Source organism: Macaca thibetana, chromosome 20 (genome assembly GCF_024542745.1).
Source record: "Macaca thibetana thibetana isolate TM-01 chromosome 20, ASM2454274v1, whole genome shotgun sequence".
Classification (NCBI taxonomy): domain Eukaryota; kingdom Metazoa; phylum Chordata; class Mammalia; order Primates; family Cercopithecidae; genus Macaca; species Macaca thibetana.
In genome coordinates this window covers 31843874-32121301 of record NC_065597.1, presented here as the reverse complement: position 1 = coordinate 32121301, position 277428 = coordinate 31843874, and the positions used below count along the sequence as shown (strand labels likewise).

General features: G+C 59.2%; 6 protein-coding genes and 1 long non-coding RNA gene across 37 annotated transcripts; 4 read left to right on the top strand and 3 right to left on the bottom strand.

The window, feature by feature from the left end:
* Nucleotides 1-64276: 64276 nt before the first annotated feature.
* On the top strand, nucleotides 64277-251995 carry APRT (adenine phosphoribosyltransferase). 3 transcript variants are annotated; one of them, XM_050773795.1, is made up of 6 exons: nucleotides 64277-64280; nucleotides 249523-249612; nucleotides 249794-249900; nucleotides 250899-251032; nucleotides 251306-251384; nucleotides 251622-251995. In XM_050773795.1, exons 2-6 carry the CDS (start codon nucleotides 249533-249535, stop codon nucleotides 251762-251764), a joined length of 543 nt encoding a protein of 180 aa, XP_050629752.1. In that variant the 5' UTR covers nucleotides 64277-64280; nucleotides 249523-249532; the 3' UTR covers nucleotides 251765-251995. The 3 variants fall into 3 exon arrangements, with proteins under 3 accessions (XP_050629752.1, XP_050629751.1, XP_050629753.1); XM_050773794.1 differs by lacking the exon at nucleotides 64277-64280 and having other exon boundaries at nucleotides 249500-249612; XM_050773796.1 differs by lacking the exons at nucleotides 64277-64280; nucleotides 251306-251384 and having other exon boundaries at nucleotides 251555-251995.
* On the top strand, nucleotides 77589-179289 carry CBFA2T3 (CBFA2/RUNX1 partner transcriptional co-repressor 3). 6 transcript variants are annotated; one of them, XM_050773616.1, is made up of 12 exons: nucleotides 77589-78148; nucleotides 152538-152690; nucleotides 156243-156317; nucleotides 161430-161671; nucleotides 161943-162032; nucleotides 167757-167938; nucleotides 168673-168893; nucleotides 171374-171459; nucleotides 173003-173201; nucleotides 173668-173736; nucleotides 174941-175131; nucleotides 177179-179289. In XM_050773616.1, the coding sequence occupies exons 1-12, from the start codon at nucleotides 77647-77649 to the stop codon at nucleotides 177476-177478; spliced, it is 2310 nt and encodes a 769-aa protein (XP_050629573.1). In that variant the 5' UTR covers nucleotides 77589-77646; the 3' UTR covers nucleotides 177479-179289. The 6 variants fall into 6 exon arrangements, with proteins under 6 accessions (XP_050629573.1, XP_050629574.1, XP_050629575.1 ...); XM_050773618.1 differs by lacking the exon at nucleotides 77589-78148 and adding an exon at nucleotides 113500-113562; XM_050773619.1 differs by lacking the exon at nucleotides 77589-78148 and adding an exon at nucleotides 143436-143519.
* LOC126944364 (uncharacterized) lies at nucleotides 139769-143406 on the bottom strand. The gene is made up of 3 exons (XR_007722029.1): nucleotides 142466-143406; nucleotides 141771-141989; nucleotides 139769-141351 (listed from the first exon to the last, which is right to left on the bottom strand). It is a non-coding gene; the product is annotated as an uncharacterized LOC126944364 (long non-coding RNA).
* Nucleotides 188706-191561, top strand: PABPN1L (PABPN1 like, cytoplasmic). The gene is made up of 7 exons (XM_050773752.1): nucleotides 188706-188998; nucleotides 189387-189570; nucleotides 189746-189813; nucleotides 190246-190352; nucleotides 190429-190516; nucleotides 190930-191072; nucleotides 191522-191561. Exons 1-7 carry the CDS (start codon nucleotides 188753-188755, stop codon nucleotides 191559-191561), a joined length of 876 nt encoding a protein of 291 aa, XP_050629709.1. The 5' UTR covers nucleotides 188706-188752.
* TRAPPC2L (trafficking protein particle complex subunit 2L) lies at nucleotides 199725-204165 on the bottom strand. Of its 21 annotated transcripts, none has more exons than XM_050773766.1 (7): nucleotides 204056-204114; nucleotides 202470-202642; nucleotides 201501-201588; nucleotides 201246-201360; nucleotides 201110-201144; nucleotides 200941-201007; nucleotides 199725-199921 (listed from the first exon to the last, which is right to left on the bottom strand). In XM_050773766.1, exons 1-7 carry the CDS (start codon nucleotides 204086-204088, stop codon nucleotides 199899-199901), a joined length of 534 nt encoding a protein of 177 aa, XP_050629723.1. In that variant the 5' UTR covers nucleotides 204089-204114; the 3' UTR covers nucleotides 199725-199898. The 21 variants fall into 21 exon arrangements, with proteins under 21 accessions (XP_050629723.1, XP_050629724.1, XP_050629733.1 ...); XM_050773767.1 differs by having other exon boundaries at nucleotides 199725-199918; XM_050773776.1 differs by having other exon boundaries at nucleotides 200974-201007.
* Nucleotides 203787-247407, top strand: GALNS (galactosamine (N-acetyl)-6-sulfatase). Of its 4 annotated transcripts, none has more exons than XM_050773660.1 (14): nucleotides 203787-203805; nucleotides 218621-218744; nucleotides 219475-219549; nucleotides 220360-220462; nucleotides 224212-224355; nucleotides 225867-225933; nucleotides 226570-226694; nucleotides 227037-227176; nucleotides 232222-232325; nucleotides 232955-233091; nucleotides 234092-234194; nucleotides 240780-240901; nucleotides 243061-243178; nucleotides 246610-247407. In XM_050773660.1, the coding sequence occupies exons 2-14, from the start codon at nucleotides 218621-218623 to the stop codon at nucleotides 246694-246696; spliced, it is 1449 nt and encodes a 482-aa protein (XP_050629617.1). In that variant the 5' UTR covers nucleotides 203787-203805; the 3' UTR covers nucleotides 246697-247407. The 4 variants fall into 4 exon arrangements, with proteins under 4 accessions (XP_050629617.1, XP_050629615.1, XP_050629616.1 ...); XM_050773658.1 differs by lacking the exon at nucleotides 203787-203805 and adding an exon at nucleotides 204274-204483; XM_050773659.1 differs by lacking the exons at nucleotides 203787-203805; nucleotides 246610-247407 and adding exons at nucleotides 204277-204483; nucleotides 243732-246603.
* Nucleotides 251996-252658: 663 nt separating the features above from the next.
* On the bottom strand, nucleotides 252659-257420 carry CDT1 (chromatin licensing and DNA replication factor 1). The gene is made up of 10 exons (XM_050773649.1): nucleotides 257172-257420; nucleotides 256413-256553; nucleotides 256186-256322; nucleotides 255450-255647; nucleotides 255215-255360; nucleotides 255000-255100; nucleotides 254437-254625; nucleotides 253908-254060; nucleotides 253629-253830; nucleotides 252659-253023 (listed from the first exon to the last, which is right to left on the bottom strand). Exons 1-10 carry the CDS (start codon nucleotides 257394-257396, stop codon nucleotides 252860-252862), a joined length of 1656 nt encoding a protein of 551 aa, XP_050629606.1. The 5' UTR covers nucleotides 257397-257420; the 3' UTR covers nucleotides 252659-252859.
* Between the last annotated feature and the right edge of the window lie 20008 nt (nucleotides 257421-277428).

Here is a 277428-nt window from a genome sequence, read left to right as displayed (position 1 = left end):
CCCAGCCATGCAATCTGTGGCTCTGGGGTATCCAGGGTGTTGAGAGCATCTCAGGGCTGAGTCTCGGGGTCAGCCCTGGAGGGTGTTAGCTCCACCCCTGTCCTCCGCCTGAGGCTGAACTTTCACGTCCAATTGGGATGTCGTCTGCCCCTCAGACGTAGGTCAGGACTCTGGAGCTGTGCCCGCGGCAGGCAACAACCCCCAGGGTCGTCCCGCCAGACTCTCGGCCAGCTTTGCTGTCTCGCCGGCCGCCGTGTCCGCACAGGAGCCAGGGTTGGCACTCGATGAAGAAATGCCTTTCAAGAGAAGGAATGCAGGGAGCTGAGTGTGGTGGTCAGGCCGGTGGGGGAGGCCGGGGCCTGACGCTGAGTGTGGTCAGGGTGGGGGAGGCTGGGGGCTGGACGCAGGGAGCTGAGTGTGGTCACCGTGGCAGGCTGGTGGGGGAGGCGGGGGGCTGGACGCAGGGAGCTGAGTGTGGTCACCGTGGCAGGCCGGTGGGGGAGGCGTGGGGGGGGCTGGACGGGGGCTGAGTGTGGTCACCGTGGCAGGTCGGTGGGGGAGGCGGGGGGCTGGACGCAGGGAGCTGAGTGTGGTCACCGTGGCAGGTCGGTGGGGGAGGCCGGGGCCTGGACGCAGGGAGCTGAGTGTGGTCACCGTGGCAGGTCGGTGGGGGAGGCGGGGGGCTGGACAGGGGACAGGGTGGCCCGGGGCTGGCGCGTGCCCCAGGGGACCCGGCCGGGGAAGGTACGCCCAATCAGGAGGCTCCGTGATGTGACGTGGATCCGTGTTTCCTCTTCTTCTTCCTGGGGGTTTACGTAAGAGGGAGAGCAATGGGGACAGGCAGGGACGGAGCTGCGGGCTGAGGTTCCTCCACTCGTTGAAGCTCGTTCTCTCTGCCCCCGCCTGCTCCGGGCTTTCTTGGCTGTGTCTCCTCCTGACAGAAGGGATGCGTGTTGCCAGGGGTGGGGGCTTGGCGTGTGTGCGTGTGAGAGTATGTCTGTGCGTTTAAAATACAAAAAAAAAGAAGCGTGCCTATACTCAGCCGCGAGACGCTGGCCAGGCTCCATCCGTGCCAACTCCCCTCCGAGCTGGCGCTGGGGACTCCGGAGGCGCGGGGAGGAGGAAGGTGCGGGCAGCGTGCGGTGAGGATGGACACGTGCCACCGACGCATGCCAGCGGCTGCATGGGGCCAAACGCCCACCCACAAAACCCACCGCGATCTCTGGCAGCCGTGGCGGGAGGCGGCAGCAGTTGGCAGAGGTGCTGGGGAGGGCCGGCTGGGGCAGGTGGATCCTGGCAGCGGCAGTGCAGGTAAAGCGTGCGGGCTCGTGGGGCGTGGGCACCTGGCATCTGCGTCGGGTGCCAGAGGCCGGGGCTGGATCTCGGCCTGGCTCTGGGTTACAGGGCGTGGCAGGGTCAGGGAGGGCTGAATCCCCCAGGGGTCTGGGCCAGCCTGGTAGAGGACGGCTCCTCCCGGCTCCCCCAGTGTCATCCTGGGGCCTGTTTCCAGGTAGACTTGACCCTTGGTCCTCCAGGCAGCTTGGCTGGGTGGGCTGGGTGGGGCCAGCATGGGGTGCCTACAGGGGCTGCAGCACTCTGGCCTCCCTCTGGGGTCTCACGGCCGTATCACCTCCGCCTGATGCCCTGTGGGCCCCCAGGGCCAGGTCCCCTCTGCCTGGTTCCGTGTAGTCCCCCAGACGGTCCCCCGATGTTGCTCGCTCTCCCCAGGCGTAGGCTGCAGGGCTGCACCTTGGGGTCCAGGGCTCCGAGGGAAGTGCGTCTGCCCTCCCTCCTGTCTTCCCAGAGTCCCTGCCCCACCTCTTGCTCCCAGCCTGGCTTGGTGCCCCGGAGCCTGTGCAAAACAGTGGGACAGACGCCAAATGTGTGGTAGCAGGAGTGCGGGTGACGGTGCCAGCGAGCCCAGCTGCTGAGGGTGGGAAGGAGCCCGAGATGAGGGACTCCCCAGCAGCTCCAAGGCAAAGTCCTGCTGCCCTTCCCAGCAATTACAGGCTGGGCAGAAAGAGATGGGGGCGTGGGAGAGGGGATTTTCACCTGCAGAAAGGTGGATGACACCCAGGTGGGCCAGCGTGGAGCCGGCAGGGCTGGGGGTGTTAGTCCCGGTGTCTGGCTGTGGCCCCTCGATGTGATCCATGGCGAGCAGGATGGCAGAGGTGGCCAGACACAGCATCAGCTGGCAGAGGCTGGCACCAGACCCACGCCCTGGCAGGGGTGCGGCACAGAGAGGCCCTGGCTATGCCAGGGGCTCCGGGCTGGCCGCTGTCCCAGTCAATGCTCTGAGCAGCCAGTCCAGTCCCAGAAAGAAGGTTCCACTGGAGGGGCGATTAGAGCACATGGGCAGGGGCTGGGGTAAAGATGGCTGGGCCCCCAGCTCCTCGAAGCCCAGAAGGAAGTTGGGCCTATGGACCTTAAAATTCTGAGCCTAGAGCCAGGCTGGCCCACGGGAGCCTCCACCTTGAAGGGGCCAAGAGGAGCCTCTGAGGCCAAGGTCAGGAGCCCGGACTGGGCTGAGGGGCAGGGAGGGCTGGGGGGCGGGGGAGGGCAGTGGCCTTCTGGTCCAGACCACCTTGACCTTCAGGGCAAGGCTCAGAGCCCTGCAGAGGCCCAGACTGAGATGTCCCAGAGGCGGGGATGGGGCGGGGCTCCCAGGGACTGGCCGTCCTCAGCCTCCTCTTCCCCTTAAGCCTGCAGCCCCAGGAGGCGCTGCTTCAGCCCAACTCTGGCCAACACTTCATTTTGGGGGCTTCCCTTTCTTCCCCTTTGAAGTGCTGGTGGTGGGGGTGATCCCAGGTGGGCCTTGGTGCAGGTGGCCTTCCCCAGCAGGCGCCTGGACCTGACCCTGAGGTCACTGCCCTCAGACGGCACGGGCGTGGGGGGCGGGCGTGGGGGACGGGCGTGGGGGGCGGGCGGGGCGGGCCGCAGCGTGGGTGTCAGTGGGATAAACACCCAGGCAGGGAGGCTCCGGGGACTCGGGGCACAGCAGAGGCCCTGGTCCCTCAGGCCCGGGGTGGGGGGCGGGGTGCAACACATTCTAGGATTCCCAGAGGGGACTTGGGTGGGCGAGGTGCTGGGTGGAACCCCGTGGCCTGGGTCTGTGCTGCGTGGGATATCAGGACCTGTAGGTCCCAGACCTCCGTTGTGAGGAGAGTGGTGTGAGTGGGTGCCCCTCCCTCGAGGGCTCCAGGGGACCTGGAAAATGGTCCCCATGGTGGGACAAGCTGGAAGCTGCGGCCCCCACGACAGAGAGTGCCTGGATTGGGGACCAGGCTTCTCCCACTCTGCTGGGCAAGGTCCAGCCCTTCACCTCCCACCCCCCACCCCCTCACCCGCAGGCCCGAAAACCCAGCAGGCAGCTCACCCACTGACGGTCTTTGGGGGTCCTGGCTGCCCATTGGGCTTCCAGCAACAGGTGCCCTGGCCCCAGCCACAGCCCCATCCCACGTCCCGGGTGTGTGCCGCCCCTGCGGCACCCCGTTCCAGCCCTGCCTGACCCCAGATCGAGACCCTCTCTCAGGCCCCTTCCCACCCTCCGCTGCTCTGACCTGGCCATGGGCCTGAGTAGGAAGGGTGGGCAGGGCACTGTCTGGGAATTGAGGAAGATGGCCCTGCCGTCACCCCCACTGTTTCACCCACAGCTGCCCCCACACAGGGCTGGCCTTTGCCAGGGGAGCAGGCTTGCCAGGCCACAGCAGCAACAGGGACCCTCCTGCCTGCTGCAACCCTCCTCCCTCCACCTCCGAATTTCACAGTCCCTGCTTCCCGCGCCGGCTCGGAGCTCCCTAGAGACTCCTGCCAGATGTTCCCGGCGGCCCCACATCGCTTCCCTAATGAAATATTCATGGGCCTTTCTGCCTCTTGACATAAAGCCTTCCGCAGCTCCGCACACCATGGAAAGGGAGCCAGCCTCCCACCGAGCCCCAGGAAGGAGTGGGCGCCCGGCCAGCCCCTCCCCCGTGCCAACCCTGGCTGCCCACTGTGCCTCCTGCGACAGTGACGGGGCCTCCGCCTCCCCTTCGCTCTGCTAAGGGTCAGGAGTCCAGCTGCCTGCACCCTCGCCCACCCCAGAGGCCTCCCTGCCGCCTCTGCCTCCCGAGAGCCCAGTGTCAGCTGTGCAGGCACATCGGCCCCGTGACTGGGCTCTGGAGGGACAGCAGCCACCACCCCGCCCAGGAGGGAGCTAGCGCCTGTGTGTCCAGGACCACCCTCACAGGCCCAGGGAAGAGGGGTCCCTACCTCTTCCTTCGGTACCTTGGTGCCCGAGAGCTCCTTACCCCATGCCAATAAGACCGGGCTCCTGGAGCCCACCTTGCCCCTAGCTGCGTGGTGGCCAGCCTGGCCTTTCGGTCACCTGCTGTCATCCGTCCACGCCTCTGACCGTGTGCTCACACACATGGTGTCGGCACCATGCCAGGTTCTGTGCGGAGATCAGACTTCACGATGTTGAGTAAAATCAGCCCAGCCTTGCGCTCCAGGTGTTCACACCAGCCCCCACCAGGACATGTGGGCGGAGGACTTTGGGGCAGGGCTGGTGAGGCCAAGAAGGACGAGGTGGACAGAAAGTTTCAGGGCCTGGGAGCTGTGGGAGGAATAGAAAGCGGCCAGTTGGTGAGTCCCACACAGGCGGGACCTTTGTGCCCCAGGTCAAAGGAAAAGGGAGCAGGCCCTGGCCGAGTCCACACCAGCCTCTGCTTGGTCCACAGGCCCTGTCTGGCTCTGCTGGGTCTCCTCAGTCAGGGGGTCCATGAGACCCTGGCCCTGGGCTCTGGTCCGTAGGTGGTGGCCACAGCGAGGCCCCTCTGGGCCGCATTCTGCCCCACATGTAGTGCCCTCTCCACACACCTGCGCGGCTCGCCCTGGGCTCTGCTCCGGCTGTGCAGGGGCTGCCCCGGGCTGCCCCGGACTCTGTGAATCCCGCGTCCCCTTGCTCCTGGCCTCTGGGTCAAGCCTTTGTCTTTAGTGTTCATCTCGACCTTAACCGTGACCTACAGCGACAGGGAAATGGTTACACTACCATCCACAGAGACAGTCTCAGCATCCACATTTCGGGAGACAGAAGCGCAGAGAGGCCATGTTGCTTCCCTGAGGCCACAGAGCCAAAAAAGAAGCTGCCTGGGCGCGCCCGTCCTGGAGCCCCGGCGTCGTCACCAGGGCCAGCACAAGCAGCCAGGACCCTCCTGGGAACCAGCTCCCTGACCGGGTCGCCCCAGCCCTCCTGAGCTCACTGACCAGGGATCCGGCCAGGGCCCCTCCCCCACGCAGACAGTGGGCTGGGATGCACAGGGGGAGGGGGCTTGGGCCACATCCTCCCTCCGCCTCCCCGGGTCCCAGCCGACTTGCTCCTTGAGCTGCTGGCAGGGTAATAAGCTCTGCGTGTGGTGTAGAAATAAAGCACGTTCCACAGAACAAATGGTGTTAATTTGCAGCAGCACTGCAGCCCTGAGTTACCCAGCGCCTGGAGGGCGGCGTAGCAGCTGTGCCAGAACAAGCCGCTGCGCGCGGAGAATCAGCGAGGCCGTACATCCCCACGGAGGGACAAAGCATGCCAGCCCCGGCCCCCAGCAGCGCCAGCCCTCAGGCAGGACGTGGTTCCAGGAAGCGAAGCGAGCAGGTGCTGGGGCTCCTCTCCCCTCCTGGAGGTGCCTGCCCAGAGTCGTCAGTGACCACCCCTAGGTCCCAGCTGACGGCCCTGCCCGGCCAGGTGTGGTGGCCACCAGGACGGCCTCCTCCAGAACCGAGGCCACCGCCTGTGGAGTCCAGCGGCCTTGTCCCGTCTCAGCTGCCATCACCCCACCAGGCCCCCAAAATGTGCTCTGGGGTCTAACCCTCCACGAAGCCTGGGATCTCACTGCTCCTCTCCCAGAACGGCCACTTTTCTTCTATACACAAGGGTCACGCTCCAGGCCTTTCTCCAAGCCCTCCCCGTGCTGGGACGCATTTACCTGCCTGCCTGCTGACTTCTGCTCCTACCCACTCCTGGGCTGCTCAGAGCTGCTGCGCCCTGTTGATGAGCCCTGTGGGTGGCTCCGAGATGCACGCCCCGGACGATTTGTCTTCCTCCCCCACCTGCCGTTCCCGCACTGACGAACGTCTGCCCTGGGTGTTAGGAGCGAGCTGCACGTTGCACCTTACATCTTCCTGGGCGGGTCCAGGAGCCTCACTGCAGCTGATGAGTATTTAACATCATCATCCATCTGTGTGGCCGCTGGGACTGGCACAGACGCTCTGGACGCCTCTACCTGGAAACCAGGGCTGTTCTCCCTGGATGGCAGGAAGGGAGCAGGTGGGAGGAGGGAGGGAGACGCTTGTTCCATGGGCCCTCCTGGGTTCTGAGGACCAGGCACTTCCCTGCGTCTGTCTTGCTTTGGCCGTAGGTTCAGGGCATCTGCTTCTCCTCTGTGAGTACGAGGGCTGCTCTGGCGTTACGTCTTCTCTTGGGAACCTAGAGCAGCCCTGCGGCTCCTTCAGAGGTCAGGGCCTTGCACTCAGATGCCTCCAGTGAATGCCTTTGGGGTTTGGATGGATGGACAGATGGACAAATTAACAGCATCCTGCTCTTGGAATCACAAAACTTTAGGCAAGAAAAGGGTCATTGGAGAGTATCTAGTCCAACACTCTAATGGGACAGGGAAACTGAGGCCCAGTCACAGCCCTTGGATAAAGAGGGAAACGGAGGCCAGCAGAAAGGGTGTCACCGGACCCAGTCAGCCCTTGGATAGAGAGGGAGACTGAGGCCAGCAGAAAGGGTGTCACCAGACCCAGTCAGCCCTTGGATAGAGAGGGAAACTGAGGCCAGCAGAAAGGATGTCACCAGACCCAGTCAGCCCTTGGATAGAGAGGGAAACTGAGGCCAGCAGAAAGGATGTCACCAGACCCAGTCAGTCCTTGGCCTAGGACCTGCAGACAGTCCACCTGCTGCTCCTGCGTCCCCCACAGCCCAGGTTCACACATCTTCCTCCACGTCAGGGAGTGAAGGGGTCTGCAGTCCTCTCCAACTGAGGGTGGGGACAGCCTATAGGTCCTGAGACCCCAACCCCCTGACCTACCTGCTGGCCTGACTGGCAAGAGCACCCCTATCGGGTTGTACTGTAAGGCCACCAGGTTGGGTCTGACTCACCCACAATCCATCAGCCTGCTGGTCTTTACTTATTCTGGGAGAGGCAAGAATCTCTGTGGTTGCTAAAACCCTTCCTCTTGGTTATTCTGAGAACTAAAAACACACATTATTTGGAAGTCTTGGGTTTAGTCTAATCTAAACCCCTCAGGTCGTGACTTAAGCTCTGGCCTCAGCAGTCTCCATTTATGCTTGGATGAGCCACTCCTTTGGTCTTTGTCCCCTCACTGGAAGGCATGTCCGTGAGGAAATGGGGAGAAGAATATAGGGCTATGAACTTGGAATTTTGGTGTCAGAAGGACCTAGGTTCAAGTTCAGGCTCTATCACTAGCTGGGACCTTACTTTCTTCATCTGTAGACCAAGGATAATAATAGTACATACTTCAAAAGGGTTGTGCAGATTCAAGGTGATCCTGTGTCTAAACCCTTCTGCATGACTTCTGGTACCCAGTCAATGCCCAGAAAATGGGTAAGGATTGTTGCAATGATGATGAGGGTGAGGATGGGGATAATGATGATGGTGATGATGACAGGGTTGGTGATGACTGTGGGGATGATGGTGATGGTGACAGTGATGATGATGGTGATGATGGGGATGGTGATGGTGTTGGTGACAGTGATGACGATGGTGATGATGGGGATGGTGATGGTGATGGTGACGATGGGGATAATGATGATGGTGATGATGACAGGGATGGTGATGACTGTGGGGATGGTGATAGGGATGGTGGTGATGACTGGGGAGGATAGTGACAGTGATAGTGATGTTGATGGTGATGATGGTGATGGTGGGGATGGTGATGGTGGCGATGATGGTGATGGTGATGGTAATGATGGGGATGGGGATGAAAACTGTGGGGATAATCATGGTGATGACAGTGATAATGATGGTGGGGATGATGATGGTGTTGATGATGGTGTTGATGGTGGTGATGATGGTGGTGATGGTGATGATGGTGATGATGATGGTGATGATGATGGTGATGATGATGGTGGTGATGATGATGGTGATGGTGATGGTGATGATGGTGATGATGGTGATGATGGTGATGATGGTGATGGTGATGGTGATGATGGTGATGATGGTGATGATGATGATGATGGTGATGATGATGGTGATGATGATGATGATGGTGATGATGGTGATGATGGTGATGGTGATGGTGGTGATGATGATGGTGATGGTGATGATGGTGATGATGATGGTGATGGTGATGATGGTGATGATGATGGTAATGATGGTGATGATGATGGTGGTGATGATGATGGTGATGGTGATGATGGTGATGATGTTGATGATGGTGGTGATGATGATGATGGTGATGATAATGGTGATGATGGTGATGATGATGATGGTGATGATGGTGGTGATGATGTTAGGGATGATAGGGATGATGATGATGGTGATGATAATGCTGCTGCTTGCAGCGTGAGTGGACTTGGATCAATGTGTGGATACTCCCAGGACTTCCTCTGAAGTGCTGGGCACACATTTGCTAAAGGAGCCTCCTTCTCATGTGCAGCTACAAATAGCATGTCCAGCACATTGGGGGCTGCCTAACCAATCCTTTCATCAATGTCCCTATGGACAGTCTTTAAGCAAGCTAAGGTCAGGACCAGGTGCCATGTGTGCTCCAGAGATCCGGCACAAAGCTGTGTCCTGCAGGGGTTTAGAGACAAGTGGGAAAGACACACTTGAACTTTGGGAATGTTAAGCGTCCACGCTCCACAAGAATGAAAGAGGCCTCGTGGGGCTTCACAAGGCAGTGGCCCAGGGAGCAAGGGGAGAGACAGAAGGCTGGGCAGAGGCAGTCAGTCTGGACAGGGCCCTGAGATTGGTTATGTGAGATGGAGAAGAGGAAGAGGACATGCTAGGAGAGGGTCCCATGATGTGCAACCTGAGGGCTGCTGTGTCTGGGGCCTCTGACAGGCACGTGGTAGGAGGTGGCTGGAAGGATAGGGTGAGACAGGCCCCGACAGGCAGGGAGGTTGGGTTTCTCCAGTAAATGCAGAGTGAGGCCCTGTGAGAAAGGGTTCCTGCCTGGCCCATCTTAGCTTTCAGAGTCAAGGCTCCTGAGCCTGCCTGCTCCTTGCTGGCCCCGCCCATCTCTGATGCCAGGCAGCCTCTGGCCTCTGTTTCCCCCTTAGTCAAACTCTGACTTGGCAGGGAAACTCCATTCTGAAGCAAAATTTTACTTACAACGGCAATTTATAACACATCTGCTTGGGAGGGGCTGTGGCTGTTGGGGCTGGTGGTGAAGGTGGCTGCAGCGAGGGTGCCAAGCGCTCTGCCGCCCCCACCCGCCCTGCATGGAGGCCCCTTGGCAGAGCTCCAGGCTCTGCTTCACACGGCTGGCCTGAGGCCCCCTGTCTGGACCCAGTCCAGCCTCTGTGGCTCCAGCCGCCTGCCATGGCCTTCACCCCAGCACCCCCATCTGAGGTTCTGACCTCAGGATATGAGCACCAAAGGCTCCTGAGGAGGCTGGCGATGTGGGGTTCCGTGGTGGGGAAAAGTGAGGCTAGATGGTTGCTCTTGGGCCCCGCCTCCCTTGCCGGGGGCCAGGGTGCAGAGCCGACTGCTAGTGGCTGCAGCCCTTTCCCGGGCCAGGGGGTGGCCGGCGGTCACTGCCGGGTTCCATCTGCTGGGCGCAGGAGAGCGGCTCCAGATGCACCAGGAGGGCCGCGTTCGAATGTCAATTCCATCTTCTCACAATCATTTTCCGCATCCTCTTAGCGCCGGGTGAATGCAGCCTGCTCGTTTGAATGTGTAATTAGCCCAAGCATTCTACCTCGCTAATTTCCAGGCAGGGGAAGGGAATGAGGGGGTTTAGGAATTTGCATATTAATTTAGCCGAGGGAGAGAAAAATTGTTTACCACTTCCTTCACACAGTCACTCGCAGAGGACTTAACTCTTTCCTGCTCCGCGTCTGGGGCTTCGGGGAGAGGGTGCATGGGAGGTGCAGCCAGCCCTCCTGCTGCGTCCACTCCAGGGCGGTCCCTGCACACAACGTGCTGGGCTAAGCCGCAGCTCCCTTTCTTTGCAGGGACCACATGGGGGCTGCCTGGGTGCCAAACACGTGGAGACGGGGGCTGCTGGGGACGCCCTCCTCGGCTGGTCCTCACCTGCAGTTTTCAGGAGCCAGAGACACTTGGGTCCACGGTGTTCATCTATTTTCTCCACAACGCTTCCCCAGCCCCAGATCGGGCATCAGTACAGTGCTGGGTGGAGGGGGGCCACACATGCTGCCCCCCGCACCAGGGTAAGAGGGGCAGCTGGCAGAGGGTGAGGTCCTGCAGAGCCTTTGGGTCAGGGAGAGTAAGCGTCCACTGGGGGAGTCAAGGCAGGCTTCCTGGAGGAGGTGGTACCTTCTCTGGGCCTTGTAGGGTAAGCATGCTTCTCCAAGCGAGGGAGCAGGTGAGTGGAAGGTCCTGGGGCCTGGGGCCATACCACAGACACCTGGGGAGCCTGGGCCATTTGTCCTGACCCGATTTGAGTGAGGGTTTGTAAGGTCTCAGAAGTCGGGAAGGCTTGTGCAGGGCTTGGATGATGGACTGGGGCCTGTGCCAGCAAACAGCCCCACGGCTCCGTGCCCCCGTCTCGTCTGTGGAGTGGAGGATAATTCTAAGGGTCACTGAGAGGGCTGCAGCGCATCCCCGTGGAAAGGGTCTGGTGCCTCACAGCAACTTGGCAATGCCAGTTCTCCCGGGAGACAGTTTCCACAGCCATGTTTCTATATAGAAATTATCATCCACCTGCATTTGACCCCCAACCAGGCACTTGTGAGGACAAAATGAGGTGAGTGCATGGCATTTTGCACGGCCCTGCCCCAGCACCGGAGGCACTGGACAGGAGCCACCCACTGTCATGTCTCCTGACGGCAGCCATGAGGCACACACAGGGTCCCCATGTTCCCGTTGTGCACAGACGCCGCGTGGATGCCAGAGCTCTGCTCCGTCTTCTTCAGGATGGGGAAGGCTCTGCTGCTGGGAAGGGCTGGCACGTCAGGAAGGGCCAGGTCAAGGGACGGGAGGGCAGCTGCCGGGGACTGTAAGCACCCATGGTGGGAGGGTGGTGGCAGACAGAGAGGGCCATGAGTGGGAATGGAAGGATGTCAGAGACGGGGACGAGGCTGAGCGAGCAGAGATGAGATGTTCTCTGCGGGGTGGAGGCCAGGCCGGCCCAGACCAGGCCACTCTCCCGGTGACTTTAGGTCACTCCCCTCTCAGTTTCTTGATCTGTAGCTTAAGATGCTGGTCCCATCCTGAGCCACAGCAGGCATGAGGGATCAATCACAGCGCCTTCTCCTGCCATCTTATGGGAATTCCAGGACGCCGCTGCTTGTCAATCCTCCGTGACAGGCGGGCGGCCTCTGTTTACCACCTGGATTAGATGAGTTCTAAGATGCCCTCATGCCTGGGCCCACTCAGGGCTAATCTACGCCCCCCACGCAGGTCACCCAGGAGCCCATGGGCCTCAGCGTTGAAGACTCCGCAATGGCTGTCTTGAGCGCATAGGAGCAAGCTCGAGCTCTCTCCACGACAGTCACAGTCTGGAGACCTGGCACAGACCCTTCCTGCTCCCGCGAGCAGCGTCCCAGCAGCCAGACGCACGGAGTCTGCATCCTGGCAGGCCGGCCCCGCACCCGTCACTGCCTACTGCCCTGGGAATCCCCAGCCACACGCCTCCACCCGCTCCCATCTCAGCAGCACACTGTGACCCAGACACAGGCTGTGGGTTCAGAGACCTGGGTTCCGGAAGTCTAGGCTCAGCCGCTGACCACCCTGTGACCAATGGGACAGGCCCCCACCCTGTACTTCTGCCCACACATTGTGGTGACCTGCTGGTCACTGGCCACGCCTGGCACACAGGATGTGCTCAGCACAGCCTGGGCTCATGAGCGCCATGCACAGGTTCAACAAAGGAAGCTGCAGAGCCATGGCCACGCAGGCCAGGACGGGAGGCCCGGGGAGGCCAAGGGCGCCTGTAGGTCTGGGCGGGAGGGTGGCAGGGATACCAGGAGCTGAGCTGCTCCGAAAGTGCTCACAGGCACCCACGGGCGCCAGCCAGGCACAGAAGTTCACTGACGAAGTTCCCAGGCCAGGAAGACACCGACGTGGCCCAGAACCAGGAAAGCTGCTGTTGCCGTGAGATCCAGGGCTGGTGGAGCCAGACGGCGGCAGGGGCCGAGGACACTCCTGGTCCCAGTGCCAGGAAGTCAGAGCCAGGCACTCTCTTAGTCCCCCAACCCAGCCAGGCTCCTGGGCCGACACCTCACCACGGATGCCTCTGCTAGAGCTGAGTACCAGAGGCGCTGCTGCCGTGGGGCCCTTTCCTGGGTTCAGCCCAGCGTGGCTGAGACGTGTGCCTGTGATGTCGGAGAAGAGGAGGGACGTGGGGTTCCGTAACTGGCCCAGAGGCGCGCAGCCAGGGACAAATGCTCATGGACACCACCTGCCTCCTCGTGTCCCTCAGGGGATTGCAAGTGTAGGGAGAGGCGTTACCCGGGGCAGGGGAACTCGGATGGAGGGCCGGGACTCTGGGGAACCTGAACCCCACAGACTCGGTCGCCCTCCCACCTGGGCTGGGAGTACAGTTGCGCCAAAGAGCAGGTGTGACATCAGCTCAAATGGGAGGGGAGGGAAGGAGCCCCAGCACCACACCCCCCTTGCCCAGGCCTCCCTGGGCTCCTCCTGCACAGGATGGGGTGAGGCCAGGACTGAGAGCAGCCCAGGGCACGGACCGGAGTCCAGGGAGCCCAGCACTCCCTCCATGGTCCTCGCCATCTGACTGCTGGCACCCTCCAAGGGTCAGTGCCCAGCGGGTCTGAGAGCCCCCAGGGCAGAGGACAGACCCCCCCGCATCATGCCCACTGTGCCAAGCCCAGCTGGGGGATCCTGGACTCACAGCCATGCCTCCAAGCTGTGGGTTCCTGAGGAACAAAGGTCAGAGGTGACCTCTGCCCCTCACCTGTTCCTTTGGGGACTGTGAGATAAAACTGAATGGATTCAGAAGCTGAACCGAGGGCAGAGGCCAAGAGGCTATGGGATGGGTAGGGGCCCTGGTGTGTGGACATGGAGCCCAGCTGTACAGGACGGGGGGGCCCCGGTGTGTGGACATGGAGCCCAGCTGTACAGGACGGGGGGGCCCCGGTGTGTGGACATGGAGCCCAGCTGTACAGGACGGGGGGGCCCCGGTGTGTGGACACGGAGCCGGGCTGTACAGGACGGGGGGGCCCCGGTGTGTGGACACGGAGCCGGGCTGTACAGGACGGGGGGGCCCTGGTGTGTGGACATGGAGCCGGGCTGTACAGGAGGGGGGGCCCTGGTGTGTGGACATGGAGCCCGGCTGTACAGGACGGGGGGGCCCTGGTGTGTGGACATGGAGCCCGGCTGTACAGGACGGGGGGGCCCTGGTGTGTGGACATGGAGCCGGGCTGTACAGGACGGGGGGCCCTGGTGTGTGGACATGGAGCCGGGCTGTACAGGACGGGGGGGCCCTGGTGTGTGGACATGGAGCCGGGCTGTACAGGACGGGGGTCCCTGGTGTGTGGACATGGAGCCGGGCTGTACAGGACGGGTAGAGGCCCCAGTGTGTGGACACGGAGCTGGGACGTGGTCAGGTTCCCCAGCTGCCCACAAGGGACAGTGACACTGGGCGGGTGCTGTCCTTGGGGGATGGCTCTGGGGTGTCAGGAGGAGCTGGCTCCAACCCTCACTCCCCCAGGTCAGTCAGTCCGTCTCCTTCTGTGGGGCCATGGACATCATGGACTGGCCCTGGAGTCGTTGCCACCTCCCATCCACAAACCAGCTTCATCTTACTGTCATTAGAACCCAGGTATGGGCCGGGCGCGGTGGCTCACGCCTCTAATCCCAGCACTTTGGGAGACCGAGGCGGGTGGATCACAAGGTCAGGAGATAAAGACCATCCTGGCCAACATGGTGAAACCCCGTCTCTACTAAAAATACAAAAAAAAAAAAAAAAAATTAGCCGGGCTTGGTGGTGGGCGCCTGTAGTCCCAGCTACTCAGGAGGCTGAGGCAGGAGAATGGCGTGAATCCGGGAGGTGGAGCTTGCAGTGAACCGAGATTGCGCCACTGCACTCCAGCCTGTCAACCAGGTCTGACAGGCAGGGGAAATTACATGAAAACCAGCACTCAGGGACGGCCGCAGCTCAGCGGGAACCCCGTTTCCAACCCAGGGCCAGGCCCCTCGGGGAGACAGGGTGGGCAGTCTGCCCCAGCCCCTGCTGCTCTGGGGTGAGCTGGGCTGAGCTGGGTAAGTGTGGACCTGTCATCCAATGTGGGTGCCAGACGAAGAAGCCGGATGGTAGGCAGGTGAGGGTAGAGGCTGCTGGCCACTTACCAGGGGCTGCAGGCACAGCTCCCAATGCCAGAGGGGTGGTGGGGTGGCCACAGATGGGCCACATCCGTGTCACATGGCCAGAACCTAATGCCTTGGTCTGGCCGGCCCTGAACCTCTGATCTGGCCGGGAGATCCAGGGCTTGCTGCCTTGGAGGCTTGAGGCAAATTCTTTTGGCTTCTGGCCACCCCTCTCTCCTGGGCTGGGAGGAAGAGCCCCTGCGGGAAAATCCACCAGGGCCTGGGAAGGACCCCACAGTATCTCTCTTCGGTGCTGAAGGAAATGGCCAGGCACCCCCACCATGTCCCATGGCCCTGTGGGCCCCTGAACGCCCAAGGAGGCCATGGGGCAGGGCCTGGCATCAGGAGCCAGCCAGACACCAGCTCTGCTTCTTGAAATTTCTCCATAACTTGGTCCAGCCGCTTACCCCTCTGAACCTCCGAGGAGGCGTCTGTCCATGGTAGTGCGTGGGTGGGAGGTGCCAGCACAGGGAGGGCACAGGATGCTGGCCTCATGGAGGGGCCTGGCCTGCAGGAGACACTGTCACCCTGGGGCTCTGCCCTCACTGCAGAAGCAGGCCCTTGAGCTGCTGTGAAGGGCGGCTTTTGGGGAGCGGTGGGTGCCACCGTCCCATCCTGTGGCAGGTGGGCACTGGACATGAGCCAGAGCATGTGTGGATGGCAGCTCCCGACACAGACTTGCACCCTGCAGATCTCCACCTTGGGAAGTAGGCAGGGGGAGCACCACCCTTCCCAGGAAGGAGTGTTGAGATGCCCGGCATGGCGGGGGCAGGATTGACTGCAAGGGGCTCGTCTTCACCACCCACCACCTCAAGCTTCCCTCTGTGGTGTGCACGGCCTGTCAGGCCTTGGGGATTCTCTGCTGTGGCCTCAGGCCAGTTGGGAGTCTTGAGGAGGCTGCCCCACAGAGAGCCCAGGGCCTGGCCGAAGCGTCACCACCCATGGCCTCAAACTGGGGCTGAGGGGGTTTCAGACCCTGTGTCTCTCCCCAGGGTGCCATCACATGCCGGGTGGACATCTGGAGAGAGCTCAGAGAGGGCTCCAGGCGTAGCTCGTCCCCTCTGCGCGGGAACAGGGAGGCCTCTCCAAGGCCTGGACCCCGTGCAGAGGGGGAACTGGCGTGCAGAGGGTTAAGTGCTGATGCTGGTTCCGTCTCTGCATCAGTGAGCTTAATACGCTTCTCATTTGCATACTGCAGTGTGCGCGATTAACATGAACTTTTAATTTCTTCTAAGTAAATTACTTCTTGCCGGTACGTGAGGCGCACAAATGTCAGAAAAATGAGAGTGCCTTACTGAGTCGGGGAGGGGATGGGGGCTGTTGGGAGTCACCCCAGGATCACACACACACACACACACACACACACACATACTGCATGATTCGTGTGGGCCAGCAACATGCACTCTCGCCACCTCTGGCCAGCCTTGCACAGACCCAGGACTGGCCGGCTGCCTCCGCCTGGCACACTTGCCCTGCACACCCATGCTGGCCACGAGCTGTCCGTTCCCATGTCCAGCCTCACCCCCTGCAGACCTGACACTTGCACACACACACGTACGGGATCCCACCCGGGAGAGCCAACAGACTCACCCAGCCTCAACTTCCTTTTCTGCTTCCACTTTTTAGGTTGTAAATAAGGATGTAAATTTATAGGGATTAAAACAAAGAATCCAGGGCAATGAAGACGCAGAGGCTGTTCCCCTGGCCCTGCCCCCAGGACTGGAGGGAAGCCTGGTGGGGTCGCTTTGGGGAAAGATGGGTGGAAGAGCCCCTTCCTGGAAATTCCCCGGCTGCCAGCCCAAGTGAGACCCCGACCCTCCGCCCAGGCCCGCCGGGAGCCTGGCCTCTGCCATTTCTCGTTCTCACAGCGCCTAGGTGCTCGCTCCTCCCCGCACGCTCCTCTCCTCACCCTTTGGAAAGCAAATATTGGAAATGTGGAGCCTCCCAGCCCTCAGTGGCCTCGGTGGCCTCTGCTACACCTAAGGCAGACGCTGGACGTCATTTCAGCACCTCGGAGAGGGCCAGCAGCCAGCGCTGCTGGATCCAGGGCAGAGCTTAGGCGGTGGTGGCCGCCTGAGCCCCAATATATGTCATGGGCACAAGAGACCAGCAGCGTCTCAGGAGGGGTATGGTCAAGGAACCTCCAGCTGGACCGCCTCACAAAGGCCTGTCCCCGTCCACAGCAGGCAGCACAGACGCTGTGTCCACACAGGGCTGGTGTCCAGCCTTGGCTCCACAGCCCACAGGCCCAGGTCCTGGACAGATCACTGAGACCCTCTGGGGCCCTGTCCTCTCTGTGCACCTGTGTCCACCTAGGGCCGGGGGCCTCCCTAGAGCATGTTCACCCCCCTGACCTACGTCATATCGAAGCCACAGCTGGGTGACCGGGACCATGGGGCACCACCCAAAACACGAAACTGACCCGACCGGGGCTGGAGCCATTGTCCAGGACCCTGTAGAAAGGTCCCTCGGCCACCCCAGGACAGTGGAGATCAAGGCTCAGGACACTACGGGGCCAGGCAGGACCCCTCCCTGCCCAGCACTCACTGCAGGCGTGTGGCTTCTCAACACCAGTCTCCTGGGGTCTCGACCTTTAATACTTGTTCCTGGAGGGCCCACCTCCCAACATCCCTGGGTCCAGAAGGGTCAGCAGAGAACCCCCCATGTTGACGACTCTCAGGCAGCCAAGAGAATGGAGCAAACCCCCAGCCTGCCAGCACCTCTCCGCCTGCACCTCACACCCCGGTGTGCCTTGCTGGGGGCTGGCAGCCCCGTGCATACTAGCTCGGGGCTGCACAGGGCACAGGCCTCATTGATAATGCAGCCGGCTGTGACTGATCCAGACTGTGAGCATCCTGCCCACAGAGGGTGGTCAGGGAAGGCTTCCTGGAGGAGAAGGCCTAGTATCGCACTATGAAGGACGCATCGGGATGAGGAAGGAAGAGACCCGGGGCAGGTGGGGATGGAGTCTATGGAGTCCGGGGCTCTGGCTGGGGTCCCCCAAGGGGGACAGTGGTGACTCCTCGGCCGGGGTGGGTGCGCTGAGGCTGGCGGGGGGACAGTGGGGTGATTCCTCAGCCAGGGTGGGTGTCCTGAGGCTGGCAGGGGGACAGTGGTGACTCCTCGGCCGGGGTGGGTGTCCTGAGGCCAGCGGGGGGACAGTGATGATTCCTCGGCCGGGGTGGGTGCCCTGAGGCCGGCGGGGCAGATGCCTCATTCACAGACCTCATCTCCTGTCCTTGGCACAGCACCCCGGGCAGCAGGTGGAAAGCCCCCGTCTGACTTCCACCTGGCCCTCATGGAGCAGACGGGGAAACCTAGGTGTGGAGGGTCCCTCAGCCAGCTGAATGGTGGAGGGCAGGACGAGGGGGATGGGAAGAGCCAGGGTCTCCTGGTGGGGCTGCCTGTGTGTGGCCTCAGTGAAGCTGGGGGCCTGGTGGGGCGGGAGCAGCAGGAAGGAATTTGGAGCCGCAGAGGGAGAACAGCTGGAAGAAGGTGGCCCATGAGCAAGGGGCTCGAGAGTCCCGGGCAGCACTGTTCCCGCCACCCCGTTCCAGAACTTTCCGTGACTCACCATTGCCACCTCCTTGCCTCTGCCAGCCTGACATCCCCCAGAATAGCCGATGCCACTGTCTCCTCCAAAGCCTGCACGGCCTTCACCCCCCAGCTCCTCTGCTCTCATCTGTGTGGTGGCATCCACACCCCCACCTGCCTTCAGCTGCTGGAGGCTGGAGAACGGCCCTGCACACTGGGTGCGTGGGGGACATTCAGAGAGCCTTGTGGGCCTCAGTCCTAAGCCAGGGGCCACCCTCCCCGCACCTGAGGATGTGAGCCTGGGACCATGGGGAGCGGCGCTGTCCCTGAGGATGTGAGCCTGGGACCCTGGGGAGGGGCACTGTCCCCTGCCCTTGAGCTTTTAAGAGCCAGAATTCCACCCTGTACTCCCAGCACCTGCTGCTCACGCCAGATCCTCTCTCCCTGCACGAGACTGACAGTTACCCTTTCCCTGGCAGCTGGGGTGTCTGTGTGTGTGTCCGTGTGTGTGCATGTGTGTGTCCGTGTGTGCGTGTGTGTCCCAGTGTGTCCGTGTGTGTGCACATGTGTTTGTGTGTGTCCATATGTGCGTGCATGTGTGCGTGTCCGTGTGTGTGCGTGTGTGCATGTGTGTGCACGTGTTCGTGTGTGTGTGCGTGTGTGTCCATGTGTGTGGATGTGTGTCCATGTGTGTGCATGTGTGTGTGTCCATGTGTGTCCTTGTGTGTGCACGTGTTCGTGTGTGTGTACATGCATTTGTGTCTGTGTGTGCGTGTCTGTGTGTGTCCGTGTGTGTGCCTGTGTGTCTGTGTGCGCACGCATGTGTTTGTGTGTGTCTGTGTGTGCATGCGTGCGTGTGTCCGTGTGTGCGTGTGTGTTCGTGTGTGTGCATGTGTTTGTGTGTGTCCGTGTTTGTGTGTCCGTGTGTGTGCATGTGTGTGCGTGTGTGTGTTCGTGTGTGCACATGTGTTTGTGTGTGTCCATGTGTGCATGCGTGTGTGTTCGTGTCCGTGTGTGTTCGTGTGTGCATGTGTGTGCGCGTGTGTTCGTGTGTGTGTGCGTGTGCATGTCTATCTGTGCTCATGGGGTGACTAGAGCCCAGCTTTCCCCATCACTGAAATTTACATTGAACTGCAAATTAATTTCATAATTTTTTCCTCGCTAATTATGCCAACATCTGCTGCAAAGCCAAGCTGTGCACATGCATTTTAATATCCCCCTCCCCCCCACAGCATCGCTGTCTGCTTCTGTGCTGAACTTTTCAATAATTATCACCAGGAGAAGATCTTGACTTCCATTTATCTTGCTTTTCAAGAGGGAGAGAGAGAGAATGAGGGAGGGAGAGGGGAGGGGGACGAGGAGGGAGAGAGAAAAAGATAAAGAACAAGGCGGGGAGAGAGACGGTGAGGAGAGAGTGGCAAATTGATAAACAGGTCTCGCATGGTGTCTTGGGGAGAGCGGTGGGGGCAGGGGCGGCAGTGGTTTCTTTGTTGCTGCAGGAGGCGAGGAGGAATCCGAAGGGAGAGAGAGGAGCGGATGGCAGGGGCAGGAGCAGAGGAGGGAGAGCAGGAGCTCCCGGGTGGAGCAGCGGGGCCGGGGAGGGGCATGCAGGCAGGAGCTGAGCTCCCAGGCACACCCGGCCCCCAGCCTCAGCACAGGCCCTGCCCCTCTCGCACCTGCCTCTACAAGTCATGTGGCCACTTGCTCCAGGACAGAGGAGGCCAGGGCCAAAAACAAAGTTTCTTCCCGCCTCCTGCCAGCGTGCTGGTTCCTGGCCGGAGGCCCTGCTCTCACCACGAGGCCGTGGGCACGGCCAGTTTGGGATGTACTGGTGCCTCAGCTATGCAGCGTCCTGCTGGGTCCCTGACGGGAGGCCTGGCCTGGCCTTTGTGCCCGACCTTGCCAGGGAAGGTGCCCCAAGTGTGCTAGGAGAGAACGCCAGGCACCAGCTCCATAGCCAGCCTCTCCTCCCACCAGCACTGTGGCCTGCCCGGCCTCCACCACCACTGAAGAGGGCAGGCCTGGGACACCCAGGGGCAGGGAAGCTCCCAGAACGATGCTCTCCATCTGACCTCAGAGAGCAGGGGCCTGCCTGTGTGCACGCATGTGCCAGAGTGTGCTCTGTGTGTGCGTGCGGGTGAACTCACACGTGAGTGTGTTGTGTGTGTGTGGGCGGGTGAACCCATGCGTGAGTGTGCGTGCGAGTGTGTGCGAGTGAACCCCCGTGTGGGAGTGTGTTGTGTGAGTGCCTGCGAGTGAACCCACGTGTGGGAGTGTGTTGTGTGTGAGTGCGTGCGGGTGAACCACGTGTGGGAGTGTGTTGTGTGTGAGTGTGGGCGGGTGAACCATGTGTGGGAGTGTGTTGTGTGTGAGTGCGTGCGGGTGAACCACGTGTGGGAGTGTGTTGTGTGTGAGTGCGTGGGCGGGTGAACCACGTGTGGGAGTGTGTTGTGTGTGAGTGCGTGCGGGTGAACCACGTGTGGGAGTGTGTTGTGTGTGAGTGCGTGCGGGTGAACCACGTGTGGGAGTGTGTTGTGTGTGAGTGCGTGCGGGTTAACCACGTGTGGGAGTGTGTTGTGTGAGTGTGGGCGGGTGAACCACGTGTGGGAGTGTGTTGTGTGAGTGTGGGCGGGTGAACCATGTGTGGGAGTGTGTTGTGTGAGTGTGGGCGGGTGAACCCCTGTGTGGGAGTGTGTTGTGTGTGAGTGTGGGCGGGTGAACCCATGCCTTGAGTGTGTAGATGCACGTGCAGCTCTGGCCACACACTAACATCTGCTCAGCTCAGTCCTGCAGTGCGGGTGGACGCCCAGGGAGGTCGTGCACTTGCCTGCAGTCCGAGGGCTGGGCTCTGGCCCCGGCCATGCTCGTGTGAGCCGGGTCATGGCACCTCCTGCCCCTCCGTGAACCCGAGTCTCTTCCCACGCCGACGAGAGCAAAACCCAGCACCATGACCAGAGCACCATAGACGCGGGGCGAACAGCCGCACACAGGCTCCCTAGGTGCCCTCGGCCTCGGTCTCAGCTTCGGAACAGCAAATTGGCCGTGGGGAGGGGCTCTGTTTCCCCTTCTACCTTCTGAGTCCCCCTAGAGCCCACCTCTTCTGCTCCATCCCACGACCCCTTCTCTGGTAGAGCTCCCGGCTGCCCACTGCCTCCCACGCCCCCTCTCCTCTGGCCTGTCCAGACACGGTGGCTGGAGAGAAGCAACACTCTGGACCACCCTGCCCTGGCCTGGAGCCTCCTGCTGCTCCTCACGGCCATCCCGTCAAGCTCACCCTCCTGTGCCAGCACACTGGGCCCTTGCCCCAAATCCTCAGGGCACCACGTGCGCCCTCAAAGCTATCTTCACAGGGCCCCCAGTGCCCTTCCATACACTCTCCCGGTGGCATGGACATGCCCCTTCCCGGCCCTCCTGATGACCTCACGGCTCAGCCTGCCTGCCTTCCTCCAGATCTTCCCTGCCTGTACCAGGCTTTCCCCCTCAAGCTCACACCACACAGGGTCCTGAGTGGATGCCACTCGTTTATTCCTCTATTTCCCCTACTACACAATCTCAGAGCTTTTTGAGGGCAAAACAATTTTTCTCTGGCCCCAGAGCCCAACTCACGGCTGATGTTTGATACTTTTAAAAATAATAATAAATAGACCGGGTGCAGTGGCTCACACTTGTAATCCCAACACTTTGGGAGGCCGAGGTGGGTGGGTGGATCACCTGAGGTTGGGAGTTCGAGACCAGCCTGACCAACATGGAGAAACCCTGTCTCTACTAAAAATACAAAATTAGCCAGGCGTGATGGCACATGCCTGTAATCCCAGCTACTCAGGAGGCTGAGGCAGGAGAATCACTTGAAACCGAGATGTGGAGGTTGCGGTGAGCTGAGATCATACCATAGCACTCCAGCCTGGGCAAAAAGAGTGAAATTCCATCTCAAAATTTTAAAAAATCATAAATAAATGACATAATTGAAATACATTATGAAACTTTTCTGGATCCATTTCCTCATCTAGAAAATAAAGAAGTTGAATCTCTGACAGTCCAGACTCCCCTCCACGCCTTTAAATGCCCACTCTGGCCCAACTGAAAGACCAGGAGTGGTTAGTGAGAGCAGTTCCCACTGGCCCCTTTCAGCCACAATTCAGATAAATCCACCCTTGTTGAAGCCACATTGTGCCAGATACCACAGAGAACTTTCCGAGGGCACCAGGCAGTGTCCCTGGCCTTCGGAGCACGCACTGTCCAGAAGAGGACACGCAAGCAGTGGAGATGCCTGTGAGGACGGGCGAGGCTCAGAGTGGAGATCAGGGATGCATTACTGAAGCGTAGCATTTGGATGGGGCCTGGGGGAACGAGGGGCTGTGAAGGGACTGAAGGGGTGGCGGGAAGGGCACTGCCAGTAGAAAGGCAGGGTACTGCCAAGGCAGAGCATGGCGTCCACTCCCAGCCAGGACAAAACTCACGGGTGTCCGTCAGGCTCACCCTCCTTCTATAAACAATTATTTAACTGGATGAAACGTAAACGAACTGTTTTCAGGCACTGCACACCAGATATTTCCACGCACACCCAAGCTTTCTGCTGGGAGGTACTTTCCACAGGACAAAGAAGTGGAGACCCAACCCAGCACAGTCATTGTAACAGGCAGAGGAGCAGAGCGGGGAGTGTGGGGCTGCTGAGGTGTCTGCAACTTGTGGAGAACAGAGAGGAGGAAGCTGTGTAAAAAAAAAAAGGAGGCCGGGCGCAGTGGCTCACGCCTGTAATCCCAGCACTTCGGGAGGCCAAGGTGGGTGGATCACAAGGTCAGGAGATCAAGACCATCCTGGCTAACACGGTGAAACCCCATCTGTACTAAAAATGCAAAAAAAAAAAATTAGCCAGGCGTGGTGGCAGGCGCCTGTAGTCCCAGCTACTCGGGAGGCTGAGGCAGGAGAATGGCGTGAACCCGGGAGGCGGAGCTTGCAGTGAGCCGAGATTGCGCCACTGCACTCCAGCCTGGGCGACGGAGCGAGACCCCATCTCAAAAAAAAAAAAAAAAAAAGAAAAGAAAAGAAAAAAAAAAACAAAAGGAGCCCAGGAAACTGTAAAGGACTTCCCTGGAGCTGTACAGGAAGGACTTGACAAGGCCTGGCCGAGATGAAGGGTTTTGCGTGGAGGAAAGAGTTTCGAGGTAAAACGGTGTTGGAAGACAGTGTGTGATCCAGACAGCTTAAGTGGAAAGACCTCGCTGATAACCAGCCTCAGGAAGGCAGGTCTCAGGAGGACTATCTAGCCACAGGCTGAGAATTGCTTGAGAACCTGCCCTCACAAAGCCTAAAACCCAAGCTGACAGTCATGCATCTCCTAGAACAAAACTTAGCATCTTTAAAGATGACAACATCATCCAAACTCTCAAGATAACCTTCATGATGTTCAGCATACAATAAAAATTATTACCAGACAAATTTAACCAGAAGAAAAGTTGATAGAACAGAGCCAGAGATGACACAGATGTTGGAATTCAAAGAGAAAGATTTGAAAGAAGAGAAAGACATGAGTGAGGAGATAGAGAATCTCAAAAGAATGGAAATTATGGAAGGGGAAATCTAATTAAAAAAATCTAGAACTAAAAATTATAATATCTAAAATTTAAAATTCACTAGATGAGTCCACCAGAGGACTGGACTACAGAAGAAATGGTTAGCAAACTTGAAGGTGGATCCATAAAAACAATCCAAGGAGACTGAGCATGGCAGGTCATGCCTGTGATCCCAGCCCTGTGGGAGGCTAACATGGGTGGATCACCTGAGGTCAGGAGTTTGAGACCAGCCTGGCCAATATGGTGAAATCCCATCTCTACTAAAAATACAAGAATTAGCCAGGCATCGTGGCACATACCTGTAATCCCAGCTTCTCGGGAGGCTGAGGCACGAGAATCGCTTCAACTGGGGAGGCAGAGGTTGCAGTGAACTGAAATCATGCCACTGCCCTCCAGCCTGGGTGACAGAGCGAGACTCCCTATCAAAACAAACAAACAAATAAAATCTTTGACTTCTAATCAGAAACAATGCAAGCCAGAGGACAATGGAACGGCATCTTTAGCGTGTTACAACTGTGAGCTCAAAATCCTACACTCTGCAGGAAAAACAGAGTCCTTCAACAATTAAGGTGAAATGAAGCATTTAGATAAACACAATCTAGGAAAATGAATCACTAGAAGAACTGTACCTAAAAAAATGTGAAGGAAGCCCATCAGGCTGAAGCGAAATGATGCCACATGGAATTTCAGATCCCCACAAAGAAGGGAAGAGCACTGGAAGTGGCAAACGTGGAAGTAAATAGAAAGTCAGTCTGCTTTACCCATGAATTAATAAAAAGTCTGCTTTACTCATGTATTAATATAAAGTCCACTTTACTCGCGAATTAATATAAAGTCCGCTTTATCCATGAATTAATATAAAGTCCCCTTTACTCATGAATTAATATAAAGTTCGCTTTATTCATGTATTAATATAAAGTTCTGCTTTACTCACGTATAAATATAAAGCCCGCTTTACTCATGTAGTAACATAAAGTCTGCTTTACTCATGTATTAGTATAAAGTCTGCTTTACTCCTGTATTAATTTTTTGTAAAAGACAACTGACCACTTTAAGTAAAAATAATAAAAATATATTATAAGAACCATAATATTTGTAGAAGTAGAATGTATGACTAAAACACAAACATGGGTATCATACTATAATTTTCTTACATTCTACATGAAGGGAAATAATATAAATGCAAGGTAGACACTGTAATCCTTGGCGAAGCTGTTAAAAAGCAAAATAGAAGTGTAGCCTCCAAATAAATAAATAAATACACACACACACACACACAAACATATGTATATGAAATAAATAAAATGGCCAAGCACAGTGGCTCACACCTGTAATCCCAACACTTTGGGACGCTGATGTGGAAGGATCACTTGAGCCCAGAAGTTCGAGACCAGCCTAGGCAACATAGTGAGACCCTGTCTCTCCAAAAAAAATTTTTTTTAATTAGCTGGGAACAGTGCCTCTCATCCAGTCTCAGCTACTCAGGAGGCTGAGGTGGGAAGATTGCTTGAGCCCAGGAGTTTGAGGTTACAGTCAGCGAGGATTGTGCCACTGTACTGCAGCCTGGGTGACAGAGTAAGACCCCATCTCTAAATAAATGCTTTTTATTAAAGAATATGGAATACTAAGAAATAATTACATAATTTAAAAGAAGGCAAGAAAGGAGGAAAATTCAAAACAAAAACCAAGTGGGACAAATATAAAACAAATAGCAAGATGGTTTATGCCCGAACATGTTCAAGAATTACATTAAATGTAAATAGACTAACACTTCAGTTAAAAAGCAAAGATAATAAAAATTAAATTTACAAAAGCAAAGATTGCCAGTCTAGATTTAAAAAAAGCTAGACTCAACCATCTGTTGTCTACGAAAGAATAATTTAAATATAAAGCACAGATAGTTTGAAAGTAAGAGGATGGAAAAAGATGCATCACACTAATAGTACTATAAGCCAGCTGGAGTGGTTGCATTAATATCAGACAAAATAGACTGCAAGACAGTGTTATCAGAATTAAGGAGGAATATATAGTCATAAACTTGTCAGTTCATCAGAAACATAAAACAATCCTAAATATACACACATTTAATAACAGTTTCAAAATATGGGAAGCAACATAGTCAGATCCACAGAGAGACATAGACAAACCCACAATTCTAGGGCATTCAGTGTTCCTCTCTCAGCAACTGAACATGTAGACAGAAAATCAGCAAGGATGCAAAAGACAAAAACAACAACCAGCATGACCTAATTGACATTAATAGGACACTCCTACCCACCCAGAACAGAACACAAACGTTTTTTTCCAAATGCACATAGATCATTTGCCATAAAACATGTCAATAAATTAAAAAGATTTAAATCATGTAAGATATGTTCTCTAACTACAAAGTTAGAAATTAATTACATTAACATATCTGTAAAATGTCCTTAAATATTTGGAAATTGAACAATAAACTTCTAGATAACCCATGGGTAAAACAAGAAATCACAAAAGAAATTAGAAAATATTTTGAACTAATAAAAACGAAAACATGACATATCAAAATTTGGGGCTCTAATCAAAGCAGTGCTTAAAGTTGAATTTGTAGCTTTAAATGTTTGTGTTAGCAGACTAAAGGTTTAAAATAAATGATCTAAACTTCCACTTTGAAAATCTAGAAAAAGAACAAATTAAGCTCAAAAAGAACGTAATAAGCTGCGAAAATCAACCAAATAGAAAGTGAACAAACCATAGAGAAAAGTCAAGAAACTCACAAGTTGGCTCATTGAAAATATTGATAAGGCCGGGCGCGGTGGCTCAAGCCTGTAATCCCAGCACTTTGGGAGGCCGAGGCGGGTGGATCACGAGGTCAGGAGATCGAGACTATCCTGGCTAACATGGTGAAACCCCGTCTCTACTAAAAATACAAAAAACTAGCCAGGCGTGGTGGCGGGCGCCTGTAGTCTCAGCTACTTGGGAGGCTGAGGCGGGAGAATGGCGTGAACCCGGGAGGCGGAGCTTGCAGTGAGCCGAGATCACGCCACTGCACTCCAGCCTGGGAGACACAGCGAGACTCCGTCTCAAAAAAAAAAAAAAAAAAAAAAGAAAATATTGATAAATTCCTAGATTACTAGACAGAGAGAGACACAGAATATAAATGACAAGTATCAGGAATGAAAGACAGCACATTACCACAGACCCTGTAGGTATTAAAAGGAGAATTAGGGAATATTCTGAACAACTTTATGCCAATGCATTTGATACTGGAGGGAATGGAAAATTTTCTAGGGTGTTTAATACTTCTCTCTCAGCAACGGAATGTGTAGACAGAAAATCAGTAAGGATGCAAAAGACAAAAACAACTTATCAACCAACATGACCTAGTTAACATTAATAGGACACTCCCACCCACCCAGAACAGAATCCATACTTTTTTTTCAAATGTACATAGATCATTCACCATAAAACATGTCAACAAATTAAAAATATTTAAATCTTTTAAGATTTAAAAACACAAATTACCAGAACTGACACAAGAAGAAATAGAAACTCTGAAAGGACATCTGATTTGTTTTTTAAATGGAATTCATAATTGAAAACCTCCCCCACAAAAAGAAGAAGAGGTTGTTTGGTTCTGGGAAGGATGAGTCATCAGCTTTTACTAAAGAATAGAGTCTGGAAAGGTTGAGTGCAATTGAGGCAATGATGAGAATAGTCATTGTTATGAACCATTTCTACAGCATCTACCACAGCCACGACACCTGGTGATTTACTGGCCATTTCTTACAACTTTGAGTCATAGACAAGGTAAGAAGCTCAGAGTGTTTCAGTGCCTTGCCAAAGTCATACAGGAAGTGGCAGAACTGTCTTCACATGTCAGGGAAGGTACTTGGAACCTGGCTCCCTCATCTCCTTTTCTCTCATCCATGAGCCTTTGGTGCAAAAGACAAAGGCTGCCATGAGAAGAGAGGAAACTGTGGAACCCACCGAAATCTTTAAACACTGCCCTTTGTGGGGTTCCCTCCTGTTGTCTAGACTCTTTCACAACATGAGCTCCTCGAGATGAGGAACTGCATTTTAAATAATACTAAAATAAATACAAAACCTAAAATAGGCATATACACGGATATGATAACCATAGACTTTGTCCTCCAAACCAAAAACACTTTGGTGGATGAGAGAGGGTGGTGTTGGTGGCAACCTCAGGCATGGACCTGAGAACCGAGGGTAAGCGGCCCACCTAGGGCAGCAGTGGATGGCACCCCCACCCTCCAGGAGCTTAACACAATACCCCTCTTATTCACAGCCCCCCAGAGCCACCTGACTGCACTTCACAAGCATCCACTCCCTTGGGCCTCTCATCCTCCCAGGGAAGCAGGTGGGAGCTATTATAATTATTTTTATTTATTTATTTATTTTGAGACAGAGTCTCCCTCTGTCGCCCAGGCTGGAGTGCAGTGGCATGATCTTGGCTCACTGCAACCTCCACCTCCCAGGTTCACATCATTCTCCTGCCTCAGCCTCCCAAGCAGCTGGGACTTCAGGCACCCGCCACCACACCCGGCTAATTTTTTTGTATTTTTAGTAGAGACGGGGTTTCACCATGTTAGCCAGGATGGTCTTGATCTCCTGACCTTGTGATCCGCCCGTCTTGACCTCCCAACGTGCTGGGATTTACAGGCTTGAGCCACCGTGCCCGGCCTATTATTTTTAGTATTTGTTTATTTATTGGTCAGAGTGCAGTGGTCTGATCTTGGCTTACTGCAACGTCTGCCTCCCGGGTTCAAGCAATTCTCCAGCCTCAGCCTCCCAAGTAGCTGGAACTACAGGCATGCGCCACCACATCCAGCTAATTTTTATATTTTTAGTAGAGACAGAGTTTCACCGTGTTGGCCAGGCTGGTCTTGAACTCCTGACCTCGTGATCCGCCCTCCTCGGCCTCCCAAAGTTCTGGGATGACAGGTGTGAGCCACCGCGCCTGGCCTGGACATTATTATTATTCCCGTTTCAGCAGAAACAAAAACAAGACCAAACAGGTTGGTGATTTTCTAGAGAGCAGGGACCCATTCCAGGTTTCTCATGGCTCATGCACTCTTTCCGTGAAAGCTTTTACCTCTCCTATAATTTCTGGAAAAAATGGAAAAGCCAAACATGGAATGAAAGCTCACAACACCTTTTTGTTTCCCTTCCTTGCTTCAGGTGCCGGGAAGTCCAGAACAAAAGCTCAGGCTGGTTTGGAGCACGATGATCCCTGCAACCTCCGTGATAACCTGCTAGTTCTGTTTCCACTGTTCTGTTTTGTTTTTTTTTTTTCTTGCATTTCCCAAACCCCTTTTGGAAGCAGATGGGTACAAGCTATAAATAACTTATTTAAAGGAATCAATCTGTGTGCACAGGTGGGCCTTGGCATCCGTTAACCTGTCCGACACTCAGTCTGCTAGAAAGTGCTGCCTGGGGGTCCACAGCCGCCGCCCCATCTCTTGTCATCTCTAGGCGTCTGCTTCTGAGGGAACCGCACCCTCCCTTGCAGCTCCATCCTTGCTGAGCCCACCCCAGGCAGCAGATGACTGGGTGTGTATCTCGTACAGAAATGAGGCCCTAGCTTAGGAGCCAGGCATCCTGAACTTAAATTCCTGTTCTGCCTTTTAATGTGTGTTGCTAGAGGTGCCTCCTTTGAGCTCCAGCCCTGCAAGGCCAAAACTCAGGGCCCTCCTGGAGCCGCCCTTGCAGAGCACAGGCTCAGGAGCACCAGGGTCTGTGGAACTCCACTCACCGTGCTGCACCGCCCAGCCTCTTCCCAGGCTCCTGGTGCCGACACCACCTTTGCCCACATCCCCCAGAGGAAGCTCAGACATCAGTGAGAAGCCCCTGCCACTCCTCCAAGGCAAGCCCAGTGCCCCCTCTCTACGCCCAAGGCACCTGTATGTCGTGCGTCAGTCTCAATCCAGCCGTTCTGCCTGGACCCTGGCGAGCTTGGAACCTGTCACACCGTGCCCTACACACCATGGTGCTTGGCAGTTGTGTGTGTGGAACAGGTGAGCCAGAGAACCTACGTATCCTGAGCCTCCTCCCCTGTGGGTGGGGCAACCAGCTGCCGCCTCTCGCACAGCAAAGGACACAGAGACCCTTCGTTGGTTGAGACCCCGTCCCGCTGGAAAGAGTGGCAAGAGCTGGCCATGTCATCCCTGGACCACGAGCTGACAGCTAGCCCCCAAAGGCAGCCTTGGGACTGGAGGCAGAGGCCAGGGTTCCCTGGTCTCGTTTCCACCCTCTGGGAGAAGCAGGAGGATCCCATCCCGCCTCTTCAGCCTCCTCCTCTGGTGTTTGCTATTTTGTTATTGTTGTTAATTCCTCGCCAGGTGGAACCCGGCACTGTGGGGCTTAATTAAGCTCGGCCAGCTGTTGCCATACACACAGGGAATGTGACGCGTGGCAGAGTCAGCCCTGAGCAGTGGAGGTGGGGAAGGGGTGAGAGGCCAGGAGGGCAGGGAGCCCCAGGTCCAGAATCGGGTCTGTGTTAGGAGACGGGAAGCTGGGGCTGCTAGAGGGGTCTCTCTGGGCAGGTCCAAGGATGTGGGTGTGGGTGGGACTAGGCCACAGTTGCCACCTCCCCTCCCCCCACTGATGACAAGATCTCAGCTCCTGAGAACCCAGACCCCAAAGGACAGAGAGAGACTCTGCACAGGGAGCTCCCACTGCAGGGGGACCAGAGCCCTGGGCAACCCTGAGGGTTGAACAGCCCAGACCCTGGGGGCAGCCCCAGGTGGGGATGCGTTTGCGTGTGGGTGCAGGTGCAACTATGCATGTGAGTGTGTATGTGCGCGTGTGTGTATGTGTTAGTGTGGGTGCACGTGTGACTGTGCATGTGTGTGTATGTGTGTGAATGTGGGTGCATGTGCAACTGCGCACCTGTGTGTGTGTATGTGTGAGTGTGTGGGTACATGTGTGACGTACCTGTGAGTGTGTGTGTATGTGTGAGTGTGGGTGCACGTGTGACTGTGCATGTGTGTGTATGTGTGTGAATGTGGGTGCATGTGCAACTGTGCACCTGTTTGTGTGTATGTGTGAGTGTGTGGGTACATGTGTGACGTACCTGTGAGTGTGTGTGTGTGTATGTGTGTGTGGGTGCACGTGTGACTGTGCATGTGTGTGTATGTGTGTGAATGTGGGTGCATGTGCAACTGTGCACCTGTGTGTGTGTATGTGTGAGTGTGTGGGTACATGTGTGACATACCTGTGAGTGTGTGTGTGTGTATGTGTGAGTGTGGGTGCACGTGTGACTGTGCATGTGAGCGTGTGCATGTGTTTATGCATGTGAGCATGTGCATGTGTGTGTTTATGCATGTGAGTGTGTGTGTATACGTGTGAGTGTGGGTGCATGTGTTACAGGCCTGTGTGTGTGTGTGACTGAGGGTGCATGTGCGACTGTGCATGTGAGCATGTGCATGTGTGTTTATGTATGAGAGTGTGTGTGTGTATGTGTGTGACTGAGGGTGCATGTGTGACTGTGCATGTGAGCGTGTGCGTGTGTGTATGTGTGTGGGGTGCAGGATGCAGGGTGCACACATACAAGATCCTATGTCCTCATGTGAGCGTGTGAGCGTGTGCTTGTGTTTATGTGTGTGAGTGTGTATGTATATGTGTGTGACTGAGGGTGCATGCGCGACTGTGCATGTGAGCATATGCGTGTGTGTGGGGGGGGGTGCAGGATGTAGGATGTGCACATACAAGATCCTGTGTCCACATGTGAGCATGTGAGCGTGTGCGTGTGTTTATGTGTGTGAGTGTGTGTGTGTGACTGAGGGTGCATGCGTGACTGTGCATGTGAGCGTGTGCGTGTGTGTATGTGTGTGGGGTGCAGGACGCAGGGTGCACACATACAAGATCCTGTGTCCACATGTGAATGTGTGAGCATGTGCATGTGTGTTTATGTATGAGAGTGTGTGTGTATGCGGTGCAGGATGCAGGATGTGCACATACAAGATCCTGTGTCCACGTGAGCGTGTGAGTGTGTGCATGTGTGTGTGTGAGTGTGTGTGTGTGACTGGGTGCATGCATGACCGTGCATGTGAGCGTGTGCGTGTGTGTGTGTGGTGCAGGATGCAGGGTGCGCACATACAAGATCCTGTGTCCACATGTGGGCGTGTGAGCACGTGTATGTGTTTATGTGTGTGAGTGTGTGTGTGTATGTGTGTGACTGAGGGTGCATGTGTGACTGTGCATGTGAGCGTGTGCGTGTGTGTATGTGTGTGGGGTGCAGGATGCAGGATATGCACATACAAGATCCTGTGTCCACATGTGAGCGTGTGTATGTATTTATGTATGTGTGTGTGTGTATGTGTGTGACTGAGGGTGCATGCGTGACTGTGCATGTGAGTGTGTGCGTGTGTGTATGTGTGTGGGGTGCAGGATGCAGGGTGTGCACATACATGATCCTGTGTCCACATGTGAATCTCTGGGCAGGGGTTAGGCTGGGGCAGCACTTTCCACTCTTCTCTCCCAGAGCATGTCTTGACTTCCGTGAGACATCACAGACATTCCATGACACCATGGTTAGATAAGCGTGCAAAGCTCTTGGCCAAACAGGGCTGAGCTGGCGTGCTGGCTGCAGGACCTCCCCGAGCCGCTCCTGTGTGCTGTGGATGCCGTGGGTCCCCTATGGAGCCCTTTATCTGAGAGGCGTCTGTGAGTTGAGTGTGTGCTGGGAAACGCTGCTGTTGCTCTGAGGCTGTGCGTGTGAAGAAGTGTCCTCTGGTGCTGGGGACAGGTCTGGGCAGGGCAGACGGGCGGAGGGACTGTACTCATACCTCCAGCCTCAACTTCCTCGAATCAAACTGTCATTTCCTCAAATATATAAAGAACTTCTATAAATCCATAAGATTTATAGGAGGATGGATACCCAAGTGGCCAAGAAACACGTGAAAAGCTGCTCAGCCTCAGGGAGATGCCGCCACACACCCACCCAACAGCTACAGTGAAGAAGGCACAAAACCAAGGTAGGCGGGGACGTGGAGCAGCTGGGGCTCCCGCAGGCGGGGCAGGGAACAGCCAACTGCCTGTCACTCTGGTGGCTGTCTGGCTGCTACTGGGCGTCATTGCACCTGCGATGGCCTCCAGCCTCTCTTGCCTGCCTAGAACATGGGTTCTGCCTTCTCTGCCCTCGCCTGGGTCACAGGCCTCTCTCTGACAAAAGTTCACCAAGGGGTGGGGGTGGGGGTGCAGTGAATGAGAAGCTCCTTTCTCCTGAACTCGTACTTCACTCATTTTAACAAAGCACCAGGAAATGAAGCCAGGGGCCAATCTGCGACCGGGGGAAAGAGTGGAAAAATAAAAACTGATCACACATCACACCCTTCTTTTATTTTTCTTTCTCTTCTCTTCTTTCCTTTTCTTTTCTTTGTTTCCTTTTTTTTTTGAGGCAGAGGCTTGTTCTGTCACCCAGGCCGGAGTGCGGTGGTGTAATCTTGGCTCAGTTAATCTCCGCCTCCCAGATTCAAGTGATTCTAGTGCCTCAGCCTCCTGAGTACCTGGGATTACAGATGTGTGACATCACGCCCAGCTAATTTTTGTATTTTTAGTAGAGACAGGGTTTCACCATATTGGTCAGGCTGGTCTGGAACTTCTGACCTCAGGTGATCCACCCGCCTCGGACTCCCAAAATGTTGGGATTACAGGCATGAGCCACCACGCCTGGCTGATATACTCTGGCATTTTCTAAGCACATTCACCATAAAATCTCCGTTGGCCCTCACCACACCTGAGTGAGATAAGAGGATTTTCATGATCTGTCCCAAATCACACTGTCAGTGGCAGGTAAAGTCTAAATGAAACCTGGCAGAGGGATCGCGGCGTGAAGCAAGCTGCCTCGGATGCTGTGGCTCCAGGTGACAACCTGAGACAATAAGGAAAGGAGTTCCCGGATGGATGGGAGTCCCCCGTGACAACCTGAGACAATAAGGAAAGGAGTTCCTGGATGGATGGGAGTCCCCCGTCACAACCTGAGACAGGAAGGAAAGGAGTTCCCGGACGGGAGTCAGAGAGGGGCAGGTCCTGCATAGGATGATACAAGGGTTCCATAATGTCTTTGTAGACCCTTATTCTTTTCACGTCTTCAGGCTGCTGGGAGACAATTTCCCATGGGCCTGTCGCATTTCTGCACATCTTGCAAGTAGAGACACTGATCATTTTTGTTCCAGACGATCTTTGCAAAGATTTTAGCTCAGCAAACAGCCTAGGTAGAGAGAACATCTCCTCCAACGCAGAGGGTAACGTTGTCTGCCGTTCAGTGTGACACAGATGCCTCTTCCTCTGGGGGAAAGGACAGGCGCGCTTGCTTGTGGCCCTTCATTCAAGTTCCCTGAGCTCGTGGTTCCTCTGCTGTGATGAAAGGCCCTATGTGAATACCATGCCCACAGGGCTTGGGAAACCAAGGCAGCCATGAAACTCAAGCTTGGCTGAGCGCGGTGGCTCACGCTTGTAATCCCAACACTTTGGGAGGCCGAGGCAGATGGATCACCTGAGGTCAGAAGTTTGAGACCAGCCTGGCCAACACGGTGAAACCTCGTCTCTACTAAAAATACAAAAATACAAAAAAAAAAAAAAAAAAAAATTAGGGTGTGGTGGGAAGTGCCTGTAATCCCGCTACTTTGAGAGGCTGAGGCAGGAGAATCGCTTGAACCCACGAGGTAGAGGTTGCGGTGAGCCGAGATCGTGCCACTGAACTCCAGCCCGGGTGACAAAAGCAAGACTCTGTCTCAAAACAAAATGAAACAAAACAAAAACAAAAACCTGAAGCTGCTTGCTACACCGTGAGTAACAAAGGTCTTCGCCTCTGACCCAGGAGTCTCACGAATTCCACTAGCATCTTTAACACAATGGCAAGCCGACGTGTTAACCTCAGACCCCTCACGGTTCCCCTCATGGTTCTCGACAGTTTGGTAGCAAGATGACTCAGCAATCTGGGATATCACACCCAGAGACGGGAGTAACACACAGAAAAATGGAGCTGTGTCTTCCTGTGGATCTCCCTCAAGAGCCAGAAACACATTTCCCAGAAGTCCTGGTAACCACTTCCCCCAGAACGTGCCCCTGTGCTTGACAGGGAGCAACTGGACCCACCTGCCTCGGGGGCCGGCTGCTCCGGGGGACCCACCCGACTCGGGGGCCGGCTGCTCCGGGGGACCCACCCGACTCGGGGGCCGGCTGCTCCGGGGGACCCACCCGACTCGGGGGCCGGCTGCTCCGGGGGACCCACCCGACTCGGGGGCCGGCTGCTGTGGGGGACCCACCTGACTCGGGGGCCGGCTGCTGTGGGGGACCCACCTGACTCGGGGGCCGGCTGCTCCGGGGGACCCACCTGACTTGGGGGCCGGCTGCTCCGGGGGACCCACCTGACTCGGGGGCCGGCTGCTGTGGGGACTGTTGCCTGCAAGGCTGCCTCTCAGTGTCTACAAGGGGAGTGTCTGTGTCCAGAATGGTGCTGGCACGTGGGGCACTCCATGAATATTTGGTGAACCAGAGGTGTGATTGTGGTTGTGCAGCTTGCTCTGGGAGTCTGCAGGGCTGCCAGTGGGAGGAAGAGGGGCTCCAGGGGAGACCACCAGCCTCCGGGCCCCGTCTTTGACTGAGATGTTCTGTGTCTGCACAGTAACTGGATGCTGCTCTGTCTGGAGACGGGGTCCCGCCCCTACTTCATCAGTCCCCCGGGATTTGAGCTGCCTGTGGAATGCTGGGCAGGGTCTGGGCAGCCCCTCCGACACCTGCAGGGGGTCCTGCGGGGCCCTGTGGTGGCATTCCTGGGCCAGCGTCCCCTCTGCATCCTGCCCTGTACCTGGCACCAAGGGGCGGCAGCGGGAATCTGCCGATGCGGCTTCCGTGGCGCTTTCTCAGTGGCCACCATCCCGTGCCCTTGGCGCCGGGACCTCACTTCTTCCTTCTGGGGCCTTTGGCTCCAGCCTCCTCCCCTTGATCCTCAGAGGCCAGGACCCAGGAACCCTCCAGGTGAGCAGTGCCCGTCCCTGCCCCAGGTGCCCGCTCTTCTACCTGTGGCATCTCCTTCTCAGTGTACGGTCCTGCTGCTCCTGCTCCTAAAACACTCCCAGGGCATCCCCACTGCTCTGAGAAAAAAATCCAGGCCGGGCACGGTGGCTCACGCCTGTAATCCCAACACTTTGGGAGGCTGAGGTGGGCGGATCACCAAAGGTCACAAGTTCAAGACCAGCCTGGCCAACATGGTGAAACCCTGTCTCTACTAAAAATGCAAAAAAAGAAAAAGAAAAATAGGTGGGCATGGTGGCAGACATCTGTAATCCCAGCTACTAGGGAGGCTGAAGCAGGAGAATCAATTAAATCCAGGAGGCAGAGGTTGCAGTGAGCCGAGATCACGCCACTGCACTCCAGCCTGGGCAATGAGAGGGAAACTCCATCTCAAAAAAACAAAAGAAAGATTCCAAACTCCACATCAGGACCATGTGCTTTGGGGCCGACTGCGGCCTCTTCTGTGGAGTAGGAGCTGCCTGAGTTCCCTGCGGTGGGGTGGGGTGAGGCTGAGCCCAGAAGCCCTGAGTGGACGTGACCGTGTCCCTTCTTGCCGCGGCGGTGGGAAACCCTCCTTCCCTGGTGCACAGCTAACCCCTCGGATCCTCGTCCCTGGGGCCCAGCCCCTCCTATGGCGCTTCTGGGAAAGGAGACATTGCACCAGCCCACATTCAGCCCCGAAAACAGAACCACTCAGGCACTGGAAGGAAAGACAGACCCGGTCCTCGTCCTCCTGCGGAGTAGGAAGATGGCCACACCACCTCCTGCTTCCAGAGGCTGGGTGGGGCGCGGGAGGACGGGCTGGAAGCGGGAGGGTGCCAGCCACTCTCTACCTCCCTAAAACTCTGCTCAGAGGGAGCCGTGTCTCCTGACTGCGCTGTCACCAGAAGTGGCCGTGGGATCTTGCCTGCCGGTCCAGCTTGTGAGTACGTCTGGCTGGCGGGGGCGCGTCTGAGCCAGAAGCCCAGTGCAAGGGCGAGCTGTGGAGTTAGCGTTTCATCCTCTCCAGACAGGAAGAGCTGGAATGGAGGCTGGAAGAACCACGCTGAGATCCCTGCACAGCCCACCGGTGACTGCCCCACCCACACACCCCCTTTCACTCAGCCCAGACCTCCAGATACATCAGCTGCCGACAAGCACAGAGGAGGGTGCCCTCCCCACATCGGACCAGACTGTGTCTCATTTTCCCCAACATATGACACTGGAAACACGTCGTCCGATTCCATGTGAATCATAAACGCTTTGCGGCATCAACTCCACCTTAGGGTCGTCCTGCGGCTCTGCCCGTCCGGGGGCCCATCCCCGCGCCCTCGGAGACGGTGGACGGAGGACGGCCCCAGAGTCATCCCCAGGCACAGCTGGCTGTGGGTTAAGCGTGATCAGGGCTCTGGTGTTTGGGAGAATGTAGTGAAGCAGAACCAGCTATCTTACAGGAGAAACAGCAAGAAACAGCAGCTGCAGGGCTGCGCGGCTCTGAATGCTAACATCTAACATCGCCTACGAAGTTAAAAACAACACCACAAAACCCGCTCTGCCCAAACCCATCAGCGGGGATGGATGCAGCACGTGGGGGTGGGGCCAGTCTTCCGGATTGTTACAAACTTGCCTCGGTGATTGTCTTTGCTGGGTATGCTGTAACAAAGACCGCACACTGCCTGGCTGGAAGCTGGAAGCACCAGAATCTAGTTCTCACTGTTCTGGAGGCTGGAATCTGCCTGGGGTCCCAGGACGGGGCGGGGAGGGCCCCCCTCAGGTTGTGGGTGGCGCCTTCGCTCTGTGCGCTCCCGGGGGTTCCCTTGGCCTCTCTGGCGAGGGCACTGATCCCATCGGGAGGACCCCGGCCTCCTGCGCCAACTGCCCCCTGAAGGCCGTTCACCCTCCCCCAAAGGCCACCTCCTCACTCACCCTCTCGGGGTAGGATTTCGCTGTAGGAGCTTTAGGAGGATATGAACGACTCTGCAGTGATTTTGATGCGAAGTGTGGATGGAGACCCCCATTCTGGGCTTTGCTGCCACGTGTGTGGGTGAATGTAAGATACACAGTGTCAGACACATGCTTTCCTGAGCAGGGCCCATCTCTGGGAGGATTCGGAAGACACTGTGGCCTTTGGGGGTTGCAGATGGAGGGGAACTGACTATTTTTCCTGCTGTGCTGGCTGTTGACTGCGCTGGCTGTTGGGCTTGGTGTTATAGGCATGTCTTCCCTGTTTAACATTTACATTTTTTTTTAATTAAAAATGATGTATTCTCTAGGCCTCTCTAGGCTCTGCCTCTGAGAATGGGGTTTCCGGCCAGCAATGACCCTGGAGTGCTATTTGGGGCACACAGGCCCTCCTCAGCCTCTTGCTCCTGCGTGGAGTTCACCCCCCGCCACCCCCGCCCTCCAGGACTGGGAGTTTGTTGTGCAGCGTGTGGGATGCCGGCCCCGGGCGGGGTGCGGGCAGCCTCGGCAGAGCGGTTCCACCGTGGCAGCCGGCCTCGCTGAGGTCCCCGCACTCCTTGGTATCAGCAGCGGCCGTGTCTGCTGGGCTGGGCCCACCACCTGTTGGGTCTGCCTCCTCCAGCTCCCAGCCCAGGGCGAAGCCACCTGCAAACAGCCATGGCAGATCTGACAGGGGTACTGCAGGGGAGGGAAGCAGCTGGGAACCCAGGGAGGAGGCAGCAAGTTCCTAGAAGCCCATCGGGGAAGGATTCTGCCGAGGTCAGACACCAGCCGCCAAAGCCCCAGTCCCCCTCCTTGTCCGGCCCCTGCTACTGGCCGAGGAGAAGACCCCTCAGCAGTACCTCTGGCCTTAGCTCAGGAACCAGCTCTCCAGGACGCAGCAGAGGCCACCTCCTGGCGGGGGGATGCAGCCTGGGCCGTCCCCCAGCCCAGCAAGGAGGGCCCCAGGCAAAGCTCTGTAGAGGGGCTGCGCTAGTCAGGGTCTCCAGGTGTGGCCTGAGCCACCTGACCCACCTGGGCGTCACGTAAATTCAGATGCCCAGGATCCATCCAGCCATCCTGGTTGGGGGCCAGGAAATGCACATGTAGCAAGCACCCCGGCTGGCCCATGTGCACAGCAGCTGACGGTTTCCACACTAGGGGGTCTCGAGGAAGCCCCTGGCCAATCCCCTTCAGGTGCTCTCATGGAATGTGGCTTGACTGGAGGAGAGCAAGACTGGGAGTTCCAAAGGGGGCCTGGGGCCCTGGGGAGCCCCAGCAGGTGGGAGAGAGTGGCTGGGAAAGAAAGGGTGACAGAAGTCCCCTGTCCTGCAGGGCAGGCCCCAGGAGAGCCCGGCCTGGTGGCCCCGGCTTTGCAGGCACTGGGCGCTCCCACAGTGCTGGGGGCCAGGTCTGGCCTCATTTTTCTACCTCGAAAGTGCAACCGGGAAGACTGCAGACAGGACAGGGCGGCCTGAGCCTTCCCTGCAGTCCCAGCATACCGCCCCCCACCCCCACTGCTCATTTTTAATTGGATTTAATTGTTTTCCATTTAATTGCATATTTTAAAGCTCTCCCCAGTGGGTCTCTTGATCTGAGCATCCCTCGCCTCCCTTCCCCTCCCTTCCCCTCCCCTCCCCTCCCCTCTCCTCCTCTCCCCTCCCTCCTCTCCCCTCTTCTCCTCCCCCCTCTCCTCCTCCTCCCCTCCCCTCCCCTCCCCTCCCCTCCCCTCCCCTCCCCTCCCCTCCCCTCCTCTCCCTCCCCCTCCTCTCCCCTCCCCTCCTCTCCTCTCCCCTCTTCCTCTCCTCTTTTGAAAGGAGCCTTGGTCTAGGTGGAGAAGTGAGACAGGGCTCCCTCGGGACCCTGGGGTGGGGACCTAGAGCCTGGGGGTGTCCTCATTCACTGGCTAGAGTCCCCTTGGGCCTCCACAGCATCTGTCTCCCCACCTTCCATCCTTGCTGCTCCCACCCAGTCCCCTCTCCCCATTGACTCCTGACTGTCCTTCCCCACTCCTGCCAGATCCAGACTTGATGGTGCTGCTCTGTGGAGAGGCCTTCCTGAGCCCAACCCCAGCCTGGCAGAGAACTCCTATCTGGCCCCTTTTCCTCCCCAAACGCAGCCCTGTCCACAGCTGCAGCTGAAGGTGGGCCTTCCTCTCTTTCTATGCCGGCGCACCCAGCCAGGTGCTCACCTCTCCCCTGTACTCCACAGCCTGCGTTCAGCACACACGAGGGAAACTCTGGGCCCCTGGCGCTGCAACCACAGGGATTTGCTGAAATTCCCACGAAGAGGAGGAGCTCCCCCTCCCAAGCCTGGGTGGGCGTCTGATTTGCTTTGACCCACAGAACGTGCTGGAAGTGGGGTCCTGCCCTGAGAGGCTGCGTGGCCCCCGCCTCTGCCCTCTCACAGCTGCCCATGGCCCCCGCCTCTGCCCTCTCACAGCTGCCCATGGCCCCCGCCTCTGCCCTCTCACAGCTGCCCAGAGAACCCCATGGAGGAGCTGCTGGCTGCGTGCAGGAGACCCAAGGGGCTCCAGCTGCCATCCGCAACAGTGGCCCACGAGAACGGCACATTGCTGTTGTTTGAAGCCACTGAGATCTGGGTGTTTGGTTCCACAGCAAATCAATGGTATGCTACCACTGCAAACAGCATCTTACGTTTCAGACTCAGCCAGATCTTCCCCAGCCCCTGCCCAACAGCTTCAGCCCCCACTTCTTCCTGGTCTCCACAGAGCTTCACTCAGTCTCAGGGCTGAGACCAGATGCCCTCGTACAGCAGTTTCTGATATCGACCAGGTGGAATTCAGGCTGCCTGTGAATCAGCATCAAAGCCATACCCATGGACAGCGCCTCTGTCCCCGCCTCCTGCAGCCCCAGCTCCAAAACTCCATGCCCTGAGTGTCTCCTCATTCTCCACCCCTGCTGGCCGCACCTGTCCTGCCCACAGAATGTTCTTCACCAACTTCCCATCCAACAAATTCATCCACCAAGACCCAGATGAATGCTCCCTTCTCCGGCAGCCTGTGACCCAGCCACAAGCTCTTTTGGTTTAGGTTGTCACTCCTGTTCTTGTTTACCTGGCTCAGCCACCCACTGGCTCACTTACTTGCAGCCCCGAAACTGAGAGATGTGCCTGAACACCCCCCTGCACTGTATACAGAAGGAGCCACATAAAGAATGAGATGGGATGAAAATACACACAAACCCAAGGGCTAATGTTTTTACTTCCTCCACTCCGTGGGGTTGTGTCCTGCAGCCCCCAAGATGCGCTCGTTTCTGCCTGCAGCTTCACAATAGAATGGAAAATTGAGGTAAACATGACACGTGTTTTACTGCTGTGCTTCCCAAAGGCTAGCAAAGCGCCTGGGCACATGGCACCAGCTCAGCAAATACCTGTGCATGGATGGACAGGTGGATGAATGGATGGGTGGGTGCGTGGAAGGGTGGGTGAGTGGAGGAATGAATGAGTGAATGGATGGATAGATGGATGGGTAGAAGGATGGTGGGTGGGTGTGTGGGTGGATGGCTGTGTGGGCAGATGGATAGATGGGTGGATGGGTAGATGAATGGATGGGTGTGTGAATGGGTGGATGGATAGTGGGTGGGGCGGATGGAGGATGGGTGGACCGATGGATTGATGTATAGGTGGATGGGTGGGTGAGAGGATGGATTGATGGGTGGGTGAATGGGTGAATGGATGGTGGGTGGGGTGGATGGATGGATGAATGGATGAGTGGATGAGTGGATGGGTGGATAGGTGGATGAATAGGCAGATGGATGGATGGGTGGATAGGTGCATGTGTGGGCGGATAGATAGATGGGTGGATAAGTGCATGGGTGTGTGGATGGATAGATGGGTGGATGAGTGCATGGGTGGGTGGATGGATAGATGGGTGGATGAGTGGGTGCATGGGTGGATGGATGTACAAGTGGATGGATGGACGGATTGATGGGTGGGTGAATGGGTGAATGGATGGAGGGTGGGGTGGATGGATGGATGAATGGATGAGTGGATGAGTGGATGGGTGGATGGGTGGGTGAATAGGCAGATGGATGGATGAGTGGATAGGTGCATGTGTGTGTGGATGGATAGATGGGTGGATGAGTGCATGGGTGGGTGGATGGATAGATGGGTGGATGAGTGGGTGGGTAAATGGATGGATGGGTGGGTAAATAAATGGATAAATAAGTGGGTACATGGATGGATGGGTGGGTAGATGAATGGATGAATGGGTGGATGGATAATGTGTGGGTGGGTGAGCGTGTGGATGGGTGGGTGGGTCAACAGCACACATTAATGAGGACAAAGTAGAGGTTTAACTTCCCAGATTAGTAAACTTTCTGTGCTTTTCTGGAGTCAGGAGAAACAGTGAGAAGCTTCTTACGCAGCAAGAAGGGGCTGAGAGAGGAGGTTTGGCAGTTTCTTCCAAGGACCCTTAAGTAAGGTGCCAAGGACGAGGACAGGGGGGCTCACAGGCAGGACGTAGTCCTGACCCAAGAGGGATGAGCTGCAAACCACAGCTGGCTGCCCCTTTGCTGCAGTGGCTCTGTCCTGGGTCACCCAGGCTGGACTCAGCTCCGTTTCTGCATGGGAGCCTCAGAAGAGTCCGCTGGGGAGGTGGCCTCCCCTCATAGCTCCTGTGTTGTCCCTGATCTGCGGAGTTGCTGGTTGGTGTGTGGCCATGGCAGGGTCTGCCCCTGCGACCCAGTGGCCTGACCCTCCTTTGGCTTCTCTGATTGCAGGGTCTGGGTTGTGTCCAGCTCTGCAATGAGGTCCCAGTTTCTGCAGGACACCCCCATTGCCAAGGCCACAGGCACAGCTGCCAGGTTACCTGGAGCCTGTCCTTGAGGGGGTCCAGCCCACACACCGTGGTCCTCACCCCCACTCTACAGACAGCTCCCTCCCCACCGCCCACCTTGGCTTCATCTCCAGCACTGGACAACAGCAGAGGTCACGTAACTGGATGCCCAACTGTGCGTGGTCAACTCCCTGTAGCACATCCAAGTTGTGTGTGTGCTTGTGTGTGTGTGCATGGGTGCATGTGTGCAGGCATGTGCATAGGTGCCTGTGTGATGTCCACATGCACACACACTTCTCTATCCACACATCTCATGCACATAAATGACAGCTCTGTTCATACACAGACCTGCCCGGGACCCACAGGTGGAACACTTGGGAAGGATGGTGGTAAATAACCACAGGGAAACATGCTCCTTAGAGAGGGTAATGTCAGAACAATGATCTCAAAACAAAAGCTGCTCTCTGTCCTGTCCCGAGGAGGTGCCCTCCTTGGCTTCTCAGACCACCTGCCTCCTCTCTCCTTCGCTCTGTCTCTTTGGCCTTCCTTTCTCTCTACCTCTTTCTCTTTATCTCTCCCCTCTCTTCCTGATTCTTTTCCCTTTCTCTGCCTTTTCTTTTCTCCCAGCACCTTCTTCCTGCCATCTGGCTCACTTGTGGGGCTCAGGGATGGGGGAAAGTGATGTTTCCCAGCAAGATGAGGGTTCAGCACCATGGACAGAGGAGCCGCCCTCCAAGAACTTCCCCAGACGTGTCACAGCCATGTGGAGACCCCACCCCACAGCCTGCAGGTTTACCTGTCCATTCCCTGGGCAGATCCGCCCAGTGCGACAGGGCTATGGGCCAACAACTGTGCTGGACACAACCACACGCTGTCTCTAACCTGTGTCACGGCATGTGAGGTCAGCATGGTGGTCCCCACTTTACAGATGTGGACCTCGGAGTAAGATATGACTCACTCAGGGTCCCGAGGAAAGAGGAGCAAGGAGTTCAACGCAACCACCAAGGCCCGGTGTCATGGGTCCTCCTGGCAAAGATGAGGTAGGTGGTGGATACTGACCCACTCTGGAGACCTGGACACCCTGCAGCCCTTTCCACACCAGAACCCGGGGTTGCCTCTCCATCGGAGCCTCATCCTGTGGATGGGGTGGGTCTGGCTCAGAACCAGCCTCCGCCCAGCCCAGGTGGGTGTGAGAGGCTCTGATCCCATGTGAGGGTGAGGTAGACGGCTCAGCCAAGTCCCCTATGTCCCACTGGGAACCCACTCCCAAGAAACCTTCCTACTGTCACCCTCAATCATTTGTTTATCATTCTAATTAATGATTGTTAAAGATCGCTAATATTTACAGGGAACAATCCTGCTCACCACAAGCTCTTGCCCCCGGGGGCTGTGGCATTTGCTCATGAGTAGGGCCAGGTGCCCACATAGACCTGCCTCTGGGGAGAGAAAGTACAGCACTGGGGGTGACGTGGACCGGGGCAGCCGGAGACGGCCCGCAGGGAGAGGTTGGCCACTGTCCCCCGACAGCAGCGGGCTGTCCGGGGAGGCTCCTCAGCCACAGGAGAAGGAAGTCAGGTTTTCTTCTGTCCCGCGGGTTTTCTGAAGTTTTTCCCGTTAGCGCCTGTTTTCTTTTAAACCTGCTTGTGTCTACCCAGGCAGGAGGAAATGAGGCTTCTCCTGCCGGCCTTCTGGGACCAGGAGGAGGCGAAGGAATAGGAAAGTGATGGAAGGGAAGGGGGGAGTGGGAAGGAGATGGAGGGGGGAGGGGGGAGGGGAGGGAGGGGGAGGGAGGGGAGTAGGGAGGAGATGGAGGGAATGGAGGAGGAGGGAGGGGAGTGAGGAGAAGGTGGAGGGGGAGGGGAGTGGGAAGGAGATGGAGGGAGAAGAGGGGAATGGGGAGGACAGGGCGAAGGAGGGAGGGGAGGGAGGAGGAGATGGAAGGGAGTGGGGAGGAGATAGAGGGGGAGGGAAGAGGGGATGGAGGGGAAGGGAGGGGCGAGGGAGGAGACGGAAGGGGAGGGGGAAGTGGGGAGGAGAGGGAGGAGAGGGAGGGGAGGGAGGGGAGGGGGGAGGAGATGGAGGGGGAAGGAAGGGAGGGGGGAGGAGATGGAGGGGAGGGAGGGGAGTGGGGAAGAGATGGAGGGGTAGGGAGGGGAGTGAGGGAGGAGATGGAGGGGGAGGGAGAAGAGGGGAAGAGATGGAGGGGAAGGGAGGAGAGAGGGAGGAAATGGAGGGGTAGGGCCGGGAGAGGGAGGGAGGGGAGGGGGAGGAGACAGAGGGGAGGGAGGGGAAGGGGAAGGAGATGGATGGAGAGTGGAGAGGGGAAGTGGGGAGGAGATGCAGGCAGAGGGAGGGGAGTGGGGAAGAGGTGGAGGGGGAGGGAGGGGAATGAGGAGATGGAGGGGGAGTGAGGGGAGGGGGAGGAGATGGAGGGAGAGGGAGGAGAGGGGGAGGAGATTGAAGGGGAGGGAGGGGAGGGGGAGGAGATGGAGGAGTCGGGGGGAGGAGACGGAGGGGAAGGAAAGGAGGGGGAGGAGATGGAGGCAGGGGAGGAGATAGAGGCAGGGGACGAGATGGAGGAGGTTGGGAGGGGAGGGTGAGGAGATGGAGGGGAGGGAGGAGAGTGGGAGGAGATTGAAGGGGAGGGAGGGGGGGTGTCCACCGGCCAGGCCCCACCTCTGTTTGGCTGCTGCAGCCCCAAGTCAGGGAGCATCTGTCTGATGGCTGGAGGGAGCTGGCATGCACATAGCTCACTCCCAGCCCTGGGGCAGCTCTGAGCTGTGCTCCACGGTTCCCCAGAGACCCCCACCTGGAGGAGGTGCCACTCCCCTCGGCAGTGACTGGCAGGTGGCACCTGCTTCCTCGGGAATCTTGCCCTCCCATCTCACTCCCCTGCCCTGGGGGGCTTCCTGGGGTTGCCCCCAAAATGGTCCACTTGCAGTCACTTCCTCATCTCCAGGTCGGCTTCTGCAGGAGCCCGGGCCAATGTGGCTGAGCCTGGGGTGATTCTGGGGAGTGGAGTTTGGGGTGCCATCAGCACCTCAAGGCGTGGCCCATCCGGGAGGAGGTGGACACGCTCTGGGGTTGCTCCTGGAGCGGAGCTTCGAGGCCCCTGGTTGGCACTGGTGCTGCACTCCTGCTCTTCTTCCTCGCCCTCTCCTCAGCCACCCACGTTGGCCTTCTGCTCCTCACCCACCTAAAACCTCCACCTCAGAGCCTTTGCTCAAGCCAGTTTCTCTGCCTGGAGGTCCCTCCCCTGCACTCACCTCTGACTGGCCCAGCCCCCCATTGCCTCAGCATCCCACCTCCCAGCCCACCCCGGTGTCTAATTCCATTGCTCCTGACAGCTCTGGAGGGATGCCTGCCACGTTCCACTTGCTGTTCTCAGCCTGAGGAAGGAGTGGGGGAGGAAGTGGACGCAAATGCCTGTGTCCGTGGCTCCTGTGGCACCCGCTCCCAAGGCATTTGCTCTCCTGGCACCTGCTCCTGTGGCACCTGCTCCCATGTGTGGGCAAGGAGGCATGCAGTAAAGGGAGGGGCTGGTCACAAAGGCCTCTCTGGGGAGGTGGCAGTTGAGCAAGGCCTTGAAGGAGGTGGGCAGGCTGCAAGGACATCTGGAGGACACAGGCTGCTGGGGGCCTACAGCTCATGTGAGGCCCTGCGCAGAGCAAGCCCAGACCAGAAAGGAGGCCAGACCCGGTGGCCTGGGCTTCTCACGGAGTGCATTGCAGCCATGGAGGATGCAAGCAGAGCAGGATGCAAGCCTCAGCAGGAACGGCCTCCTCCTCACAGGGCCCTGAGGTGACTCCGGTACCATCTCACCTCCTTCCCCACAGGAACAAGGTTGTTTATGTGGTTGTGTGTTCAGCACTTGTCTCTGCCAGCTGGGTCGACACCTCAATGAGAGAAAACATGGAACTCGGCCGAGGCAGGAGGATCACTTGAGGTCAGGAGTTCAAAAGTAGCCTGACCAACAATGACAAAACCCCATCTCTACTAAAATACAAAAATTAGCTGGGTGTGGTGGCGTGCACCTGTAATCCTAGCTTGAACCTGGGAGGTGGAGGTTGCAGTGAGCCGAGATTGCAACACTGCACTCCAGCCTGGGTGACAGAGCAAAACTCTGTCTCAATAAAAATAAAAATAGGCCGGGCGCGGTGGCTCATGCCTGTAATTCCAGCACTTTGGGAGGCCGAGGCGGGTGGATCACGAGGTCAGGAGATCGAGACCATCCTGGCTAACACGGTGAAACCCCGTCTCTACTAAAAATACAAAAAATTAGCCGGGCGTAGTGGCGGGCGCCTGTAGTCCCACCTACTCGCGAGGCTGGGGTAGGAGAATGGCGTGAACCCGGGAGGCGGAGCTTGCAGTGAGCCCAGATCACACCACTGCACTCCAGCCTGGGCAACAGAGCGAAACTCCATCTCAAAAAAAATAAATAAATAAAAATAAAAATCAATCAATCAATAAACGCTCTGTCTGCTCCCAGCTGGGGTCTGAGACGGGGTCAGTTGCCAGAAGGTGGAGACCAGTGGGCTCTAGTCCTATCTGTGCTGTGATGAGGCGGGATCTCCCCAGGGTCTGACCCTCCTCTGCTCTGCCTGCCTCTATGCTCAGGACTGGGAGACCCCCCCACGGCAAAAGTGCAGGAGGCCAAAAGAAAAAATAAAAATCAAACTCAAACCGGAAACTCAGTGCATCCAGGACTTGAAAAGGGTGAGATCTCGCCAGGCTGCGCACATGTGGTGGACTCTGCCACTGCTCGGCCTGCCTGCCTGGACCTCCGGGACTGCTCCCTGGGGCGGGTGTGACCCCATGGGTTTCCCTGCCCACCAGGTGCTTGGAGGCCCCGCCTCCTGACCCCTCCACCTGCACCCGGAAACTTCCCTTCCAACTGAAACTTGGGGCCCGGAGATGATGGCCAAGGAGAGAGGCTGAGAGGGAAGAATGTGATGAAGTGTCAAGTCCCTGTCAGCTGTGCTGGTAAACTCCGTATTTCCCACGGCATTTAAATGCCTGCAGGCGGATTAATAAGGTCTGGGTAAGAGCGCGGCTGTGTGTGCTTGTTCTATCTGGAATGCCAGTTGCTCAGGCTGTCTGCATGTTGATGGCGGCCGGGATTGAGGACAGGCGCGTGCTGGCTTTATCTCGCCTGAGCAGGCTGAGGAGCCTTATCAGGCCCGCCCGGCTGTGCAGCTGCGTCCTCAAGGGCTCCCGCTGCCTCCCGCTGCCTGCTTTGTAATCAGAAGAGAAGTTGCTGCCTTGATATTTCCATTTTTATCTCTTTTATTTACTTCATTTTAATGTGTCTTTCAGGGAATATTTTCTTTGCAACAAGGCAAGGCTGTCGCGGTAGCTTACATCTTTCTGCGGCCCCTGCCCCTCGGCCAGGCTGAGGAAAAGGGGGTGAGGGGTGGCGGTCTGGGCTTCCCTTCTCCCCAGCACCTCCCTTGCCCACCTCAGCCTCTCCCCCTTGGTCCCGGCCTCGTCTGCTCTCTTCTCCTCTCTTCCATCTCCTGCTTTCGTTCCCATCTGCTTCCAGCCCTTCCTGGCTGCCTTTGAGGGGGTGCTCCCCAGTGATTCTCCCCTCCGGATCCAGATCCAAGCCCCACAGCCTCTCTGGGAAGCTCCTGCTGCTCCCCATGCAGGTTCTCCTCGCTGGTCCCCCAGGATCCCAGCCCCAGCACAGCCCCCTCTGAGGCCTCCACTCCAAATGCCAGCTGGGTGCCCCGATAGTGGGGCCCAGGCACTTGGGACCTGGGTGTGGGGCTGAGCCGGGCTCAGTCAACACAGCCCGCCCCAGTCGAGGAACGGGATGGTTTTGAGTGCGTCCACCATCTATTCTGCTGCCGCCTGATCCTGAGAAAGACGCGGTTATATTCCTCTCAGAGGAGGAAACTGAGGTTCCAAGGGGGTTCTCTGTCACAGCCACCTTGCTCCTGCCACAACTTGTGACGGAAAGCAGAAGGCAGGATGGACGTGGCGCGTGACCTGCTCAGCCTCGCTGACCTAGTGCCTGGTCCATCTGCCGCCTTGCCGTGCCGCCCCTCCTGTGAGGCAAGGGTCAGAACACGCTCATGCAACAATTCCGCGAGACTGCGGCCGGCAAAGCAGGTGGGATGGGCAGGGGGCAGGAGCCCACACCCTGACCCCTGCTGAGCCCGGCTCTCTCTGTCTCCCGGCTCCTCTGTCCCCCGGTTCCTCTGTCCCCCCGGCTCCTCTGTCCCCCGGTTCCTCTGTCCCCCCGGCTCCTCTGTCCCCCGGCTCCTCTGTCCCCCCGGTTCCTCTGTCCCCCGGTTCCTCTGTCCCCCCGGCTCCTCTGTCCCCCGGTTCCTCTGTCCCCCCGGCTCCCTGTGTCCCCCGGTTCCTCTGTCCCCCCGGCTCCTCTGTCCCCCGGTTCCTCTGTCCCCCCGGCTCCCTGTGTCCCCCGGTTCCTCTGTCCCCCCGGCTCCTCTGTCCCCCGGTTCCTCTGTCCCCCGGCTCCTCTGTCCCCCGGCTCCTCTGTCCTCCCGGCTCCCTGTGTCCCCCGGTTCCTCTGTCCCCCCGGTTCCTCTGTCCCCCCGGTTCCTCTGTCCCCCCGGTTCCTCTGTCCCCCCGGCTCCTCTGTCCCCCCGGCTCCTCTGTCCCCCCGGCTCCCCTGTCCCCCCGGCTCCCCTGTCCCCCCGGCTCCCCTGTCCCCCCCGGCTCCTCTGTCCCCCCGGCTCCCCTGTCCCCCCGGCTCCTCTGTCCCCCCGGCTCCCCTGTCCCCCCGGCTCCTCTGTCCCCCCGGCTCCCCTGTCCCCCCGGCTCCCCTGTCCCCCCGGCTCCTCTGTCCCCCCGGCTCCTCTGTCCCCCGGCTCCTCTGTCCCCCCAGCTCCCTGTGTCCCCCCGGCTCCCCTGTCCCCCCGGTTCCTCTGTCCCCCCGGCTCCTCTGTCCCCCCAGCTCCCTGTGTCCCCCCGGCTCCCCTGTCCCCCCGGTTCCTCTGTCCCCCCGGCTCCTCTGTCCCCCGGCTCCTCTATCCCCCCGGCTCCCCTGTCCCCCCGGCTCCTCTGTCCCCCGGCTCCCCTGTCCCCCCTGCTCCTCTGTCCCCCGGCTCCCCTGTCCCCCCAGCTCCTCTGTCCCCCGGCTCCTCTGTGCCCCCAGTTCCTCTGTCCCCCGGCTCCCCTGTCCCCCCAGCTCCTCTGTCCCCCCAGCTCCCCAGTTTCATTTTGTTACTGGACACATCCTAAAACCCAGAGCTTGGAAATGTGACCTTATTCAGAAAAAGGGTCTTTATGGGAAACTTAAGTGAGGGATCTTGAGAGGAGGTCGTCCTGGGTAGGGTGGGCCCTAAATCCAACGGCCAGTACCCTTAGAAGAGACGAGGATGGAGCCAGACGCACAGGGAAGGCATCTGTGTGCGGACAGAGACAGAGATGGGGGTTAGGGCCACGAGCCAGGGAGCCCCAGGAGCTGGACGAGGCAGGAAGGGCCCTGTCCCAGCACCTTCAGAGGAAGCCAGCGCTGCCCGCACCTTGATTTCAGGCTCCCATCTGCAGGCTGTGAGAGCCCCAACGTCCACTGTCACAGCCCCCAGAGTGTTGGTGCTTTGATCCTCAGCCAGAGAACACACACAGACCCCTGCCTGGCTGCGGCCCCTCTTGGGCAGATGGCAGGACCCAATCCACTCCGAGTCTGCAGCCGTGAGCCTGGAATTTCCCCCAGCGCAGGAATGAGGTGGAGCGCCAGCAGCTCAGGGGTGCCGGGAGCCGAGCACAGGAGCCTCCCGGGGTGCTGAGCCCAGGAAACCTGCAGCAGCTGGGCAGCATGGTGCTCCGCAAGCCCACTCGGCCCCCACATCTCCAGGCCGTGCTGTCAGCACTCCTCCTCCTCCCGGAGGTGAGAGGCTGTGGCTTCAGATCTCAGCAGCCTGGATCCCCGAGTCACCCCGGGGAGGACTTGCCCGACTCACACGGAAGCCGTGGCTGTGTCGAGTGGGGGGTCTTGCCCCCCAACAGCAATCCCAGCCCGCCTGACCCACACATCCTCTCCCCAGTGATCCAGGCAAATGGCGTATGGAGCCCACCCCTGGGGGATGGGGAGGCCCAGTTCTCCATCTTCACAAACAGTGAGTGCTGACCAGAGGCCACACCAGGGCGGAAGCTGGACGGAGGCAGCTGAGGTGACTTTAAAAACTGGACTCTGAGTATCTGTGGGGGCTGCATTTGGTCAGGATTTGTTATTTTCCAGAATTCTCTCTGAAGAACAGGAGGTGCTGGAAGCTGGCAGGGCACCCATGTGGCTCCTGTCGTTAGAAGGAGAAAGGTCCAGGCTGGAAAGGGCCCCTCCCCACTCCCTGTAGGTGCTGAGGGTCTTGGTTGGTCCTCTGTTCCCCACAAGGAAGCAGTGGGCGTGGGGTCACCTCCGACATTGCACTGGGGCTGCGGCACCACTGGGCCACGCAGGAGGCACAGCGTGGGGCACTCAAGGCCGCTAGAGTGAGTCGGGTCTGGAGGAGGAGGGGGCACAGACAGAGGTGGGGGCAGCGGAGGAAGCCGCGGGCGTGGGAGAGGCCCCAGCCCAGGGACCGAGGTGCGTGTGGGTGCAGGGGACATTTGCAGACTGGGCCATCTGGAGGGACGGCGGACACGTGGCAGCGAGAGAGAAGACAGCGCGGTCTGCCTGGCATCTGCTTTCTAGGTTGGTGCTGGGTGAGGTGTGCTGCTCAGATCGTTCCTAGAAGCACAGAACACCCAGATGTTCCTTCAGGGTCTGTCTCACCCTCAGAGTCACCTTTCCCACAGCCCTGTCCTTCCCGGAAAGATGGAGTCTAGTGACCGAGGAAGGCCGGACCGTGCAGGCCTCCCCACAGTGCCAGCCGAATGGGCCCCTTGCGTGCCAGATCTTCCCGCGGGTCACACAGCCCCGTGGGGCCTGCACCACACGTCAGCCCTACCCGCTTCCCTTCACACGCGCTGGTCCGAAACCCCTTCACACCCGTATGCATCCGGTCCCAACTCTGCTTCCAGAGACATCTGAAGATGTGGCACCGTTTGACGAGAAACCCAAACCTCTCGCAACAGTGGGATTCCTTCCCCATCCCCACGCCTCATGCTCCTGTCCTCACGTGTTCTATGACTGAGACCCCACGAAGCTCATGGTGCTGGACACACACGCGTGCAGATTTGCCGTTTAAAAGAGATGACGGGCCGGGCGCGGTGGCTCAAGCCTGTAATCCCAGCACTTTGGGAGGCTGAGACGGGCGGATCACGAGGTCAGGAGATTTGAGACCATCCTGGCTAACACGGTGAAACCCCGTCTCTACTAAAAAAAAAATACAAAAAACTAGCCGGGCGAGGTGGCGGCGCCTGTAGTCCCAGCTACTCGGGAGGCTGAGGCAGGAGAATGGCGTGAACCCGGGAGGCGGAGCTTGCAGTGAGCTGAGATCCGGCCACTGCACTCCAGCCTGGACGACTGAGCGAGACTCCGTCTCAAAAAAAAAATAAAAATAAAAAAAAAATAAAAGAGATGACGAGGAGAGGACGGGCGCCTCGCTCACCTGCACGGTCACACGTGGGCTGTTGCCACCCTGCCCTTCCACGAGTTCCTTACCTTGTGCAGATCACGCAGCTTTAGCACGTTTGGTCATGCGGCTCTTAGGACGGCAGATTTTCTCAGTTTCATTTACTTCAAAGCACTTTTATTTCACCTTCACCTTCACTCCGAGGATTTCTTGCTGGATTTGGAGTGGTGGGGCGGCTCCTTGCTTTCATTCCTCTGCCCTCCGCCCTCCGCCCTCCGCCCTCTGCCCTCTGCCCTCTGCCCTCCGCCCTCTGCCCGCTGGTGTTTGATGAGGAGGCACCAGCATTCGGCACCTCTGGCCGCCCTTTTCTCCGGCTTCTTCCAAATTTTCTTCAGTTTTCAGCAGTTTGACTGTGCTGTGCCTACACGTGAGTTTCTGTTTATCCCGTTTGAAGTTAGCCGAACTTCTTGTGTCTATAAATTGATGCTTTTCACTACGTCCAGGGACGTTTAGGCCATTATTTCTCTAAATAATGTGTTTGTTCTCCAATCTCTCTCCTCCCATTCGGAGACTCCAGTTACACATGGAGTTGGCAATTTTACATTGTTCTGTAAATGGCTTGGCTCTGTCTCTCTCTTTTAGTGTTTTTAACACTTCTGTTATTTAGATGATTACCACTGCTCTGTCTTCAAGTTCATTAATCTTTTATTCTATAATTGCAATATGTTGTTAAGCCTATCCAGTGTAATTAGTTTTATTTTGTTTTGAGACAGGGTCTCACTCTGTTGCCCAGGCCGGAGTGCGGTGGCATGGTCACGGTTTGCTAAAGCCTCATCCTCCCGGGCTCAGGTGATCCTCCCACCTCAGCCTCCAGAGTAGCTGGGACTACAGGCACCTGCTACCACACCCAGCTAATTTTAAAATTTTTGGTAGATATAAGATCTCGTTATATTGCCCAGGCTGGTCTCAAACTCCTAGGTTCAAATGATCCTCCTGCCTGGGCCTCCCAAAGTGCTGGGATTACAGGTGTGAGCCACCATGCCTGGCCCAGTGAATTTTTTATTTCGGGTATTATACTTTTTAGTTCTAGGATTTCTATTTGTTTCTTTTATTCTGTGAAGCCCTGTCTGTTCACCCATTGTGATCACATTTTTTGCTAAGCAGTTGATCACATTTCTTTTGGGGTGAGGACTGGGATTTATTTATTTATTTATTTTGATATAGGATCTTGTTCTGCTACTCAGGTTGGAGTATAATCCCATGATCACAGCTCACTGTGGCCTCGACCTTTCAGGCTCAGTTGATATTCCCACCTTCACCTTGGCCTCTCAAGTAGCTGGGACCATAGGCACATGTGCCACCACCACTACCATTGCCACCAGGCCACCACCACCACCGCCGCCACCACCATCACCATCGCCAACATCGTCACCGTCACCACCACTACCACCATCGCCAACATCGTCACCATCACCACCACCACCACCATCGCCACCACCACCACCGTCGCCACCATCGCCACCATTGCCACCATCACCACCATGTCACCATCACCACCATGCCTGGCAGTTGAGCACATTTCTTTTTTTTTTTTTTTTTTTTTTTTTTGGAGACAGAGTCTCGCTCTGTCACCCAGGCTGGAGTGCAGTGGTGCGATCTCAGCTCACTGCAAGCTCCGCCTCCCGGGTTCAAGCCATTCTCCTGCCTCAGCCTCCAGAGTAGCTGGGATTCCAGGTGCCCACCACCACCATGCCTGGCTAATTTTTGTGTTTTTAGTAGAGACGGGATTTCACCATGTTGGCCAGGCTGGTCTTGAACTCCTGACCTCGAGTGATCCACCCACCTCGGCCTCCCGAAGTGCTGGGATCACAGGCATGAGCCACCCGCCCGGCCAGCTGAGCCCATTTCTAATAGCTGCTTTAAAGTTCTTGTTTGCTAACGTTGGCATCTGAGTGTCTACTACTAGTAACTGTTTTTTCTGTTGACTGTGGGCTCTGCGTTCCTGTTTTCCTGTGTGCCCAGCAGTGTGTATGTTGATTATGGGGATGATGCACTGTGGACATTTCGGATTCTTCTTCTCCCTTTGAAGAGTCTTGCTTTTTCCATCTTTTCCTGCCTTCTCTGGTGTTAACTATATAAAATGCTCAGTCCTCCTCCCCACATCAACTTCTTTTCATAATTTTCTCTTTGTCTTTGGTTCTCTGGAGTTTGAACATGATGTGCCTGGGTGTGGGTTTTCGTGGTTGCCCATACTGTTGCTGTGTTATCCTGTGTGGCATTCCCAAGCTTCCCAGATCTGTGGCTTGGTAGCTGCCCCAGGCCCAGCCTCCCACCAGCCCCTGCAGCCCTGGCCAGGCTGGGATCCAATGCCCTGGAGGGTGGTGTGTGTGGCAGCCCAGATCAGTCACCTGCAGGCACCAGCGTGGGTGGCTGAGAAGTGCTGCCTTGACTCAATCCCAAAATCCATATTATTGGCCCAATCTGGTGTGACCGGCTTCTCATCCAAGCCACCTGAGTGAGACTAATATGAATGGCTCCAGGCCAGGAGCCCAGAAGACAGGCGAAGGGGGGAAGGAGGCTTACCCACCATGGCTGGACTCACGTAGGAGGGCAGCACCTGCCAAGATCTAGAGCCCCGTCTCGAGGGTCAAATTCCTACTCCACCCTCAGTCCCCACAGGCACTGGCTCCGGGAAGCCCAGGGGATATGTCCCCACCCAAGGCTGTGGGGCCCAAGAGGTTTCCCTTACGAGTTGGATGGAGCCACCCACCAATTTACAAGTTGAAGTTCTAGCCCTCTAACAACACAGACGATGGCCTTCCTGGGAAACAGGGTCTTTGCCGATGATCAAGGTGAGATCACCAGGGTGGGCCCTCACCCCACAGGACTAGTTTCCTTCTAGAAAGGGCGGGTGTGGACACTGAGATGTGCACGCAGGGAGAACGCTGTGTGAAGATGGAGGCAGAGATCGTGGTGATGCGCCCACAAGCCTGGGCACACCAGAGACTGCCCCCATTCCCCAGAACCTGGAGAGGGGCCTGGAGCAGATGCTCCCCACCCCCACCAACAGCACCCCAGAAGGAACCGGCCCTGCAGACAGCTGGTCTCAGAGCCGTGGGAGAACAAATCCTTGCTGTTGAAGCTCCTGGTCTGTGGTGATTTCTCATGGCAGCCCCAGGAGACTCCCACACCAGCCATCAGAGCAGACTCCAGCCGTCACCAGGGGGTGGCACAGGGTCCCAGAGCCCTCCCCACCAGACCAGGGGCTGCTCCTTTTGTTGGTGGCTAAAAGAGGTGAGGGGCTGGGTGAGCAGGATGGGGCTGGGGTCCCCAGGGACCTCCAAGGCTGCAGTGTCACCCTGTGCCCGAGGGCCACCCCTCAGCCCTCCCAGTACCCGTAGGCCAGCCTTTGTCAGGCTGCGGGAGGTGGCTGGTCCCTGAGGGGGACACAAATCCATTTAGCAGATCGTGACCAGCATTTTTTTAGTGAGAGAATAAAATGGAAAGTGTAGGTGCTGAGAGGCACAGGCCCCAGGACGAGATGCCCCCTGTACCCCAGAGAGACTGTGTGTGCCTGGATGCCGGGCACTGGGTCTGGGAAGAGGGAAACAAAGTCCCTTCTCAGACAGCTGCTCACTCCGGAGCCCTGGACGTGGGGCTTTCTACACCGAGCCAGTCTCCAGCTGTCTGTGGATGACCACGGGGAGCCCTACGATTTAGCCCTGACTAAATTGAGTCGCTGCAGACCCCGGGAGCCCAGGACGGTCCCGCAGCTGCCCCCACTTCAGCGCCAGTCTCGGGGTCAGGCTGCCCGTGCTTCTTACTGACCGCTATAAACCCGGGCTCCTGTGAGCCCTGCCCCCCAGTCTGGTGTGTGCTAGGCCAGCTCACAGGACTCAGAAGCACTTACACATACGGGTTTATTATAGAGGATGTTACGAAGGACTCACAGGAAGGGGTCCGTAGGGCGGGGTCCGGAAACTTCCGGAGCACAGGAGCCCTGTCCCCACGGAGCGGGGGTGGCCGCCCTCACGGCACTGATGCGTTTCCACCCTGGATGCTCCCAGATCCCGTCTTCTGTCTTTTAGGGATTTATTCCAAGACTTCATCACATAAGCATGACCCTGATGACCTCAACCTCCCACCCCTCTTCTTCCCAGGGGCTGGGGCTACAGTTCCAGGCTTCTAATCCTAAGGGGGGCTCATCTGGTGTGCAGCCCCCACCCAGGAGCCCTCACAGGTGCCTCAGTAGAACTGAAGATGCTCCTGGCATCCCGGAAAGGCTGAGGGTTAGGAGCTCCATGCCAGGAACTGAGGCAGAGGCCAAATGTATGTTTCCTATGACACCGAGTTTGTGACTGTGAACATCGGACAGCGAACCGGCAGAACAGACAAACGAAGCGAGGAGACGTCTCCTCAAGCAGCGCCGTGCAGCGCGAACACAGGAGCACGAGCCTCACCCCCAGCACGAAACAGAACTCAGAGGCAAGGAGGTGAAAGAGGCATCTGGTCCCGGCCACAGGCAGGCAACGCTGTGCTGAGGAAGGGACACGCGCTGAGGCCTAAAACGACGGAGAAAGCAGAGATGTGATCGCAGCGCGCGCCGGGACTGAAGCTGCCTCCTGGGGCAGCCGTGGAGGACACAGGGGCTCAGGGCATCCCACCTGCTCTGTTTCCTGCTGCCCCAAGGGTGTGTGCACTTCACAGTTAAAAGGTAAAAGAAATGCTACAAGAAATAAAATAGAAGCCACGGCGCTTCTCCAAGGGGAAGGGGAAGGGTTGCTCTCCGCCACGTGTGAGTGAGAACGGATGCCACATTCATGCATGCAGAAATCACATAGACTCGGCCAGGCGCGGTGACTCATACCTGTAATCCCAGCACTTCGGGGGGCCGAGGCGGGCAGATCACAAGGTCAGGAGATGGAGACTATCCTGGCTAACACGGTGAAACCCCGTCTCTACTAAAAATACAAAAAAAATTAGCCGGGCGAGGTGGCGGGTGCCTGTAGTCGCAGCTACTCGGGAGGCTGAGGCAGGAGAATGGCGTGAACCCGGGAGGCGGAGCTTGCAGTGAGCTGAGATCCGGCCACCGCACTCCAGCCTGGGCGACAGAGCGAGACTCTGTCTCAAAAAAAAAAAAAAAAAAAAAAGAAAAGAAATCGCAGAGAGTCTCGTGCGTCTAAGTGGCACAGGTGTGTCATTTGCAGAACAAACAGGAGCACATGAATGTTGTGAGGGAGAGAAAATGCCTTCCTCACTGTAGACAGTGCTCAGAGAGGCCACAGACCTGGGCAGAGTTCAATGCAAACACTAGGAGAACTGGTTTCTTCTGATCCCCATTTGAGGGATGGGCACACTGAGGCTTGCCAGGGGTGGGGGACAGCCAGGGGTCCCCAGCCAGGCCTCAAACCTGGGTTTCTGTTGGGGGAGCCCTGGCCCCAAGCCCCTCGAAAAACCCGACTGTGGCCTTAGGGCCGCCCAGCTCGAGGCCCCGATTGCCTCAGGGAGGCCTCGTCTGGGTCCCACAGCTCAGCCCCTTGGGGGCCGGGGTCATGGGTGCCTGGCACACAGAGGGCCCTGGGTTCCAATTCTGCTGCTGCCTTTTCCTGCCTGGGAGACCCTGGCCCTCAGTGACTTCATCCGTCCCATGGGAGAGGGGAGTGGCGCCTATGCCACCGCCCAGCCCTGGTGCCAAAGGCAAAACCCCCAGGACAGGAGTTGAGGGAGGTGGGCGGTAGACAGGCCCCCTGGGCTTTGCCGGCCTGGAAGCAGGTTTCCCACCTGTCCAGCAAGGGCTGAACCTGCCTCAGTGTCAGTGCTCTCCACCCCCAGGACTCTGGACAGGCCCGGTTCCTCCTCAGCCATCAAGACTCCTGGTCCCGGGACCCTCTGGGCCGTCCCTGGAGCTGAACAGGTGCTGACCGCAGAGAAGCCTCGTGCACAGGTGCCTGGGGGGCACCCTAAGGGTCAGGGGCAGGGCCGACTGACTCCAGGGAACGTCAGTTTTCTCATCCACCAGACGGTCCTGTTGCTTCTTCCCTGGCTACAGCCAGATTCCGGCTCCTCCCAGCCACCAGCCACACCCTGTCCCCTGTCCAGCCCCAACCTCAGACTCCAAAACCAGCCTCCTCACTGGGCCCCTGGTTCTGGCTCTCACAGAAGGGAAGGAGGAGAAAGAAAGGGAGGGAGGAGGGAGGAGAAAGAGAGGGGAAGAAGGGAGAAGGGAGGAGGGGAGAGGGAGGGTGAGAAGAAGGGGGAGGGAGGAGGGAGGGAGGAAGGAGGGAAGAGGGAAGGAGGAGGGAGGAGAAAGAGGAGAGAGGGGAGGAGGGAGGAAGGAGGGGAGGAGGTGGGGAGGAGGAAAGAAGGAGAGAGGAGGAGGGAGGGAGGACGGAGGAAGAAGGAGGAGGGAAAAGGGAGGAAGAAAGAGGAGAGAGGGAGGAGAGAGGAAGAGAGAGGGAGGAGGGAGGGGCGTCTGCTTTGTTTCCTCTCCACCCCCTCTGGAAATAAGAGCAGTGAGGACGTCTGTTACATGAAGCAGACGGAACAGGCCCTCATGTGAACCCCAAAGCAAGCTGCAAACATATTGTTTAGTCCCAGCCATGTGTTGGGAAGGAGTCCTGGGGCCCCTGGGGAGGGTGCTCCCAGCAGGGGGAAGCAGGTGCTGCGGCTGTGAGGCAGCCACCGTGATGCCAGTGTCTCCACCCAGAGTGGACCGGCTCCTGCCCAACTGCAGCCCCAGGCTGGCCTCTGAGCAGAGGCTCACGGCAAAGGGTTCCAGCTGGTGGGCCTGGCTCTTGTGGGGGCCCCAGGACACTCCTGCCGCTGGGTGGGGCAGGAGCCAGCCAGTTCCAGAGGATCTTGGGACTGGGAGGGGCTGAGGAATGAGAGGGGGACAGCGAGGCAGGCAGCAGGTGCCGCTCCTAACAGCCCTGACCGGCTGCCGGCCTCCTCTGAAACCCGGGGCGCATCTGTGCTCATCAGTTGGCCGACAGATGGGCCCCGGCTTAATATTTTTGGATTCGGTTAGATTCGGGGGCTGATGTGAACCCAGAGGGCAGGTGTGAGAGCAAAACAGCCCCGGGCGGTGGGGGTGGGGAAGCCGCAGGCAGCAGAGGGAACAAGACTCGCGCTTGAGGCCGGGAGCCCACCCAGGCAGCTGATGGGACACACTCCGGGTGCCCCTGGGGAAGGAGCACCTCGGGGTGGCTGGGGATTTGGGTAGAATCCTCTGGAAGGGGCGCCTGACACTGTGACCCCTGCCTCCAGTTCACCACGGCTGTGATAAGGAGGTAGCCTGGCTGGGCCGTGGGAGATAAACTCAGAGGAAGGCCAAGCAGGCCGGGCAACTGCCTCTGTGACAGCAGGAACGCTCCCAGCCCCCTGCCCAGTATCTCTCGGGCCACCTTGGGCAGCCTGGGGAAGTTCCCAGGCACGGAGATGGGCTGCCGGATGTGGATTTGTATGCAGGACTCAGAGCCCCAACCCCACCCTGCAGAGAGGTAATGACCCCGCGGGTGGGATGCGGAGGTGGCCCAGGAAGACGGCCCCAAGGCCGCCCAGCCGTCAGCAGCAGTCCCAGCCCATCCCCTGCCCTCCCGGCCCGGGGTGCTTTCTACAGAGAACAACTGACTTTCTCTCACGATACCCCTATTATCCCTGTAGGATGGTGGGGAGACTGAGGCACAGGCGGCCAGGGAGCCCCACATCACAGACACAGTGGGCCCAGGGAGAAGCCACGCCCCCCGGGATCCATGAGGCCACCATGTGCCTCGGGACCCAGTTGTTTGGGCAGCCTGGGGGATGCCAGTCGCCAGGCTCCTGGCCGCATCGCCAGCTGTGTGTTTAGCTTTGGTCACGGCCTGGAGTCTGGAGTCTTGGAAAAGCAAATTCCTGCCCTTGGGCTCCAGTCTGTCTGGAAAGAAAAGACTCACATTTACAAACAAGCAAACACATAACACGCCCCCCAACGCCCACGTGTGATCAGGCAAGTGCTGTGTGGGTCACGTCGGGCTTCCTGGGCCCATCACAGGGGGCACTGTTCACTCAGACCTTCTACAAACACGTACAAAGCACCTACCGTGTGCCTGGTACAGTTCTAGGCACTGGGGACACAAAAGAAACACAGCCCCGGCCGGGCGCTGTGGCTCACGCCTGCAATCCCAGCACTTTGGGAGGCCGAGACGGGCGGATCACGAAGTCAGGAGATCGAGACCATCCTGGCTAACACGGTGAAACCCCGTCTCTACTAAAAAATACAAAAATTAGCCGGGCGTGGTGGCAGGCACCTGTAGTCCCAGCTACTCGGGAGGCTGAGGCGGGAGAATGGCGTGAACCCGGAAGGTGGAGCTTGCAGTGAGCTGAGATCCGGCCACTGCACTTCAGCCTGGGCGACAGAGCGAGTCTCCGTCTCAAAAAAAAAAAGAAACAGAGACCCCAGCCCTGTGTTCAGATAAACGAGTATTTGTGGAGGAAGGAGCTGCTACAGGGACCAGGAATGCTACGTTGTATTCATTCATTTTTTGAGACAGAGTCTTACTCTGTTGCCCAGGCTAGAGTGCAGTGGCAGGATCTCAGCTCACTGCAACCTCTGCCTCCCAGGTTCAAGTGATTCTCGCACCTCAGCCTCCTGAGTAGTTGGGATTACAGGTGCGAGCCACCACGCCCAGCTAATTTTTGTATCTTTAGTAGAAACAGGGTTTTGCCACGTTGGCCAGGCTGGTCTCGAACGCCTGAACTCAGATGATCTGTCCACCTCGGCCTCCCAAAGTGCTGGGATTACAAGCGTGAGCCACCTCGCCCGGCCGCTGCTGCGTTTTAGAGCAAAAATGGAGATTTTCAGGGCAAATGTAGAAGAGAGCCTCTTCTGGACTCCTCAGAACAGCCAGGCAAGGAGCACCATGAGTTGGCCGCAGCCCCTAGGCGGGTACAGCTGAGGGTCCCCATCATAGTGAGGGGACACAGGGCTCCCAGCCAGCTGCCGTCCCCATCCCTTGAAGCTAGGCAGGGGAGAGGGGCAGCCCCAGGTGGAGGGAAAGTGGGAAGGATCCATGCAGCTCCCCAAGGAGGCTCCTCAGAGAAGAGGTGCACCTGCAGCTCCACCCAGGAAGAGCAGGCTCCTCCGCTCTGCAGCTGTGAACTTGCCCCAGGCCTCGGTTGCAAGAAGCTCTCCTACTTTACTGGGTCTAGCGGAGCTGCCTGAGGCCCTCCCCAGGACAAGCCCCCTCATCACCATTCTAAGCCTGCTGTCCACGCCTGGGGGGCTTGCTGTCCTGTCACCCCATCCTGAGCACCCAGAGCACAGGTACTGTCACCAAGGCACACACTCAGGGGCCCCGTCTGCCCCGCAGCCTCCCGCCGACTAGAGCTGGGCCCAGCAGCGTTCCGGCCCCACTCAGCCTAGGGGAAGCTCTGCCCTTCCTTCCATGGCCACAGCTACCTTTGTTCCCTCTGGGCCCTCGTCTTTATCCCCCCGAAAGGGAGGGACCCCACAGAACCTTCCCAGCTCCCTGGCAGCCAGGCACGGCCGTGAGACCCGACCTAGCCAGTCAGCTGAAAGGGGAGAACTGCATGGGGTTTCTGGAAAAGATTTTCCTCCCTGGCTCTTTCTCTTCCTTCCCTGAACACTGTGGTCGGAAGCTGTGACTCTTGGAGCTGCAGCGCCCATCTGGGAACCAGGAGGCAACAGGTCAGGCGACAGCAGGCCCGGCAGAGGCCACAACAGGGCATGAGAGGGAGCGGGCCGGGGTCGCTGATGACGTCGCTGACTCACGCACCCCGTCCAGAACCTTAGGATGGGCCCCAGGCAGTCCTGTGTTTTTCCATTTGAAGCTGGAGAGGGTTCCCCACAGTGCCCCTGTCTGCCGCTGCTGCACTGGGCCACCTCCCAGGGCTTCACAGCCCAAATCACCCACTACCATGATTGAGGAGGGGTGACTGCAGCTGGGAGTGGTGGGGTTGTGAGGGAGGGGCTTCCGTACGGAACCATCAGGAAGGCCCAGCTGTGGAGAGGGCATAGGAGGGCAGTTCGCTCAGGGCTGTGGAGAGGGCATAGGAGGGCAGCTCACTCAGGGCGGTGGAGAGGGCACAGGAGGGCAGTTCGCTCAGGGCTGTGAGGGCTGAACCTGACTTAGCCTTCAGTTGATGGGACATGGGGAGCCAGTGCTTGTTCTAGCGGGAGGAATCCCATGAGTCCAGGGCAGATCCCCAGGGCCCGAGGGGTCTCTCAGGGTCTCCGGAAGGAGCTGCCATGGGCTGGGAGAGAAGAGCCAGGAATTCTGAGGCTTCTGTGTGGCCAGGAGAGTCCCCTGCCAAGATGACCCGGTGAGCCGCTGTCTGGTTTACCATGCAGGGCCACAGGTGAGCGCCTGGCTCTGCCCCAACCAGGGATAGGGCTAACCGGGAAGAGGGTAGTTACCCGACGCTGCCAAGGCTGCAGATGCACACACCCATCGGGCTGGCACCAGGCCCAAGCCCCTCAGGTGCCCCCATGGCCTCCTTAAGGCCAGGGCAGCTGGCACGGTCTCGCCCCACCTGACAGATGGCAGGATGGGCAGCAGCCAGTGAGGGGCTGGCAGGACTCAAGTCTGACCCCCGCAGACACCCCTGGGGGCCCCAACAGGCAGCGCCCCCACTTGAAGGCAGCTCAGCCAGGAGAGGGGCCATATGGCCCCGGCTCCCAGCTCCCACGGAGGCCGCATCTCCCAGCTGCTCTGTGCTGAAAACATTTACATCCAAATACGTCCCAGCGCGCCATGTTTTTGCCTCAAGCCAGCCTGGGAGTCTGTCGTTGCCACCTGGGAGGTCCTGGTGCCCAGATAGGGAGGGCCTTGACGTCCAGGACCCTGCAACTGAATCCACAGTGGCTCCGAGACGCTGGCCGTGGCTTCGAGACGCTGGCCGGGACTCTGAGACGCTGGCCGTAGCTTCAAGTGCTGACTGGGGCCCCGGGGCAGGAGGAACTTTGCGCCTGCGGATGAGCCTTCGGGGAGTGCCCCTCCCAGAACTTGACGCAAGCCTGGGCAGTGAGGGCTGCCCCGTGTTGCCTCTCCCCTTGAGGCCCTCCCAACCCTGCAGTCGCGCCTCACCCCTCCTACCTGCACGGCTTCGCCCCCCCCATCTCATGGTCTGTTTTGCTGTCTGTCCCTGGTGGTGGGGTCAGACCCCCAGCCTTGTACAGGGACCAGCAGCCAGCTCCCAGCAGGCCCACAGGACACGCATGTGCCATGCATGAGACACTGAGTGGGTGGGAAGGGGATTGTGGGGAGCCAGGAGCTCCCGTTGCCCTGTGTGGAGCCGAGTGGGTGGGAAGGGACCTCTGGGAGCTCCCGTCGTGGAGTGGGACCGTCACCCAGTGCTGACCCCTGGTTTCCCCTCCACAGTATGGGACCAGAGGATAAGAGCAGGCTTGTGCCCCTGTTGCCCTGCAAAGGCCTGTAGCCCAGGGCTGGCAACCACAGAAACGTGTTCTCGCAGCTCCGGAGTCCATGGTCTGAATCGAGATGTCGGCAGGGCCACCCCCACTGAAGGCTCCAGGCAGGAACCTTGTGATGGGATCAATTCTGCCTCACAGATTCCTGTGGGGAGGTCCCGATGGGACCTCAGAATGTGACTGTATTTGGAATCAGGGTCTTTCAATAGAGAATTAAGTTAAACAGAGGCCGGCAGAGGGGCCTAACCCAGTCCAACAGGCGTCCCTATAAGAGGAGGAAGCTTGGACTTACAGCGGGGCACGGTGACTCACACCTGCGATCCCAGCACTGTGGGAGGCAGAGGCAGGCGGATCACCTGAGGTCAGGAGTTTGAGACCAGCCTGGCCAACATAGTGAAGCCTCGTCTCTATTGAAAGTACAAAAATTAGCTGGGCGTGGTGGCAGGCACCTATGATCCCAGCTACTCGGGAGGCTGAGGCAGGAGAATTGCTTGAACCCGGGAGGCAGAGCTTGCAGTGAGCCGAGATCATGCCACTGCACTCCAGCCTGAGTGACAGAGCGAGACTCCATCAAACACACAAAAAAAAAAAAAAGAAAGAAAGAAAAAGAAAAGAGAAAATAAAATAAAAGTTGGACTTAAAGAGCCACCAAGGGCGCGTGCACATGGGCAAGGCCACCCACGGAGGCGGCTGTCGGCAAAGACAAGGACACGGACCTGGAAGAAACCAAGCTCACTAACACCTTGGTCTCGACCTCCAGCCTCCAGAACGGCGTAGAAGCCGGTTTCTGCCGCCGACGCCCCTGTGCGTGGTGTGCTGTTCCGGCCGCCCTGCCTCTTACGCCCCTGGTGGCTGCTGGCAATCTTGGCATTCCTCGGCTTGGGGCAGCATCGCTCCAGCCTCTGCCTCTGTCCTCAGAAAACTTTGGCATCCATGTACCCAGGGTGTCTTGGTGGCCCCAGCCCCAGCCCAAACCCCAGACCAGCTGCCCGCCGTCCGCAGGCACCTGGGTGGGCGGGGCGGTGCCACGGGCCACCATGCTCCAGGAAAGCTTGTTACTCGCTCTCATGGCACCTGCCGACCGATACAGCTGAACCCAGGGGAAGACGAGCTGGATGCTGAGCCCCGGGCCACAGCCACGCTCCCGCCGCCCTCCCTGCTCTGTCCACACAGGCTGGGTGGCCTGGGGACGTTCCAGATACTTGCTGGGCCTCTGTTTCCTCATTTCTTAAATGAAATGTGGGATCATTTCCAAGCTCCCTTCTCTGGTACTTTAAGAAAAATGACCATGGCCAGCTGTGGTGGCTCACACCTGTAATCCCAGCACTTTGGGAGGCCAAAGCGGTGGATCACAAGGTCAGGACTTTGAAACCAGCCTGGCCAACATGGTGAAACCCCGCCTCTACTAAAAATACAAAACTTAGCCAGGCGTGGTGGTGGGTGCCTGTAATCCCAGCTACTCGGGAGGCTGAGGCAGGGAAACTGGTTGAACCCAGGAGGCGGAGGTTGCAGTGAGCTGAGATCGGCCACTGCACTCCAGCCTGGGCAACAGAGTGAGACTCTGTCTCAAAAAAAAAAAAGAAAGAAAGAAAGAAAAGATAAAAAAGAAAAGAAAAAAAAAAAGAAAAGAAAAATGAATGGCCGCAAGTTCCATGTCACTCTGTCCCTGCAGTGCTGGGGCCCTGGTCCTGTCCAGACCACCACTGGGCCCTGACTATGCCTGCCTCGTCTGCCTCACTGCTTAAACACCAGCACTTGCCACTCTGAGCCATGTGGCGCGCTGGCCACCCCGAGGCTACTGTGCTGTGAGGAAGGATGGCCACAGCAGGAGGCCACAGGAGGTACTGCCTGCTGGTCCTGCCCCAGCTGTGAGTCTCCAGACACTGGAGCAGAAACAAGACACCCCAGGTTCCCTGCCAGACTCGCAACCCCCAAGTGCATGACCCTCACACACGCTGGCTGCTTCACAGTTTGGGGTTTGTGATCCATTGACAGGAGACAGAACACCTGTGAACTCAGCCTTCTGTGGCTCCCTTGGGCGTGGAGAACGGGGCAGCCACCCTGGAGACCACAGAGGAAGCAAAACAGGAACTTTAAAGGAAGTTGGGCCAAGGAGAGTGATGTGGCACATTACTGGGGAGAGCTGCGTTCTCCAGGTCCACCTGCTTTCTTCGTGTATTAATTCAGGATTTGCTGAGTGTCTATTTGCTGTGTGCTGTTTGGGCTCTGGGGCTGCAGCAGGAAATACGACAGACAGAAATGCAGCTGAGCTGACAGCGTCTTACATGACAGCACCCCTTGGTATTTACCCAGACGAATTGGAAACTTGTGTTCACACAAAAACCTGCACCCCGGTGTTAAAGCAGCTTGTTCACAATTGCCGATGCCGAAACACGGAAGCAACCAAGATGCCCTTCAGTGAGTGAAAAGAAGTGAGCTGCCAGGCCCTGAAAAGACGCAAAGGGGCCGGGCACGGTGGCTCACGCCTGTAATCCCTGCACTTTGGGAGGCTGAGGCGGGTGGATCACTTGAGGTCGTGAGTTCGAGACCAGCCTGGCCAACATGGAGAAACCCCGTCTCTACTAAAGAATACAAAAATTAACCGGGCGTGGTGGCAGGCACCTGTAATCCCAGCTACTAGGGAAGCTGAGGCAGGAGAATTGCTTGAACCCAGGAGGCAGAGGTTGCAGTGAGCCGAGATTATGCCATTGCACTCCAGGCTGGGCGATAATGTGAGACACCATCTAAAAAAAAAAAAAAAAAGGAAGAAAGAAAGAAAGAAAGAAAGAGAAAAGCACGAAAAGAAAAGAAAGAAAAGACATGGGCCGGGCGCGGTGGCTCACGCCTGTAATCCCAGCACTTTGGGAGGCCGAGATGGGCGGATCACGAGGTCAGGAGATCGAGACCATCCTGGCTAACACAGTGAAACCCCATCTCTACTAAAAAAGTACAAAAAAACTAGCTGGGCGAGGTGGCAAGAGGCTGTAGTCCCAGGTACTCGGGAGGCTGAGGCAGGAGAATGGCGTAAACCCGGGAAGCGGAGCTTGCAGTGAGCTGAGATCCGGCCACTGTACTCCAGCCTGGGTGACAGAGCGAGACTCCATCTCAAAAAAAAAAAAAAAAAAAAAAAAAAGAAAAGACATGGAGGGACTGTAAATGCACACTGCTGAGTGAAAGCAGCCTGTCTCTAAGGACTACACGCTGTAGGGGTCCGACTCTGACATCCAGGAAAGGGCAGAACTGTGCAGACAGCACAGAGATCAGCAATGCCAGGGGCTGGGGAGAGGGAGGGACGGAGGGACGTGGAGCAGCAGCACGGGGGACCTGGGGCAGTGAAACTGCTCTGTATGATACCACAGCGGTGGGCCCACGTCAGGATACATTCCTCCAACCACAGACTGCACAGCACCAGGTGGACCCCGAGGCCGTGTGGCCTGTGGGTGATGACGCTGCGTCCGGGGGGTCGCGGCTGTAACAAATGGCCGCTCTCGTGGGGATGCTGAGCCCCGGGGTGCAGGGGAACCCTCTGTACTTTCTGCTCAATTTTGCTGTGAACCTAAAGCTGCTTTAAAAAGTAAAATCTGTTTACACTTTGGGAGGCCGAGGTGGGCGGATCACGAGGTCAGGAGACCAAGACCATCCTGGCTAACACGGTGAAACCCCGTCTCTACTAAAAAATAAAAAAAAAATTAGCCGGGCATGGTGACGGGCACCTGTAGTCCCAGCTACTCGGGAGGCTGAGGCAGGAGAATGGCGTGAACCCGGGAGGCGGAGCTTGCAGTGAGCCGAGATCGCGCCACTGCACTCCAGCCTGGGCGACAGAGCGAGACTCCGTCTCAAAAAAAAAAAAATAAAATAAAAATAAGAAATAAAATAAAATAAAATCTGTTTAAAAGAAAGAAGGGAAGGAAGGAAGGAAGGAAGGAGAGAGAGAGAGAGAGAGAGAGAGAGAAAGCTCATTGCCCTGGGGCTGACCTAGTGGGAGAGACAGGCAGTAAACAACATTTAGCACATCAGAGAGTGCCACCTGCCATTCAAGAAAATCAAAGCAGGGAGGGGGCTGAAAAGCAGGGAGGGGCTGTGGGGCTCGGGGGGGGGGCCAGGCAGATCTCCACAAGGGGGTCCCAGAGGCAAGGGTCTGAGAGGCCCAGGGTAAGCCGTGGGCAGAGGTGGGAGTGGAGTGGGCTGTTCCGGGCTGTGGCTGGGACAGAGTGGCAGGAGGACCAGGAGCAGACAAGGGCTGAGACCCTCACTCAGAGCAGACCCCACGTCATACCCCTCCTGCAGCACATGCCTGAGAGACCCCCGGGCTTGTGGGTTTTGCTGAGTCATCCACAGCCTTCCTGGGGTTTCTGGGTGCCCCGGGAGCCTCAGATGCCTTGCTATGGACCCCAAGACCCCTTCCCCAGGGCCCAGCATCCAAACCCCCTGGGGCTGGAGAGAAGGGGCTTCCGGGAGGAGCTGAGTGAGCAGAGGGAAGACAGGAAGCAGGGCTGGAGGGCTGGAGCAGGTCCCTGGACACGGCGGGGCGGCCGGAAGGTGGGTGGAGGCAGGAGCCCTGCCTGCAGGGCCAGCTTCCCTGGGTGCTGGATGATAAACCTCATACCCACCCGCTGTGACAGCAGGAGGCGGCGCAGGGGCCCGGCATGGAACCCTCTGCCTTGAGCTGCCTGATGAGGGGTTTCAGCCTGATGGTCTCCTGCCCCCACCTCTGACTGCCCGATGGGGGGTTGCAGCCTGATGGTCTTCCCTGTCCCCACTTCTCCTCCACGACCTTCGGCTTCCTCCCAAGAAGACCCTACCCTCCCGGGCCGGCCAGGTTGGACCCCCTTAGATGGGTCAAGCCTGCAGGTGACAGCCAGGAAGGGGCTGGACCCTGGACCCACCCCCACGCCAAGCACCACAGACATGTGCTCCGAGCTCAGGTGACTGGAACGGCCAGGGAGGTCCCAGAGCCTCAGGGAAGTTCCTCCACCCACCCACAGGGAGAGAACCGTTGCAATGACAGGCACAGTGCCGCCTCACCCTGGCTCCAACAGACCCGAGGATGACCTGGTCCCTCCAGATCCCCTCGGGGACAGTCGAATCAGACCCAGGACAGCCCCAGGTGCCGCACGCACAGGTCCTGGGTGGGCGAGGGTTTCTGACAAGCTCCCAGGGTTGGGGATCGCGCTCTGAGAACCCGGACTCCCCGCCCCGACCCCTCTCACTTTCCTCGGTGTCTGGAGTCAGAACTGAACACAAGCAGAGTGGGAGGGCGTTTTAGGCCAGGGCACCCAAAGGTGCCTTAAAAGAATCTGATGTTTAAAATGCTTCCAGTTCAGTGAAGCAGATTCTGCGTGATCCACACGCCTGTGTTATATCCTCTAAGCTTGTGTGTTTCTGAAAACAGTGTCAATAGAAACCTGACTATTAAAAAGCAATGAGGCTGGGTACAGTGGCTCATGCCTGTCATCCCAGCACTTTGGGAGGCAGAATCGCTTCAGCCATGAGTTTGAGACCAGCCTGGGCAACATAATGAGGCCCAGTCTCTACAAAACATAAAAAATTAGCCAGGCATGGTGGCGGGCGCCTCCGGTCCCAGCTATTCCAGAGGCTGAGGCAGGAGATTTGCTTGAGCTCAGCGGGTGGAGGCTGCAGTGAGCCGAGGTCACACCACCGCACTCCAGCCTGGGTGACCGAGCAAGACCCTGCCTCAGAATAAGTCAATAAATGATGGAAACAAACACACAGTTTCTTTGTTTTGGATACAGGCCAGTTCGTCTTCCAGTTCACCTCTGAGGTACAGCGGTAGCAGGACGAGCTGCAGACAAAACTCCTTAGACACGAGTTAAAGAAGGAAGGGGTTTATTCGGCCAGAGGCATCGGCAGGACGCCCGTTTCAAGAGCCGAGTTCCCCGGTGAGCAATTCCTGTCCCTTTTAAGTGCTCACAACTCTAAGGGGGTCTGCGTGAGAGGGTCATGATCAATTGAGCAAGCAGGGGGTACGTGCCTGGGGGCTGCATGATCGGAACAGAACAGGACGGGATTTTCACAGTGCTTTTCCATACAATGTCTGTAATCTACAGGCAACATAACCGATTAGGTCGGGGTCGACCTTTAACTACTAGGCCCAGCATGTGGCGCCGGGCTGTCTGCCTGTGGATTTCATTTCTGAAATGGATTCATTTCTGCCTTTTAGTTTTTACTTTTTCTTTCTTTGGAGGCAGAAATTGGGCATAGGATGATATGAGGGGTGGTCTCCTCCCTGACAGTAACAGCTCTGTGATCGTCCATCACACTCGCGTTTGCACAGGAGGCACCACGGTTAGGGTCGTGCAGCCTCTTCAGGAACGAAGTCCACGTTTGGAGCAGGTCAGGCTGCATGACTCTTAACCCAAGACTCCCAGATCCTTCCGGTTCCTTCCAGGTGCCTGGAATATCCTTGGGCCTCTTGGCCAGACCTAGCTGGGTCTTCCGTGGCCCCAGGCCCCACTGCAGCCTGGAGTAGCCACTGGTGGGAGGCAGGGGCTGGGCCCTGCTTGGGGGAGGTGTCTATGATGCAGGAGGCGGCACCCCGGCTCTGGAGGGCAGGCAGATGCCGCTCCCCACGCACCACGCGTCACACACGGAGAACCACACACCAGCCTCTTGGTATTTTCCTCATGTTGGATGCTGCTCGATGGCCCAGGTTTACCCAGTTCCCAGGCTCCGGGCTGAGAGCAGAATATTCCAGAATGTTCTAGAACATTGGTGGGTAGGCCAGGGCCATGCTCCTCCCTCTTAAGCTGCCGCCAACACCCAGGCAGGACTGAGGGGAGGAGAGGAAGAGCAAGAGCAAGAAAAAGCCACACCTGGGCCCAGGGAGGGGGTTCCCTCATTCATTCCTTCTGCTGCACACACCAACCCCCACCGGCAGAGCCGTGGCCTTGCGGACTCACCGGAGATGAGATGGGGGCCGGTCACCGGAGTGGGACCCGAGGACTAGACGCGGCCCCCACACAGGGGCAGCCACCTCCGCCTGAGTCAGAGGGAAACCGGGGCGGCACCGGCACACGGCAGCCCTCACCCCGCCTGGTCTCCTTACAGGGAAAGTGGCCTCTGGGCGGGGCTTCCCCCTTTGCAGCTGGGGTGCAGCAGCCCAGGACCCCGGGACCCCCAGGGAGGTTGGGACTTTCCCCTCTGGGAGCCTCGGTTTCCTGTTCTGCAGAATGGGCAGCCCTGACAGGTCTTGGTGCCTCCCGGCGCTGGGGAGGATCAGAGACCACGGTGGGCAGAGGGCTCTGTGCCCTGGAAGCTGGGTGGGTGGAGTCACAGCAGGCTCTCCGCCTCAGGGAGAGGACTGGCTTGGACCCAGCCTGAGTCCCAAATCCCACCCCAGGGCACCGCTGGTGACCTGGGAAATGCTCAACCTCTCCAGTCCTGTCAGATGCTGAGTAGAGGCCACCAGGTCACCAGTGGCCCCGGCAAGTCCAGGGTGCTCAGGAAGCAGGGGCTAGGCTGTCCGCTGCCCTGATGCTCAAATGCCGGTCTCCGTTCAGACTCCACCCTGCTGGGCCCAGCCCCATGCACTTCAGGACGGGAGGAGGATGCCAGTCAAGGGCACAGCGGGTCCTGCGGGACTGTGGCCTCCGACTGCCGTCAGTTCTGTCCCACACCCACTGCCCTCCTGGGGTGGCTGATGAGCTGGGGAAGGCCCTCCTGTCCAGGCAAAGGCCACCAAGCCTCCCAGGCCTTGGGGGCTGCCTCAGGGTCCCAAGCCTGCCCTGGGCGGCCGGGCCTGGAGACTCAGCCCGTCCTGCTCAGCCCGGGGAGACCGGCCGTGTCCTCTCTGTTCCCTGGGATGTGTGTGGGGCAGAGTCCCAGGGGAGTCCTGAGGGCGGGAGAGGCGGAATTCAGCCCAGAGAAGTTCCTGGTGTCATGTGGGGGACCCAGAGATGGGTGTGCCAAACTCCACCAGCCAGCCATCACCCACGATGCCCTGCACCTTGTGCTGGAAACACAGCCCTTGGAGACAGGCAAGGTCCCCGCCGGGGGCTGTTTTCCTGTGGGTCCGAGGAAACCAACCCACAGCAACTGCAACCCAAGGTGCTTATGCTGTGATGGAGGCGTGCGGGGGTGTGGAGCCCAGGACAGGACAGGGCACTTCCTGAGGGCTCTGAGGGCTGGGTAGGAGCCCACCAGGTGAGGCAAGTTTCGATGAGAGGGCTGGGGAGGCCCAGAGATGAGGAAGCACCCCGGGGAGAAGCGGCTCTGATGTGGGATTGGGGCAGAGTCTGGAGGGGCCCCCAGTCATCAGGGTCTGGCCTTGATCTTGAGGGAGGTGGGCAGCCACTGAAGGTTTAAGAGGGGGGCAGGGCGGCCACATTGCAACTGAAGCGGGTCTCTTGCCATGGGGGCGGGAGGAGGCTGTGGCTGACTCCAGGAGACGGCGGTGGGGCTGGGAGAGCCCTTCTCCCTTCCAAAGCACTTTTCCGGAGAGGGGCCGCATCTGCAGGGACGCCGACCTGAGCTCAATTTAGGAAGAACTTTCTAGCAGCAACATGCCTGCCCCGGAGGCGGGCACGGCCAGATGGCGGTGTGGGGATTCCACTCTCCCCTGGGCTGGCCCCTTCACGGCCCAGGGACCTCACTGGGGTCACAGCTGCTCTTCTGTGCTTGCCCACCTTTGCGGGCACCAAGGAGAGTCCAAACGTGGACTCTTTTATTAAATTCTCTCCACAGCCCCGTTCAGCCGACTCTGTTACCTTCTTACTTTACAGTTGAGGAAATGGGTCAAGACATTTGCCCAAGTGTACCCAGCACAGACAGGAAACGCTGAGTGTGAACCAGCCTGTGACTTCGGGACCCTCATGCGGCCCTGGCTGTCCCACCGGAGACTCCCGGAAGCTGAGGTGGTGAGCCGGGACGGGGGGACACCTTCGAGATAAGCTGGAACCGCAGTTCTTTCCTCAGAATTCAGGGGATCTGTGGACTTGGATCAGTTTCATCTGGCGTTGTGTCGAGTCTCTAACCAAAATTTAGCCTTTCCTTTAACCATGACCGTGGGCACCTCCCGGGGCGTCAGCCGTGCCTGTGCCGTTGACACCAACAGAACTGCCCCAGGGCCACTTCTGTGGGCCCCAAGCAGCCATGCCTTGGGAGGGTTCGGGCACCACGAAACACCCCCCTCCCCTTCCACTCACCGCCACGTCTCAGAATGCAGTTCCCACACCTCACCACTTTAAATCACGGCTGAATGAAAAGCACAGCGCTCACTACACCAGAATGTTCTAAGAGGGTGGTAACTGTATTTTGGTAAAATGGGTTTCCTTCATAATTCTGTGAACCTATTTATTTACTAGATGCCCAAGGAGTCCACACACCAGGAAGGTGAAGACCGATTCCAGTTCCGTGCTCTCACTGGGGTGTCTCCGGCCCGCGCCTCGGCTCGGACTCCCTGGGCAGACCTGCTCTCTCTGGGGGTGGCAGGTGCACCCAGTAACTGCAGTCTCAGAGCCCTGGAATCCTGCATCACTTCGTACCAGGTTTCCCCAAATCACCCCAGCCCTCCGGCCGTGGCACCTTCTCCGTGGTTCTGGGTTTGCTCAGCCGTGCCCTGAGCCGGGGAGTGGCTGGGCGTCCAGCTCCGGGCCTCTTCGCCCGCACTGTCTTGAACACCCGGGGCAGGATTTTTCCTGCCTCCGCCCCCAGCCCCCACTCCCTCTGTGGCTCACCCCAACTGTCCACACCTTATTCAGGACCAGAAAGCCGGGGCAAGGCGTGGCCAGTCAGGTTCACCCACACATGTCACTGCTCAGCCTCCTCTGGGGCCGCCTTGCGACTTCCATTCCTCTCTCCAGGCTTTGTGAGTAGGGACGGCACCCTTGTGGGCCTCCTCCTCCTCTGTAAAGTGGGCTGGCACGAGACTTCCATAAAACCATATACCACTTATTCATTGATCCACCCATCCACCCACCCACCCCTCCACCCATCCATCCACCTGTCCATCCACCCTCCCATCCCCATCCACCCAACCACCCCCTCCACCCATCCATCCACCCCTCCACCCTCCCATCCCCCCATCCACCCACCCACCCCTCCACCCATCCATCCACCCCTCCACCCTCCCATCCCCATCTACCCACCCACTCCTCCACCCATCCCCATCCACCCACCCTCCCATCCCCATCCACCCACCCATCCACCCACTCCTCCACCCATCCATCCACCTGTCTATCTACCCATCCACCCACTCTCATCCATCCACCCACCCACTCCTCCACCCATCCATCCACCCCTCCACCCTCCCATCCCATCCATCCACCCACCACTCCTCCACCCATCCACCCACCTGTCTATCCACCCATCCACCCACCCACTCCTCCACCCATCCACCCACCTCTCTATCCACCCATCCACCTACTCATCACCCACCCACCCCTCCCCCTCCACCCATCCATCCCCCCCTCCACCCCCCCATCCCCCATCCACCCACCCACCCCCTCCACCCATCCATCCACCCCTCCACCCTCCCATCCCCATCCACCCCACCCCACCCACCCCCATCCACCCATCCATCCACCCCTCCACCCTCCCATCCCCATCACCCACCCCCCACCCCTCCACCCATCCATCCACCCCTCCACCCTCCCATCCCCATCCACCCACCCACTCCTCCACCCATCCCCATCCACCCACCCTCCCATCCCCATCCACCCACCCATCCACCCACTCCTCCACCCATCCATCCACCTGTCTATCCACCCTCCCATCCCCATCCACCCACCCACCCCTCCACCCATCCATCCACCCCTCCACCCCCCCATCCCCATCCACCCACCCACCCTTCCACCCACCCACCCACCCCTCCACCCATCCATCCACCCCTCCACCCTCCCATCCCCATCCACCCACCCATCCCCATCCACCCACTCACCTATTCACCATGTATCCACCCATCCACCTACCCACCCATTCACCCATCCATTCACCTACCTACCCATTCACCAATCCACCCATCTATCCACCCATCCACCCACCCATCCATTCACCTACCTACCCATTCACCAATCCACCCATCCACCCATCCACCCACCCATCCACCCACTCATCCATCCACCCATCCATCCACCCATTCACCCATCCACCTGTCTATCCACCCATCCATCCACTCATCCATCCACCCATCCACCCACTCATCCATCCACCCATCCACCTACCCACTCATTCACCAATCCACCCATCTATCCACCCATCCACCCACCCATCCATCCACCCATTCACCCATCCACCTGTCTATCCACCCATCCATCCACTCATCCATCCACCCATCCATCCACTCATCCATCCACCCATCCACCTACCCACCCATTCACCAATCCACCCATCTATCCACCCATCCACCCACCCATCCATCCACCCATTCACCCATCCACCTGTCTATCCACCCATCCATCCACTCATCCATCCACCCATCCATCCACTCATCCATCCACCCATCTATTCATCCATCCACCCACCCACCCATTCACCCATCTATCCATCCATCCACCCACTCACCCATCTATCCACCCACCCACTCACCCATCTATCCACCCATCCACCCACACACCCATCCAACATTCATTCACCCAGTCATCCATCCACCTACCCACCCATTCACCCACCCCACCCGTTTACCCATTTATCCACTCATCCATCCACCCATTCACCCATCTATCCATCCACCCACCCATCCACACATCTGTCCATCCACCCACACATCCACCCACTCACCCATCTATCCATCCATCCATCCACTCATTCACTCATCCACCCACCCACCCATCCACCCATCCACCTACCCATCTACCCACCCATTCACTCATCCACCCATCCATTCATTCATTGATTAATCTATTCATTCATCAATCTATTCATTCATCTATTTATCCAGCAGTGAAGGGTGTGTGTGTTGGAGGGGGGTGGCGGGTTCCTACATGCTAGAAGAGAAGGCAAACATAAGACACCCTGACTGAAGAAAGACCTCCTCACCCACCCCCACATGGCATCATCTCCCCTACTGCCCCCACACCCTCCTCCAGTTCTCTGGCCATCCTGCATATTCACCAAAGCCTGCCTTAGGGCCCCTCTGCCTACCCAGGGGCAGTTTCCCCAACTGCCCTCCAGGCCACACATGCCAGGCCATGTTAATGGACCGTGTCTCCTATAGTCCCAGAGAGCAGGACCAGGGGCTGTCTTGGACACCGACAGAACCCCAGTGGGCCCTAATAGGTCTTTTAGGAAGGAAGGAAAGGCCCCTTCTGCCCCGCGAGGCTGGGTGCTGGCTGCAGACAGCAGGAGTCTCTGGGAGAAGCCGAGCCCGCTCCTGCTGCCTCCACCTCTGCAGCCACTTCCTCCCCAGCCCCTTATCTCCCAGCCGCCCAGCTCTGAAAGCCACAGCCAACGTCTGCTTCCCCACAAGCACCAACTGCCCGGCCTAGGGGAGAGGAGGCGGGTAGTGGGGAGGTGGGGAGTGGTGCCCACACCCCAGGTGGCCGCCAAAGTGGGAGGCAGCTCCTGCCCCCAACTTGTGGGCAACTTTCTTCTCTTCTCTTTCCAACCCCACCTCCATCAGACCCCCTGATTAGACACCAGGCAGGACAGGGCCAGGCGGGGAGCTCAGGGCCTCATTGCGAAAGTGGAAGTGTCCCATCTGCGGGGGGCGCAGGTGCAGGCCTCGAACATCTGCCTCAGGGCTGGGGGTGGGGCAGCCTGTCTCCTACCCCCGTGAGGGGAGTTACCACCCCCACCCAGGGTGTCATCCTGCTGCCTCATGGAGTGGGGGCTGCGCCGCCTGAGACCCTCAGTTCCCCGACTCTGAGACTCCCACTGCACATAGGTGGGGAACAGGCACTGACACAGACAAACACCAGCCATGTGACCACCGTGGCCCTGGCCCATGTGGCCGCCCAGCGCCTCTGCTGTCTCCACTCCCGGAAACGCTCTAGGAGCTGAGGCCGTTAGGATCATGCACCCTGCACAGATGAGGAAACCAAGGGGGTCAGGGCCCCCAGGACCCCGACTGCTAATCTCACCCTGAGCCAGAGTGCGGGGAACAGCAGGGGACGTGGGGACCCGATGATGGCACCAGGGGACTGGCCCCGGGCTTGCAGGGAGGTCCCTTCCAGCCTGAGTCCTGGGGGCAGAGCGGCCCACCACCCAGTGCAGGGGAGGCCCCAGGCGGGCCTTGCCTCTAGGAAGTTCCCCAGCAGTAACAAACACGCTCTGACCGTAAGCTGGACACACGCGCTGGCACGCAGCTTGTTGTCACCAACTCGAGAAGGACACCCGATTACCAGGACAGGGAGACCCGGGACACCTGGGGACCCTGCGGGAAAGGAGTCGGCTTTTACCCCTGCACGGCTTGAATTATTAACCGTGTGCAGGCGTGACCTAAAAATCAAATCAAATCAAATCAAAATAGCACAGATGCCCGTGAACCGGCCTTGGGTCTGCGGGTTCCACACCTCTGGCCTGTCTGAGGCCACGAAGCCTCCAGCCATGGTATCCAAAAAGTCGCCCACCAGGGCTGCAGGGCCGAAGGGCTACTGTCACCTCCCGGGAAGCTCCTCTTGCCTCTGACAGTTGTCAGGGCACTTTAGAAAGTGGCTTTTTCTCCAGCATCTGGGATGTGACTCACTCTCAGCCCAATGGCTGCTAGAAAGGGGTCCTGGGACTCTCCCTGGGGTCTGAGTGGTCCCAAGAGGGCTCTGAGGTGGCTTCTGGAATTTCTCAGACTGGAGAAGCCACCCACCCCGACCCCTGCAAACTCCGGAGGCGGCCGCTGGGGCGCGGGGTGAGGGTCCTTCCAAGGCAGCCCCGGAGAGGCCGGGAGCCCCGCTGTCTCCACAGAGGGTCAGGAGCCCTGCGCACGAGGCCAGGCAGAGAGAGGCAGGCAGAGAGAGGCAGTTTCCCCCCCAGCGAGCGGGAGGTACTTTAAGGACAGATCAGGGGCCCAAGAACCCCCAGCAGCTGGGGGAGCCAGGGCTGAGGGGAGGCCGGTCAGAGGCCCCATCTGGCTCGAGGGCACAGTCGACAGCCACAGGAACACGAGCAGGGTGGCCCCTGGAGTGGGGGCAAACTAAAAGGGGTGTTGGGGAAAGTCCCGCTGACTGAGGGCAAGCGGAGAGGGAGGAGACCCCCAAATACCCCAGACTGAAGAAAGCGCCAAGCCCTGGTGGGAAGGTGGGTGGGCGGAGTAGGCCGAGGGCTCTGGGCCAGGATGGAGCTGCCCTTAGGCCTGCAGACCTGCCCCGGAGCAAGGAACACACGCTGTAGGGCTCAGGGTGGGTGGGACATCACCAGAGCTGCCTGGGGAGGAGGAAGTTGTTGGAAGGTCAAACCGGAATGGCCCGAGGAAAGGCCGTGAAGGGCAGGGCCCCAGATGGTTCCTGTCGGGGAAGTGGGGGGCACAGCTGCAGGCCTCCGGCCCATTATCACAGGGACACAGCTGGCTGCCTCACCCGCAGGCTGCAGGGAGACCTTCCCCAGCCTGCAGCCCCAGGCCCGCCCCGCATCACATGAGCCTCACGGCTCCCACCCCCTCCCCAGGGCTGAGGACACCCGGTTGGCAGCCAGGAGGGCCTGGGCTTTCCAGCGGCAGAGGCCCAACTCCAGGACGCCCCAGCTGGCCCAGCCCCTCCTGTTTCCCTCAAGGCTGCAGGAGGTTGGGAAAGGCATTCCCGGAAGAGGCCTGTCCTGGGCCCCAGGTTGGCCCCTGAGGGTGGCCCTCCTCATGCCGGCTTCGAGACTGAGGGACAGGGCAGCCGGTTCAGCCTCGGGATCCACCCGTGGCTCCATGTCCCAGCCGCACCCTGTGCTGGAGAGCGGCTTCCCGGCATCTGCTGCCTGCTCAGCACCCCGGGGTCCCAGGAAGGGCGGCCCAGGTAAGAGGCTCGGGGGGAAGGTGGTGGGGTGGGGGCAGAGGGCGGCAGCAGGTGCCGAGGCTGTGACTCCTTCGAGCTTCGCGGGGCTTTGTTGACAGCGCCGGCATGGGCGGCCGTGTTGACTCACCTCAGATATCAACAGGGCCACCCCTCAGGCAGGTCCTGCACAGCTGGGGCAGGTGGGCTGGTGAGGGCTTGGCAGGTGCCAGCCGGGTGCCCTGGCCCCACCCAGAGGCAGATGCTGGAGGCCGGGCTGCTCAGCCCTGTCTAGGAGGGTGGGCTGTGTTCTCCTGGGGGTGGGAGAGCTGCAGTCAGGAAGTGATTGGGGGGTCCTACAAAGAGAGCCCTCCTCCTCCTGGGATGCCCTCCAGGTGCGACGCCTCACAGCAGGTTGGATGAGGAAACTGAGGCCAGAGGGGAGGGCACCGGCCCAAGACCCCAGTGAGGAGGAAATGGACCCAACCCCAGGCCCCTGTCCAAGGAACGATTCCAGGCAGGGCAGTGGGAGTTTGCGGGGAACCTGGGCCTGCCTTCCTGGGGGCTTCGGGCTCTGGGGAGCGGTCCAGCAGGACGCCAGCTATTGCTGACACCCCCCGCCCAAGCCTGCAAAGTCCCAGGACAAGGTCTCCCAGACACTGGGGGCTGCAGCTGCAGGCTGGTGTCCCCGTCTCCCGGTGGCCCTCGTGCCCACACTCCCAGCAGCTGTCAGAACCTTCCGGAACCAGCAGTCTCCTGTCTCGCAGGGCTCTCACTGCGGCCGTCAGGTCCAGGGTCTGCCTGCACCCCTGACACTAACACACAGAACCCGGGACCCGGGGTGTCCCCGTCTCTGGAGACCACATTCCCTGAGCAGGTCCTGGCGGCGGCTGCCTGAGGCTGTTCCCACCTGCAGGTGCCCGTGGGACCCCAGAGCCGCCCCCTACGAGGGCCCCAGCCGTGAGCAGGAACATCCCAGACCCAGGTGCCTGGCGTGCAAAAGCCGGACCTCACCACAGCTAGTGACACTGTGGGTTTCTCCCGAGGGGGTGACTCAGAGCTGCCTTCAAGGCAGCACCAGCTCACTGGCCCTGGCATCTGCCATCCCATCCTCTCCCGGGCGGCCCTGTCTGTCCCCTGGCACGGAGTGGCCTTGGGCCAGGTGCTCCCTCCTTCTGGGCCTCAGTTTCCTCATGGATCAGACCCGTCCCACCAGCTCCCTGCGTGAGTTTCTCACCTGTGGGGAGAGAGACGGGCTCTGAGGTGCATGGAGAACAGCTGCTTTGTTAGGATGGGCGTGTCTACTGTGGAAGGATGGGGGCATCTACCGTGGAAGGAGGTTAGGGCCAGGAGGTGGCCCTGTGCCTGATTCGTGCGAGGGGCTGGTGGCTAGAGGCATGAAACAGAGGGCCAGAGTGGGCCTCTGACATGGTTGGAGGTGAGGAGCAGATGGCCAGGGTGGCCTCTGACATGGCTGGAGGTGAGGAGCGGACGGCCAGGGTGGCCTCTAACACAGAGTACACAGCCACTGTGCCCATCCCCAGGGAGCCCCTGCTTAGGGGCTTCAATGTGAGGAGGGAGCAGGGTCTCACTTGGGTGCGGGGTCCTGCACCTGGCTTCTAGGGCCTTCTGTCCCTGCAACCACCCAACCCTATTCCAGGGTGCCCATGGGACAGCCTTGGCCACATCAGGCAGCAGAGATACACGTGAATACCAGGGCTTGGAGCTTCTCATCCTGCACCCCAGGGGCCCCCAGGGGACAGATGTGGGGCCCTGTGATGCCGGAAAGCCTCAGCATCAAGCATCGCCCAGCTGGAGGAGCAGGGGTCATGGGGGCTGTGGGAACTGGGGGGATCCTGGACAGACCTGAGGGGCCCTCAGCCCCACTGTGTGGATCTCAGGCACACAGGCTTCCCAAGAGTCCCTAAAACCTTTGAGGCCTGAAAACAGGCTGATTGGCTTTAAACTCTGGGGAGAACAGTAATATTTTTAAGAGCTGAAGTAGAAGAACCTTCCTGTCTTTAGAGCAAAGGCTGACTGAACAGGGCTGTGTTGCCGCGTGTTTGGTGGCAGGCGGGGAGGCATCCGTGTGCTGCGCAGCGGATGGGAGGAACTCAACCTCTCGTCTCCTCTGACAGTGTCCAGGGGGCTGAGGTGTAAGCAATCAGAAGACGGCCACAGAGCACACGCCGCCATCTGGGGGCCAGGACCCCCTTCCCTGGGCTCTTTCACCAGCCCCCGCAGGCGGAGGGTCCAGATTCTCACTGACCCCTTGGCCCAGTGGTGCAGAAGGAACCCCTTAAGACAAGCGCTTGTGGTCCTGGGTTTATGACGCGCCCGCTGTGTGTGCTCAGAGCTGTGCAGGCTCTCACCGCCTTGTCTCCACAAACCCACTTTGTGAAAAAAGAGGCTGAGGTCACAGTGGTGACCTGACTGCCCCAGGAGAGAGGGATGGGAACCAGGTCACCTAAGGAGGGTGCCAGAGACAGAGACTTTGAAATCCACCTGATGAGTATAGGCTGAGGCAGAGAAGGCTCAGTGCCATGTGCTGGGACCTCCATGGGGGAGAAACTGAGTCAGGCGGCCTGGTGTCACCGTAGAGGGATGACATGGGATCTCGGGGAGGTGGTGAGCACCATCAGTGGAGGGGTCCAGGCAAAGGCGGGCGGGTGTTATGGGGACCGGGCAAGGTGGGCAGATGCTGTGGAGGCACCATCCGTGCAGGAAGCTTAAGCCCTGGCCGGAGCCCACCTGGCACAGGGGTCATGTCCAGAGCCTATGGTCAGCCTGAGCTCCCTCCACCGACCTTGCCCTTGGGGCTGGGCTGCGCCGCCATTCACTCTCCATCCTCCATCTCCTCAAATGGCCATCTGGGCCCAGCTGCCCTCTGGATGTTGTGGGTCTGGAACGTCCTAGGTCCGGAATGTTCTGGGTCTGGAATGTTCTGGTCTGGAATGTTCTGCATCTGGAATGTTCTGGGTCCGGAATATTCTGGGTTTGGAATGTTCTGAGTTTGGAATGTTCTGGGTCCGGAATGTTCTGGGTTTAGAATGTTCTGGGTCCGGAATGTTCTGGGTTTGGAATGTTCTGGGTCTGGAATGCCTTCCCCCAGTGTTTCTATCTCCTGGGGCTGCAGTAAGGACAGGCTGCAAGCTGGGTGGGGACCCAGAATGACAGAGGCTTCTCTCACAGCGCCGTAGGCTGGAAGTTCGAAACTAAGGTGCCAGATGGCCGTGCTCCTCCGGGTCCTGCCTCCTCCAGGTCCTGCTGGCCCCAGGTGTTCCTGGTCTGTGCCCGCCACACCACAGCCTCTACCTCTGTCTTCCCAAGGCCTTCTTCCTCCCAAATCTTCCTCTGCCTCCTTCTTCTAAGGCCCAGCCCACCCCAGGCCACAGCTCCGGCCACTCCCTCTGCACTCCAGGCAGTGGGACACAAGGAGGCGCCGGAGAGGCTGCAGGCAGCCCCCATTATGGGAGGTGCCCATCGAGGGGGTGCGGTGGGAGGGGGAGTGGACATGAGCAGCCAGGTGGTCTCAGCCCAATTCTTCCTTCAGCCGCAGGCCCCGTGTTTGCCGGGCTATGGAGCTGGCGGATCATGCAGAGCTTGGCCAGGGTGTCCGTGGGCTCCAGCCAGAGGCAGGGAGGTCAGTGTGCGCGTGACAAGACGTCTGAGGCCACAGACAGACAGACAGACGGGCAGCCCCAAGGGTGCCTGCAAAGGGGCCAGATAGTGGCCGTCGGACCTGCGTCTGTGAGCAACGTGCTGTCACCGCCGTTCTCCCACCTCCTGTTCTCCCTTTTGTTGACCACATAGTGTCGGGGGGCTCCATGTTGGGGAGCCAGCCCAGGGGTGCTGCTGTTACTGCCGTCACAGAAGAAGATACTGAGGTTCTGAGAGGCACACAGCAGGCTTCACTGACCCTGTGGGGCAGAGGCAGATGGGCTGGAGAGGTGAGGATCTCGCTGCTGTGAAATCACACTGACCGTGGAGTCCAGCCCCAGGCTCGGAGGGAAGCTCGCCCTGGAACCACTGCTGGGTCAGTCATGGCAGGAAGCCAGCAGCACCGCGAGGGGACGGGGTGGCCAGTGCGTGGACAGCTCCATGAGGGAGGGTTTGCGAAGGCCGGACAGAGGCGGGAGACTGCAGAGCTCTGGGGACGGAGGGTGAAGAGGAATGGATGAGCCAGGAATAGAGAGAGAGGCGTCCACAGAGGTAGGAAGTCCTCAGGAGAGTGGATGGTGGGACAAAGCCCGACCTCCCCCAACTACCTCCCCACTGGACACTCCACTGGGGCAGAGCAGGGAGCAGGGGCTCTGGGTATGTCCTCATTGCCAGGTGCAGCCAGTTCTCCGGGCCCGGTCAGTGCACCTCCCTCTCTCCCCAGTAAGCATGGCACTGCTTCCCTAAGGCCTCAGTGGTTGCCGGAATGCTCCGCTCCTTCCCCATACCAGCCCATCCCCACACACAAGCACGGCAACCAGCCACGTCCTCCTGTCCAGCAGGAAGACCTCGAATCAGCACCTAGGAAGACAGGGACGGTGCCTAGGGTCAGGGTGCAATCCAGGCCAGCTTCCTGGAGGAAGTGGCCCCATGGGGGCGGCTCTGGGAGGCCATTCTTTAGGCAAAGATGACTTTCACTTCTCACCACATGTGGACTGAGAAGCAGTGCGTCCCGTTAACCTGCCTGGGCGCTGCGCAGGGGTTTTCCGGCACTTTCACTTCCGTGACTGCAGCTGACCAGGGAGGCGTGGGCAGGAAGAGCGGCCCCAGGGAGAGGCCGATTGGTCACAGCTGAGCCAGGACTCGCCGGCCAGTGCTCCTCCGAGGAGACGTCAGCCAGGGGCAGCTGGGGAGAAACAGGGAAAAGAGAGGCTTGTCTGAGCGCCGCCCACCCACCCTTTGAAGGAACTCCAGCCAGGAGCTGTGGACGGGATCACTCAGATTGACTGTGACAAAGCCAGAGGCCGACCTGTAGCAGGAGCCAATGAAGTTCTCAGCACTAAACCCCCAAGTCCACCCCCAGGACGGCTGCTCAGAGGCCTGTCGGGCAGTTGCCAGGACACAGGTCTGCAGCGGGGACCCCACCGAGGGGCTTCCTCTCCCAGCTCTGCCCACCCCAGGCCCCAGGCAGTGCTCTCAGGTGGGCGGAGAGTGGTTGTGTCACCATGTCATTTGAAAAATCAAGGCCAGGTGCAGTGACTCACGCCTGTCATCCCAGCATTTTGGGAGGCCGAGGCGGGGGGATCACTTGAGGTCAGGAGTTTGAGACCAGCCTGGCCAACACGGCAAAACCCTGTCTACTAAATATACAAAAATTAGCTGGGTGTGGTGGTGGGTGCCTGTAATCCCAGCTACTCAGGAGGCTGAGGTAGGAGAACCGCGTGAACCCGGGAGGCAGAGGTTGCAGTGAGCCAAGATTGCGACCCTGCACTCCAGCCTGGGCGACAGAGGGAAACTCCGTCTCAAAAAAAAAAGGGAAAATTGAGTTGATTTAAAACAAGTCAGCCACGTCACACCTGTGCACACCCACGGCCCAGCCCGCCCGCCCCGACCCCACTATGTCCGCCTCCGGCACTCACAGCCCCGGCTGCCTGGCGGCTCCACAAGCCTCCCAAGCCAGTGCCTGTGCTGTGCCCTCGCCGAGAAGCCCCCTCCCCACGGGGCTCCTGCCTGGGGTTGCTCTCAGTGTCTTCTTAGCGAGGCCTCGCTGCCCTCGGCCTCCTTCTCTCGGTGCTCCTCTCCTTCAGTCTCTCACCCCATGAGACAAACCAGCCGCCCCCTCAGGTACTACTCATCCCCCGGCCCCCAGCTGGCTGCACGAGGCAGGGGCTCTGGTGCCTGCTTGCAGCAGGGCCCTCAGCAGACGGTGCTGGCCCAGGAGGGTGCTCAGCCCAGGAAGGCGTGAGTCCATCCCATCTCCAGGTGAGGCTCGGCCTCCGCGCTCCTGGTCCTTGAGTTGTTACTTGGCTGTGTGCATCCTGCTGGTGCCGAGGCAGGGACTGGCATATCTGAGCTGCTCGCTGATTCCAGAGCCACCTTCACAGCCACTGTCCGAGCAGGAGCCAAGGCCCAGAGATGGAGTGACCGGCCCGGGGCTGCACAGTGAGCAGGGCCAGGCCCAGAGATGGGCCCTCCATTGGGTCTGGGGTCCTGACTGCCTGGTCAGCCTCAGGCCAGGCTCTAGCGCCCTGGGGTCAGGCCTGGGGATGGGCCTGGAGGGGCCGGAGCCTGCAGCAGGGAGCCCCGTGCGGCTGTTAGGGTGCCAGGCATCCAAGCCTCGAGACTGCAGGATCTGGCCTGGCCTGATCAGGGGAGCACCTCACTCAGCACTGGGTCTGGGTCAATCATCCCGTGACCCTGGGAGGCCCTATCCCCTTCTTGTCTCTGCCCCTAAGGTGGTAGCAAGTGATCCGGGCAAGAGGTCTGGGTCAGAGGACAGCCTGAGATCCAGGGAGCGTGGTGGAGAGAACAGAGTGGGACACTGATGGGAGGAGGGGTGAGAGCTCTGGCCTGGGGGATCGTCATCTTGGAAACTACAGGAGACACCAGGGCTCTGCCTCCTTCTCCCTGAGCAGAGAAATAGCCCCCTCCTCTCCTGCCCCTATCCTGGGGCCCCTGCCACTGTGCCCTACCACATGGTTGAGTGAGGCCTGGGGTCCTGCTTGCCTGCCTGGGTTGGCATCAGAGGGGACCGTGCCGAGCCCCTCCCCAGGTGCAGACACTGCTCAGGGCTACTCCAAGGCGGGAGGTATTGCTGGGGCTGAGCTGTCCCTGACGGCAGACAGGGTATGGCGTCCCCTCAGACAGCACAGGTCTCTGTCTCGGACACAGCATTGGGGGTGCATGGGGACAGACTGAGGCCCCCTTCCCGAGCCAGTGTCCCGGACACAGAGCGGGGCCCACTCTGCTTGGATCTTGGAGAGCCTGCGATTCTTCCAGACCTGGTTGGAGGATCCGGCAGCAAGGACAGAGTGCAGTCAGTCAACAAAGCAGGTGAGGACCTGCAGGCCAGGAGGCAGCTCCACAGCAGCCTGGACAGCAGCCAGGATGCAGGGCCGGGCTCCACAGTTTTCCCAGGAGCTCAGGCTCTGTGGCCCCGGAGGGGAGGGGCAGACGGATACGCAATCCCGTTCCCAGCTTTCACCCGGCAACACTTCAAGGGCATCGCTGACCTCAGATGAGGACACAAATCAGAAAGGTCAAGAAATCAGCCTAGCTCACACAGCAGGGCGAGGGTGGGCCACGTCCTCCCAGGCTGTGCATCCTGCCAAGGACCCTCGCAGAGGAGAGCAGCTGAGGTCACATGTCAGGAGAGGGACCCCACTGCATGCCCTGCTCTGAGACAAGAGCCACGCCCTCAGCTGAGCCCCTCAGAACCCCCCCTCCATCACCTTGCTTCACTTGAGGAAGCCCCATGCAGGTGCTGCCTGACACCGTGTTGCTGACCCCTGGATCAAGCACGTCCTGACACCCAACTGATCACACAGCAAGGCTGCCGGCTTGGGGCCGCCGCCGCCACCTCCTGGAGTGAAATCCTGTCTCGGCCCAGGGCAGCTGCAGAGCAGCTGTTTTACTGGCAGCTTTTGGAGAGTGGGCCAACCCCTCCCCCAGGCCTGTCCCCCACTGACGTGAATTTCCGTCAGCTTTTCCAGGCACCCCCTTTGTGGAGACAAGGGCTCCTGGGGTGAGGGCCCCAAGTGTGGCTTTCTCCCTCGGAGGAGTGGGGCCAGAAGGCATGCCCTCCTGAGAAGACCTGGCAGAAGCTGCCAACAGCCACAGCCACTGGGGCTCACTCAGGGAGGCCCCTGCAGAAGGGGATGGGGTGAACCCACAGCTTTGCAGAAGGTCGGGGGCTTTGCCAAATTGCAGCCCCGCAGGCCATGCTCGCCCTAACTGGACCAGGTTCATGGTGCCCTCTAGCAGGGCCCACCGGGAGCCCCAGCACCTGCCCCTCACACCCCGGCATTGAAGCCTGGCCTGCTGCCCTGAGCCTGCAAAATGGAGCCCCACGGGCGGTGCTGAGGTCTGTGCGACTTCGGGCCGGCCTCGTCCCCCTCTCCCTCAGCTCCCTGGTCTGTGAGGGGCAGTGGTTGGACCCGACCATGGCGGGAATGGAAACTGCTGTCCACCGGCCATGCCGACCCCAGCCTGTCTCCTATTTGTAAAACGGGGTGGCGGCGAGCCCCTCCTCGAGGCTGGGGTGGGATTTGGTAAGGAAAGACCCTATTCCTGCTGCTGCCTCCCAAGAGGCCCCGCTTTTGTGACCCCTGCAGCTGGCCCTGCAGACACCAGGCCTCCCACCCCTGCCAAGGCCAGGAGGCACCGGCCAGGAGGGAGCCCCGTAGAGAAGGAACTGGAGAATTTGCCCCACCCTGCGGGCTCCCGGAGCTTCCTCCTGCGCTCCCGAGTCCAGGTGCATTTTGAGTGTCTGGAAAGCCCCGACTTCACGGACCTGAAGGGGACAGAGTGGGGGAGGGGACCTTGCAGCTCTCCCTCCAGCCGTGCCCGCTGCAGCCCCTCACTCCAGATGGCAGTGACCCCGGCTGCATCCAGGCCAGGCTGTAGCTGAATCCCAGAGCCGGTGGAGCCAGCCTGACCCAGCTGACTGCTCATGAGAGATGGGGGGATTCCTGAAAACAGGGAACCCAGGCCGCACGCTGGGGCTGCGGCTGCTGAGGGCTTGCTCAGGCTGGGCTCCCAGATTTAGAGAACAGATCTCAGGCTCCGGCCCCCAATCTGTGTGAGGCCTGCAGCACTGCAGACCGTGGCGCTCAGAGGGGTTGTGGCCCACGGGGGTCACATGACACGTCCGGGGCCCTGCCACCCTGTCACTGCAAGTACCCGGTCAGCCCCCACCCGCTGACCGCACACCCCTCCATGTCAGGCGCAAGGTGCGGACATGAAAGAGGCATCCCCGCTGGAGGGGCTCGGTGCAAACTGGACCCCGAAGCTTCTTGCCACTCATTTCCAAGGGCACCTGCAGTGGCGGGTGTTGTCCTGACATCCCCAGCCCCAGACAGACGGAGCGACAGGTGGGGGATGTATAGCTGTCTCAGCTGCTTCTGCCCCTCCGACACGGCAGCATGTTCTAGACCAAGGGTTGGGACCACGTGTTCTAAAAGGTCACCAGCAGGTGACAGAAGATGCCAGTCAGATCTGCCCTCGGCTGCTCTCGGCCCCCAGGGGCTTCTCCCACCCCAGGTCCTCCTGAGACACAGCTGAGGCTGGGCCTGGCTCTGTCCCCGCTGCCAAGAGCCGTGAGGCTTGTCCTGTGGCCCCTCAGCTGGGGCTTCCTCGTCTGCAGTGCAAGGGACCGTCCCCACCTGGGGGGCTCTCCGGGTGGCGGGTGGGAAGGGAGACGGCAGGCGGCCGCTTCCTGGCGAAACCGAAACTGCCAGGTGCTTCCCGCCCCTCCCTGCTGAGCCCCTCCCCAGGGCCAGAGACAGCTGGGACGGGCAGGCCTGCGGCCAGAGCCCCTGTGGTCCACCCCGACTCGGCCTCTCACCAGGGTGTGCCTCTCCGGGCCTGTTTCCTCCAGGTGGGCCCCAGGCATGGCGGGCGGTGTGGGGTGGTCCTCCTCAGAGCCCTGTGGTCACATGGTCCCAACTCCGTCACAGGACCCGTTGAACATACAGCATTTCAGTCATTTCGGTCACAGTGCAAAAAGAAGGATGCAGCGTGCCTTAATAATTTGCAAACTGAATACGTGTGAAAATGGTAACATTCCAGAGGTCACCGAGCGGCCTCTCCTCTTTCCCTTCCACTTCTTACCTCTGGCTGCAAGGGAGGGTGGGTGTCTCCACACCGCTCTCACGCCGACCCCCACTGGACGCGCTGCTCCGGGGCCCTGGACGGGAAGGGACAGTGTGAGGGCTAAGCCGCAACAAGCCCCCAAGCAGTGTGTGCCTGACCCTCACCCCTGTGCTCTGTGGCTGATCTTTAAACCCCTGCAGAGGTCGCAGGAGCCGTGCAGGCAGCACACCGTCCCCGTCCCCAGCCTGCTCCTTCCTTCCCTCTTCTTTGTAGAAAGGAATTCCTGTAGGTTCAGTGTCCCCAGCCCCGAAGGCCACCCCACCTGGGCGCGGTGAGATGGGATCAAGGGGTTGGGGGGACCTAGCTCAGATACTCAGCCACCCGCACCCCGCCACGGCCTCCTCATCTGTAAATGGCGCAATAGCAGCCCCCGTCTCCGGCACATCCGTGAAAACTGAACAGGTGGACTCGTGGCAGCACTTAGGGCGTAGAAAGCCGTCCCAAGGCGTCCTGCCCTGTCCCCGTCACTTCCAGGTACAATGTGTCTCGCCCAGTTACAGAAAAGGCACCAAATTCTCCTTTTCCTTTGCAATTTTCTCTCTGGACACCTGCGAAGTTGACTGCATTGAGCGTGGCGCTGCCTCATGTTGGGGCCGAGTGGCACCTCAGGGTTTGGTGGGGGGAGGCACACACCAGCATGCTGTTCTCGGCTTCCCTATGGAGAGAGGTTGAGTACGTCAATTTCCCTCACTACAAACAACGCTTCAATCAAGGATCCTTTCCCTCGTCCCCTGGGGCCCACATGGTTTCTCCAAAGCAAGCACAAGACACTGGCCACAGGGACAGGAGTGTGATAGGAAGTTCTCATCCTGGGCTGCCGGAGTCCAGGGTGGGTGTGGGCCCTATCCCGGCTTCCTGGGGGGAATGAGGGCCTGGTCTCTGAGGGGCAGCAGTGCGCGTGCCGCGTCGGACTTTTGTCTGGATGGCTCTGCAAGCCAGACAGGGCCAGCGTATGGGAGTCACTGGAGACCACCCCCCCAACCCACCCAGCTTGTGTTCAGAAAGGCCTATGTCCCGCGCGGGTGTTGGTGGTGGCAGGCAGTGGTTCTGGAGGCCAAGAGTGTCCGTTGCCCCTGGAGGAGTTCCTTGTTCGTGGAAACCGGGGCCGGCTGGGAGGCTGGGAGGCTGGGCGCCGGGTAAGGCCTGGCACTGGGCGCTTTTACTGCTTCCACTACTGAGTTCCTGGGAGGCCAGAGGTTGATCAGGCCTGGGGGTGATCGGGCCTCGTCCTCTTCTGGACACGGGTTCGGCGGCCACCCCAGGTGGGATGAGGGTGTGACATGGGAGGAAACCCAGCCATGCTGCTCAAGTGGGAGAGGGGCCGGGAGGTCTGTGGACTCACGATCCCCCACTCTGCTCTCCTCTGTGGGCACTCACAGGGGCTGCCATCCCCGCCCCTGGCATAGGCCTCACTCCTGCCAAGGACCAGGGCAGACTGGTGGGCTTGTTAGCTGGCCGCTCTGGAGTCTGTCCCTGGAGACAGCCTAATGTGGCCGTGCTGTGACTCGGGTGGGGGAAAGTCCTGGGACTGTGCAGGCCAGTGAGCAGAGTGACCCTCAGAGCAGAGCGACCCAGACAGACCAGGAAACCCCGCTCCATCCTGCGGGGCCCCACTTTGCAGGTGGAAGAGGAGGTGCGGGCTGCTTTCCCTGGCCAAGGAGTGGCCCAGGGGAAGCTCTGTATCCTCCCATGCTCTGTGGGGTCTCTCTGTTCCTGCTGCTGAATGGGACCCCGTCCCCTCCCCTAACATCAGCCCACAGAGGAAGAACCGGGCACAGTGGAGAGGACCTGTCGGATGCCAAGCACCAGGCCCAATTCTCAAAGCCGGTGGTTCTGTGGGCTTTTAACGCTTTTGTTTGCAAGCTCCCTAAAACTTATTTTTTGACAAGCCAAGTTCCCCTTTAAGATGAAATCGCTTAGAAAGCAGCCTCCCCTAGCTTGATCACACACAGACCTTGTGCTGCTCCATTTTTGGCAGATAATGGTGGCCCAGTAGCCACTAGAGAGGTTTTCAAACACGACAGGTATCTGTGGACAAGACGTTGTTAAAATAAATAAGGTGACAGCTGCACCTCACAACCTCACCACTAGGTCACAGAAAAACAGGTGCATAAATTATGTGAGGTGTGTGTTGACCACGGCACACATCCGTTCTGCAAACTTTCCAGCCCCCTGGGTTGCAGAAGCAGGATTCAGGGCCTTTGACTGGCACTGCACACCAAGTATCCTTCTAAACCAATGGCTGGACACAGGATCCTTGGCAATGGTGCCCCATGGGTCAATTTGCAGCCTCTAAACGTTGTTTAAACAGTCACAAAAATTGTATTTTCTAGCATACTTTATATGTTACCAGTGTTTGGCATCTAGTCTTATGAAAATCTGCAGAGTTAGCTCACTTGATTTATAGAAATGCTGCCTTAAAAACAAATGGCAGAACTGGTCCTCACTGAAAAACAATCTGCCCAGACTGATGTTTGTCAGATATTAATTCAAATAAGCATGTTATTAAATGACCCAAATGCCTCACTTTGAATTCTAATTGTGATATGGATGGATGGATGGACAGATGGACAGATGGATAGATGGGTGGGGTAGTTGGATGAATGGATAGATGGGTGGGTAGGTGGGTGGGTGGATGGATGGATGATAAATAGATGGGTGGGTGGATGGAGAGATGGGTGGATGGGTGGGTGGATGGATGGATGGTTAGATGGATAGATAGATGAGTGGATAGATGGTGGGTGGATGGATGGATGGATGGATAGATAAATAGATGGTGGGTGGGTGGATGGATGGGTGGATGGATGGATGGATAGACAGATGGATAGATGGGTGGATGGATGGATGGGTGGATGGATGGATGGATAGACAGATAGATAGATGGGTGGATGGATAGATGGGTGGATGGATGGATGGGTGGATGGATGAGTGGACAGATGGTGGGTGGATGGATGGATGGATGGACAGATGGATAGATGGTGGGTGGGTGAGTGGATGGATGGGTGGGTGGATGGATAGATGGATGAATAGATGGGTGAATGGATAGATAGATGATGGATGGGGAGGTGGATGGATGGATGAGTAGGTGGATGGATAGATGGATGAATAGATGGGTGAATGGATGGATAGATGATGGATGGGGAGGTGGATGGATGGATAGGTGGATGGGTGGATGGATAGACGGGTGGGTGGATGGATGGGTGGATGGATGAGTGGATAGATGGTGAGTGGATGATGAGTGGATAGAAGGATGAGTGGATGGATGGATGGACAGATGGATAGATGGTGGGTGGGTGGATGGATGGGTGGATGGATGGATGGATAGACAGATGGATAGATGGGTGGATGGATGGATGGGTGGATGGATGAGTGGACAGATGGTGGGTGGATGGATGGATGGATGGACAGATGGAGAGATGGTGGGTGGGTGAGTGGATGGATGGGTGGGTGGACAGATAGATGGATGAATAGATGGGTGAATGGATAGATAGATGATGGATGGGTAGGTGGATGGATGGATGAGTGGGTGGATGGATAGACGGGTAGGTGGATGGATGGGTGGATGGATGAGTGGATAGATGGTGAGTGGATGGATGGATGAGTGGATGGATGGATGGACAGATGGATAGATGGGTAGGTGGATGGATAGATGGTGGATGGGTGGGTGGATGGATGGATGAGTGGGTGGATGGATAGATGGGTGGGTGGATGATGGGTGGTTGGATGAGTGGATAGATGGTGAGTGGATGATGAGTGGATAGATGGATGGATGGACAGATGGATAGACGGTGCGTGGGTGGATGGATAGATGGTGGATGGGTGGGTGGATGGATGGATGAGTAGGTGGATGGATGAGTAGGTGGATGGATGAGTGGGTGGATGGATAGAGGGGTGGGTGAGTGGATAGATGGATGGGAAGATAGAAAAGTAAACAAGCAGGAAGGAAAGATCAAGGTATATTTTTCAAAAGGTAAAAGCATAGTTCTTACACACACATACAGTAAGCATGTGTCAAAGGTGTGTTACTCCTCGACAAGAGAGACAGCCGGGCAGCCCAGGTGATTCAGAGGGGGACAAGGGACATTAAGGACCCCGTGAAGAAGGAAAGCCACACGAAACTCGATGAATGAGAATTAGTGAAGGGCAGTCTTTCTTCAGAACAAAAAGTAGCTTGTGACTTTTCAGTTTCCTGCACCCTAACCCTCACTGAAGCCTCATCAGCAGTAAATTAAAAGTCAAAAGAGGCCACTGGGCCCTTGGCAGCCTGGCTGACACCAGGAGGGCTGGAAGTCATTGTGCCTTTTTACACCTTTGGGTCTGTGGCTTCCAAACAGGAGGCAGGCAGGGCGTGGGGCCTGCCCTGGGATTTCACTGGTGGGTCGAAGCTCTGTAATCAGGCTCAGGCTGGAGAGAGGCAATCCATGAAGTGGGGGAAAAGCAGGTGGGAGCAGCATACAGCTGACCCCAGGCCGTGTTTGCAGAACAGTCTGGAAGCTGAAGACCCACACATGGATTCCTTTAAGCCAATTGGCCCCGGTATGCAGATGGTCTTGTGTGCATGCCCCTTTAAAGACCCCCGTAGACCGCAGAGCTGTGCCACCTGCTGCACAGGTGCAGGGCTGGGAGCCCAGAAAGCTCTCTGTCCTCTCCTCACTGCAGACAGAGCTCTACTGTTTCTCAGGATACGCTGCAAGCCAGCTGCAGGGTCCCCTGAGTCACCACGAGGAGACAGAGGCTCAGAGGGATGAGGGACCCACGGCCGCGTGGCCAGGCCAGGCCTCGCCTCCTGCCTTAGGCGTGCACGGACCCGAGCCTCTGCATTCCAGGATCTGCAGGACCCTGAGTCGCAGAACACGGCTCTCCCTGGGCCACTGCGTGCCTGGCTCACGAGGTGTCAGCTGAACAGGGAAATCCAGGCGTGATGCCGTTAAAATCTCTTCCTGAGGCACACGGCAGAGTGATGCCTCAGCTCCGAGAACATTACACTAAGTGAAAGAGCCAAGAGGCCGCATACCGTCTGGTCCCATTTTTAATTGTTTTAATTTATTTTTATTTTTTATTTTTTTGAGACGGAGTCTCACTCTGTCGCCCAGGCTGGAGTGCAGTGGCACAATCTCGGCTCACTGCAAGCTCCACCTCCCGGGTTCACGCCATTCTCTTGCCTCAGCCTCCTGAGTAGCTGGGACCACGGGCACCCACCACCACACTTGGCTAAGTTTTTGTATTTTTAGCAGAGATGGGGTTTCACGGTGTTAGCCAGGATAGTCTCAATCTCCTGACCTCGTGATCCGCCCGCCTCAGCCTCCCAAAGTGCTGGGATTACAGGCATGAGCCACCGCGCCTGGCTGGTCTGGTCCCATTTTATGAAATGTCCAGGATAACAAATCCATAGAGACAGAATGGATTTGGGGTCACTGTGGGGAGGGTGTGGAGAAGACAGTGACAGCTCCTGGGGCCAAGATTCACTGCGGGGGTGATGGCGTGTCTGGAGTTAGGCAGAGGCGCTGGTTGCAGAACATTGTCAGTGTACTAAATACCACTGAATTGTGCACTTTAAAGTGGCAAAAAATAGTAAATTTTATGCTCTGTTTATCACAAATTTTTTAAAGATCTTAACTTTCTTTTGGAAAAAAAAAAAAGAAGAATAAGCCTGCAGAAGATGAGCGCCCGCCCCTGGCCTTCCCCCATGGCCCCTGGACTTTGGTAGAAACTCCTTACAGCCTCTGTCCAAGCCCTAACTTCTCTCCCTCTGGCCCTGCATCTGTGTCTGCTTCTTCCGGTTCCCCCTCCGGATTTGAAGAAGCACCCCCAGCATCCTGCCAGGCCCAGCTACACATCTGCCCGGGGCCCCGGCACTGACTCTGTTCCCCCAGCTCAGGTGCTGGGGATGTGGCTCTGGACCCAACCTCCGTTATCTCCCCTCTGCAAACCACAGAGCGGGGTGGCGTGCCCTGTGCCCTCCTGGAGGCCCTGTGAAAATCAAGCCAATGAAAGTTCTCGGACACGCGGGGTGGGGGTGCCCAGCTCCCTTCTGAGTGGACCTGGGTATTCCCGTTGGTGCTCAGAAGCTGTGCAGAGTCAGCCCCCACCCTCATCTCCGGGGCTCGGAGACAGACTAGAAAGCAGCAGCAAGCTTTGCCTTCCGTGTTGTCACACAGGCAACATGTAACAACACCCATGTTTGTGGCTGTGCCGAGCACCACAAGGGCCACAGGAGGTGCTGGGTGGGAGGGCACTGGCTCCGGCTGCGTGGCTGTCTCCCCCCGAAACGTGGTCCAGGGAACTTGGCATCTGTGTTCAGTCCTCCCAAATGCACCCTTTGGAGATCCAGCCCCACCATGTGCCCTTGGGGTGCAGGGTGGCCTGGGCCCTGGGCTGCTTCTTCCGGACTCATGACAGGCATGGCTGATGAATCACAGTGCTTTTTCTTCTGCGCACAGAAGCAGCCTCAGCATCCCCCACAGGACAGTGACCCCAGCAGCCGCAGCAGACACAGTGGACGCAGCAGCCTGGGAAGTGAATTCACCTTCGAGGCTGGGTCAGGGCATCTCACATTATTTGTGGAAAATAAATATCCATTGGCAACTGATGCTTTTGTAAAAGTAAAAAAGTACAAGTATGCAGTGGAATTCTCTAGTGCTGAGTGTCAGTCACTACGGAGTGAGGATGTGCAGTGCTGAGTGTCGGTCACTATGGAGGGGGGGTGTCCAGGCTGAGTGTCGGTCACTATGGAGTGGGAGTGTCCAGGCTGAGTGTCGGTCACTACGGAGGGGGAGTGTCCAGTTCTGAGTGTCGGTCACTATAGAGGGGGAGTGTCCAGTTCTGAGTGTCGGTCACTATGGAGGGGGAGTGTCCAGTTCTGAGTCTCGGTCACTATGGAGGGGGAGTGTCCAGGCTGAGTGTCGGTCACTATGGAGGGGGAGTGTCCAGGCTGAGTGTCAGTCACTAAGGAAGGGAGTGTCCAGTTCTGAGTGTCGGTCACTATGGAGTGGGAGTGTCCAGGCTGAGTGTCGGGGTCACTATGGAGTGGGAGTGTCCAGGCTGAGTGTCGGTCACTATGGAGTGGGAGTGTCCAGGCTGAGTGTCGGTCACTACGGAGGGGGAGTGTCCAGTTCTGAGTGTCGGTCACTATGGAGGGGAGTGTCCAGTTCTGAGTGTCGGTCACTATGGAGGGGAGTGTCCAGTTCTGAGTGTCGGTCACTATGGAGTGGGAGTGTCCAGGCTGAGTGTCGGTCACTATGGAGGGGGAGTGTCCAGGCTGAGTGTCGGTCACTATGGAGGGGGAGTGTCCAGGCTGAGTGTCAGTCACTACGGAGGGGGAGTGTCCAGTTCTGAGTGTCGGTCACTATGGAGGGGGAGTGTCCAGTTCTGAGTGTCGGTCACTATGGAGGGGGAGTGTCCAGGCTGAGTGTCGGTCACTATGGAGTGGGAGTGTCCAGGCTGAGTGTCGGTCACTATGGAGGGGGAGTGTCCAGTTCTGAGTGTCGGTCACTATGGAGGGGGAGTGTCCAGTGCTGAGTGTCGGTCACTATGGAGTGGGAGTGTCCAGGCTGAGTGTCGGTCACTATGGAGGGGGAGTGTCCAGTTCTGAGTGTCGGTCACTATGGAGGGGGAGTGTCCAGGCTGAGTGTCGGTCACTACGGAGGGGGAGTGTCCAGTTCTGAGTGTCGGTCACTATGGAGGGGGAGTGTCCAGTTCTGAGTGTCGGTCACTATGGAGTGGGAGTGTCCAGGCTGAGTGTCGGTCACTATGGAGTGGGAGTGTCCAGGCTGAGTGTCGGTCACTATGGAGGGGGAGTGTCCAGTTGTGAGTGTCGATCACTATGGAGGGGGAGTGTCCAGGCTGAGTGTCGGTCAATACGGAGGGGGAGTGTCCAGGCTGAGTGTCAGTCACTATGGAGGGGGAGTGTCCAGTTCTGAGTGTCGGTCACTATGGAGTGGGAGTGTCCAGGCTGAGTGTCGGGGTCACTATGGAGTGGGAGTGTCCAGGCTGAGTGTCGGTCACTATGGAGGGGGAGTGTCCAGTTCTGAGTGTCGGTCACTATGGAGGGGGAGTGTCCAGGCTGAGTGTCAGTCACTATGGAGGGGGAGTGTCCAGGCTGAGTGTCGGTCACTATGGAGGGGGAGTGTCCAGGCTGAGTGTCGGTCACTATGGAGGGGGAGTGTCCAGGCTGAGTGTCGGTCACTATGGAGGGGGAGTGTCCAGTTCTGAGTGTCGGTCACTATGGAGTGGGAGTGTCCAGGCTGAGTGTCGGTCACTATGGAGTGGGAGTGTCCACGCTGAGTGTCGGTCACTATGGAGGGGGAGTGTCCAGGCTGAGTGTCGGTCACTATGGAGGGGGAGTGTCCAGGCTGAGTGTCGGTCACTATGGAGTGGGAGTGTCCAGGCTGAGTGTCGGTCACTATGGAGGGGGAGTGTCCAGTTCTGAGTGTCGGTCACTATGGAGGGGAGTGTCCAGTTCTGAGTGTCGGTCACTATGGAGTGGGAGTGTCCAGGCTGAGTGTCGGTCACTATGGAGTGGGAGTGTCCAGGCTGAGTGTCGGTCACTATGGAGTGGGAGTGTCCAGGCTGAGTGTCGGTCACTACGGAGGGGGAGTGTCCAGGCTGAGTGTCGGTCACTACGGAGGGGGAGTGTCCAGGCTGAGTGTCGGTCACTACGGAGGGGGAGTGTCCAGTTCTGAGTGTCGGTCACTATGGAGGGGGAGTGTCCAGTTCTGAGTGTCGGTCACTATGGAGGGGGAGTGTCCAGTTCTGAGTGTCGGTCATTACGGAGGGGGAGTGTCCAGTTCTGAGTGTCAGTCACTATGGAGGGGGAGTGTCCAGTTCTGAGCGTCGGTCACTATGGAGTGGGAGTGTCCAGGCTGTCAGTCACTATGGAGTGGGAGTGTCCAGGCTGTCAGTCACTATGGAGGGGGAGTGTCCAGGCTGAGTGTCGGTCACTATGGAGGGGGAGTGTCCAGGCTGAGTGTCGGTCACTATGGAGGGGGAGTGTCCAGGCTGAGTGTCGTTTACTATCCAGTGGAAATCTCTAGTGCCGTGTGTCAGTTCCTACAGAAGGTTCCGTCACTCCCCATGCATCTCCCGTCTGGGAACCATCTCTCACGGACTCTGGCGGCATTCACAGGCCCCCTTCTTTACACATCTGTTACAGCAGGTTTCAGAAAGCTCTAGAGACAACAGATCGGGACGAAAACAAGGGGAGGCCGGGGAATACAGAAGGCAGAGCCCCACCCACCACCTGCCCACAGCAAGGCCTCAGACAGGTCTCACAGTCTCTGGATTCTGTGACTTCAGCCGTGAATAGCGTTGCAGTCATAGTCAAATTTCAGATAAACAAATTCTTAAAGTACAAGCGTATCTCAAATATTGCCTGGGACATACACTGAAAATCAGTTACTGTTTATCTGACATTCACATTTAACCAGGCATCTAACCAGGCATTCTGGATTTGTCATCTCCAAAATCTGGCAGCTCTCCCCGTGCAGGATTTGATTCCTGTAGCCAGTAGCATTGTGTTCAGCTGCAAATCACAGGAAACCTAATGGGAGTGTAAACAAAGTTTGTTTCTACATCACCAAAGCCCAGAGGCAGGTGGCTCCGGCCACCGCAGTGACACTGTCTGGTACCCAGCATTTCTACTCTTTCAACTTCACTATCCTCTTGCTTATGGTTTCCTGGCTGCAAAGTGGCTGCCCCCGCTCCAGGCATCATGTCTGCATTCCAGGCAGGAAGAAGGAAGAAGGGGCAGAGGACAAAGACCAGGCCGGCCTCTTTTCATAAGGAAAATTGAGACTCTTGTGGAGGCCTCACTCGGCTGACTTCTCTTTATGCTCCGCGACAAATGGATTCGTTCCAGTAGGTTCCAGTCCACAAATCCACAGTGCTCAAACGCGACACTGCTGAGGCCCTTCTCACACCAGGATTTTCAAGCTTCTCTCTTCACCTCTTCTCTGCTATCTTCAAACAGCCTCTGCACCCATGACCCCGTCGACCTGGCACCTGGCCCCATGAGTTCAGCAGAGCAGGTGACACGGTCCCATTTCACGGATGCTGTCCACATTGAACTTAGAGCTTCAGGCAGACGAGTGCCCTGCCCTCCCAGCCCAGCAGGTGCAGGCCTGAATCATTCAGTATCACTCACGTCTCCTAGGCTGTCCTGGGAGGGCAGACAGACCTGGGAATCAAGGACCTTGTCTTATCTCTGCGTGTTTTCTACTGAAAATCATCGGAGGGAAATGGACTCGTCTTCCTTGGAACCTTATTTATTTATTTATTTTAATTTATTATTATTATTTTTTGGACAATTTGGCTCTGTCGCCCAGGCTGGAGTGCAGTGGTGCGGTCTTGGCTCACTGCAGCCTCCATCTCCCGTGTTCAAGTGATTCTCAGGCCTCAGCCTCCCACCAAATAGCTGGGATTACAGACGCCCGTCACCGCACCCGGCTAATTTTTGTATTTTTAGTAGAGATGGAGTTTCACTACGTTGGCCAGGCTGGTCTCGATCTCCTGACCTTGGGTGATCTGCCCACCTCGGCCTCCCAAAGTGCTGGGATGACAGGTTTAATGATCTTGTTAAACAATGAGCCACGTTTCCTCCAGTGATCCCAGACACCATCTCTGCCCTGCTCCCATTTTCCCTCCATCACCTTTCCCAGCAGCTGGGAGGAAGGAGGAGGAAAAGGAGGGTTCTCCTGGGACCCTCCCTCTCCTGCACCTGGATTCCTTCTCAGGCAATCACAGCATCACATTTATTTCTAGAACATTCTCTACTGCGCATGGGTTTTACAGGTGGTGTGACCCATGCCACCTCCTGCCTGTGCCAGCACCTCTGTCCAAGACCTGCAGGCTCTGTAAGCGCTGGGTGCTGCCCCAGTGCCCGGGCCTCCTCGCAGACCCTGAACACCTACATGCCTCCAGCCCCAGGTGTGCCCACAAGTTCTCTCCGTCCTTGGCTGTGCACAGGTGTTCTCTCTGCGTCTCCTGGGAGCCCATCGTCATCACCAGGACTACTTCAACTCTCTTCTGCAAGGAGGCCCCTCTGCTCCCCGACAGCGTCATGCCCCGTCCCCACCGCCCGTCCATGGCCGCAGCAGCTGCTCGTGTGACTGTCCGTGTAGCGTGTATCAGACCAGGACACGGCGGGCCCAGGCCAGGCCTGAACCTCTGGCACATGCGGCGTGCCTGCCAGTGAGGGCGTCGGCACATGACTCAGCCCGTCAATCAACAGGGGCGTTGTCCGTCCAGCTGCTGGGACCTTGGCATCGCGACGACGGGGCTTTCTCTCTGTTCCCCTCCGAATCCTGGCCCTGGGTTGGGGTGGCACAGCCCAGGCATGCAGCACTCATCTGTTGGGTGAATGAGCAGCTGACAGGGCTGCCAGGGGTCGGGGCACAGAGGAATCAGCCCTCTGGGAACTCAGGCCTGCTCCATGGAGGCAACGGGAAAAGGGAGGCCAAGGCAGTACAGGGTCCCACTCTGACCATCCCCTGAGGGAGCCAGGTCTGCAGCATGAGAGAGGCCTGCAGAGGACCCACAGCCTGCAGTGGGAAGAGCAGAGCCGGCACAGACCTGGGCCATGAGCAAGTTCATCTCCTTCCGAAGGCCACACCCAGGCCCCCAGCCCCCGGCCCTGGGGGAGCGAGTTTGTCTCCCTCCAAAGGTAGTGCTGGGCTGCTGGGTGGCGACTGTGCTTCTCCACCTGCCCCCACCCAGGCCTCAGTCTCCCCATCTGAGAATGGGGAGGACGCCTCTCCACCAGCCGGCTTCTGCTCCAGACGACACGTGGGTGATGTCCGGGGACGTGGGGCACTCACGAGCTCTGCACCAGGACCTGGCATTACTCTGACGCCCCCGCCCCACATAAAACTTCTCCTTTCCTTCTTGGAGGAGTTCCCCATTCGAAGTGACCACATCAACCTCAACTTCTCCCTGGGAGCTTTGGGCTATTTTAGGCCTCTTCGCCCACAGCGTGCATCCAGGGCCCTTTCCTCTCAGGATAGGCTTGTGCCATCTGAGGCTCTGACAGCCTGACCAGGCTTCCTATGGCTTCGTGGGCATGCACGGCCTTGACACCCATCCCGCTAGTGCCCGGTGCGCCGACAAAGTTCCGTGGCCTCTCTGTGAGCGAGGGAGTGCGAGCGGCTCACAGGAGCTTTGGTTCCAGGTCTACTATGACTTTCAAGCAGCCTTGTTGAGGTTTAACCCACACATCTTACCACTCACCCATCTCAAGTACACAAGTCAGTGGCATTTAACAGAGTCACAGGGGTGTGCAACCATCACTGCTAACAAGTTTTAGAGCATTTTCCCCCAAAAGAAATCCCATGCCTGTGGGCAGTCAGGCCCGTTCCCTCCCTCAGCCCTGCCCACCACTCATCTGCTTCCTGCGTCTGTGGATTTGTCTTTTCCGGCGTTGTGTGTAAGTGGGATCCTGTGTCCAGCTCTTCCACTCACCCGTGTTTTCTGGGTCCATCCCGCTAGAGGGTGTGTCGGACCTGCCTTTCTTCTTATGTCTGAATAGTATTCCACTGCGTGCATCTGCTTTTGAGTTTATCTGTGCTCGGCTGACAGTCTGTTGAGAACCTTGTCTCGTCACAGCTGTGTGTCTCAGGTGAGCCACCGACCCTCTCTGGGCCTCCTAGATGTACAGTGAGGACAGGTGTGGAGGTCAGCAGGGTGACGTGCCTGGGGGTGGAGGGACTGGCTGTCACCTCCGTTTCACCCTCCCCGGGCTGAGGGGTGCCGTGGTCTCTGAGCAAGCTCCGACCCCGTTTGTGCTGTGTGAGCAGCACTGTTGTCCCGGGTCAGGTGGGAGCCCCCCAGAGAGAGCTCTGCCATGTCTGCTGCTAGCCCTGAAAGGCAGTGGCATCCGTCCTGGGCGCCCTGGCGTGGGATGCGGGTGTCCTGAGGGCAGGGAAAGGCAGCACTTCTGACCGGGAACCTCTGGGGCCATCAGCTGGCTGTCCAGACTGTGAGGTTAGAGCCACCTGGAGCATTTGGTGAGAGGGAAGATTCTGGAGAGTGGGTCGATGGGGGAGGAGCCAGCAACCAGTCCCGCGCGACGGTGATTCTGCTGGGCAGCTGCCTCTGGAGCCTGAAGCCCAAGGGCGGCTTTGTTCCGGGGGAGAGCGGGAGGAAGACGTAGAGGGCCCCGACTTCAGGCTGCTGCAGTCTCCGGGTGAGCCACTCCGTCTGTGGTTCAGCCTCTGCATTTAAGAGGCCCTGGCAAAGTACGGTGTGGACAAGAGGGTGCCGGGCAGCCAAGAACCCCGGGGGCCGGGCTCGGTGCAGCTGCTGCAGGCCCTTGTGACGCTACCTGGAGCAGGCATGGAGGGAGGGCAGGGGGCACGCAGTCCAGTTCAAAACTCAGTCAGGGAGGCAGCCGAGGAGCAGACGCCAGTCCCCCCGCCGTCCCCCCGCCGGCCACGCCTGGAACGCCTTTCTCCCGGGGCACCACCAGCAGGTCCTCCAGGAACAGACACCAGGCCAGGTGGGGCAGCTGCAGGTTGGGGTGATGGAGACAGAGCCTGTGGGTCCCAGCCTCGCCTCCCTCTGCCATGGGATTGTGTGACTCCAGACAAATGCCTTCTGGGCCTCCATGTCCCCTCCTGGGAAGCCCCAACCCATGGAACTGAAATGGGCCATGCCTGTGAGGCCTGTAGAAGCTCTGCGTTCCTCCACCCTCCACCCTCCAGGAGCTGCTGGGCTCTGAGTCTGGGGGAGCAGGGTCGTCCCTGGGCTCAGTCAAAGAGCAGAGAACCCTGAGAGCCCCGGGGACAAGCAGGTGGACACGCTGTGTCCCAGGGACCCGGTGGCTGGGTGAAGGTCTCCCGCCCACCCTGGGACAGGCCGTGAGCTCCGTGTGCACGGGATTCTCCCGTGAAGCGGGTCTTCGCCCTCCGTCACACGTGTGGTAAACAGGGCTCCGACCCAGGTTTCCTGGCCATTCTGTCTGGAAGCTCTACACGGCCTCTGGGGCTGGGGCCAGGCAGCCGCCCTCCAGGGCTCTCCTACAGACAGCTAACTCCAGGCTCTCTTTCCCAAAGCCTCAGGGAGCAGGAACTCAGTAGGCCTGGGGGTTGGGAGCCCTGGGCGGGGTCAGGAGCCCTGGGTGGGGCCAGGATCCTTGGCTGAGGTCAGGAGCCTTGGGCGGGGTCAGGAGCCTTGGGCAGGGCTGTCGCGGCAGGGGGCTGTCAGAGTAGATGGGTGGCCGGCCTATCATGGTGGACAGGGTGCCTTTGTGGTCAGGGGACTTTCCATAGCAGCTGGGGTACCATCGTGGTGGCTGGGGGCGCCCACTGTGGCCAGGGGGCTGTCTTGGTCAGTGGTGGGATTTGAAGTCTTCAGAGGAGGAATGGGAGCTCCTGGGCAGCTCTCTGACTGGCAGCTGTAGAGGGGCCATGACCACACCCAGGCATGGCCACGGTACATTCACGCCTGAGTCCAGAAGCACCAGGACTCCAGAGGAAAGGGCCTCCGGCTCGGTGGCCATTGTCCTGACATGGTGTCAGCTGTTAGAGGCCGCCTGCCCTCAATCGCCCAGGGCAGGAGCAGAGCCCAGATGCTCTGTGGACATCTCTGTCGCTCACAACACAGGTGACAAGGCCCACGGCAGCCACAAAGTCATCTGAAGTGGAGCCATCCCCCTTAAGAGAAACCCAGAAAACACATATGATGAAGATTCTGGGGATGCAGTCGCAGCAAAATAAACCCAAATGTGTATTTTCCCGGGAGTAAACTGTGCCTTCAAAAGACAGGCATAAGGGTCTCAGGGTGCCAAATACAGCAAAAGGCGCTTTGGCATCCAAGCCACACACAGCCTGGGAGCAGACACCTCGCCTCGCCATCGTCCCGGCCACCCCTGCTGGCGCTATCCCGAGCCGGAAGCCCTCACGTCCCGTACATTCCGATCCTCCCAGATCCCTGATACCCGCTGCTCGACCCCAATCTCCTAGACTCAGGGTCCCGAGAGTGGGCGGGAGCTGCGGGGACCTTTTGGATGGCTTCGCCGGGAGCTGTGGGGACTATTTTGAGGACTCTGCCAGCCTCTGGCCACAGCGTTTCTCGGACAGGGCCCCGGGTGGACGTGGGGAGCCTGGCCGGCTCTCCCCACACTCACTCCTTCCTTCCCTCTTCCATCAACCCTCACCACTCACCACTGGCTGTCAGCCCCGCAGGGCCTGTGAGAAAGGGATGCAAAGGCAGAAATAAGAGTCCCTCGGCTTTTCCACCGGGAGCAGGTCTGGCTGAGTGTGACAAGCCCAGCCGAGGGACAGAGGCGATGGCTCCGCCCAGGCACGGCGCTCCTTGTTCCTCCTCCTCTGTCATTGCTGGGGACAGCGAGACTGGGGGCCGATCTATTGGGCAGATGGAGACCAGGTTGCGTTTTTTGTCGTGGGTGAGGATGGTCACTCATTAGATCATCTGCTCATTCAGCAGCAAACCCGATGACACCGCTCGACACAGGCCCTGTGTGGGGTCCTGGACATTCCGTCCCCAGGGTGCCGGGGGCGGGGGCAGGAAGCCTCGGGCTGTGGCTCCAGGGGGTCCGCCAAATACTTGTTCAAGGAGAACACAGAGACCTGTGAACAATTGTGAAGGGGCTATCCTGGGGGGACGGGAGGCGTCTGTCCCGGACTCAGGAAGGGCCGATCAGGGAATTCCTGCCTCCCAGCAGGAATGGCCACTCAGCGGGACCTGAGGCTGAGAGGAGTCTGTGGGCAGAAGGTTCCGGGCAGATGGGCGGCGTGTGCCTGTGAGGCCGGAGCTCAGAGAGGCGGTGGGGGTGAGCAGCAGCATCCCATGCGCGGGAGCTGAGACTCTCTCTCGGGCAGGGAGTGGCACAGCCGGATTTGTCTTGCTGAAAGCCGTCTCAGTGCCCCGCAGGAAAAGGATTGGAGGGAGGCAGCTCCCTCACCCCGTGGCCTGGCAGAGCCTCCCTGGGTGCCCTCGCTCCAGTGATGATAGACGGCTTTGTCAGTGCCGGGGATGCGTGCGGTTTGGAGACTGTCCACCCTGGGGCCTGGTCTCTGGCTGAGAAAAATGAGTCGCTTTGCCCTTGCACAGCAGCAGGCCTGTTCCCATCACTCAGGCTCTCAGCACTCAGGTGCCCAGAGCAGCTTCCGGCTTAGATCTCACAGCCTCCTGGGGCTGCTGGGGCTGGGGAGACCCAAACCCACCTCTGCCAAGGGTCTGTGCCAGAATGCTGCAGCCGCAAGTGACAGAAACCCAGCTCGAAGGCATCAGGGAGACCTGGGACTGTGCTGGCTCAAGCACCCAACTACAGGAAGGGCAGGGGCACCGGCTTCAGGACCCACAGACCCAACCATTAGCACGCCCTCGGCCGCTCTGCCCACCCTCTCTTCCCAGCAGCCGTCCAGGCCACTCTGGGCTTGCCTCCCACGCAGACCAAAGAAGTTCTTCCTCTCCCGTTCCAGTTCAGAAACTCCCAGGGGAAGGATTGTGACTGGCCACGTGTGGTCACCTGCCCTCCTCCTGGACCAATCGCTGGGGCCGCGGCTGCCTGCGTGACTGTCCTCTGAGCTCTGAGCCCTGTGCCCACCCTGGGGCCATGGCAGCAGGTCTGACCCGAGCTGGGGCTGAGAAGCCACAGACCCAAGGGGAGGGAATGGCAACAAACCCAGCAGCCACGCCGATTTTGTACTGCAGGTGCAGTTTTAAAACTGATTTTTTAATTGAAAAAAGCAAAGATAAAACAAAAATACTTATAGAAAAATTCAAACATATAGGTAACAGAAAAGAAGGTGAAAATAAAATAAAATGCGGATAATGATACCTCTTGAAGAACTGTGTGATGAGGAAATGAGAACAAACAGTAACTCAACAAACAAAGGGAGGGATGCAGACCCGGAAGACAGGTGCTAACACTCCTGACCCTCTGTGCCGGTGCCGGTCCAGGCGAGGAGTGAACAGACCAATGTAGTTCCTGCCCTGGAGAACAGGGGAATGCAGAACAAGCGCAAACAGATCCAGAAAAAGAGACGGGAAGAGAGACGGGAGAGGAGGAGAGGGGGCCAGGCATGAGGAAGAGAAGCAGGGAAGCCGTGTGACTTCAACAGTGGCGGGGGCTATCGTTCCTTTGTTTTCTTTTTATTTTTTTAGACAGAGTCTCGCTCTGTCACCCAGGCTGGAGTGCAGTAGTGCAATCTCGGCTCACTGCAACCTCTGCCTCCCGGGTTCAAGCGATTCTCCTGCCTCAGCCTCCAGAGTAGCTGGGATTACAGGCACGCGCCACCACGCCCGGCTAATTTTTGTATTTTAGTAGAGATGGGGTTTCGCCATGTTGGCCAGGCTGGCCTTGAACTCCTGACCTTAAGTGATCCGCCTGCCTCAGCCTCCCAAAGTGCTAGGATTACAGACGTGAGCCACCGTGCCTGGCACCTTTTGTTTTCTTCTTGTGGGATTTGCCTTCTCATGAACTTTGTTGAGCGTTATTTTGAGTGCTTGTACTGTTCTTCTCTCTAGCAATGTTTGTGTGCTGGGGCCACTGTCGTTTGTCCCCACACCCACTCCCAGCCCGTCTTTTTTTTTTTTTTTTTTTTTTTTGAGATGGAGTCTTGCTCTGTCACCCAGGCTGGAGTGCAGGTGGCTTGATCTCAGCTCACTGGAACCTCTGCCCCCTGGGTTCAAGCAATTCTCCTGCTTCAGCCTCCCGAATAGCTGGGACTACAGGCGCACACCATCACACCTGGCTAATTTTTGTATTTTGGTAGAGATAGGGTTTCGCCATGTTGGCCAGGCTGGTTTTGAACTGCTGACCTCCAGTGATCCGCCCGCCTCGGCCTCCCAAAGTGCTGGGATTACAGACGTGAGCCACCACGCCCGGCTCCCAGCCTGTCTCTCATCAGGGTGGCCTGTCTCTTTCAGGACATGGAAGTTGCTCGTGCCTACATGGCCAAACCTCTCCAGCTTCTTAAAATTTTGTCAGAGTTTCTCGGCTGCCTTAATTTTAAACTAGTATTATACAAATGCTCGTTTCTTTCTCTTAATCCTTTCACTGTTTTAGTTTTTCACATTTTATTCTTTAACCCAAGTGGAGTTTATTTTTCCAAGTAAAGTAAGGAGTATATAATGTATTTTTCCCACATGGGGCAGTTGTCCTGACCCCATTTACTGGGGAGTTCGTGCTTCTCCAGGGATTTTAAACACCACCTCAATCCCATCCAATTCCCTTTTACACACGTGCACCGGCTGGTTTTCCCACGGGACGCTTCCGATTTCCAGCTGTTTGTGCCTGGCCTGTTTCTCGTGTGAAGTTCAACAAAGACAAGAGAGAACTCTGAACTTGTCTTTGGGCCACATTGCAAATGCCTAGGACAGCCAGCACTTAGCCCCATTTTACAGGAAAAACTGAGGTTTGGCAAAGCGTCCATAACTTACCTTCCATTGGATATGGAGAGTGAAGGAAAAAAGAAACGAGTAAGTAAATGAAGCCACTTTACAATTAGGAAAGCTCATTCTGCAAAAGCAGCGATGCCGATGTTAGCCAGGGGCGAGAGCCAAGAGGCACTCTCTGAGGCAAGGAACCTTCCTGGCCGGAGCCCGGACTCCCTCAGCTTTAGGGTTCTTCCCTGCCTCCCGGGAGGGTCTCCTTGACCTCGTGGGCAACGTAAAGCCGGGTTATCCGGTGCCCACACCACATGGCCAAGGCTGATGGCCAAGGCAGAATCTGCTTGGGCCAGTGTGGGTCCTTTTCCAGCTACCCCTGCACAGTCACCCTCTCCCAGTTCCCCAAGAAAGGCCAGTATCTCCCTGCCTGGGGCCAGCCTGGTGCCCCCAGCTCCCCACTCGCCCTGAGCGTGTCTCTGCTGCAACCTGCTGGTTTCTGGTCTTTGCACGAAACAGAACTGAGGGGGGCAGAACCGATTTGTCAGCTGACAGCTATTCAGAACGACTTTGACCACTCCCCACGTGGCTTGTGGCATCTGACTCTCAGAAGGAGGTCACAGCGAGATGGTTAGGACACAGCTCCCGTTCCGATCGAGTTATTTATGGGACTGAAGCTTCTCTGGCTTTCACATTAAACACCCACCACGGGAATGGAATTAATGTCAAACCCTGCCTTTCTCTGGCAGTATTATTCATGCACGAACACACAAACTGCTACCAAAAAGTGCCCCTCCCTCCTTTTAAGAACTGCCTTCCAACAAAAATTTACTTTCTATCTTTATTTTTATTTTCGAGACAGGGTCTCGCTCCATCACCCAGGCTGGAGTGCAGTAGCGTGATCACAGCTCCCTGCAGCCTCAACCTCTGGGGCTCGAGCAATTCCCTGTCCCAGCCTCCTGAGTAGCTGGGACTACAGGTGCACGCACCGCCACACCTGGCTAACTTTTTAGTTATTTGTAGAGAGGAGGTCTTGCTATGTTGCCCAGGCTAGTCTTGAACTCCTGGGCTCAAGCAATCCTACTTCCTTGGCCTCCCAAAACACTGGGATTACAGGTGTGAGCCACCAAGCCCAGCCTACTTTGCATCCTTATTAGTTCTCAAAATGTATAATACATTCACATTCTTTGTATCGGTTATTTACTACCAATAATTATCATGATAATCCAGCCCAGGAAATACATGTTAACGCAGGAAAATGCTTAAATCTTGACATTCCAATTATGTACATAGTTTTGTATGACAGGGGAATCAGAAGACTTTCAAACATGAAAACATATTAGGATGAAAGTCGGCTGGGTGGAATGGAGGGAGGCATTAAGGGAGAGAGGGGTGGTGTAGAGATTCAGACGCTGAGGAGGAATCGATTTGTGTCTGTCTTTTAAACGGCTCATGAAATGTTATTGATACCCTCATTTTTGTCTGCTGAATTTTTTAAGTTAATAGATTTTATTTTTTAGCGTGGTTCTGGGTTTATAGGACAACTGGGCGGAAAGCACCCAGTTCTCATTACTCTTTCGGGCTCGCTCCCTGGGGGGCCCGGGGGAGGGTCTCTGCGTTGCACCTGGCACTGGTGTGATACCTTTGTTACAACCAATGAACCAACACTGACAAATCCACAGTTTACACTGGGCTTCTCTCTTGGTGTTACATTCTGTGTGTCTAGACAGCATATGACTTGTGTCTACCATTAGAGTGTCATACAGAATAGTGTCACTGCCCTAAAAATCCTCCGTGCAGTCTGGGCAACACAGCAAAACCCTGTCTCTACAAAAAAATAAATAAAATTAGCTTGGACTGAGACGGGAGGATCGCTTGAGCCTGGGAGGTCAAAGGATGCAGTGAGCTGTGATCACACTACTGCACTCCAGCCTGGGCGACAGAGTGAAACCCTGTCTAAAAACAAACAAATAAACAAACAAAAACTCAGCTGGACGCATTGGCTCATGTCTGTAATCCCAGCACTTCGGGAGGCTCAGGTGGGCAGATCATGAGGTCAGGAGTTCGAGACCAGCCTGGCCAACTCGGTGAAACCCCATCTCTACTAAAAATACAAAAATTAGCCAGGCGTGGTGGCGGGTGCCTGTAATCCCAGCTACTCAGGAGGCTGAGGCAGGAGAATCACTTGAACCCAGGAGGCAGAGGTTGCAGTGAGCCGAGATCGTGCCACTGCACTCCAGCCTGGGCGACAGAGCAACACTCCGTCTCAACAAACAAACAAACCCCTGTGCTTTCCCTACTCAACCTTCCCTATTCTATAGCCGCCTGAAAACCACAGATCTTTTTACTATTTCCATTATTTTACATTTTCCTGAATGCTGTTGAGTTGGAATCACACAGTACGTAGCCTTTTCGGACTGACTTCTTAGCAAAATTCATTTTTTTTTTCTTTTTGAGATGGAGTCTTGCTCTGTCGCCCAGGATGGAGTACAGTGGCGCAATCTCGGCTCACTGCCACTGCAACCTCTGCCTCCTGGGTTCAAGTGATTTTCTTGTCTCAGCCTCCCAAGTAGCTGGGATTACAGATGCTGCCACCATGCCCAGCTAAGTTTTGTATTTTTAGTAGAGATGGGGTTTTGCCATGTTGGCCAGGCTGGTCTCGAACTCCTGACCTTAGGTGATTCACCCCTGAACTCCTGACCTCAGGTCATTCACCTCCCTTGGCCTCCCAAAGTGCTGGGATTACAGGTGTGAGCCACCACACCCGGTCATCAGTGTTCACTTTCCATAGCTTGACAGCTCACTACTTTTTGTCATGGATAATATTCTATTGCCTGCGTATGCCACAGTATTTTATCTCTTCACCTATTGAAGGCTGTCTCAGTGGCTTCTAAGTTTTGGCAAATACGAATGAAACTTCTATAAACACTGATATGCAGGATTTTGTGGGGACATAAGTTTTTAACTCATTTGGGTAAATACCAAGAAACGCGAATGCTGGGTCGCATGGTAAGAGTGTGTAGTTTCATAAGAAACGGTCAAACTGTCTTCCAAAGGGCTGTACCATTGTGCATTCCCGTCGGCAATGAATGACAGCTCCCGTTGCTCCACATCCTCATCCTCACCCTCACCGGCATCTGGGGTTGTCGGTGTGTTGAGTTTTAGTTATTCTAACAGGCGAGTCGTGGCCTCTTGTGGCTTTGCTGACACACTCCCTAGTGGCAAGGCCGCTGGGCATCATTTCATATGCTTATTTGCCAGATCTTCTTCTCTGATGTCTATTCAGATCTTTTGCTCATTTTTAATTGGGCTGTTTGTTTTCTTATGGTTGGTTTTAAGAATTCTTTGTATATTTTAGATAATGGTCGTTTATCAGATATGTGTTGCCCAAATATTTTCTCCCAGTGTCTGGCTTGTCTTTCCATTCTCTTCATAGTGTCTTTTGCCGAAGTATTAAATTTTAATGAAATCCAACTTACCAAATTTTTATTTTATACATCATACTTTTGGTGTTATATTTAAAAGCTCACTGTTTTAGGTAGGGAGCTGAGAGAAAATGCAGGTGTTTAAGAAAGTTTAGGCCGGGCGCGGTGGCTCACACCTGTAATCCCAGCACTTTGGGAGGCCGAGATGGGTGGATCACGAGGTCAGGAGATCGAGACCATCCAGGCCAACATGGTGAAACCCCGTCTCTACTAAAAATACAAAAAAAAAATTAGCCGGGCGTAGTGGCGGGCGCCTGTAGTCCCAGCTACTTGGGAGGCTGAGGCAGAAGAATGGCGAGAACTCAGGAGGCGGAGCTTGCAGTGAGCCGAGATCTCGCCACTGCACTCCAGCCTGGGCGACTGAGCGAGACTCTGTCTCAAAAAAAAAAAAAAAAAGCAAGTTTATTCAGACATTTTTGATGAACAACAGTGGCTATCAAATTGCTATGGTATCTAGAATCCATTAGCCACCCACTGATTTTAAAATATCTATACCTATAGCACATCAGACTTTCTATTCTTGGCAGCTATCTAAACTTTTGTTGCAGATTTTTAGTTATAACAGAAAATGTTTGAGGGAGTCTACAGCGCTCAGAACTATTTTCTGAAGGTCAGCAATGGTGATGGCCTGGCCTCCCCCGGACCATGCTGGCCTGGCAGGACCCCAGCTCTGCCAAAGAACAGCCTGTGACCTGCGATTACCCAAGCTTTCTGGGTCCCGGTGTTCTCCTCCAGCAAACAAGGCTGGTGGCAGGACCTACCTCCCAGGGCCACGGAGGGTACATGAGAGGGCCTAGCGCCTGCCCCTTGGCCAGGGCCCCTCAGACAGCGAGTCTTACCTGGTGTCAGAAGGGGCCATGACTGCGGGGAAGTGACATACCGCAGGGATGCCTGTGGCAAGTATTTATAAACTGCGTCTTTATCCAAATCTTGAGCTGGGCACTGTTGAGCAGTTGAGAGGGACATCAGATGTGGGTGCTGCCCTTTGGGGAGGGGGATCAGGATGGCCAGAAGTGCAGTTGGCAGGACAGAAGGTTGGGTTTTTTTTCTGAGAGCAGCAGGGTGGGGCCTCAGAGGCGCACCCAGCACAGGTCAGCAAAGCTGGGGCTGCCCCGCTGTGCGCCGCGGGCCCTAGAGCCAGGCATGGTCTTCCCGGAGTTGCCATGGGTGTGTGATTGGGGTACTAGATGGTGGTGGGGAGTCAACTTTACTCGGAAAGGCTGTCATGCCATGAGGAGGGGAAGCGGTTTCTTTTTTTTTTTTTTGAGACGGAGTCTCACTCTGCCGCCCAGGCTGGAGTGCAGTGGCCGGATCTCAGCTCACTGCAAGCTCCGCCTTCTGGGTTTACGCCATTCTCCTGCTTCAGCCTCCTGAGTAGCTGGGACTACAGGTACCCGCCACGTCGCCCAGCTAGTTTTTTATTTCTTTTTTTAGTAGAGACGGGGTTTCACCGTGTTAGCCAGGATGGTCTCGATCTCCTGACCTCGTGATCCGCCCGTCTGGGCCTCCCAAAGTGCTGGGATTATAGGCTTGAGCCACTGCGCCCGGCCAAAGCGGTTTCTTTTAAGTGAAGTGAGCTCTTGCCTCTATAGACAGTGACAGACTGGGGCTCCGTGGGAGCACCCTCGAGTTCCCTCCTCCAGTGCTCTGCCTCCTCCCGAACCCTGAGTGTGGCCCTCTAAGGTCCTGTTCACCCGTGGTCTACCTCCCGCACAGGTGACGCTGGCCTTGTCGGACAGACTGCAGACATCTTTCACACAGGGCTGGGAGTCTCCTCCTTCAATGTCCCCTCGAAATGCCCAGGAGCTGTGACTCGGCCGCATCCAGGGCAAGAAACCAGTCCTGGGATAAGGCAGCAGGAGGTCCGTGTGGCTGAGAGGCTCAGCCTCTCCACCTGTAAAATGGGTGTTCCGGAAGCATCCGTGCAGCACAGGGGGAAATGCAGAGACGGTGCCCAGCTCTGTGCCGGCTACTGCCAAGAGCATCTGACCACCCTGTGACCGCTGGGCTAGGCATCGGGCAGGCCCACTCACAGCACAGAAGGAAGCCCTCCTGCCTGCCACATCCCTCTCTTCTCTACCACGCCACCGCGGCTCTCCTGAGTGGGGAGCAGGGGCTGTGGTGGGGCGGGAGCAGCGCCTGGGTTGTGGTGTCTGATGGCTGCAGTGGTATCTTCGGTGCCTTCAGATCTGTCACTCCTCAAATGGTTGTGAGCACCCTGTAAGTCAGAGACACCTCAACTGGTCACTTAACACCCAAAGCCTGCAGTCCAGAGAACTGAGACCACAGACGTGCTGCTGGTGCTGGGTGAGGGTTTCCGGCCCAGGTCCAGGCCGGCTTCTGCTCCCAGGCCCTGTGGGAAGCTAGAGCTGCCGCAGGCATTGTTGAGCTCCCAGCCCCACTGACTTCTGGGTGGTTCGCTGCTGAATTCTCCCACCTGCCCCCACTGCCACGTTTATGTTGCTTTGTAACATCTCTGAAACCTGGGGGCGTTTTAGGATTAGTATGGGCAGCATGTTTTCCTTTCTTAGTGGCACATAAAATAATGGTGCATCTTAAAATCCACTGTGCCTCAGAGTCCATGAAGCCAGGGAGCCAGGATGGATAAATTTCTAGCATAAAATCAGTAACCTCAGGCAACACACCCAATGCATGAGGACTTACACTGTTCTGTGGGGTGGGCTCAGGACCTCGCCGCCCTCCACAAGGGCTGGGCTGAGCCACATGGGCAAGCACCATGTTAGAGCACAGTCTGAAAAGCAGGAGAATGTAGGTGCCCGGTGTTTGTGTCACAATTTTCACGGAGTCTGGCGGGCTTTACACAGCACTCCCCACAGTGAGGAGCTGGAGGAACTGGCTGGGCCACGCTGTGGTTAGTGACCCAGCTGACCAGACCACTCCCAAGGGCTTCAGGAGGCGGGGGTGCTGTCCTCCCCTTCACAGAGGCCCCGTTCTGGGTTTCTGTCTCCTTCCTCTGCCAGCTCAGGTGGGTAGAGCCAAGTCCACGAGAGGGACGAGGGGTGGGGGAAAAAGGCCCGCGGCACAAAGCTGGAACGGGCCATGTTTCGCACGTTGCTGTACTTTTATACTAGGGGACTGGGGACTTCGGACCTTCACATGCAAAATTTATGCGAAATGAGAGGCAAACCAAGGCTCTGCTGCTCTGAAGTTCTGGCTTCTTCTGTCTCCTAATGGTGACCTCTGGGCCCCACCCCCCGCTTGTATCTAAGAAATAAGAGCACGTGTGAGTTAGGGCAGGAAACAGGGAAAAGGCGCCAATTTTAGGAAAATGTACTAAGCAGGCAAATGCACCAGATACACGCCACAAAGTACTTTAGGGAAAAGCAAAGTGGTCGGGCGAGGGGGCCCGCCGGCAAAGTGCGGAGAGGCCAGGGCAGCGGCTCGGGCCGTTTCTGCAGGTGGACATGAAACGCACAATATGCAAACGAATGCAAAGCGTATGCAAATGACCTGGCCCCGGGGCCAGCGGGGGGCGAGGGCTTCACAGCGGACCCGCCCGGGAGGCTGAGCGGGGGGAGCGCGACCCCTGCCGGCCGCGCGCGGAGGTGGCCCCGGCCGGGACGGGCGCCGCGCGGGGGGCGAGCGCGGGGCGGGGGGCGAGCGCGGGGCGGGAGGCGGCGTCCGGAGGAGAGACTTTCCCCTCCAGCTCCCCCCTCAACCCTCACCCCCACCCCCACCACCCCCCCCCCCACCCACCCCCGTTCAGCCTCCCGCGCGGCCGCCAGAAGCCGCGGCTCTAAAGCTGCGAGACCCGCGGCCACCGACTGCTGCGAGGTGGGTGTGTGCGGCCTGCGGAGGGGGAGAGGGTGGGCGCAGGCGGGGGCCGCCCCCCAGAGCCGCGCCCCCTCCACGGCGCCCGCGCCCCGCAACCTCTACGCGTGCCCCCGCCTGCGCCCCCCAGCGCCGCCCCCCGCAGGAGGCCGCGCGCCCCTCGCCCCCCTCCCCCCCCCTCCCCGCGCCCCCCCCCCCCCCCCCGCCCCCCCCCCGCCCCCCCCCCCCCCCCCCCCCCCCCCTCCCCCTCCCCCTCCCCGCGCCCCCACCCCCTCCCCGCGCCCGGTGCTCCGCACAGCCCTGGCCCCCACGGCCAGTTCTTAGGGCGCGCCCCGGTGGCGGAGGCGTTGGGGGCGGCTCTCGGCAGCGGGGAGCCCCTCTCCAGGCCGGCGCCCCGGGGCGGAGCTGAGCGCGATGGGCGCCGGGCGGGAGGCAGGTGGCGCAGCGGCGGCGGCGGGGGGCAGGAGGCGGAGGCGGAGCGCGCGGGGCGGGGGCCGCGGGGCCCCGTGAGACTCGGGCGAGCGCGCGGCGTTGGAGCCACAGGCGCGGCGGCTGGACCCGGCGCGGGCCGCGGAGGCCGGAGACCGCCCGGCGCGGGGTGCGCGCTTTGTTCCCGCGCGGGGTGGCCGGAGCCGAGTCCCCGGCATGGCCCAGGCGGCCGCCCCGCGCGCCCCAGCCCCGCCGCGCGCCTGAGCCCGGTGCGGCGCCAGAAGACGGCGCGCAGCCGCCCCCGAGTCGCGGAGGTGGGGACCGAGCTGGAAGGAGCAGCTACTCCCGGACCGGGTCACGAGTGTGCGCCGTCCGCCGCCCCCCGGAACCCCCGGACCCCCGACCGTAAGTGCCGCGTCCGCCCCGCGCGCCGCCGCCGCTCTCCCCCGACTCCGCCCGCGGCTGCCGTTCCCGGATCTGCGCCGCAGCCGAGTGGAGCGCACGGGCCGTTTTCAAAGTTGGTGCCCACGGCAGGGTGGAGCCAGCCCGCCCAGCGCCCACCCATCCGGGCTGAGCGCAGCCCCCTGTGAGCGGAGCCTGACCTGCGGGGGCTGCGGTGAAACTTCAGGGGGAAACGACGCGCCCGGGCGCTGGAAGTCCCGCGGGCTCCCCTGGGGCCGCCCGGTTTTCCTAACAAAGGCCCCGCGGCCCGCGTGACGGGGACTCGGGAGTGGGGAGGCCGAGGGCGGCCCTGGGAGAGGCCGAGGTGCCGGCGGCCGGGCTGGGAAGGAGGGTCCGGAGCTCCCTCCAGCCCCTCCCTCTCCCGCCCGGGTCCCCGGCGCTGCCCGGCGGGCTCAGGGTGGTCCGCGCTGGGGGGCCTGGACCCTGCCTGGCGCGCCGTCTCTGGGGTCCTGACGGCCGCAGGCCTCGGCACAGCCCGGTGGCAGCGATGGCGCGCACAGCCTTTGGGAAGCGTCCATCTGTGTTGGGCAGGCCCGGAGCCAGGCTGTGGGAACAGCGGGGAGGGAGGTGTGAGCCTCTGTGGAGGGACAGATGGCTGGAAACGCAGCCCTAGACGGCTGACTTCACTTACGTGGAGCAGAAGGCGGCCAGGCTGGTGGCGGCGACTCAGAGCCGCTGGGCTCCGAACACACTGCGGGGCTGGCGCACCCCGCCCCCGCTCCCGCCCTGTGTGTGCTGGGGCCGCGGCCGGGCTGTGCCCACCCCTTCACCCTGTGGGCTGAGGCCGGCTGACTTAGGCCCATTCCAGGGCCCAGGAAGAAAAACGTTTCCTTTGAAAAGAGCACGTCGCGTGCTCCCGTGGGTGGGGGCTGGTCGGTAGCTGTCAGGCTTGTGGCTCCGGCCAGGGTGCGGCTTCTGTGCGTCCGGCCCGGGTGTGCGTTTCCTCTCCTGGACCAGGAACAGGAGGTTCCCAGGGCAGCCACCTCGGAGGACGGGTCGGCCGGGGATAAGGGGCGGGGGCCAGTTATTCGGTGCGTGGCATTGCTCAAGTTGCTGCGAGGTTGGGGAAACTTCTTGAGACTGGGACTCCACTGTGTCCCCCAGACCTGAAGGGGTGAGGGCTGGGCCTGAGCGTGTCCGACCCTCACCTGCCCCTGGCATCGCATTCCCGGCAGGGGAGGAGGCAGGAAGGCCCAGCCCACAGTTCCTGGGCACGCTCATCCGTGGAGGGCTGGCTCTGTGTGCCTCTGGGGTTGGGCTGCGTCCTTTGCCCCGGCTCCAGTCTGGGCGTTGGGAGTCAGAAACTTCCACGGGGGCCAGACAGGCGGATGCTGTGCACGCTGGAGCTGCGGGGAGGGTCCTGTTCAGTGTGCCGACAGCACCGTGCCTGGAAAAGCCATGCTGTTTGGGACTGTCCTGCTGGGCAAGTGGTCACTTCCACACTGGAAGGGAAACAGAAAGGAAGAAGCGCCCAGAGCAGGAGGAACAGATGTGGCCTCCACCCGAGATTGGGGCTCAGGGAGGGCAGAGAGTATGGCATGAGGATCAGTCTTCCGGCAGGCTCCATCTCTCCTGGGATGTGCTGGGATCCTCTAGCGACAGGGGAGAAGGGAAGTTCACATGAGTGGTTCGTGGTGCTGGGGCCACGCTGTCGCCACCTGTGAAGCCAGGGCCCGTGAGCGGGAGGGCTTTCCCCAGACATCTCCTTCCAGAACCCTCCGGGGCTGCGCACACGCCAGCCGCCCGAGCCCCCCTGTGCTCTTCCCCTGCCGCCCTCTATCCGTGTAATTCAGTTACCACCTCCAGGAAATCTCTCTGGTTTGGCTCCACGTATTTTCATTTCTGCATGACTGGAAGAAATTAATTTTTCTCCCTACGTGAGGATCTGGAGACGCTGCGGGCAGGCCGGGTCACTAATCCCCAAGATCCCAGCCCTCAGGGCTGCACCAGGGAGGGCTGGGCCTCGCTGCTGCCACGTCTGGGGTGGTGGGGAGGGTGTGAGATGGGTGAGGCATTTTCCTGCTAGCTTCTGGAACCATCTTGGGGCTCTCTGCTGGCCTCCCCCTCCCCTGCTGCACCGTTCGCAGGTTGACTTTGGGGTTTTCTGATTCATCCTCAGCCTCCCACAGTGCCAGGGTGGAAGGATGGTGGTTGAATTAAGTGGATCTGATTTCCTTCCCAGGCAGGGAGGGAGCAGGAACAACTTCAGCGTGCCCCAGTGCTGTGTGTGCCCCGCGGGTGTTCGGACCCAGCATGGAGGGAGCAGCAGGACCTTGTTAGTGGTGCCACAGGTGAAGGCATCGGCGTCTCCGTGGGGCTGCTCTCCCGGCCGGCACTTGCTGCACTGCCTGCCTGTGGCCCGTCTCTCCTCTCAGAGGGTCACGGAATGGTTCTTACAGCCTATGACAGCGCTGGGGATTACACGCACTGTTGTGTCCCTATAACACCCACGAGGGCTGTGTAGCGTTCCCCATCTCCAGTGCCGGGAGAGGTACAGTCACTCCACAGGTCATGCAGGGAGCCAGTCTGATGGTGAACTGCATCGAGTGTCTCCAGGCCCCTGTCCAGCCCCGCCCAGCCCCTGTCTAGCCCTGCCTGGGCGTTCCTTTGCCTGTGCCGTCCGTCCCCGTCCCCAGCCTGCCAGGCCACATTCTTAGAGCACCTGAGCACCCCCAAGGGGCTGGGGGATCTGGTGGCTGAGAGCTCGGTCATGACTCAGGGTTAGCACTGTAGGTGCAAAAGCCCTCCTGGACACAGGCCCTGGGGTCCATCTGGGGTCAGGGCACAGGTGGGAGAACTTGACCTCTGCCCTGCCTGGGTCACAGAGCCCCAGAGCCAACCTCATCTCAGCTGCTCTCGTCCTGCACCTCTGGCCAGCCTCACCTCTGCCTCCCACGCTGTGTGCAGAGGAGGGGGGTCGTTGTTGCTAAAGACCCTCCGGAAGCCACTGGAACGTTGCCTGGCTGTTACCGCAGACAACATCCACTGTTCGTAGAAATCCACGTCCAGGCGACAGATGTCACCTCCCAGGCTGGCCCCAGGCCCCTGGGGACGGTAGGGACCCAAACTCTACAATTCGTCTATGCCAGACGGTGACTTTGCCACCACTTCACTTACAGGACAAAAAGTGCCCGTCCTCTGGTGCCCATTCCCTGGGCAGGTATTGATGGAACAGCTTACTCCATACCAGGCGGGGGCACAATCACATGCAGTGAGAGGCACCCAGGCCCTGCACTCGATCCTCACGGCAGCCCTGAAGGCACCGCTGTTGCCCCACTTTCCAGACCGGGAAGCCGAGGCCCACAGAGGTTCCCAGCTCGCAGCACAGGAGCCGGACACGGGTGGGCGCCACAGGGCTCTGCCTCTGACACATCCGGGGTGGTCAGGCGCCTGGAACTTCCCACTGAGTTCTGACGTGGGAAGGCCAGCGTGGGGACGGCAGGGAGGGGGCCGGGCCCCTGTAGAGTCCAGTGCACACAGTGGGCTGGGACCCGCTGCCTCGCAGGGACAGGAGGGGGTGGAAACACAGCTGCCGGGGTACTGGCTAGGGGGCTGCAGACCACTTGAGGGCAGCTCAGAGGGAGGCTCACGACAGCGTCACCATCCTCGGTGTCAGGGTCTGGGCCAGGTTGGGTGGACACCATGCTGTTCATCCACCTCGTGGCTCAGTCTCCCTGGGAATGCCTGTGTCAGTGAACCACACCCCAGATCACTTCCTGGGGGGTTTATTCTCCACCCCCTGACTTTCCTGGGCAGAGTGAGAAGGCCTGGTTCTGCTTCTGCAGTTCCCCCGGCCGGGACTGTCCTTTCAGCGGAGCCCGGGCTGTGCTGCAGGGAACAGCTCACCCCGCAGGCTTGGGAAGGGCCGCCTTAGCCAAGAGCAAATGCAGGCAAGGGCTTTGCTTGTCTGGAAAAAAATTCCTGGAGTGGAAACCGCCCTTGTAGCATCAGTGGAAAAGACTCAGGCGGAGACCTGGCACTTGGGCTGGAAACTGATGATGAGGACTGAGAGAAATTACCGCTTCCCAGTCCCCACTTCTGAGCTCGCAGCTGCCCCGAGGGTGGGAGCTGGGGTCTGAGCTCGCAGCTGGCCCCGAGGGTGGGAGCTGGGGACTCAGGACCCGCTGAGATCGGGCTTTCCGCCTGTGCTGTGGCATTGAGTTTCCTGTGGCAATAAAACAGAAGTTCAGACTTCTGCTTTTTGTAATTCGTGGGACCTCACTGAGAGCCAGATGTCGCTGGGAAGGAAAACAAAGATGAATTTGGCCGTAATAAGGAAGATGTCTCCCGGAGCTGAGGCGCCAGCAGCCCAGCCGGCAGCTCACCCTACACTGTTCTCGGCCGCCTGCCTCTGCGTTTCCCACCCGCTCAGCCTCCCAGGGCCGGTTCTGCCCCGTGTCGGGTCTGGGCAGCACAGAGCCTCCTCGGCTGCCCCTGAGGCTGGGGTCATGGTGGATGTGGCAGGAGGAGGTTTGGGGAGGAAGTCCGGGCACCGACGCGGTCTTTTGTTTACTTGGCAGAGAAAAGTCCACACCGGTGAGGCAGCAGGTGGGACCTGCTGGTGACCAGGATGGGAGATGCCTGGGAGACGCCCAGGAAACGCCCGGGGCAGTCAGGAGGGCTCCTGCGCACCCTGGTGGCCCCAGGCCACAGATGGAACTCACGAGGAAGTCCCCACCCAGTGTACCCAACCTCCTTGAGTACCCAGGAAAGCCAGGGTGCAGTCAAGCCAGCAAGGGAAGCAGCACCCGTTGCAGTGAGGCCCTCTTACAGGTGGGGAGGGGCTCCCCACCAGGGCCAGGGGTGACTGCATCCCCCTGCCCTGTTCTCAGAGGCAGCGGGGAGGGGGTGGGCAGCCGCTCAGCTTCTTGGAGCCCCCATCTGGATTCGAGTCCCCTCCCGGCAGCTGCGTGACCTACAGCAGATATTCCCGTCTGTCCCTCGGGTTTCAGACGCAACATGCGGTCACAAAGGCATCTACCCCTTTGGGCTGTGATGAGCTGGGAAAGGCCTGTGTGTGTCTGGGCTGGGACTGTCAGCCTCGTCCCCTTTCTGGGGGGACACCCAGTGGTGTCCTGCGACTCAGTGGTGGATGAGGCACGAAGGCAGCTCTGCACCCAGGCCCCCTTCTCTGCAGGCCCCCAAACAGAAGCTCACTTTCTGCACCTTTGCACAATGGGGTGGTCCAGGGAGACCACCTCAATGGTCAAACCCCTGCACAGACCACAGACCCCAGGCCCTGTGCCTGCTCCACCCACGCAGGGACAGCCTGCAAGGTTGGGGCCAAGCCCTGGGGCCCTGCCTGCACCATGCCACCTGCAGACCGTTTACAGAGGGGAAACTGAGGGTGGGATGAGTTGCACCCTCTAGTTACTCCCTGTCAGAGGCAGAATTCCCACTTGGGAGCTGAGGCCACCTGACTTGGGCCATCCTGAGCCTAGGTATTTCTGCCTAGGGCATTCTCAGGCCCTTCCCCTTGCCTTGGCCACCACCCTGGGGCTCCGCAGCCTAATCCAGCCCAGCCTGTACTCAGAGCACAGTGGACCTGGGGTCCTTCCCCGCGGCGTCTCCTGCGCCAGAGACATCAGAACCCAGGACTGCCCCTGACCGGGGGCAGCGTTGGGTCTCTGGGCCATGGCTGTGCCTGAGTGGACAGAACAGGGGCCTTGGGTGCTGGACTCCACGTATCCCTGTGCCTGATGGCGGCTTGCAGCTCCGCCACGTGGCCTTCAGTTCCGTTAAAGAATGTGTCCTTCTGAACTTCGGGGTGGAAGAGGGCAGGGCACAGCCCTTCATGCCTCTTTCGCGGCGTCTCTGCCTCCCCTGCCAGGCCCTGCCAACAGCAAGAACAGGCAGCAAGGCCAGACTTATCTCCACTCCTCTGGGCCTCCGTGTCCTCACCTGTCCCTTGGGAGGGTTGGTCAGCACTGCAGTACCGTGCACTGCGCACAGGCAATACGGAGCCTCGCCTGCCGCTCCCCGATGGTGCAGCCCAGGCGTGTGGCTGAGACCCTCTCTGTGTGGCCCTGCTGGCTGCCGTGTCCCCACCGTGCCTCTGCGGCCGAGCTGCTCCTTCAGGGTCCAGCACTGTTCATGCCCAGAAGCCCAGACCATCCAACAGGGGACCTGGGAGCAGAGTGTTCGGGAACATGCACGGAGCCTCCCCTTTGGGCCCGAGTCAGCTTCTCCTGTGACCTGAGCAGCCACCGTGTGGCAGCCCTTGTCACCCGTGCCTGTATGTGCCTGGGGCAGCCTCTCCCCAGGGAGCTTCAGCGTGCCAGGGAAGGGGCGTGGATCATTTCAGACTGTCTCGTGGCCACGTTGAAAAAGGGAAGAAGAGGCCGGGCGCGGTGGCTCAAGCCTGTAATCCCAGCACTTTGGGAGGCCGAGACGGGTGGATCACGAGGTCAGGAGATCGAGACCATCCCGGCTAACACGGTGAAACCCCGTCTCTACTAAAAAATATAAAAAACTAGCCGGGCGAGGTGGCGGGCGCCTGTAGTCCCAGCTACTCGGGAGGCTGAGGCAGGAGAATGGCGTAAGCCCGGGAGGCGGAGCTTGCAGTGAGCTGAGATCCGGCCACTGCACTCCAGCCTGGGCAACAGAGCGAGACTCCGTCTCAGAAAAAAAAAAAGAAAAAGGGAAGAAGAGACTGGGCAAAATTAATGCTTATAATATATAATCTTACTTAACTCAGTGTGTCCAAAACTCATTATTTTTTAAGTGACTGAGGTATGTTATTTAAGCTCTCGCAGGGGCGGTGTGCACCTTGAACTCACTGGGGTCTCGCCTCCGCCCTCCTCATGCCGGTTCTGTGCTTGCGGCCGTTGCACTGCACAGAGCATGGGACAAGGGATTTCACCAAGTGACACACGCATGGCATGAAGTGGCCACTATGGCTGTGGGGATGCAGGCGTGTGGCACTGTGAGGCGTGCGGAGGCGTGTGAGGTGTGTAGAGGTATGTGAAGTGCGCAGAAGCATGCAGACGTGGCACTGTGAGGCGTGCAGTCTGGGGCCCTGCCCTGGGGGAGCGCAAAGCAGCCCCCAGGAGTTGACCAGTGAGGCAAATGGGAGGTGCACCAGGCAGGGCCGGGGCCACAGGGCAAAGCCTGTCTGGAGAGAAGGCTGGTGGCTTGCACACTGAGGGCCTGACCTGTCTCTGGGCATGCAGGCTTCCAGCAGAAGTGACGTCTCCAGGTCCTGGCTCCATGCCATCACCTCCCTCAAGCTCCCAGGACCTGGCCCAAGAGGCCATTTTCTTTTCTTTCTTTCTTTCTTTCCCCCAGACAGAGTCTCACTCTGCCACCCAGGCTGGAGTGCAATGGTGCAATCTCGGCTCATAGCAACCTCCATCTCCCAGCTTCAAGTGATTCTCCTGCCTCAGCCTCCCGAGTAGCTGGGATGACAGCCACACGTGTGCACCCGGCTTGGTGTGTGTGTGTGTTTAGTAGAGACATGGGTTTGCCATGTTGGCCAGGCTGCTCTCGAACTCCTGACCTCAGGTGATCCACCCGCCTCGGCCTCCCAAAGTTCTGGGATGACAGGCGTGAGCACCGCACCGGCCTCTTTTTTCCCTTTCTTTAGAGTGGGGGTCCTCCTCTATCGCTCAGGCTGGAGTGCAGTGGTGTGATCATGGCTCACTGCTGCCTTAACCTCCTGGGCTCAAGCGATCCTCCTGCTTCAGCCTACAGAGTAGCTGTGACTACAGGTGTTCACCACCATGCCCAGCTAATGGTTTTTTTTTTTTTTTTTTTTTTTTGAGACGGAGTCTCGCTCTGTCGCCCAGACTGGAGTGCAGTGGCCGGATCTCAGCTCACTGCAAGCTCCGCCTCCCGGGTTTACGCTATTCTCCTGCCTCAGCCTCCCGAGTAGCTGGGACTACAGGCGCCAGCCACCTCGCCCGGCTAGTTTTTTGTATTTTTTAGTAGAGACGGGGTTTCACCGTGTTAGCCAGGATGGTCTCGATCTCCTGACCTCGTGATCCGCCCGTCTCGGCCTCCCAAAGTGCTGGGATTACAGGCTTGAGCCACCGCGCCCGGCCACTAATGGTTTTTTTAATTTTTAATTTTTTTGGTAGAGATGGAGGCTCACTACATGGCCCAGGCTGTCTCAAGCTCCTGGGCTCAAGTGATCCTCCTGCCTCAGCCTCCCGGAGTGCTGGGATTGTAGGTGTGAGCCACTGCCCAGCTTAAGAGGCTGTTCTACGGTCATTGAGTCCAATGCCAGGGCGTTTCTTTCCTGGAAGCGTGCTCTGCCCGTTTGCCGGGATGAGGAAGCGGGGGCTGTGTGAGGGGCCACCTGGCAGCCTGTCTGGGCGACGACGCCAGCCCTGAGGTCACTGTATCGGGTGCCGTTACCAGGGGCGCACATGCAGGTGCGTGCGTGTAAAGTCTGAGTGTGGATGGCGTGCACACGTGTGCATGTGTGTGGCATACCACGGTGTGAAAACCAGGCCGGGAGGAAGCATGACCTATGACCTGGCTGTCCAGACTCACAGGGGATCCCCACAGCCAGCCTCAGAGAATGTTCTGCGCATGAAAAGTGTGTCGGCGAAGTGCTTACCCTCCCCAAACCCTCCTTCCCGTCCCCTCTGCACTGTGACCCCATGAGAGCTTTTATAAAGCATAAGTCGTGACCCCAGGGCTCACCGGGGGCCACAGCACCTGCGTCCAACCAAACCTGCCCAGACCCAGGGACCGTGCTGCCCCGGGACTGGGGTGACCGGAGGGACAAGCAGAGGCCTGAGCTGCAGGCCAGTGCCCCCAGCACCTGCTCACTCTGCACCACGGGGCCAGCCCACGGCCCTTCTCCACCTCTGGCTCATCCTTGGCATGTGGAGGGGCTTCTGCCCAGGAGACCTTCGGGCTGGAAAGGTCACTTGCCACAGACTGGTCCTTGTGGGCCCCTCCCACCCCTAAGGGTGTGCTTGTGTCTCTGGAAGGGGGGTGTTTGCAGCAAGAAGGTCGCTCAGCTCCCACTCACTCCAGCCACCAGCCTTCTGGGCCCTGGCCTCCACCCTCCTGGTTACCAGCACAGCCAGGCCCACAGAACCAGGGCTGGGGTCACAGCAGTGTCTCCCGCTACCTGCCTGCAGGTGGGCCCCAGTAGACAGGAACAGAGCCCCTGGGAGGGAGGCTGAGCCCCTCTCACATTTGCCCCCGCATCTCCTCACTCCTCCACCCCTAGCTCCCAGTCTGCCCCCTCCCCATCTCCTCACTCCTCCACCCCCAGCCCCCGGTCAGCGTCCCCCACCCATCTCTGTGAACTTGCCTGTTCTGGACGCCTCAGATGAGGGGGACGGGGCCACAGGTGGCTGTTGCATCTGGCTCTGTCACTCAGCACGGGGCCTTCATGGCTCCCCGCACTGGAGCCTAGTGGAGAGCGTCCTTCCCTGTGGCTGAGTTGCACAGCACTGTGTGGAAAGACCGTGTTTTGTGTGTCTGTTGATGGACCCGTGGGTTGTTGCCCCCATTGTGGTTACGGTGGACCACGCAGCCGTGGGTATTGGTAGTTTTTGCGTGGACGACACAGCCGTGGGTATCGGTAGTTTCTGCGTGGATGACACAGCTGTGGGTATTGGTAGTTTTTGCGTGGATGATGCAGCCGTGGGTATTGGTAGTTTTGCGTGGACGACACAGCCGTGGGTATCGGCAGTTTTTGCGTGGACCACGCAGCCGTGGGTATCGGCAGTTTTTGCGTGGACCACGCAGCTGTGGGTATCGGCAGTTTTTGCGTGGACCACGCAGCCGTGGGTATTGGTAGTTTTGCGTGGACCACGCAGCCGTGGCTATTGGTAGCTTTTGGGTGGACCACGCAGCCGTGGCTATTGGTAGCTTTTGCAGGGATGAATGTCTTCATTTCTCTTGGTTGGATTCCTAGGAGTAGAATCCCTGGCTCACCTGGGGACTCTGGGTTTCATTGTCCACAGGGTTTCAGGGGATAAATTATCAAGAAAAGCTGCTGTCCTGGTGGGCAGGGGGCTTGGCCTTGCTGTCACCGCGTCCTCCCGCAGGCACGGGAGAGCAGCCGTCTCCACACCTCTCACGGGCGATGGTGCACTGGCCCCGGGGATGGATGCGGTTGCCTGAGGTCACCGGCTGGTTCAGGGACGCTCTGGGTTGTTTGCACAGCGGCGGCCAGGCTGCCTGCAAGCTGCTGTCCTATTTGATTCCACAAACAGTTATGGGATCTCTCCAGCACCTGCTTTCTGACCGCGTGACTCGTGCCAGATTCTGTACCTGGTTTCTTTGCTTCTACCCCAGCGCCCCATCCCAGGTCCATTTTGCACTTGGCAGACAGATGGGTCCCATTAAAGGCCAGTCACAGCTCTCCAGGGATGGAGCCGAGGTCCTTGTGGGGCCAAGACCACACAAACTCCTCTCCCTTCCATCACCCACCATCACCCACTCTGCTCCGCCTTGCTGCTGCCCACCACGCCTGGCTGGCTGCAGTTCAGGGCCTTTGCGCTACTGGCCCCCATGCCCGGAATGCTCTCCCCCGACGCCTGCATGGCTCCCAGCTTCCCTTCCTCAGGTCTTGCTCAGACGTCACCTTTTCAGTGGCCACCCACTCACCCACCCCGTGCCTCTCCCGACCACCACACCTCCGAGCCTCGGCCGAGGGTCTTGTACATTTATTTGCACAGTGTTCCTGGGCTCCCGTCCGAGGTCAGCTCCGTGGGGCAGGACTTTTGTCTGTCTGCCCCCCGCACCTGACATGGGAGGTGCTCAGGACACAGGCACCCTGTCTTGCCTGAGGGACGGTCCCCAACACCCCACCTGGCGGGTGACAGGGCCCGGGGTCGCCGGCTGCTTCAGGGCCGCCCTCACTGGGTGCTGGAAGAGGGTTGTTTGCACAACGGCTGGGCTGCCTGCAAGCTGCTGTCGTATTTGATTCCACAAACAAATACATCCCGTGTCTGCTTTCCAGCCCTGGGGCTTGATCCTGGGTCTCGCCTGTGTGGGGGCAGCTGGACGTTGTGACCACAGAGGCAGCTGGGAGTGGCCTAGCGTTGTGACTCCCTCACAGACGTGGCCTTGGGCCCGCTCTGCCTGGTCATCGGCCCCTGAGGCCGGGGAGTGAGGGAGCATCCCCTAAACCACAGGATCCCAGAAACGCCCCCTCCAAGCACAGCTGTGCCAGAACCGGGCAAGAAGCCGCTCGGGCCCCAGTGCTGCCGAACAAAACACCCCAAACTCAGAGGCGTGACGCAGCCCTGGCGGTGCTCAGAGACCCTTGGGCCGGGAGATGGAACAGAGCCCCGTGGCCCCGTGATGGCCCCATGGTGGCCAGGGTCTCGGCCGGGTGGTCTTCCCTGCTGGGGTTCAAAGGCTCAGCTTGGGGATGCCAGGGGCTCGGTCAGCAGCAGTGGGTGCCACCCTCCATGTGGCTCCCACTTCAGAGAACACCCCATGCTGGGCAGGCTTCACCAGGTCGGCATCTACGGCTTTTCTGAGCTGACTGCAGAGTGTCACGAGGCGCCTCTCCGTCGTGGCCCGTGTAGGCCAGCGGGAGGAGATCAGATCCCACCTCCTGAGGGAGCAGGTGGGTCAGTGTTGGCTCGCCACCTGTCAGTAGGGCTTGGCTCCTTGGGTAGGGGGATGGGCTAGCTGGGCCTCTGGGGCCTGGGGAGGAGGAGGCAGGAGGGGGATCATCCCAGGCAGTGCTGGCTTCCCAGGCTCCCTCTGTGACAGCTGAACCCCCTACAGCTGCCGCCCAGCCCCGGAGCAGCCTGGAGATTATCACCCACAGGCTCCATGCCAGGCTGGTACCTGGCTGGCATGGCCCCCGTGGCCAAGGCTGCTGTCTCCCTGGGTGCCCAGCTCTGACCTCATGAAGGGTTGCAGGGAGGTCCCTGGAGAACAGGTGGACCCGCCTCTTCCCTAGCCCCTCCTCCACCCCGGCAGGATTCGGACACCCAGATAACAGGCTGGCTTTGGGGTCAGGATCTGGCCCCAGGAGGAGCTGGGGCCCCCAGTTTCCAGCTGCCTCTCCCCGTGGATGGGGCCCAGCAGCCTCACCTCAGCGGGGGTGTCAGTGCTGCCTGGGGAAGTCCATGCACCTGAGGGCAGGGCGGGACCCGGCTTGTCACATTGACCTGGTCTTCATGCTGACATCTCTGGGCCACGCTTCCATCTGACCTAGCTCCTTAGGTGGTGCCCATTCATTCCTTCGACAAATAGTGATTGGTGCCTGCCGTACGCCTGAGGCTTCGGCTCCGTCTGGGAGAGACAGAAGTGAAGGAGGGGAGCCGCCATGTGTCGCCCCCCAGGGCCGTGGGGGTTGACGCTGGCTTCTCTGGTAAAGGGACATGGAGCTTACCTGCGGGAGGAGGGAAGGGCCACGCATGCCAGGCCCGAGGCAGGAGTGTGCCACCACCTCCAGGACCAGCGAGGAGCCTTGTCTCAGAGAAAGGAGATGAGGGCAGGGAGGCGGCGGGGGCTGGGCCGGGCCAGACTGGCTGCCCTGCCACTACAAGGACCTCGTTCTGAGGTGGGGCACAAGTGACAGGCAGGGAAGGCCGCATGAGCTCCTGGGAGCCTACGGTGCACCGAGGCATCAGCCGGATCCGGAGGAGGAATTCCCAGCAATCCCCGCTGTAAATGCCTTCATCCCGTCTTACAGCCAAGGAAACTGAGGCTCAGCAGGCCCCACCCTGCATCTAGCTTGTCCCTCGGGAAGATCTTGCCCTCGGGCTTCCGTGCAGCCATGCGGTGCAGCCACGCTCTCCTGAAACAAAGCCCGTTGGCTGACCCAGGGCCACCTGGTCTGGTGCGACATGTGACAGACTGTGTCATAGCTCTGAGACTCGGCCTGCTGACCGACCCCAAGCAGGAGAGATGGAAGGAGGTCGCTCCACCTCGATGCCTGAAAACCGCAGCACAGGGCAGTGGAGACGCCGACATTTTGGAGATGAAGCTGGGACAGACGCCTCCCAGCCCACAGCACGCCGGGTCCCTCGGAGCACTTGGGGGGCCTTCAGTGGTGGGTCGAGGAGGTTTGTCCGGTTGGACATTGGAGGATGAATTTGTCACACCTTTTACATGCTGGAACCCCCCTGCACGGAGCCCAGATTCACTCCTCGCCTCTGGGAAAAAGGCTGGGCTCTTGGAGGCAGCAGCCCGGCCCCAGAAGCCAGTTGTACCCCGGCTGCGGCTCTGCTCGGACCTCCTGGGAATTCGCTCACTGGCCCCACCGCAGTGGGACTGACCCCCTTTCACAGGTGAGGAAAGTGAGTCAGCCCAGCGCCCACCAAGTGCTCCCTGCAGAATTCACGGGGGCCTCCCCCGCCTCACGGAGCTGACTTCCAGGGGGCAGAAGAGATGGTGCCAGCTCGAGGCTGCTGCCCGTGGGAGGCAGGACAACCTTGTCTTTCTAGTCCTGGTCCTTCTGTCTCTCTTTAAAAAATCATCGTGAAAACGTTCACACGGCCTCTGGTGAAGAGAGGATGGCACCGACTCCAGAGTGCCGCCCACGTCCTTGGTGACCGGGGCTCCCCATGCTACAGCCTGGAAAAGCCCATCGCGGGGAAGCTGGGAGTCCAGGGTGCAGGGGCAGCTCTGAGCCCCCAGGAAGGCACATTCCCAGACTCCGCACACGCAGGGGCTCCTGGTGGGCAGTCGGGCAGACAGTGAAAGCTGAGGGACGGTCCCTGAAGAAACGAGAAGCCTCCGGTTCCCGTGTTGCCCTGGAGGGAGGAGCAGCATATTCAGAGCCATCCAGGTGGTCTCAGGCAAGTCTTGAGTCTCTCGGAGCCTGTGTCTCCCACTGCAGAGTGACCGCTCGCCCCACCTGCCACCCTCAGAGTTGTCCTCCTGCTGGGATGAGAGTAGCACGGGGCACTCGGAGCAGGTCTCTGGCTGCCTGGCACAGGAAGGGCCTCTCTTCTCTGCGGAATATTCCCTGGGGGCTGCTTTGACTCAGCAGCACCGTCCCCCCGCCCGGCCCCCTGCAGATCTCCTGGAGGCTGCATGAGAGCACTCGGTGGATGAGTCAGGGTACCCAGAAGGCTCCGCTCAGGAGGGAGCAGCAGAGCCAGCCCCTCGTGGGTCTCCCCCAAGCAGCTGCCACCACGGCTGCGGCTGCACCGTGCCCGAGCCCGGCCCATCTGCCTGCCTGGCACCTTCCCAAGGCCGGGGGCTGGGAGAGGACCAATCGGGGCAGGGCTGGAACCCGGTCCTCTGCCCACTGCGGACATGGCCCGCTGCCCCAGGGTCAGGGAGCACGGTGTCCAGGACGAGGCCCTTGCTGTGTGACTCCAGGCAGGCCCCTGTCTCCTCTGCTGCCTCCCCCTTGGGCTGGTGCAGAGCTGAGACCCCTCACAGACACAGCAAGCCCTGGGCTTGGCCACAGTGACCGGTGGCTTCTAGTTTCTTCGGGGGCCGTCCCTCAGTTTTCACTGTCTACCCGACTGCCCCGTTGTCACCCACACATGGTCAGGGGTGTGTGGCTCTGTGGCCTTGGCGGAGAAAGCACTCAGTGAGGTGGGAGGTGGTGGCAGTGGCCTCCATCAGCCCGAAGCTGTGGGCAGGACTCGTCGTCATGGCCCCTGGTTGGGTCTAAATTCAGCAGGTGGTTTCCTGCACCTGCTTGGCCCCCAGTGCCTGGCTGTTCCCACCGTGTCCGGCCAGCTGGGGCAATGGGTGAGACCAGCTGCATCTGGGCAGCAGAGGCTGTTTGACAAGAGTGACCTCATGCTCCCGGCCATGGGGCCTCTGCCTCTGGGGAGCCACAAAGCTTGTCCTGAGCCGCCTTGCAGGGACCACTCCCTGCATCCAGTTGCTTCGAGGCCCCACGGCACAGCACTGAGAGCTGCCCCGGTTGCCCCCGCAGCCACCACTGGGCCCTCCGCCTGCCCTCCTCCCCGTGGCCTGTGTCTGCGCTGGCCAGGTCTGCCCATTGCTGGACCCTTTTCCAAGGCCATCCCGGCCATCACCCCTGAGAGCTTCGTTCTCTGCCGCCTTCCTGGACCCCAGGCCGCTCTCCTTTGGTCTCAGCAGAGTCTAGTCTCCTCGTGGTCAGTGGCCCCAGGGAGGCAGGGCAAGGGCGGGGCTTGTGCAGGGCCACTGGGGCGGTCCTCAAGGTACACAGCACACTCCATATCAGCACAGCCCTTGCAGCTCCCAGCGAATAGCGTGGAAGGCGGGGCCCGGAGAGGGCAGATCTTCACCCAGGCTCACTAGGACTCAGCCCAGCAGGTGCGGCCCCTCCAGGGTAGACATGACCACCACCTGCCCTGCCCCCACCCCATGGGGCTCCTTGCTTTAGCCCTGGCTGGGTCGCTGTGACCTTGCCTGACCACGCCCCCACCTCCACCCGGGTCCTTGCTGTAACCCTGGCTGGATCGCCGTGCACCCTCAGCATCAGATCCCAGGGTCCTGAGGGCCTTCCTGGTCCTTAAACTGTGGTGATCTGTGCTTCCAAAGTCCTGGCCAGTGAGCCTGGGTTCCTCCCCTGGCCCCACCTTTGAGACAGGACCATCCTCGGGGCTGGATTCGGCATTCTGGTCTTTCCCCAGAGCCTCCCCAACCTAGAAGGTGCAGGCATCCAGCCCAGGAGCCCAGCGCCTGTGTTCCAAAGCCGACCTCCATGTCAGGGCCTTCCCACCCTGACAGCAGGAGCGACAGATGTGTGAGCCGGGTTGCAGAAGACGTGCGGCTTGGCCTCCCTCCGGAGCCGTGCTGCGCCCCGGGACTGGGTTGTGCGGAGCCTGAAGCCCCTTCACGACTCAGCTGCTCCTCGGCTCACACAGCAGGAAGTGCATTTGTTGCTCATGTTGACTCCCAAAGGCCTCAAACAAACAGCCCTTCTGGTGGCAGTGGATGTGGCAGGTAACGTGGGCAGCCAAAGGTCTGAGAGGCCCCCACTCGGGCTGAGGTCTCTGTGCAAGTCCCTGGCGGCTCAGGAAACCTCGAGGCAGCAAGCAGGAGCTCAGCCTGGTGGCCTGCCTGGAAGAGGAGGCAGGCAGGGGGCACTGGGCGGAAGCGCCGAATCCTCACCTCCCCTGTGCGATGAGGAGGGGGTGCAGGTCCCCCCGTTTCACAGGGAGAACGCTGAGGCCCGGCAAGGCCAGGGGACTCACCCACACCAGTGGACGCTGACTTCAAACCCGAAAGTGGTGCCCCCAGCTCGCCAACCTGCTGTGCGGTCTCAGCACATCACAAACTGCTCCACGTCTCTCCCTCCACCTTTGGCAAATCGGGGAGATGTGGGGTATTTGGAGGGACCCGGTGGGAGCCAGGCAGCTGTGCCGGTGAAGGCACTGGGGGCCTCTGTAGAGCCGGCTGTCAGGGTCGGGTCCCAGCGCTGTCCGTCCTTCTGTGCACCTTGAGCAGTTCCTTCCTCTCTGGGCCACTGCTGCCCCATCCGTACAGTGGAAAGAGTGAGAGGTTTATGTTTTCATCATGATTATATAACAGAACAGCCTCCTGGGGCAGGGGGACTGCCAAGGTTAAACGAGTTAGTATTTTGTTGGCCACGTGCAACCACACAGGGGCAAAGCCTGTGCTACAGGAACATTGGTGTCGCTGTCTCCCAGGTTGGCATGGGATTCCAGGAAGGGGCCGTCCGCCACCCTCCGGCGGCGGCTGCAAGCTGGGACCCAGCCTGTAGGAGGGATTTGCCAGGGAACAGGCGTGGGTTGGCAGCTCTCCAGGGCGTGGGTGCATTCTTGACCCCGCCCTCGGGAAGGCCTCAAGCACAGCCCTGGCGTGAGGTAGGAAAGGCACAGTGCTTGCAGAATGTCTGCCCCGGGCACTGGCATGGCCAGGCCCTGGCACTCAGGTCCTCTCTTCTCTGTGCAGCAAAGGGCGGACAGGATTTAATGCTCCAGTCCATAGAGCCCCTTCCCACTGTGCCCATGCTGGTGCCCGAGGCAGACATGGTGAGTGCACCGCAGCACTCGGCCCTCTCAATCCTGCTAAGGCAGCGGCAGCCTTACCACGGAGGGCCCTAGGCCCTGCTGCTGGACAGGACTTTTACTCTGGCTAGACGGGCTCTGAGAGCCCAGCCAGCTCCGGCCACCTCCACATCCTTAGACTGCAGAAACCTCGGGTAAGAACAGGGTCAGTTTCTGGGGGGGCTGATTTCCAGGGAGGTCTAGGGTACCCTCTTGGGTGAAGACCCTCAAGATGCCCTTAGACCGGGAGCACCCCCAACCACCGTGTGGCACAGCCCGGCTTCAGCCCCTGAACCCGGCTCCCGGGACGTCCTGGCCGTGACACGTTTGGTGGCATCGACACCAGCCCTGAAACCAGAGTCCTGGGCTCACGGCTCACCCTGGCCTGTCCCGGTGATTTAACCTCGGGCAGGCAGTTGCCTGTGTGGGCCTCAGCTTTGACGTGTGTGAACTGGAAGTCAAAATGTACCGCGCAGAGAGGTCTGGGTGAGACGGGGTGAGGCGTCCCTATTCCCCGGGTGAACATTTACTGAAGCAAGCAAATGAATAACTGTGTCATTACCACGAAGGCTGTGGTGCATGTGGGGGGCGTCCCAGGTGCCCCCAAGGAAGCAACTTAAATGAGGGCGCTGCAGCCACGAGGCCCCCAGAACCTCGATGTACGGCTCAGGAAATGGCAGCTGATAGGATCCTAATTCCCAGGGGTCCCATTTAGGGTGATTCTTATCCTCCTGCCGCCCCAGCCTTAAGGCAGAGCTTTCTGGACAAAATCCAGGCCTCCTGACTGCCCCTCCCTCGCTCCCTCAACAAAATGTGGCCCAAGAAGTAAGCAGGGGGCTGCAGACAGAGAGGGAGGGCAGGAGAGGGGCAGGGGCCGGACCCCCACCCAGGGAGATCCCGGGAATAGGGGCCCACGCGCCGCCCTGGATCAGGAAATCCCGGCTGGCAGGGTGCCACCACCTCCCTGCCACCCCATCCGTCACCAGCCAGACACATTTTCGGTCCTGCCAAGCTGGGGTGGGGCAGTGTGGCACGGAGGATCGGCTCAGCTTCCCTGCTCCCCCACCATCCTTTCTGCTGCCTGCGTGTAATTAACAGAGTAATTAAAAACAGGACGAGTTAATTGGTATTCATTTATGTGGCAGATGTTTTTAATTGAGGCAGGAAACAATTTACCTGTTTACATCAACAATGGCAAAAGCAGGCTTGTAAAACACATTTAAAAAAATATTTTCCTCTCCCTTCCTAAAAAGAATTGAAATCTCTTGGTCTCCCCTGCCCCAGGCCTCTGCCCTGTGAGAGATGGGCAGGCCCTGCCTGGGGGAAGGCCCAGGGTGGGGGCGGAGCAGGGAGGTCCCGCCAAGAGGAAACATCTGTTTAAAAGGTTTGCCTCCAGAGCAGCCTGTTTTCCTTAAATTCAGAGAAAGGATGTGTTGTTCCAGGTTGTGGAGACACCGGCCTCCACAGCCTGGAGGCTGCTCTCCAAGACACCTCCCCAGTGAGTCTGGCCCTGCTGTTTAATGTAGCCCCCTGGCAAGGGGCTTGGCCCTCCAGGAGGGCGGGAGGCAGCCTCAGGTGGGCCTGGCTGGAGGAAGACCACCCAGCTGGGGCTGGCAATCAGGCAGGGCGGGGAGGGGCTGGGGACCCAGTCCTCCTGGCAGAATCCGGGAGCAGGCAGGTGTGGCTGCCCCCCAAGGGAAGGCAGAGGCCGCCCTCATCCACCTGCGTTTTTGGTGCCTTTGGCATTGTGTGGTGGGGCCTCCTGCCACTCCGTCACCACACACCACCTGTGGCCATTGGAATTTAAATTAATTAAGATGAAATATTCCTGGCCAGGAGCAGTGGTTCACGCCTGTAATCCCAGCACTTTGAGAAGCCGAGGTGGGCGGATCACTTGAGGTCAGGAGTTTGAGACCAGCCTGGCCAAATTGGTGAAATCCAGTCTCTACTTAAAAAGAAAATTGGCTGGGCGTGGTGGCGGGCGCCTGTAACCCCAGCTGCTCGGGAGGCTGAGGCATGAGAATCGCTTGAATCTGAGAGGTGGAGGTTGCAGCGAGCCAAGATCATGCCTCTGCATTTCAGCCTGAGTGACGGAGCGAGATTCCATCTCAAAAAAAAAAAAAAAAGGTAAAATAAAATGTAAAATTCAGTTTTCCCCTCACAGGGCTTCCTTTCGAGTACTGGGCAGCCAGGTGGGGCTCCGGCGACTGTCAGTGCATGGGCCTAGAACATTCCACTGTTGCAGAAGCTTTATTGTTTAGCCGACTTACATGTCCCTGGTTTGGGAGGACGACAGGCCTCAGGTTCACACCGCCTGACCCTTTCACCATCTGGGGAAGGAGGGAGGCAGGAACGCCCACCCCAAGGAGAGTCATGAATACTTGAGCGGAGCGCTCAGGAAGCTGCTGGTTTACAGACTGGCACTAATTGAGCACTTGCTGTATACCTGCGCTTGTAAATCGATTTAATTCTCATTCTCATGCTGCTTCCCAAGGTAACTCTCCAGGGAGAAGTTATCATTGGCCTCTTTGTGCAGATGAGGGAACCGAGGCCCAGGAATTGCAGTGTGAGGCAGGGTCTGACGTGGCCTCCAGACCTGCATTGAAACGGCCTCCACGGATTAAGTGGAGCAACGCTGACTTTCCAGCAGTTCGACTTGTAGGCACCATCCTTGCCTTTGTTTTTAGAGTAAACATGCACCAGACTGCACCTGCTCAGAAGTAACTGGGTTCCTGCCCGGGGACTCCGCGGAGAGGCTGCTCTGGGTGGGAGGGAACACCTGCGCCTCGCCCTGCACCATGCATGCAGTTTGGAGAATTCGAGGAGCGGGCTTTGCCCTTGTGATCGTGGCTGTGGGCACTGGGCTTCTTACCTGTAAGGCTGAGTGAATACCGCCTGTGGGGACAGCGCCTGAGGCAATGCTGCTGTTAGAAATGTTTCTTTAGAAATAGAATGCTTGTTCCCTGGTGCTGCAAAGAAATAACACTTGAACATAAACTTAATTCTCTCGGCAAGGCCATTTTGACTTTCTGCAGAAAGGGTCCACTCATCAGCAGTTTTGCCACGAGAGTGCAATGAACAAAGGAGACCAGGGTCATTTATAACCTGACGCGTCCACCCTGTTCTACTGCTATGCTATGTCCAGTTTCCATTGGCTGGAACAGCACCTCACATTCTGTATTTGTCCCAATTGGCTATAGAAGTTTTTAAAAGAGGCAAAGGCAGAGGAGAATAAAGGAAGGAGGAAGTAACTTGCGGAATGCTGAGAAAGATAAAAACACCTTCAAATAAGGAAGAGGAACAGGTTATGACCTAATGTTTGCTTGGACCAGTATAAGCACGCCAGGGCAAATATTTAGGCTAAGTTGCGGGAGCTAAGAACATAAAGTATATTGATTTCTTTTTTTTTTTTTTTTTTTTTTGAGACGGAGTCTCGCTCTGTCGCCTGGGCTGGAGTGCAGTGGCCGGATCTCAGCTCACTGCAAGCTCCGCCTCCCGGGTTCACGCCATTCTCCTGCCTCAGCCTCCCGAGTAGCTGGGACTACAGGCGCCGCCACCTCGCCCGGCTAGTTTTTTGTGTTTTTTTAGTAGAGACGGGGTTTCACCGTGTTAGCCAGGATGGTCTCGATCTCCTGACCTCGTGATCCGCCCGTCTCGGCCTCCCAAAGTGCTGGGATTACAGGCTTGAGCCACCGCGCCGGGCCAGCACAGGTCTTTGAATAAATTATGCTTCTAAGAGAAGTTACTATTTATTCCTAATTAGACGAGGAGGAAAGTCTTTGAAGAGGAACCTCTGCTGCTTTACGCTGATGAGCCGGCGAGCCTGCAGCTCCGACCTCTCTCTGCACCAACCCTGAAGGCCATGTGGCCCCGAGGTTCTCGGCACCCCCTGCTGTGGGAGGCCGGGCTGGGCCATGTGGGTGACCTGCCATGGAACTTCTGGGACATTTTGAGAGTTCTTAGGGCAAGAAGACAGAATGTTCTAGACTGAGGGCTCTGGCCTGGGCATAGCTCTGCTCTGCCCTCCCTCCTGGAGGCCACCCAGCCTCCTGTGTGGGGCTCACAACATAAAACCAGCAACAGCCACAAATTTTCAGGCGGTCGGCGGGCCACGCGCTTGGAGTTCAAGGCTTATGCCAGTAGCTGTGTGGCCTCTGGAGGGGCGGGAGCCCCACCCTGTCCAGGAGGTGAGAGTGGTGAAGGCCTCCCCGTGGCTGTGGACGGGGACCTCGATGTCATGCAGCTGGTTCCAGGGGCAGTCCCAGCCCACACTGCGAAGGCAGGGGGACCAGGGCCCCTTCTGATGCCAGGGCAAGAGGACGGGGCCCAGGCCATGGTGGGGCCTTCTCCGGGACCTCCCTTCACCCCCGGCCTGCAGTGGTCATTGAGGCACCAGGTCGGTGCCTCAGTGTCAAAAAACTGAGAAGCAAAAGGGGCGTTTGTGTGCGCGTTTGCATTTGGGTGGGGGTGAGAGAGAAAAGCCACAGGCATCCCCAGCCCAGGGTCCTGGGGTCCCAGGGGCTCTCTGCAGTCAGCACCAGGGAGGCCACGCTGTCTCTCCACGTGGGTCACTTCCTGCACAGCCTGGCCACGCCAGCTCACAGGAAGTGGGGGGAAGCGCCAGGGCGAAGCCAGCCCAGGCCGTCCACTCCAGGGAGGCCACCTCTAAAGTCCTGTTTGGGCTGCTAGGGCTTGTGGGTTTCATGTGCGCCATCTCCTGGGGTCCCTCTACGCACACGGGAGGGACCAAGGGGATTGCGGCCCCACACTCCTGTCTGCACGCACACTTGTGTGCACCCACACTCTCGTGTGCACCTACAGTCTCATCTGCATGTGTGTCATACGTGCGGACATCACATGTCACACTCATGAGGCTGCGGGGAGAACGTTCTGGCAGTTCAGGGAAAACATTCTTGACTTGACGCAGGGGCACCATGAGCCACCAGACCCTGATTGTTCCTCAGCGTCCACACGGGCAGCGGCGTGACTTTAAACTTGGCAGCCGCCCTCTGCAGAGTTCAAGGTGATTTGCAGTCAATTTGTACATTTTTTTAAACAGCGACGATACTTTGGGAAGCGGTTTAGCCTCCCCTGGCGCCCCATTGGCGGAAAATCCTAACAGAGGGCCTCAGGTTTCCAGGGGTTTCCAGACCCTCCACAGACAGCTGAGCCTTCCCTGCAGGCCCTGCACGTGGGAGTGTCTTGTTCCCAGGGCTGTGCGACCTGCCTGTCCCCGGCATCCCAGCCTCTGTGCCCTCCCTGGGGCAGGCCCTCCCCTCTACCCTTCTCCCCTGTTGTCCCCGGCACCCCAGTCTCTGTGCCCTCCCTGGGGCAGGCCCTCCCCTCCGCCTTTCTTCCCCCGTGTCCCCGGCATCCCAGCCTCTGTGCCCTCCCCTCTGCCTTTCTCCCACGGTGCCAGTTCCTCAGCCTTCAGAACCAGGTGCAGCATCGCCTCTTCCTGGAAGGTTCTCTGGCACTTGCTTGTGTCTGGGGCTGTCTGTGGGACTTTCTGCTCCACACCTAAGTCCAGGCACGTGGCTGTGCAGAGGGCAGGGCCAGGTAACTCACACCTGCAGCCCAGGCCTGGGGTCAGCCGACAGCCGATGATCTCAGATTCCACCAGTTCTCCAGTTCTCTTCCTTTTTCTTTTTTCTTTCTTTTTTTTTGCCGGGGGAGATGGAGTCTCGCTCTGTCACCTGGGCTGGAGTGCTGTGGCGCGATCTTGGCTCACTGCAACCCCTGGTTCGAGCGAATCTCCTGCCTCAGCCTCCCAAGCAGTTCTCCTTTCCTAAAAGAGTCTGTGTTGCCGCGCCTATCTAGTAACCCATATGACGTTGGCGACCCTGCCCTCCCCTCTGCCGGCCCCTCCACCTAGCAGTCAGGTCTTCACCCCCAGGAGCTGCAGCAAGGAGGGGCCTGTACCAGGGGCCAAGAGGCATTTTTAAAAATAAAACGAGGATGTGGCGTAAAACAAAGGGCTGGGAGGCAAGGAGGGAAGGTAGAGAAGCCCCCCTTCATCCACCTTCCCTGCCAGCCCACCCACCTCTCCCCAAGGGCCACCCTTGTTCCCTCCAGAAAAGCTGTCTGCAGATCAGGCCACCTCTCAGGCAGGGACGTTCTGAAGCCATCCCTGAGGTCACACGGCCCTTACTAGACAACATGCACACACGAACACCCACCCCACGAATACGCATAGGAATACACATGTACACATACACCCACACGTACACGATGAGTGCACACACACGGACACACCCATGCACACGCATGAATACACACACGTGCACATACACCCACATGTACACATACACCCACATGTACACATGAGTGCACACACACGGACACACCCATGCACACGCATGAATACACACACGTGCACATACACCCACATATACACATGAGTGCACACACACGGACACACCCATGCACACGCATGAATACACACGCGCACATACACCCACATGTACACGAGTGCACACACATACACGGACACACACCCATGCACATGCATGAATACACACGCATACACACGGACACACCCATGCACACATGAATACACACATGCATGAATACACATGTATACACCCACACGTACACGTGAGTGCACACACAGAGTCATGGACACACCCATGCACATACATGAATGCACACAAGCATTAATACACATGCACACATATACCTACATGTACATGTGAGTGCACACATGCACACATGGATACACACCCATGCACACATGAATACACAGATACGAATACACATATACACCCACATGTACACGTGAGTGGACACACATACACGGATATGCACCCATGCACACACATGAATACACACCCATGCACCACGTACACACATGCATGAATACACACGCACACATATACCCACATATACACATGAATGCACACATACACACGGATACACACCCATGCACACGTGCGCCCATGCACGTGCATGAATACCCATGCACCACGTACACACATGCATGAATACACACCCATGCACCACGTACACACATGCATGCACACTCACATGCACCACGTACACACGTGCATGAATACACACCCACGCACCACGTACACACGTGCACGCACACACCCATGCACCACGTACACACGTGCATGAATACACACCCACGCACCACGTACACACGTGCACGCACACTCCCATGCACCACGTACACACGTGCACGCACACTCACATGCACCACGTACACACGTGCACGCACACACCCATTCACCACGTACACACGTGCACACACACTCACATGCACCACGTACACACGTGCACGCACACATGCACACACCTGATGGATAGAGAACACCGTGACACTCCTGAGAGGCGAAGGTGGCAGGGAGTGGCCCAGGGAGGGCGAGGTTCTGACCCAGCTGACCAGCCACACAGACCACCAGGGCCCCCACCCACCCTGTGTCCAGCCCACGTGTCTGTTCATTCTCTGCGCTTCCCCCTCAGTGCCCCCACCTCCACGCTGCCCCCTCCACGCTCCCCCCTCCACGCTGCCTGCGGGGCTCCTGAAGGAGCTGTCCGTCCTCTGAGTTGAGGTCAGACTGGTGAACTCCTCAGATAGGCAGACCCAGGGCAGGAGGCCACCACCCACCAGTTCCCCCAGCCCCATCTTCTCCCCCCCCCCCACACCCACGCCTCCTCCTGACAGCACCCCCAGCACACGGATCCTCATGCGGAAGTTTGCTTGTCTGCAGGTCGGCTGCCTCCCTTGGTGGCTTGCGGGCACGGGGACAAGAGAAGGGATTGGCCACCCCCAGGACTCCCAGGGTGCCAGGGGCAGTGCTGGATGAGGACACCGCCCCTTCCTCCCTCCGCCCCTTCCCCGGGCTGGCAGCCACACCCCCACCCCCACCCCATCCCGGCAGGCAGCGGGCGGCCCAGATGGCGGGGCCGCCTCCCCCAGGGCGCTCCGGGAGTTGCTGTTGGCAGCTTAGCTCCAGCAGCTGGGCGAGGAATGTGTTTCCTTTGTGTGCGGCCACGGGGTGAGCAGGCCCGGACATCTGGGTCCTATTTGCGGCCCTTTGGGGCGCAGGGAAGATTTTTCACTCCAGCCTCTGAGCTCACGGCTCTCCCCTAGCCTCTCCAGGCTTTGCTCGACACCCAGGGTGCTGTAGAAGCCCAGGCCCTGGGCGCTGTCCGCAGGGTGCAGGGCAGAGGGTTGGGGCACCTTTGATGGCAACTTTGATGGCCAAGGGCTGTGGGGTTAAGCCAGAGGTCAGGCCCAGAGTCACCCCGGTCGCTTTAAAAACACGTCAAGAGGCCGGGCGCGGTGGCTCACACCTGTAATCCCAGCACTTTGGGAGGCCCCGGTGGGTGGATGACGAGGTCTGGAGATCGAGACCATCCTGGCTAACACGGTGAAACCCTGTCTCTACTAAAAATACAAAAAATTAGCCGGACGTGGTGGTGGGCGTCTCTGAGGAGTCATCATATTTATTCCATTTGTCGTTCTCATAAACGATGCTGTGATGAACATCCCTGTAGATCACCGTTTGTGCATATTTCCTGAGAATGCATTCCTGAGGGTGGAATGGCTGGTCCCAGTTGAGACCCCACCATGGAGGAATGAGGTGCGGAGTAGCGGAGGGCAAGCGCAGCATTGGCGTCTGAGGCCTGGTTTGGCTAGAGATGAGATGGGTCACTTCTCTTCTCCAGCTTCCCAGCGTCCCCATCACCATCTGTGAAATTTCAGTGTTGGTCTCTCAGGTGCTTTGCAGCTCTGATATATTGAGATTCTAAGTACTTATGTGTATCAGTCAGCTATCGCCGTGTAACAAGCTACCCTCAAAGCAACCACCATTCTTTGGCTCACAGTTCTTTAGGTTGGCAGTTTTGGCAAGCCCAGTGGGGTGGTGCTTCTTGGCATGGCTGGGTTTGCTGTTGGCTGCTCTGTGATCAGCCATGGGTCAGTCCAGCTCCACCAAGTAGCTGGGCCAACCCTGTCCTGCGTGTGTCTCATCCTGAGCATGTTCACATGGGGGCTCCACAGAGGGCTAGTGGGGCTGCCCGCCGCTGACATCCAGGCTCAGGGTATCTGACATCCCTTGTGCCACATCCTGCCCCCAGCCAAAGCAAGTCCCCCAGCCAGCCCACATCCAGGGGGCAGGGAAGTGGACCCCGCCTCTCCACAGGAAGAGCTGCAATCACATCGAAAGGACAGGGGTTTGGCAGGGTGGGAAATCAAGGCTGTTAGCAGGAAACCCGCCTTGTGGAGAGGGCCCTGAATAGCCATGACCAGCATTCCCTGAGCTCCTGCTGCAGAACAGACTCAAGTAGCTCCTTAGTCCTCAGACACCCGCCCGGGAGGGGTGCTCCCCCCACTTAATGGATGAGGGGAGCTGCCTGCTGGGCTCACACGGCGGAGGGGGCAGGCCTCGATTCAAGCCCAGCCCAGGCTCTGTCCTGCAGCAGCGAGCCACCCTGTTGAACCTGCAGAGGACGGGGCCGCCAGGGGAGGCACATGGGGGCTTTGTCCTTATGGGCCAGTCAGCAAACCTTTACGGGGCCCTGCCATGTGCCAGGTGCTGTTCAGGGCCCTGCCCTGGGGGAGACGGGCGTAAACATGAGGACCAACACAGATGGAGGCTTCAGACACTGATGAGTGGCTGGAGAAGAAAAATGGGTGATGTGGCAGAGAGTGCGGGGGCGGGATGTGGGGGCGGTCAGGGAAGGCTTCTCTGAGGAGGGACATTTGCGCCAGGACCTGAATGATGAGGAGACGGCTATGCAGAGATCGGGGAAGAATTCCAGCCAAAGTCAAGGCCCTGAGGCCAGCGGGAGGGACGGAAGCGCAGATGGCATGGCTGGCCAAGACTGGCGGAGAGACCCCCAGCCCACCTGTCCCCATCTGGCCCCAGGACACTCAGCACACTTTGTCCCACCTTCCGCATTTCTTTGGCGAACCCTGGGTTCACTTGCAGCGTGCGGCTATCCAGAGAGGCTCCTTGGTCCTCAAAAACCCATGAGGGAGGCTTCTTCTCTCCTTTGGAAAGGAAGAAGCAAGGCCAGGTCCACCTGGAGCCACATAGAGGGTGCAGAAGGGGTGGGTGGGCCCAGCCTGCAGACAGAGGCCAGCCTGTGTCCTCCCTTTCAACGGAGAGCCCTGGGCTGGGGTCCGGAGGGGAGTTTCAGTGAGATTTTTGTCTGATACGGTTTAGCAGCATATCTGTGACAGAAGGGACCTCTGCACCCAGGCCGGCCGTTCATGGTGGTGATGGCAGCTGGCAGGCAGTCCGGGCGCTGCCGGCCAACTCTGGGCAACAAAGCTTCCCCCACACGGCTGTGAGGGGGGAGGGGGTCTTCACTGTGCCCCAGAGCCTCTCTGGTTGGTCCCCTTCCCCAGCACTGATGCTCACTGTCACCCAGGCCAGCTCTGGGCACAGTGCCAAAGGCGAGCCCTACCTGGGCCAGCTCCACGCGGCCATTGTGTCCTGGACAGACGGCCTGAAGCATGACAGCTGGGTGGCTGGGACGAGTGGCAGGCACTATATTCTAGACGCTTTTCATGAGCTCATGCACTTCGTCCCTCCGTGATTCTGCGGGGTGAATTCCATCCCTATTCCCATTTTACAGATGAGAAAACTGAGGCCAGATCAGGAGACGGAAAAGCCAGCTCCGTTCCTGCAGGGAAAAGGCACCTGAAGTTCCCTTTCCCTCCCTGCCCCAACTTTCAGATCGCGAGAAATGACGTCCGCGTGGCAGGGCCACGGAGGGCTTTTGAGTTTACGAAAGCCTTTTTTTTATTTTTTTTTTTTGAGACGGAGTCTCGCTCTGTTGCCCAGGCTGGAGTGCAGTGGCCGGATCTCGGCTCACTGCAAGCTCCACCTCCCGGGTTTACGCCATTCTCCTGCCTCAGCCTCCCAAATAGCTGGGACTACAGGCGCCCGCCACCGCGCTCGGCTAGTTTTTTGCATTTTTCAGTACAGACGGGGTTTCACTGTGTTAGCCGGGATGGTCTCAATCTCCTGACCTCGTGATCCGCCCCTCTCGGCCTCCCAAAGTGCTGGGATTACAGGCGTGAGCCACCGCGCCCGGCCACAAAAGCCTTTTTGTTCACTGTCTCAAATCACCCCACCCAAAGACGCAGCCCGTCTTACCCGAGGGGAGCCAGAGACACACGTTTGGGGATGGCGCCGACCCTGAGTTCACACAGTTGGTTCACACAGCGGCACGGGAGGCAAACTGAATTTCCTGCCGCCCCGCCCACTCTGTTGCCATGGCAACCCTGTGACCTCCATCATCATCACCCACAGGCCCTGGGGTCAGGGTCCCTTGTTCCTGTCCGCCGCGGGAAGGGCAGCAGGGGTGAGTTAGTGGGGCCAGAGGGAGGGTCCACCCTGGGTTAGGCCCACGAGGACCCGGAAAGGCCTGGGAGAGAAATGGGACTTGGCCCCTTGTCCCTGCGGGGGCGGGAGGGTCCACATAGACCGATGGCAGAGAAGGCACTGCTCTCCTGTGTTTATATGGCTGCTTATTTGCCAGGCAGGAAGGCCGGATACAAGCCAGATGTGGAGGCAGCCACAGGGCAGCGCCTGAGGCTCTCGGACCGCCTCTGCCCACCCCAGATCCCCACACTCGGCACAGCCCTAGAGGCCAGGGGCAGGGGACGGGGGGCGGGGGAGGGAGCCGCCTCCTGGTCACCTGGATACAGGGTGGGGGTGGATGGGGGCACCCGCTGTCCTGGGGCCTGCCCACAAGGAGCCCCACATCTCTTCACTTTGCCTCTGTCTTGGCCTGGGAGCCCCGGGTCTGATGCTGGTCAAAGACCTTCTCAGGGCCCTTCCCAGAGTCAGCACCAGGTTCTCCTCGTTTCATATGCCCCTCAGGGGGGACACAGAGACCCCGCTGCAAGGGCCGCCCTGCACTGCTCACGCCATCCACAGCTCACCCCACAGCTGTTCCTGAGGTGGGAGGGCATTGCCCGTCCCCAGGCCTTTGGATAACAGCGGCTCCGGAGGACACTGAGGCTGGGACTGTCCGGTCCTCAGTGGGCTGTGCCTTTCCGGGTTTTCTTGGTCACCACGCAGCAAGTGTTTGCGGAGTGCCTGCAGTGTGACACTGGTGTAGGCTGTGACCGATGCCGAGGAAGCTCTGCCCTCCTGGAGCTCACCGGGAGCATCCACAAGAGAAAAAAAGGAGCAGGACAGGCAGGTGGGCTCACCAGGAGAGATGGTGACAGGAGGGGATCCAGGGCAAGGACTGCGTGGGCTGCAGCATCACCGGGAAGCAGGCAGCCTGGGGCAAAGGCGGGAGGATAAGAGGCAGACTTGCGGGGACCTGGGGGAAGTGCATTCCCTGCAGAGACACCGCCATGCAAAGGCCCTGGGGCAGGTGCAGCCAGTGACCCAGGCCCAGCACAGGTGGATGTGGGGGTAGTGCGGGTGGTGAGGCCAGAGGGGACAGCTGGTGAGGCCGGAGGGGACAGCCAGGCACCAAGCGAGGAACAGCCGGGCCACTCTGGCACTGGCCAAGGGGCCGGGGGGCCACCGTGTACTGCTCTTGGGAAACGTGTGGTGGAGGGTGGCTCGCCCCTCTGGCTCTCCAGAAAGCCAAGTGTACGGGTTTACCTTGGCCTGGGCTCACTGCACTGGATGGCTGCCCGGCCAAGTAGAGGCTGGAATTCAGAGGCTGGGGCTCCATTCCCGGCCCTGCCTCTCACTAGCTGCATGGCCATGGCCAGTGACCTCAGGTGACCTCACCTCTCGGGGACAGCATCGGTGCGGGGTCGTCCGTCTCCAGGACCGTGAGGAGGTCGGAGGGCGGCCGTGGACGGATGACTCTCAGGGTCTACTCTTTGCACATCTGTGCTTTTCCCAGAGGAAGCTGTGGGACCCATGTGATTCTGAAGGAAAATAAGCAGCTGTTTAAAGCAGTGGCCGCCGTCGGGGTCGCCCGGGATGCCGTGGCGTCCGCCGTCCCAGCCACCATTGGGGTCACCCGGGATGCCGTGGCGTCCTCCGTCCCAGCCACCGTTGGGGTCACCTGGGATGCCGTGGCGTCCGCCGTCCCGGCCGCTGTTGGGGTCACCCAGGATGCCGTGGCGTCCGCCGTCCCAGCCACCGTTGGGGTCACCCGGGATACCATGGCGTCCTCTGTCCCAGCCGCCGCTGGGGTCGCCCGGGATTTGGCAGTGACTGTCGCGCGTGCATATTCACGTCACCCCCCACCCCCATTGCGCAGATGTGGACAGGGCTGCCCACCCAGGTTGCAGTGCCCGGAGCATGAGCTCAGCCCCTTAATTCTACACTTTTTTGGAGGGGCCAACTGAGGCACAGCACTGTTCTGGGAACAGGGCCCATCCTGGACCTGTCCTGAGCGCCTCCAATCCCTCCCTGCACCACAGCACCAGGAAAGGCTTTGTGAGGGGCCTTGCTGGGCCTCTGAGGCTGGACTTTGGGGCATCCTGGGATGAGGGGTCAGCTGGGCTAACAGGAGGAGAGGCCTGGAGCTCCCGGGTTGGTTGCAGGCCATGCCCTCCTCCTCCCCTGCCTGCCTGTGGTCAGCTCCAGCAAGGGCAGAACCGGTGCCCCCCACTCCCCGGGAGCATGTCCCAAACTCACGGAGAGGATGGGCTCTAGAACCAGGCACCCTGGGCCCATGCCTCAGTTTCCCCACCTGACAGCCTCTAGACCTTTGGGGGCACGAAATGAGGTGATTTGCACAAAATGCTCAGGTCAAGCCTGGCACGCAGTGGGACGTCATCGCCGTGGCTGTGTCACCTGTGCAAAGCCCTCAAGGCAGGTCACCTGCCTTACCTGCCCAGCGTCCTACGCCCCAAGGCTTTTATGAGGGTCAAAGGACATTACAGCAGAAGCAGGGCCTGTTACTCCAGAGCTGATGAAGGTGCAAGGTGGGGAAGGCTGGGAAGATGAGTTCTTGCACTGGTGGCCACGGGTCCTCCTCCCATGGAGGGTTCTGGAACCCCCGGACTGGGATGCCTGGGCTGTGGCCATTTCCCAGCTGGGCAGGGCGGGCTGCGTGCCCCAGGCAGACAGGGGAAGTGATGGATGAGTGGCTGGCCGCGGCACATTCCAGGCTGCTTCCCACCCGCTCCGCCCAGCCTGGAAAGCGGCTTGCTCTCCCGGCCCGTTAGAGACGTTTCGCTGGGAACTGGATGCGCCGTCTGGGAAAGACACGGCCTCTCGCATGGGCCCTGGGGAGCGGCCTCCAGGGTCTGGGAATTTTCTTTTTTTCTTTTTTTGAAACAGAGTCTCACTCTGTTGTCCAGGCTAGAGTGCAGTGGCACAAATTCAGCTCATGGCAACCTCTGCCTCCCAGGCTAAAGCAATTCTCGGGCCTCAGTCTCCTCTAAGTAGCTGGGATTATAGGCACGCACCGCCATGCTCGGCTAAGTTTTGTATTTTTAGTAGATGAAGTTTCGCTACGTTGGCCAGGCTGACCCCAAACTCCTGACCTCAAGTGGTCCGCCCACCTCGGCCTCCCCGAGTGCTGGGATGACAGGTGTGAGTCACCACGTCCAGCAGGTCTGGGAATTTTCTCGATGAGTGGGAGCTTGGGAGGCAGATGAGGCTGCAGCCAGGGCTGGGGGAGGAGCCGGCACCCTCTCCCTGTCTTCTTCCTTTAGACATCTTTGACCGGCTCCTGCATGCCCAGACCCTTTGGGGAAACCACACAGAGGGAAACCCAACATCAGGGCAGACTCAGGTGTGCCCAGAGAGGGGCGCATTGCACCCGGAGCCAGTGCCTGAGCCATCGAGGGAGGCAAAGCCCCTGCTCTGGGGTGGGGGGGACAGACAACTAGAAGATGCCACCATCAGCCATGGGCAGGGAGAGTGTGAAGGACACTTGGCAGAGGCCCAAGCCACAGAGGGAGGCCAGGAGGGCAGGTGCCTCCCTTCGGGGTTCCCAGGCTGCAGGTGCCCTCTGTGGCCAGTGGGGAAGGGGCAGCTGGGCCAGGTCACCCTGATCCACACCTGGCTCTGCCCCTCCTCAGCCTCTCTGTGCCTCTGTTTCCCCACTCGTAAGATGGAGAAGCGCAGGCTGTCCCTCAGGGCCGCGGAAGAATCCGTGAGGACAGGATTGGTGCTCTGTGTGAGATCCTTCCCCTCTGGGCATCAGAGCCCTCCTCATCAGACTCCGCACCCACTGCCCACCTGCCTCTGAGCCAGTGCCATAGGGAAGGGCTGGGACCCAGATTGACCCCACCAGCCCCAGCAAGAGGACCTCAGTGCTGTTCTGAGCCAGGGAGGGATTAGGACACTTGTGTAGGCCCCAGGAGGACAGCCAGGGTGGGGACAGCAGGTGCCCCGGAGACCCCCTTGTGCTGGGCGGCCAGGCCTCGGGACCCCTCCCCAGATTCCATGCTTTCTTCTGCACACGCAGCGCTGGGCCTCGGGGGCTGTTAGAAAATACATGGGGGTGTCATTGGGGACTGGGGTCTCCTTGCAGCTGACGTAGGGTTCGGGGATGCTGGAGGCCTTGTTTCTGTTTCATGGGTGCTTCGAGCTTTGGAAAGAAAACCCCTTGGGGTTTGAAAGACGGTCCTTAAGCTCACGCCTCAGAGCCGGCCACCCCAGGCGCTACCCCAGATTCCGTATGGCGACAGGCCACCCACCCCAGCCTCAAGTACGAGTCAGTGTCCCTTCGGCCCACATGACACCCACAGGGCCGCACGTCCCAGCATGGGGCTGGATGCCTGGGCTGTCCCCGTGAGGCTGAGTCAGGGTCCAGGCTGGCTGGCATCGGGACCATTTCATCTCCTGATGGCTGCCATGTGCAGCCTAAGGGTGGCCGATGGGGGCTCCAGGCACAGGCCCTGGTGCTTCTGGGCTCTGAGACCCAGAACAAGTCACTCGCCCTCTCTGGGCCTCAGTTCCCCATCTAGAAAGTGGGTGTAGTGACGGGGCCCGCCTCATGGGGCAGCAGGTAGACGATGCTGAGAACAGACCGAGGGTGCCAGGTTCCTCCGTGATGGTAGCCCTTCCTGCCACTTCTGTATTCTGCCTTGAGATACAAGCCCCTTCAGACAGAGACGGCCCCTTTCCTGGTGCTGCTGAGCCCCCGCGGTTGCCTGAGGGCCATTGCACCAGGACACTGGGGTCTACTAGGAAGCACAAGGGGCTCTGTGTGGTTTTATTTTTCCAAGTGGTTTGATGACTTCATTCACCTGTGTGTGTCTGGACGGGGCCTTCTTACAGATGGAGCGGGGAGCGGGGAGCAGCAAGTGGTCTTGTGTCGAGGGGATGCGGCTAGGCCTCTTCCTGTGTGGTTCGCAGCCACGGGCTGGTAGCCCACGGGGCCTCCGAGCCTCGAAGTGGGTCTGTAGAAATGGCCCTTGGCCGAGGTGCAGGGCCTCAAAGGGGAATGAGGTGGGAAGCCAGGCACCCAGGAAGGACGAGGCCACCCCTGTCTAGCGGTGCCTTAGCCTGGAGAGGAGCCTGCAGTTGGCCTTGGTGGAGCTGTGGGCCAGTGGGAGGCTCCAGAGACTCCCCACACTGCTTGCAAGTGCAGGGATGGAGGAGGATAATAATTAATAACGATCGCAGAGTGCTGGACACCCCTGCTGCGCACGGCTTCATCTCCATCCCCTTTGAAGAGGCAAGGAAATGGGCAGAGAAGCTGTGGGTTGTCCGAGGAAGCCAGGCCGACAGGACTCAGCCTCCCTCTGTGACTGTGGGGTGGACCCACCATGCCTCCCTGCCCCCCTGCCCAGCCAGCGCCAAGGAGATGGGTATCCAGGGCAGCCATGGGTCCCCTGCCCTGAGCAGCCAGCCCCCAATGTCTGCAGAAAGCGCCTGTCCTGTGACTGGACAGCCCAGCCCCTCCCACCTGCTGCTGACCAGCTCTCAGCCCCACCTGCCCTCAGCCCCGCCCCTTCAGCCCCGCCCCCTCAGCCCCACCTGCCCTCAGCCCCGCCCCTTCAGCCCCGCCTGCCCTCAGCCCCGCCCCCCTCAGCCCCGCCTTCCTTCAGCCCCGCCTGCCCTCAGCCCCGCCCCCCTCAGCCCCGCCTCCCCTCAGCCCCGCCTCCCCTCAGCCCCGCCTCCCCTCAGCCCCGCCCCTGAGCATGGCGCTCCACTCACCCCACGTCCCTCTCTGCTCCACTCCAGCCCCTAAGCGGGGGGGGGACCCCAAAGAGGCATTTCCCTTGAGGGACTTCCTTTGGAGGCTACCCTGGGCGAGCTGCGTCCTGGGGGACCCGGTCAAGCACAGAGACCCTGCAAACAGGTCGAACAAAAGGCAGGACCACCCAGAGTGGGGTGACATCCTGGGGACTGAACGGGGAAGGGTGAAAGAGCTTCGCGGGGGGCGGGGCAGCCTCTCCTGGGGAAGTGAGGTTGAAGCTGAATCCCAGAGGGAACAAGGGGCGGTCGAGGATCATGCATGGCCCTGAGCCGGGCACGGTGGTGGGGCTAGCAGGGAGATGGGTGTCATGGAGCGGGTGTGGGCTGGTGAAGCCCCATCTACAGTGGAAGCTACTAAAGAGTCTTAAGCAGGAGAGAGACGATGTGCCCCCCAGAGATGGCCCTGGCTGCTGCTGTGCAGACCTCCCAACTCCCTGCTGCCTGCATCCCCACCCCCCTCCTTCCCAGGTCCCTCCCGCACCGCCACCCCCCTCCTTCCCAGGTCCCTCCCGCACCTCCACCCCCCTCCTTCCCAGGTCCCTCCCGCACCGCCACCCCCCTCCTTCCCAGGTCCCTCCCGCACCCCCACCCCCCTCCTTCCCAGGTCCCTCCCGCACCCCCACCCCCCTCCTTCCCAGGTCCCTCCCGCACCCCCACCCCCCTCCTTCCCAGGTCCCTCCCGCACCTCCACCCCCCTCCTTCCCAGGTCCCTCCCGCACCGCCACCCCCCTCCTTCCCAGGTCCCTCCCGCACCGCCACCCCCCTCCTTCCCAGGTCCCTCATGCACCCCCACCGCCTTTCCTTCCCAAGTCCCTCATGCACCCCCACCGCCTTTCCTTCCCAAGTCCCTCCACAGGTCCTGGTCAACTCCCAGGCTGTTCTCTTGGTCACAAATGCTGTTCCTCTATCTCTCCCCACTCACCCCTCATCTTCTCTGAGGGTCCTTGTCACTTCCTGCTTTCTCTGGTGGAGTCTGCGCCAGGGCAGCCCCAGGAGCAGGTCCCGGCCACAAGTTGCTCCATGAGCCGTGGCCTGATTTTCCTGAGTGCCAGGCAGGGCGTGGGGACCTCCCCTTCCTCATCTGTCACCTGGCTTCCTCCACATGTACAGAGGAGGAGAGTGAGGCTCAGAGAGGGGAAGAGGCTCTCCCTAGGCCACACGGCTAGGAGCACTCAAACAGGATTCAACAGACACCCGTGAGGTCCCATCACCTGCACAGCTGCCCCTGCATAACCCGGGGTGGAGCCTGGAGAACAGAGGGGAGGACACCACCAGCTCCCCAGCGTGTTCCTCAGGCACGGGGCCTCCTGCCCCTGCAGCCTCCGTTCGACCTCAGGTTTGAATCCCAGACCTGCTGCCTGTTTTCAGTACCCCGGGCCCTAAAAGGAGGCGAGCACGTTGATGACAAGCAGGAACTTTGGAGTCCTGCAGAGCCCTGGCCCTGTGGGGGCAACACCAGGTCGTGGCTCAGATCCCGGCACGCAGCACACTCGCCGTGTGACCTTGGGTAGATGACTTCACCTCTCCGAGCCTGGTCCCTCCTGGTAAAATGGGCTGATGGTAGCATCGGCCGCAGAGGGTCTCTGTGACGATGAATGACTCATCAGTATCTGTAGAGCACTGAGAAGAGGCTCCCTGCAGTGAGTCGCTATCCAAGTCTCTGAAGTAAAAGGACAGGCCCCTGTTCTGCCCAAAGGGAACCACAGGAAGTCCCCGACTGCTCCGGGCGCCGGCAGGGCACTGTCTGTTCTGGCTTCAGGATCCAGAGTGTCGCGAGCACACAGGTGGTGGCCATAAGCCCTTGTTGGATGATGGCTGTGGCAACTCCTTGCACCGTGGCATGATGGCCCAGAGGTCTCCTGGCCACCCTCTCCACCTTAGGAAATGTGGCATGTCCGTCCATCGTATGAGCGCCCGTCCAGCGCCCGGCGCCAGCTCCTCAGTGGGGCTGTCTGCATCCATTTCTGTTTTATTTGAGTATCGTGGCTCGAATGTAGCCGCCTCCGTGGGAGGGCTTTGGAAAGTCCAGACAGGGCGTCCCCAGTGTCCTGGACCCGTGTCCCCAGAGCCAGCCTGGCGTTTGAAGCTCTCGGCCCCATCCCTGCCTGCTCCCTTCTGGGTGTGCCCAACCCACGCTGGCCCAAGGGCAGCCTGGTCTGGATGGGCTGCACCCCACAGGACGCCCCGCCACGTTCGCCTTCTTTGGATGTCACCAGGGACTGGCCACCGGCCCTGCAGCCAGGCGGTGTTGACGGCCCCCACAGCTGTGGCCGCACGTGTGCCCAGCCATCAGCCTCCTGACAGGCGGGTGGCCAGGAGGGGCAGGGCGCCCTCCGGGAGGGAGGCCAGCGGCTGTGCGGAGGGGACAGCAGGTGCCGCGAGGCCTGGGTGGCTGTTTACTGGCTGCTTCCTCCCCCAGCATTCCCCACAGCAGACAGGGGGCTGCTCCACTCCTGCCTGGAGCACCAGGGGCTGGTTAGAGCCCAGGCGCCGCGGCCCTGAGATGTTGGGCAGGACCTCAGCACCTCTGAACTTCTCTGCTCTTCTGTGAAAGGGGCAGGCGGCGAGAGGATCAGGCGAGGTTGGCACTGTATTTGGCACGTGATAGCTGCAGAAGTCATTTATCCGTCATCTTCCAGAGGCCGGCTGGCCCTGGCCCTGGCTGGATCTCTCCATCTGACAGTGGGGCTGAGACCCCGGGAATGGGGAACGGGCAGAAGCAGGGGTAGCGCCCACGGTTCACTAATAAAATGACAGACACCAGCCCCCAACTGTGGCCTCACCTGCTTCATGCCCCGGGCCGTGGGCAAGACCCACAAGTGTTAGCAGGAGGAGGCTGCAGGGCAGTCCAGGTTTTAGCAGGTAGAGGATGCCCTCCTTGCTGCTCTAAGCCGCTGAGGCCCCCGAAGTCTCAGCCACGGATCCCAGGTCTTTCTGCCTTGCCTTGGCACTGGCTGACCTTGACTTAAGATGAATGGGGAGGCCCAGGGGCTTACATCCGCACCCCCTGCAGAAAATGCTGCAGGCAGGGTGCTGGCTTGGCCTCCTGGTGTCTCGGGCAGGTCTGTGCTGCAGGCCCTTCAGTTAACCTGGAAGCGTTGTCTGCAGGCCCTGCTCTCTGGATGGTGCAGAGGGGGCTCAGTGACCACCAGTCCTGCCCACCAGCGCCTTGAGCATTTTCCCACCCTCCCTGCACACAGCTGTTCCTGGGCAGAGCTGCTCAGACTTCAGGGAGCCTCAGACCATGAGAGAAGCTTGTTCAGCTGCAGGTTCTGATTAATCAAGTGTCCTGGCATTACCACCTGCCAGTGGGCGGCGCTCAGCGTGCCCAGGCCTCGGCCATCCCGAAATCAACGCTTCCTCTGCCTGCTGGTGGCCGTGCTCAGCGTGGCCAGGCCTCAGCCATCCTGAAGTCAATGCCACCTCTGTCTTGGCTGTCCTATGAATCGCCGGGGCAGAAGATGGTGAAAATGGAGGTTTTGCCGCCCTAGGTGGTCTGCCTGCCGGGCTCTCCCTGGGCATACACTGCCCGCCCTCCTGCCCCAGCCCAGGGAAGCCTGTTAGCATCGGAAAGTGGAAGAGACTCCTAGAACTATGGCGTCTGGGGCCCGGACCAGCAGCAGCCCCACCTGGGAACATGTTGGCAATGCAGGTTCTGGGTCCCAGCCTGACCTGCTGAATCAGAACTGGGGGGAGAGGCTGCGGTCTGTCTGAACACCCCCTGGGGGATGCTCATGGAGGCGGGAGCATGGCACCACTGCCTCAGGGCACTGCCCCCTCCTGGTCTGTAGAAGCCTCAAACCTGGCGTGGGGTGTGGCTCTCCCAGGGCCACCACACACCGAGGGCCCCAGCTCCAGTGTGGCTGGCCACCTGAGATGAGCTGGCCCAAGCCTCTCCTCCGGCCTGGTTCCGCCCCCGAGATCACCTGCAGGTGGGACGTCAGCCACCTGTCAGGGCACCTGGGGCAGGCTGCCCCAGCGCTGGGCAGCCACTTGGTGGGGCCTTGGCTGGGAACCGTGGGGCTGTGGGCACCGGCCTCTGTACTTAGCCCGCTTCACCCACTCTCTCTTTCTCCTTTGGTTGCAGCCCCTGCGGACAGGAAGGCTAAGGCCTCAGCAATGCCGGACTCCCCAGCGGAGGTGAAGACGCAGCCCCGGTCCACACCCCCCAGCATGCCGCCCCCACCACCTGCCACATCCCAGGGGGCCACACGCACCCCCTCCTTCACGCCACACACACGTAAGTAGCCCCCACCTGGCAGCCGAGGGCCAGGTGTTTCAGGGGAGCCCCTCATGTTGTGTGAAATTCCGAGCTTCCTGCCCAGAGCCGGTGGGCACCTGCTGTGAGCCCTGAGTGTGAGGAGCTCACGTGGCATGGTCCAGAGTCCAAGCTTGGCAGGTTCAAATCCCAGCTTCCCTGCTTCCCACTGTGTAGCTCTGGGCCAGGTCCTTGCCCTCCGGGGGCTTGGGCTTCTTCTTCTGCAGTGCAAGTCCTCCCAGGGCTGTGGTGGGGCCAGGTGAGTCCACACAGGCCTTCACCAGGGCCAGCCGTGGGCCTTGGGTCAAAGCCGGCTGCTGTGCCTCAGGCTTCCTGCCTCATCTGGCAGGCCCAGGGATGCCAGGCTCATCCAGAGGGAATGTGGAACTCGGATGGAGTCAGGGGCTTCCCCAGGGTCACACAGCAGGTCACCTGTGTACAGGCCCCCTGGAGGGACCGCAGGAGCGGCTCTGGCCTTGGAGGGGCTCGGCAGGAGCTCGGCAGCCCGGCTGAGCACGGGGGCGGGGTGGGGGCCTCAGCACAGGAGGCCAGAAGGGCGGGACCTCGAGAAGCTCCCAGGCCTTATCTTGCTGGCCCTGGGCAAGGGGTTGGCCATGCTTGGCGCACAGAGCCGCTGAGGGTGGGCCCTGGGGGGCTGTGGGGCAGCGAGCAGCCAGTTCTCATCGCATCAACCCCGAGGCTTGGCTTTGAGGACAGAATTGGTGCTCTGTGGCCCAGTTGCTGGGCCGGCGGGGTGGGCAGCGTCCCTGCCCCTCAAGGCCAGGGACTCAGGAATGCATCTCGGTGTCTGCAGGGGTGGAGACTCCGTGTACCCACGTCACGTTCAGAGGCCGGAAAGCTCTGAAACTCAAATGAAGCCCCTCTCTGTGGGAGGAGCCTGAGACTTCTGTCGCGCTGGCCCCGGGTCCCCCACAGGCCAGGAAGAGCTGCTTCCTCAGTCCCTTTGTGTCACGACTGTCCACAGAGCACCAGGCGGCTATGGGCCAGGCCTGGCTCCCTCCCTGACTCTGCCCCGAGGCTGGGGGTCTGCTCCGCCGAGGGCTTTGGCCGTCATCTCCCCTGCATCTGGAAAGAGCACTGGCTGTGGGCTCAGGCAGCAGACTTGCAGCCCTGTTTGTGGGATGCTGGCTCCGAGTCAGCCTCCTGACTTGGTTGGGGAATGGGGTGACCCAGCAATGGGGTGCCCCCAGGTGTGCCGCCCAGAGGCAGGTACAGCTGGAAATGTGCCCAGCACTCAGTAGGAGCCAAACAGCCTAACACCTATTTCCTGCACCCATGGGGCCTCCACGTGTCATGGAGCCCATACTGGGGGCCAGCCCTGCCTCCGACAGTCGGGATGCCACACTCACGATTCTGCAGGTCCTGGAGGATGGCAGGCCCAGCATGCAGGTCTTGGCTCTGCGGAGCTGGCCACAGTTTCCAGTGAGAGGTTGGCTGGGCTTTTTCTCACATGTGCTTGTCACACGGCGATGTGGCTGGGCTGGGATCACCCTTCCCTCTCTTCCGGAAGAGCCCTCCCGTCTGGTACGAACCACAGGTCGTCTCTTTCCACCAGGCAGCTTGCGACCACACCGAGCCCGCATAGGTAGAGAGGGGAGACCACTGGTGTGTTGAATTCGCAGCGCACCCCAGCCCGGGGGGAGGAAATGCTCAGGATGGACCACAGGAGACCCGGCCATGGGTGCAGTGCCTAAAACGCCCAGTCCACAACCCTCAGGCCCCAGTGTCAGGGACAAACGCTGTGGGCTGAGCCTGGTTCCCCAGACCCTCAAGGGTGCGTCTCCCTGACCTGCTCCTCCCCGGGCGCCAGCAGCCTCTGCTTCGAAGGTGCTGGTCTGGGGACCCGATGCTCCCGGCTGGGGGTGGGGTGGGATCAGCGGAGCCTCAGGCTCTGCTTCCGGAGACCTGGGAACACTTGTGAGGGCAGCCGGCATGCCTGGGGCTGGGGTCCTTCCCACCCCCTCCGCTCTCAGCACACCTTGGGGTCAGGTTTCTGGGGTGAGGTCCCAGCTGGTTTAAGGAGCGTGAAGGCTATGCAAGAGAGAAGCAGGTGCTTTTTCTTTTCTAAGCCGATGCTTCAGTCCCACCGGGCTCTCAGGAGCATCAGTCTGAGGCTCTGGCTGCCCCTGAGGTGGCCTCAGATTCATCCCCTAATCCACACAATTCCCTGAGAGCCAGGTGGTTGGCTGCACCCCTGCCCCTGGCTGGTGGGTGTCCTTGAGGGGCCACAGCTCGGCAGCAGAGCCCTGCCGGGAGGCTCCTCCCCGGGGACTGGCCTCTGAGCCAAGCTGATGGGAGACTGAGCTTGAACGGAGACTTGAGGGCTGAAGTTTTTCTTGCCCAGTGACTGCCCTGGGCACAAATTCATCTTGGAGTTGAAGCTGCAGTGCTGCTGCGGGGGTGGGGGTGGAGGGGAGAGGACTATAACGAGCAGGGACCCAGACCAAGCTCCTCTAAAGCTGGGAAGACCCTTAAAGGGCTAAGGCTTTACCCTGCCCTTGATTACCCCCATGACAGAGAACTCACTACCTGTTTACAGAGCTCCAGCCTGTCTTCCTGTGGGCTTCGCCGCTAACTTCAGCTCGGACAAATTCAATCTTTCTTCATTTATATAGCAGAGATGGGGACTCCCTACATCACCCAGGCTGGTCTTGACCTCCTGGGCTCAAGCTCTCCTCCCACCCCAGCCTCCCGAAGTGCTGGGATTACAGGCGTGAGCCACCGCGCCCGGCCAAATCTTTCTTCCTGTTTGGTGCTTCCTCCTCCAGCGCTGACCCAGGGCTTTGTTTGAGACTCCAAGTCTCAGATCACTTTTAGGACACACAGCTTCGGCCCAGGCCCCTGAGGATGGTGCTGATGGGGTCACAGGTGCCTTCTGGGAAGAGGATGTTGAAAACGAGGGACCCTGCCCCTGCTCAAAGAGAAGCCTTGGTTCTTGTAGACTCTGGAACGGTCCTGTCAAAAATGGCCCTTAGGGATCGTCCACTCTCAGAGAAGGAAACTGAGGCCCAGAGAGCGGAGCGGCCTGGCCCCCGGTGGTGACGAGCCCCACTGAAAATCGCTCTGTGAAGCAGGAAAAGGCAGCCCTGGGCGCCCCTGAGGGCAGAGTCTCCTGCCCACGCCCTCACAGAAAATCGCTCTGAGAAGTAGGAAAAGGCGGCCCCGGGCGCCCCTGAGGGCGGAGTCTCCTGCCCACGCCCTCACCGAAAATCGCTCTGAGAAGTAGGAAAAGGCGGCCGCGGGCGCCCCTGAGGGCAGAGTCTCCTGCTCACGCCCTCACCGAAAATTGCTCTGAGAAGTAGGAAAAGGCGGCCCCGGGCGCCCGTGAGGGCGGAGTCTCCTGCCCACGCCCTCACCGAAAATCGCTCTGAGAAGTAGGAAAAGGCGGCCCTGGGTGCCTCTGAGGGCGGAGTCTCCTGCTCACGCCTCACCGCGGGCGCCCTGGGCGCCCCTGAGGGCGGAGTCTCCTGCCACGCCCCTCCTGACAGCGTGTTCTTCTTATTTTGCTTACAGATCGAGAGGACGGGCCTGCGACGCTGCCCCACGGCCGTTTTCATGGCTGCTTAAAATGGTCTATGGTCTGTCTCTGTAAGTAAAATAACAAAAACCGCAGGCCTCCCGGGAGGTCTTCACTGCAGCACCCTCTGTGGGCCCAGCGCTGCTGCCCTGGGGGTGCTCGGCACTCCTCCGCGGCCTCCACACCCTCGGCATTGCCTCTGTCGTGTTGGTCCTGCCTCCTTCGGGAGAAGAGGGCGCAGGAGGGCAGAGCCGCAGGGTCCCTGCATCCCACAGACCCTCCGCTCCAAGCTGTGGGGCTTCAGGCAGGAGCAGGGCCTCTCTGAGCTTTCCTCCCCAGCAGCAAAACGTGGCCAGTGGGACTGACTGTGAGTGCCCAGGGAAGGGGCGTGACACTGTCCCTGGCAGGCCTGGAGCTCAGCCACGTCTGCTAGGGCAGACCCCACCTACCTGGAGTCCCAGCTGCACCTCTTCCTGCCAGGGTGACCTTGACCAGGTGCCACACCCTGTGCCTCAGTTTCCCCACCTGTAAAATGGAAGTCATCATGGGCCCTGGTGCCAGGGGTGGTCTCCAGGAGCCGTGAGATGGTGGGGCCGGGCACGCGCTGGGCGCTCAGCAGACTTGAGTCTCCAGCAGACGTTTGCGTCGACGGGCGTGGCCCATGGCAGGCGTTCAGGGAGCACGGGCTCTTACCAGGCGGTGTTTAGAGTTTCTCTCAGCCGGTGAGTGCAGCCATGCTTGAGCCCATCAGACAGACTCCGGTCCCTCACTACCAGCCAGCCTGGCAGTACGGCCCAGGTGTGGCTGCCGCGTCACTCCCAGCTCTAAGAATGAGGGTGGCAGAACAACTGTGCGTTGTTTCTGTTGCACGGGGCTGTCCTTGTCACAGCCGTTATTCTGTGATGGGCCTGGCCATGCACCCGCGCCTGGCATGCAGCTCCGGGACAGTGGCTGTTGTCACCCACTGTGTGATCTTATGGATGGCAAAGATGGTGAATCCCAGCCCTGGAGCCCCCACAACAAGGAGCAGGGGTGGCAGGAGGGGCTGCCTTAGGGCGCCTCTGTCCCATCTGACCCCCCCACCAAGGCTCTGAGGCTGGGGGAGCCTCAGGGGTGCTCGTGTGTGCCCCCAAACCTCAGCTGGGGACACGTGTGCAGTCTAACTTAGTAACACACCTGTTGCGGGAATGAAAGCACTTGTGCCGGGGTTATTTTCGGCGTCTCTTTAGCTGCTGAGACTGCCCGGCAGCGCGGGAGGGAGTGCGCGGGCAGGCGAGGGCGAGCAGGCCACTGGAAGGACCGGGCACCCAGGGCAAGGCTGGTAAGCGCACCTAAGGGAGGGCCAGGCCCAAGCCGGCCGGGGCGGTGGGCAGGGGCCCTGGTGTGCACCGTGGCAGTCTGAGAAGCCACTGGAAGGTCCACAGTCCTGGTGACAGTCCTGTGTGTCCTGGAGAAACCAGCCTCCCACTGTGGTGAGGTCTCCCATGGTGACGGGCCATCTCCTGGCCTGGCTGGGTGACCGCAAGTGGCTGTCTTCAGTCTTGACGGGGTGTGTGTGTGTCAGAGTCCACCGTGTGGCCAGTTGGAGCTCACCAGTGAGAGGGAAACTCAGCAGCATGGTGGGGTCCTCCGGACAGAACCTCAGAGAGCGAGAGACCAGGGGCTCAGTGCATCCTGCCTCAGTGTCCACTGTCCCCCCGGAGGAGGGAAAGCCCCAGAACACGGTGCCATTGTCGGTGCCACGCACTCCGGAGGGCCAGTGCATCCATCCTGAGCCCAGGAAGCCACTGCTGAGATCATTCAAGCCAGGGGCACAGACAGGCTACCCCTACACAGGCCGCCCCTGGTTGAGGGGAGCGCCGCTCAGAACGCCGTGTGGAGGTTCACGGCCCCAGCAGCAGAGGTGTCTCAGTTCTGCAGCCAGCCCATCGGAACGGCCGAGGCCACGTGTGCACTCCAGGTTTTGTGCCATGTCAGACCTTCAGTTAGCGGTTTCCAGTAGGTGTGGGGACCATTTACTGCCAACGGCCTCACACAACACCCAAACCATAAAGCCAGTCAGGATGGAGCCACCCCGGGGGGCTGACCTGGGCAGCGAAGGAGAGGCCAGGGAAGCCCGGGTCTGGCCTGAGTGACTCCAGCTGGGGACACATGGTACAAAGGAGGTCACTGCCACGCTGTCCCTTGGTCCCTGGAGCCCCACTTGGAACTCCAGGATGGGCTGGGAGCCATTTGCAAATGAAGAAACTGAGGCTAGGCACCGAGTCTGACTCACAGGGCACGTCTGGGCCTGGCGGCCGGGTCCTCGCTCCTAACCAGGGCAGCTTCCCCCAGCCCTTGAAGGCAGGGCTGTGTCTGTCTGGACGTCCTTACCACGCTGGTGTGTCTGAGGGCCTCTGTGGCGCCCCCCGCCCTTCTGGCCTCCTCCCGCAGACCCTGCAGTGGGTATCTGTGAGGCCCAGGCTGGAGCGAGAGCAGAGTGAGCACTGGGCCCCAGGGAAGGCCGTCATTGTGGGCACATCTGTTCCGCCTTCTCCACCAAGAACATCTTGAGCACAGGGCCGGCATCACCCCGTCCCGCTGTGCCCAGCGCTGGCTGCTCGGTGTGTGGGACCTGCCGGGGACGCGAGGCGGTCTCGGGGAGCCCCGCTGCCCCGCTGAGTGTCTTCGGTGCCTCGGCGCCCATCTGCCACGTGGAATGTGTGTGATGACCGTGCAGCCTGTGTGTGCGCAGATGCAGAGCCCAGCCCGGGCCGCAGCACAGCTCCCTGACCCGGGAGGCGCCTCGCAGGTGCCACTAGGCCGCGGTCGGGAAGGTGAGAGCCTCAGGCGGCTTCTGGGAAGGTGGAGTGGAGGAAGCTGATGGCGGCCACCTAAGGGTTACTGGAGGGACACTTAGAGAGGGTCTGACCCCTCAGAAGGGCCTCGGTGGAGGTACAGGCTGGTCAGTTAACCTCGGGAGGGTGTGGCCAGGCCCAGCCGGGGCCACAGCTGTGGGGACGCAGCCCAGGAAGGGGGGCCGGCATGTGGGCCCCCACGTCCCATGTTCCCTCCCGTCCAGGCAGAGTCCACAGCACTCAGCAGGGTCACCTCCCAGGGCCAGGTTAGGATGGGCAGGGCTGGCCTGATCTGAGGGGTACACCAAGACCCCCCACTATCCAGGGCACGTGAAGTAAACAGCAGGTGCCTACCGGCTTCCCAGGAGGAGCCGCTGCACCAGCCCAGCCCAGGGGCGTCTCCATCCTGGAGAAGGTTTTCCTCTCCTCCTCAGCACACACAGGCCCGCCAGGCCTCAGCCACAGGCGTGAACACACGGCTGGAGCCTCAGAGGAATTCGGCCCTGAGGGAGCAGGTGGCTCTGAGCTGCCCCCACCCCCAGACCCACACTCTCAGCAAGGGTGAGGGGTGGGCTCCCTGGAGAGGGGCACTGGGGGCCACAGTGGAGCAAGAGAGACGTGCGTGAACGTCATAGCCGTGCGTGCGTGTGTGCATGTGTGTGTGTGCATGTGCATACATGTGTGCACATGTGTACGTGTGTGTGCATGCGTGTAAGGGCAGTGGGGGGTGAGTGGAGGCAGGGAAATGGAGGAGTTGGTACCCTGTGTAGGGAGCGTGTCCTTGTGCAGGAGGCGGGAGCCAGCCGTGAGTGTGTGCGGGGTTTCAGTCCTCCTGACAGCAGGAGCTGGCCAGGACTTCAGGCCTCCCAGAGGCATCCAGTCCCCCTCCCGTCAGCAAGGGACTCGGGAGCCCTGTGACCTCTGACCTGTCTGCAGAGCCTGGAGGTCGCCCCTCAGGCTCCTGAGGCCAAGGGCACAGGGTGCAGGTGTCCCGGGCACAGGAGGGCCACCCTGGCCTCCTTGCAAGAGGCTTGGCCTTAGCTCTGTCACCTGAGAAAAGGGGTGAGGCCCAGCCCTGGGACTTTCCATAGTAGCCCCATGTCTGCCAGGCCCCTGGAACGCTGACCCCAATAGGAGGGCCAGCCAGGCAGTCACGTCTCAGTGGCCAACAGGCAGCCCTGCAGCGCACTCATCAGCTGTTCCTTATGTCACCTTCTTGTCCTCAACATGCGCTGGTCTGTGTGCACATGCATCTGTGTGTCCAGCCACCAGAGGCAGGAACCCACCCAGTGTGTCCTTGGGTGTCCCAGCTCCTCTGCGCCCTGGAACCCCATTAGCCCAGGTGTTGGGGCAAATGAAGGTATCGCTCACAGCTGGGAGTCACCTGTCTGGAACATGGCTCGGGGCTGGGAGACACATGTAGGAGGGACATTGCTCAGGGCGGGAAAGCACCTGCAGAGCTGGGAGGCACCTGTGTGTGTGTGTGTGGGTGGGTGGGGCACATTGTTCGGGGCTGGGAGGCACCTGCAGGGCACATTGCTCGGGGCTGGGAGGCATCTGTGGGGGGCATTGCTCGGGGCTGGGAGGCACTTGTTTTGGGGACGTTGCTCAGGGCTGGGAGGCATCTGTGGGGGAAATTGCTTAGGGCTGGGAGGTGCCTGATTGGGTGTAGGGGTATTGCTTGGGAACGTCATGCCAGAGGTGATGGTAGCTGGTCTTTCAGGGGGATGAGCGACTTCTCATTTTCCAAGTCTCCTGTGCCTCCAGAAAGTGGGAACTGAGCCATCAAGCCCCCGTTGTGTGGAAAAGCCCCTCGCTCCCTGTTCGCAGTGAAAACCTGAGCCAGCCTGGTGGGTCGGTGTCTTCCAGGCCAGGTGTAGGGGCCACACCCCTCCTGGGTGTGAAGGGCCTGACTTCAGCCCCAGAGCAAGTCCCAAGGGTGGTGCCAGGCAGGGGAAGCCACACTCAGAACACAGTCACTCCACAGCCACCACCATTGTGGGTGCCATCCCAGCCCTTACCCACTGGGGACCTGGGGCAAAGGGCTTCACCTCCCTGGGTATCCATTTCCACGTCTGTAAGGGGTTGTGTGTGACTTCTCAGAGCAGGGCCGGAAGGACAGATGGTCAGCACGCAAAGGTCTGGCTCAGCTGCCCTGGGCGGGCCCAGGGCTCCTGCTGTCATCCTCAGCACTGCTGTCCTTGTGTCCCATTATTGTTGCCGTTGCTGTGGACATTGTCACCTTGGTTGCTGCTGCCCTCACTGTCGCCGCCGTCTGGGCTGTGTTGTCACCGTCACCTTTGTGTCCTCGTGTCCCTCACCCTCACACCCGCTTCCCTCCTGCAGTGATGAACGGCAGCAGCCACTCGCCGACAGCCATCAGCGGCGCACCGTCCACACCCAACGGCTTCAGCAATGGCCCGGCCACCTCGTCCACGGCCTCCCTGTCCACACAGCACCTGCCCCCGGCCTGCGGGGCCCGGCAGCTCAGCAAACTCAAGCGCTTCCTCACCGCCCTGCAGCAGTTTGGCAGCGACATCTCCCCAGAGATCGGGGAGCGCGTGCGCACGCTGGTGCTGGGCCTGGTGGTGAGTCGGGCAGGGGCAGCCAGGGCCTTGGGACGTGCGTATTCCCTCTGTTGAATGAGGATGCAGCCACGGCCACCCCGCACGTGGGCTCCATGCTGACGACTAGGCGTGGACCCGCTCCCACGATGCCGCCTGCACCCTCCCAGGCCGTGCCCAGCTCCTGGGCTGCCTGCCCGCTTCCAACATGGAGCCGCCTCCTCAGGCATGGGCGGGCCGGCGCTGGCTCATGTGCCGAGCGGTGCCGGTGTGAGGTGGGTTTTCTCCCCTGCAGAACTCGACGCTGACGATCGAGGAGTTTCATTCCAAGCTTCAGGAGGCCACCAACTTCCCTCTGCGGCCATTTGTCATTCCCTTCCTGAAGGTAATGGCAAACCCATCCCCTTCCCTGCAGGGGCCTCCTTAGAAGGCCCCTAATCCCATTCCTTGCCAGTGTGGACAGCGGTGGACAGGCGGGAAGGGGCTGATGTGGCCGGATAGACTGGTGGGTGAAGAACTGTCGGGCGTCGATCTTGGCCAGCCTAGGACCTGTGGTGCCCTAGGGGAGCACTGCTGACTAGTTGACTAGTCAGGGTTGATTCCTACGAGTTAAGGCCTGAAAACTGGTTCCCAGACCGGAATATTAGTCAGCCACTGAATCCAGTGCAGGACAGAGCTGTGTCTGCTTTGGCTCTGGTTGCCACTCGCCGAACGTGCTCGCTCACTCCACAGGTGATTTTTGGGCACTGATGATGTGCCAGCGTGGGGCGAGGCTCAGGGACAGGGCCCAGGACATGCAGCAGGTCCCTCCTGGAGCCAGCACCCTGGGGTGGGAAGGCGTTCGGTCCACAGCCACTGTCAAATCTGCAGCTGTATGTGGTGGAGAAATATTCCGAAAGTTTCTTGCCTGGAGGCGTGTTGGTGAGGACTAAGGATGAGGGCGGAGCTGGGTGCGGAGCCAGCCCAGGGTTTTCCAGACAGCAGGAGCTGCACGTGCAGAGGCCCCGAGGCGCGCAGGGCATTGGGTGCGGAGAGACGCCCGAGGCGCAGGGCGTTGGGTGCGGAGGGACCCCCGAGGCGCAGGGCACCGGATGCGGAGAGGCCCCTGAGGCGTGGGGCGCCAGGTGCGGAGGCCCCCTGAGGTGTGGGGCGCCGGGTGCGGAGGCCCCCAAGGCGTGGGGCGCCCACTGTGCTTGAGGAGCAGCAGAGGGGTCAGTGCGACTGGAACGGAATACGTGGGTTGGAGAGAGCAGAGGTGAGGGCAGGAGGCGTGGACAGTCAGGAAGGGTTTTATGTGGCCACATAGGCAGGTGGATGAAGACGTGTCAGGTGAAAGCAGGTCAGATGGTCACACCCAGATCAACCGTGGACCAGGGCGGCAGCACGCGGGGCTTGTCAGCTATGCAGGCTCTCGGCCCGGCCGAAACCTCCTGAATCAGAGCCTGCATTTTTACAGATGCCAGTCTGAGGAGCGGGGATTGCTTGAGGCCAGGAGTTCCAAAACAGCCTGGGCAACACAGCTAGACCCCGTCTCTACAAAAAATTTGAAAATTAGCTGGGCACTGTATGCACCCATGGTCCCAGCTACCCGGGAGGCTGAGGTGGGAAGATCGCTTGAACCCAGGAGGTCGAGACTGCAGTGAGCGGCGATCATGCCACTGCACTCCAGGCTGGGTGACAGAGCAAGACCCTGTCTCTGAACTAATGAATGAATGAATGAATGAAGCCAGTGATTCCCATGGGAGAGTGATTCCCACACATAGGCAAATGGGACGGGCGCGGAAGTGCCGTGGAGTCAGACTGCCATCTCTGCGGGTCTCCGCTTCCCCAAGACAGCCGCACATCTCTCGCAGGAGCTGAGGAAAGGTTCCCCAAATGGATCTGACCCTGTGACCCTCTCTGCTGGGCACGTGTTGGGGTCAGGGTTCCACGGAGCTTAATTGGGAGCTGCCAGTCTGGCCGCACCTTCGGGCCCACCTGAGCGCTGCCTGCCCTGCTGTGGGCTCCGTCTCTGCTGGGCCAGGCCTCCCCTCGGGGGTCCGGAGGACAGACCAGATCAGACCCTCCCTGGCTTGAGCCCGACCCTGCCAAGTGGCAGCTGTTGGCCCCTGGGCTAGGCCAGTTCCTCTGTGCCCGGGTTTCTGCGTCTGCAAAATGGAATCATCCTCAGGCTGTTGGGGAGACAGCATGGAGGGACTCATGGAAGGAACGGGGCCTCACTCCCGGGCTCGGGGGAATCTTCCACCTCAGCCTCCCAGGTCGCGGGGACTGCAGGGAGGTGAGGCACGTTCTAGATTCACGCGGGGCATCGTGCAGGGATTTGAAATGTCCCTCAGCGGAGGAGGAATTGCTTCATGCTGATCTCTCACAGCCCTGTTGACTCCTGTCAAGGTGTAGCATAGGCACTGCCATGTTCCTGATTAACAGGTGGGGAAACTGAGGCTCTGGGATCCCCCCAGGTGGTAGAAAGTTGGAGCCAGGGCTCAAACTGAGATCTGTCAAACTCCAAATGCCATGGTCGTTACAGGGCACACCCAGGGCCAGACCCTGATCCCCCTCAGTCCCTCGCCAAGGGGACCCCACATCACACTCACCTCTGCGGCCACCCTTCCTCGCTGCCTCCCTCCCTCCTGCCCCCCTCCCTCCTGCCCTGGCTCCTCCACTCCTTCCTGCCCTCCTTCCCTCCTGCCCTCCCTCTTCTACTCCCTCCCTCCCACCCTGTCTCCTCTGCTTCTTCTTGCCCTGCCTCCCTCCGCCGCCCCCTTCCTCCCTGCACCCCCTCCCTTCCTCCTGCCCTCCCTCCACCACTCCCTCCCTCCTGCCCTGGCTCCTCCGCTCCTTCCTGCCCTCCTTCCCTCCTGCCCTCCTTCCTCTACTCCCTCCCTCCCTCCTGCCCTCCCTCCTCTACTCCCTCTCTCCCTCCCACCCTGCCTCCTCTGCTTCTTCCTGCCCTCCCTCCCTCCACCGCCCCCTCCCTCCCTCCATCCCCTCCTTCCCTCCCTCCACCCTCTCCCTTTCTCCTGCCCTCCCTCCCTCCTTCTGCCTTCCTCCGCCCCCTCCCAGCTGTGCTTATGCTCCCAGCTGGTGACAAAAGAGAAGCTTCTGGAGTGTCAGGAGCCTGGGCCCATCTGGCGTCGTTTGCAGTTCGTTAGCGGTCCTTCCCTTCCCTTCCCTTCTTTTAACTTGCTACAGCCCCCACCCCTCCCAGTCTTTGGGGACACAGTGCATGCACCGGCTTATTAGCAGCAGATGCCCCCAGCCTCAGCCACCCTTGTTTACCAGAGAGATGCCATAGCATCCCCACCCCTGCCCCCCAGGCCTATGACCCCTGTCCATGATGCCTAGTCAGGCCCTGGTGTCCCCCGGCCACACCCCAGCACAGCGCCGCCCACAGCACTGCTCTCGTGAGGGCCCCGTCCGCCTCAGTCTCCCCTCGGTACACAGGGGCTCCCACAGCCTGTGCAGCTGGAGCTCAGGGCCAGCCCACCTCATGCCCCCACCCGGGGCCCAGGGCCAGCGGGACATGAAGTCCAGTCACTTCTCTGACATGGAGCTTCTGGGGGGAGGCCAGGAGGCTTCAAAAATAAAAGCTAAAGATCCTGCAGCCAGTCCTGCTTCCAGGGCTTGTTGCTCAGATACCGGCCAGAAACCTGGCCCGGCTGTCCCACCCAGGGAGTAGCCCTCACCCCAGCCACACCCCACCCACACCCCTCCCGCACCCCGCCTACACCCCACCCACACCCCTCACACACCCCTCCCATGCCCACCCACACCCCACCCACCCATCCCCCACCCCGCCGACACCCCTACAGGGCAGCAGCCCCTTCAGACACAGAGTGTAGAGGGGGAACCCAACCTTCCCAGGCCAGATAGGAGGTGCCTAGTGGGAGTGACCCCCAGCCAGCCCCCTTGGACCTCGGTGTTCCCAACTGTAGCCTGGGCTAGGGGAGGGGTAGCACCTTCCCGAGACATCCACAGCCCCCAGGCCCAGTGTGGGGCACCCTCACGCAGCCCTTGGAGACATCATCCTAGAAACGGCAGGACTGGTGACTAAGGGGCCGGAGAGGGTGGGGGCCTGCCTGGCTGGAACCCCAGCCCTGGCTTGCGTCGTCTCTCTCGTGGCTGGGGTGGTGAACCCCCCGCACAGGGCAGTGGGAAAGGACGGAGCTAATTTACCCGGAGCTCGCCGGAGCCCGTCTCGGCCGGAGTCTCCACGGTGCCAGTTTGCGGATACAGCAAGGGTCAGAGAGGTTAAGCGACCAGCCCAAGACCACAGCCTCTCTGTGGCAGAGCCCATGGTCAGGGAGGCTTTAGCTGGGCGCTTGGCAGAGCAGCGGAGTCTGCGAAAGCCCTTGTAGCTCAGCTAGTGCCTCAACCACCGCTGCCATCGCTGCGAACATCAGTTCCCCAGCCTGAGTTCGCATCTGTGCAGAGGGCAGCTTTGGGCGTTCTGCAGTCAGAGCCTCGTTGGGCGGTGGGGTTGGGGCATTTTTGACCAGCTCAGTTTGTGTAGCATTTTAGTGGTGACACCTCCCCGGGTGCCCTGGAATCCTGGGGACGGAATGGGCACACTGCCTCGAAGGAGGCTTTGCAGGAGGCTCCCACAGGCCCCACCCCATTCTGCAGGCCCTGGGGAGCCATTCCCTGCTGGCCGGGGGCTGCGATGCATCCGGCGCACACGCTGGTGTTGCCCAGTCCTGGGTCCCCTGCACTCTTCTGAGCCTGCCCCACACGCGGCCCAACGGTCAGGCTTTCCAGAAGCCGGGGGATGCAACCCCACCCACCGCCCCGGCTCCCAGCTGGCCCCAGCTGGCCCCAGCCAGCCAGGGATCCAGATGTTCCCCCTGCCCTAACCGCGACCAGCCGGTTCCCGAACGGGCCAAGGGGAGGCCCCTGGGGAGGGGCTGACGAGGGAGGGAGGATGTTTGGCTTCTCAGACCTCCCGGGACCTCGTTTCCCAGCTCATGCTCCTAATGTGCTCGACAGATGGCTGGTTGGCCCCTGTTCAGCTATCCAAAGAGAAAAACAGGCCCGCAGCCGGCACCGCTCGAGGGCCTGGTGGAAGCACTCGTGGGGAAGGGGGAGGCGCTGGCGGGAGAAGGCGGCGTGGCAGCTTTGAAACGCATGAGAAAGTTGGAGAATTGTATTTATTTACAAATGCTTAGAACCGCTGGCCCTCCCAAGTGGCCTGCTGCTGGGCCCTGGTCCAGCACGCTCAGGGTCCAGCCTGTCCGCCCTCCCGTGGCAGCTCTGGGAAGACTTTGGGGAAGGCACCGGAGAGCACAGCTTGCGGCCCAGCGGTGCCAGCCTGGAGCCAGGGAGGAGGCGGTGGGCACCGCGAGTCCTCACAGGCGCCAAAGGCAGGGTCTGCGCACGAATCCTGTACACTGGGCCGTCCTTCGGCCGCACGCTGCGGAGTTCTTACCCGCAAACATGGAGCCCGGTCTTGAGGCTGTCCTCACCGGGGCTGGAGGATCACTGAGCACCACGTGCTCAGAGCAGCACAGCCACAGAACACGGGTGTTCACCTCCCAAGTCCACACTCCGTTGAGGCCAAGGCTGGAAACCAGCGGGAAGGGAAGGGGAAGCTGCCTCTGAGGGGTTTCCCACAGGGCTGGAGCAGACATACTGCCCATAATCTCGGCCGGGTTTCACTCCCAGCTCCCTGGTGTGAGGGCCTGCAGACCCAGGGCCGCCTCCCCTCTCTGAGCCTGCATTTCCCCAGCTGTGCCTGGTCATGTGGTGCCTGCTCGGCGGGGCGGGTGCAGGCGGGAAGACCAGCCATGATCTGCTGCACCGTCTTCTCCAGATGGCGCCATGGAGGGAGCTGGGTGCAGTGGAAAAGCCCCAGCCTGGGAGTCCAGGATCTGGGCTCAAGCCCCACACGCCCCACATCGCTGTGTGGCCCTGGTGAGGCACTCCTGCGAGCCTCTGTGCCCAGTCTCCCACGGCACCCTCCCATGGCACTGCTAGGAAGGAACTTGAGGCCCACAGAGGTCAAGCACCTAATCTTTGAGGCCCGAGGTCAAGTTGAGCTTTTGGCCACCCAACCCAGGCCCCCTTTGCTCGGCCCTGCACGCCCCCCAGGCCCTCCTTCCCCACACCACAGGCAAACCTGCCCTTGCTGCAGCGGGAGCTCCTGCACTGTGCACGCCTGGCCAAGCAGACGCCCGCCCAGTACCTGGCCCAGCATGAGCAGCTGCTGCTGGACGCCAGCGCCTCCTCCCCCATCGACTCCTCAGAGCTGCTGCTGGAAGTCAATGAGAACGGCAAGAGGAGGACGCCCGACAGGTACCTGTGGGCTCCGGGCATCTGGGCTGGGGGCACCGTGGACACGCGGCTCACGCTGCTCCCCTCTCGGTAAGAGAGGGAACCTCCTCTGGGGCTGCAAGCCCGGCCAGCCCACTCGGGCTAAGGGAGCGTGGCGAAGCATCCTAGGGCCAGCAGGCTTGGCGGCTACACGAGCAGACACCCCAGTGGGCTGCAGACTCAGATGCTCCGGGGAGCCTAAGAGGACAGGGAGGAGGCTGGTGGGAGGATGGCTCTTCCCTGTGTGCTGGGTGTGGACTCCGAGCGTCCGGGGTCCAGGGTCCCCAGGTGCCTGGGTTGGGCCCACTCTGCTGCCCCAGATGCTCTTGTGCTGCTGCTGCCCAAGGGGCGGGTGGTCTCCAGTTACGGGAGGCTGGTGTATCCCTCGCCTCATTCCCAGAGCAACGAGTCCGGCTCTTTGACCACCAGGCCTCAGGATCCCATGCAGCTCGAGCAGGGGTTGAGGCTGGCATAGTCCCCGGCAGAGGGGTGGCGAGTGGGGGTGCTGGGCTGGGCTCCCCAGGGCTGGTGTTTTGCTCCGTGTCTCTGTCTCGCCCTTACGTGTCCTCTTTCTCTCTGCCCACACCTGTCTGCCTCTCACCCCACCTGCACCTCTGTCCCTGGCTCATGCTCTATCCACTGCCCCCACCCCGCCTGCACCTCTGTCCCTGGCTCTGCTCTATCCACTGCCCCCACCCCGCCTGCTCTTGGGCTAGGACCAAAGAGAACGGGTTGGACCGTGACCCGCTGCACCCCGAGCACCTCAGCAAACGGCCATGCACCCTGAACCCTGCCCAGCGCTATAGCCCCAGCAACGGGCCCCCACAGCCCACACCACCGCACTACCGCCTGGAGGACATCGCCATGGCCCACCACTTCCGAGACGCCTACCGCCATGCGGACCCCCGGGAGCTGCGAGAGCGCCATCGGCCGCTTGGTGAGCAGCGTGGTGGGGCGGAAGCGTGGATGCGTGTTACAGGAGCACACGTGTGCCCACGTGTGTGCACCTGAGCATGTGGGCGCAAGGCACCATGGGCAGCTGTGTGCACCTGAGCTCAGGAGACCCCGTCCCCCCTGCCTGGCACCATTCGGGGCCAGGAGGGTCCTGTCCCTCCCGGGGCAGGGTGGTGGCTGCAGAGGGGCCTGTCCTGGGCCCTGAGCCCACCTCTCCCCCTGGGGTGTGCAGCCTCGGGCCTGGAGCTGCCCACGTGGTGCTCATCCGAGTTTGGCGATTCCCACAGTGCACCTGCAGGCGGGTCACATGGCTCTGCATCTCAGTTTCCTCCTCTGTCAGCTGGGTCAGACGAGAGTCCCACCTCTCAGAGTCCAAGGCCCAGGGGAGTTAATGCAGGGTCTAGCAAGGGCTGCCGTGAGGCCTGGCTGGTATCTAGAGCAGGAGGAGGGCATGGAGACTCAGAGTGAGGCCTGGCTGGTGTAGGTAACAGAGAGGTGGTCACGGAGTCTTGGCGTGAGGCCTGACGGGCATGGATACCAGAGAAGTGGGCACGGAGTCTCGGTGCATTTCACCCTTCACTCGTTCCTCAGCCCGTCAGCAGGGTGGCGTCAGCACCCCCATACCACAGATGGGGAGACTGGAGCCCGAGAGCACACGTAATGCACCCACAGTCTCATAGCCCAGCCTGCCTGACTTTTGGACGGCCTCTGTGCTGAGGACCCAGAGATGGTTAGGCCCAGCCCCACCCCAGGAGCCCCCCAGGACAGGCTGCAGGGAGGCCTCCAGTCTGCCATGCTGAGACAGAGGCCCAGGGCACGGTGGGGGCCCAGCAGCCGGGTCAGCAGAGGCCTTGCCCTGCACAAGGCCATCTCCCAGCCCCCACCTTGCGGAAGGTTCCAGGGCCTGGGCCCAGGCAGCAGGTGACGGCGTCTGGCATGCTGCAGCCGGGCCGGGCAGGTGCTGACTCCCACCCGCTTCTGCTAATACAAAAATAAACGCCAGCTGTCGGGCACGTCTCAGCCACTATTTTGGTTAGGGTGTTGGTGCCGGCTGCAGCTTCACAGGCGGCAGAGCAGGGTGGTGACTTTGAGCTGTGGCTGCCGCCTCCTCACCTCCTCTGCAATTTGGGGGAGCCATTTCAGGTTCAGGGGCTGGGATATCTTTAGGGGCTGAAAAGGGTGCAAAGAGGGAGACCTCAGCCCCAGGAAGCATGGGCCATGGCTGAATGCAGGAAACAGTGGGGTCTGGAAGCGTCTGATGTCTCCAGAAGCCGTGGGCGCAGCCACCACGAAAGAGTTGGCCACTGCCAGCATCACTCACGTCTCCCGTGGGCGCAGCCACCACGAGTCATCCACTGCCAGCATCACTCACGTCTCCCGTGGGCCCAGCCACCACGAGTCATCCACTGCCAGGGGTCACTCACGTCTCCCGTGGGCCCGGCCACCACGAGTCATCCACTGCCAGGGGTCACTCACGTCTCCCGTGGGCCCAGCCACCACGAGTCATCCACTGCCAGGGGTCACTCACGTCTCCCGTGGGCCCGGCCACCACGAGTCATCCACTGCCAGGCGTCACTCACGTCTCCCGTGGGCGCAGCCACCACGAGTCATCCACTGCCAGGGGTCACTCACGTCTCCCGTGGGCCCAGCCACCATGAAAGGGTCAGCCACTGCTGCGCGTCACTCACATCTTAGTTTCTGGTGACCTGTGGGAGTGGCCCCTGCAGCTTCAGTCCTGGAGCCTGTCAAAAGGGAAAACCTTAGACATGCTGCATCGAACAGAGTTTAACTAAGCGAAGAACAACCCCCGAATAGGACAGGCCTCAGAGCCAGCGCGCTTCGAGAGCCCTGGCCTGGGCACGGCTGGTGGTGTTCACAGGCAGAGACGGGAGGCGGATGCCGAGGCGGCGTGGTTGCATGTTGCTTGGCGTGGCCTCATCTGAGTTGTGGGCGCCTGTGGGTGACCGCAGAGGGCTGCTGTGAATGACTCAGACCAGCTCCTCCCAGCGAGGTTACCCGTTGGTTCACGGGCTAAGGCAGGTCCAGGTCATGGTGTGACTTGGCACTGAGACATCCTCAGGCCACGCTTAGTCTAACAAGGCCTTCCCAGACAGTGGCTGAGGACATCGCTCCAGCTCCAGCCAGCCTCGGTCCACACCCCACCTCCACCGCTGTTAACCAGGCTTAGTTTCCTCAGGTGCAGAACCGGACTGAGCCTGGACCCTCCCTTGGAGGCGTGTGCTGGGTTACAGGGGAAGAGCAGTCGGCCCAGAGGCCCAGGCAGCTCAGTAACCCAGGCATCCTCCACGTTCACCAAGTCAACCAGCCCTTCCGTTACCCTGTCCATAGTCCCCAGTGGGCACAGCCCATGGGTGGTGCCTGGGAGCAGAGGGCAGGGTCTGGGAGAATAGGGCGGAGCCTGGCTGTGGGCAGGACCTAAGCATGCACCTCCCCCATCCACAGTGGTGCCTGGGTCCCGGCAGGAAGAAGTGATCGACCACAAGCTCACAGAGCGTGAGTGGGCAGAAGAGTGGAAGCACCTCAACAACGTGAGTGTCCACAGCCACGCCCACACAGCCACGCCCATGCACACAGCCATGCCCGCACACAGCCATGCCCACACACAGTCACGCCCACACAACCATGCACAGCCACGCCCACACAACCACAGCCACACAGCCACAGCCACACCACGTGCACGGCCACACACATGCACACAAATACAGCCACACACATGCACACCACACCCATGCTGCCACACCCAACCACACAGCCACACTCATGCAAACAGCCACACCCACACACAGCCACGCCCACACATAGCCATGCCCATGCACACAGCCACACCCATGTACAGAGCCACACCCACACGCACAGCCACACCCACCCACACAGCCACACTCATGCACACAGCCACACCCACACACAACCACACCCACATACACAGCCACACCCATGCACACAGCCACACCCACACACTGCCACACACCCCACAGCCATGCCCACAACCACGCCCATGCACACAGCCACACCCACACACAGCCACACCCATGCACACAGCCACGTCCACACACAGCCACACCCAGGCAAGCCACACACAGCCACGCCCATGCAGAGCCACACCCCAAAGCCATGCCCACCCACACAGCCACACCACAGATAGCCACACCCATGCACACAGCCACACCTACACAGAGCCACACACACAACCACACCCACATACAGTCACAACCACGCACACAACCACATGCATACATAGCTACACCCACACACAGCCATACCTGCATGGCTACACACATATATAAACATGGCCATGGCTCTGCCCCATGGGGCCTGGGGCTGCTAGAGACAGCGGGACTGTGTGGGTGCCCCTGAGCTCAGTGCCTGCCTGTGTGGCCTGCCCCGTCCCTGCCCAGCTGCTGTGTCCTTCACCTGAGCCCCCCTCCCCCACTGTCAGCGCAGGCTGGTGCAAGGCATCACGAGAGGCACGGGGAGGAGGATTCCTAAAACCATCATGGCGGGCCTTGCCTTCCCTCCACTTACTTTCTGCTCACTGGCTTGTCCCAGAGTCTATCCTGAGTCTTACAAGAAGTGTGGGGGGAAAGCAGTGCTGAGGCCTCTTTGAGGGAGGACATGTCTGGGGACGGTCCTGGAACTGGGCTCGTGAGAACCCACCCCCGCATCCCACAGCACATCCAAGGAGGGGTCGCCGGGCGCGGGGCCACAACCCCTCCCAGCACTGTTGTCAGCCTCATCCCTCACCCTCGTCCTTTTTGGAAGGGGAGCCCAGGCAGAAAGCCAGGTCCCTGAGGCAGAGCCGCCCCAGCGGGTTAAAAAGGAGAATCGTAAACTCCTGTGTGCGTCTAAGCACGTGTCCTGTGCAGGCGCCCCGCAGTCCCAGGCGAGGGACCCATCGTTCCGAGCGGTAGAGGTGGGCCCTCCCTCACCCCCTTGCCCTCGTGGGCGGTGGGCTGGTCGGGCACCCATCCTGTCCAGGGCTCTGGCCGAGTGGGCAGCACAGGGAGTGTCCAGTGCGCCCGGGTCCCTCCGAGGTGCTGATGCGCCCCACCCCGCCCATCCACCCGCCCTCAGCTCCTGAACTGCATCATGGACATGGTGGAGAAGACACGGCGCTCGCTCACGGTGCTGCGCAGGTGCCAGGAGGCCGACCGCGAGGAGCTCAACCACTGGGCACGGCGCTGCAGCGACACGGAGGACACAAAGAAGGGCCCCAGTCCCGCCACGGCCCGGCCCCGCAGCAGCTCCGCCGGCCCTGAAGGGTCTCAGCCAGGTGTGCGGCGGGTGGGTGGGGAGGGGGCAGACACCGGGGAGCTGTCAGGCAGGCAGTGCAATGAAACGCCAGGCAAACAGTTTCACTTGAGAAAGAGGCACCTTTTTCACTTTGCACACAAACACTGCCTGGTGTCCCAGGAGCCTGGAGCTCAGGGCGTCCGGGGGGCCGGAGGCTGAGCTGGGAGGCCCTGAGGGTCTCTGCTTCTCCACCTCGGTGATGAATACTGAAACCAGGAGAGGCCCAGGACGCTCACGGCTCCCAGCCGAGTCCAAGGTCCACAGCTCCAGTGCCCCCCATGCCCGGGCACTGCCCTGGGTGCCTGGCAACTGAGCCAGAGCTTGTCCAGGGGTACCTGGGCCCTCCCCCAGGGACGCGCACACTCGTGCCCTGCGCTCAGGGCCCAGCCAGGGTGGGGAGAGGCAGCCGTGTGGCCCATCCTGTGTGACGCTGGCCCCCGTTTCAGACGTGCCCCGGGAGTTCCTGCCAAGGACCCTCACCGGCTACATGCCCGAGGACATCTGGAGGAAGGCTGGTGAGTGGGGGCCGCCCGGCGAGCGGTGCTGTGGGAGGCCAGGGCCCCAGATGCCCCTCAGCAGCTCAGCTATGAGGAGCTTCTGTCTCCATCTGGGGGCTCAAGTTGTGGGGCTTTATGCATTCCGCTGTGTGGCTCACAGAGGGGCCAGAGTAGATTCACACTCAGGGCAGGACAGCTGCTACCTGCGCCTACCAGGAAACGGACCGGTGGCCGCCCAGCAGAATAAAGTGGGTGCCAGCCCTGCATACCCAGGAGGGCACGCAAAAGCGCACACACTCGGAGCCTGGGCGCGTCAGGCACGCGGGGCCAGAGTCTGGACAGAACAGACTCAGAACATGGGCAGACGTGGAGCTGGGCGCTGGGCAAGGCTGTGGGGACATTTGCTTATGCTGTGGGGACCAGACTTGGGGGAGGGGCTGGGGCAGAGCTAGATCTGTGGGTAGCGAGAGGGGTTAGGGTTGGGGTTGGGGCTGGGGTTGGGGTTGGGGTTGGGGTTAGGCAGTGGTACCAGGGTCTCCAGCTGGTCTTAGGGTCTCTTTCAGTGGTGGAGTTGAAACCTGGCCTGTCCAGCTGGGCGGGCGGTTCTCCCTGGAGCTGCTCTGAGCCTGCCCCAGCTTAGCACAGATCAGGATCAAACAATGGGGTCAGGGAGCGTGGTCTTCCGAGGCCAGCTAGGTTAAAGGATGGCAAGTGCAGTGAGGATAACAGAGCAGGGTCTGGGGTGACAGCACAGAGCCCTGGAGGAGGGGGCTTCCTGGGCTGCGTCTGGTGGGGCCAGAGGTGAAGGCGGAACGACACAGTTGTCCGAGTGCCTCAGGTACGGTTCCTGGAGCAGCAGCAGCAGCTCCCCCGGCACGCATTAGGAATGCAGGTTCCGGGTGCGCCCCTGGCTGACCAGACCCTGGGGTGGGCCTCGCCGTTGCCCTGCAGGGGTGCAGCGCCTGGGGAGCAAGCTTTGAAAAGCTCCCCACGTGCTGGCCGCATGACCCAGCTTTGCACACACATGCCTGGGATACCTGCGTTTATTTGCATGCACTTGTCTGCACAGGCGTGAGGCCCATCAACGTGTGCCTGTGTGTGCACAGATGCTACGTGTGTTCAGCTGCACACAGCCCTTGTCCCCAGGTTGTGGGCATAGGAAGTCCAGAGACCCGTCTGGGATGGCCCATGTGACCGCCAGCCCTGCCCGTGTCCTTTGCAGAAGAGGCCGTGAACGAGGTGAAGCGGCAGGCCATGTCGGAGCTGCACAAAGCTGTGTCGGACGCGGAGCGCAAAGCGCACGAGCTCATCACCACGGAGCGTGCCAAGATGGAGCGGGCCCTGGCCGAGGCGAAGCGGCAGGCCTCCGAGGACGCCCTGACGGTCGTCAACCAGCAGGAGGACTCCAGCGAGGTAGGGCCACCCGGCCACGCTGATGCCCTTCCCCTGCCTCGGCTCCCGTGTGGTCCCACGCCACCCGCGTGAGGATTCTGAGCCTCCACATGGCATCAGCACAGTTATCACGGGCGTCCTGCAGCAGGCACACCGTCCCTGACCACGCCGTGCTTATCAACACACAGATTCCACATGGTTTGGTGAGACGTCCTATGGGTGTCCCCGTTCTGTCGATCCAGAAACTGAGGGCTCAAGAAGTTTGGCAGCTTGTCTGAGGTCACGGCCCTGGGAAGTGGTGGGGCCAGGACTCACGCCCAGGTTGGCTGATGCTGAGTTGGAGTTTCACTCTTGTTGCCCAGGCTGGAGCGCAGTGGCGCTATCTTGGCTCATTACAACCTCCGCCTCCCGGGTTCAAGCGATTCTCCTGCCTCAGCCTCCTGAGTAGCTGGGATTACAGGCGCCCGCCACCACACCTGGCTAATTTTTGTATTTTTAGTAGAGACAGGGTTTTGCCATGTTGGCCAGGCTGGTCTTGAACTCCTGACCTCAGATGATCCACCCGCCTCGGCCTCCCAAAGTGCTGGGATGACAGGCGTAAGCCACCGTGCCTGGCCTGAAACCCCTGTTCTTTAGCCTGTGAGAGCAGGAGGATCCAGGAGAGCTGCGAGGGCCCCAGGTGGTGTCCGAGGTGCCCAGCTCCCTCCTGGTGCACGGGGCAGGCCTGAGAGTTACCCTGCTTGTGCCTGTGCACCAGGTGGGGGCAGGGACCCTCTGCGACCCTTTTCTGCCTTGTCCACAAAGAGGGGACAGGGAGAGACCCTTTCCAGGGGAGCCCCAGGACTGTCCCTTGAGACAGGGCAGATCTCTGTCCAAAGCCCCTGTGTGCATCTGTGCCTGGGCCAGCCCCGGGGTGGGAGAAGATGGAGCCCCATCGATGCAGGGGTCTCTGCACCAGCCCTTTCTACACATGCTCTCGGCTGGGGAGAAGCTAGAACACCACGGGCAAAACTCTCACAGAGCGCAAAACTCTCACAGAGCTGGCACTTGAGTGGGCACAGAGAAGGAAACACCAAAAGCAGAAGCGAGGAATGTGGGCAGAAGTGAGGCGGGCAGGCCGTTTCGGGGGGCGGAAGTGTGTGGGGAGTGGGGCCGTGGAGGCCTCATGGCAGGTGACACCTGAGCAGAGGCCGGGAGGGATTAAGCTGGCCACCAGGCATCGGGGGCGCAGGCCCAGCGGAGGGACCGGCAGGGGCCAGGGTCTGGAGTGGGGACCGTTCCTGGCAGTGCCCAGTCCGCAGGAAGGGCTGCTGCTGCTGTGGCAGTGAGGGGAGGTGGGGTAGGAGGTGGGGTGGGAGGTGGCACCAGAGGCTTTGGAGGCCAAAGAGGGACCTGGGCTTCTCCCCTGGGGCAGGTTGGGCTTCCCACCCCACAGCTCAGCTGTCTCTGTGAGAGATCCAGCCCAGCCCCAAGAAGAAACATGCTTAGGCTTTGTGTGGCATCCGTGACCCCCTCTGCCCACAGGGATGCCTGGGGCACAACTCACCCTACAGGAAGGGAGCAGAACCCACCACAGGGTGGGGGCAGAGGTGGGGGGGTGCAGCAGAGGCGGGGGATGGGGCAGAGGTGGGGAGGGAGACGGGTGGAGGGATGCAGCAGAGGCGGGGGATGGGGCAGAGGTGGGGTGGGAGACGGGTGGGGGGGATGCAGCAGAGGCAGATGGTGAGATCTCAGTGGCCTCAATTATGCTGGGGCCATGCCCTTCGGTTTTGGAGCCTGGTGAGCTCAGGAGGGCTTCCCGGAGAGGAGGCAGGGGTCATTGTTCAGTTAGCACAGCACAAACCTGTCTGGGTGAGCTGGAGTGTGAGGCACAGTAGTAGGACGCTGTACCCCAAAATGGCCCAGTGAGCGGCTGTATCTGGGAAACGGCCCGAGGGCTGTGGGGCTTTAGAGTTTCTCTCTTCTCACCTGTTGATGACGTGCTGGGTCTGAGTGGCTTGGCTGGAGCATGTGTTGGGGATTCGGGTGACCGGACCCAGCCCTGACTGGCCCCTCTGCCCCCACCCAGAGCTGCTGGAACTGTGGACGGAAAGCCAGTGAAACGTGCAGCGGCTGCAACGCGGCACGCTACTGCGGGTCCTTCTGCCAGCATCGGGACTGGGAGAAGCACCACCACGTGTGTGGCCAGAGCCTGCAGGGCCCTGTGGCCGTGGTGGCCGACCCGGTGCCTGGACCGCCTGAAGCCGCCCACGGCCTGGGCCCCTCCCTGCCTGTGGGTGCTGCCAGCCCCAGCGAAGCCGGCTCTGCGGGGCCTTCTCGCCCCGGCTCCCCCAGCCCACCTGGCCCGCTGGACGCCGTGCCCCGCTGACCCCACCAGCCCCCGGCCTGCTGGATACAGCACCGTGCCAACCCCACCCAGCTCCAGGCCCGCCGGATGCTGTGGCCTCTGACGCCCGGCCGGCCAGACGCTGTGCCCCGCCTGGCCTGGGGAAGCCGACCAATTAGAGTCACTGCTGCTACTGCCCCTCTCCAAAAGAAGACACAGAACCAACAAAACCGCATTCAATGCACCTGCCTCAGCTACCTAATGATTCTGCGCGGAGACCTCTTGACAACCTCTCTTCAAGCATCCTCAGAAGCCTCAATGAGCTTTAGACAGCAGAGCGGATGCCGCGGGCGCGGCAGCTCTGCCCACCTCTTTCTCTTTTCCTCTCTCTCTGTCTCTCCCTCTCTGTCTTCTCTATCCTCTCTCTCTCTCTCTGTGACTATCACACACTTTCTCTTCAATGAAAAAATCTAATTGGTGGCTTATATTTTCAGCAAAGAATTTTGGGGGGTTTTGTTTGTTGGCAAAAGAGCTACTCAGAAATGGACAAAGAAAACTCTGGGGGTTCTCCCCCTCCTGATTAAAAAGGGAGAAAGAAAACTGTGATTTTATAGCCGGAGATCTGAACCCAGCTGTGCCCCTCCCCCAGGGGCGTGAGGCTGATTGGCGAAGACGGGAGGAAGGATTTCAATTTCTGACTCAAGAAGCATTTTTGGTTTCAGATTTTTTTTTTTCCTGTAATGTTAAACTCTTTGGCTTTAAGTAAAAATCCAAAAAGTTTTTTTAAAAAAGCAAAGGAAGCATACTTGTGAACTACCTTGCTAGCTAGCCAGCCAAGGATACCGGACACACCTCTGCTCCAAAGGAAATCCAAAAAAGCAAACACAAGAAATCAAAATCCAAAATTTGTCACTGCCAAAGTATGTTTTTCACTGTTTTACTTGCCCTTGGGTTTGTTTGGATGTGGGTCTTTTTCTCTTCTGTCCTGGTTTTGTTTGTGGGTGTTGGGATATTGGGGTGCAGAGGGTTGGTGCCCAGTGGGTCTTTTTCTCTTCTGTCCTGGTTTTGTTTGTGGGTGTCGGGATATTAGGGTGCAGAGGGTTGGTGCCCGGTGGGTCTTTTTCTCTTCTGTCCTGGTTTTGTTTGTGGGTGTCGGGATATTGGGGTGCAGAGGGTTGGTGCCCAGTGAGAAACGAGTTTTGTTCCCTTCCGCGTAGGCGTTGGTGCGTCCGCCGCGTGTGCGCGGTCTGTGTGCCGTCGCCGCGGCCTGCGTCTCCATGTGTGTAGGGAAGGACACGCCGTCTGTCCTCACGCCCCCTGTGACTTTTCATACTTTGTTTTTCCACTTGTGGAAAAAAGTGCTAAAGTTTTCTTCCCAGAGAGAGCATAATTCCGAAACAAAACTGTGACAATCTTTTGGGTTGATTCTCGACTGCTTTTCAAGCACGCGGAGCCAGCAGGGCTCCCTGAAACACGGCTTCTCAGCCAGCCCGTCCTCCTCTACCTCTCTCCTCTCCACGCCCTCCAACCTCTCTCGGCCCCATCGCCCCAACCCCAGCGTCTCACTTGCAGCTACTCCCCTTTCTTCCAAACTTTTGCAGAAAAACAAAACAAAAAAACTACAAACAAAAGCAGCCCTTTGCGTCCTCCCCAGGAAAGACCCTGACCATGTACATAACCCTGGTGCTCCTGCCCTGCCACCCCTCAGATGCGTTTGCTTCTGGCCCTGGGGTGTGTCTCGGTGACATTTTCTATCAGATATGCTCCCTCCCACCTTCCAGCCCTGCCCATCCTCCCTCCATTCCTCTCAGCTCCCTCCGCGATTTCAAGAAGGAAATAAAGGGATAAAGAAATTCATGCTTGCACTGAGTGCAAGGACAGACAACAGCAGGCGCGGCCCACGGCCTGGCATCTGTGTGCGTGGCTATCAGGAGTTCCAGGAACTCAGTGCAATACCGGAGTGACCCAGCTACTGAAGCGGCCGTGAACGGCCCACGAGAGGCCCGAAGCCGAGAGTGTACGTTAATGTGAATGTATATAGTCTTTGCAGAGGTCCAAATAATATTCATGATGGTAATAAAGAAGAGATGTTTGCCAAATAAAAAAGAAAAAGTTAAGAGAAACGTGGGAGTTTGCGAAGTGTAGGAAACAGATTTTCAAAGGAGTCTGAACTGTGGCCCTGAGGGGAGGAGCGGTTTACCTGCTGGTGGTTCCTCACGGTGGTAAAAGTTCCTTCTCTGAGCATCGTCAGGATGGATCCCATCGGGTCACCCCAGCCAGGTCCTGTCTGGAACCAAGCCTGACAACAGAAACCTCGTTCTGAAAGTCGAGATAGATCGAGTGTGTCCTCCAGACAGTGCCCTGGCCCGAGCACCACCTGCACTCCTCAGTGACAGGCCCAGCAAACTCCCTGAGGTTTGCTTTCGTGGGTTTCAGAGAAGCAAGGACCAGTCTGGGATTTGGGCTCTGTGTTAAAGGGGCAGAAGCCTGGCTCTCCTTCCAGGGCTGCGGTTCTCCAGCTCCAAACCCACACAGCGGCCGTGGCAGTGGACACGCCCGTGCCCTCAAAGGGGACCTGCCTCCCCCGGAGATAGGCGTCCTGGGACTCTTCTCATCTCTCTCCCACTGGGGCTCCATCTTGTCCCCACCCACACTGCAGTGCCCTTCCACGTGGGCAGGGCAGTTGGCTGTGGTGATCAAAGGCTCTAGGGAACAGGAAACGGGCACGGGGCTGTGGGGTAAATTGAGTCAGGCCCTCCAAGGCTGTGTGGTCTAAGGCTGTGTGGGTGAACCGGTGGCAAGGGGACCCATGGGCAGCTTCCCTGGCACTGAGCCCCGGGGCAAGGGGACCCATGGGCAGCTTCCCTGGCACCGAGCCCCAGGGCAAGGGGACCCATGAGCAGCTTCCCTGGCACCGAGCCCTGGGGCAAGGGCAAGGGGACTCATGGGCAGCTTCTCTGGCACTGAGCCCCGGGGCAAGGGGACCCATGGGCAGCTTCCCTGGCACCGAGCCCTGGGGCAAGGGCAAGGGGACTCATGGGCAGCTTCTCTGGCACTGAGCCCTGGGGCAAGGGCAAGGGGACTCATGGGCAGCTTCTCTGGCACTGAGCCCCGGGGCAAGGGGACCCATGGGCAGCTTCCCTGGTTACTCAGGTCCCTGGGGTCAGGACTGGTGGGGAGCGTGAAGGAGACACTAGTTTACTTTGTGGGCGAAAGCCTCCTCTCTTTCCCTCACCTCCCTCAATCCTTCTTTGGGGACACACAGGGACAGCAGCACACTCACCAGCTGGCTGCATCAGTCTGGCCAGCAGCCGCCAGGGGCCAGACTACAAGGCTCAGGGTGGGACAGGCCCTCCCACCCCAGCTCTCAGGACGGGGTCAGCCCTCGAGCCAAGGATGAATGCCATCTGCCCCGCATAGCCCCCCACCATGCACCAAGCCACCCCCGGCACGAGTGCACAAGCTGGCGTGAGGACCTGGCCAGAGATCAGGCAGATGGAGCCCCACGGCCGACAGCCCCATGGAATCAGGACGGCTGGGAAAACTGAGGCCCGGAGACAAGAGGGGGATGTCCTGGGTGCACTGTGTCAGGGACCCCTGGGCAGGTGTTGGCTGAGTCACATGAAGTAAGGCAGCTCCTGCCCAGGGAGGCTCTGGGGCCCACTCCGATGCTTCAGGGGCCTGTCTTTCTGGAGCTCATACGCCCAGGCCCTGGTGGCCAAAGACCTCACGGCAAACCAAGTGGAACCCATAGCTCTGGGGTGGGGACAGGGACAAGCGGCATTTTATGTTGCCCCTTGGTGGCCATGAACACCCGTGCCCATGGTTCCGACCTGCAGTCTGCACCTGCGGGCATCTGCCTCTCTTCTGCCAGGCAGAGGGTGGTCTGGACACAGGGTCTGGGCAGGGGCCACACCTGGACTGGGGAGATTGCCCTGTCTCTGCCCCCTGCCCGGCTGCCACCTCCACAAGTTCGCAGATCACTGGCCAGAGATGCAGCCTGCCAAGCTGTCCTCCCACCAGCCACCGTCAAGACAGGACCATGGCACGCCAGACGCTCTTCAGAGCCTCTTCCCCAAACCCCAAACCACCCCCACACACCCCACACGCCCCCCTTGCGTGTCCTGTGGCCACCCACACAGCCGTCCCTCCATCCCACCCCACCCTCTCCACCCACGGACCCAAGGGCACCAGCTGCCCCCTGCTGTGTGCCAGTGACCTCAACTGCTGCCCTGAGGGAACCTGTTGGTGGGCGGCAGCCCCTCCCGTACCCAGCCCAGTCCAGGACTGCTGGAGACACTTCCAGGGGCAGATAAAATTCCGCTACAGGTGCTGTGAGCAGATGGGACCAGCATCTTGCAACAGCTCTGGCCAGTCAGGGCCACCTGGAGCTTGAGGTGGGTGGCCGGGGGCCAGGAGCACACACTGGGTGGCGGCCCGTACACGTGCCTAGGGTCCCCGACCAGGGCGCCAGGGTGAGCACGTTCCCTGGCAGAGCCGCGACGCTGGGGGGTGGGCTGCCCTCTCCCACTCCTTGTTTCCAGGGGTCAGTGCCTGGAGGGGGTGTCCTTAGGAGAGGAGGGTGGCCCCATGCAGCCTCCCCAAGCCCCCAGCACTCTTGGAGCCCCACTCCTCGGGGGGTACTCACAGGTGCCAGGCTCCCATCCCATTTCCTGGCTAAGAGCTGAGTCCTTACCGCCTGAGACTGGGGACTTCTGGGAACAGAACTGCCTGGATGAATTCTGCCAGGAGTGGTGGGTGCTCCCCAGGATCCTCTGCAGTCTCCCTGCCCTGCATCCCCGAGCCCCAGGGGCCCATTTCCTCCTTCACTGCCCTGCAAGCTCCCACACTGAGGGGGCACTCTCTAAAATGGGGCTGGGGCCACAGCCCTGGATGATGAGCGTGCTGGCTGGAGAGGAAGACAGTGAGGAGAGGGGGGAGTCCATGGGGCTGGTCTCCCACAGGTTCACTGGCGCCCGTGCACACTTCAGAGAGAAGGCGAGCGTGCTGCTGACAACCCCTGCTCTGTTTTCCCAAAGTTCTAGAAACTCCATCTTGGACACTTTCTGTTCTTTATGTTTCAATCCAGCCAAGCCCCGAGTAGCTTCCCAAAGACCCCGAGGAACGGAAAGTCAGTGTCAGTAGCCAGAGTGAAGCCTGCTTTTGAAATACATGAGGCCGGGCGTGGTGGCTCACGCCTGTAATCCCAGCACTTTGGGAGGCCACGGTGGGCGGATCACAAGGTCAGGAGATTGAGACCATCCTGGCTAACACGGTGAAACCCCGTCTCTACTAAAAATACAAAAATGAGCTGGGCGTGGTGGCGGGTGTCTGTAGTCCCAGCTACTCGGGAGGCTGAGGCAGGAGAATGGTGTGAACCCGGGAGGCGGAGCTTGCAGTGAGTGGAGATCGCGCCACTGCACTCCAGCCTGGGCAACAGAGCGAGACTCTGCCTCAAAAAAAAAAAAAAAGAAGAAATACATGAATGAGGGCAACAGGCCTCCCTTGTCCCCACCTGGACGGGGCGGGGAGCCCGGCCAGGCCATCTGTCACCTCCCCAACCACATCTGCCAGGGCCAAGGGGGTCGGGCCAGTGAGGACTGGGCCGGGGCACAGGCACGTGCAGCCTGGTGGGGAGGGGACTCACTCTCTACTTCCTTCTCCTCTTTTTTTGACTCCCCCAAAGGAGCTGGACTGAGCGTTGGGTTGTTTTCCTGTAGTTGTGAGCCCATGCCCTGGGTCTGCAGCCTGTGCAGGGCTGCGAGGTGACCCCCGCCGCCCCGTCTGATTTACTGTGGGTTTGGCCTGTGGACACTGTGAGACGCAGTGGTCCGGTTAGCGCCGTGTCCATGTAATAAAGCGAACGTTCACTGTTGCCTGGCTGTTAGTCTCCGTGGATCCCAGGAGGCTTCGGCTGAGCCTCGTCTCACCTGTGAATTCACTAAATACCTGCTGGGGCTTCTCTGTGCCCTTCAGGGACCGGGCCTCCCCACGCAGCACACACACTGCAGGGACGAACAGGCCAGTGTGTGACGTGGGGCTGGGGCGACGGGGAAGAGGCGGGGCGGGAGCACACGGGCGGGGAGGAGCGGCAGCCTCCAGCCACGAGGGCTCCTGCAGGGCTGGCAACAGCTGAGCCTGCAAAGGGGACATTTGGGGGGTCCCGACAACCTTACCCCTGGGAGATGGTCCTGAGGATTCCAAGACTGGAACCCCTGCCTGAGAAGCCCCACTTCTGACAGTGCTGGGGCTGGGACCATGACACCTCCGACCTCGACGGGGGACACAGGGGACCTCAGGGGACACAGACAAAACAGGAGGCCGGGCGCGGTGGCTCATGTCTGTAATCCCAGCACTTTGGGAGGCTGAGGGGGACGGATCGCCTGAGGTCAGGAGTTCAAGACCAGCCTGGCCAACATGGAGAAACCCCGTCTCTTCTAAAAATACAAAAAATCAGCCGGGCATGGTGGTGGGTGCCTGTAATCCCAGCTACTCGGGAGGCTGAGGCAGGAGAATCACTTGAACTTGGGAGGTGGAGGTTGCAGTGAGCTGAGATCGTGCCACTGCACTCCAGCCCGGGCAACAGTGAGACTCCATCTCAAAAAAAAAAAGACATGAGGTTGGGCGCGGTGGCTCACGCCTGTCATCCCAGCACTTTGGGAGGCTGAGATGGGCGAATCACAAGGTCAGGAGATCGAGACTATCCTGGCTAACCCGGTGAAACCCCGTCTCTACTAAAAAATACAAAAAACTAGCCGGGCGAGGTGGCGGGTGCCTGTAGTCCCAGCTACTCGGGAGGCTGAGGCAGGAGAATGGCATAAACCCGGGAGGCGGAGCTTGCAGTGAGCTGAGATCCGGCCACTGCATTCCAGCCCGGGCGACAGAGCGAGACTCTGTCTCAAAAAAAACAAAAGACATGAAAACTGAGGGGACACAGGGGACCTGAGGGTGGACAGCACAGGCAGGGACAGCTCACCCCTCTCAGCCATCCCCATGGGGCCCTCATGTTGGGGCACACGCAGATCCTGTATGGAATAGGAGTTGGGCTGGGCGCTGGTGCCCCTGGGGCCAGGCTGCCATGAATCCTCAGGCCCAGCTCCGGAACAGGGTATATTTGAAGAGTATCACTGGAAAGACCAGTGTCGGAGCCGTCTGTCCCCTGCCAGGCAGCTGGCAGGAGCCCTGGCCGGGCCTGGTGTGTCAGCAGTCTCAGACAGGGTGAGGATGACAAGGTTTTCCACGGCCGGGGCCCGAGCTCAGAGGGGCATGCGTCAGGGCCTGGGCCGAGTCCAGCAGGCTCTGGTCTTGGACAGAACTGGCTGCAGTCCTGCCTCTGACAGGGAGGTGGAGGCACGGGTGCTGGCAGACCCTCCGCCACACAGGCACAGACACACGGGGCGGGGGGCCCTGTCCCAACAGGAGGAGCCCAGGTCGAGGCTACACTCCACCCTCGTCTGGCCAGCCCTGGCCAGCACGCCTGTCCTTAGTGCAGACGTGGGCTCTGCCCCTGAGGAGCTTTGGTTTCTAAGGGGAGAACTGGGCAAGTCATCAACACTGGATAGACAGCAGGAAAGACGTGAGGACAGCGGCTCTCGAGGGAGGAGGAGCAGCCTGGCGGGCTTCCTGGAAACGGTGGCACCGTGCACAGGGGGAACAGTGTCCTGGGACCACGCACACGTGTGTGGCTGTGCGAAGCCAGGTAGAGGGGAAGCCGGGTCCAGACAAGGCCCATTCCTCCCGACCTCATGAGCCTGCCCCAGAAAATCCTCTGGGTGGTGGACAGATCGGGGGGCAGCATGGTCTTCAGTCAGCCTCTTGGAAGTGTGAAAAGAAAACAAAATTTCAGGCCCTAAAACTCACTAAGCCAAAGAGAAAAGTCAAGCTGGGAGCCGAGTCACACACACCTGCCTCCCATTTTCTTCCTGAATGGACAGCTACGAAGATGAAGGAGCCCGGCCCCCCACAATGCGCTTACACGGAAATTCCCTGTGGGCCCTGAGATCTTGGCTCTGAAACAGTTCTGCTGGATCCCACCCAGACAATGTGATCCCCCAGCTTATCTTCCCAGCTATGGGACAAAGGACAGAGCTAACATCACCCTCCACTCACCGGAGACAAATGTGAACCTGCCGGCTTCCTGTTCCCTGTGGCAGTTCTATCTTCGCTGGAAACGCAGGGTTGCTGAGCGTGGGGCTCTGTAATTCACTCCTCTACCCTCACCTTCCACATTTCTTTTTTTTTTTTTTTTTTTTGAGACAGAGTCTTGCTCTGTCGCCCAGGCTGGGGTGCAGTGGCCGGATCTCAGCTCACTGCAAGCTCCGCCTCCCGGGTTTACGCCATTCTCCTGCCTCAGCCTCCTGAGTAGCTGGGACTACAGGCGCCCGCCACCTCGCCCGGCTAGTTTTTTGTATTTTTTTTAGTAGAGATGGGGTTTCACCGTGTTAGCCAGGATGGTCTCAATCTCCTGACCTCGTGATCCACCCGTCTCGGCCTCCCAAAGTGCTGGGATTACAGGCTTGAGCCACCGCGCCCGGCCACCTTCCACATTTCAAAATGTGCATTTGGTGACTGCCAATCAGAGCATCAAAGGAAGGCTACCTTGCCTCTTTTATCTGCCCTCCCTTTTCTTTCCTTCCCATGTTCCCCTCCTGCCCGCTCTTTCCCTTTAAATATAGGAGTCTCCAAACCCTCTTTGGGTTTTTTTGTTCTTGTTTTTTGTTTTGTTTTGTTTTGTTTTGTTTTTTGAGACGGAGTCTCGCTCTGTAGCCCAGGCTGGAGTGCAGTGGCCGGATCTCAGCTCACTGCAAGCTCCGCCTCCCGGGTTTACGCCATTCTCCGGCCTCAGCCTCCCGAGTAGCTGGGACTACAGGCACCCGCCACCTCGCCCGGCTAGTTTTTTGTATTTTTTAGTAGAGACGGGTTTCACCGTGTTAGCCAGGATGGTCTCGATCTCCTGACCTCGTGATCCGCCCGTCTCGGCCTCCCAAAGTGCTGGGATTACAGGCTTGAGCCACCGCGCCCGGCCTTTTTGTTTTGTTTTTGAGACAGAGTCTCACTCCGTCGCCCAGGCTGGAGGGCAGTGGTGCGATCTCAGCTCACTGCAACCTCTGCCTCCCGGGTTCAGTGATTCTCCTGCCTCAGCCTCCTGAGTAGCTGAGATTACAGGCGCCGCCACTACACCCGGCTAATTTTTTTTTTTTTTTTTTGTATTTTTAGTAGAGATGGGGTTTCACCATGTTGGCCAGGCTGGTTCTGAACTCCTGACGTCAAGTGATTCACCTGCCTCGGCCTCCCACAGTGCTGGGATGACAGGCATGAGCCCCCGTGCCCGGCCCCCAAACCCGCTTTGGAAAAAGCAGATGTTTCCTGTGGCTTTGTGGTCCTTTTTCCTGGGTGCACCCTCAACCTTGGCAAGATAAACCTCTAACTGATGGAGACCCATCTCAGACACCATCTGGCTTACAGAGGTGAGAACAGAGTGGGTGCAGGAGCCTTGGTTCCCAGGCTGTGGCAGCCTCCATGTCACCACCTGCTCCCCCTTAGCCCCCAGCCCAAGGTGGAGGAAGGGCCACCCTGCGTGGATGGGTGCACGGTGCAGCAGTGCAGCTCCAGCCTAGGCCATGCCCTGTCTCTCTCTCCTCCCCCAGTCCCAAATTCCCAGGAATCCCAGCCCCACTGGCTGAACACCGGGGTGCAGTCACAGAGAAGACGGCCTCAGCCTGGGGGTGGCAGCTGTGCAGGGCAGCCCCGTCCCCCACCACCAATGGCAGGTGTAAGAGCCATGCATGACTGCCTGGCCCCAAGAGTGGGTGGGAGACGGCATCACTGGAGACGGAGGCCAGAGCAGACCTCAGCAGCCGCGCTGGCAGGTGGAGAGGGAGGCGCGAAGGCAGAGGCGGGTCACATCCACGGAGTCCTCACCTCACAGGAACTCACACCGCCACGCCCCACGCCACTCCCACAGAGCCCCCACCCCAGAGTAACTCACACCGCCGCTCCCCAAGGAGCCCCCACCCCACAGGAACTCACACCGTCACTCCCACCGAACCCCCACCCCACCCCACAGGAACTCACACCGTCACTCCCACCGAACCCCCACCCCACAGGAACTCACACCGTCACTCCCACCAAACCCCCACCCCACCCCACAGGAACTCACACTGTCACTCCCACCGAACCCCCACCCCACAGGAACTCACACCGTCACTCCCCACCGAACCCCCACCCCACAGGAACTCACACCGTCACTCCCCACCGAACCCCCACCCCACCCCACAGGAACTCACACCGTCACTCCCACCGAGTCCCCACCCCACAGCAGAAGATTTCTGGTTTCATGGAAGTGGCTCCCATCTAAAAGATGACCCAGGCCAGGCACAGTGGCTCGTGCCTGTAATCCCAGCACTTTGGGAGGCTGAGTCGGGCAGATCACCTGAGGTCAGGAGTTCGAGACCAGCCTGAGCAACATGGTGAAACCCGATCTCTACTAAAAATACAAAACAAAAAAAAATTAGCTGGGTGTGGTGGCAGGTGCCTGTAATCTCAGCCACTCGGGAGGCTGAGGCAGGAGAATCACTTGAACCTGGGAGGCAGAGGTTGCAGTGAGCTGAGATCGTGCCATTGCACTCCAGCCTTGGCAAAAAACCAAGACTCCCATCTTAAAAAAAAAAAAAAAAGACCCAGAATGAGGGTTAGGGAGGCAGCGTCCCTGGGACTCCATGGGGGTCAGGATGCAGAGACAGCGGTTGCTGCCCCTCCTCTGGGCCCAGGACCCCGCCCCGACCTGCCTAGGCCCTCTCATCCCGTGCACCTGCCCTCAGTCCCTGCTCAGACCCTTCCCTCCCCTGGGACTATCTCAGCCCCTGCCTCCCTAGTCGGAAGCCACCTCCCCAGCCTGCTTGGACCCTGGTACCACAAACAACCGCTCCTGTGTTCCCACTTGGATTGCGTGTTCATGCCGTGTGGTGTTCGTGCCGTGTGGATGCTGCTGAGGTGTGAACCCTGTGATGGACCAAGGCTCCAGTGAGCCGCAGCGTGCCCAGGTGGAAGCAGAAGAGACCAGTGACCCCCACTCAACTCAGCCTCTCCTTCCTCCAGGGAGAGAGTCCTGGAGGTACCTGTCCCAGTGACAGGGAAGGGGCGGGGCCAGGAGCCAAGGCTGGAAGCTCAGCCCCCACTCAGCCTTTGCAAATGCTCTAGTGGGAGCAGCTGGCCTCAGGAAAGGGCTTAAAACTCCAGGAGGGCCCGGGCAGGTGCGGACGAGAGGGGATCGGAGGGGAGGCCTCGCCTGGCCCACCTTCCTCCTGCCCTTCTACCATGTGGCCCTTCCCAAGCCGCTCGCTCTTTCCGCCCCCAACTCAGGCCTGGCTCCAGACAGTCTCCTCAGACCCGGAGGCCCAGGGCTGGGGGGCCTGGAACGAGACCAAGGAGACTCTGGGGCCAGAGGGTGGGGAAGGGAAGGAGGAGGAAGAGGAGGCAGAGGAAGACCAGGATGGGGATGCAGGCTTCCTGTTGTCTCTGCTGGAGCAAGAGAACCTGGCTGAGTGCCCGGCGCCTGACCAGGTAACAGCTGTGTGGAGGCCCTGGGGCTCTCAGGGGACCTGGGGCACAGGGACTGGCGGAGACACGGGGTCTGGGTGACAAATGGCTGCAGCTGACTTAGGAGGGGAGGGCCATTGCCCACCTGCCTGGACGAAGGTGGCAAGGAGACCCCGCAGCACAGACTGCGGAGTCAAGCTGGCGTCTCTGGCCTGGGGAAGGGCCCTTGAGGTGCAGTTTCGGGGGCTTCTCTGCAGGGGCGAGTTCATCACCCCAGGAAGGAGCGTCCCTGTCCAGAGAAGGGCTGGCCCTTGGGGCTGTGACCCTCTGCTGAAGCTGGCAGGCCACACACCCACCTTCTTCGAGCAGAGCCTGCAGGCTGCCTGCCCCACTCAGCACCATGTGTCGGCAGGAGCTGGAGGCCATCAAGATGAAGGTGTGTGCCATGGAGCAGGCCGAAGGGCCGCCATGGTCTCTGGGAGCACAGCACCAGGCCGAGGAAGAGGAGGGGCTGCCACAGCCTCAGGGAGTGCAGCACCAGGCCGAGGAAGAGGAGGGCACCATGGCCGGGCAGCTGCTGAGCCCTGAGGCCACGGGTAGGAACCAGGGGCCCAGGCCGCCCCCCACTGAGCCAGGGTCCCAGGGTTTCCATGAGGGTTGGGCCTGGCAGGCTCCAAGGTGTCACCTCCCCTACAAACCTGGGCCACCTTCCCCGTGAGAGGAGTGAGGAAGGAGCCAAGGGCCTTCGGGCCTGAGATGTGTTCTCCGCAGGCTGCCCCCTCCCTGGGACCCCCGAGGAGAAGGTGGAGGCTGACCACAGATCTGTCTACGTGGGCAACGTGAGTGGCAGGCGGGGGCCGGGGGGGCAGGCAGTGAGTGGGGCCCCATCTCTTCCAGGGGGTCTGGTGCCCGGCCCTGGGCCAGGCTTGTGGGGAAGGGAGTCTGACACTGGGAACAGCCCTGTCCCCTTGAGGAAACACTGGCCTGGGCACATGTTCCAGTTTTTCAACGTGAGCTGGAATTCAGGATTGCACATGAAATCTCCACTTTTGAGAAGCTTTTTGAAAGGCTCCAGCCCTCCGGAAGGGAGCGCTCCCTGTGAGATCTCCTTTCCTTTCTTCCCTCCATCCCCAGCAGGGGTGTGGGGTGGAGGCCTGGGGCCGTCCCCGCCCGGGGGCCCAGCCTTGGGGTTTCTTTCCCCACCTCTACCAAGAAAGCCTCGAGTCAGGGCCAGGCGTCTCCCTGACACGCGGGTCTGGGCCTGGGTCCAGGTGGACTACGGGGGCTCTGCCGAGGAGCTGGAGGCCCACTTCAGCGGCTGCGGGGAGGTCCACCGAGTCACCATCCTGTGCGACAAGTTCTCTGGACACCCCAAGGGGTCAGTTCGGGGCCTGGCGGGGGCACTGGCTGTGCGGACGGGGCCCAGCCTCATCCCTCCCCGTCCCTCCCCTCAGTTACGCCTACATAGAGTTTGCCACCAAGGGCTCCGTGCAGGCCGCCGTGGAGCTGGACCAGAGCCTCTTCCGGGGCCGGGTCATCAAGGTGCGCCAGTGCTCCCCAGGTCCAGGAACATGAGCACAGAGGGGCTGGCCCACTGGCCCTGGGACACACAGCAGCCCCAGCTGGCTCCTCTCTGCACAGCGCGTCTCAGGCACGGTGCTTGGCTGGGCCTGGACAGGATGTGGCAGGACCCTGGGACCTGAAGCTGGGTTTGGTCTGCCAGTGACATGGTGGGGAGGTGTCCCCTCTCGGGGCGGGAACCCCCTCTGCAGGGGTGCTGGCTGTGACTGGGTGTCATATGACAGCTATGGTGGGCAAAGGCAGGGGACCCTTTAGGCCCAAATGGCATCCTGAGCCTGCAGGACCCCACACTCCGGGGTGGTGGGCGTTGCAGGGACTGCGGGCTGGGTCTTAGCTGCCCCTCAAGGAGGACTAGGAACAGGCCTTTGCTCCAGGTGCTGCCGAAAAGAACCAACTTCCCTGGGATCAGCTCCACAGACCGTGGGGGCCTTCGAGGACACCCAGGCTCCAGGGGGGCACCGTTCCCCCTCAGCGGCCTCCAGGGCAGGCCCCGGCTCAGACCACGAGGGCAGAACCGGTGAGTGGGTGCCTGTGGAGGCAGCCTGGGGGCGAGGGCCATGGTGGGGCGTCGGGGCCTGGGGATCAGGGGCAGGAGGGGGTCCCTGAGCTTGTTCCTCACGGGGCTGCAGGAACGTACCTGGTGGGGCCTGGGTGAGGGCTGGGGCTGCTGCATCAGCTAGGGGGGTGCTTTCTGCAGCCTCTCTGCTGGGAGAGGTGACCCTTTCTTGTTCCCACCAAGACCCTGGGGTGGGCTGCAGCTGCCCCAAGGGGCTCTCCTGGCGCTGCCTTCCCCTTTCCTGGGACCATCCCAGGAGAGCAGCTAGGAGTCACCAGAAAGGCCCCCTGGGGCATTGCCTGAGCAGTCAGGTGCCCTCCCTGCATCCTTGTCCTGTTGTCCCCCGGGGCCCTGGGCCACCTCCCTTCCCCTCTGGAATGCCACTCACCGTGCATTCTCTCTCCGTGCAGGGCCCGTGGAAAATTCTCACCGTGGTTTTCACCGTATTAAAGGGGAAGGCCTGATTTTGAGAGAGGGGCTGGGGGCTGGGTCAGGAGTAAACCACTTGGGCTCCATCCTGGGGCTGGGGCAGGGAGTAGGGCAGGGGCGAGGCCAGAGGAGAGGGGTGTCCGGAAGAGCAGCTGCTGACCCCCACTTGGCCAGGGGATGGCCCACTAGGGCCTTGTATGGTGGCCCAGACCCACGGCCACAGCCACGAGTCACAGTCATGGCCCGGTGGTGGGCCTGGCACGGGCGCCACGGGGATCTAGGGGGGCTCTGGGCAGTGAGGTCAGGGAGAGGCAGAGGCCCAGGCAGTGCCAGGCCAGCTTGGGGTGGGCATGCTCGGCTCTTCAACTAAGTCATTTTAAGAAAAATAGAAAACGTGTCTCTTAATGGTGAAGCATAAATTATTAAACTTTTTAAAAGCAAATGGCAGCAGCACTCCTGTGCATTCCCCTCGTGGACACAGCTCCCTTTTCGTCTTCCCCTGGGACAGGACACACAATTCCCTTCGTGTCTTCCCCTGGGACAGGACACACAATTCCCTTCGTGTCTTCCCCTGGGACAGGACACACAATTCCCTTCGTGTCTTCCCCTGGGACAGGACACAGAAGGCAGCTGGTGGGCTGTGGCTGTGGGAGAAGGACAGGGCTTTAGACCCCTCACGACCGACAGCAAGCCGGCAGTGTGCACAGGCTGAGCCGGTGTCAGCGTCACTGCCAGCCTGGTGGGCTACGACTGCCTGTGTGTCAGTCAAGGCGCCCCCACCCCATAACCCTGCCCTGGCACCACGTGTCCCCCACCAAGTGATCCAGACATCCGGGACGCTGGCCCTTGTCAGAAGCTCAGTAAACAGAGGTGGAGATCTCTGATCTCTGTCCTGGGCACTTTGACAACTGTCCCCTCTGAAAGCATGCACAGCTGTGGAGGCCCAAGTCTGCTTATGTGCACACATCCAACTCCAGCACTCCACGACGGACAGCGCCTCCCCTTCGTGCCCCATTGGGCTCAGTGTGGTAATTCCTGGAGCCCCGTGCAGACCAGCTCCTATTCAGTGGGCTGGTGCCCACCCACCCCTCAGTCACCTTCCTCCAGCACCAGGCCACACGCTGCTCCCTGGAATGAGCCAACCTCCTCGTTCCCGCCTACACCAGCCGCCTCCCCAAACCAGCCCCCCACCCCACCCCACCCCACCCCACCCCACCCCACCGTGGGGTCTTGTTCCTGCCTACACCAGCCTCCTCCCCAAACCAGCCCCTCACCCCACCCCACCCCACCCTACCCCACCGTGGGGCCTTGTTCCCGCCTATACCAGCCTCCTCCCCAAATCCGCCCCCACCCCACCCCACCCCACCCCACCCCACCGTGGGGCCTTGTTCCCGCCTACACCGGCCTCCTCCCCAAATCCGCCCCACCCCCACCCCACCCCACCGTGGGGCCTTGTTCCCGCCTACACCAGCCGCCTCCCCAAACCAGCCCCCCACCCCACCGTGGGGCCTTGTTCCCGCCTACACCAGCTGCCCCAAACCAGCCCCCCACCCCACCGTGGGGCCTTGTTCCTGCCTACACCGGCCTCCTCCCCAAATCCGCCCCCACCCCACCCCACCCCACCCCACCCCACCGTGGGGCCTTGGGTCAATGTTGGCCTCTGTAGTGGGGTGAATGATGCCCCCCAAACTGCATCCATGTCCTGATCCCCAGACCCTGTGAATGTGAACTTCTCTTGAAAGGGTTTTTGCAAATGGGATTCGGTGAAAGGTCTAGAGATGGTCCTGGGTTACCTGCGGTCACTAAACACAACCACACACCCTAAACCCAACCACACACTGGTTATTTGCGGTCCCTAAACACCACACATTGGTTACATGAGACCAAACCCAACCACACACTGGTTACCTGTGGCCCTAAACCCAAACACACACTGGTTACCTGTGGCCCTAAACCCAAACACACACTGGTTACCTGTGGCCCTAAACCCAAACACACACTGGTTACCTGTGGCCCTAAACCCAAACACACACTGGTTACCTGTGGCCCTAAACCCAAACACACACTGGTTACCTGTGGCCCTAAACCCAAACACACACTGGTTACCTGTGGCCCTAAACCCAAACACACACTGGTTACCTGTGGCCCTAAACCCAAACACACACTGGTTACCTGTGGCCCTAAACCCAAACACACACTGGTTACCTGTGGCCCTAAACCCAAACACACACTGGTTACCTGTGGCCCTAAACCCAAACACACACTGGTTACCTGTGGCCCTAAACCCAAACACACACTGGTTACCTGTGGCCCTAAACCCAAACACACACTGGTTACCTGTGGCCCTAAACCCAACCACACACTGGTTACCTGTGGCCCTAAACCCAAACACACACTGGTTACCTGTGGCCCTAAACCCAAACACACACTGGTTACCTGTGGCCCTAAACCCAAACACACACTGGTTACCTGTGGCCCTAAACCCAAACACACACTGGTTACCTGTGGCCCTAAACCCAAACACACACTGGTTACCTGTGGCCCTAAACCCAAACACACACTGGTTACCTGTGGCCCTAAACCCAAACACACACTGGTTACCTGTGGCCCTAAAGCCAAACACACACTCGTTACCTGTGGCCCTAAACCCAAACACACACTGGTTACCTGTGGCCCTAAACCCAAACACACACTGGTTACCTGTGGCCCTAAAGCCAAACACACACTGGTTACCTGTGGCCCTAAAGCCAAACACACACTGGTTACCTGTGGCCCTAAACCCAAACACACACTGGTTACCTGTGGCCCTAAACCCAAACACACACTGGTTACCTGTGGCCCTAAACCCAAACACACACTGGTTACCTGTGGCCCTAAACCCAAACACACACTGGTTACCTGTGGCCCTAAACCCAAACACACACTGGTTACCTGTGGCCCTAAACCCAAACACACACTGGTTACCTGTGGCCCTAAACCCAAACACACACTGGTTACCTGTGGCCCTAAACCCAAACACACACTGGTTACCTGTGGCCCTAAACCCAAACACACACTGGTTACCTGTGGCCCTAAACCCAAACACACACTGGTTACCTGTGGCCCTAAACCCAAACACACACTGGTTACCTGTGGCCCTAAACCCAAACACACACTGGTTACCTGTGGCCCTAAACCCAAACACACACTGGTTACCTGTGGCCCTAAACCCAAACACACACTGGTTACCTGTGGCCCTAAACCCAAACACACACTGGTTACCTGTGGCCCTAAACCCAAACACACACTGGTTACCTGTGGCCCTAAACCCAAACACACACTGGTTACCTGTGGCCCTAAACCCAAACACACACTGGTTACCTGTGGCCCTAAACCCAAACACACACTGGTTACCTGTGGCCCTAAACCCAACCACACACTGGTTACCTGTGGCCCTAAACCCAAACACACACTGGTTACCTGTGGCCCTAAACCCAACCACACACTGGTTACCTGTGGCCCTAAACCCAACCACACACTGGTTACCTGTGGCCCTAAACCCAAAACACACACTGGTTACCTGTGGCCCTAAACCCAAACACACACTGGTTACCTGTGGCCCTAAACCCAACCACACACTGGTTACCTGTGGCCCTAAACCCAACCACACACTGGTTACCTGTGGCCCTAAACCCAACCACACACTGGTTACCTGTGGCCCTAAACCCAACCACACACTGGTTACCTGTGGCCCTAAACCCAAACACACACTGGTTACCTGTGGCCCTAAACCCAAACACACACTGGTTACCTGTGGCCCTAAACCCAAACACACACTGGTTACCTGTGGCCCTAAACCCAAACACACACTGGTTACCTGTGGCCCTAAACCCAAACACACACTGGTTACCTGTGGCCCTAAACCCAAACACACACTGGTTACCTGTGGCCCTAAACCCAAACACACACTGGTTACCTGTGGCCCTAAACCCAAAACACACACTGGTTACCTGTGGCCCTAAACCCAAACACACACTGGTTACCTGTGGCCCTAAACCCAAACACACACTGGTTACCTGTGGCCCTAAACCCAAACACACACTGGTTACCTGTGGCCCTAAACCCAAACACACACTGGTTACCTGTGGCCCTAAACCCAAACACACACTGGTTACCTGTGGCCCTAAACCCAAACACACACTGGTTACCTGTGGCCCTAAACCCAAACACACACTGGTTACCTGTGGCCCTAAACCCAAACACACACTGGTTACCTGTGGCCCTAAACCCAAACACACACTGGTTACCTGTGGCCCTAAACCCAAACACACACTGGTTACCTGTGGCCCTAAACCCAAACACACACTGGTTACCTGTGGCCCTAAACCCAAACACACACTGGTTACCTGTGGCCCTAAACCCAAACACACACTGGTTACCTGTGGCCCTAAACCCAAACACACACTGGTTACCTGTGGCCCTAAACCCAAACACACACTGGTTACCTGTGGCCCTAAACCCAAACACACACTGGTTACCTGTGGCCCTAAACCCAAACACACACTGGTTACCTGTGGCCCTAAACCCAAACACACACTGGTTACCTGTGGCCCTAAACCCAAACACACACTGGTTACCTGTGGCCCTAAACCCAAACACACACTGGTTACCTGTGGCCCTAAACCCAAACACACACTGGTTACCTGTGGCCCTAAACCCAAACACACACTGGTTACCTGTGGCCCTAAACCCAAACACACACTGGTTACCTGTGGCCCTAAACCCAAACACACACTGGTTACCTGTGGCCCTAAACCCAAACACACACTGGTTACCTGTGGCCCTAAACCCAAACACACACTGGTTACCTGTGGCCCTAAACCCAAACACACACTGGTTACCTGTGGCCCTAAACCCAAACACACACTGGTTACCTGTGGCCCTAAACCCAAACACACACTGGTTACCTGTGGCCCTAAACCCAAACACACACTGGTTACCTGTGGCCCTAAACCCAAACACACACTGGTTACCTGTGGCCCTAAACCCAAACACACACTGGTTACCTGTGGCCCTAAACCCAAACACACACTGGTTACCTGTGGCCCTAAACCCAAACACACACTGGTTACCTGTGGCCCTAAACCCAAACACACACTGGTTACCTGTGGCCCTAAACCCAAACACACACTGGTTACAGAGACCAAGAGACGCTCCGTAATGCGGAGGATGACAGGGGCCGGTAGTGGCTGCAGAGGCTGGAGCAGACCCACCCCAGAGCCTCCAGGAGCCAGCCACAGCCACACCCAGCCTTTGGACTTCTGCCTCCGACATGGGGCGGAAATACATTCCCAGGGTTTGAAGCCCCTCCATGCGGTGCTCTGTTACGGTGGAGGCCTGGAGACTGAGCTCTCTGACCTAATTATCGGGATACCCGACCAAGGAGCCACCATGGCCCTCTAAGATCTGTCCTGATCTTGCCTGAGGTCCACTCTGGGGACCCGGGTTCTGTGGTCTGTGAGCTGCTCTGCCCAGGCCTCTGCTGGTTTGCCAGCGAGTCTGGCTTCAGGGTGGGCTTGAGGGGGCTGTCCCAGCATCAGAGTGAGAGCCAGGCCTAGCCCAGAAGGGAGGTCAAGCTGCCCAGGGCGGGGCCTGGTGCGCACCGCTCACAGCTGGGGGCTGCAGGAGGGGCCTGAGGCAAGCACAGCACTTTGCAGATGGCAGCCCCTGACTGCTCAGTACCCAGAGCCAGGGTCTGGCCCTCAGCGAGGGTTCGCTGCTGGCCTTGACGCAGGTATCACGCCCATGGGTGTGTCAGGTCCCTGACTGTTCTAGCCCATGTCGCAGGTTAGTTCCTGTCCATCTTCAGCCTTCTGTGTGGCCACTGCAAGGAGACAGCGGAGTGAGCCTGGGGAGTCCCTCCTTTCTTGTGGACTTGACACCTGAACAGACTAAGGCGGAGGAAGACCTGGGAACCCCTCAGCATGGCCCTTCCAGGTGATGAGACCCTGGGCCGTGACCTGCAGAGGCCTTTGCAGCTGCATGGAGGCGGCGGATGCTCTGGCTGGCTCGGGTGGGCAACTAACAAGAACAGGCTCATCGTCCCCCGTCTGCGGCAGAAGGAAAGAGGCAGAGTATCGTCGCGGCCTGACGGGGAGGAGGGGCTGCCCCACGTGGCGTCCAGCAGAAGTCGCCTGGGGTCGAGGAAGGAGTGGGCAGGGCTGTGGCCCTCCATGAGGCCAACCCCAGGGTGGAGACAGCACGAACCTACCACGTGACAGTTCTGCTGTCAGATCAGAGGTGAGCACATGACTTGTTTCCTTGGACTTAAAATGGGGATGGTGCCTTACAATGCTTGTGAAAACTCCCTAATGTAAAAAGTTCTTACAGGTGGGTCTGGCTACGCCTAACAGAAAACCCAAATAGCAGTGATTTAAACCAGAGAGGGGTGCGTTTATTTTCTCACATTTAAAAAAAGCTGAAATGAAGTAGTCCGGGGCTGGTACGTCAGCAAAGGCCTAGGGTCCTTCCCGCGTTCTGTGTCAGCAAAGGCCCAGGTCCTTCCCGCGTTCTGTGTCAGCAAAGGCCCAGGTCCTTCCCACGTTCTGTGTCAGCAAAGGCCCAGGTCCTTCCCACGTTCTGTGTCAGCAAAGGCCCAGGTCCTTCCCACGTTCTGTGTCAGCAAAGGCCCAGGTCCTTCCCACGTTCTGTGTCAGCAAAGGCCCAGGTCCTTCCCACGTTCTGTGTCAGCAAAGGCCCAGGTCCTCCTTCCTGCGTTGTGCATCAGCTCCACTGTCCTCAGGGTGTGACTCTTTCCTCATGCTCTCAGGACAGCTGTGCCAGCACCAGCCATCACATCCATGTTCCAGGCAGGAAGAAGGCAAAGGGGAAGGGCCCTGCACGTGGCAGCTGAGCCCCCTTCACAGGAGCTTCCCTGCAAGTCTGTCCTAGCACCACCACCTCCATGCCACAGCTGCACACCCCAGGCTGCGAGGGAGGCCAGGACATGGTTCTCATCTGCCCACTGTCAGAGCTGTGCAGAGGCACTAGAGTTCTGTTAGTAGGGAGGAAGGAGAATGGATGCTGGGTTAGCAACTTCCCGAGTCCCCACCACAGCCAGGACTCAGGCAGGAGCGATCCCCACTAAACGGCAAAGATTTCACACTGGGCTGCAGTGGGGAGGTGCTAGGTGCTTGGGCTGGGGTCCCACTTTCTAACAAACATGAGGCTCTTGTTAAAGATTTAACCCTGTGAGGGTGGCCTGTGGCCCACACGCACTCAGACCAGCTGCCCGGTGTGCCTCAGCCCACGCCAGGACTTCCAATTCACCCTGAGCGAGGGAAGCCTGCGGTTTTCACACACACTCCTTGCTCATTTCTTCTTCTATAATTTATAAAATTAACACTGTGCTTGCTGGATGGGATGAAAAGGCAAATATGTATCGAGAAAGTTCCCCTCCCTGTGTCTGCCCCAGGCTGACCCCCTTACAGCCTTTCCTGCTGCAGGGGCTCCTGGGGTCTTCAAGGTCCTTGAGAAACTCTCCAGTCCTGGACCAGTGCTGGAACCAGCTCTGCGGGGGGGTCTCCTCAGCTGGCTGAGCCTCGACTGCTGGACCCCAAGGTTGCCAGCGGCACTGACACCACTAAGGGCTCGGCGGCTGCCCTGGGCGGTAGTCAGTCATGTCATCAAGCGACACGGCACCGAACCCCCTCAGCACAAACAGGCAGGAAGGGGCGCCTCAAGTCTGCGCTCCAGGGCTTAGGATGAGGGCTGCAGCTGAGCCAACGCCACGGGGCCACGAGGCTTCCCAGGTTTCACAAGCGTTCTTTTCAGGCCAGGCTGAGTCTAGACGTTGGGCCAGATGCAAAGAATGGAGGCCAAGTCCAGAAAGAGGAGGGCCCTCCCCTGTGGGAAGGCACGCTGGCTCCCCTTTTGCCCCTAGATCCTAGGCTGGCTCTGAGCTCAGGAAGCCGCCCCCTCCAGACCAGTCCACCTGTTCAGCCAATGGGCGACCCACATGGTCACAGGTCCTGCAGGCTCAGGAACTCTTGGCTCCAGGCGCCCCTGCCTCTGCCTTCGGGACAACTGAGGACAGGCTTCCTGCACCATCTAATCCCAAACCTCTGCCCACACCACTGAAAGTCCTTAGTTGAATTCTTCTTAGTTAAATCCTTGGCTGACACAGAAGGAAAAAGCCAAATCTCATCTCACAAGACCTTTAGTTGAGAGAACATGCACAGCTGCCTGCCCTGAAAGCCCCGGGCGTCCCACTCAGGAAGAGGCGACGAGAACAGACTGACGGCCACCACGGTCACGCGTGGGATCCTCTGCGATGGCCGGCAGCACAGCTCATTCAGCACACCTGTATCATCATGGACGTCACCATGTTATCAAAGGCCCTGCTAAGAGAAACAGACCCACTCAGAGGAAAGCCAGGCCCTCCACCTGTCTGTTCACGGAGACAGGCAGGGCAGCAGGGCTCCATCCACAGGACGCTCAGGGCCTTCTCCAGGGTCCAGAAATGTGAACTCAGCTGAGAGGCGAGGACAGGAGTCCCGCCCCACCAGGCACTGAGAACCCATCTGCTGCCTCCAAGTTCCCTGTGCAGTCTCCCAAGGCCCCAGGAAGGGGTGGAGGAGGAAGCAGCATGGGCAGGCAGGATAGTGGTGTGGCAAGGACAGGCCTGTGAAGCCCAGGAGGCAGGACTGCATGGACGTTCGCCTGCCTGCTCCCATCTGGGACCCAGGATGGCCCCAAGACAGAGTCCTGGTGGAGGGAAGGGCCTGGCTGGGGTCACTGCAGCGTCCTCCTGCCTGCCAACCACAAGAAATTATGTCTTGGAACTGGGGACTCGCTGGAAGCAAGTCTGGAGTGTAGGCGTGGACCCCACATTTCCCTCATGCCATTCAAAAGTTAAGTCTGTTTACTTTCTGGGCCATTCAGAAGATGCCTGCAAACCAGGTTCCTGACTGTCCAAATTCAACATAAAAGATCAGGTAGTGACAGGAGAATGTGTGATCCCTGAAAGCCACTGCCCATGTGCTTGGCCCTGAGTCCTGCAGGTGCCCCAGGTACCCACTGGGCACACCTGGGAAGCCAAACAGGCAAGCTCCGCTCCCCGCACCACACACACTCCATCCACTTTACGCGCCGGAGATCTGTGTAAGAGTTGGTGTGGAGAAACAGGGTTTTGTGGCTTTAAAACCTCTGCCCTAGGGGTTTTAGGGGGATGGTGCTCATAGCTTAAAAAGACCTTTCCTCCCTTGTTTTCCAAATGGTTGCATTTTGGCAATCAAAATGGCAAGGCAGGTCCTACAGAGAGAAGGAAGCAAGACACAGAAAGCAGGGCCCACCTGGACTGGATCGGACACAGGGAGTAGGGCCCACCTGGACTGGATTGGACACAGGAAGTAGGGCTCACCTGGACTGGATCGGACACAGGAGTAGGGCCCACCTGGACTGGATCGGACACAGGAAGTAGGGCCCACCTGGACTGGATCAGACACAGGAAGTAGGGCCCACCTGGACTGGATCGGACACAGGAAGTAGGGCCCACCTGGACTGGATCGGACACAGGAAGTAGGGCCCACCTGGACTGGATGTGGACACAGGAAGTAGGGCCCACCTGGACTGGATTGGACACAGGAAGTAGGGCCCACCTGGACTGGATCGGACACGGGAGTAGGGCCCACCTGGACTGGATGCGGACACGGGAGTAGAGCCCACCTGGACTGGATGCGGACACAGGAAGTAGGGCCCACCTGGACTGGATGCGGTCCCCCGGGTTGTAGAAGGGGTTGCACATCACGTCTGTGTAGGAGTTGTGTAGCTTCCGGAACATCTGAAAAAGACCCAGCAAACTGTGACATTGCCAGGTACACACAGCCAGTGCCAGATTTTTGGTTTCTCAGCATTTCAAAACAAAGTCAAAAAGGAAAAACAAAACACCCACTCGGGCATGGCCTTCTAACCCCGACTTACGCTGCGAATTTCGTTGTCTCGAAGGGCCGTGTTGGAGGAATCCACCACCATGACAAACTTCACCTTGGAATTGGTGACGTAGCCGTACCTGCACAGGTGGTTAGGGAAGGCACTCGCAACACAGGGACTGCCGGCGGAGGACCCTCTGCGGGCCCTCCCTTTGGAGAAATGTGGCAACCTTGAATCACAGGAAATGCCCAGGCTGGGCTGGTCCTGCAGTGACCATGCTGGGTGCGAGCCTAAATACTTCGCTAGGGCAATGTCTGGTGTTTGCGGGAGAAGCAAGGGGCAGGCAGCCAAGCCTTAGCCAGTTCACACTCCAAGAGCCGAATCGCCTAGACTCTGAGTCTGTCTGTCTGGATCACCTCATCCTCTTTAGGAATCAATGCCTGGCCCAGAAAGTTAACTGCAAAAGCAGAGGCTTCGTGAACAAGGCAGATCCCCTCTCTAGAGGCCACATTATTTTGTAAAATAGTGGCTACCAGCAAATGTCACCATGGACAAGCTACATTACCGCTTTTGGGAAGGCCTTTGAACTCCATGGCCTCAAGTGATTTGTCCCAAGGGACTAGACGAGAGTGTCTAGTGACGTACGAGGCAAGGCCTAACAAAATAAATGAAACCGTTATCCCCTGTTCAAAGGTGGTGGCTCCCCCTGAAAAGCACAGCAAGAAATCCTTGCAGGTACAAAGCAGAAGTGTCCCAGTTCCTCTGCAAACCAGACAACAGACACGTGCAAAGCAAAACATCCTACAGGGCATTCTAGCCTTGCTTTTCCCAAATGATTCTTCCAGTGAAAGAGAGAGAAGAGTTAGAGGCCTTCATTCACCTCAGGCGTCCCTAATTCCCTGGCTGGCCAAAAACTCTCACCTCTTTTTCTTTCTTCTCAAAGGTTTCAAGCTATCTGATCCTAAAGTATACCCGGCAATTGTAGGTACTCCCTGACACACACCCTGCCCTGAAAGATACACCTTGTAGTCCTCCGTGGGGTAGAGCAGGCCCAGGTACAGCTCCCTCTGGTCAACCAGGGCCTTCCCCATTGCGGAGATCTTCTCATCCACCACGTCCAGAGATGTGTGCACCATGTAGTGGAACTTCAGCTCGTTCTCCGTGGGGGTGCTGCGAATGTAGAGGGGGTAATTCTGCAAGAAAGGATGACGGCGACTGAAAGGACAAGACTCCACCCAGCGCACACCAGCTCTGAACTATGCTGCAGAGCCGTGACCTTCAGCCATCCGGGGAATGCATTCCCATTCTCTAAGGCCCACCGCTTCATTCTCCAGGCCGCAGTGGGCACTGCCTTCAGGGAATCCCATCTAACCTAAGAAGATTTATGTGTTGTTTGCAAAGCAGCAGCAGTAGGGCGGCCAGAAAAGACAACTCAGAAAAATGGGCCTCAGCACAGCCTGACCATCAAGCCTGGAACCCGGGCAGGCCTCTCACCTTCTCCTGGAGGCCACTCTGCCTCAGCCCACCTCTAGCTCTGCATGGGTCACCCAAATACAGCACCCTAAATACTGGCTTTTCTTCACCTTGACACTGACCCTTTTACTAAACCGTTCAAGACTCAGCTCAAATTCCTTTCATTTCTCATTCCTGACCATTGTAAGCCCAGAATTAACAGCTGCTTTCTTGGGCTTTCACACACCACCATTTACTCTGTAAATTCAGCACTGGGTCCTGCAGAAATACAGTGAACAAGAGTCTTAGCTACTCTCATGGGGCTATATGATACCTAATCAATAAAGCCACAAACAAGCAAATGATCATCTGTGGCCAGGAGGGAAGCCCATGAGAAGCTTAGCAGCAGCCACTGCGCAGCAGGGAGCGGCCTCCAGAGTGGTCTCAGGGCAGACCCTGGCTAGGAAATGAAGGCTCCATGCAGCAGAAGCACAGTGTGGACAGCCACCCAGCTCAGTCTCAGCCTTCAGAAAATGCTTTCCAGAAGAAATGTACGTGGGCCAGTAAAGAGGGTGGGAGCTGGGGAGAGGTGTTCCGGGTGCAAAGGCCCAGAGGTGAGAGGGCAAAGCATGTCCAGGGAGCTGCAAAATTGGTTGGTTGGAGCGGAGGGTGCCAAGGGTTATGGGGGGAAAGGATACCAGACCAGGTTATTCAGACAGCATCCTAAGGCAACCAGAAGCCACTGCAGAGGTCTCAGGCAGAGGCGTGACAGGATCCGATTGGTTTTTAACTCGGCTCCTGGGAGACTGGCAGAAGGGCCGTACGCGGGGAGCCAGCGCTGGATGGGAGAACCGGCAGAACCTACTGAGGAAGGAGGCAGTGCCCCGGACCACCTAGGCTTCTGGTGGGTCCTGGCGGGGAGGAGACCTGGGGCGCCGAGGGGTGCGTTCAGCAGCGGGACGGGCAAGCGCGGAGCTGGGGAGCTCAAGGTCTGCCGGGTGGCTCGTCCACCGCGAAGCCCCTGACCCCTGGAGCTCGGCGAAGGCCTCCTCCAGGTCCCATTTCCTAAGGCGCCTTCTAGGCCCAGGGAAGAAAGACAGAGCGGAGAAGCGAGGATGGTGCGGGCCCGGACGCCCCGCGCAGCACGTACGCACCTCCTTGGCGATCACAGCGATGCACACCGCCATCTTGGGAGGCCCGGCGCTGGCGTCGCATCACGTGACCCGCCGCTGGTCACGCAGCCCCGCAAGCTCCGCCCCGCCCGTCTCGCAGTTGGCTCTGGCCCCGCCCCACTGGTCGCGAGGCCGTCCAGGCCCCGCCTCCGTCCCGCCGCGGACTCTGGCCCCGCCCCACTGGTCACGAGGCCGTCCAGGCCCCGCCCCGCAGCCCAGCCGGAAGGGCCGGCGGACGCTCGCTGCTGGGTCGGCTCGCTGGCTCCGGCTCCGCGGCTCCGGTGGTTGCCATGGCGGCGGTTGTCGCGGCGACGAGGTGGTGGCGGCTGTTGCTGGTGCTGAGCGCCGCGGGGATGGGGGCCTCGGGCGCCCCGCAGCCCCCCAATATCCTGCTTCTGCTCATGGACGACGTGAGTGCGGGCGGTGGGACGGGGCAGGGCCGGGGGGCCGGGGTCGCGGGGGGAGGGGAGGGGCGGGGGAGGCAGGAGGGGAGGGGAGGGGCGGGCGTGGTGGGGGGAGAGGTCGGGGGAGGCCCCGCGCGGGGAGGAGGAAGGGAAGGGGATATCCCCGTGGGGGGAGGGGGAGGGGGATATCTCCGTGGGGGGAGGGGGAGGCCCCGCGGGGAGTGGCCGCGGTGTCCAGGTGTGGGGTCTCGGCGGCCACCGGTCACCAGCCGCGCTGCCACTGTGCTGCGTGACCGGGACAGCGTCCTCCCTCGCAGGTGGGTGACCGCGGTACTGCCCGGCCCTGCCTCCCCCGTCTGACCTTTCCCGCCCTCTGCTCTTGGGAAGGTGGGCGCGCAGCGTGGCCGCCTCGAAGGGAGGAAGGGGCTGCTCCTGCCGCCCTGCCTGAGAGCTGCGTCGCCCTGGGAATCACTCCCGCCGTCTCGGGCCTCCGGGTCCCCCCCCGCTGGGCTCCAGTCTTACCTGAGGGCTGCCTTTGTCCCCTGGAGAACGCTGAGCAAAGGTCAGGTGTCCCTGAGGTCTGAAGAACTGAAAGGCTGGGATGTCCCCTGGTGGGCAGGTGCGGGGTCAGGGGTCACAGAGCCGGCCTGGAGGCCTCCTTCCCTAACTCCTTGTGGGAGCCACCTGGAGACTCAGTAATGAGTCTGCCTGGGGCACGGGTCACCGTGCAGGACCCCAGACACACCTGGGTTCAAACCCTACTGGCTCCAAGCTGGGGGGTCACTTCCATTCTTGAGCCTCAGCCGCCTCCACTGGGGGAGGGGTCACACCCATCCTGCTGTGCTCACGTGGTATGTGAGGACTGGGACGACATCGAGTGCTGGACAGTTTTGGGCTGTCAATGTCGCTCAGCCCCTGTATGCTGGCTGGAGACCAGCAGAGACCCTGACAGGGGCCTTCAGATCCACCTGTGCTGCCCAGTGGGGGCCACAGGCCTCACGCAAGGGCTGAGAAGTTGTGGCTGTCGGAATTGGGAGGTGCTGGTCGTGTAAAGTACACAGATTTAGAAAACTTGGTACAAGAAAAAGAATATAAAATATCTCACTGAACAATTTTATTAAATTAATGGTTTTTTAGCATATATACCTGAAAAGATAACAGACACCATCCATAATTTCCCCACCCAGGGGTGACAGCCCTCAGCCCTGGGCAGCCCCTTTTCCATCTCATATGTCTATTTGTGTGCAGTGAGTGCTTTCCAGAGCGGGCTCTCCAGCCCCCAGGGGTCCCTGTGCTGACAGCAGTAGCCAGGTCTTTCTCAGTACTGAGTGGTATCTACGTCCTAAAGATACTTTGTTTCAGAATTTCATCCTTTCACTTTTTAAGTTCTCTGGGCTAGTGTAGACACTTTGTTTCAGAATTTCATCTTTTCATTGTGTAAGTCCCTTGGGGCCAGCATAGCTTCCCCCGGTGAGCTGGACCCTGCGGGTGAAGCCTCCCTGTTCAGCCTCTGCCTTTCTTGACGTTCTCAGAGGACAAAGGGCTATGTGAGGCGGGGCAGCTCATGAATAATTTTTTACGTAGAAGACTTGTTGAAATAAGATTTTGGATATGTTGGGTTAAATAAAATATAAAGTTAAGTCTGCATTTCAGCTACTTCTGCTTTTCTAGCGTGGCTCCTGGTAAATGCGGAACTGCATGTGGACTCACCCTGTGTTTCCATAGGACAGCAAGGGTTCAGGCCGTGCAGGGTGGAGGGGTGCGGTGCGGCCATCAGTGTGACAGGGGAAGCCCCACCCACCTGGGGACCTGTCCTGTGGCCTCCTCCATGTGGTTTGTGGGGTCCTTTGGCAGCTGACGCCTAAAGAACCCCAGAGGAGCTCTGTCCTGGCCGGTAGGTGTACTTGCTAGAACTTTCTGATGCAGACAGCAGAAAATGAAGTCAAAGTGACAAGCAAAAGTGAGGATTCCTTGGCCCTCCTGACTCGACAGATCAGGGCCGCCTGGCGAGTTGCCCCTTTCATGGCTCTGCTGTCTCTGAACTGGCCACATCCTCACTCAGCCTGTGATGGTCCTAGGCAACTCCAAGTCACCCCCTGCAGTCAGCAGACCCAGTGGGAGATTGGCTCTGCCTCTGAGTCATGTGAGCCTGATGTGGGTCTCAGTCCTGTGCCAAGCACACTGGGGGAGGGGCGCATGCTGACCTGTCCAGCCCAGGCCTCGGAGCCTCGGGCCTACCCCAGAAGGGAGACTGCCCCGATTGTCTCATCTACCTGGACCCAGCAGAGAGGGGGTTCCTTGAAGGGCCCATGGTGCAGCTACCAGGATGGGGCAGGGATGCTGGCAGGTGAGAGCCACAGAAGCTCGCAGTGAAGCCCGAGTGCCCTGATGTGGCCCAGGGTGCAAGGGAGTCCTCACAGGCTGTGTTCTCTCCTCGGAGTCCGGGGCTTCCTCTGCAGCCCTGTCCACACCTCTCCCTGTGCTGTAGACCAGTTGTTTCTGTCAGGGTGCTGGTGTCTGAACCTGCAACAGGTCATTTTGGCTCTGGAATGACATAGGATCATTTGGTGACCCACAGCCCTGGGCCTCGCACCACCTGAGAACGAGTGTGCGTCTCTCAAGTTCAGATTTTGGAGCATGGCCCTCCATGGACCAGCTGCCTCCAGCCCAGTCTCCCTCTGTCCTGTCCTCTGTGTCTGGGCAGTGAGGGGCCTGGACCCCACTTTCATCTGAGCAAGTGCAGTTTCAGAAAAGGAGTGTCCCCAAAACTAGCTTATTGCACACCTCATGGCCAGAAGCCACTCTCCAACTGGTCACACTGACCCGGGAGAGTACCACTGCCCCCAGCGTCAGGGCCAGAATGGGAGGCTGGGACTCAGGGGTGAGAGCAGCTGGTAGGAGCCCCCACCTGTCCAGGGCAGCTGAGCTGACCAGAGTGAGGACAGGTCCAGCTGCACTCCCCAGGACTGCCCTGCCCTGGCCTTTCACTGGCCCACGGTCTAGCGCGGCCTGGCTTCTCAGCACCCTGGGCACCTTGCTGCATGAGCGACAAAACCTGCGTGGCCCACTCTGCTCTCCAGGGTTGCTGGGGCCTTGGAGACAGGTGAGACCTATGACAACCTCCGCTCTGGCCCTCACACAGCTCCTGCCTCCCAGGGCCGGCAGCGCTCTGCGTCTCCACTCCTTATTTGGAAAATAGGGTTAAGAAGGGTCAGCCCTGACCACAGAGGAAGTGGAGAGTCAGGGCCACCCAGGCCAGCTCCTATTGCCACAGCAGCCTTGTGGAGCCACCAGAACCGGGGGAGGGCTGCTCAGCGCCCCTCGTTTGAGATAGACAAGCACTGGTCTGCTTATCTTCATGATAATCCCATAGCAACCAGTAGGAATGGAAACTTTGCGTTTCTTAAAACTCTGAAATTCCTAAGGATACTGATCCATGGCTCACAGCTGTGCTCACTGAACATGGACAATCATTTGGGGGCTTTTAGGACTTTTTTTTTTTTTTTTTTTGAGATGGAGTCTCACTCTGTCACCCAGGCTGGATTGCAGTGGTATGATCTCAGCTCACTGCAACCGCTGTCTCCCAGATTCAAGCAGTTCTCCTGCCTCAGCCTCCCGAGTAGCTGGGACTACAGGCTCCCACTACTGTGCCCAGCTAATTTTTGTATTTTTAGTACAGTTGGGGTTTTACCATATTGGCCAGGCTTGTCTCGAACTCCTGACCTCAGGTGATCCTCCCTCCTCAGCCTCCCAAAGTGCTGGGATTACAGACGTGAGCCACTGTACCCGGCCAGGACTTTTTTTTTTAAGACAAGGTGTGGCTCTGTCACCCAGGCTGAAGTGCAGTAGCTCGATCACAGCTCACTGCAGCCTGAAACTACTGGGCTCAAGCAATTCTCCTGCCTCAGCCTCCTGAGTAGCTGGGATTATAGCCGCCCATCACCACACCCAGTTAATTAATTTGATCTTCAATCACTGATACCCTTTCTTCCACTTGATTGAATCGGCTATTGAAGTTTATGCATGCGTCACATAGTTCTTGTGCCATGGTTTTCGGCTCTGTCAGGTCATTTAAGGTCTTCTCTACGCTGTTTATTCTAGTTAGCCATTCATCTAATCTTTTTTCAAAGTTTTTAGCTTCCTTGCAATGGGTTCAAACATCTTCCTCTAGCTCAGAGAAGTTTGCTATTACCTTCTGAAGCCTAATTCTGTCAGCTCGTCAAAGTCATTCTCCATCCAGCTGTGTTCCGTTGCTGGCGAGGAGCTGTGATCCTTTGGAGGAGAAGAGGCACTCTGATTTTTAGAATTTTCAGCTTTTCTGCTCTGGATTCTCCCATCTTTGTGGTTTTATCTACCTTTGGTCTTTGATGCTCGTGACCTACAGATGGGGTTTTGGCGTAGATGTTCTTTTTGTTGATGTTGATGCTGTTCCTTTCTGTTGGCTAATTTTCCTCCTAAGAGTCAGGTCCCTCAGCTGCAGGTCTGATGAAGTTTGCTGGAGGTCCACTCCAGATGCTGTTTGCCTGGGTATCACCAGCAGAGGCTGCAGAACAGCAAATATTACAGAACAGCAAATATTGCAGAACAGTAAATATTGCTGCCTGATCCTTCCTCTGGAAGCTTCGTCCCAGAGGGGCAGCCATCTGTATGAGGTGTCAGTCAGCCCCTGCTGGGGGGTGTCTCCCAGTTAAGCTGCACGGGGGTCAGGGACCCACTTGAGGAGGCAGTCTGTCCGTTCTCAGAGCTCAAACACTGCTGGGAGAACCACTGCTCTCTTCAGAGCTGTCAGACGGGGACGTTTAAGTCTGCAGAAGTTTCAGTTTCTGCTGTGTTTTGTTTAGCTATGCCCTGCCCGTAGGGGTGGGGTCTACAGAGGCAGCAGGCCTTGCAGAGCTGCGGTGGGCTCCGCCCAGTTCAAGCTTCCCCTGCCGCAATGGCAGACGCCCCTCCCCCTGCCAGGCTGCCGCCTCACAGGTTGATCTCAGACTGCGCTAGCAGTGAGCAAGGCTCCGTGGGCGTGGGACCTGCCGAGCCAGGCACAGGCTATAATCTCCTGGTGGGTCGTTTGCCAAGACCGTTGGAAAAGCACAGTATTTGGGTAGGAGTGTCCTGATTTTCCAGGTACAGTTTGTCACGGCTTCCCTTGGCTAGGAAAGAGAAACCCTCCAACCCCTTGCACTTTCTGGGTGAGGCGATGTCCCCGCCCTGCTTTGGCTCGCCCTCTGTGGGCTGTACCCACTGTCCAACTGGTCCCAAAATTACGAACCCAGTACCTCAGATGGAAATGCAGAAATCACCGTCTTGTGCGTCGATCACGCTGGGAGCTGCAGACCGGAGCTGTTCCTGTTCGGCCATCTTGGAACAGAATTCCCACGCCCAGCTAATTAAAAAAAAGGTTTTTTTTAGTGTCTGTCGATAAGACCCAGGTTGGCCTCAAATTCCTGAGCTCAAGCGATCCTGCCCCCCAGCCTCCCAAAGTGTTGGGGTTACAGACATGAGCCACTGTATCCAGCCCTTTTAGGACTTCTAAGGGGGAGAAGAAAGGTGGTTCCCGCCCATGGTGCCCTGTGAGGGTTCTAGATGTTCACATGGTAACCTGCTCACTCTGCAGGGAGGCTGTCCACATCTGCTTTTCATAGCCGAGAAAGCTGTCGATAAATAACGGAAGAATGGGGTCAGCAGATGAGAGCTGGCCTAGCAGCCTGGGACGCTGTCCTCAGAAGGCCCATGTGTGGGAGGTTGCCCTCGGCTGGCATCTGCGAACAGGAGGTCCCCCTGCTGTTCGCTGCTACGAGCCGCCCACCTTGCCACACTGTTTTCGCAGACACCACGATTTACGCCCAGCACCCTCCTCCTGGGCATCAAGAGTACCAGGCAGAGGGGGCCACACCGCCAGCCCAGGCAAAAGCCCTGGGAACTGAGTCTCACACAGCTTCCCCGTCAGCATCTGGCACCTGTGCTTGCAGCCCTAGCGTCCGTATGGCTCCAGCTTGGGGAAGGTTCCACGCTACGCCTGGTCTTCCCGGCCCTGCCCACGCCTCTTCCCCTGGCTAATGCCCTCCCCATTGTAAGTCATGGCAGTGAGTGGGACTGTCGCCGAGACCTGGGATTCCTCCCAACGAGAGTGCTCCCCTTGCGGTATCTTCTGAGTCAGTGGTGAGCGTGGATCCCACTCCCTCGAGCCCTGGGACTCCTCCCCTGCAATATTTTCTGAGTCAGTGATGAGCATGGAGCCCGCTCCCTTCACAGCATTTTCTGCCACATCCATTCATGTTATTTGTGGCCTGGAACAGGTAGGAGAATGACCCAGGTGAGCACAGGCAGACCCAGATGCAGCTCTGCTGACTGCCGACCTTCTCAGGAGACCAGCTGCACCTCGGGAAGCCTCAGGACGCAGCCTGCAGGGAGGGCTGGGCACATGGCGCCCAGTATTCAGATGTGCGGCCTCACTCCCAGTCCGAAGGGAGCCCAGCAGTGGTCCTGGACGTGGGCAGACAGTGTAACGAGTGAAACGTACTGCTCCCTCCCATCCCAGGCCTCGTGCCCTCGGCCCACCTGCCATTCTCTACTCTCCCACCTGGACTGGAGATGGCAGGAAGTGCAGAAGCCACCTGGGAGAATGAATCTGCACACGGGGAGGTGAAGGGCAAGGAGCTCTGGGCGTGTGTGGCCAGCCCCCCTCAGGCTGGCCTCAGGGAACTGCGTTGTCCCAGTCTGCACTGCGGGTTTCTGCTGCCTCAGCGGGATGCACCTCGCCCTGACGTAGGCACATTTGCCCACTGCGACTGTGTGCCACTGAGCCCAAGGTCCCTTCTCAGCCCATGAGCAGCTCTGCAGGCGTCCTGCCCCCACTCCTCCCACCTCCCTTTCTTCCTCATCAGCTTCAGGGGACACCTCTCTCCAGGTGCCTCCTCTCATTGCAGCCTCCGTTGTCCTCAGATAGAAAAGCCATTTCAGTGACTTCAAAATAAACCATCTCAGGGCTGGGCGTGGTGGCTCATGCCTGGGATCTCAGCACTTTGGGAGGTGGAGGCGGGCAGACTGTTTGAGCTCAGTTCACTCAAGACCAGCCTGGGCAACATGACAAAACTCCATTTCTGTCAAAAATTCAAAAAATTGGCCAGACACAGTGTTTCATGCCTGTAATCCCAGCACTTTGGGAGGCCAAGGCAGATGGATCACCTGAGGTCAGGAATTCAAGACCAGCCTGGCCAACATGGTGAAACCCCATCTCTACAAAAAATACAAAAATAGGTGAGTATGGTGGTGCGCACCTGTAATTCCAGCTACTCAGGAGGCTGAGGCAGGTGAATTGCTTGAACCCAAAAGCCGGATGTTGCAGTGAGCCAAGACCATGCCACTGCACTCCAACCTGGGTGACAGAGTGAGAATCCATCTCAAAAAAAAAAAATTAAAATTAAAATAAAATAAAATAAGCTGGGCGTGGTGGCATGTGCCTGTAGTCCCAGCTACTCAGGAGGCTGAGGTGGGAGGATCACCTGAGCCCTGAAGGCAGAGGTTGCAGTGAGCCAAGATCGAGCCACTGTGCTTCAGCCTGTGTGTCAGAGTGAGACCCTGTCTCAAAAAAAATAAACCATCTCAAAAGGGACCCAAAGCTGAAAGGTACAAACAGAACTGTGTCCCATGAGACATGAAGGGCCTTTGAGAGGAAAAAGCCCAGACCTGGCTCTGCTCTGGGACTCCACACGTCAGGAGGAGCCGAGGCGAGGAGCAGTCACCCTGCCAAGCTGAGCCTTACGGGCAGGGGCCGCATAGCCTGTTATCCACCGGGGACACTGATCATTGCATCCAGACAAAGACCAAGGTGTGACCATGCAGACCTGGATGTCCGTCCAACCACCCACGTGCGCCCAGAGCGGCCGGCTGTCCTCCCGTGGTCCCCGGGCCCAGCGCCCGTCCCTCCTGCAGCCAGTCAGCACGCTGCCGCTCCTGCCCAGGCGAGGCCTCCACTCTGTTTAGACCCCGTCACTTCACACAGGCCCTGAGGCTTCTTGTTCTTTGACTTAGCAGGACCCAGCGAGTCAAACACCCACCGGCCCTGACCCAGGAGTGTCAGGGGAGCCCCCAGTCCATCTGCAGAAAACCAGGACACCCGCACTTCCTCCTCCTTTTAGAGCTGCTTTGCTGAGACGGAATTCACTGGTGAAAGTGTGTGGGTTGTTTTTAGTGTGTTCTCAGAGTCGTGCAGCCACCACACATCGTCACACCATCTTCGTCACCACGGAAGGAAGCCTCAGCCCTGATGGGGGTCACTCCCTTGTGCTCCCCGGAGCCTCTGGCAGTCCCGCTCCCCTTTCTGTCTCGAAGGATCTGCCTTTTCCGACGTTTCAGGTGAATGGAATCGTACGGTGTGTGGGCCTTGTGTCTGGCTTCCCCTCGCACGGGGTTTTGGGGCTTCACACACATCTGCATCAGGACTCCATTCCTTCTCGTGGCTGAATCATGGTCCACTGTGCAGAGGGACCACGTGTGGCCGAGGCTTCCGCCCGTGGATGGGCATCTGGGCGTTTCCAGCTCGGCCGCCGGGGAGTGAGCTGCTGTGGGTGTTGGTTCATGCACAGGTCTCCGCGTGGACACACTTTTCAGTTCTGCTGGGCTTGCACCAGGGAGGTGTTGCTGGGCCACGTGGCCACCCACGTGGTGCTGCCAGAACTCTCCTCAGGGGCTGCGTGTCACGTTCTTACACAGTGTGTGAGGCCCCAGTTTCCAGTGAGTTCCCTTTTTTTCTCCCCCCCCCGAGGCGGATTCTCGCTCTGTCGCCCAGGCTGGAGTGCAGTGGCCGGATCTCAGCTCACTGCAAGCTCCGCCTCCCGGGTTCACGCCATTCTCCTGCCTCAGCCTCCCGAGTAGCTGGGACTACAGGCACCTGCCACCACGCCCGGCTAGTTTTTTTTTTTTTTGTATTTTTAGTAGAGACGGGGTTTCACTGCGTTAGCCAGGATGGTCTCGATCTCCTGACCTCGTGGTCCGCCCGTCTCGGCCTCCCAAAGTGCTGGGATTACAGGCTTGAGCCACCGCGCCCGGCCAAGTTCACTTTTAATGTTTTATTTTGTTTGGTAAAAATCAGCCTTAGACAATCAACGATCAGACTCTGTTTGGTCCCTGTCGTGGTGAATTGTAGTCACCAAAGTGAGCCTCTCTCCGGCTCTTTGAGCACCAGGGCCCATGGAGCCTGTCTTGGGGTCGTTTGAAATGGTGGAAACTTGACAAAGGCCTAGATGGGCAGGTGAGACCCACTCGGCCTCCAGGTACCGCCCTCCTCGAGGTCCCTGCTGTCCATGCGGGTGGCAGTCCTGCTCTGTGGGTGAGTCCCAGGGCCAGTCGTGGCCGGAGGAGGCTGGATGGGGCGAATTTGGAGAAAAGTGGCAGTTTTTTTTTTGTTTGTTTGTTTGTTTTTGAGACAGGGTCTCACTCTGTCGCCCAGGCTGGAGTGCGGTGGTGCAGTCTCAGCTCACTGCAATCTCTGCCTCCCGAGCTCAGGGGATTCTCCTGCCTCAGCCTCCCAAGTAGCTGAGATTACAGGTGCCTGCCACCATGCCCGGCTAATTTTTTGATTTTTTATAGAGATGGGGTCTCACCTTGTTGCCCAGGCTGGTGGACGAAAGAGAAAAGTATTTTAGAGATTTAAAAAAGAACCATAGGTGTAGGTTCTAACGCACTTCAGAGCTGCAGGTGGAGCTGTTTGCATTCCTCCTGAAGGCTTCAGCTCCCGGATGTGGCTGGGCTGCAGAGACTGGCTTTACTAAGAGGTTTCCCCTCCCTGCCATCCAGGTGTGTCCACAGGCGTCCACACAACCAGGTGTGGTGAATGTCTTTTCACACCAAGTGGGCTTCTCAGTGACCCCCTGGCCACACCCCCATCTCACCCATCCCAGGAGCCTCCTGGGACCACACACAGGAGTCAGGAGCTTAACAGAAACAGAAGCACGACCGGGCGCGGCGCTCACACCGGTAACCCCAGCACTTTGGGAGGCCGAGGCAGACAGATCGCCTGAGGTCAGGAGTTTGAGACCAGCCTGGCCAACATGGCAAAACCCCATCTCTACAAAAAAAATACAAAAATTAGCCGAGCGTGGTGGCGGGCGCCTGTAATCCCAGCTACTCAGGAGGCTGCGGCAGGAGAATCGCCTGAACCCGGGAGGTGGAGATTGCAGTGAGCCAAGATTGCGTCACTGCACTCCAGCCTGGGGGACAAGAGCAAGACTTCGTCTAAAAAAAACAAAAAAGGCTGGGCGCGGTGGCTCACGCCTGTAATCCCAGCACTTTGGGAGGCCGAGGCGGGCGGATCACAAGGTCAGGAGATCGAGACCACGGTGAAACCCCGTCTCTACTAAAAATACAAAAAATTAGCCGGGCGCGGTTGTGGGCGCCTGTAGTCCCAGCTACTCAGGAGGCTGAGGCAGGAGAATGGCGTGAACCCAGGAGGCGGAGCTTGCAGTGAGCCGAGATCGCGCCACTGCACTCCAGCCTGGGCGACAAAGCGAGACTCCGTCTCAAAAAACAAACAAACAAACAAACAAAAAACCAAAGAACCAGAAATGCATTCTCCCTTGGTCTGGAGACTGGAAGTCTGAGCTCAAGTTGGCAGGAGCTCACTCCCTCGGAGACCTGCAAGGGATCCTCTTTCCCCTGCAGCTTCTGGGGGCCCCCAGCCATCCTGAGCCCATGGCTGTGTGTCTCCCACCTGTGACCCTGTTGCCACACAGCTGCCTTCGTCCTGTCTCCTATAAGGACTGCAGTTGTATGGGATGAGGGTCCGCTCCCACATTAATGACCTCATCTTAATCATATCTGCAGCAACCCTGTTTCTAAGGTCATGTTCTGAGATATGCTGGGGCCGAAATTTTAGTATAACTTTTGGGGATTCAGTTCCACCCATTAACACTGATGAACTGTGACTTATTTAACTAAATCTGTTGTTCCCACTGTCTCACCCACAATTTTAAATTTGTGTAATGGATTATAGCCATAATTATTTCCTTAGGATAAACTGTTACAAGTGGAATTGCTGGGCCATGATCTTTTGTTTTGTTTCGGTGACAGGGTCTCACCCTGTTGCCCAGGCTGGAGTGCAGTGGTGTGATCATGGCTCACTGCAGCCTCAACCTCCTGGTGTGAAGTAATCCTCCTACCCCAGCCTCCTGAGTAGTTGGGACCACAGGTGCACACCACCACACCTGGCTATTTTTTCTTCTTTTTAGAGGTGGAGTCTTGCTGTGTTGTCCAGGCTGGTCTCGAACTCCTGGCTTTAAGTGATTCATGCCTTTTTTTTTTTTTTAACAGAGTCTTGCTCTGTCACGCAGGCTGTAGTGCGGGGTGCAATCTTGGCTCACTGCAACCTCCGCCTCCTGGGTTGAAGCAATTCTTCTGCCTCAGCCTCCCAAGTAGCTGGTACAGGTGCCCGCCACCATGCCCAGCTAATTTTTGTATTTTTAGTAGAGACGGGGTTTCATCATGTTGGCCAGGCTGGTCTCGAACCCTAACCTTGTGATCCGCCTGCCTCAGCCTCCCAAAGTACTAGGATTACAGGCGTGAGCCACCACGCCCAGCCCCATGATTGCCTTTTAAGATAGGGTAGCTGCACTTTCACTAAGAGGTTGGCCAACTCCAGCCCATGGGTCAAATGTGGACCCACCTGCTGAGCTTTTGTTGTTGTTGAGACGGAGTCTCGCTCTGTCGCCCAGGATGGAGTGTAGTGGTGCAATCTCGGCTCACTGCAAGCTCCGCCTGCTGGGTTGAAGTGATTCTCCTGTCTCAGCCTCCTGAGTAGCTGGGACTACAGGCGCCCACCAACACGCCCGGCTAAATTTTTGTGTTTTTAGTAGAGACGGAGTTTCACCGTGTTAGCCAGGATGGTCTCGATCTCTTGACCTCGTGATCTGTCCGCCTCGGCCTCCCAAAGTCCTGGGATTTCAAATGTGAGCCACTGCTTCTGGCTCACCACCTGCTGTTTTTTGAACCCATAAGCCAAGAATGGGTTTTATAATTTTAAATTGTTCAAAAAAAACTGAAAGAATAATATTTTGTGACATGAAAAATTATATGAAATTCAGATGTTGATGAATAAAGTTTTATTGGCACACAGCATGCACGTCTGCTCGAATGCTGGCTGTGGCAGGGCTGAGGGGCTGTGACAGCCCCATATGGCCCACAAAGCTGAAAAGATTTGCTGTGAGGCCCTTTACATAATGTGTTTGCTGATGCCAGCTCTAAATATCTATATTTGCATTCAAATTGGTTTCAAAAATAAATATACAGCCGGTCCTGAGAACGTGGTGGTGAATGCAGCTGAGCTGGGCCCATGAACGTGGTCATTGTGTTTAGAATGCAGTGTCCTTCCCAGGTGTTGTGTGTTTGTGCTGCCGAAGCTACTGAAGGTGGCCTGTAGAGGGCAGGGGCCCAGGCAGGCACAGACACTTAACTGATGTCTTGGTTGGTGGCGGGAATACGTCCTTAGGGAAGGAAGACAGGCCAGGCGCAGGGGCCTCGCGGTGTTGGCTTCCACCAGGCTCCTGCTGCGGTGGGCGCCCAGGGAGACGGCTGGAGGATCCGAGGAGAGCCAAAGCCCCAGGTGGTGCCCTCCCCTCCTCCTAGAACAAAGACCGGGCGCACTGCCTGTTTAAAAGCACTTTTTTCAACAATACGCACTGCGAAGTTAGAAGAATTTTTCGGTGAACATCGGCCCTGCCACTCACCCCCGGAGTTTGCCGTGGGCATTTGCTGTGCTGGCGCCATCACCCCGGCATCACCCCGCCTCCGTGCCTCCTGCCCTGTGCTCACCCGTCCTCCTGCTTGGGCCTTTTATTGTAAAAAACAGAACGTCAAATTGACCATGACAGCCACCTTGAAGTGCGCCACTTGGGCACTCAGTACATTCACAGCGTGGTACTTCCATCCCTTCTACCTACTTCCGAACATTCCGTCCCAAGAAGAAACCAGTACCCAGCAGCAGGCCCTCCCCAGCACCCACCCCCAGCCCCGGCAGCCCCTCAGCCACCTCCTGCCTCTGCAGACCGGCCTGTTCCAGAGGCTTCCCATGAGCAAATCCCAGCCTGTGTGGCCCTGGTGTCTGCTTCCTTCCCTCGCGTGGAGCTTTCCAGGGCCATGCACCGTGCGGGACGCCCTTCCTTTTGATGGCTGGGTGGTGTGCGGTGGTATGTACATGAGTTTTCCCAGACGTAACACGTTACCACAGGCCGGGTGGCCTCAGACAGCAGAAATGGATTCTTGCTGGATTCTGGAGGCCAGAAGTGCACAATCAAGGTGTCAGCCAGGCCCCCTGTCTGAGTCTCTCGAGGAGGGTCCTTGCTGTCCCCTGGCTGGTGGCTGCACCACTCCAGTGTTGGCCTCGGCCTTCACCCGGCATCTCTACTGCACATCTGCATCTCTAACTCCCAGTCACAGGATTGAGGGCCCACGCTGGTCCAGCGTGACCTCATCTTAGCTTGCTACATCTGCAAAGATCCTACTTCCAAATGCAGCCACACCCTTGTAGTACACACGGGCCACACTTTGTCGTCCACCGATGGGCGCTTGGGGTGCTCCTGCCTTTTGGCCACTGAGTCGCGCTGCCCTGGACGCTCGTGTGCAGGTCTGTGTGTGGACGTAAGTTTCAGTCTCTCAGGTGTACAGCTAGGAGTGGAATTGCAGCGTGGAACTGCAGGGCCACACGGCAACTAGGCTTTTGGGGGACAGTTACCGCTCAACTTTGAAATCTAGGTTTGTACAGACATACGAGGGCCTGTGTGTGTATGTTGAAAAGAGACGCACGTGTTAGAGGCCATCTCCCCGCGAGCATGCAGATGTTGGTGTCAGGCTGGGAGGAGGCAGACGGACACGTTCCCCACGTGAGGACTGGGAGGAGGCAGACGGACGCATTCCCCACGTGAGGACCAAGCAGAAGTGGAGGCGAAGGCCAGCGTGGGCTGACCGTGGAGTGGCCCCATTGTGCACACACGCAGGCGCTGCTGGGGTTTAGCCAAGCTCTGCCGCTGGCTGGGGCACAGGGTGGCGCTGGCTCCCACAGTCCCCGATACGCTCTTGGCACCACGGACAGCTCCCCAAGCCAGAAGCACCAGCTGCAGAATGTGCTCATTCCTCCTCCCCATGTTCTTCCCTGCAGATGGGATGGGGCGACCTCGGGGTCTACGGAGAGCCCTCCAGAGAGACCCCGAATTTGGACCGGATGGCTGCAGAAGGGATGCTTTTCCCAAACTTCTATTCTGCCAACCCTCTGTGCTCGCCATGTAAGTCAGCGGGGCCCTCATCCCCAGAAACGGGTGAGCCCAGCAGGCCGAGGCCTCCCAGGTCCTTCCAGCCGTGACTCTGGGCGGCCACATCAACCTTGTCTACTCCTACTACTGCAGGGAGGGTGGCAGGTGGGCTCAGGCCTTTCTCATCAGGTCCCAGCCCGGCTCCGTGCTGTGTGGGGTGCGGCACCTGCTGGGTTTTCAGGGTCAAAGTTGCGGTGTTGGTGGTTGCTATCCTGTTTCCCAGAGTCGAGTGCTGTGGCCGCCTGGGGAGAGGCACTGCAGTGTGGCTCCGTCTCAGGGTACCGGGGAAGTGGGGGTCCTGCTTCCTCCCTCCCCGGGGAGAGTCTCTCCTACCAGAGACGACACACGTGGTATTGATCATGAGGAAGAAGGGAAGGCAGGGTACGGGCCGCACTCGAGGATGGAGGCGTGCGGACCTGCGCACCCAGTGGGTGTCCCGGGAGCCTGGGAGAGGAGACGGCGTCTTGGGGACAACGCTGAGCTGCAGGGCCTGAGGGCTGCGTGTCTTTCAGTGTATTGGGTGCTGTGCCCCACCCAGGTGGTGGAGATGCTAACAGGGATCGACCGGCGTGGCAGCCCCTCATAAACCTGCGTCTGCCTCATCTGTCACACGTCCGCCTACTGGTGGGGCTCTTGCTGACGGGCGTGTGGGTCTGAGCTGCACCCTTCTCATCCAGTTTCTGTTTCTGTCACCTCCTCATAGCCAGGGCGGCACTGCTCACGGGACGGCTGCCCATCCGCAATGGCTTCTACACCACCAACGCCCATGCCAGAAACGGTAGGCTGCCTGCTGCCACCTCCAGGGTCCACCTCGGGGTGCAGGGTTGGGCAGGTGGGGTCCGGGTGGTGCCCGGGTCTCTGGGACTCAGGTGGAAATGAGGGCTCCCCCAGCTGGTTTCCTTCCCTGCCCTGGCCCAGTGGGGACGGAGCAGAGGGTGCCCAGTCTGGCCTAAGGAGCTGGGCCGGCACCCCCACCCCAGAAGCTCCCACTCTCCAGGCAGGTGAGCCGCACACTTATAGAGAAACTGGGGCTGTGGTGTCAGCAGCAGTTCTGGAATGTTCTGGAATTGCTGTACTCGGGTTTGGATGGGCTCCCCAGGGGCATCTCATAGGGGAAGTGGGATTTCCAGTGGCCTTTGAGGAAAGGGAAGGACAGAGGAGGTAGGGGTGCGGCAGTGAAGCGTCATGTGGCGTATTCCAGAGACCCCTGGAGATCAGGCAGGCAGGAGACTGGCCTAAGAGGCAGGATAGGGCCTGAGGGCAGGCAGGAGGCCCAGGGAAGGCACTGGGGGGCACAGAGTCTGCTCCGTGCCCGCCCTCTGGTGATGGCACTGGCTCTGAGGGGTGCCTGGAAAAATCTGGGAAGTTCCATGCCCTGTAGATGCACAGTCCCCAGGCCCAGCCTTTGACCCCGAGGGGCCAGTGTCCTGTTAGGACGTGTGGACGCAGCCCCCAGGCCCAGCCTTTGACCCCGAGGGGCCAGTGTTCTATTAGGATGTGTGGACGCAGCCCCCAGTGTCCTGTTAGGATGGGGGTGGTGGCAGCTTCTCGGGGTCTCCTCGGGGCTCACCCAGCGCTGCTCTTCCAGCCTACACGCCGCAGGAAATTGTGGGCGGTATCCCAGACTCGGAGCAGCTCCTCCCAGAGCTTCTGAAGAAGGCCGGCTACGTCAGCAAGATCGTCGGCAAGTGGTGAGTGTCCGGCCATGCCTGCCCGGGCGTCCTGCTCCACCCACTTCCCGGCCTTGGTTCCAAGGGGCGTGGCCACAAGTTTCCAACGAGGAAGGCGTCTTGGGTGGGAAACGGAAGCTGATTCTGAGTGTGTTCAGGTGTCTCCAGCGTCCCTGTGCAGGCCGGCATGACCTTGCCAGCAGGATCTCAGGTCACCAGGCTGGGCCCGCAGCTGCAAGTGTCTTGCAGCATCAGACTCCACAGGCCTGTCACTGTCCCTCGTGTCATGGCCCCCAGCATCCGCCACCACCGCACCCCGGCTGCCTCTTGCCACGTCGTCCTTGGAGGGGTCACGTCGTTACACATAGGAGCCATGGAGGAGGAGCTGCCTGTCTGCCCCAGGGGCCTGTTGGATGACGAAAGCTCTGGTCTAAACCACAAAGGAGCCACCAGGAAGGAGATGAACAGCCCAGCAGTTGACGAAATCCTAACCCGTCGAGAGCTCGGGTGCCGCACAGCCCCCAGGCCGCAGTTTCAGGCGCACGGGATGTTTCATTTCTTTTCCTCCCTGGGATGCCTGCGTGAGCATGGAGGGTTGGGTGGAGTCATCTGCCCCGGGCTGCTCTCCAGCTGTTGGAGTGTTCCCGCCTGTCGGGCCGCATGCCTTCTCCTTCAGGAAGCCCTCGATGCTTTCCCAGCCTCTGTGATCCCCGGTCGGCTGCCTGTGGCTCCTGCCAGCCCCTTTCAGGTGGATGCTCCTTGGATATGGATGGTCATGGCAGCCAGGAATCTGCTGAGCTTGATGAATGGATGAGGAGGACCCAGAGGCTGCCTAGGGAGCGCTTTGTCCCTCTTCAGACGAGAGGAAGCAGCCTGCCGAGCTGAGCTCTCAGAAATCACAGGGCGGAGCCGATGGGCACCGCAGCCGCGGAGTCCTCACACAGGGAGGTCGGGCCCCACGCGGCCTGCGTGGTCGCTGAGCCAGTGCCAGGGACCGTCTCGGAAGTCAGCCCCCAAGGTTCACTGGAGCGTGACAGGGCTGTGCCAAGAGGAGGAAGAGCCGGTGGCCTCTCCAAGTGACAAGCCCCACAGTGACTGGAGCTCTCCACCTGGCCTGGCAGCTCTGTCTTGGGCCCAGCGGCCTCCTGTGCATGGTCATGGTGCAGGTGGCAAGAGCTAGACAGGGAGTGGGTCTCCACAGAGGCCTCGAGGCTCCTGAACAGCCATCGGCGGGAGAGAGGGGACCCCGAGGAGTGGGAGCAGGAGCCAGGCAGGCCCCAGAGCCACAGGCTCCTCCCAGGCTCAGGACATGGTGCAGTGACTGGATGGCCCGGGCTGGGTCCTGCAGTGGCTGCTCGGTCAGGTGGGGGGGTCCCCATCCCAGCAGGGTCCCCTCTCAGGGCAGTAGGGTGTTGTCAGCCGTCACTCAGGCCTCCCCGAGGCCCCTCGCCTGGACTCAGAGGCTGCTTCATCTGCCTGCAGCCACGCGGGGGCGCCGGGCAGGGACTTGGGTCCCAGAGGGCTGCAGAGGTTCCCCGCTCCAGGTCACCTGCTGGCGAGTGCCAGGCCCCACTGCTGCTTTGGGACAAGCACGTTGAGCCGACAGCTTAATCTGTGTGGCGTCCTGCCCGTGTGCTTCCCCTGAGCGAGGGCTTTGTGCTGCAGTCGTGGATGCACGAGTGTCCCCTGTGGCTGGGCGGTGACCTGCGGACGTGGACGCACGAGGACCCCTGTGGCTGGGCGGTGACCTGCGGACGTGGACGCACGAGTGTCCCCTGTGGCTGGGCGGTGATCTGCGACGTGGACGCACGAGTGTCCCCTGTGGCTGGGCGGTGACCTGCGGACGTGGACGCACGAGTGTCCCCTGTGGCTGGGCGGTGACCTGCGACGTGGACGCACGAGTGTCCCCTGTGGCTGGGCGGTGACCTGCGGACGTGGACGCACGAGTGTCCCCTGTGGCTGGGCGGTGACCTGCGGACGTGGACGCACGAGTGTCCCCTGTGGCTGGGCGGTGACCTGCGGACGTGGACGCACGAGTGTCCCCTGTGGCTGGGCGGTGACCTGCGGACGTGGACGCACGAGGACCCCTGTGGCTGGGCGGTGACCTGCGGACGTGGACGCACGAGGACCCCTGTGGCTGGGCGGTGACCTGCGGACGTGGACGCACGAGTGTCCCCTGTGGCTGGGTGGTGACCTGCCCGGGGTGTTCAGGGATGATGGGGTGCTCTGGCAGTGGGCCCAAGTGCTGAAGACGCGAAGGAAACAGCCCGGAGTTGGCAGCCAGAGGAGCTCTGAGGTCACAGAGAGGTTCATGTGTGCTTACCTGAGAGAGGAGATGGAAGAGGCAGCTCAGGAGGTTCCGGGTGCAGAGGCCATGTCCAGGGAGGCAGCCACTACAGAACCAGCCAGAGCCTCAGCTACAGCCATGCCAGCCTCCTTGCTCACCCACAGGGAAACCAAGGTCCAGACAGACGGGCTTACGCAGTGTCCAGGCTCTGTTGCTGGCTGGGTTCCGTCCAGCCTCCACCTTCCAGCCTGGCCTTTCTTCAGGGCCCCTTCTGACCCTCCCCCAGCCAGTGACCGAGTGAATCCACAGTGGCCTGAGACCTGTGTGCCGGGTGCAGAGTCGCCCGTGAGCACTCAGGCTGGGGCCTTCCCGCCCCCTCCACCAGGACCAGCCCCACATGCGGCTCAGAAATCTGCTTCGGGGATGCTGCTTTCAAAGCCGTAGCTGCAGATTTTCCTCAGATGACACGCAACTGACATGAGACCCGCCCGCGGCCGTGCCTAGAAGCCACCTTATACCACCTCTCCTGCGGCCCGTTCTGAAGAGCAGCCGCGAGCTGGATTCCTCCAGGACGAGAGAGGTCGTGCAAGGAAACCTGGACAGCTGGCCTGGGGACTGGGGCGAGTGGGCGAAGAGGTGTGGCCTGCAGGACTGCTGTGGACTGGCGGACGAGAGATTAGGTGCCCCCAGAGGGAAGGTGCGTGTGGGTCTGTAGGAGGTCGTCAGAAGGGGAGTGCAGGGCGGGGTCTGGAGAGTTCCCACAGGCCTGGGGTGTGATGCCTGGCGATGGCCATTCCGAGCAGGTGAACCCTGGTCCCAGGAGAGCAGTTGGTGGAGGTCACCAGTGTGGCCACACTGCCACGTTCTCTTGTCATCACTCCAATCCCCGCCTCTGCCAGGGCCCTGGGAATGTGGGTGCAGCTGGCAGGCCCCAGGGCTTCCGCACGGCACACAACGCCCCGCCCAGCCGTCATCCCAGGACCGTTGCCCTGAACTGGGAGACAAGACTGAGTGCCTCGGCGTGGAGAGACCCAGTAATTATCTGGCAGGAGATATTTTCTGCCCTGGAAAACCCAGAGGAGAAGCACTTGGGTTCGAGACACAAGCTGTGAAACTTTCCTGGGAGTTCAGGAAAAGTGGAAGGAAGGAGCCGGGGCCCCGAGGGGCACGTCAGGCGGGTTCCAGGCGGCTGAGAGGCTCCTCACGATGCACCGCCCTTCACGGTGCCGGGAACCCCAGCCGCCACTGTGCCTGCCACCCTTGGTTGTGCCCAGACACTCTGTGGGGGAGGCGGGCGGTGCTAGCACCCTCCTCGGGGTGAGGCTTTGGTCTTTTGTCCCTGCCGTGCCCAGGCATAGCCTATACTCAGTGCTGGAGGGTGCTCATCTTACCAAGAATTTTGTGAAGCTGGTGGATCTGTTGCTCAGAATTTCAGAGTGTCCCCACCTGGGGTCCCTGAAGTGTCCTGGGTTCCTGTTTCCAGGCATCTGGGTCACAGGCCCCAGTTCCACCCCCTGAAGCACGGATTTGATGAGTGGTTTGGATCCCCCAACTGCCACTTTGGACCTTATGACAACAAGGCCAGGCCCAACATCCCTGTGTACAGGGACTGGGAGATGGTTGGCAGGTAATGGATCCCCACCCCTTCCCCTCCCACGTCCTGAACTGCTGCGCCCGGCGTGCCTGCCCCCCGTCTCTAGCACTGGTGGCCTCAGGCTGCTGCTCACGAGGGCTGGGCTGTCCCTGGGTCCCCGGGCACCGAGGGCTTTGGTTTGGGGGCTTCTGTCACCAAGTTTTGCCCCAGAGCCTGTGAGACTCACGCCTGGGGTTTCCCACCTTTTCAAGGTCGTAGATCCCTTTAGCTGTCCTGAGAGAGGAAGGCCCCCAGCAGAGTGAGCCCACACAGTCTGTCCTAGCTGTCAGGGTACTGCCCATGTGGTCCACGGGTGGGGAGGCCGGCTGTGCTCCAGACGTCCAGGGACATGGGCAGGACAGGAGGTGGGACGAAACCCCACTGGGAGCCACACTAGGAGCAAAAGCCACTGTCCGGACAGAGCCGTCCTGGTGCCCGGGCATGGGGGCAGCACCTCTGGACACGGCAGCACCGGCTCAGGGACCCTCATCTTCTGTGAATTTTATTTTGCTTAATTTGACTCTTCTTGGCGGAAGTGCTCATTGGTTACGTGGCGGTGGACCAGAAGTGGCACCAGATTGCTGCCTTTTTCTAGGCAGAGCTCCTTGGAGGTGTGGGAGTCGCCCCGCGCGGCCCCCATTTGAAGTGTGCAGTTCTGTGGTTTGCAGTAGTCGCAGGCTGGGACAGCCAGCACTGCAGCCGTTTCAGAACGAGCCCCGTGGCCTGAGCAGTGGTTCCCCAGCCCCAGTCCCAGCCCCGAGCGACCACGGCCGCCTCACTGCCTTCACCTTGGTGTTGCGCCCTCGGCCCCGTTCCCCCATCTTCCTACGTGGTAGGTCATCAGATGCAAGACCATGACCTGGGGGAGTGAGGGACGCATCCAGCTTGGTCTGTTCTCTGAGTGGACATTTCATTTCCAGACTTTTTTTTTTTTTTTTTAACCCCCGAGACACGATCTCGCTCTGTCTCCCAGGCTGGAGTGCAGGGGCGCGATCTTGGCTCACTGCAACCTCCGCCACCCAGATTTAAGCAATTCTCCTGCCTCATCCTCCCAAGTAGCTGGCATTACAGGCACACACCACCATGCCCAGCTAATGTTTGTGGTTTTAGTAGAGACGGGGTTTCACCATGTTCCCCAGGCTGGTCTCAAATTCCTGACCTCATGATCCACCTTCCTCGGCCTCCCGAAGTGCTGAGGTTACAGGCATGAGCCATGACGCCCGGCCCAGCCTCCTTTTACACCAAGCCCGTGGCCCGGCCCCAGCCTCCTTTTACACCAAGCCCGTGGCCCGGCCCCAGCCTCCTTTTACACCAAGCCCGTGGCCCGGCCCCAGCCTCCTTTTACACCAAGCCCGTCGCCCGGCCCCAGCCTCCTTTTACACCAAGCCCGTCGCCCGGCCCAGCCTCCTTTTACATCAAGCCCGTGGCTTTGCCAGTGAAGTCAGGGAGGAGGGGACTTTCTTGGCCTAGATTCTGATGTCTGTCCGGATCTGTGTTCTTTTCAGATATTATGAAGAATTTCCAATTAATCTGAAGACAGGGGAAGCCAACCTCACCCAGATCTACCTGCAGGTAACGGGGGGACGGAGACCGCAGCAGTCTCGCCCTGCGGGAGGCGGGGGGACGGAGACCGCAGCAGCCTCGCCCTGCGGGACGCGGGGGGACGGGGACCGCAGCAGCCTCGCCCTGCGGGACGCGGGGGGACGGGGACCGCAGCAGCCTCGCCCTGCGGGAGGCGGGGGGACGGAGACCGCAGCAGCCTCGCCCTGCGGGAGGCGGGGGGACGGGGACCGCAGCAGCCTCGCCCTGTGGGAGGTGGGGGGGTGGGGACCGCAGCAGCTTCGCCCTGTGGGAGGCGGGGGGACAGGGACCGCAGCAGCCTCGCCAGGACGCAGCAGCCTCACCCTGTGGGAGGCGGGGAGACGGGGACCGCAGCAGCCTCGCCCTGTGGGAGGCGGGGAGACAGGGACCGCAGCAGCCTCGCCCTGTGAGAGGCGGGGAGACGGGGACCGCAGCAGCCTCGCCCTGTGGGAGGCGTGGGGGTCAGGGACCGCAGCAGCCTCACCCTGCAGGTGACTGGGGGACAGGGACCGCAGCAGCCTCGCCCTGCGGGAGGCGGAGGGACGGGGACCGCAGCAGCCTCGCCCTGCAGGAGGCATGGGGAGGTCGGCCTGAGGCTGGAGGAGGACGGTGCGACTCTCACCATAGGAAGCCCTGGACTTCATTAAGAGACAGGCACGGCACCACCCTTTCTTCCTCTACTGGGCTGTCGACGCCACACACGCACCCGTCTACGCCTCCAAACCCTTCTTGGGCACCAGTCAGCGAGGGCGGTGAGTCCTGGTTCCAAGGAGCACAGACGGCGCTGGAGGCCCCAGCTGTGCTTGGTGACTCCGGAGATGGGGCACTCAGTACCGTGGCGTTTAGTGACTATTTTGGAAAGGCCAGAGCAACCCCCCCGTTTGAAGCCGTCCACTGGCCTGGGATCAGGAGAGGAGGGCTGTGGTGGGGGTGCCGGCTCTGTCCTTCATAAGCCACATACACTTGAACTGAAGCCATTCCTCTTCCGGGAAGAGGCCGGCCAGTTCGCTGCCGTCTGTGAAGTTAAGATTTAACGTACTCCGTGAATCCCAGTATGCCGCTGGCTGCCTGATCTGTTTGTCTCTGTCCTCCAGGTATGGAGATGCCGTCCGGGAGATTGATGACAGCGTTGGGAAGATGCTGGAGCTTCTCCACGACCTGCACGTCGCGGACAACACCTTTGTCTTCTTCACATCGGACAACGGCGCTGCCCTCATTTCCGCCCCCGAACAAGGTGAGCGCTCACCATCACTCCTCGCGGGTCCCCGCGGCCACTGTCGGTGAGGAGCAGCGGGACTGGCTGTGACGCAGGAGTGGCTTTGAACTTGGGGGTGGGGAGGAGATGGCACAGGGAAGAGGGTTTGCCTTGGAAGAGGCCGACGCTTCCCGAAGGGTGACCCTGGAGACCAGAGGTTTTGGAGGCTGCATGGAAACAGCAGGGCTGGTGGAGCGGGGTGTCCCTGCTGAGGTGGGGGCTGGCACCCAAGACCTCCAGCAGCCCTGGGAGTGTGGCCTGAACCTGGTCACCCAGGGGCCGGGCCGCCTCCATGAAGATGGGCTCCCGCCCCCACCACCCGAGTGGTTCCCGGGATGGAGCTTCAGCCTTTTCCCCACTCGGCACTGATGAATGCCTGACCCGACCCCAGCGCCAACAAACCGGAACCCGCCTCTTCCCAGACCACACGGGGGCGCCCTGCTCCCTCTTCCCAGACCGCACGGGGGGGGACCCTGTAGCCTCGTCCCAGACCACACGGGGGCGCCCTGCTCCCTCTTCCCAGACCGCACGGGGGGGGACCCTGTAGCCTCGTCCCAGACCACACGGGGGCGCCCTGCAGCCTCTTCCCAGACCACGCTGGGGGACCCTGCAGCCTCGTCCCAGACCACACGGGGGCGCCCTGCTCCCTCTTCCCAGACCGCACGGGGGGGACCCTGTAGCCTCGTCCCAGACCACACGGGGGCGCCCTGCAGCCTCTTCCCAGACCACGCTGGGGGACCCTGCAGCCTCGTCCCAGACCACACGGGGGCGCCCTGCTCCCTCTTCCCAGACCACACGGGGGCGCCCTGCAGCCTCTTCCCAGACCACGCCGGGGCGCCCTGCAACCTCTTCCCAGACCACACGGGGGCGCCCTGCAGCCTCCTCCCAGACCATGCGGGGGGCCCTGCAGCCTCTTCCCAGACCACGCTGGGGGACCCTGCAGCCTCGTCCCAGACCACACGGGGGCGCCCTGCTCCCTCTTCCCAGACCACACGGGGGCGCCCTGCAGCCTCTTCCCAGACCACGCCGGGGCGCCCTGCACCCTCTTCCCAGACCACACGGGGGCGCCCTGCAGCCTCCTCCCAGACCATGCGGGGGGCCCTGCAACCTCTTCCCAGACACACACGGGGGCGCCCTGCAGCCTCCTCCCAGACCATGCGGGGGGCCCTGCACCCTCTTCCCAGACCACACGGGGGCGCCCTGCAGCCTCTTCCCAGACCACGCCGGGGGCGCCCTGCACCCTCTTCCCAGACGACACGGGGGCGCCCTGCAGCCTCCTCCCAGACCATGCGGGGGGCCCTGCAACCTCTTCCCAGACCACACGGGGGCGCCCTGCAGCCTCCTCCCAGACCACGCTGGGGGACCCTGCAGCCTCGTCCCAGACCATGCGGGGGCGCCCTGCTCCCTCTTCCCAGACCGCACGGGGGGGACCCTGTAGCCTCGTCCCAGACCACACGGGGGCGCCCTGCAGCCTCTTCCCAGACCACGCTGGGGGACCCTGCAGCCTCGCACGGGGGCGCCCTGCTCCCTCTTCCCAGACCACACGGGGGCGCCCTGCAGCCTCTTCCCAGACCACGCCGGGGCGCCCTGCAACCTCGTCCCAGACCACACGGGGGCGCCCTGCAGCCTCCTCCCAGACCATGCGGGGGGCCCTGCAGCCTCTTCCCAGACCACGCTGGGGGACCCTGCAGCCTCGTCCCAGACCACACGGGGGCGCCCTGCTCCCTCTTCCCAGACCACACGGGGGCGCCCTGCAGCCTCTTCCCAGACCACGCCGGGGCGCCCTGCACCCTCTTCCCAGACCACACGGGGGCACCCTGCAGCCTCTTCCCAGACCACGCCGGGGCGCCCTGCACCCTCTTCCCAGACCACACGGGGGCGCCCTGCAGCCTCCTCCCAGACCATGCGGGGGGCCCTGCAACCTCTTCCCAGACCACACGGGGGCGCCCTGCAGCCTCCTCCCAGACCATGCGGGGGGCCCTGCACCCTCTTCCCAGACCACACGGGGGCGCCCTGCAGCCTCTTCCCAGACCACGCCGGGGCGCCCTGCACCCTCTTCCCAGACCACACGGGGGCGCCCTGCAGCCTCCTCCCAGACCATGCGGGGGGCCCTGCAACCTCTTCCCAGACCACACGGGGGCGCCCTGCAGCCTCCTCCCAGACCATGCGGGGGGCCCTGCACCCTCTTCCCAGACCACGCTGGGGGACCCTGCAGCCTCGTCCCAGACCACACGGGGGCGCCTTGCACCCTCTTCCCAGACCACGTGCGGTAGCCGCAGCCTCTTTCCAGACCACGCGGGGGGCCCTGCAGCCTGGCATCCTGCAGGGAGAGGGGCTTCAGGGTTTGAAGTGATAGAAACCAGCACGGCTGGAAGCCAAAAGAGAAACATAGGCTCCCTCGTGCCACGTCCCACCAGATGGCTCCCCTGGGTGAGCTTGGCTCCCGTGCAGGCCCTCCGGACAGCTCCACCTCCCACCCACTGGAGTCAGACCCATGAGTCCAGGCCCTGCACAGACCCATGTGTGGAGGGCTACAGGCAGCTCCTAGGAGGGAGGGTGCTGGCTGCCATTCCGCAGGGGGAGCCCGGAGGGCCACCTCGACGCCCGCACCCACAACCACCAGCCAGCAGTGGCAAGGGCCCCAGCGACCTGAGTTTTCATTTCTTTTTTTTTCTTTTTTTTTTTTTTTTGAGATGGAGTCTCGCTCTGTAGTCCAGGCTGGAGTGCGGTGGCCAGATCTCAGCTCACTGCAAGCTCAGCTTCCCAGGTTCACGCCATTCTCCTGCCTCAGCCTCCCGAGTAGCTGGGACTACAGGCACCCGCCACCTCGCCCGGCTAGTTTTTTGTATTTTTTAGTAGAGACGGGGTTTCACTGTGTTAGCCAGGATGGTCTCGATCTCCTGACCTCGTGATCCACCTGTCTCAGCCTCCCAAAGTGCTGGGTTTCATACAAACAAATGGCATACGTACCTATTTGTAATGAGAACCCCCACACCCAGCACCCAGCACAAGACTAGAAACAGAGCATCCCAGAGAAAGCGGGGGAGGGGGCCGGGCGTGGTGGCTCACACCTGTAATCCCAGCACTTTGGGAGGCCGAGGCAGGCGGATCACAAGGTCAGGAGATCGAGACCACCCTGGCTAACATGGTGAAACCCTGTCTCTACTAAAAATACAAAAAATTAGCCTGGCGTGGTGGTGGGCACCGGTAGTCTCAGTTATTCAGGAGGCTGAGGCAGGAGAATGGCATGAACCCAGGAGGCAGAGCTTGCAGTGAGCCGAGATTGCACCACTGCACTGCAGCCTGAGCAACAGAGCTAGACTCTGTCTCTAAAAGAAAAATTAAAAAAGCAGGAAAGGGGAGAGAGAGAGAAGGAAAGAAAAGGGAGGGAGTCAGGGAGAGAAGGAGAAAGAAGAAAGAACAGCATGGCCTCCTGCGAGCCAAGTGTCCCCTAGAAGTGGCCACTATCCCTAGCTCAGTGTCCTTTGTCCCCTCACAGGTTCTGTGGCTCTGCTGCTATGAGCAGGGCCCTCCCTGAGCCAGGCCAGGTTCTGTGTGTTGGCGTGTTCGCCTGTGAGGGACTCTGAGCAGAGCTGCCTGGGAGGTTCTGTTCAGAGGCTTCCCCACGCTGCCACTCAGGGGGGTTTGGAAGGCAGTGCAGGAAAGAATTGCGGTGACTTCACATCCCCTGGGTGGTTCACTTTTTCACTACCAGAAAAATACTTTTTTTTTTTTTTTTTTTTTTGAGACAGAGTCTCGCTCTGTCGCCCAGGCTTAAGTGCAATGACGCAATCTCGGCTCACTGTAAGCTCCGCCTCCCGGGTTCCCGCCATTCTCCTGCCTCAGCCTCCTGAGTAACTTTGACTACAGGTGCCCACCACCATGCCCAGCTAATTTTTTGTATTTTTAGCAGAGACGGGGTTTCACCATGTTGGCCAGGATAGTCTCGATCACCTGACTTCGTGATCCACCCACCTCAGCCTCCCAAAGTGCTGGGATTACAGGCGTGAGCCACCGCATCCAGTTTTTTCTTTTTTCTCTTTTTTTGAGACAAGGTCTTGCTGTGTCACCCAGGCTGGAGTGCAGTGGCGTGATCTCAGCTCACTGCAGCCTTGACCTCCTGGGCTCAGATGATCCTCCCACCTCCTGAATAGCCTCCTGAATAGCTGAGACTACGAGGCACGCCACCACACCCAGCTAATTTTTGTTTTTGTAGAGATGGGGTTTAGCCATGGTCTCTCTTTGGTAGAAACCAGTCTAGGCTAGTCTTGAACTCTCAGGTTCAAGCAATCCCCCTGCTTCAGCATCCCAAGGTACTGGGATGACAGGTATGAGTCACCACAGCCAGCCCCTTGGTTTCCTTTTCCCCTTTTTTCAGGGGACCCGAAGCTGAGAGCGCCTCGGGTACTCAGGCTACAGCAGCAGGAGTGGTTTTTGTCCCTGACATGAGCCCCCTGCCTCCTCCCTCCATGTTTGGGCGTGAGCCGGGGATGGTGCCGGCACCGGAGCTGGCCTTTGCCCCATGAGCACTTCCCACAAGGAATGGCTCGGAGACCAAAATCCAGTCTTGGGGGTTTGTCCGAAACACAGATTCCTGCACCCCACCCTGACTGACGGAGTCAGAACCGTAGGGGGCCAGAAGTTGGCTGCATTTTAAGTTCCCCACACACCGGGAGGCTTGTGAACATTCACGTTCAGGAAGCACCAGCCGGCGACTGCGCACCGGCGCCCGGGCCTCTGCTGCGGGAGTGTACGTTTCTGAGTCTTGCTGATACCATGTGGTTGCGTTTCCGTTTCCTCAGTGGACCTGACGTTGCCACTTTCCCAGGAGACCTTGCAGCCGCGGCATCTCAGATGAGCCACTGGAGGGCTGCCCCGAGGCTCGGATCTCGCACTCCAGCCAGAGCGCCCCGGCCGGGCCCTTTGTCCCCATGACCGGTCTCAGTGACTCAGTGTCACCTGGGGAGGGGGAGGGCTGGGGACATCGGGTCCCAGTGGCCTGACGTGGGGCCCCTCTCTCCCAGCTGGCAGCAACGGCCCCTTTCTGTGTGGGAAGCAGACCACGTTTGAAGGAGGGATGAGGGAGCCTGCCCTCGCGTGGTGGCCGGGGCACATCGCCGCAGGCCAGGTGAGTCAGCGTCCACCCGTCTGCCGGGCAGCAGGCCCAGGCCTGTGGCCATCCCAGGGTGTGTGCAGCCCTCACTTTCCTCTTGCCTGCCCACCCTTCCCAGGGCCTGGCCTGCCTGTCCCTCCTGCCTGTCCTGGAGCTCCCTGGGTGTGTCAGGAGCCGTCCCCACCACAGCCACTCAGAGGCGCTCCTGTCCAGCCTCAGCTGCCCCTCCACGCCTGGTTTTCGTCCACCTGCTTCTCTGACTTAAGGGGCAGGGCTCACGGTGGCGTTAGGGCTTTCAGTGTTAGAGCCAGGCGGTCCTCTCCAGACAGGTGGGCCTGGAGAGGTGGGACCTCCTGGCATCTCCCTGGCAGGGCTGTGATTCTCCTTTCATCTGATCCACAGGGGCAGAGGAGGCTGCCAGGGAGTGAGGACATGGCCTGGCTCTGGGGTCTTTGAGACCTGGTTTGAGGCCCTTCTGCCACTCACAGACCTTGTGGTTCCGCTCAGTCCCTGCCATGGGCATGTGTGTGTGCGCATATCTGTAGACCCAGCTGGGCAGCGGGGCGCATGTCCCCCCAGGGATTGGCCCCCAGCCCCGTCGGGTCGGGGCAGTGCCCTGAGCATGTTGCTGTCGTGTGTTTCAGGTGAGCCACCAGCTGGGCAGCATCATGGACCTCTTCACCACCAGCCTGGCGCTTGCGGGCCTGACGCCGCCCAGAGACAGGGCCATCGATGGCCTCAATCTCCTCCCCGCCCTCCTGCAGGGGCGGCTGATGGACAGGTTGGTGCTAGAACTGCCCCGGCCCCTTCCCCGGGATCCAAGTGGTGAAGCCTAGAGCTGATGATCAGGTGTGACCCCCAGGCCCAGCTGCCCCTCATTCCGGACACAGGCGTGCTTGTGCCCAGTGCTGAAGGAGGCGGGGGACCTGTGACGAGAGGACCTGGGGGTCTGCCTGTGGGGCGGGAGCCACCCTGGGAAGGTCCAAGCACAGCGAGGCCCTGGCTCTCAGGAAAGCCTTAGGAGGGAGGGTGAGGCCTGGAGAGGGGCCTCATCCCTGCCTGTACCCGGGCACACGCCACCCCTGCCCACCCCACCCCTCTTCCCTGCCAAGCCTGGTTTTCGGTGCCCCATGGCTTCCTGTAGTTTCCTTCCACCTGAGTCGCTGCTCTGCCAAGTCCACAGCCCGGCTCATCCGGCTCTTAACTTCTATCTAAATCCTTGGTGTCTGAAGTCCATTTCCTACCCCCGAGAGCAGCCACCACTTCACTCAAACCATGTTTCCTGGGCGGCCCTGAAGGGATGAAGATTATTCCAAAGGCTTGATGGGAAACAGAAGGTGGGGATGGCCCAAGGCAGCTGCCTCCTCCGGCTTTCCGGGGCCGGACAGAGGGGGTTTTGCTCACTTGTCCCCTCTCGGGACCTGGCACAAGTGCTTGGTCACTGTGGGGAGAGATGGTGCCCGGCTGCGTCCCCCACTCCCCGTTCCTGCCTCGCAGGCCCAACGTGGTCCGGAGACCCCGTGCCACCCGCTTTCCTCTCGCCTGCCCACCCTCCCCAGGGCCTGGCCTGGCCTCACCAAGGACCAGCAATGAGGGGACGCCCAGGCACCCCAGCCCCGGCCACCTTACTGGTCTTTTCACTTTTCGGTCGTCTTTGTAAAGCATCACCCAAGACCTCACGCAGAGGCATGAGCCACTGATGACGGACGCAGCCCGGAGCCCCCAGGTGGACCCACCGTGTGCTTCCCATTGTTACATGGTCCTCCCCTCCCGTCCGACAGGCCCGTCTTCTATTACCGCGGTGACACGCTGATGGCGACCACCCTCGGGCAGCACAAGGCTCACTTCTGGACCTGGACCAACTCCTGGGAGAACTTCAGACAGGTACGGGGCTCGGGACACGGGCGCGGGCGGAGCTGCCCCCATCTCTGTCCAGATGTGGCCCCTGAGTGCCATCCTTGGCGAGGCACAGGAGGATGAGACAGGCAGGAGCCCCACCCCCTCCACAGCCTCCTCTGCGTGGCCCCCAGTCCTTCAGTGTGGCCCAGGGTGTGGCAGCTGACAGGCTGGAGGCGGGGAGGGACCTCTTCCTGCCCCGCATGATGACAGCAGTCCTGCGGCACAGCTACAAGCCTGGCCCAGACCCTGGTCAGGTGGCCCCCATGGGCCTCTCCATCCTGCCAGGGCACCTGAGCCTCGCCCACACCCCAGGCTGGAGGCGATAGGGGCGTGGCCTGCTTGGCCCGGGTGCTACATGGGGGCCATAGCCTCAGCGTCACCACAGCAGCCCCCAGCGTGGGAGGGTGAAACGCCACACGCACAGGGCCTGGGGCTCTGGCCACCCCAGGCTACCCCAGTATTGTCAGTGCCAGACTCTCCCACGAGCCCTCGCCTCGAGCCTCCTGCTCCCTCCCCAGGGCCTTCTCTGGCCCCTGCTAATCCCCACGCTCCAGCATCCCCGACCCCCTCCTGAGGGGTCTCTCTCAGCCCCACCCACTCCCAGCATCAAAGTCTTGAGATATGAACCCCCTTGCTAATCTGCCTTAATTGGGAAGAAAATCATTCAGTTTAATGGAGAATCTAAGGACTAGAAGTGAGGACTGGAGCTGAGGACTGAGCACTCAGGCTGAGGAGTGAAGCTGCTCGCGGGGCAGCAGCTGGAGGGCACCAGTGCCCAGGAGTGTTTTTGGCCTCTCCCCACCTTGTGCAGGCCCCGCACCCACTCTTTTTTCGGGTTTTACCCAACACTGCCGCTTGCGAGGGCCGTCCTGGGCATCGGTCCCCCGGCCCTCTCCGTGATCCGCCCTTCTCCAGACTCCCAGGGTTCCTCAGGGCTGCTCTAGTGAGCACCATGGGTATTTCCTGGCTACCTGGAGGCCGGCAGTGTGTGGAACCCTCTGGAAGGAGGGCTGGTCCCCGACTGTCACACACGCAACCCTTCACCCTCTATGGGGTCCCTGTCATTGGCCCTCTTGGGACAAAGTCGGTGAGCCCCGCTTTTGCCCACGTTGGTGTCCAGAGCGGACGGGCTACAGCCAGAAGGGCACACAGAGCTCCCGGGCTGAGCCTCCCAGGCTCCTGTCAGCGCCTGGAAGGTTTTGCAGGCAGACTCGCCGCTGATGCAGCCGGGGTCTCGCTCGCATGCCACTCCTTGCTGGAACATGTTTGTGCAAGGGCTCAGAAAACATCAGGAGAAGCCCCCCAGCACCGGCAGGCAGGGAGGCTGTTAACCGCGTCACTCCACTCCCTGGAGAGTATTGGGGGCTGCCCCTGACACCAGGCACCATGGTCCTGAGGGCCCAGGGCTTGGCCATATGGCAGATGCCGCGGTCCTGATGGCCCAGGGCTTGGTGACATGGCAGATGCCGCGGTCCTGAGGGCCCGGGGCTTGGCCTCATGGCCGTAGGCAGAGTGGGGTCGTCGGTAGTGAACTCACCTGTTCCGGGGCAGATGTCCTTACTCGTAAAAATCGCAGCCTGAGATGCAGAAAATGAGGACCATGGACTGTGAGCGTCGTGGGGTGGGGAGGGCCAGGGGAGGGGCCTGGCGTAGCGGAGGACTGTGAGCGTCGTGGGGTGGGGAGGGCCGGGGGAGGGGCCTGGCGTGGCTGAAGCTGCTGGTCAGCAAATGGGGCCCAAGGGGGCCACAGCTGAATGTTCCAAGAAGGGAACCTGGGGTTTTTTTCTTTGGAGTTTTATGGGTTTTTAAGTATATCCAATTAAACACAATTTTTTTTTTTTTTTTTTTTTTTTTTTGAGACGGAGTCTTGCTCTGTCGCCCAGGCTGGAGTGCAGTGGCCGGATCTCAGCTCACTGCAAGCTCCGCCTCCTGGGTTCACGCCATTCTCCTGCCTCAGCCTCCCGAGTAGCTGGGACTACAGGCGCCCGCCACCTCGCCCGGCTAGTTTTTTTTTTTTTTTTTTTTTTTTTTTTTGAGACGGAGTCTCGCTGTGTCTCCCAGGCTGGAGTGCAGTGGCGTGATCTCGGCTCACTGCAAGCTCCGCCTCCCGGGTTCACGCCATTCTCCCGCCTCAGCCTCCCAAGTAGCTGAGACTACAGGCGCCCGCCACCACGCCCGGCTAGTTTTTTGTATTTTTAGTAGAGACGGGGTTTCACCATGTTAGCCAGGATAGTCTCGATCTCCTGACCTCGTGATCCACCCGCCTCGGCCTCCCAAAGTGCTGGGATTACAGGCTTGAGCCACCGCGCCCGGCCAAGTTTTTTGTATTTTTTTAGTAGAGACGGGGTTTCACCATGTTAGCTCGGATGGTCTTGATCTTGTGACCTCATGATCCGCCCGTCTCGGCCTCCCAAAGTGCTGGGATTACAGGCTTGAGCCACCGCACCCAGCCCAAACACAATTTTTTTTAAGACAGAGTCTGGCTCTGTTGCCCAGGCTAGAGTGGAGTGGCATGATCTCAGCCCACTGCAACCTCCACCTCCAGGGTTCAAGCGATTCCCCTGCCTCAGTCTCCCAAGTAGCTGGGATTACAGGTATCTGTCACCATCTCCGGCTGATTTTTGTATTTTTAGTAGAGATGGGGTTTCACCATGTTGGCCAGGCTGGTCTCAAACACTTGACCTCAGGTGATCCACCTGCCTCAGCCTCCCAAAGTGCTGGGATGACAGGCACCACACCTGGCCTAGACACATAATTTGAGCATAAAAAGAAAAATCAGAATTTGTTTTCCAGCCTAACAGCAGATGACAGTAGGCTCCTGTGACGTTTTTGTCTGTTGTGGTCACTGCCGGGGAGAATCTGCGTCCTGCGTGGGTATCAAGTCCGTGATCCTGTTGTTCCCGTCCTGCTCTACAGCCCCACAAGGTGTGGCTCGGCAGGCCGGCCCGTGGCCGGAGCCCCACGGACTCGCCTGCCCTGTGGGCCTGGGGTTCTCTTGGAGGGCACGGACTGGGCCTTGGTCTCTGGCGGCTGGCCAGCCTTGCGGACGACAGAGACCCTCTGGTTCCTATCACACGTGGCTGAGTGGGTCAGATGGGAGCCTGTGACGGACAAAACACCCTTGGCAGTGTGGGGGTGGGGGGGTGGGGGGTTTGTGGTGGGGGTGGGGGGGTGGGGGGTTTGTGGTGGGGGTGGGGGGAGTGGGGGGGGTTTATGGTGGGGGTGGGGGGAGTGGGGGGGGTTTGTGGTGGGGGGGGCCTCTCCAGTTCTCCCTGGGGCCTCGTGGAGACACCTGCATCGTAGAATAGCTCCATGCCCGATGCCCCTGCCTTCCTGGGCAGAGCTGTGCTGGGCCTTAGCACTGTCGCTGGGCTGAGGCTGCAGCTCTGTCTGGGAGCACCTACCAGCTGTGCACAACAGTTTGGTCACCTCCTGGTGATACCGTGCGGTGGGACCTGGCATCCCCAGAGCTGGTGAAGGGCTGTCTGTGGATTTGCTCCCGAGGGAGAGATGTGCCCAGCAGGAAGCCCTTGGGGGCCCCGGGGTCCTCGTCCCTCCGTCTTTTGGGTCAAATAGTTCGGAATTAGTTGCTTGCTGCTGTCAGATCCATGGAGACCATCCTGGAGCCGGGACTCAGCCCACATCAGCCTCGTGGACAAAGGCAGAGAGCAGCTGGCCTGCAGCCACAGCGAGTCTGCCCAGAGCCCACGTGACGGGGGGGTGGGGGGTGCCAGGGTTCTGGCAGCAGGTCCCTTATCCACACTCCAGGCCTGTGCCGGTCACTCTGTGGGTCACAGGTTTGCCTGTGGAGGTTCCGGGTCCTTGGGCTCCCTGCCACCACTGCCGCTGCCACCTCCCGTTGTGACAACACGGATGCTTTTCTTCCAAATGCCAGCCCCGTCCGCCCTCCTCCCTCCCAGGGGACAGTGAGGCCCAGCCAGCTGGAGCATCATAGACAATGACGAGGTCATGTCCCCCGAGCCGCCTGCCCGGGGCCAGTGGGGTCCTTCCTGGGGGGTCCACATGCCGGGGGTGACTGCTCTGCGAGGCCACACTGTGCATCCTGGGCTGGCCCCTACTCTGAAGGCGCAGGCCGGTGTGGTCACAGCTCGGGGCTGTGTGCTGGTCTGCCGTCCCCTGGTCCCAGGTCACCTGGAGGGACCTTGTTAGTGTCATTCTGAAGGCTGAGCCTGAGAACCAGCTGGGCCTGGAGAGTCCTCAGTGTGACCTGACCACAGGTCACTGCTCCTAGGACCCCTCCACTGGCTGATGCCAGGTAGACCCCAGCACCCACAGCCCTCCACTAATGGGGTCCTCAACACCTTCCCTTCTGGGCCGTTGGGGGAGGAGGGAAAGGTGCTGTGAGGAAAACCACAGCCACGGACGGGTGTTAGCCCTGGGGCCAGGCCGGACCGAGTCGCTCCTCCTGGCAGAGTGGCCTTTGGGTGGAGCCTGGCCAGTGCCTGCCAGTGAGGTGGCAGCAAAGTCAGAAGGTGCACACCAGCCCTCACAGGCTATTGCCGCTGCTGGGTCCTGTGGCTCTGCCCCCATCTTCTCCTGGCGCCCCAGGATCCTCCTCTGCCCACCTCAGGCTGGGCCCTTGACCCCTGCAGCGCTCTGCTCCCCGCAGGACCCCTTCCCACCTGGAGACCCAGCTGCTGGCACCCAGCCTACAGGCCTACCCCAGCCATCCAATCAGCCCACAGGCCCACCCCAGCCATCAGATCAGCCCACAGGCCCACCCCAGCCATCGGACCAGTTGCCCTGCCTAGTGCCTGGCTTCTCTGCCAGCAGGGCACAGGCCCTGCCCTGGGTTCCCAAACCTGAATGCGTTCCTCGCCGCAGGCCCTTGAGCCGTGTGCGGTGGGCAGCCCTGGCTGCCGTGCTCGCCGTACACTGTCACATCCCAGTGCGTCCTCGGTGCTGTGCTCGTTGAGAGAACTGGTGCCTGGCAGGTACCAGGTGTGCAGAGGATGCGGCGGTCACCCAGAGGAGCACCGGGGCCATGCACATCCCCCACTGCAGCGGCTGCTGCGGCCACAGAGTGGGAAGCAGGATAGGTCAGGCCGATCCGTGAGACCCTCGGCCTTTCCTGACCAAATCCCCGAGCGTCTGCCTGTCTACAGGATCATCCCTTCCCCTCCTACCTCTCTTTTAAAAGTCAGTCCTGACTCCCAGGCCCCTGCCTGCACCCCACCGTACATGCCCAGTGCCTGGCACTCGGTGCTGGCTCAGTGAGGAGGAAGAGGTGCGGGGCGATGGCTGGCTCTGCTGTGGTGCCCCCAGGGTGAGGTCTCCCTCGGAACATAGCAGTGAGAGAGAAATCTGCACACATCAGCCGGGTCTTGATTAAACAGCTTATTTGACTTGCGTCCCGGCCGTAGGTCACGTCATGTGTCTTGACTGAGATGCTTCCCCATTACCTGCCAGCATCTTCCTGCAGAGTGTGGCCGTTCCTCCCGCTGTCCATCCACACATGCTGTCTGTCCGGGAGGCCACAACACTGCCCACCACTGTGGTGCCACTTTCGCGTCCACTGCTGCCCTGAGCCACGCTGAGCGTGGCCCTTGGTTTCCAGCCGTGGACTCGGGAATCTGCAGCCCAGGGCACGTCAGTGGAATTGCATGGACTTCTAACCTCCCTCCTCCACTGAAAAGCAGAACATGGTCTGCTCCGCTGACCAGCTGTCCCTCCCAGACACACGCCATGTGCTAGGAAACAGTTTGCTTGTCAGACGGCTGATGCCCGTGGGAGCTGCTCAGTCACTGGTGCCAGAGGCAAGCAGCTTGGCTGCACCTGTCCCTGCCCACCCTGGCTCAAGGCTTGAGGGATCCCTGCACACAGTGGCCCAGTCTCCTGGCTGCTGGAGCCCCTGGCACAGTCCTCAGATGAACCCCTTGGCCTGCAGCACCCCCTCTGGGAATATTAGAGGCATACCTCCCCCTTCCCGAATCAGGGAGCCCGGGGGTGGGGGCGGGGGGCGGCAGCAGAGAGAGAATTGTGGTTACTGTGAAATCCTCGTCCTTCTTGAGCGTGTGAGTCTGCGTCAACCCCCTGGCTCTATCTGTTTCCTCTCGCCTTTCAGGTGTTGGTCCTGCTCTTCCCCGTGTCAGGGTTTCTATAGGGATTCTGGGCATTGTGGCTCTCCCTTCTCCCAGGGCAGGCCCTCCCTCTCATCCCCAGCAGAGAGTGGGGTGTTAAAAGGGGCTTTCCTCCATGAAATTAGTGGCTGTCCAGATGTGAGGCTGGCTAAGGTGTTTTAAGGACACTCACCTGCCCCACAAAGAAGAGGGATACATGAAAACGGGGTACGTGAGGCATGCCAGCTATGCATCTCGGGGGTCCAGAGCAGGTGGCTTCACCTCCTCCACAGGATGCTTACAGGCCCAGTAGTCCTTCAGCGTTCAGCCAGTGCCCTGCACCATGCTGAGTACCAGGAACACTGCTAGGCACAGGCAGACAAGGCCCCCCACAGCCCCCAGTTAGGGGCTCCAGGACACAGGCAGATGAGGCCCCTCACGCCGCGGTCAGGGGCTCCAGGACACACCTTCCCTCCTCTTCTCATTGCAGGGCATTGATTTCTGCCCTGGGCAGAACGTTTCCGGGGTCACGACTCACAGCCTGGAAGACCACACGAAGCTGCCCCTGATCTTCCACCTGGGACGGGACCCGGGGGAGCGGTTCCCCCTGAGGTAAGTCCCCTGATCTTCCACCTGGGACGGGACCCGGGGGAGAGGTTCCCCCTGAGGTAAGTCGGTGCAGGGCCTCCTGACTGCTGGGGCGGTGCCAGCCGGACTCCCCCAAATGCAGGCTCCACAGGGACGGAGCCCCTCTGCACCCTGCCCGCCGCCTCCCCGTGCCTGTGTCTCCTCTTACTGTTCGTGCCCACACATGCTTGGTGGCCTGCCCTCCTCTCAGGGTGCCTGCTCCCGTGCACCCTGGTGGTCTCCCCACTTCTGTGCCTTCTGGGCCACTGTCCACCCGGCCCCCAGTGATGTGTTCCCGACTCTGAACTGCCTTTGGGGATGGCTGAGGCCAGAGGGGAGGTGTCCAGGCCCTGGGGCCAGCAGGAAGTGCAAGGACACAGGTCAGCTAGCAGGAGGAATGGTAGAAAGCCGCCAGCCCCAGCTCCACCCTCTGCTCTCTGGGCCTTGTCCTCACCCCATCCAGGATGCCGGAGCCTGTGCCATTGCCTGCCAGCCTTCAGGGAAGCCCTCCCCTTACCCTTGGGAGTCTCGAGGGTCATGGTCGCCAGTACCAAGCCCACGTGCCCTCTGGCAGCTCCTTAGGGGCGACACAGAGGCCCCAACACTTGGCTGGAGGAAGGCCCAACACTCTGGCTTCCTTTTTTTTTTTTGCCCAAAGCTGTCTCCCTGGGCTAGGCCTGGCTGGAGGCTTCTCCACCTCACCCCAGCAGGATGAGCAGGTCCCCAGTTCCTGCTGCTGGTCTGGGGTTCTGGGGCACATGTGTTTCCAGTGGTCTCCAGCATTCCTGCCCTATCAGGTTAGTCCTGGGAAGACCCAGGAGCGTCAGGGGAGTGGTTGTGCAGAGGCAGAGCCAGGCCTGAGCACAGCAGTTGCTCTCTGCCCAGGCTGTTCTCTGCTTACCAATCGGCCTGGGTTTGTGTAGGGCCAGTGGGAGGCAGCAGAGAGCAGTACAGGACCGAGGGTGGCAGCACCACTGCCAAGGTCGCTCGAGGCTCCTGCACCCTCTGGACGGGGCAACCGCTTTGCCACGGGGCTGAGCCTGCGCTGAGGTTCCTGGGCTGGAGCCCCTCCCATGGCCTCAGGGACCATTTGGGCACTTCCTCAGCAGCACCTCTCCTCCACCAAGTGTGCAGCTCAGAAGCCCAGGATGTTGACTGCGGGAAGGCAGCACGGAGCCTGGAGTGGACAGAGCGGTGTCCCCAGGCCCAGGTCCACCCACACCTCCCAGCTCCATCAGGAGGGGAGCTGGCTCACCTGGTAACCCCATCTCTAGCTTTGTGAGGAGCTGCCACACTACCTTCCACAGTGGCTGCTCCAGTCCGCGTCCCCACCAGCAGCAACGCGGCTCCCGGCCTGGGCAGTGACAAGCTCCAGCTTCAGCCTCACACTCATGGAAGTTCCTCCCTGCATCTCCACGATGACAGTAGGGGCAGGTGTCTGTTCAGGTGCATGTTGGCGATATTAGAAATGATTGAAAATGGTGAAAAAGCATCATCTCTGCAGATGTCCTCAGAGCCCGGCACGACAGCGCCATGGACTCTAGATTCACAGCATCGCAAACTGCGGCCCTCACGGCACCTCGTCGAGTTGTGTAATCGTATCTTCGTGAAAACGAAAGGAATCCAGACACTCCACGTGTTTGCATTGGAATTTTAGAACCACAGATGCTATTCCTCTCCATTTCCCGCTTTTTCTGGGCAATGGGATGATACTGCTTTTGTAATGAAACAAGTTTGTGTCGTATTTGTAAATGTTTACGTAGTAGCGAGTACTGGGGAGACCCACACACAAGTCCCAGCCCACATGTCCCAGGTCCTGGTCACAGGCAGGTCACCCTAGTGGGGACAGGACGGGACGGTTCTTCTCACAGCCTCTCTGCCAGGGCTTGGCCTCCCGAGCCTCCATTTCTTCCGTTGCCCGTGACTCTGAGGGCAGAGGATGGCTCAGGTGCCTGCTGCCTGTCCTAGCAAGGCCTGGGGCCGCTGTAGGCTTGAGCACGTGGTCCACAGTGACTGCCCACTGTGGTTCTCGGCCCATTAGACCCCTGAAGCCTCAGCCTTCCCAGGCCAGCCCCTCCCTTCACTGTTGGCCCCAGGCGCACCCTTGCAGCCACAGCCATGTGACCAGAGCTCTTTGTCCCCAGCTTTGCCAGCGCTGAGTACCAGGAGGCCCTCAGCAGGATCACTTCGGTCGTCCAGCAGCACCAGGAGGCCTTGGTCCCCGGGCAGCCCCAGCTCAACGTGTGCAACTGGGCAGTCATGGTAAGTGGCTGGTATGCAGGCAGCCATCTCTGTGCCGGGTCCGCAGCCACCCACCTGGGGCCCCAGGATGAACCGTGGCCAGCACAGGGCGGGGGTAGGGGCTCTTCCCTGCCTCCGTCAGTGGTAAGGCCCTGGTGCCTCAGAGCACACGTGGTGGTGTCCAGGATTCAGGGAGCTGGAGCCGAGCGACTCGGGGACCAGAACAACACTGTGCCAGGGCAGCCGCAGGTCCAGAGCCGGCCACCCGGGCCTCTGCCTGGCTGAGCTGAGACTGGGGAGCTCCAAGACCCCTCTCCTGCCCCCCACAGGTGGTCACTGGGGGACAGCAGGAAGCATGAGAGGGGCCGGGGTCCCCTGGTCCTCGACTCCCACACAGGCAGCTTCTCCTTCTGGGGGCCCTGTGATGACACCCGAATCCCCAGGCTCTGCAGGCACTGAGGCAGGAACGGCACTGCCCGCTGGGTCCCGGGTGGACTGGTGCTGCACTGTGAGTGGCAGCGGCCCCAGGGCCCACCTGCGAGGTTCCCATTGTGCCTCCTTCATGCTGGGCCAGCCCCAGGGACCTTCGTGTCAGACCTGATCCCACTCAGTCACCCAGAGCAGCATCTCCTTGCGGCCTGATGAGACCAGGCCATGTTCACCTCCAGTGGAGAAACGGCCTAATCACACCAGCATCGGCCAGAAACACAAGCATAGATGTGCCTCCAAAGTTTCACTGAAGTCTGTGTTCAAGGCACAAAGGATGCATCTCCTTGTCCAGACATGGGGGCCGCAGTCAGGGCCTCTTAGGAGCAGCTTTTCTGTCCCCTGCTTGGGGGTCCGCTAGGGTGGGGTGTGGACGGCCCAGCCATCCTGAGTGTGCAGTGGCCACAAAGGCCTTTTTCCGAGCACAGTGATGTGGGTCCCAGCAGGGAAGGCCTTCGCGGCTCCTTCAGATGGGACATGTGCAGCCTTCACTCCAGTCAGCAAAAACGGGCCACACACAGGTCTGCAGTGTAACTCCTGGGTGCCCAGAGCCCACAGAGCACAGTGGAGATGGCCAAACCCAGCTTCCAGGCCCCTGAGCCATCACTTACCTGTTCACATGGGCTGAGCGTGGCTGCCCACAGCCCCTGGATCCGCCGAGTGAAACCGCAGGAGCTCGGGACCCCGGGGCAGCTGCAGACTTCAGCCTGGGCTCCTGCTGTGTGGGCGAAAGGACCTGGCTGCAGCATGGGAACCGCTGGGTGCCCGCCGTGCCGTGGGAAGGAAGGTGGTGGCTCTGCACAGCCAGGGAGCCACAGTGTGGGCCGGCAGGTGGAACAGGAGAGCGCCGGACATCAGCAGCACCTCCCAGCAATGAGGACCAGGGAGGGCAGATGGCCTTGTCCCTGCCCAGGGAGGGTCCACCCTGCAGGGATCATTTAGGACTGGGCGGGGCAGGGCCACCTCCGTTAGTTGGGGGGCTGGCGGGGGTGCCTGGCAAGTTTCATAGGAAGATATTCAGGGCCCTTCCTTCAAAGGGACCTGGGCAGTTGGCGTCCCTGCCTCTGGACTCAGCAGTGGAGCAGGGAGGTCCCTGTCTCAGGACCCCTGAGTCTCGGGCCCCAGGAGCCCAGGGCCACCAGCCACAGAGGATCCCTGGGCTTCTGCCTTCCACACCCAATCCCAGTCTGTGCTGCTGGGTCCTGCTCTGCGACCCAGGCTGCAGTGGCTCCACGGGTGCAGGCCACACCAGCCATGGAGACAGGGGGCCCAGGGCAGGGGAGGGGGGTGCACACAGCCTGGCTGCCGCTGCCATCTCCTGGGCACTGGGGGAGCTGCCCCCACCGCCACACCTGTGCCCTCTGCAGGGGGAAAAGTGGTGCCAACTCAGACCTGGCGAGGTGAGCCACTGGGGTCTGAGGGGCCCAGACGCCACCGCGAGCAGAGCCACGGAGGAGATACACAGGCACGCATGTGAAGCCTGGGGGCCACTTGCCCTCCTCACCCCTTCCCTGCCCTCTGTCCCCACCAACTGCAGGCCAGCCCCAGCCGAGGGGCTCAGTGGTGTCTCTGACACAGAGGAGAGGGAGTCTGGCCACCTGGACCCCTGCTCCTGGGACAGCTGAGCAGCCTTTGAGAAACGCAGACTCACACACACCCTGCGGCTGCCTCTGCTGCCCCTGGAGTTTGGGAGCAACCTCCTCAGCCAAACCCACCCCTGCTCTGGTGGCCAAGGGGGAGGGACACTCATGTGGCCACTCAGTGACACTCACGCCTGCTGCTGCCCAGGGCTGAGAGTGTCCTTAGTCCTCTGTCCGATTAAGCAGCACACAGAATTCAAAGTCTGTCCCGACGGGAAGGTGCCCTCAGGGCCCTGCGGCATCCGACGTGGCACCGAGGTGGCCCGGATGGGGACACGGAACCAAACGGCACTCATTTCAGCCAAGAAGGCTCCTCTTAGGGGCATAAGTCTCCCTTTCTGTTGCCAGGAAAAGTGCCCTCCCACCAAGCAAGGCTTCCACTAAGTGGGGCTGCGCTGTGAGGTCCACACACACCCAGGCGATGGAGGGGTGCGGGCTCCGCTCAGTGCCACACTGAACGGAGCCCAGCAGCGCGGCAGGGACCGGCTCCTCCCTGGGAAAGGCTTCTTGAGAGGCTGAAGCTGCAGGAGAGGGTGATGAGTTGAGAGGCTCGGGGTGGGCCTTTCTAACACTGCTGGCCACACAGAGGCCCTCAGCCACTTGGCAGCTGCATCCCCCACACCCAGGACTTCCCCGCCAAGTTCTCACTCCTCCAACAGCAGCCTCCTCAGAGCTGGGAGGCTGAGTCGGGAGGGCGCCGCCTCCCGAGTTCCCATGATTCCTGGGGAGGCGTCTGTGTAGCTGCCTGCCTGGACTGAGGTGGCCTCCACACTGAGGCCAATTAGATGGGAGTCGGGGATTGGACTGGGCAGGGGACACATCAAACTGCTCAAGGCCAAGCGTGGTGGCTCACGCCTGTAATCCCAGCACTTTGGGAGGCCAAGGCAGGCGGATCACCTGAGGTCAGAAGTTTGAGACCAGCCTGGCCAACGTGGGGAACCCTTGTTTCTATTAAAGAAATGGCCGTGCGTGGGGGCTCACACCTGTAATCCCAGCACCTTGGGAGGCCAAGGCGGGTGGATCACGAGGTCAGGAGTTCAAGACCAGCTTGGTCAAGATGGTGAAACCCTGTCTCTACTAAAAATACAAAAATTAGCCAGGCGTGGAGTACAGCCGTGCCTGTAAGCCCAGCAGCTATTCGGGAGGCTGAAGCAGGAGAATCGCTTGAACCCGGAAGGCAGAGGTTGCAGTGAGCTGAGATCGTGCCACTGAACTCCAGCCTGGGTGACAGAGCGAGACTGTCTCCAAACAGAACAACAAAGTGCTGCTGCTGGGCCCACGCGAGCTTGGAATAACTGTGTTGTTTTCTCAATTTTCATTTCCCAGAACTGGGCACCCCCGGGCTGTGAAAAGTTAGGGAAGTGTCTGACACCTCCAGAATCCATTCCCAAGAAGTGCCTCTGGTCCCACTAGCACCCGCATGGACCCAGGCCAGGCCTGGAATCTCCGGTTGGCTCTGCAAGTGCCTGGGGGGAGGACGGCTCTGGCCTCAGTGCTCCCCAGACCCTGCCCAGGCCAGACAGACGGCACCTGCAGACACGGGGGGACTGCATGACTCCACCTACCCAGGACCTGACCCTGGAGTGTGCTCGGCCCTCCTCCTCGCCCACGGGGCCTCAGATCTCAGGACCCTCCTCCTCGGCCACGGCGCCTCAGACCTCAGGACACTGCCGTCTCACGCCTTTGGGAACCCCAAATATCTGAGACAGGTCTCGGTAAATTTAGGAAGTTTATTTTGCCAAGGTTAAGGATGCGCCCGTGACAGCCTCAGGAGGTCCTGAAAACATGTGCCCGAGGTGGTTGGGGGTACAGTTTGCCTTTACATCTTAGGGAGACATAAGATAGTATGTGTAAGACATACATTGGTTCGGCCAGCCTTCCACTGAATACGTGATTCAGTCTGGCCCAGTGAATCCGCATTTTTATGTTAACAATAAGGGAGGGGAACAATCAGATAAGCATTTGTCTCAGGAGCCCCAGAGGGGTGACTTCCAGTTCCGTCTGTCCTTTGTCCACAAGGAATTTCCTTGGGCGCTAATTATGAGAAAGGTATGTAGTCTTTATCATTGTAGCTACGTTACTTAGAAATAAAATAGGAGGCAGGTTTGCCTAATTCCCAGCTTGGCTTTTCTCGGCTTAGTGATTTTGGGGTCCCGAGATTTATTTTCCTTTTATACCTTCCCAGCAGCTGCCAAGAATCAGGTGCCCAGCTCCGGCCGCCTCCCACCTTCTCCAGAGCCCAGCGCTGCATTCCTTGCCAAAGGGCAGGACTCGGGGCTCCCTGCTGTTCCTATACCAGCCCAACAGCCCGGGGTTGAAGGAGGTGACAGGGCCAATTCCGTGTTGAACCTTCCCCAGATCCCTCCTCCAGTACCCCCCAGTCCCAGGCCCTCCTCGGGCCATCTGGGAGACAGAGTCAGGAACAAGGAGGGGAAGGCCGAGGCCTCCTGGGCTGGATGTGGACGGCTTAACTGCAGCTCACACACTTGGCCCGTGGGCCTGCCTCATGTGGCAGCTTCCGCGGGGATGTGAAGATTATCAGGGTCCTCCATTTGCACCTTCCCTAGAGGTCTGGAGCCCAGGCCCCAGGCCTTGCCAGCCCTGACCATGGCACACTTCGAGGCAGCCGCTGCCATGCCCCTCGGAATCAGAGGATAGGTCCCTCACCCGCCCTGGAACGGGGGCCCCAGCAGCCATACGCAGCCTCCGGCCTCCCCCCTCTGAAGGCTCCTGGGGGCTGCCTTCCACTGAGTGGGTTTTCCCTTCTGCAGTAGCTGCCAGGCCAAAGCTGAATTGGAAAAGTTGCGAAATGATGGGCCGGGCACGGTGGCTCACGCCTGTAATCCCAGCACTTTGGGAGTCCGAGGCGGGCGAATCACGAGGTCAGGAGATCCGGACCATTCTGGCTAACACGGTGAAACCCCGTCTCTAGTAAAAAATACAAAAAAAACTAGCCGGGCGAGGTGGCGGGCGCCTGTAGTCCCAGCTACTCAGGAGGCTGAGGCAGGAAAACGGCGTGAACCCGGGAGGCGGAGCTTGCAGTGAGCCGAGATCGCGCCACTGCACTCCAGCCTGGGCGACAGAGCGAGACTCCGTCTCAAAAAAAAAAAGGCTGCGACACGAAGAAAAGTTTTGGAATAGAGCACAAGGCATTTTAGCCCTGGGGATTTTTTTTGAAAGGAAATTGTGTTTGGAGGGAGTTGTGCCTCACGCAACCCCCTGGGTACCAGTCCTCGGGCGGCCAGGGGGTTCACAGCTCCCCACCCCAAGGCTGAGGAGTCACCTGGCCTCTGCAGGCGGACAGAAGGGCCTCTGCCTTCGCGGATGCGCCCCCTGTCCTGGCCACGCCTTCCGGCTACTCTCCCCCAGGTCCGGGCGGGGAAGAGCCACCTCAACGGCAGGGCCCCCGGCCGGTCCAGCCCAAGCCCGCCGCCTCCGCCCTGGGCTGCTTCCTCCGGGTCCTGCACCGCCCTCCTGCTACTTGGACTCCTTCCTCACGCCCTCCTCCACCCCGCGCGCCAGCCTCCCGCGCGCAGCGTGGGGATCTCAGCCAATAGCGGAGAAAGGGCGAGGCCCGTAATCGCGCCAGGTGCGTGGGCGAGACCAGCTCACGCCCCTCCTCCAGCCGCCAGGGCCCCGGCCCACAGCTGCCTGGCTGCAGTCAGAGGCGCGGCCCGAGAAAAGGAAGGGCGCCTTTTTTTTTTTTGAGACGGAGTCTCGCTCTGTCACCCAGGCTGGAGTGCAGTGGCTGGATCTCAGCTCACTGCAAGCTCCGCCTCCCGGGTTCACGCCATTCTCCTGCCTCAGCCTCCCGAGTAGCTGGGACTACAGGCGTCCGCCACCTCGGCCGGCTAGTTTTTTGTATTTCTTAATAGAGACGGGGTTTCACCGTGTTAGCCAGGATGGTTTCGATCTCCTGATCTCGTGATCCGCCCGTCTCGGCCTCCCAAAGTGCTGGGATTACAGGCTTGAGCCACCGCGCCTGGCCTGGAAGGGCGCCTTGACTCGCACCTTTGTCCGGTTCGAACGTTCTGCTCAGTGGTGCGTGGAATGCGAGCGCGTCTTAAAATCGATGGCGCCTAGGAGTCCATGAAATACGGTACATGCTTCCGGCGAGGGACGCCCCTTCCCGCGGAAGCCCCGCCCTCACCCGCGCATCCGCGCCCCGGGGATGCCCCGCCCTTCGTGGCGGCCCCGCTAGTCTCCGCGCAGGCGCGCTCGAGCCGCCGCTGACTCCTCGCACGCGGCCATGGCGGACCCCGAGCTGCAGCTGGTTGAGCGGCGGATCCGCAGCTTCCCCGACTTCCCCACCCCGGGCGTGTTATTCAGGTGCAAGCGCAGGCCGCCCTCGTGGCGTCCCGACCTGCGGGCCTGCGGATGGGAGAGCGTTGCCCGCGACCTCGGCACTGTCCGGCAAGCGGGGCGGGCAGGGCGGGAACCCTCATCCTTCGCCCCCGGGGCCGCTGCCCTCCTTCGGCCCCGGCGTCACCAGGCCTATCTTTGGGTCCAGGGACATCTCGCCGGTCCTGAAGGACCCCGCCTCCTTCCGCGCCGCCATCGGCCTCCTGGCGCGACACCTGAAGGCGACCCACGGGGGCCGCATCGACTACATCGCAGGCGAGTGCCGCGTGGCCGCATCCAGGGCGCCTCTGCCTCCGCGCGCGCCGAGGGTAGCACGTGGGCTCTGCGCGTCTGTTTGGGGGAGGGCTTTTGGGGTCCTTCGGGGGCGCCGGGACGGGCACGGTGCTTGGGGTCGCCCCCTAAGGGTTGTGAGGTTGGGCCCCCGAGGCCGCCGCGCTGTGCAGGCGCCCTGCCCGCAGGTTCCGGGTTCCCAGCCCAGGACAGGCGTGACCGAGTCGCCAGGTCAGTTGGTCTCCCTGGAGTGCCCAAGCTGAATCCACGGGGCCCAGCTGCCTCGCTTCTTGTTCCTTCTGCGAGCTGGTATTGAGCGCCTGCCACGAGCCAGGACTTCCCTGGTGAAGATCACGGAATGCCCACCCAAGGAAGGGGGGCCTGGAGGCCTCCGGGAGAGCCCGAGAGGTGGCCCAGGGAGAACAGTGTGTTCTGGTGGTCTTGCTTCTCCTAGGGCGTGACAGCCCACTCCCTGCACACTGCCCTGAGGGAAGCGCCAGCACTGCCAGAGCCCCCTTCTCACCTCCTGCAGGAAGCCCTCCCTGACCTCCTGCCAGGCTGGGGCAGGGTTTCCCTGAGCGTCCCCCAACCATCACAGCTCAGGTCACCTTGAGAGACTCACAGCTCAGGTCACCTTGAGAGACTCCATTTTTAGACAGAAGCCCTGGGGCAGAGCTGCCTTTGAGAGAGAGTTGAGGCCTGACAGGTTTCTACCAGCCCCATTAAAGATGGGCTGCTGAGCTGGGGGAGAGGGGCGGTGACTCCCCCAGGACCACAGCTAAAAAGTGGCCCCTTAAAAGACAGACCCAGGTCTGCACTCTGACCTGGAAGCAGCTCCTGGTAGGTGACAGGTGACACTCCTTAAATGGTGCACGTCACCGGTCTTTCAGCTGGGAGCCAACCATGTACCCCTTGCCACCGGCCAACCCTGGCCCCTGGGGACTCCCATGCTGCCAAGTCATTCCTGTCACTCACCCTGACAGGCCTAGACTCCCGAGGCTTCCTCTTTGGCCCCTCCCTGGCCCAGGAGCTTGGACTGGGCTGTGTGCTCATCCGAAAGCGGGGGAAGCTGCCAGGCCCCACTGTGTGGGCCTCCTATGCCCTGGAGTACGGGAAGGTAAGGGGCTGGGGTGGCCAGAGGAAGGGGAGGGCCAGGCCACCGTGGCCACTCTCCCCCAGTTCTAAAGGCCCTCCCAGGCGTGTCAAGTGGAGCTGCTGTGGTTACAGTGCTCTTGGGAGCTCAGAGAGGGTGAGACACAGGCTGGGCTCACACAGCCAGGGAACAGCAAGGTGGGGCTGGAGTCAGGGCCTAGGGTGGCAGCTGCCAAGCCCTGCACACAAAGCCGTTTTCTGCGGGAGGCTGAGGACCACACACCACTTCCCACTCCAGGCTGAGCTGGAGATCCAGAAAGATGCCCTGGAGCCAGGACAGAGGGTGGTCGTCGTGGATGATCTGCTGGCCACTGGTGGTGAGGGTCTCCCCACAGCCAACTGCTGTGGCTCCAAGGGCCTGGTGGGAGTAGGGCAGGACCTCGCTGTGCCTGACGTGGGATGCAGCTTACTATTGTCCAGCTTACTATTGCCTGGTGGCCAGGCCGACACCTTCCTCTCTCCCCATACCCTCCCCTCCCCAACCCAGGGGCTGGCCTGGAGCACCCAGTCTCTACAGCCCAGGCCAGCTGGGGACCTCACCCTCCCATCCCCAGGAACCATGCACGCCGCCTGTGAGCTGCTGGGCCGCCTGCAGGCCGAGGTCCTAGAGTGCGTGAGCCTGGTGGAGCTGACCTCGCTTAAGGGCAGGGAGAAGCTGGCTCCTGTACCCTTCTTCTCTCTCCTGCAGTATGAGTGACTACAGGGCCTCCCAGCCCAACATCTGCAGCTGGAACCCAGGGACATTTCAGCCCTGGGCAACGGCAGTGACCTCTGCAGTCACCAGGGGCACCAGCTGCCCGCAGGGAACACATCCCTTGCTTGGGTTCAGCACCTCTCCTGGGGCTGGAAGTGCCAAAGCCTGGGGCAAAGCTGTGCTTCAGCCACCCGGGGCCTAATTACACACAGAACGCAGTAAACAGCTTTGCCATGAGAGCCGTCTCCTGTCATCCTGTTCCCCAGGGCAGGGAGCCCCAGGACACCACCAAACCAACTGGACTATGGGCACGTGCTGCTCGGCATGATGCCCAGCAGTCTGGCCTGGTTCTCACCTCAGGAGCCGGAACCATCCAGGCACTGCAGAAAGAGGTCGTGTGGGCCCATCTTCTAGGGACGCACGTGAGGGCTCAGGGGTAACTAAGTCTGTCAATGCAGGTCCCACCCTGAGGCGGCCAATGCTCCTGAAAGGGTTCTACTGCAGATCTAGTGGCTGTAAGCCCGACTTTATTATAGTACCGAAGTCAGTGTGTGGGCGGGCCAGTCCCTTCTGGAGGCTCCAGGGATGTCCTGCCCAGCTTCTCCAGGCTGCCTGTGTCGGGGCAGGGCCGCGTCTTCAAAGGTGGCTGGCTCTGGCCCTCTTGTGAAGGCCCCTGCGGCAATCTTGAAGTTCTTAATGACAAAAGTCACCCTTTGCTGTGGAACGTCCCATGTTCAGAGGTTCCAAGATTAGAGGGGATGGCCTCCTGCTACCCACACTACCCAACCCCATGTTGCCAAAGCCCCCTTCACCCTCAGCCACATTCCCCTGCCCTGATGGCCCCCTAGGGGGTGCTGGGATCTGGCTTCCCTTCCCCACCAGCAGCAAGGACAGAGGTGCCCACAGAAACAGGTTTAATGTGAATCCACCAGGTGAGCCCCATGCAGGGGCCACCACCTGCAGCCAGAGACCCTTGGGCTGTGCAGCCTGCAGCCCAGCTCTGCCTCTGGTCCTCAGGGGCACTCCGGAAAGGAAAAGTAAAGTGCATCATGTTCATAAAAGAAAATGCTGGTGGCCCCAGGCCAGTGGCCCCCAGGCTCACAGCCCCTCTTCAGCGCGGGCCTGGTGGGCCAGGCGTGCAGTGATGCTGGCCAGGTCCGCGGCCTTGTCCAGCTTGACGTAGGTGTCGGTGCGAATGTGGTGAAGGCTGAGCCAGTCTGGCAGGAGCTCGGAGAGGAGCAGCAGGTGTTTCTCCATCTCCCCTGTGGGAGGAGAAGGGTACACAGGCTGGTGCTGGGCCCCAGCCCCACACAGGCAGCACTTGAGACCAGCCTGACCACCAGACCTCTGTGCCCGCCTGGTCGCCCTCAGTGCCCCATCCCCGGGCCTTAAGGCAGAGGTGGTTCTGATCAGAGGCCCGGATCTGGGAGGCATAACAGTGAGTGGAGAGAGCCAGGCCTACAGTTGAGGCCATGTGAGGAGGCACCAAGCATGGGGGCCACCAGCCCATGAAAACCCTGAGGCAGGGGGTGCCCTGTAGTGTGGGGACCAGAGGCCTGGGAGGCCGTGTAGGGTGCATGTGGGGCCCCTTCTGACCAAGCACTGCACGCGGTCAGGGAAACGGGCCAGGGCTGTGAGAGGGAAGCTGCCTCCAGAGGCTGCAGGTGTGGAAGGGCTGGGTGAAGGCTCAGGGGTGGCTCAAAGGAGGGCAAAGCACCCAGCACACACCAGTGCAAGTGGCCAGTGCCCACTGCACATCTGAACAGAACAAATCAGTGATAGACACCCCTGGTCAGAAACCTGGGGAGGCGGCTGCAGCACTGGGCAATTCCACTGTGCACGCCCCCTCACCCCGCCATGCACGTACCGGGGCTCATGGCAGTGCGACAGCTGCCCACCATCCTGGCACAGGCCACCTCCATGCTGAGCGCAGGCTTGCGTTCGGACACAAAGACGCTCCGCAGCACGCGGGCCAGCTCAGGCAGCCGTTCTAGGCGCTGCAGCCGCTGCTCCTGCTCCGGGCACCGCGTCATCTGTGCCAGCTGCTTCTGTGCCTCCTTGGCTCGGACCTGCAGCAGGTGTGGGGACCTGGTTAGTGGGCAGCAGATCACCAGGCCCCCACCCGCCATCACTGGGGACGACTCACCCGCTCCAGCAGATCCTGGGACACCCCCTTCAGAGCGCTGGGAGAGGCTGCAGGCGGGGTGGCTGGTGGGGTATCCGGCAGTGCTGGCCTGGGGAGCCCAGGGCTGCTGGGCTCAGCAGAGCGCAGGGCCAATTGACTCAAGGCCTTCTCCATCTGCGGGAGGGACAAGTTGGGGCGGAGAGGTCACAGGAGGCAACATGCCCCTGGCTCTCTGCCCAGGAGTCCCCCGTATCTCTCAAGGCACAAGTTAGCCCGGCACACTGGGTGGTCTGTGCTGGTCAATGCAGTGTCCCAGTGTGTGGCATCGCCTGCCCGGGGCCAACTCCCCACATGGGGCAAGTGACAGAGCCAGGCTTAGAGGTTGCAGCTGGGGACAGAGGGCAAATGCCGCCCACTCTCTGGACCTCCCAGCCAAGGAGGAAGCCAGATGAGGCGTTAAGCTCATCGCCAAGGCCCCACCTCTTATGCCCGGGGTCAGGCTGGCCCACCCACCCGGAAGAAAGGGGCTGCCCAAGCCTCGCAGCCTCACCCTGGGTGACATCAGGCTGCGGGCCCGGGCCAGCACCTCCTGAGCAGTGGTGAGTTTCTCCGTGGCGGGTGGCTGGGGCAGCACAGCTGGCTCGATGTCGGGCACTTCATCCACGTTGAAGCGTGGGTGCCAGCGGGTCAGCTGGTCCTCCGGCACCACCATGGGGGGCCTCAGGGAGGCCAGGAAGGCCTGGGGAGAAGGAGCAGATGGGTGACACTGGGCACATTTGAAACAAGGAGAGGCTGCATGTGAGGTGGGGCTGTCTATGCTTACGTCCCCGTCCCAGCCGGGCCACCTTGGGCAAGTTACTTAGCCTCTGCCCAGTGTTCAGCTTGGAGGGAGAGCACACGGCCTCCCACAGCCCATACTCGCTGAATGCCTTGGGGACCTTCTCAGTGCCTGCAGCTGCACCCTGAGCACACCAGCCCTCAGCTCAGGGTGAACCCAGCCCGGTTCCATCCCGGGAGAAGCCGTGGGTGGCAGGGATGCTCCAAGCACAGGGTTACGTGCTGAGGCAGTGCTGGTGCCACCACCTTTGCACAGCAGGGCCGGGGGCCGCTCACCTTGTGGTGCTCCTTGACGTGCTCCACCAGCTTCTGGCTGAAGATCTGCCGTCGCTGCAGGAGGCGCGAGGCCGTGAGCTGAGGGGCTGCTCCGTCAGCCTCTGTGGGACGAGTCCAGGCCTGAGTCCCGGCCAGGCCGCCCAGCACCTCACACCCACCCCAGAAAGTGTGTGGGTCACAGATGGGGAAACCAAGGTCTTGCACCCAGCACCTACCCTGCTCCAGCAGTGGCTCGATGGTGAGCTGATAATCTGATCTCTTAACACCATCCTTGAAGGTGGGGACACCGCGCTCCTGGCGGAAGCAGTAGGAGGCCGGGTACACGGTTTTGATCTGGCCAACATTACGCTCCTCAAAACGCCTACAGGAGGAGGGGGCCGGCTCAGGAGGCGGCAGGCCCGGGCCCCCTCCCAACTCCAGGGCAGCCCCAGCCCACCCGCGGCCACTCACCTGCGCATCATGTCCTGCACGCCCCGCTGGACCTTGGCAAAGGTGGGCGTCTCAGAGCGGTTGTGGAGCATGCCCACAATGGTGTCCATGCTGCGGAACATCTCCGCCAGCACCTGGTACTTGTAGGGCAGCACGAGCCCCGGTGGACCAGGCTGGGCCAGGGCATGGAAGCGCTGGTAGGCGGGCGCCTTCTCGCCACTGTCAGGGAGGGAGAAGCCTTGTGAGAAGCAGCAGGCCCCCACCCCTCCAGTGCCACAGCAGGCCCCTCGACCAGGGAGCCTCCAATGGGGCCTGCCACGCCACACACGATGGCTTTCGCGGCCCTTGCACAGCCACCAGCACTGGCACCGTTAGGGGTAGAACTGGTGATGGGAAAGCCCAGCTCCACACCCCAGCTCTGCTGTGTCCATGCGGCACCCCCAGGGAAGCTCTGCCCTCTCCCCAGCCCAGTTTCACCAGCTCTCAGGGGCAGGGGCAGACAACACACCAAAGCATTAGGAGCATTTGGAACCTGCCAGAGCGCCGGAGGCAGGAGCTGCCCCCAACAGGAGGGACTGAGGGCAAAGGGCCAGCGGTGCCTAGGACCTTTTTCTCAGGGGTCTGGCTCCATGCCCTGGTGACCTCACCACCTCCCTCCTCCAAAGGAGCAGACCTGGGCCTCTGCCAGGATCGCCCGGCCATGCCTCCCACCAGCCGGCCTTTCCCAAGGCCTCCTGTCCACCCACCCAGCACTCACCATGGCTCCTCAGGGCGGCCCTTGGCCTCTGGGGTACAGGACTCCCCAGCATCCTGGGCACTGGACTTCAGCACTCGGACTCTTGCCCCCAGCTCCCGGGCCCGTTGGAGGCATGACGCAAGCTCAGAGATGGTGTCCTTCAAGGGGATCAGGGGACGTGGTGCCGTCAGGCAGTCAGGCCGGCACCACTCAGCCCTCCCGAATCTGCCCCAGGCCCCGCCCCTCACCTGGTTCTGCGAGGACGTCAGCTGGCGTGGCTGACCTGCTGCCGGGGTGGATTTCTTTATCTTCTGGCCCAGAGAAGGGCAGGCTGGGATGTCTGGGGCCTCGAGGGAGTCAGGGGCCTCGGGGGAACTGGGGCTGGAAACCTGGTGAGAGGGACCCCAAGGGTGAACCCATGACAAGACCTGGTGCTCCTGGCTCTGCAGAAGACCCTGAAGGATCAGAAGCCCCTCTGAGTTAACAGATGGGCATGGCTCGGGGGCTTAGGGCTTCCCGCAGGCGGTGGTCTGCGCTAAAGCTGGCTGGGGACACAGCCTTGCTCTCGCCTTCCCGGGCAGTTTCCAGGGCGGACCCCCCTTCCAGCCCCATCATCATCATCAGATCCCGGCGCAAACCCCGCAGTGCCTCCTGCTCATCTCAGAAGCCAGCCAAGCCCCCAGTGGTGTCAGGGCGGCCACAGGGTCCCCCGACCTGTCCCAGAGTTCCCTGCGCCCTGCCCCCCGGCCTCAAATTCCCCGCGCCCCGCCCTGCCTCCCCGCCCCGTCCCCTCCTGCCTCAGTTTCCCCACCCCCGTCCCTCGGCCTGTTTCCCCGAGCCCTGCCCCCCGGGCCTCAGTCTCCCCGGCCTCAGTCTCCCCGAGGTCCGCCCCTGGGCCTCAGTTTCCCCGCCCCCGAGCCCCGGCCTCAGTCTCTCCGAGCCCCGCTTCCCGGGCCTCAGTTTCCCCGCCCCCAACCCCCCGGGTTCAGTCTCCCCACGTCCCTCACCGCGTCCGCCGACAGCCGCAGCCTCCGGCGGGCCGGCGGCCCGGCCTGGTCGCGTCCGGGGGCGGCGGGCGGGCGGGCGCGCTTGCGGCTGCCGCTGGTGGCGGAGTCCGGGGCGCGGAGTGCGGGTCTGGCGGGGCTGGGCGTGCGGCAGGCCAGCTTGGGCGGCGCGATGTGGGGCCCGGGGCGGCGGCGCGCAAAGAAGTCGGTGACGCGGCGCTGCTCCATGGCGGCGGAGTGCGCGGCGAAAGCAAGGAAGGAAGAAGAAAGGGAGGAAGGGGCGGGCGCGGTTCCCGCCAAATTTCCCGCGGGCCCCCAGGCCCCGCCCCCGGCGCGGACGAACCAACACGGCCGAGCACCGGGAGGTACGGGGCGGGGCGCGCATGCGCGCTGGTGGGCGCGGGAACCGGCTTGGCCGCGCGCATGCGCCGACGTGCGGCTGTGGACCCGCCGGGGGGAGCCGTCGCCCGTGGGACTCTGGCGTGGTCTCGGGATCCCGCGTGTGGCTCTCACTTTTTAGGTCGTGTCGGTGGGGCCGCTGGCTTCAGGGTCAGAGGGAGCGCAGTCCAGGCAAACAGCAGCGCGCGCCTGACAAAACCCCGGCGCTGCCCGGGGGGGCCGAGGACGGCGCGGCCTGGGGGGCTGCAGGCTCGGGCTGGTAAAGGCGCTGCCCCCGTGGGCCGCGCGCTCCTTATTTCTTTTTTTTTTTTTTTTTTTTTTTTTTTTTTTTTGAGACAGAGTCTTGCTCTGTCGCCCAGGCTGGGGTGCAGTGGCCGGATCTCAGCTCACTGCAAGCTCCGCCTCCCGGGTTTAGACCATTCTCCTGCCTCAGCCTCCCGAGTAGCTGGGACTACAGGCGCCCGCCACCTCGCCCGGCTAGTTTTTTGTATTTTTTAGTAGAGACGGGGTTTCACCGTGTTAGCCGGGATGGTCTCGATCTCCTGACCTCGTGATCCGCCCGTCTCGGCCTCCCAAAGTGCTGGGATTACAGGCTTGAGCCACCGCGCCCGGCCCTTATTTCTTTTTTTTAAATTGTTTCTATAGAGGCGGAGTTTACGTTGCCCAGGTGGTCTCAAACTCCCGGCCCAGTGATCCGCCCGCCTGGAACTGCCGCCTCCCAGAGCGCTGCGATCACAGGCGTGGCCTCCGCGCCCCGCGTTGCTCGCTTTTTAAAAGGGTGAATTTGATATGTGAATTATTTCTCAATCAAGCTATTACATGGAAAGGAAGAAAAGGAGCCGGGCGCGGTGGCTCACGCCTGCAATCTGTTTGGGTACAGGCTTTGGTGGCTGCCCTCCAACCAGCGTTGCCCACTCTGCCGGCAGAAAAGATAAAAGACAAGTCTCCTATGACTGAGCATTGGGCTAATAAGTGCCCACATCCCTGCCCGCCTTCCACGCCATGTCCAGCTTGCCAGCAGGAGAGGCATTGGAAGTCTGATTGCCCCGCCATCAGGACAGGCACCGCGCCTCAACGTAGTGCCTCTCCTCAAAGGTGGGAAGGCTCCTTCCAACTCCTACACCTTGACGAGGACTGACGGTGCCCACACTCGGAGACCCCGGTCACCCTCGCCCAGCCCAGGGTAACGCTACAGGTAGCGGGTAAGCCCATTTCTTTTCTCATCAATACTCTGTTTTGCCGTCCTATGGAGGACCTAGCCAACGCTCCACCATTTCAGTAGTTAGGGTAAACGGTAAACCGTCTAACCCTCGCCAGACCCCGATGTTAAATTGCTTCCTGGACTATGCATGTTTTGCCCACTCTTTCCTCATCATGCCCTCTTGCCCCACTTTTGCCCACTCTTCCCTCATCATGCCCTCTTGCCCCACCCCCTTCTAGGACGAAACATCTTAACCAAACTTAGAGCATCCATTAACCTACCCTCTCATCCCCACCCTGGCTCCAACATTGTTTTCATGATGCCCTTGTGCCCCCGGTTGCAGATTCTCTCAACATTACCTGGACTCATCAAGCAACAACTAACCAGAACCTCCATAGAGGCACAGCAATCGTGGGTAACCCTACTACCCCTTGCCCTTACCAGACTACCAGCGGCACTTAGAAGCCCCACGGGCCTTAGTCCTTTTGAACTGGTATACGGGCGCCCTCTCATGCCGCAAGAACCCCCTACTCTACCCACACCATTAGCACCCTACCTGCCATACCTTTCTCTTTTAAGACAATTACTGACTTCCTCTTCATAGAACCCTTAGCCACTCTTCTCCCCGACTCCTCACCTAATCATTTAGAAGACCGAGCCTGGCAAGGTACCCTCTGTGACTTTAGCCATAATGAGCGTACTTTCAGCACCTTTGTTAATATTATCATGGTTAACTATAATCCCAGTAACTCCTCTTACTACTCCTAACTTTGTGTGGAGATTCTCTATCACTGAGACTTGGACCACAAATAACCAAGTTCATTCAGTCATGCAAGGTACTGCAGATTGCCCCCCGCTAGGTTGCCAACAGGCCATCTACTTAAACTTCACCCTAAGTTCCCTCACTCCAGGCTATCGCCCGGCCCTGTGCTTCCTATATGACCAGACCCACTATAACTGCCGGAACTACTGGCAAGAGGCTAATGTTGGGTGCCCCTACTCTTACTGCAACATACATCAGTTAGGTTGGACAGGTGGGCGTCTACAAATGACAGCAAGCATATTTACCCAGGACGAAAATACTAAAAAATACAGACTTCTCATCAAAGATCCTTGGGATTCCCGGTGGGCCAGTGGGGTAAAAGGCGGACTTTATTCAACAGTCAGTTCCTCATATCCAACCGCAACCATCCGGGTAATTAGAACGTATGTCCAACAGATACAATTCCCTAAAACTGTGCAGGCTCTACAAAATCTAACCACAGTCATACAACAACGCGAACAAAAACTACAGGAACAGTTAAACCCCCCAAACAACAAAGACCCATTCTCATGGTTGGCCCTTATTCGTCTAGGACTTAATCTATCGCAGGCAGCCGGACTGAAAAATCTTTCCCAATGCTTTCTCTGCGCTACTCTCGGCAAAGCCCCCTTTTTGGCAGTCCCCCTACCAGCCGCTTTCAATACTACCAATGACTCTACCGGCTCACTTCAATCAGCACCCCTGTCTCAAGTCCCCTTATATCATAATCCACAAAGTCTACCCCTTCCCTTCTGTTACTCCACTCCAAATTCTTCATGGTGCAATCACACCCAAGCTCCCAGTAAAACCCAGACGGCTCCCCTTGGCGGCTACTTCTGGTGTAACCATACCTTATCCAAAACTCTTAACTATACCTCCGTCACCCAGTCTCTTTGCGTTCCAGTGTCCTCGGTACCCAGTTTAACCCTATATGGTAAAGGAGAACTGTCTGAACTAACTTCTCAGCTCACTATTCCTAGCCAAAAAATCCAAAAACGGGCTATCTTTCTTCCATTAGTTATTGGGGTTTCCTTAGCATCCTCCCTAGTAGCCTCAGGACTTGGAACAGGGGCCCTCGCCTACTCAATTCCATCCACACAGACCCTCTCCACTCAGCTCCAGGCAGCCATAGAGGCTTCAGCTGAAAGCCCAGCCTCTTTACAGCGTCAGATCACCTCAGTGGCTCAGGTAGCGGCACGAAATAGGCGGGCATTAGATGATCTTACTGCTGAAAAGGGAGGAACATGCCTTTTCCTTGGAGAAGAATGTTGCTACTACATAAATGAATCAGGCCTAGTTGACACCAACATTCAAAGATTAAACAAAATCAAGAAAGAACTCCAACAATTTAACAGCCCTTTAGTACCCGGACCCCCTGTATGGCTGCTGCCAATAGTACAACAAATGCTTCCTTTCCTAATCCCCATACTAATTATCTGCATTATTTTATGTTTTGCTCCCATTTTTATAAAATTTCTCCGAGCCAGGGTCCAAGAAAATTACTCGAGTTTCCTTCAATCAAATGCTCCTACACCCTTACACCCAACTGCCAACCTCAGACCCTAACTACGCCCCTTAACAGCAGGAAGCAGCCAGAGAGAAAACTGCGCCCTAAAATCTTTTTTTTTTTTTTTTTTTTTTTTTTTTTTTTGAGACGGAGTCTTGTTCTGTCGCCCAGGCTGGAGCACAGTGACCAGATCTCGGCTCACTGCAAGCTCCGCCTCCCGGGTTCCCGCCATTCTCCTGCCTCAGCCTCCCGAGTAGCTGGGACTACAGGCGCCCGCCACCTCGCCCGGCTAGTTTTTTGTATTTTTTAGTAGAGACGGGGTTTCACCGTGTTAGCCAGGATGGTCTCGATCTCCCGACCTCGTGATCCGCCCGTCTCGGCCTCCCAAAGTGCTGGGATTACAGGCTTGAGCCACCGCGCCTGGCCTAAAATCTTATAATCAATGAGAGGTTGGACTGTTTGGGTGAAGGAATGGGCCAAGATGGAGGAAAAATGAACAAGAAAGCATAGTCCCTGTTGCTTCCGAGTTCTTCACCACCAATTTACCCGCGCCCGGGAAAGCACAAACCAACTGAGCATGCGCCAAGTGACGTCAACCTGAAGAAATCAAAACTTACCCATCCATGCCCATGAAGACACCCCCGTCCCACCCACTGCCCTCCCCTTTCCGGTCGCAAGGCATAAAAATCTGTCGCCGGCGAGTGCCGGCGCGACTTCTCCGGCCCGCGAATTCCCTGGCCCTCCCTACTTGCGGACCAGAGAACCTTGCCCGAGAGCGCGTGCATATTTGCAAATAAAGGCTACCACTTTCTTTATTTGAGTCCGGCCTCTTTTATTAATTAATTGGGCTTCTAATAAAACAAAACACAATCCCAGCACTTTGAAAGGCCGAGGCGGGCAGATCACATGAGGTCAGGAGTTCGAGACCAACCTGGCCAACATGGTGAAACCCCCTCTCTACTAAAAATACAAAAATTAGCCAGGCCTGGTGGTGGGCACCTGTAATTCCAACTACTTGGGAGGCTGAGGCAGGAGAATGGCGTAAACCCCAGAGGCGGAACTTGCAGTGAGCTGAGATCTGGCCACTGCACTCCAGCCTGGGCGGCAGAGCGAGACTCTGTCTCAATAAAAACAAAAAGGAAAGAGGCCGGGCGCGGTGGCTCAAGCCTGTAATCCCAGCACTTTGGGAGGCCGAGGGGGGCGGATCACAAGGTCAGGAGATCGACACCACAGTGAAACCCCGTCTCTACTAAAAATACAAAAAATCAGCCGGGCGCGGTGGCGGGCGCCTGTAGTCCCAGCTACTCAAGCGGCTGAGGCAGGAGAATGGCGGGAACCCGGGAGGCGGAGCTTGCAGTGAGCCGAGATCGCGCCACTGCACTCCAGCCTGGGCAACAGCGTGAGACTCCATCTCAAAAAAAAAAAAAAAAAAAAAAAAAGGAAAGAAAAGAAAAGAAACTGCCTTTAACATGGCTGATATTTTAAAGTTTTAGTTCTTAAAACCTACAGTGCTCCAATCTGGGAAATGGCCTAGAGTGCTGGTTATCTGGAAAGCCGGAGCCGCAGCCACTCCTTTCAGAGACGCCAATGAGCAGGGCCAGGGCGCAGCGCTGCGGAAGTACCCCTGCAAAGTAATGAGGAGGCCTGGGGGCCTGGGAGGGAAGGGGGCGCGGATGGAGGAGGCCAGGGCTCAGAGGAGGGCTTCTGTTTTCCTATTTTTCAAGTTTTCTGTAAAAAGCATGAATTGTGCCTTTTTTTTGTTTTGTTTTTAAGTTAAAGGAATAGAAACCGGTTTGATGATGCAATTGGTGCTTGCAAAATACCTCAAAAGTGGCCGGCACGGTCATCCCAGCACTTTGGGAAGTCGAGGTGGGTGGATCACTTGAAATCAGGAGTTCAAGACCAGCCTGGCCAACATGGCAAAACCCTGTCTCTACAATAAATACAAAAATTGGCCGGGCGCGGTGGCTCAAGCCTGTAATCCCAGCACTTTGGGAGGCCGAGACGGGCGGATCACGAGGTCAGGAGATCGAGACCATCCTGGCTAACACGGTGAAACCCCGTCTCTACTAAAAAATACAAAAAAACTAGCCGGGCGAGGTGGCGGGCACCTGTAGTCCCAGCTACTTGGGAGGCTGAGGCAGGAGAATGGTGTAAATCCGGGAGGAGGAGCTTGCAGTGAACCGAGATCGCGCCACTGCACTCCAGCCTGGGCGACAGAGCGAGACTCCATCTCAAAAAATAAATAAATAAAATAAAATAAATACAAAAATTATTCGGGGCTGGTGGTGGGCACCTGTAATCTCAGCTACTCAAGATCCTGCCACTACCTCCCAGCAGCTTAGGCAACAGGGTGAGACTCCATCTCCAAAACAAAACACCTCAAAAGTGAGGAGGTCCATAAGGGGGGGCATGGTGAGGCATTTGTTTTTCATTTTTATTTAGGGGATCAGCACCTAGGCCTGTGTTTTGCAAGCAGCTGGTAGCAAATTTTTAGTGGGTCAAGAAATAAGTACAGAAGACTGAGAACCACATTTTTTAAAGCTACATTTTGTTAAAAAGTTTTGTTTTGGGCTGGGTGCGGTGGCTCACACCTGTAATCCCAGCACTTTGGGAGGCCGAGGCAGGCGGATCACAAGGTCAGGAGATCGAGACCACCCTGGCTAACATGGTGAAACCCCGTCTCTACTAAAAATACAAAAAATTAGCCGGGTGTGGTGGCGGGCACCTATAGTCCCAGCTACTTGGGAGGCTGAGGCAGGAGAATGGTGTGAACCGGAGAGGCAGAGCTTGCAGTGAGCCGAGATCGCGCCACTGCACTCCAGCCTGGGCGACAGAGCAAGACTCTGTCTCTAAATAAATAAATAAATAAATAAAAGTTTTGTTTTGGTATGCATGCTCTGGGCCACCATGCAAAATATAACCTTTTTTTTTTTTTTTTTTTTTTTTAATCACCCAGGTTGGAGTGCAGTGGCATGATCATAGCTCACTGCAGCCTCTACTCCTGGACTTAAGGGATCCCCCTGCTGTGGCCTCCCAAGTAGCTGGGGCTACAGGCGTGACCCACCACACCTGACCACACCACACCACACATTAAATAAATATCATGTATTTCTTCAGTCAAAACTGCTTGCAGGTTGGGGCAGGAATTGACTTGGAAGGAACACCAAGGAATTTTCTAGGGTGATAGAAATGGCCTATATCATGATGGGTTTGGGTTACATAAGTGTATGAATTTATCAAAATCTGAGGGTACCTTAAGATTTGTGTATTTTATGGTATGTAAATTTATCTAAAAGCCAAATTATCAGCCGGGCGCAGTGGCTCAGGCCTGTAATCCCAGCACTTTGGGAGGCCAGGGTCGCAGATCACCAGGTCAGGAGATCAAGACCATCCTGGCTAACAAGGTGAAACCCCGTCTCTACTAAAAATACAAAAAAAAAATGAGCCGGGTGTGGTGGTGGGCACCTGTAGTCCCATCTACTCAGGAGGCTGAAGCAGGAGAATGGGGTGAACCCAGGAGGTGGAGCTTGCAATGAGCCAAGATCAGGCCACTACACTGGGTGACAGAGCGAGACTCCGTCTCAAAAAAAAAAAAGAAGCCAAATTATCAGCAAATACTGAACTCTAGTCAATGATATGCACGCAGAAGTGTTTAGGAATAACAGGTGTCTGACACTTTAAAATGCATCAAATAAGATGGACAGGCTGGGCGCAGTGACTCACGCCTGTAATCCCAGCACTTTGGGAAGCCGAGGTGGGTGGATCATCTGAGGTCAGGAGTTCGAGACCAGCCTGGCCAACATGGTAAAACCCCATCTCTACTAAAAATATAAAAATTAGCTTGGTGTGGTGACGGGGACCTGTAATCCCAGCTAGTCGGGAGGCTGAGGCAGGATAATCGCTTGAACCTGGGAGGCAGAGGTTGCAGTGAGCCAAGATCGCACCATTGCACTCCAGCCTGGGCAACAGAGCAAGACTCCATCTCAAACAGTAAAATAAAAAAATAAAAATAAAGATGGACAGAGAGAGAAAGAGATATGTGACAAGCAGGCCAGGCACGGTGGCTCACACCTGTAATCCCAGCACTTTGGCAGGCCAAGGCAGGTGGATCACCTGAGGTCAGGAGTTCGAGACCAGCCTGACCAACATGGTGAAACCCTGTCTCTACTAAAATTACAAAAATTAGCTGGGCGTGGTGGCAGGCACCTTTAGTCCCAGCTACTTGGGAGGCAGAGGCAGGAGAATCGCTTGAACCTGGGAGACAGAGGTGGCAGTGAGCTGAGATTGCACCACTGTACTCAGCCTGGGCAACACAGCGAGACTCTGTCTCAAAAAAAAAAAAAAAAAAAAAAGGCTGGGCATGGTGGCTCATGCCTGCAATCCCAGCACTTTGGGAGGCTGAGGCGGGCAGCTCATGAGGTCAAGAGATTGAGACCATCCTGGCCAACATGGTGAAACCCTGTCTCTACTAAAAATACAAAAATTAGCCAGGCATGGTGGCAGATGCCTGTAATCCCAGCTACTTGGGAGGCTGAGGCAGGAGAATCACTTGAACCCAGGAGGTGGAGGTTGCAGTGAGCCGATATTGTTCAATTTGGGAGGTGGAGGCAGGTAGATCATTAGAGCTCAGGAGTTCAAGACCAGCCTGACCAACATGGCAAAACCCCGTCTCTATTAAAAATACAAAAACTGGCTGGGTGTGGTGGTATGTGCCTGTAATCCCAGCTACTCAGGAGGCTGAGGCAGAAGAATCTCTTGAACCCGGGAGGTGGAGGTTGTAGTGAACTGAGATCGCGTCCGTGCACTCCAGCCTGGGCGACAGAGCGAGACTCCATCTCAACAACAACAACAAAAAGAACAGTGCAGAACATTAAGATAGAGTCTGAGGGGTAAATGAGATTCAACTTCTCTGGATATTTGAAATTTTTGAAAATAGAATGTCGGCCGGGCGCGGTGGCTCAAGCCTGTAATCCCAGCACTTTGGGAGGCCGAGACGGGCGGATCACGAGGTCGGGAGATCGAGACCATCCTGGTTAACACGGTGAAACCCCGTCTCTACTAAAAAATACAAAAAACTAGCCGGGCGAGGTGGCGGGCGCCTGTAGTCCCAGCTACTCGGGAGGCTGAGGCAGGAGAATGGCGTAAACCCGGGAGGCGGAGCTTGCAGTGAGCTGAGATCCGTCCAGCCTGGGTGACAGAGCGAGACTCCGTCTCAAAAAAAAAAAAAAAAATAGAATGTCTTGAAAAGCTGTATTTCTCATTGTGGGTTTTGGACAAAAGAGTTTGAAGGACCCTGGCACCAGACAACCTCCACCAGGGCAGTTAGCTCATAAGGCACCTTTGCGAAAAACGGCTTGACAAGTGGAGCCATGTGGATCTCAGCCCCCGCTGCCCCCTTGGCCAGGAACCCTTGTGCATGCCTTAGCTTGCACAGCGCTGCGTGGCAACCTTTGCTCGTGAGTCTCTTCAGCTGTAATATCCCATTCTGTTCTAATCAAGATGGGGATCCTGGCTTTTCTCAAAGAGGGCAGAAAGTGATCTGGGAGTCATAGTGGAACACAAGCCAAATAGAAGTCGGCTACGTGTGAAAGAGGGAAAACGTGTAAAATATTAAAGCTATAATGGGAGCATAAATTATAGACACAGCCTCTCCTTAGGACCTACTGCAGTAAGGGGACCTTGTAAATCCTTGGCATCGTAACCTTTCATCGGGTAGGAGGGAGCTGTCACCCCCCCTAGTGACATGGCGGCTCCCCACTCTGTCTCACATTGAGAATAAAGAAACAGCTGGTCTCAAAGAGGCAGCGTTAGCCACACCTAACCACAGCAACTGCTCCACATCTGGCTGCTGGTGCAACCGTTTGGCCCAGTCCCTGCCTTCCATAGATAAGCTGATGGACAGGATGCTGCCAGAGTCCTCTCCAAGGCCTTCAAAATGCCAAGCTGACCCCAGCATTTCATCTCTCCTGCCACCTGCCCAGCCACCAGCTGGAACCACAGGGTCCCAGGAGCCATGCCAGGGACCCAGGTTAGGCCCATGGTCATGGAGGCACCCCACAGACCACCTCAGGACGGGAGCTTCCTTCCTGCTTGGCCACCACCTGGCTGCCTGATTTCAGCACAGCAGCACCTGTCACCACTCACCTCAGGAGGTGGCTCCAGAGCCTCCTGGGAGGGAAGAGGCCGTGGCAGTTGCTGTCATCATGCCAGCCCTGGGGCTCCAGCCCAGGGCAGAAGTAGGCTCTGGAATGAGTTGGACCCGGAAGCACAGTACACAGGGGCTGGTAAGAGTGCAGGCATGAATGTAGCTTGGGTCTGGCCCTGTGTGGGGTGAGAGGCCAGGCTGCAGAAGTGTCGGGAGCTGGGAGGCTGAGGGTGGGCCCGGTGTTCACCGCTCCCGACCAGCAGGTGGGAAGCGGGCACCCAGGGCCGTGGGGGCCAGGCCCCGCCTGAGTGCAATGCCCTGTGTCAATTATGGTGGCTCAGGATCCAGCTGTGGCAACTGATCAGTATTTTCAATGTCACCCCTGGAGACTAGGCTGTTCGAGATGACTTCTGCCTTGTGGGGGGTCCTGGGAAAATTGCCTTGTTCACCTGCAGTGATGGAGTTCATTCAGCTTCACATTTGTGCTGTATAGCCCCGCCTCCCAGTCACAGCTGATTGGGTGAGAGGTGCACAGCTAAACCAATAAGATCCTGTCCTGGGACTAGAGCCTCAAGTAGAAATAACCTATTGGCTGCCTCTCGTTGTGGTGTGAAGACAGAGCCAGCCAGACACAGCAGCCAGCCCAGATGGCTTTAAAGAGTTTCTGATTTGGTGTCTTAGGAGGCCTGCCAGCCCTCCAGGCTGCCCTAGATTTTAATGAAGTAGCCTATTCCTTCCCACATAGTTGCCTCTTTTGCCTGAAGTGCCTCTGAGTGGGTTTCTAGCTCTTCTAACCCAAGGTGCTGTAATTAAAGCATGGTCAAAAGGGTTGATCCATATGAGGCTGCATTAGTAGAAATATAGAGTCTAGTGTAAGGGAGGTGAAGGCCCTTTTCTGCTCTGTTCCATCCAGGCTCCACCAGACAGGCCATGTTGGCTTATGGGTGTGGGATGCTAAGAGGACTTAGCCTGCTCAAGTGCCTTCAGGAGAGAAAGCCATGATGGCCAAGGCGCCAGAACCGCTGTCTGTGGACATTCACCCTGGAGAAACCTGGAGACCAGGGTCTGTGCCTCCATCCATTTGATCAGCTGGTATTCACGAGTGCTCGCCAGGAGCCTGGCCGCTCCGGGTTTCAAGTGATTCTCCCCCCTCAGCCTCCTGAGTAGCTGGGATTACAGGCGCCTGTCACCATCCCCAGCTAATTTTTGTATTTTTAGTAGAGACAGGATTTCACCATGTTGGCCAGGTTGGTCTCAAACTTCTGACTTCAGGTGATCCGCCTACCTCAGCCTCCCAAAGTGCTGGGATTACAGGTGTGAGTCACCACGCCCAGACAAAATTTATTAATGAGACATTTCACACTATTTTTCTCATCCCTATCATTATTATGTCATCTTCCTCCTCATCACCAGTATCACCATCACCACTTTCAACATTATCATCACCAGGACCACCATCACCACCACCATCACCATCATCATCATCATCACCACCACCTTCACCATCATCACCACCACCATCATCACCATCACCCTCATCATCACCAACATTATCATCATCACCATCACCATCATCATCACCATCACCATCATCACCACCACCATCACCAACATTATCATCACCATCATCACCACCATCACCATCATTGCCATCACCCTCATCATCACCAACATTATCATCACCACCACCACCATCACTGTCATCACCATCACCCTCATCATCACCAACCACTATTTTTCTCATCCCTATCATCAAGTCATCTTCCTCCTCATCACCACTATCACCATCACCACCTTCAACATTATCATCACCACCACCATCACCACCACCATCACCATCATCACCACCACCATCATCACCATTATCATCACCATCATCATCAACATTATCATCGTCACCATCATCACCACCATCACCATCATCACTAGGACCACCATTACCACCACCATCACCATCATCACCACCTTCACCACCACCATTATCATCATCATCACCTTTACCATCACCACCATCCTCACCATCACCATCATCACCACCATCACCATCATCACCACAATCGTGGCATCTCACCATTACCACAACCCTCACCATCATGACCACCTTCATTATCATCAGCATGATCACCATTATTACTACCATTATCACCACCACCACCACCATCAATGACATAATCTCTAAGTATAATCACCAATTCTAAACATCAGTCTTTTAAATCTAGTGTGTATTTTATACTCACAGCACATCTCAGTTTGGAGGAAGCCACATTTTCATGGAATGATATTATCCTTTTTTTTGTTTGTTTTTTCAGACAGAGTTTTGCTCTTGTCGCCCAGGCTGGAGCGCAATGGCATGGTCTCAGCTCACACTCACTGCAAACTCCGCCTCCCAGCTTCAAGCGATTCTCCTGCCTCAGCCTCCCAAGTAGCTGGGATTACAGCGCCCGCCACCAGGCCCGGCTAATTTTTGTATTTTTAGTAGAGATGAGGTTTCACCATGTTGGCCAGGCTGGTCATGAACTCTTCACCTCAGGTGATCTGCCCGCCTTGGTCTCCCAAAGTGCTGGGATTACAGGCGTGAGCCACTGAGCCTGGCCTATTTGATCTTTGATGTAGACTTCATAAAATTCACATTTTGAAAAGTGGATTCACACACCCAACTTGTTCTAAGTATGCTAAAATGTTTTTCAATAATCAAATAGTGTTTAAAAGTAATTAAAGTAGGCTGGGTATAGTGGCTCACACCTGTAATCCCAGCACTTTGGGAGGCCAAAGTGGGTGAATCACCTGAGATCAGGAGTTCGAGACCAGCCTGGCCAACATGGCGAAACCCCATCTCTACTAAAAATACAAAAATTAGCCAGGTGTGGTGGTGCGTGTCTATAATCCCAGCTACTCAGGAGGCTGAGGAAGGAGGATCGCTTGAATCCGGGAGGTGGAGGTTGCAGTGAGCCGAGATTACACCACTGCACTCCAGCCTGGGCGACAGAGCAAGACTCCGTCTCAAAAAAAAAAAAAAAAAAAAAGGCCGGGCGCGGTGGCTCATGCCTGTAATCCCAGCACTTTGGGAGGCCGAGTTGGGCAGATCACGAGGTCAGGAGATCGAGACCATCCTGGCTAACAAAGTGAAACCCCGTCTCTACTAAAAACACAAAAATTAGCTGGGCGTGGTGGCAGGTGCCTGTAGTCCCAGCTACTCGGGAGGCTGAGGCAGGAGAGTGGCGTGAACCCGGGAGGCAGAGCTTGCAGTGAGCCAAGATCCTGTCACTGCACTCCAGCCTGGGCGACAGAGTGAGATTCTGTCTCAGGACAAAAAAAAAGGGGGGGGGTTTTAAGGCTGGGCACGGTGGCTCTTGCCTGTAATCCCAGATTTTTGGGAGGTCAAGGTGGGAGCATCACTTGAGTCCAGGAGTTAAAGGCTGCAGTGAGCTATGATGGTGCCACTGTGCTCCAGCCTAGGACAGAGACACAGCAAGACCCTGTCTCAGAAGAAAAAAAGGCACTTTAGGGAGAATGCTGGAACTGTACAAATAACAAAAAATAACGCATGGGTGGCGCCCTCAGCTTACCATCTACAGCTGCAGCGCTTACCCCAGGAGGAAGATCCAGCTGCTTCCCAGCATGTGCAAAGCAAACGCGCACCAGGGGTTCCTTCCCCTCCACCCACAGGGCATCTGCCCTGCCTCCAACAGGCTCCCCTAGGTGGTCTACATTTGACAGCTTTGTAGATGTTCCTTGATTTCACAACTTTGAAGGCCCTACTACAAACCAGGGGGAGCCGATGCCCTGAAAAGTCCAGGGTGAATAAGACGTGGCCCTGCATTGAGGGCTCCTCGTCTGGCAGACATGAAGGTTAGCTTAGTGTTCAAGGACTCAGGCTGGAGGAAGACAATCATTCATTCAAGAACATTAATTGAGGCCGGGCGCGGTGGCTCACGCCTGTAATCCCAGCACTTTGGGAGGCCGAGGCGGGCGGATCACAAGGTCAGGAGATCGAGACCACGGTGAAACCCCGTCTCTACTAAAAATACAAAAAATTAGCCCGGCACGGTGGCGGGCGCCTGTAGTCCCAGCTACTCAGGAGGCTGAGGCAGGAGAATGGCGTAAACCCAGGAGGCGGAGCTTGCAGTGAGCCGAGATCGCGCCACTGCACTCCAGCCTGGGCGACAGAGCGAGACTCAGTCTCAAAAAAAAAAAAAAAAAAAAAAAAAAACAACATTAATTGAGCACCTGCTATGTACCAGGCACTGTGCTGGGAGCCCAGAGAGTCATGGTGAGCTTCCAGCGGGCCCTGTATGGGGCGAGGGGTCAGGCTGCAGAAGTGTCAGGAGCTGGGAGGCTGAGGGTGGGCCTGGTGTTCATGGCTCACGACCAGCACGTGGGAAGGGGGCCGTGGGGGCCAGGCCCAGCCTGAGTGCAATGGCCCTTAGACAGGCTGGGTTACGCCTCTCCAGAGAACTGTGAACTCAGCTTCCCTGGGGGCCTGAAGCTGCAGGGAGGCAGCTGTCAGAGCCTGGGAGAGAGGCTGTTCCTGGCAGGAGCAGGGCTGGGCTGGTTCCTGGGTTTGGGCGTGAGGAGGAGGTGCAGATAGGAAAGGCTGTTTCAGGGGTTTCAGCCTCAGGGAACATTTGGTCTAAGGGAATATTTCCCTAAGGGAAATGGAGTCTTACACTCAGCACAGGCAAGACCAGGTCTTTTTATTATTATTATTTTTACCCAGGAAGATCTCACTCTGTTTGTCACCCAGGCTGGAATGCAATCACGGTTCACTCTCGTAGTGCTGGGCTTAAGCGATACTCCCACCTCAGCCTCCCGAGTAGCTGGGACTACATGCAAGAACCACCATGCCCAGATTATTTTATTTTATTTATGTATTTATTTTGAGACAGATCACTCTGTCTCCCAGACTGGAGTGCAGTGGCACAATCTCGGCTCACTGAAACTTACGCCTCAAGAAAGAAAAGAAACAGGAAGCCACTGATGGTTATCAATGGTGGCAGAGGGCTGGGCACGGTGGCCCACGCCTGTAATCCCAACAAGAAGGCCGGGCACAGTGGCTCACGCCTGTAATCCCAGCAGTTTGGGAGGCTGAGGCGGGTGGATTGCTTGAGGCTAGGAGTTCGAGACCAGCCTGGCCAACATGTCAAAAACCCGTCTCTACTAAAAATACAAAAAATAGGCCGGGCGCGGTGGCTCAAGCCTGTAATCCCAGCACTTTGGGAGGCCGAGGCGGGCGGATCACAAGGTCAGGAGATCGAGACCACAGTGAAACCCCGTCTCTACTAAAAATACAAAAAATTAGCCGGGCGCGGTGGCGGGCGCCTGTAGTCCCAGCTACTCGGGAGGCTGAGGCAGGAGAATGGCGGGAACCCGGGAGGCGGAGCTTGCAGTGAGCCGAGATCGCGCCACTGCACTCCAGCCTGGGCAACAGCGTGAGACTCCGTCTCAAAAAAAAAAAAAAATAAAAAATAAATAAATAAATAAATAAACAAAAAATAGCTGGGCATGGTAGCTCACACCTGTAATCCCAGCTACTCAGGAGGCTGCAGGGGGAGGATTACTTGAACCTGGGAGGCGGAGGATGTACTGAGCTGAGGTTATGCTACTGTGTTCCAGCCTGGGGGACAGAGTAAAACTGTTTCTCAAAGAAAAAAAAACAAAGCAGCGCCCAGAAGAGGCGGCAGCACCTTCAGTCCCAGCTGCTCAGAAGGCTGAGGCTGCAGTGAGTGGTGACTGTGCCTATTTAAAAAAAAAAAAAAAAAAAAAAAGTGGGGGTGGGGTCGGCGGTGGGCTGGGCACAGCGGCTCGCGCCTGTAATCCCAGCACTTTGGGAGGCCGAGGTGGGTAGATCGCTTGAGGCCAGGAGTTCAAGACCAGCCTGGCCAATACAGTGAAACGCTGTCTCTACTAAAAATACAAAAATTAGCCCGGTGAGGGGGCAGGCACTGCCCAGCTACTCAGGAGGCTGAGGCAGGAGAATTGCTTGAACTTGGGAGGTGGAGGTTGCAGTGAGTCAAGATAACACCACTGCACTCCAGCCTGGGCGATGGAGTGAGATATCAAAAATAACGCATGAGATATTTTATTTTATTGTTATTATTATTTTATTTATTTATTTTTTTTGAGACGGAGTCTCGCTGTGTCACCCAGGCTGGAGTGCAGTGGCGCGATCTCGGCTCACTGCAAGCTCCGCCTCCCGGGTTTACGCCATTCTCCTGCCTCAGCCTCCGAGTAGCTGGGACTACAGGCGCCCGCCACCACGCCCGGCTAGTTTTTTGTATTTTTAGTAGAGACGGGGTTTCACCATGTTAGCCAGGATGGTCTCGATCTCCTGACTTCATGATCCACCCGCCTCGGCCTCCCAAAGTACTGGGATTACAGGCTTGAGCCACCGCGCCCAGCCTATTTTATTATTAAAAAGAACAAAATAAAATAAAATAAAACCTTACCTCCAGATAATACAACCCAAGCTCCAGGTGATATCATCTTGCCCCAGGTAGTAGAACCCAAGCTCCAGGTGATATAACTCACGCCCCTGGGTCAATGACTCTTCTCATAAAGGTCAACTCAAGTAGCAATGGATGGGAATATAGGAGGCGTAGGGAGTAGGCGGGAATATAAAGAGGCCTGGGCTGCTTGCTTTCTTTTTGTAATGGGACCAGGAGACTTCCCAGGTGAAACCCCCATGGACTGTCACAGCTTTTACACCTCGGGTTCGAGGCTTGCCGGTGGGAGGCGTTCCTGCCTGGGGACGGTGTGGCCCTGCTGCAGGTGTGGAGTGTTCCCCGGGATGAGCTCTGCCCCAGTAACTGCCAGCTTGGGGTCAAGGTCAGCAGGTCAGGCCGGAACGCTCCAGGGAACCCGAGAGGGAGGTTCCCAGTGGGCGTGGGGGTGGTTGGCCCACGTGGCAAACATGTCTATCGGGAGAGCTGCCCTCTGGGGGTGTGGGAGGCCCTATCACTTTCTTGGTGGGGGCTCTCTCAATCCCGAATGCCCGGAAGGCAGAGCCTGAGGCAGAGGCTTCCTGCTGGGATTCTGCGGAGGTGGGCAAGCCCAGAGCAGAGTGAGGACAGGGGGAGTGAGGCAGGATGGACAGGAACCCAGGGACGGCGCGTCCTGGAGCTGGCCATCTCAACGTGCAGCCGACCACACAGTCACACATGAGGGTCCTCCAGGCAGCAGGAGGAACGCGCCTCGTGCCGTGCAGGGGAGGAGGAGACGCGTTTCGCACCCGCTGTCATTGATGGAGGGTCAGCTGTGCTCCCCTCTGAATGGTGCTCTGGGCATGAGTGGGTCGTGGGCATCTCGGCTTCCCTGGCAACACAGAAGCTCTGAGCAGAAGTCAGGGGCAGGAGTGGGCAGGGGAAGGGCTCGGCCACGGCCAGGGCCCACGTGACGTTGCTGCCTGTGGACACGCTGAGCTGTGGCTGTGGTGAGTGTTCAGTCATCTGCAGTGGCCACTGACCTCATGGTCACTTGTCAGGCATGGAGTGAACCTCCTCATGGCCCTGGGGATATGGTCACCTGAGACATAACTCCAGGGAACCCCAGGGCCACAGACGGTTACACCCTGAGGACATGCTAGGGGAGCCTCAGAGGGTCAAAGCAGAGTGAAGTGAGCTCTGGGCAGTCAGGAATCAGAGGTGGGCACTGCTGGAAGGTGGAGGAGGGGTTTGCCAGGTTGGGGACAGCATTCCAAGGGGAGGTGAGACTGAGGACAATGGCCCTGGGGGATCCCGTGGCCCTGTGTGGTCGGTGCAGTGCCGGGGGACTGAGCAGTGAGGAGGGGGTGTGGCCGCTGTGCTGAGCCAAGAGGGGACTGAAGACAGGAGGTCCCTGTCCTGCTCGCTTGGGCCTGAATGCCCCCAGACCTCCTTTCTCCCTTCGTTGCTCCCAACCAGAGCCCCAGGGCATGAGAGGACGCCACCCACGCAGGGCTCTGTGCCTCACTGTGACCTCCATCTGCGGGATCAGCATGGGGCCAAAGTCACCAGAGCCAAATGCGCGTGGGAGCCTCAGAGTGTTCAGGCTGGAGGAGGCAGGGGCTGTCTGTGAAAACCTCCTCTGTCCTGGGCACTGCCTGAAAGCCAGGACTCCGAGGGCCACGTGTCACCTGCTCTACCCTCAAGAGGCCCAGAGGGTCTGGACCCAGAAGTGTGGGCAGGACACGGCAGGTGGCAGGGGGCTGGTCGCTCTCCTTTCAGCTCTGACCAGGGCCCCAGGAAAGCCAGCCACTGGCTGGGCCAGAAGCGGGGGAGGGTGAGTCAGCAGGGCAGAGGGGCCCACAGGCACTGAGCTGGGGGCCAGGCTGGTTCCAGGACTTCCTTCTCTTCACCCAGGTGATGCTCAGCTCATCTCCACTGCTGCCCGGAGCAGTTAGCAATTCTGTGCCCTCCCGAGCAGCCCAAGCAGCCACCACTGCTCCTCAGAGACTGTGCTGGGGGCTGAGTTTGGAGGGCGGGGCAGGTCCGGGTTCCAGCCCATCTGTGCCTGTCTCTGAAGCCCCGAGCACTGCACGTCCTCCATGAGATCACAGGGGGGCCCGAGACCACATGGTGGCTGCAGGAGAGCACTTGGTTCATCTTCACTCAGGGCAGCGTCTGCTCCTGGGCCTGGGCCCTTGGTCTCCAGTTCAGTGTTGGCCCTGTCCTTCCCATCAGTTGGGCTCTGGTTTCACTGGCAAGGTAGGGATGGTGAGAGCCAGGGATGAATCGGCGTCTTCACCCAAGCTTCCTCGCCACACCTTGGGGTCCTCAGTGCCCCCTTTGCCGCTGGTAGGGGTTTGTCACATGGTTCCTGGCCACATTGCAGGGTCCTAATGCCAACCTTCTAACCCTCAGCTGGCCGCTGAGGCCGCAGGCAGGTTCCAGGTCGGACTTCAAGCCACAGGTGCCCAAGCAGGTCCATTGCTGACATCAGCGAGGTAGCACCCTGAGCATGGATGGAGCCGAATACCTGCTTGAGGTAGGAGGGTGGCAGGGGCCCACAAGTCGGCTCCTGGCGGGTAGGTGGGTGGGAGAGGATGGTTACTGAGGCCAGCCATGGGGGATGAGGGTGAGGCCTCCCCTCTGCTCCCCTTTCTTCCCCTCCTCTCTCCTCCCTTCCCCATAGGATATCATGGCATATCACGGCTGGTGTGTTCGACGTCTGCTAAGTACCTGAAGTTTGTGTCCTCCCCAAAGGCAGGAGAGCACATGCTGTTTCTCAGGCGTGTTCCACGTGGGCATCTCACTCGACCCGCCTCCGAGCAGCAGCAGGCAGGACCCTCGCTTTACAGGCGACGAGGGGGTTGATGCTCCTGGGGCTCTATAGCTTGTCCAAGACCTCAAGGCAGTGAGGGGCATGGCTCGGGCACACGCTGCCCAGTGTCAGAGCTTCCCTGAGGACCAGGCCTGGCTCCCGCAGAGGTAGGCAGTGACAGCAGGGACCGCAGGCTTCCTCCCTCGGCTTTGGCTGTGAAAGAACGGGGGTGGGGCAGGGAATCAGATGCACAGGCAGTGGGAACCTGTCTGCTGCCTGCAAATAAATGGCCTTTTGCCTGTTTGGTCTGCAGAGCCCCCAGCTCGGTGCCCGGCTGGGACCAGCCCCTTAGAGGAACCCAGGACCCTCAGCAGGAGCAGGCAGGTGCTTGTGCCCTGCTGATCAGTTCCTGTTCTTGGTTTCCAGGAAAGGGAGGCTGGGGAACCCAATGGAAATTCACTCAGGGATATAAAACAAGAAGTCCCCGAATCTCACAGTCCCTGACAAGGAGTCAGGAAAGCAATATGCGGAAGACACGGAGACTGTGGTTTCCTCTGGGGAGGGATCCTGGCTGCAAAGGAGGTGTAGAGTCGACTGCTTGAAAATTGTTGTTTGTTTGTGTTTGTGTTTGTTTTTGAGATGGAGCTTCATTCTCATTGCCCAGGCTGGAGTGCAATGGCACAGTCTCGACTCACTGCAACCTCTGCCTCCTGGGTTCAAGCGATTCTCCTGCCTCAGCCTCCCGAGTAGCTGGGATTACAGGCATGCACCACCACGCACAGCTAATTTTGTAGTTTTAGCTGAGACGGGGTTTTGCCATGTTGGCCAGGCTGGTCTCGAACTTGTGACCTCAGGTGATCCTCCCACTTTGGCCTCCCAAAGTGCTGGGATTACAGGCACAAGCCACTGCACCCAGCCTGAAAATTGTTTTAACCATGTACATATTTCTTAAAATTGTCTATCATG

What these genes read in the sequence shown, in the direction of transcription:
- CBFA2T3 (XM_050773616.1), top strand. Translation starts at nt 77,647, where the DNA reads ATGGTTCCTGTCGGGGAAGTGGGGGGCACAGCTGCAGGCCTCCGGCCC. An exon ending in ATGGTCTATGGTCTGTCTCT is followed by an intron (nt 156,318 to 161,429) that starts GTAAGTAAAATA and finishes TCCCTCCTGCAG; the next exon opens with TGATGAACGGCAGCAGCCAC. An exon ending in GGACATCTGGAGGAAGGCTG is followed by an intron (nt 173,737 to 174,940) that starts GTGAGTGGGGGC and finishes TGTCCTTTGCAG; the next exon opens with AAGAGGCCGTGAACGAGGTG.
- PABPN1L (XM_050773752.1), top strand. Translation starts at nt 188,753, where the DNA reads ATGTGGCCCTTCCCAAGCCGCTCGCTCTTTCCGCCCCCAACTCAGGCC. An exon ending in AGTGCCCGGCGCCTGACCAG is followed by an intron (nt 188,999 to 189,386) that starts GTAACAGCTGTG and finishes ATGTGTCGGCAG; the next exon opens with GAGCTGGAGGCCATCAAGAT. An exon ending in TTCTCTGGACACCCCAAGGG is followed by an intron (nt 190,353 to 190,428) that starts GTCAGTTCGGGG and finishes CCCTCCCCTCAG; the next exon opens with TTACGCCTACATAGAGTTTG.
- TRAPPC2L (XM_050773766.1), bottom strand. Translation starts at nt 204,088, where the DNA reads ATGGCGGTGTGCATCGCTGTGATCGCCAAGGAG. An exon ending in CCCACGGAGGACTACAAGGT is followed by an intron (nt 201,589 to 202,469) that starts GTATCTTTCAGG and finishes CCACCTGTGCAG; the next exon opens with GTACGGCTACGTCACCAATT. An exon ending in TGTGTCCGCATCCAGTCCAG is followed by an intron (nt 201,145 to 201,245) that starts GTGGGCTCTACT and finishes AATCCAGTCCAG; the next exon opens with GTGGGCCCTACTTCCTGTGT.
- GALNS (XM_050773658.1), top strand. Translation starts at nt 204,364, where the DNA reads ATGGCGGCGGTTGTCGCGGCGACGAGGTGGTGGCGGCTGTTGCTGGTG. An exon ending in GGCACATCGCCGCAGGCCAG is followed by an intron (nt 232,326 to 232,954) that starts GTGAGTCAGCGT and finishes CGTGTGTTTCAG; the next exon opens with GTGAGCCACCAGCTGGGCAG. An exon ending in CCTGGGAGAACTTCAGACAG is followed by an intron (nt 234,195 to 240,779) that starts GTACGGGGCTCG and finishes TTCTCATTGCAG; the next exon opens with GGCATTGATTTCTGCCCTGG.
- APRT (XM_050773795.1), top strand. Translation starts at nt 249,533, where the DNA reads ATGGCGGACCCCGAGCTGCAGCTGGTTGAGCGGCGGATCCGCAGCTTC. An exon ending in ACCCCGGGCGTGTTATTCAG is followed by an intron (nt 249,613 to 249,793) that starts GTGCAAGCGCAG and finishes CTTTGGGTCCAG; the next exon opens with GGACATCTCGCCGGTCCTGA. An exon ending in ATGCCCTGGAGTACGGGAAG is followed by an intron (nt 251,033 to 251,305) that starts GTAAGGGGCTGG and finishes TTCCCACTCCAG; the next exon opens with GCTGAGCTGGAGATCCAGAA.
- CDT1 (XM_050773649.1), bottom strand. Translation starts at nt 257,396, where the DNA reads ATGGAGCAGCGCCGCGTCACCGACTTCTTTGCGCGCCGCCGCCCCGGG. An exon ending in GGCCGCCCTGAGGAGCCATG is followed by an intron (nt 255,648 to 256,185) that starts GTGAGTGCTGGG and finishes CCTCCCTGACAG; the next exon opens with TGGCGAGAAGGCGCCCGCCT. An exon ending in CCCAGGATCTGCTGGAGCGG is followed by an intron (nt 253,831 to 253,907) that starts GTGAGTCGTCCC and finishes CACCTGCTGCAG; the next exon opens with GTCCGAGCCAAGGAGGCACA.